This window comes from Anabrus simplex, chromosome 6, assembly GCF_040414725.1.
Source record: "Anabrus simplex isolate iqAnaSimp1 chromosome 6, ASM4041472v1, whole genome shotgun sequence".
In the NCBI taxonomy this organism is placed as follows: Eukaryota; Metazoa; Arthropoda; class Insecta; order Orthoptera; family Tettigoniidae; genus Anabrus; species Anabrus simplex.
The window spans coordinates 220,923,203-221,211,560 of record NC_090270.1 but is presented as its reverse complement, the minus strand read 5'-3'; the positions used below and the strand labels follow the sequence as shown (position 1 = coordinate 221,211,560).

Below are 288,358 nucleotides of genomic sequence, written 5' to 3'. Positions count from 1 at the left end.
CTATTAGCCTGATGACTGGGATGCCTTCTAGATCGTACTTCCTCTGGTAGTCATGGATGGTAGGCTCATAAATTTGCCATTTTTCTGCATCCACGTTTGCAGGCTGTCCACTGTAGTTTTCAAAGCGGACCATTGGGTCTATTATATAGTCTACTGAAGACTTACTTTTCATGGCAAGTACAGTACTGTATATGAGTCGTCATGCTGCTGATATTTGCTGCCAAGCCGTGCACTTCTTCATAAACTTTGAAGCCTTTTCTTCTTAGTGCTTCAGTTATTATTATGTTTAGCATTCCATACAACTTCTCCGTGCGGGCATGATCCAAGGACTTGTGGAAGGGTTTCTATCTCTTTGGGGCAACAGTCTACATAGGTTACTATCCTGGGATCTTCCCAGAATGGATCGAACGTTGACAGTCATTTTTATGGCACCGTATGAAATTCCGTAGCCAACTATTCACTGGTGTATACTCCTTTGTGAGGTAGAATACTCCATTTATTGAATTCATGATTTCTGAGTTCTGAGCAAACCATTTTAGCATATTTGTCTTCTTATCTAGCAGATGTTCATCTTCATAGCAAAGTCTAACAGACACTGCAGACTTTCTTTTGTGAGATCTCGGAAGGATAAAATGTAGGGGTTGCAGGAGAGATGAAAAGTTCTACAAATGGTAATAATTTGTTGGAGACGGGCTTCCCACGTTGAACAGAAGTCTTGACAAACTTCAAGGAGGCTCTGAAATAGAGGCCAAGTCAAGCAGTAATTTTTTGTCTTTGTTGTCTAGAAGATTAGTAGGTGTGTGTATCATACAGCATGGAACACAAAAATATTACCCATCTCCTTTTTTGTTTGCACAATTGTGATATTCAGGTTCCTTAAAATGTTATTCAACTCCCTGATGCTAGTGTTGTATTTAAGAGGAAAGTTGAAGGATTCTGTTCATATTTAAACATTGTTTAAATAATAACAGATAAGTTTTTTATATGTCATATATTTAGGTAAATATTGTTTCACAGTTGATAAATTTTATTTTATTTTGTCATTCTGGACCTCCATGCTCACCTTATATGTAAGGGGGGGATGCCATTCTCTTTTGGATAAATAAATAAAATGAATGAGTCAACAATGGAATTGCCACAATATCAGAATCATTATCAACAATCAATGTTGTTATTATCAAGAGAGTTTGTCGTTTAATGGTGTGCGTGCTGTTGCTTGCCCTTAGCTGTTACTAGTGAGGGGAAGCATGTATGAAGGGGAAGTCAGAGAACATGACTTGTTTGGAGCATGTTGCGAATGTTTCAGCGTTTCTTGTTGATTGCTGATGTTGAATCTTGTTGTCAAACTCCAATCAGTATTTCTCATTTATCAGTTTCAAATGTTGTGTTTACATTGTTCAAGATGCCATACTCAATAAAAGAAAGAGCATAAAACTCCCTTCCCCCATGGCACTACAGCCCTTAAAGGGCCTTGGCCTATCAAATGACCGCTGCTTAGCCCGAAGGCCTGCAGATTGCGAGGTGTCGTGTGGTCAGCATGACGAATTCTCTCAGCCGTTATTCTTAGCTTTCGAGACCGGGGCCGCTATCTCATCGTCAGATAACTTCTCAGTTCTAATCACGTAGGCTGAGTGGACCTCAAACCAGCCCTCAGGTCCAGGTAAAATTCTCAGGCCTGGCCAGGAATCGAACCCGGGGTCTCCGGGTAAGAGGCAGGCACACTACCCCTACACCACGGGGCTGGCAGAAAGAGCATATATTATTATTTAATTAAGGAAAGCTGAAAAGAATAAGGTTTATAGTAAAATTAAATGTTGAACATTTTAGTCCAACTTTTAAGCACTACTGTACAATATTTAAAAGTGGCTTTTCGACCTTTATTGTCTTGTCTGGTTTGTGTTTAAAAAAATTCCATTTGACATCTTTGGTTTAGTAGAAACTGACTGAACTCTAATCCAGTGTAATCATGGTATCCAAATTGAGATGATAGTTGTACATTTATTGCTATAATTTTGGACACCAGTGTTTTATTGAGCAAACTCTCAGTTATCTTTGTGAATTTTAATTTACCATACAGGACCTACTTAGCCATTAGTCTCAAAAGAGACAGCTGACATGCCTCAAATTACAGTTGGAGCACCTCCAGATTCGACTTGACAGCTCACCGGAAGTCAGAGCGGTGGCACCAAGTTGTTAACGAGAACGATCGGCTCATGTACAACACATCACTAGACCAGAACAGCACTAAGCCGTCCTCGTGTTCAGAATAAAATTAATGTTAGAAAATCCTAAATAATAGTTACCGTGAATAATAACGCACTTTGTCTAAGAATGTGAGATAAAACATAAACACACATACAGTTATTAAGAAGTGAAATACCCAGAGAATAAAATTCATGTTATAAAAACCGGAATAATACAACTATTGATTACAATTACGCAAGCAGGACAAGAATAATGTACAATATTATAAAAAAGCACTCTAACAGTTAATGAAAAGGTGAATTCTAACGTAAATAATAATAATGCATTTTGGATAACAATAAACACTGAAGTAAATGAAATATCGGTGAAGTTTTATATGTTACAATTTACAAACTTCATATACTGCTTTTTATCAAGTGTACGGAGTAATTTTCCAATATAGGGTGTTCTCTTCTGTGGGAATGAGAATAAATATGCCTACAGATAGTAACTTATTGAAAAGAATCTAATTCTGTAATTGTCTTAGGCCTATTTTTATTCTTCCTGAGAGTTTGAAGTCTGAATGATCCCGCTAATAGTTCATCAGCAAAGTAATTTTGTTTCCTTATGTTTATTACAGTACTCCTGTTAATCTTTATGGCTTCAGCTGTTCTCTGAACTAGTTGAGCTACTGGTAAAATGGGCATACTTTATCTTTTTCCCTCTCAAAATATTCACTCACATTGCACAACATTTCACAAGAATGGCTGCCGTCCTGTGACTGAAAACCTTCTATTTCTTGGGAACTGCTCTCTTTGCATCGGGTATCGACATGATAACATAATTGCACACAAAGATAATCTAAAGACAGTGAAATAAATACTAATCTGAAGTTACGTATTTAAATTGAGCACTACTATACATTACGCTACACTAAAATGTCCTACACACTCTATATTATCACTAAACAATCATTTAAAAAACACTGCGAAATGAAATCGCAAAGACTGCCAAAAGAATGGAGGACAACGATTGGCCAAACGTTAATTTGCATTTTCTTCACCAGTCAGCAGCACTCAAACATCAACTTGAAACATAAAATGCATAAACTGACTCTGTATCCAGTTGGAACAAATATAGATTCTCTCTTTGTTGATGCAGGAATTTGGATATTTTCAAACGTAAAGCATCAAAAGGAGTACTGTAACTTTTAACTTGCATTTTTATCATGGTTTTCACTACGAGAAAAATGGTTATTTAACATAGAGTCAGTGCATGTGAATTATCTGAAAATGTCTAGTAAATGTTCAATATTTCCTCTACATTTGCATCACAGAAAAAATCTCAAAGAACGGCTGTAAGTATCACAAAGGCTAAATTTAGATCCTGTATTCAAAAGTAACCTGTATTTAGACTCAAAGAATGGTAAACCATTCCAGTTGTATTTCATCCTTGATGGTCATTTACATACATTCACTGTACATACATCCTACTAGTCCATTATGCCTTTCAGAATTCAGTCTACAAGCCTCTGTGAATTAACTGTGTGCCTCCACTATCCTCTCTTTGCGACTAGCTTTGTGGCCTCATTTAATTCTCCATCTCTTATGTTTAAAGCTAAGTCTATTTAAGTTTAACCATGATTGCCTTCATCTTTGTCTCCCTGTGCTTCTTCTACTGTCCATGGCCAGGTCCAGTATTCTTCTAGCCATATCAGCATTATTTAAATTCTGTGTGTAGTAGAGAAAGAGATTTGAGAGGAATAAAATTGATTTTTATCTGCCTGGAATTATAGGTGACCACAAGAATCCAGAATACCTAATTACCATGTTACTTCTGATGTAGAATATGTATATGTTTAGAAAAAACAGTGAGAGCAGTAACTTACCATGTAAGCAAAATAAAATTGGTCATGAAGATTCAGAAGTGTGTCACATATAACTATAACATTGAAGAATCTGTGAAAGTTACTCTCAACTTAAAGTTACTGTAATCAAAGGTTTGCAATGTAAAAGTGAAGACAAACAATTAAACATTAGCTATGAAGGACTCTACCAAAAAAAATGAAAGAAGAAGAAGATAATACATACAGACATACCATATCAGCATTATTTATCGCCCAACAAAACAACAAATGACAGCCTCTACAATCATACAGCTTTACTTTCTCAGTTTTAGTGAATAGAGCACACATTAGTACCTTTAATACCGGGGAACACGTCCCCTTGTGATGCATGCCTGAATTAATCTTGGCATACTGTCTACTAGTTCATCAAGGTAATATTGGTCCAAATTGTCCCATTCCTCGATGGAGATTTAGCGTAGATCTCGTAGAGTGGTTGGTAGGTCTTCATCATCATCTTAATTTTCAGCTTCCCGGGTCGGGTTGTGAATCTAGGACCTCCATCGCTGCCTGTCTCCATTTCTTCGGGACATCTTGGTTCCACAAAATACCCCTTATACTCTGGTAGAAGCTTTTTGCTTGTTTTCTTTTCCCAATTTCCCCGGTTATCCTTCCATCTTCTGTGATCACACTTCCCAAGTACTTGAAACTTTTAACCACTTCCAGAATTTTACCATTCAGTTTTATCTTTCCTCTTCCTTCCTTCCTTCCTTCCTTCCTTCCTTCCTTCCTTCCTTCCTTCCTTCCTTCCTTCCTTCCTTCCCCTTGTCGTCACTATTGTTTTATTTTTCTCTGCGCTTACTTTCATCCCAAATTTTTCTATCTCTTGATTCCATTCATCTACTTGTTTTTGCACTTCTGTTTCATCCTCACCCCATATCACTATATCATCTGCAAACAACATGGCTTTTGTTGCCTGTCTTCCCAATCTCTGTTTAATGTTCTTATGAATTTTATCCATGACTATGATGAAGGTAGATAGTACACTACCGTGTCTGAGATCAGTTTCAACTTTAAACCATTTTGTTTATCCTGTACTAGTCTTCACATTACTAACACAATTTTTGTACATAGCTTTTATCATTTGCACTTCCACTCTGTTAACTTGTTGTTTCCTTAATGTGTCCCATACCAACTGTCTGGGCACACTGTCAGAAGCTTTCTCAATGTCAATAAATGTCATCACAACATTTGAGCTATCTTTACATTAAGACATATTTTGGAGAAAAGATGGGAGTTTGGAAAAGACACAGTGGTTGGTAGGCAATGAAGTCAATAAATAGCTTTCTTTAATTTATCCCAAGCATTTTCATTAAGGTTCATATGTCTGGAAAACATGGTGGCCCCTCTAGTCGAGCGATATCGTAATCACGAAGGAAATCATTAACAAAAACTGCATCATTGTCCATTAAGAGGCCAAAAATCTAAAATCATGAAAAATCAAAATCACGAACATTGACCCATCAATTGCGCGTAATAAGAAATGTCTAGAACTGTAGGTCATTCCCAAATACATACCCATAAAAACTAAATCCACATCAACTCGCCTAAAATATCAACATCTTAAGCACACTTGTTATGGATTAAAAAAACAAAAATAAATTTGCATATATAAAGAAACAGGAAATCAACAAACAAATTTTATGCATCCACTTAAACCTAAGCAACCTCTGGCGCCCAACTCAATGGAGATCCTACACTAATTATTTACACAATAACATTAAAAATGAAGCAGTCAAAAAGTAAAAGTCACAGATAACAAAATCAGTAACCTAAGAAGCAGACAAACTAAACCAGAAAACAGTAACCATGACAAAGTCACTCATTTCACTCTAGGTTAATATTAATAGATCAAACACTACCTTTTCAAGTAAAATAAAACATTCTACTAGAAAAGGGTTTCAAGTGCAACTGCCATGAATGGCCTACCAAAAATAACATAAAACAACTAATCACTGACATAGTAATTGCTTGCAAAAACATACCTGTAACACAAAGGGAAATAATTAAAATGTACCACCAACGAAGCCCTAAAATTAATTAGACATGAAAATTCTGTTAAACTACTGAAGTATGCAACTCGATACTTGGCATTAAAAACAATTAAGAACAAAACAAAAAACGAGGAACTAATTGTCACAAAAGCAGATAAATCTTCTGCTATTTGCTTTACATCACACCGACACAGATAGGTCTTATGGCGGCGATGGGACAGGAAAGGCGTAGGAATGGGAAGGAAGCAGCTATGGCTTTAATTTTGCCGGGTGTGAAAATGGGAAACTACAGAAAACCATCTTCAGGGCTGCCGACAGTGGGGTTCGAACCCACTATCTCCCGGATGCAAGCTCACAGCTGCCCGCCCCTAACCTCACGGCCAACTCGCCCGGTCAAAAGCAGATAAAGGGAACACAACATTCATAATGGAAAAAGATGAGTATGCAGAAAAAACAATAGAATTCATCAGCAACAACAGAATTCAAGAGTTACAGTGTGACCCTATATATAAATTTCAAAACAAGATAAAACAAGCGATTAAGAAAACAGACCTTATTTGCACAAAACAAGAAAAAGAAAGATCATTAAAAAATCCCCAAACTCCTCGCACTAAGAGCCCTACCCAAAATCCACAAAAACTCATGTCCTTTTAGACTAATTGGTCTGGAAAATATGGCCTCCTTCTTAACAAACTGGTCTAAACAATGCACATCAGAAAAGGATGTGGAAAACAGACTTTGCAGCTCATTTAATATTTGGTCTGCTGTTAAACCAGGTATTTAAGAATAAAGATTTAACAGTTCATACGAAACTCATGGTGTAAAAGGCAGGCAGGGTTGTGAAACCTGGACCCTGTACTGCTGTGACATCAGGAAACTTCAGTGCTTTATCAACAGAAACTACTTTCCATCTTAAATATCAAACAGGAGAACCATGTTTCTAATTTTACTGTTCTTGGGAAAGCATGCATGGACAGTGTAGAAACCTCTATCATTGGCCATTGACATTGGTGGACTGGTTGTGTCTGCCGTATGAGTGAACCAGGCTTCCTCACCAATTCCTGTGTGGTGAACTTTCCTTGGTTACAAGACCCTGTGGAGCCCCTTTGAAACCTTGTAAAGACCAGCTTAAACAAACCATGAGGGTCACAAACAATCCTCAAACCTGGGACACACTTGCCAATGATCACTCACTTTGGTGCAGAACCACCTCTACTGCTGTTCAACTATTTGAGCAAGAGCATCACAGACATGAAGAAGCTAAATGACTGATGCACACACATCGTCAGGTTCTGCCTCATCCACCCCTACCCATTGAGTTCAAACTATGAGGACACATGTTTCACGCTAGAATTGACTTGTTTGGTCATCAGACGTACAAGCACAAACAGCATTTAATGCTAGTGGATTGTAAGCAGGAGAAATTATATACTGGGAAACGAGTAACAGCCATTATTATTATAATTAATTTTTTTAGGGCCATTGGAGACCTCGTTGAGTAACTTACACACATTTGGAAGCCTTTTTTGCAGCCTAGAATGATTGCATTCTTTTCTGGCAGCCTGTCTTTTTCCTCTGTCCATCGTATGTTCTGCTTCACTTCTTCATGTTCATAATCAGTAATCTGTATTGTACTTGATCTGAGATTCCTCACACCTTGAATGAAACCTGCTGTCCGGCTCCATGGCTAAATGGTTAGCGTGCTGACCATTGGTCACAGGGGTCCCGGGTTCGATTCCCGGCAGTGTTAGGAATTTTAACCATCATTGGTTAATTTTGCTGGCACGGGGACTGGGTGTATGTGTTGTCTTCATCATCATTTCATCCTCATCGTGATGCACAGGTCGCCTACGGGCATCACATCAAAAGACCTGCACCTGGCGAGCCGAACATGTCCTGAGACACTCCCGGCACTAAAAGCCATACGTCATTTCATTTCAAATGAACCCTGCTGAAGTCCTTTTTAATATCCTGAAACCACGTACCTGAAACTTTGGGTCTGTTGTCTGGCATTTTGAAGATATGCTTGATCAGCTGCTTTTTGTGCATTATATAGGCTATAGAAGTCCTTTAGAACTTCAGTTCTCGTTTTGTTATTGACTCCATCAGTTGTTCATTTTCCTGGTATAATTCTTCACTTCCTTGTAACCTATACTGTCCAGCTACCATCTTCGTACTCTGATCTAAGGAAATGTGTTTGTCATTAGCTGATCAGATTCATGTAGAAAGTCATTGCAAATACAGGGTAGTAAAATATATTCTTGTTGTGACCAAACCAGATGAAGGGTTATTCAGTCTTTTTTTTTTTAACTTTTCACTGTTCTTCTGAATTAATTTCAGTTGTTCACACTTACTTGTAATTACTGTAATATGATAATTGAGAGTATGTTGTAAAAGTGTTATATAAGACATCAGTTGCAGAATGGAAAAGACAAGACACAAGTTTTTTGTTTTTTTTTTACTTTGAATTGATTTCTGTACTTCTAGCCAGGTGTTACTTTGTAGATATATGTAAATATTGTAGATATGTATGTACTGTATAGTTAACTCTAGTCAATAATTCTTCCATTAGTATGCTTAAGCTCAGCATTCATTTTGGGTGAATGTGGTGCTTTGGTATGCTGATATTTTTTTCATTATAAGCAACTTTTGCTGCCGTTGATCATTCTTATGTATATTTTTATTAATGTCTTGTTTTAATCACTGATGTTTGAAGAGTGACATAATGTCTACTTTATTATTATTATTGTTATTATTATATTTATTATTATCATGGGGAATTTAACCATGTATGTCTGTATTGAAGTGTGAAGGTCATGAATGAAGGTGGTTTACGTTTTCATTGTTTTATCAGAATTTAAGTGCTGGTACTATTGTTCTTGTGGGAAATATTGCCTTATATCAACAGAACCATGTACCCAAAGCTCATTTCAGAATGTACTTCCTGTCAGAAAATTGAAATCTTCAGTGCCAAAAGTTACGAGATTTGTATGTAATAGTTTAGGACCCTGTCCAGCTTGGCAAATTATAGCAGTTACACGTGACATTGATTCCATGTTGAACTAAACTATCTGGATAGATTTCCACAGCTCCCTGGTGTTTGTGTTTTTTCAGATGTTTGGCATAAACTGACCCCTCCACCCTATTTCATTCTCTACATCTTGTTCACTATGAATGTAAAGAAAATGTGTCAGAATATTGAATGTCAAATTAAAAAACCAAACGGGAATAGAGAGAGTATTCATGTAATCTTGTGTGTACAAGGATTAGAATGCTCATGTACCATGAATATATGAATTGTGATCACTTCATTTCAGATTTCATTGTGCAGGGAGAATTCTTGAATTTAACATCTTGTAAGACGTGGGAGGGCCACGTACAGCTGCTTTGTTGTACTAAACAGAAGGAGACATTAAATTAGCACGTTGCTCTCTAGAGAATAAAATCAAACTATGGTACAATAAAATTCTCAGTATTTCATTGTAAATTTGTCATGCTCTTAACTGATATGAATGCAAAACAGAGACTTTTTATCTATAAAATCAATTTTGTCATTTTAAAATGCTATATATAGGAAATTTTCACTATACAGTCATACAGTAAATGGATTGTTCATATTAATTTGTGAAGAAGAAGAAGAAGAAGAAATTTATTATTCAGCATCTTCAAATTAGTACTTATAAAATAATTGTATCATATAATTGAAAATATCCATTGTAAATTAAGTCATTGCCCTGCGTTGCACGAATCATGTTTGTCGGTTTGTCTCAGTCCTTTTTGCATTAATATGGGTAGTGGCATTTAAAAAGGGTTATAGAAATGAATTATAATCCAATCGGGAATTAGCCTCTTAATTAAGAATGTTATGGTGATGTAACATCACAGTTATTGTCACACCCAGCTCATAAATTGTCAGTTTTATATTGAAGATAATAGACTAATATAAATGTATAGTGAGAGGAGATAGAAGAGGAAATTAAGTGAACAAGATGAGATATACCTGAATACAAGTTGGTGGAAGGATCTCATCTGTAGAACAATGTGGGATATGTTCTAAGACCTTTTTGAATAATTTATTCCCAATTAAGGATGGGAATTGTTCTCGCTCAAGAGTCTCAAGCCTGTAGCAAAAATCTCAATTTCATAACCCCTCTTGAGCCAAAGGATAGTTGTACACTCTCTACACGTGTGTGCAAATCACAACATGCTGTAAACATTTCTCTGGACCTGAGGTGTTTTAAAAAATAATGTGTTTGGTCTGTTGTAATATAGTACATTTGCAATGTCATTTTAGAATTTATTGCCATCAGACTACCATATATAGAATCTTCTTTGTTAATATAAATATAACAGATTATTTACAAATAGGAACTGTTAGGAAACAAATTAAATATTATTTTGCAATGAATTAAAATTTGAGTGTTATTATTCCTTTGAATTATGATTTCTCTTCTTTCTTCTTTTGTTTTTAAACTGTATATTTTTGTTTGGAATAATTAACTTTTTATTGGTGAAGTGTTAAACAAAATGGCAACACAAATTACTTTGCATATGGAGTTGTAAATTAGTCTCTACTTTGAAAATTACCAGATAAAGTTGCTGAAAAAGTTTTTTCAAGGAACATTAAAATACGTCAACTTTACTTCTTTACTGTTAATGTTTCCACCAATACACGCACAATATGCACAAATTGGTTAAAGATTCATTTAAGATATTCAGTGATTCATATCTATATTACATGCTTTATGATGTATCTTTTTTAATTATACTCAGTTCAAGTATTCCCATATTAATGCAGAATACTGAAATATTCCTAGACCAACATTATGATTGTCTCATATTTTTTTTCAGAAGTATATTTATTAAAATTGCTCCCTGTATGAACTCTTAAACATGGAAGTGAAAAACATTGAACTGACCAAAATGTACATTAAATGCTTGTTAGAATAATAAGTAATGTAATTACCAGTATATGTTTTGTGGTCTATTTCTTCTAAAGATTCGTATGCTTGTTTTCAAAGAGTTTAAGAAAACAGACTCAGTAAAAACGTTTTATTTCCCCAGGAGATGTTAAATTTTTATTCTAAAAAACGAAATTCTTGAGGAATTCAGATAGTAAGTTTCATATGAAATGGTAGTAGTGAATGAGTAATTCTTGTACAGAAACTGAAAGTAATTTGTATAATAAATTGGCATGAAATATTGTGTACTGACTGAGTTCTGTGTACTGTAATACATGTTCAACCCAAGATTCTTTTTTGTGTGTGTGTGTAGAGATTGATCTATACCAGTTTTTGTCCATACTCATTACACGGTAAATAAAGAGATGGGTAATCCACCTAGTCACTACTATGTATTAAAATTTATTTACATTTCACACTTTAGAATACATGTAGTACATGTTTCGAGAAATATATTCATTCTCTCCAGCTATACAGGGTGTACCCGTGATGTTGTTACAAACTTTCAGGGATGATGGAGGATGACAAACGGATCAATTTGTGATAAGGAACCGTAGTCCAGAAATCTTTGAGTCAAAAGTTATTAATAATCCAAGTTGTATAATGTCCGTCCATTCTTAACAGACACCAGGGTGTTGGATTTGTCCCGCAGTAGTTCTTTAACGTTCCAGAAGCCAATGACATGGGGTTCTCATCTTTAAACACCCTTAAAAGCCACCAACGTCAGTTGGATTTGAACTCGTTAACTTGGGATTAGTAGACCAACTCCGTATCAACTACACCACTGCGGCTGGCAGTCAAAAATTAAGGCAAAAATTGGTCTGATACCTCCGACTGCACTGAACACTACACGTGCTAAGAGTACAAGAGGGAAGACAATCCCGACGAGCAGAAGAGATTAGAATAACTCAACGACTCCAATGCAGATTGCAAGTTGTGAATCTCATTATAGAGCCGTATTGGAATTCAGAATAAGAAGTTGATACATTAATAAAAACCACCTTTCCAATACATAGTAATCCTTTATATTTAGGATAAAGCCATTAATAGATATTAAAATTAGAACATGTTTCGCTCATACTTTATGAGCGTCATCAGCCAGAATAACCTAATTCAAGGTAGGTGAGGGCCCTGATCCCAGTACATATAATGTAAAAACGTCTAATAATACAATGATAAAACTAATTACAACAATTTAAAAATGATCAGTAAGAATATAATACATCTAGCAACATGTCCTAATTTTAATATCTGTTAATGGCTTTATCCTAAATATAAAGGATTACTATGTATTGGAAAGATGGTTTTTATTAATGTATCAACTTCTTATTCTGAATTCCAATACAGCTTTATAATGAAATTCACAACTTGCAATGTAACTGCCAACCAGGCAAATTTGAAGAATAGATTTCTTAATCTCAAGGTGAAGGTCAACAAAACGTCTATAGAGACAACACATTTCTAAAATAATGTTTAAAGGATAGTCTAATTCCAAAATTCTTAAAAAACTCACAAAGGAGAAATATTTTTTTCTTCTAGTTTGCTGAACACTCAAAAGAAAATCAATGATACACTGACTGACAGAGCAAATGCAACACCAAGAAGGAGTGGTCAAAACTTTATGCCAATTGCAGGGTAGACTGACGTCACTGAGGTATGCTCATGATGTGAAATGCGCCGCTGTGCTGCGCACGTAGCGAACGATAAATGGGACACGTCGTTGGCGAATGGCCCACTTCGTACCGTGATTTCTCAGCCGACAGTCATTGTAGAACGTGTTGTCATGTGCCACAGGAGACGTGTATAGCTAAGAATGCCAGGCCGCCGTCAACGGAGGCATTTCCAGCAGACAGACGACTTTACGAGGGGTATGGTGATCGGGCTGAGAAGGGCAGGTTGGTCGCTTCGTCAAATCGCAGCCGATACCCATAGGGATGTGTCCACGGTGCAGCGCCTGTGGCGAAGATGGTTGGTGCAGGGACATGTGGCACGTGCGAGGGGTCCAGGCGCAGCCCGAGTGACGTAGGCACGCGAGGATCGGCGCATCCGCCGCCAAGCGGTGGCAGCCCCGCACGCCACGTCAACCGCCATTCTTCAGCATGTGCAAGACACCCTGGCTGTTCCAATATCGACCAGAACAATTTCCCGTCGATTGGTTGAAGGAGGCCTGCACTCTCGGCGTCCGCTCAGAAGACTACCATTGACTCCACAGCATAGACGTGCACGCCTGGCATGGTGCCGGGCTAGAGCGACTTGGATGAGGGAATGGCGGAACGTCGTGTTCTCCGATGAGTCACGCTTCTGTTCTGTCAGTGATAGTCACCGCAGACGAGTGTGGCGTCGGCGTGGAGAAAGGTCAAATCCGGCAGTAACCGTGGAGCGCCCTACCGCTAGACAACGCGGCATCATGGTTTGGGGCGCTATTGCGTATGATTCCACGTCACCTCTAGTGCGTATTCAAGGCACGTTAAATGCCCACCGCTACGTGCAGCATGTGCTGCGGCCGGTGGCACTCCCGTACCTTCAGGGGCTGCCCAATGCTCTGTTTCAGCAGGATAATGCCCGCCCACACACTGCTCGCATCTCCCAACAGGCTCTACGAGGTGTACAGATGCTTCCGTGGCCAGCGTACTCTCCGGATCTCTCACCAATCGAACACGTGTGGGATCTCATTGGACGCCGTTTGCAAACTCTGCCCCAGCCTCGTACGGACGACCAACTGTGGCAAATGGTTGACAGAGAATGGAGAACCATCCCTCAGGACACCATCCGCACTCTTATTGACTCTGTACCTCGACGTGTTTCTGCGTGCATCGCCGCTCGCGGTGGTCCTACATCCTAATGAGTCGATGCCGTGCGCATTGTGTAACCTGCATATCGGTTTGAAATAAACATCAATTATTCGTCCGTGCCGTCTCTGTTTTTTCCCCAACTTTCATCCCTTTCGAACCACTCCTCCTTGGTGTTGCATTTGCTCTGTCAGTCAGTGTATTTGGCTGAAAAATGTAATCAAATTACATTATAAGAAAAAACCATTTTTGAATGTACAACTTTATAATGCACATTTGGAGATTTCCTCGAGTATGCCCCCATTAGAATGGGATTCCTATTCTAAATTCATTAATGAAAAAGTGTCAGTTGCTATGAACAATAAGCAATTAGTTTTGGAGGAAAAACTAAAATCCCTCAAGGAGTCAAAAACTAAGCTTGTTAAGTCACATAGAACGACTAATTTGCATATACCCCAGATAAACAACATCCCCACCACTGTGAATTTATCTAACACCACATTCACTAATAGCAAAATGGATCTCTTGAATAAAGGTATGAAATTGAATTGGCCCAATCCTAATAAGTCTGATACCGGGCGAGTTGGCCGTGCGCGTAGAGGCGCGCGGCTGTGAGCTTGCATCCGGGAGATAGTAGGTTCGAATCGCACTATCGGCAGCCCTGAAGATGGTTTTCCGTGGTTTCCCATTTTCACACCAGGCAAATGCTGGGGCTGTACCTTAATTAAGGCCACGGCCGCTTCCTTCCAATTCCTAGGCCTTTCCTATCCCATCATCGCCATAAGACCTATCTGTGTCGGTGCGACGTAAAGCCCCTAACAAAAAAAAAAAAAGTCAGATGACCTCATCACCAGTATTGCCGAAGTTGAATCTAGTATTTTAAAACTTCCCGTTGAACATCGAAACAACGTGAAGTACGAAATAAAGAAGAACCTCCCCTCTTTAGTTAAAGATTTGAAATCAAAGTCATTTTCGAAACTTAACAAATAGATAGCCGAGATAAAAAACAAAATCAAGAATAATAATATAATAGTCATAAAAGCGGACAAAGGTCCCACAACGGTACCACTAAATAAAGACGAATATATTAGAAAAACCGAAGATTTCTTTTCCACTGAAACTTATAATATAGTGGAAAAAGATCCCATATTAAAAATCCAACGAGACCTTAAGGACTTGTTAAAAAAAGTCTTCTTTCATTTTACAAGAACATGAACAGCAAAAGTCACCATTATGAACCCTAGGTTACCCACAGCCAGAGCTCTACCGAAAATACATAAGCAGGAGATACCAATGCGCCCCATTATAAATTGTAGAAATAGTCCCACATACAATGTTTCAAAATTTTTGCACCGTTTCCTATAGAAGCATTTCAAATTCAATAATGAAGCCTATATAAAGAACTCCGTTGACTTCTGCAAAAAATTGTCTACATTTAAAGTAACAGACAGACATGTTATGGTATCGTATGATATCACTAACATGTATTCGAACATACCTGTAGATGACACAATTAACATCGTAAAAACTAACCTTATGAAACATAGTAGCCTACTCTAAGCAGATGCGATATAGACTATTTCATTAATTTATTGAAATTCGTACTTAACAATAATTATTTCACTTTCAGTAATAAAATATACCATCAAAAGGGACTAGCAATGGGCAACCCAATCTCCGGCATTCTCGCTAACATCTTCGTGGACGATTTGGAAACCAATTCAATAATCAATAAAATTAACGGCTTACAACTCTGGCTAAGATTTGTGGATGACACATTCGCGATCATAGATAGACAATTAAACAATAGTGACAACATACTCGCGTACCTCAACAACCTTAATAACAATATTAAGTTTACTAAGGAGTACGAGGTCAACAACTCCTTAAACATTTTAGACTTAACTTTGACTAGATATAACGGAAAGTTCAATTATCAAATTTACAGGAAACCCTCTGCCGCTCCTTTAACAATAAAAAATGAATCATTGCACCCCCACTTCCACGAGCAGGTAACATTTTACAGCTTGGTTTACAAGGGCCTTGAAGATTCCTCTTTCTTACGCTAAGCAAAAAAAAGAACTACGTTTCATCAAAGAATTTGCCATGCTGAACGGATTTAAACCTGATATGATTACCAAAATCATAGGTAAAATTAAGTCAAAGAATAAAACTACATTATTCCCTGAGAAAAGAAAAAAAAAATTGCCATTTTTACGTTCACTAATCCAGCCATTTACAACATCACCAAACCATTAAGAAAGCACAATATTAACATGCATACCAGACCCGTAATACCAACCATAATTTTTTTTTTTCAATTCCAACTCCATTAATACAATTTACGACAAATTCTCAAACTCGGGAATATATAGACTCAGATGCACACAGTGCAATTTTTCGTATGTCGGACAGACCTGCTGCAGCTTTAGAATAAGATATTTAAAACATTATAACGCCACAAAACACAGAAAACATTCCACCATGAGTATCCATATGAGGGAAACAGGGCATACTTTCAGTACTATTGATCAAGATATGCAAATACTAAAATACGCAAACAAAAGTAGTCTAATGACCCGGTATGAAAACGCTTACATTTCCTTGGACCATGATTTTAATAAAAATAGAAATTTAAATGATATCTTGGACATTAATAGTCCCATAGTTGAGCAAATCCCCAATCTAATCGCTAATTTTGGTATCAGTGCCAACAATTTCATGAAAATCTTCCACTATAAACATGCTTTTAATCCACCGGTAGCAACAGGAGCTGCACCTACTTTGCCTCCTCGCACTGCATCGCCTCTCTCAGCTCACAACTCGCGCAGCGCCCCGCCCTCCTTTCTCCTTCTGCCAACTTCCCCACCTCTACAATCACATTCGTACAACACACGGAGCAACAAGTTAGTGACCATCAGACCTCCATAAACAACTAAGGGACCATTTACTCCTCAACCAGCACAAGGGTAAGCACCTTTTCTCAGTATTTCCCCACTGCAGGACATATTTTAAATCCCAGCAACTGACACTTACATATTCTCTTTTCTTTTTTCATGGCTCACCTGTTTCATGTTTTTCACCTATGAGATCTTTTAGTACCCTGTTCAACGATCAATGACAGTTTATATTGAATAACACTACGATGAAATACAACACGAGGGAGTCTCTTAAAGCCATTTCACGCTAACCAGGTGATGTTTTATCCATCTATACATTTCGTTTTTCAACCAATGCATGTGATCTTAAGACGTCTGTAACAAGATAGCAGTCCACAATACTTCACTTTTATTATGTAAAAAGTGTTCACAACTATAAACAGTTTACTGCCATCGTGTGAGGATTACGTTCATCGTTCCGTACGAATATTCATTCACAGCAACGTATCACTAACATTTCTTATCATTCGCCTACACTTCAAGCTATTTTAATGGTCACTAAATGTTTTAATAGATATATTATATTCCTACTGATCAGTTTTAAATTGCTGTAATTAGTTTTATCAATGTATTATTAGACATTTTTACATTATATGTACTGGGATCAGGGCCCTGACCTACCTTGAATTAGGTTATTCTGGCTGATGATGCTCATAAAGTATGAGCGAAACATGTCCTAATTTTAATATCTGTTAATGGCTTTATCTATGTATATAAAACTAGCAAGATACCCGTGCTTCGCTACGGTATTATACTGAAATTTAGAATTGAATGCTTACTGTTTTATATATAATCTGCCGAAATTCGCGATCTGACTCATTTTCTAATAGATTACGGCAAGTTTCCTCCCATTTTTCAATCTTTCTTTCCAGCAATCAATTTCGTACTTCCCGGGCTAGGTCCAGGTATTCCACCTGGTCAGTTGGGTCCCTAAATCTTTGCTATCTTTTCCTATAAGCATTTTAAATATGGATCAAATCCTTCAGGGGATCCAGCGTGGTGACGTCTTGGGTGCCTTGGCGATACTGAACCCGCGGCCGGACTGCTTCCTTTGTCATTACCGGTCCAGGACCCATTTCCAGCGCAGTCCGCACATTTGAATGCAAGTATGAAGAATGAGTTTTCACCAAATCAATACTTTATTACAGCTGATAGATTATAGAGTCCGCACATTTGACGACGGTCCAGAACATTATTATTATTATGATTATTATTATTATGATTATGATTATTATAGATGTTCTGGACCCCACACCAAGATGCAAGACTGCTACTTGGCGGTAAATCACATCTGCTGCCATTGTCATTGTTGAGAATATGACCAGCACCATTGTCGCGCGTAGGCAAGTGTGCGGGATTTCTGGCGATATGAATGACATACTTCCGTGCATTATTGGCCTTATTATAGAGGTGAACAATTGGACGGTCAATCTCATTCCTATCGTTTATTTCAAATTTTTATTTATATGCCAGGAGAATCTACTGCAATCTAAGAACATTCTCCGAAGGAAAAGATGGCTCTTGAAAACGAACCCAGGAAAGATTAAAAATGATCGGTTTATGGTCAGAATAAGTACATCGGAAATCTACAGCCTGTTTCCAGTTATTCGATAGGGTCAGGAATGGAATGAATAAAGCCCCCATCTAGCGGCGACAATAGGAATTGTGCCGGCTGCCGAAACCTGTCGCACTCCTCTGGGGCAATGATTAATGAATGACAAATGAAATGAAATTATATTGGACACAGTTGCTGGAATGAATGATGACAGGGAAAAGCGGAGTATCTGGAGAAAGACCTGTCCTGCCTCCGTTTTGTCCAGCATGAATGTCACATGGAGAGACTGGGATTTGAACCACAGAACCCAGCTGTGAGAGGCCGGCGCGCTGCCACCTGAGGAACGCAGGCTCCTTATAAATACATTATGAACAGTAAAATCAATTGGTTTCACCTCCTTTTTCACCCCACCGCAGTTAAGTTTATTTACCCCCCACCAAAAAATTAAAAGAAGTCGGGTTTCTTTATGTTTAAAGGAGACTCCAAACACCAATGTTCATGTCTATTACCTTCAGTTCTGAGATAAAAATAATTCACCTTTTTTTTCACTTCCTTTTACAATCCCCTCCCCCCTTAAGTGAATTTTCCAGCAAAAAATAATTCTTTAATAGTAAAGGATCTTCTAAATACCAGTTATCACGACTCTAACTTCTTCAGTTTTTGATTTATGTGTCCTCATGAAATGAATTCAACTCCTTTCCACTCCCGCCCCCCAAGAAGATGATTCCTCCCCGCCAAAACGCGTTTTTCTTTGCTTTTAAAGGAGATGCAAGTACCAATTTTCACGTCTGTAGGCCCCAACAACTTTAGTTTTTATTAGATGTAAGTATTCTCATGCAATTAAGTCAATTAATTTTTCAAATCTTTCACCTCCCCACCCCATTCATTGGATTTTCCAAGAATACATGTTTCTTTACTTTTAAAGCAGACTCCAAATATAAAATTTCACGTCTGTAACATCTTCATTTTTGAGATAACAGTAGCCTAATTAAAAGAATTCAACACCATTTTCAGTTACTTTAACCTCCACCCCTCAACCCAAGTGGTGTTTCCAAAAACTAAAAATACACGTTTCTTTATTTTTAATAGAGATAAAAAAATACCATTTTTCACTTCTGTAACATGTTTTTTTGACATATACTGTAGAAATTCTCATTTAAAAATTTCACCCCCTTTGTAGTTCCCCTTAAGTGGAGTTTCCAAAAACAAAACACCTATGTTTCTCTACACTTAAAGGAGATTCCAAATACCCACTTTTTACATCTGTAACATTTTACGTTTCAAGGCACAAGAAACAAGATGGCTGTGCGGATGAAGTGCCCTGTCATTGCGCTGTAAGAAATATGTGTCTGGTTGGTTTTTAAGGCGTCATCGCTAATTTGTGCTGTTCATTCGCGGGTTTTATTAGTGCACTGACGTTATCCGGCGGAATCGTGGCTCTTTTTGTGAGTTCTTCTTCTTCTTCTTCTTCTTCTTCTTCTTGAAAGGTGTGGTTGGACTCATGTGTTATCGTCCAATTTTTGTGAGTTATTATACTTGGTTTTAATAGATTTTGGTACCAACGATAGTAGACATTTTAATCGATCGTGTTATGTCAATCATAGATTGCATGTTATCAAGCAAACCATCCGTTGAAAATAGCGCACGCATTATAGTACGTTTAACTCAAATAACTGCCAATAGAGGCTGGTGAAGGGGGCCGCGATAATATGGTCCTTAGTTAACTCTCTTTGCAAGAGTCCAGTCTGACCTCTCCGTTAATTGATAATACTTCCGCCGCGATCGCTAGGCGCTAGATTTTAGTTAAGATGTTACCTGGTCGCTATGATACTCTGCCATGAATTGTTATACCATTAAACTTTGGCACTTCGCTTAACCACCGTCCTCATTCAGAATGGAGATCGATTTAGAAACAAGAAATAAATGCCTTATCTGTGATAAAACCTTTTCTCATAAAGGCTTGCTTGTCCACATGGGAAAGAAGCATAAAGATAGGTTACGCCAGAATGAGAATCAGTACTACGCCCTGATGGAACGACCTACTACTTCTAAGGGCTCCGCGGGAATATTGTCTTCGTTAGGAAGAAATTTTAGACCACAATATAAATATTCGGACTCCGAGACAGAAAGTGAAGATGTACAAGATGAACAAAACGAGGATACTGTGAACAGACCGGAAGATAATTCCGATACACGAAGAACCCAATGCCCTCACTGTGGTGGATATTTTCAAGGAGCGAGAGGTGTAAACATTCACATTAGTCGCTCTCATCCACAAATACATCGAACTATCTTGTTAACCAACTTCAGTCAACGCGTATCTCAGTCAGAAGATGATATTATTCCCATTGAGCAGCAATATCCTGTTCAAGAGGAGACTACTTTCCAGTCAGAATTAAAGGAATGGAAGAACAAATTCATTCAGTTCTCCAGTGAAAACGATTCTGAGTTCGACACACTCGTGTGGGAGTTGTCGGAATTTCTGAGTAACTCTATCCATCTCTTACCTGGTCCAAAACACCCCGCTACGAAATATTACGAAGCCAGGAGAAAACAACGTCTCGGACATCAAGGTAAAACATATAGCAAGTCCTCGAATCCACAACGTGCGACCAAGAGAGAACGCCAAGAAAGAAAACGTAAATATGACTATCAGCTCACTCAGTTTCAGTTCTACAATCAGCGAAGGAAAGCCGTGCGGAGGGTACTTAATCCAAAATCCGAATCTTGCAACGTCGATATTTCCAAAATATCTGCCACTTACTCCGATTTATTTTCCATTGAAAATTCCAATATAAGGCATGATTACTGCTCCAAAATCAGCGACGTAGACCGTGTAGAGCTAGATGAAACGTACAGCCCCAGAATCACAAAAGAAGAAATCTCCGCCGCAACACGTCGAATTGCAGTAGATACCGCTCCTGGTCCTGACCGTGTCTTAGTACGTGTCATCAGGGACGACACGGTATGCGAAATCATAGCAATCATTGCGACTAGAATGCTTTCAACAGGCAAAATACCCCAGTGTCTAAAGAGTGCTAGAACCGTGTTGATACATAAGAAAGGCGATGTCGAATGTCTGTCAAACTGGAGACCGGTAACGATCTGTTCGGTAATTAGACATGTTATTGAAAGGGTATTAGATCAGCATTTGCGCTCCTTTGTAACTTTCAGCGAACACCAAAGAGGCTTTAACGACCAGCCAGGATGCCTTATAAATACTTCCATTCTCAGAGGACTCCTCAAGACAGCAAAGACAGATAAGCAAGATGTTACCGTGATCTTTCTAGACATATCAAAAGCCTTTGACAACATCGGACATGAGCACTTAAATCTAACACTAGCTGGCGAGCCACTTCCATCTAAACTGAAGGAACTAATCATCAATCTACAGACTGACAATACAACACAAATCGAAACCACTAAGGGTAAAACGAAGCCAATTCGCTTGTTGAGAGGACTTATGCAGGGATCACCATTATCGCCAGCATTGTATAACTTGGCCACAGATTTCATTTTTGATGAGATAACAGAAGAAAACCTACTACAAGCATATGGCAAATCAGTTTTTGCAGAATTGCCCCCTCTTAGTATTATAGGTTTCGCCGATGACACAGTTATTGTTGGCAAAAATAAGGAAGCGGCTCTTGAGTTGACACGCATCGCTATCACGTTGTTCCAGGAAATCGGTCTACAGATAAATGCCAACAAATGTGTGGGCATATGTATTGAAAAGGGGAAACTCGTGGACGGGGTGCTCGATATTCATGACAATTTTAAGGTCAGTACTGTTAAAGAAAGAGAAGAAATTCGATATCTTGGTGTCACTTTTAACGAAACACTCACCTTTGATGCAAACACTTCTTTAAAAACCTTGCACAAGAAGTTAGATGCTCTTACAGCCTCACCTTTGTTAAAGGCAGATCAAAAGTTCACTGTTTTGAACAAAGCAGTCAGTCCCACTCTCGTGTATGCTTTTCAGACCGCTGAAATTAGACAAGTACCGCTTAGCTTCCTGAAAACCGTCGACAAAATGGTAAAGAGCTCCCTAAAGGAAATTTTGCAATTACCCACGGATACACCCGATAGTTCTCTGTATTCTGATTTAAGATTCAAAGGCCTCGGACTTTTCAAAGCAACCTGGGAAGTACGCCTGCAACAAATAAGCGCATGCAACGCTCTTCGCCGAGCCAGCAATAGCTACGTTTTAAAGATGCGTGATCTGACATCCGAAACGACGCATTGTCTACAGGCCCTCAACATCACAGATATTAACCGATTCTCCAATAACGGCAGTGACCTTCCAAATCCAAGAAAAATCCGCCAAGAACTAAGAAGTCATGAAATGGCAACTTGGTGCTCTTTGCCTCAGAAGGGGATCGGTGTAGAGTTGTATAAAGAGTACACACCGGCCAATAATTGGATTAGGCATCACCAGGGACTTTCTTGTAGCGAATGGCGAGAGGCAATCAAGATGACATCGAATGTTTCTGCAGTACGAACTATCCCGGGCAGAACTCAGGACGGAAACCTCTGTCGCAGATGCGTCAGAGAGAAAGAAACACTGGCTCACGTCCTGGGTTCTTGCCCCTACGGCGAAGTACTGAGAAACTCACGTCACCACAAGATAAGATCACTGATTGCAGAAGAACTCCGTATCAAAAACTTCCGTGTATATGAAGAAGTCCACGGTTTGTCTACGACAGGGAGCACAAGACGAATTGACATAATTGCCTTTAAAGATAACGACACGAAAGGCTTCATTATCGATCCGACTATCCGATTCGAGCACCATGTCGGCCAGTCTACTGAAGTTCATCTTGAAAAACAGAACATCTACGCGCCCACCATTCCGTTCTACAAAAATAAATACCAGCTGAATGAAGTAGAGATTATCGGCCTAATGATTGGTGCTCGTGGCACAATACCTGCCTTGTTCGTAGAATTCTGGAAAAAGTTCGACCTGCCCATCAACAGCATTGAAAGAATAGTTACCACCACCATACGTGGATCAGTACAAATCCTGAAATCTCACCTGTTCGGACCTCCATAATCTAAGAAATCCTTATTATCACTATATTTCTATATGATAAAAACTTTCTCTATCCTGATATGCTTTACTTTGTCCATTGTGGCAACCCGTAATTGCGGGAAGTCGTTAATTCGTTCAATAAATATATATAATATATATATAGTCCTTCAAAAAATTCACCCCAATTTGTCACTCCTGTTCAACGCCATTAATTGGATTTTCCAAAAACAAAAAAATACGTGTGTCTTTATTTTTAAAGGAGATCCCATATACCGATTTTCAGTTCAGGCATTCAACCCATTATTCATCCTTTTACACCCCTCTTATTGGGATTTGCAGAAAACAAAAAAAAATCGTGTTCCTTTATTTTTAAAGGAGGTTCTAAACACCAATTTTTACATCTCTAAACTTTAAAGTTTTAAGATGTAGACACACTCATTTTAAAAATTCACCCCCCTTTTCACCACCATTATGTGGATTTTCCAAAAACGAAAAATACCTGTTTCTTTATTTTTAAAGTAGATCCCAAATACCAATTTTCAGGTCTGTAATATCTTCAGGTTCTGAAATATAAGTAGCCTCATTAAAGGCATTCAACACATTTTCACCCTTTTCCACCCTTCCTATTGGGATTTTCCAAAAACAAAAAATATGTTTTTCTTTATTTTAAAGGAGATTCTAAATACCAATTTCTACGTCTATAAACTTTAAAAGTTTTGAGATATAGATACACTCATTTTAAAAATTCACCCCTCCCATTAATTGGATTTTCCAAAAACAAAAAAATTAGTGTTTCTTTATTTTTAAAGGAGATCCCAAACACCAATTTTCAGGTCTGTAACATCTTCAGTTTCTGAGATATAAGTATCCTCATTAAAGGCATTCAACCGCTTTTTCACCCCTCCCATTGGGATTTTCCGAAAACAAAAAAATACGTATTCCTTTATTTTTAATGAAGATTCTAAATACCAATTTTTACATCTGTAAGCTTTCAATGATTTGAGATATAGATACGCTCATTTGAAAAATTCACCCCCTTTTCACCTTCCCATTAATTGGATTTTCCAAAAACAAAAAAAATACGTGTTTCTTTATTTTTAAAAGGGATCAAAAATACCAATTTTCAGGTCTGTAATATCTTCAGGTTCTGAAATATAAGTACTGTAGACTCATGAAAGGCATTCGACCCATTTTTCAACCTTTTCCACCCTTCCTATTAGGATTTTCCGAAAACAAAATATACGTGTTTCTTTATTTTTAAAGGAGTTTCTAAATACCAATTTTCACATCTATAACCTTTAAAAGTTTTGAGATATAGATACACTCATTTTAAAATATTACCCCCCTTTTCACCCCCCTTAATTGGATTTTCCACAAACAAAAAAATTCGTGTTTCTTTATTTTTAAAGGAGATCCCAAACACCAATTTTCAGGTCTGTAATATCTTCAGTTTCTGAGATATAAGTAGCCTCATTAAAGGCATTCAACCCCTTTTTCACCCCTTTCCACTCCTCCTATGGCGATTTTCCGAAAACAAAAAAATACGTGTTTCTTTATTTTTAATGAAGATTCTAAATACCAATTTTTACATCTGCAAACTTTAAAAGTTTGGAGATATAGATTAACTCATTTTAAAAATTCACCCCCTTTTCACCATCCCATTAATTGGATTTTCCTAAAACAAAAAAATACGTGTTTCTTTATTTTTAAAGGACATCAAAAGTACCAATTTTCAGGTCTGTAATATCTTCAGTTTCTGAGATATAAGTACCGGTATCCTGATTAAAGGCATTCAACCCACTTTTCCACATTTTCACCCTTTTTCACCCTTCCTATTGGGATTTTCTGAAAACAAAAAAATACGTGTTTCCTTATTTTTAAAGAAGATTCTAAATACCAATTTTTACATCTGTAAACTTTTTAAGTTTTGAGATATAGATACACTAATTTTAAAATTTCACCCCCATTTTCACCCCCTTAGCGACGGAATAATCAAAAATCCTCTCCTAGCGAGCACCTACATCTTAATATGAATGTATCCCCAAAATATCAGTCAGTCAGGACAAGTTATCTATATATATAAAATAACTGATTCATCATCGCCGAGCCAAAACTACTGGACATAAAGAAATGAAATTTTGGGGATACATTCATATTAAGATTTAGGTGCTCGCTAAGAGAGGATTTTTGGATATTCCATCGCTAAGGGGGTGAAAATTGGGGTGAAATTTTAAAATGAGTGTATCTATATCTCAAAACTTTAAAAGCTTACAGATGTAAAAATTGGTATTTAGGATCTTCTTTAAAAATAAGGTAACACGTATTTTTTTGTTTTCAGAAAATCCCAATAGGGGGGATGAAAAGGGTGAAAAAGTGGTTGAATGCCTTTAATCAGGATACTGGGATTTATATCTCAGAAACTGAAGATATTACAGACCTGAAAATTGGTATTTTTAGTCCCTTTTAAAAATAAAGAAACACGTATTTTTTTGTTTTTGGAAAATCCATTTAATGGGAGGGTGAAAAGGGGGTGAATTTTTCAAATGAGCGTATCTATATCTCAAATCATTGAAAGTTTACAGATGTAAAAATTGGTATTTAGAATCTTCATTAAAAATAAAGGAATACGTATTTTTTTTTGTTTTCGGAAAATCCTAATAGGAGGGGTGAAAAAGCGGTTGAATGCCTTTAATGAGGATACTTATATCTCAGAAACTGAAGATGTTACAGACCTGAAAATTGGTGTTTGAGATCTCCTTTAAAAATAAAGAAACACATATTTTTTTGTTTTTGGAAAATCCAATTAATGGGAGGGGTGAATTTTTAAAATGAGTGTATCTATATCTCAAAACTTTTAAAGTTTATAGATGTAGAAATTGGTATTTAGAATCTCCTTTAAAATAAAGAAAAACATATTTTTTGTTTTTGGAAAATCCCAATAGGAAGGGTGGAAAAGGGTGAAAATGTGTTGAATGCCTTTAATGAGGCTACTTATATTTCAGAACCTGAAGATATTACAGACCTGAAAATTGGTATTTGGGATCTATTTTAAAAATAAAGAAACAGGTATTTTTTCATTTTTGGAAAATCCAGATAATGGAGGGTGAAAAGGGGGGTGAATTTTTAAAATGAGTGTATCTACATCTTAAAACTTTAAAAGTTTACAGATGTAAAAATTGGTATTTAGAATCTCCTTTAAAAATAAAGAAACATGTATTTTTTTGTTCTCGGAAAATCCCAATAGGAGGGGTGAAAAAGGGGTTGAATGCCTTTAATGAGGCTACTTATATTTCAGAACCTGAAGATATTACAGACCTGAAAATTGGTATTTGGGATCTACTTTAAAAATAAAGAAACAGGTATTTTTCGTTTTTGGAAAATCCACATAATGGTGTTGAAAAGGGGGGTGAATTTAAAAATGAGTGTGTCTACATCTTAAAACTTTAAAAGTTTAGAGATGTAAAAATTGGTGTTTAGAACCTCCTTTAAAAATAAAGGAACACGTATTTTTTTTTGTTTTCTGCAAATCCCAATAAGAGGGGTGCAAAAGGATGAATAATGGGTTGAATGCCTGAACTGAAAATCGGTATATGGGATCTCCTTTAAAAATAAAGACACACATATTTTTTTGTTTTTGGAAAATCCAATTACTGGCGTTGAACAGGAGTGACAAATTGGGGTGAATTTTTTTGAAAGACTATATAGCTATAGAATATCTGAGAAACATAAAATGTTACAGATGTAAAAAGTGGGTATTTGGAATCTCCTTTAAATGTAAAGAAACATAGGTGTTTTGTTTTTGGAAACTCCACTTAAGGGGAACTACAAAGGGGGTGAATTTTTTAAATGAGAATTTCTACAGTATATGTCAAAAAACTTAACATGTTACAGAAGTGAAAAATGGTATTTTTTATCTCTATTAAAAATAAAGAAATGTGTATTTTTAGTTTTCGGAAACACCACTTGGGTTGAGGGGTGGAGGTTAAAGTAACTGAAAATGGTGTTGAATTCTTTTAATTAGGCTACTGTTATCTCAAAAATGAAGATGTTACAGACGTGAAATTTTATATTTGGAGTCTGCTTTAAAAGTAAAGAAACATGTATTCTCGGAAAATCCAATGAGTGGGGTGGGGAGGTGAAAGATTTGAAAAATTAATTGACTTAATTGCATGAGAATACTTACATCTAATAAAAACTAAAGTTGTTGGGGCCTACAGACGTGAAAATTGGTACTTGAATCTCCTTTAAAAGCAAAGAAAAACGCGTTTTGTGGGGGAGGGAATCATCTTGTGGGGCGGGAGTGGAAAGGAGTTGAATTAATTTCATGAGGACACATAAATCAAAAACTGAAGAAGTTAGAGTCGTGATAATTGGTATTTAGAAGATCCTTTACTTTTAAAGAAACAAGTATATTTTGTTGGAAAATTCACTTAAGGGGGGAGGGGATTGTAAAAGGAAGTGAAAAAAGGTGAATTATTTTTATCTCAGAACTGAAGGTAATAGACGTGAACATCGGTGTTTGGAATCTCCTTTAAACATAAAGAAACCCGCCTTCCTTTAATTTTTTGGTGCGGGGGTAAATAAACTTAACTGCGGTGGGGTGAAAAAGGAGGTGAAACCAATTGATTTTACTGTTCATAATGTATTTATAAGGAGCCTCCGTTCCTCAGGCGGCAGCGCGCCGGCCTATCACAGCTGGGTTCTGTGGTTCAAATCCTGGTCTCTCCATGTGACATTCATGCTGGACAAAACAGAGGCGGGACAGGTCTTTCTCCGGATACTCCGCTTTTCCCTGTCATCATTCATTCCAGCAACTGTGTCCAATATAATTTCATTTCATTTGTCATTCATTAATCATTGCCCCAGAGGAGTGCGACAGGTTTCGGCAGCCGGCACAATTCCTATTGTCGCCGCTAGATGGGGGCTTTATTCATTCCATTCCTGACCCTATCGAATAACTGGAAACAGGCTGTAGATTTCCGATGTACTTATTCTGATCATAAACCGATCATTTTTAATCTTTCCTGGGTTCGTTTTCAAGAGCCATCTTTTCCTTCGGAGAATGTTCTTAGATTGCAGTAGATTCTCCTGGCATATAAATAAAAATTTGAAATAAACGATAGGAATGAGATTGACCGTCCAATTGTTCACCTCTATAATAAGGTCAATAATGCACGGAAGTATGTCATTCATATCGCCAGAAATCCCGCACACTTGCCTATGCGCGACAATGGTGCTGGTCATATTCTCAACAATGACAATGGCAGCAGATGTGATTTACTGCCAAGTAGCAGTCTTGCATCTTGCTGTGGGGTCCAGAACATCTATAATAATCATAATCATAGTAATAATAATAATAATAATGTTCTGGACCGTCGTCAAATGTGTGAACTCTATAATCTATCAGCTGTAATAAAGTATTGATTCGGTGAAAACTCATTCTTCATACTTGCATTCAAATGTTCGGACCGCGCTGGAAATGGGTCCTGGACCGGTAATGACAAAGAATGCAGTCCGGCCGCGGGTTCAGTATCGCCAAGGCACCCAAGACGTCACCACGCTGGATCTCCTGAAGGATTTGATCCATATTTAAAATGCTTATAGGAAAAGATAGCAAAGATTTAGGGATCCAACTGACCAGGTGGAATACCTGGACCTAGCCCGGGAAGTACGAAATTGATTGCTGGAAAGAAAGATTGAAAAATGGGAGGAAACTTGCCGTAATCTATTAGAAAATGAGTCAGATCGCGAATTTCGGCAGATTATATATAAAACAGTAAGCATTCAATTCTAAATTTCAGTATAATACCATAGCAAAGCACGGGTATCTTGCTAGTCCTAAATATAAAGGATTACTATGTACTGGAGAGGTGGTTTTTATTACTGTATCAACTTCTTATCCCATGCAGATGACGTACTGTGTACTAACGTGATCGGTGTTTGATGTCTGTACTGTAGGCTTCAGTCTCTGTTTATGGGTTGAAGTGGTACATTGATTAGCCCTATCCAAATGCAGTTGTATCCGGTTACGGAACTTGCAGATATGGTGTCCCTGTATGGGCAAGCAAATGGAAGCAGCAGAGAAGCCGAACAGTTATACAGGACCAAATATCCACATAGGAGTCATCCGGCTCACACCATGTTTCCATGACTGTTTCAACAATTAAGTGAAACGGGGCAATGTAGCATAGTACAATGACTGAGGAGGACGACGAATTACACGGACTCCCGATTTAGAAGATGCAGTGCCTGCTCACCTGGATGAGGTGCCTGCAATCAGCACACATTGAATGTGAAATGAATATTTCGCATATGACAGTGTGGTGAGTATCACGTGAAATGCAGCTAAACCCCTACCATCCACAGAAAGTGAAGGCTTTGAGTCCTTCCAACTTCGCGCCTCGAGTCATGTTCAGCTAATGGGTCTTGCAGCACCTTGCTGTCGATCCTCACTTTCCTGTGTATGTGCTTTTCATAGATGAAGCCTATTTCACAAGAGATGGAATGCTAAATAGTCACAATCCCTATGCTACAGTTGTGAAGAGCCATCAGCACAAATTTTCAGTCAACGTGTGGACAGCACGGTCAATGATTATGTAATAGGCCTGTTTCTTCTTCCCCCTCACCTAAATGCAGCAGTGTACACAGTGGTGCTTGGAGAGGTACTACCAATGTTCCTGGAACACATCCCACTTCCCCTTCATCATCGGATGTGATTCCAACATGATGGAGCCCCACCTCACTTTGGACTGAGGTTTCGTGAACACCTGGATCAGACATTCCTGCAAAGTGGATATGAAGAGGAGATCCTGTTTTGCGGCCTGCTCGTTCACCTGATCTCACCCTTGTTGATTTCTTCTTGTGGGGCCATGCAGTATGAGACACCTGTCAAGACTGAAGAGGATCTCTGTGCAAGAATTCTCACTGCCTGCAATGTTGTTCGAATGACACCTGGGATATTAGAATGGGTACGACAAAACTTTGTGTCTGCATTGATGCAGGGGGACGCCATTTCGAACATTTATTGTAAATGGAACAGCTTGTGAAACTTGTACAGATAAACGGACTTCTTTTCACGCAAATATCAGATGGTAATCCGCCTTCACTTCACAACACAAAATGCATACCATTATATCTTTAGTTCGTATCCACCCCTTTTACTTATACAAGCCCAGCAACCACCATAAAAAATACCTCACTGATCTGTCTATGTTGCTAATTCTTATCGTATTAACTAAAATAATCATATTAAATATGTCTAGAGTTGGTCTTTCCAGCATTCCTCCCTCCAAGTTTGCAGTTGTATATCCTTTACCCTCCTTATAACAATCCTCCATAAGTCTGTACCTCTTGTACTTCAGTCCTCAGACCACAAGTACCCTAATCCCAGACCTTCCATAACTTCTTTTACCTTACTAGCCTAGCATTCACTATACCTACTTATAATCTGATACTGGAAAGCAGCTTGCAACAGTAAGCCACCTTCCCCTCTCCTTAATCACCACTAATATCTCAGTACCCTCTTCACAATTTCTATTTCCATACACTCCCTGGAAATTCCTATCGCCCCAGAACTGGCAGTGCAAAGCAGAACACTCATCACTGCCTTACTGAATCTACTAGATATCTGATTTAGCTTATTTCTATCCTTTTCAACCCTCCACACTTCAGAACCATAAAGAACTCTGCTTAGGAACACCATTTTATAAACCATCCTTTGCGTTTCATGCCCTATTCCCGGGAATTTGCTTTCCAAGATTTTTACGACTGTCATAGCTCCTAATCCTTTCCACTTAGATCTTGTGATCTGTTACTCCCATCCCCTTTTTTATTAATAAGGACTCCCAGATATTCCAGCTTATCCATCTCCTCAATTATCTTGCCCTGTGCTATCCACTTCCTCTTGTTCTTTCTAGTTCTATTTTTTCAACCTACTAACACCTTAGTCTTGTTACAATTTATTTTCAATGGCCAGACTTTATTTAGACTTTTTTACAAACGTCCCCCGATAACATTAGTAATAAAACAGTGTGTGAAAAAATCAGACCTGTGATCTCTAGCTTGCCTAAGACAGGGCAGGCCCCCGTTCATCCCCTCTATGACCGTGCAAAATATTAAAAATAAGATGGGGGATAATTTGCAACCCTGTTTCAGACCCATGCCACATTCATTTAGTTTTACTTAACTTTTGACTTGATCGTTTCTGGAATATGGTTCCTTATCTCAAATTGATCCATTTGCCGTCCTTCCATCATCCCTGAAAGTTTGTAATATCATCACGAATACACCCTGTATAGGTTATAATTCATATATTACATTAAGACCTCATGAAACTAAAAAAACTAAAACTGTAACATACACAATATAACATATTAATCATAAATAATGGTATGGAAGTAAATCCATCTTGTCATCTCCATATAAACACGACATTAAGGGTGTATCTTTGTAAATAAAATGTTGAGCACTGTTGCAAAATGACGTCAAATGTGTCCTCCTTAATCTTATACTGAAATCAAATTGGATCATATTAAAAATAATATAAAATGGTGTTTGAATAAATTTCCAAGCTGTTGCCTTCAGGAAATAAATGATTATGCCCTCCAGGTTGACATGAACCGTACATAGTCTGTAAGAAGGCGAGGAAAAAGTGAATGAAAGTGTGTGAACGTAATGTAAACAAAGTGAGAGCACAGCACGTAAAGATGATTAAAACTTAGCAACATTATAGAACAAGAGGATGTGCAAAGCTGACGTGCAGCTATCAGAGGGATATAGAGGCAACTGAAGTTGTTCGACGACAGATAGCTTTCTGTATTGACTTGTAACGACCCAGTACTGGCCATTTTGGTCAAGATTATTAATGACACTCAATACAGTCGAAACTCATTAAGACAACCCTCTCTCGTGCATTTCCAACGTCCCGGCCATGTCCCAATAAATGCTAAAGAAACCTGGATAGCACATTTACATCACTCTTTAGTACATTCATAACTCCCAGTGTAAGAAATTTAAATTAGCGTTCCCTGCCACGTTGCGCGCACGGCAGGCCAGTGAAGTGACACCTGGTCTGGATAAGAATTTAATAGAGAACTTAATTTCACAGCCATGGAGCTCGGTTGCGTGTCAGCCTACAGCTGCAGGGAGCATCAGTCTCAAGCAATGGTTTTGCTATGGTTGTTTAGATCATGCAACAGTAGCTCGATGTATTGGTGCTTAATATTACATTCATAAGTGAATTGTGTAACAACATACGTAAATTACACCTACTATACTGTACTTACATATACAGCCATGTTGGTGCTTAAGTTTACATTCGTAAGTGAACTATGTATCAGTAACAACGTTCATAAATTAGGCCTACTGTACTTACGTATAGTGGTTTGCAGACATTCAGTTATGAAAAAGAAGAAAGCTGGACAGTTTACAAATGATGAAAAATTAAAGTTTATTGAGAAAGTGGATACTAATCCACATATGAAACCTATGCAAATTGCCCAGATGTTGGACATTCCTATGACAACTTTAAACATAATTATAAGCAACATGTATAGTTTGCATTTCTAAGAACATTTTTCTTTGAAGTTTTACTATGTTGGTTTTCTTAAAATGTATTATTTATTTATTTCATTAATTGTAATTATAAACACTTGCTTTTTTAACAACAAAATTGTTTTTCATTTTTTAGCACGTTCCCCCTTTATGACATTTCTTCGGTCCCCACAAAAATGTCCTAACCAGTTTTGGCTATATATGATTTTTGTCTTGATACTCCAACAGAGACTGGAGTAAAAGAACTAGACGCAACGAAGATGATGTGGAAATGACTTTCATAGGAGACTATAATCTAATGGTGGGATGTGACAGAAAAGGAATGGAAGAAGTAATTAGACCTTTTGGATGTGGAAAGAGGAATGAAGAGGGAGAGAAGTTGGTGGATTTTTGTATGAGAAATGGGTTAAGTATGGGCAATACGTGGTGCAGGAAGAAGAAAAGCCGAAGGATTACAGGATATGGATGAGGAAAGAGAAGGACAAACCAGTAATTGATTACTTCTTTGCAGAAAGAAAGCCTTGCCAGAAGTAGCCTTTGATGGAGACCGTAGAGTAGTGGCAGCAAAAATTAAAGTAGGAAAAATAGTGAAAATGAAGGAAATAAGATAGAAGGAAATAAAAGGATGAACATTTTTTAAAAATGGAAGTAAAAGAAAAATTCCAAAATGAATTGAAACAACTCATACCCAGAACTGAGGTGAGAGTGTCGAAGTGGAATGGGACATGTTACAAGAAGGCATTTGTAAGCTGTGCTGAGAGTGCTTATGGCAGAATAGCTGAAAGAGTGAAAGATGAACAGACCCCATGGTGGAATGAGAGGGTAAAGGAAGCAGTGAAAAATAAGAAAGTATGGCAATTATGGAATAGGGATAAAATGGAAGAAAGTATTAGGAACTGGAAAGAAGGTGCAAGTAAGTAGTAAGTGAAGAAAATAAGCAGAGCTGCAAAAGATTTATACGAGAGTGGGAAAAGAATGTGTATAGCGGTACAAGGATGCTGTATGGACTTGAAAGGAAGAGAAAAGAAAAGTTCTACACAAAGCAGATGAAAGGAAAAGGAGAAATAATAATACTGTATATCTAGAAGAGATAAAGAAAAGATGGAAGGATTACTTTGATGAACTCTGGAATGTAAAAAGGACAATATATGAGATGATAGACGTTGAGTGTAAGGAGAAACAATCCGAGAGTGAAGTCACAATGGAAGGAAGGGAAACTGCAGTCAAATTAATAAAAGTGGAAAAGGCAACAGGATTGGATGAGTTGTGTGTGGAAATGATAAAGGCATAAGGATCTGTTGGTCTACTGTAGCTGTATAGGTTAAAAGATGTATTTGGAAAGTAAAATTAGTACCAAATGACTGGAGGAAAGGAGTAATAATACTTATATTTAATAAGGAAGACAAGAAGATATGTGATCATATCCCAGGTGGTAAAAATATTTGAAAGGTTACTGGAAACGAGAATGAAAGGAGGAAGGACAATTACAAGAAGAGCAATGTGGTTTTCAAGATGGAAGACCAACACTACACTCTTCAGTATGAGGCAGTTAATGGAAAACATTAGGAATATGGAATAGAAATGGTGTTGACATTCCTTGATTTAGAAAAGGCTTATAATAATGAATCCAGAGCAAAGATATGGAAAGTAATGCATTGGAAAGGATTTGGAAAACAAATGATAGAATATGTGCAAGCAACATACAAAAATTGTTGCAGTAATGTCCAGTAGTGTTGGGCAATGCTCTTGCTCAAAAATCTCGAGACTGACATCACGGACCTCCAGACCAATTCTCCTGTGCTGCGATTTGTGCGACGTACCAGTAACTATGAGCGTAAACTTGGTAATATATCATCAGCAGGTAAAGCGTGAAATAACATTCTCTTATGGAAATGTATTTGGCGATAAATATTGTCATAAGCCTGGAAAAATACTTACCTAGATACATCGCAATTGTTCTTGACAGGATTCCTTCTTGTAATGCAGACCGGTCTGGAGGTGTTCTCTGTGTTCTCTTCAGTGATATGTGTTCTCAAGTGCCAGATCATCCCAGAAGTATTTCTGCTGATGTATTTTACTTCTTTTGAACAAACAACACAGCGGTCTGTGCTATGCAGCATCTCTTCAAAATAATACCATGTCCATGAATTAAATTGTGTTTTGGACATCGTCTTAAAGTTGTCGCATACAATTAGACACAATTACATATTGCACCATCATATACCAAAGTACCTAATTATGATGTGAATACTCTATAACATTTCAAGGAATTTTTTCCTTCATCACCATATTGTCAGTAAACACAAGCACTGATGAAATGTATATTGAATGTAGGGTCTGATAAATTATGAGTGGATGAGACCTAATCTGTGTCAGCATGATGTAAAGCAACTTCTAAAAAAGAAAAGTTATGAATGATTATGATGTACACACCTACAACAGCCATCAGTTTCTGTACTTAGCCTACTCATTTGTGTACTTACGGCTGCATACAATGCCAGAATGCATATCCTTTATAATTATGTTATACTTCGTCAGTAATAGACCTCTGTAGAAATGAACAGCCTTGTTGCTTGTTGAAATGTGTCTACGGAATGGGGAAGGCCTGTGGTTGGCTGTTCACTTACTCAGCACAAATAACATTCAACTATGTCTACCTTTAGATCTACGACTCACTGCCCGCCGCACACAATGCAGGAACAACACTCTCGACATTCCTCACAAGAAATGGTGCTTGCACTAGTCTCGAGAAATCTCAGACTGCCCATCGCTAATGTCCAGACGTGGGAAGAACAGTGTGGTTTTGGAATGAAACTGGACTGCGACAAGGAAGTGTGCTATCACTAGAGACGAGAATTATAGGCACTAAAAACAGTTAAAATAGGCAAGCATATAGGCCCTTAAATGAGCCAAAAAAGGCATTTAAATAGGCACTAACGTTTAAAATAGGCATCAAAATAGGCACGAAAAAATACTTATAATTTAATAACACACTCAATTACTATAAAAGTAATTTACAGCAACGTTTCAATGTTTTCCGGTAACAATCTTGTTCTCCTCTCATGTATAATGTTTTAGTACTGACAAGGAGGCATTCCCTACTCGTCACCACCGATTTCGCTCAAATTTATAGAACATGCAGGGCTTGGCTAGAAATGAAAGTACCCAAAGTGGAAACTCCAGATGGCCAAGCGTATAGAAAATAAAAATAAAAAAGTTGACACGGCTCTCCCACCATATAAGCCACTTACGTTAGTGCGCCTGCCGAGCAGTTGTTGGCGTAGCAGTAAGAGCTCGGACTGGTAATTCGATGGTCGTGGGTTCAACTGACGGTGTGGAGACTGGTTTTTTCTGTCAACTTTTATATTATTCATTTTCCAATTAAGCAAAGAGGTGAATAATTCATTTTATTTATTTATTTATTTATTTATTTATTTATTTATTTATTTATACGCAAAAGGCATAGAAAAGGTAAAATATTGGGATTTAATTGTCAGATTTTTCTACCTGCGCCAAGAATCTATTGTTTGTGTACAGCCGCCAGCAGCAACCTTCACTTTTCAGGTGAAAACAAATCTTACAGCGAAACGACTATTGACGTTTTATGGCACATTCCCCAGGGAGGGGAGATAGCCAATAAAGGAGAAAAAAAGAAGAATTTCTGTTTGAACTCGTCGGGAAAGTTTGCAACTCCAAATTTTCTACATTTGTGCGCTCATTAAAAAAATGATGCCCTATATGCCTTTTGCATACAAATAAATAAAATAAATTAAAATAAATGAATAATATAAAAACTGAAAAAATAATCTCCACACAGGGAGTCGAACACACAACCATCGAATTACTAGTCCAAGCTCTTACCGCTACGCCAACTACTTCTCGGTGTGCGCACTAACATAAGTGACTTATACGGTGCGAGAGCCACGTCAGCATTATTATTTTTATTTTCTATACGTTTGGCCATCTGGAGTTCCCACTTCGGGTACTTTCATTTCTAGCCAAGCCCTGAATGTTCTATAAATTTGAGCGAAATCGGTGGTGACGAGTAGGGAATGCCCCCTTGTAAGAGAAAGATCTCTCAACATCACATGAAGTGATTGGACAAAACTCAATGAAGTCACTTCATCTGGTTTTATTTCACTGACAGCAGCTGCCTTCCCAGAGGTCCGGTCGAAACTTCCCCCGACTTCTTCCACAATCCTAAATTACTCCACCAGGGGCATGCCACTCTTCTCTAACTTGGTGATTGCTCCCAGCAGCTTGTTAAATTTTGAAGATGCTCCAGTTTATGCAGGGGCATATCAGCTCCCAGCATTGCAGTGCATAGGTTTGTAGAAAATGGTTGTTGGTCGCTGCCCAAAGTGGACTGGTAGAAAGGCTGTGTTGATATAGATTTCTGTACTCGTATCAGATGCATTTCAGTATTTCTAAGTTGATCTATGTGGTATTTTTCTCACATTTGATCTGAAAAATAATAAAACAGACGTAAATTACATTGTTCCTAAATCTTAAATTTCTACACTTGGGATAATTGGAAATAATGCTTAGTATATATCATGCATTTGTTTCATAAAAAAAAGACTATCTGAGATGATGTTTCTAGAAGTACAAAACTTAAAAATAGGAACAAGGAAATTAGTAATTTGCACAGAAATATGTCCTCAAGGATGTTCAGCTATAATTTGGCAGTATCGTATTGAGTTCACTGGGTGAAAAATATAATAAATTGACATGAAACGATACCGGAGTAGCGTAGAGGAGAGATCCATCCTTTTTGCTTGCCAAGGACCCATCAAGCTGGCCCTAGCACTATAAATCTCAGATTTGTGAACCTTTTATTTGTTTCTATTCGTCAGCTTTGGTCAGACATGTCAGCTGTCATAAAGACTATTTTCTATTGCCTGCAATAGATCCTGCATCATGTGTGCCAACAAGGCCGCCACCCCATTGAAAATGAAAAACCGCATAACTTGAAATTGTCGTGACATGCGCCCATAACCTTATTTTTGTCACAATTTAGCAAGACTCTAGAGGGGATGCTAGAGGCTTGTTAACCTGGGAGCTTACACCCCTCAGACTCTCTTTGCTTCCCCCTCTCCTCCTCCCAAGCACAACGGTTACTAACCGGACCTCACCAATCCAGACCAATGGTCTCTTCGCTCGCCTGGTCTTGTAAAGATAGTCTTGGCAACCTTGTAACAAATGATCTTTGCTCCAATACGGCTGATGATGACCCCTAGATGGGTCGAAACTAGTACCGTATAATTTTGTAATTTTGTGAATATATTGTATTGAAAAGGTGGAAACATTTAAGTTATTATTATTATTACTTATATATTGTTCAATACGGACCAAAAACATGAAATTCATAACCATCAACCTTGTAACATACGCTGTGGCATCATCTTAGCCGAGCTACATTGGATCTGCAACCTGTGTTTCGCGAAGGCTTAGCGGAAGTGTAATAGAATTCATGATTTTTCAAAGAGAGTTTTAAAAATTGCATTTCAGTTGTAAATCTCTATTTTCACAGGAAAAGAATCACAGTTCAAAATACCGATTTAATTTCCATCCATTCTCTGACAAGAGACCACCGGCGTTCTAACTCCTCATTCAGTAATTTAATGATTATTTACATTTTAGCAATATGAATTATTAAGAGTTCTCAACTAATAGAGCATTGCAACAAAACAACTTGCCCCAATACATAAATTAATAGGCTTATATATGCTACAATGAAATGCGATCATAGTTCTCAGTCACAAAGAAGATAAAAGGAACAAACGAACGTACCTCCTTACAGGAAGCTTGACAGATTTGTATTAAATTGGGATCCCCTGTGATCCACTACTTCAGCCAGTAGGACTTCGACCATTTTTCTTTGGCCATTGCCGCAAACATACTTCTTATTCTTCTTATTCTTCCACTTCACAATAAATCACAATACGTTCTGAACCTAAAGCGTACGCGTACAACAGTTCGCATCCAAAGGGAGGTACAGGGCATATGGGTTGTGCAACATAGTTCGCCGTTGACTGGTTCTCGGATGTCTTAGGAGGTTGGAGAGGTTGAAGGCTTTGAGGAAAAATTGTTCCTTGTTTATCCTGATGGAAATTTCCCTAGAACTATTTCTGGTGACTTCTGAGAATCCCGATTTTTTTCGTGGGGTAAACAGATATTGAGAAAAGAGAGGATAATTCTGTTGAACACACTAGCTACAATATAATGCACTGGAAGAAAATTGGCTGTTTTTAAAATACAGTCATTAAATAGGCATTTATACTCCAAATAGGCACAAACCCCTGAAATAGGCTTTTATAGGCACAATAAAACCAACGAAATATAGCTGAGAAGACCCTAAAATGGATTTATATCTCAAAAGCCTACATTTCTGAACGCAGGAATAAAATAGGCAAATTACCGTCTCTAGCTATCACTACGGTTATTCATAATGGTTATGGACAAAACTGTGAAGGAGACAAAGGTAAAATATGTGGACAAGGAGCTGAAGGTAAAGTTGTTTGCAGACGATATTGTTGTGTGGGGAGCAGAGAGGGAGTACACAACTTGACATTGAGCGAGATTATTAAAAACTATGGAATAAAAATGAATATGAAAAACAGTAGGACAATGGTGTTGACTAGAGGAGAAAGAGAAGGGAATTGTACAAATAAAGGTACAAAACCTTGAAATTGTGGAGAGCTTCAAGTACTTGGGAAGCGAAATGACATGGACATGGAGATCAGTAAAAGGATTCAGCAGGGGGAAATGCATTCTTTCAGTGTAAGAAACCTGGTGTGGAGGAAGGAAGTACCAATGAAGTGTAAAAATGTGATGTATAAAATGTACTACTGCCCAATACTGACATGCAGCAAAAACCTGGACACTGACAAAAAGAGAGGAGAATAAAATCCAGGCCAGCAAAATAAATTGTTTAAGATCATAGGAAAGATAAGAAAGAACAGAGTAAGAAATGAAGGGAAAGGGGGGAAAACAGGTAACTTCCTTCAGAACACAGAAAAACAATGTTTTAATTTCAAAACATTACTAGATAAACAAATAAAAAGTGACATCATCATATGCATTGAATAAGTGGAAGTTCAAGATGTAGTAAACAGAATTAAGATTGGTCCGATGCCCAGTATATTACCGCTAACTCGATTACGATGAAAAGTTTACAACTTTTTTCCCCTGGCCCTTCAAATGAGGATGTCAGGCAGAAAGGAAATCGAGGTGGAAAATGCTTTTCAACAGAATGGAGAGAGATAGTTTGGACATGTTAAGAGGATAGAAGAGTTTTTTTTACAATTTGCTTTACATCACACCAACACAGATAGGCCTTATGGTGACGATGGAATAGGAAAGGCCTACGAGTGGGAAGGAAGCGGCCGTGACCTTCGTTAAGGTATAGCCCCAGCATTTGCCTGGTGTGAAAATGGGAAACCATGGAAAACCATCTCCAGGGCTGCTGACAATGGGGTTCAAATCCACTGTCTCCTGGATGCAAGCTCAGCTGCGCACCCCTAACTCGCCCGGTGGATGGAAGAGTAAAGGATGCTGAAGCGGATGATGAAAACCCAGACAGTTGTGGTTTTGAATGGAGAAAAGGAACTAAATTTACGTCAACAATCATTGGTTATGACTTATGTCACGTTTCCTTGGACCTCACATTTAATTAAAAAGGTATTTTTGTATTAACTCTTCAATATCTCTATAATTGTAATTTAAATCAAAATATATTGTGGTATGTAGCTCTAGTTGGTAGTTAGTTGTCCATCTTTCCACAAACCAAATGTTAAGAAAAGTATTTTGCACTATTTAAAAAATCAAATGAGTGATAAAACAGTAATTTAATAGTGTTATAAGATTTGTTAAAAAATACAAGTATTCCCACTCTATCGGGATCGAGCCTACTTCGTTTACGGTCACATATGAGTCCTGCTGTGCTAAACAGTCTCTCGGAAAATATTGTTGCTGGTGGTAACCATGAATACACTGGCAGAAAATAAAATCCCTACACCAAAAAGGAGTTGTGCTAAATTAATGAAATTCAGGAGGCACATTTGCACATCTGGAAGATGACACCTGTTCAAATTTGTGTACTAATCATCAAAGAGTGGTGCTAGTAGCACCGCAAAGCAAGTTTGCTTTAAATATGCATTGTACACTTAGTGAGCGTTGGTCGTCATTCGGTGGTGACATTGTGAGGTAGGTGTGAGTAAAACATGTCTATAAGGAGTTGAAGAAGGCAGTATCAACAGCTTACTGAGTTTGAACAAAGCCATATAATAATAATAATAATAATAATAATAATAATAATAATAATTTTGTGTGGCTATTTCTAACCAGGTGCAGCCCTTGTAAGGCAGACCCCTCTGATGAGGGTGGGCGTCATCTGCCAAGTGTAGGTAACTGCGTGTTATTATGGTGGAGGATAGTGTTATGTGTGGTGTGTGAGTTGCAGGGATGTTGGGGTCAGCACAAACACCCAGCCCCCTGGCCATTAGAATTAACCAATGGAGGTTAAAATCCCCGGCCTGGCCAAGAATCGAACCCGGGACCCTCTGAACCAAAGGCCAGTATGTTGACCATTCAGCCAACGATTCGGACAAGCCGTATAATAGGGCTACAAGAAGGTGGATGTTCCATCCAAGATATTGTTGGAAAGTCTTGGCAGGGATGTATCCACAGTGCATTTGTGTTGACAGCAATGGCCAGTGGGAAGGCAGTCTCAAGAAGACAGGGGTCCAACCACACATGGGCCACGGTGGAGAGGGAAGACTGCCGCATGGCTGTGGTGGATCATACTCTGTCTGCAGTAGTCATTAGAGCTTCAGTTGGCACCAGAGTGACACAGCGAAATGTAAGGACCATTCTACACTAGCTGGAGAAATTCATAGAAAGAGACATTGGTAGACTCACCCTACATTATCATATCGCCTTTCTACAGGACAGTTTCATATCATGTTTGGAAAGCACAAAATGTATCCAGACAAATTCTTTCAGTTCTATGGAATGTCAGTTTTTTATTCAATCAACTATTTGGTTTAGTGGGTGATGAAATTGCCAAACGTGATACTATCATGAGGGAAGAGTATTACTCCAGCTGAGAGACTTGCTGGGACACTAAGATAATCAGAAAATATGTGTTAATATGAAGAATGCAATGGTTTCCCTATTAGCCTATATCTAAGCAACTCCCTTCCTTCCAAATAGAAAGAGGACTTCCTCACATCTAGCCCTGTATCAGGTTTTGTGATAATTAAGAAAAATATAAGTATCTACCTTACACACTTAAGTAGTAGAGGGGCAAGTAATGGACTTACCATCTTATTTTAGTTGTAGGTATTATTAATAATATTATTACTACATAGGAAGGTATGAAAAGAACGAGAGAGGTAGGAGTAATACATTTTACATTTAAACAATCATTTACTATGTCTAAAGCCAGGCTGAGTGGCTCAGATGGTTGAGGTGCTGGCCTTCTGAACCCAAATTGGCAGGTTCGATCCTGGCTCAATTCGGTGGTATTTGAAGGTGCTCAAATACGTCAGCCTAATGTCAGTAAGATTTACTGGCATGTAAAAGAACTCCTGTGGGACTAAATTTCGGCACCTTGGTGTCTTTGAAAACCGTCGAAGTAATTAGTGGGACGTAAAAACAAATAACATTATTATTATTATTATTATTATTATTATTATTATTATTATTATTATTATTATTATTATTATTATTATATCAAAAAGTGATTGGTGGAAAATTTGATTACACCATTAATGCTCCAGTAATCTCAATACGTAGTGTACATAAATTTAAAGTTTATGTCAGATTTAAATAATAAGAAATATTTGAATCCTCTGAAGAGTCTGTATGAGTGCTTGTCGGCATAGCTGGGGTGGTACAACTGGAGGGTATTCCATATCCACTGTAACTGCAAGGTAGGTTATTGATGATTTGTGCTATTTGCAGTGTTGCTTGCACTGCAGTATGAAAAGGCAAACTGTTCATAAGTGGGATGAAAGACATCATGAATGCCTTATGACCATATATGTCTGCTTCTTGTTTTTGTAAAGCCAGGCTCTCAAAGTCAAATCTTTCGTAACTGATAAAGCCACAGTTCTTTTAATGCCTTCTTGCTCATAGCAGTGTGCTCTGTTTCATGTTTCCTTTTCAAAGAGTCAACTGTTGTAGAAGAAGAAACTTGTGTTGAAATACCTGTCCCTGGTTCACTGGTAATTTTACTCAGATCAGCATCATTAACAGCACTCAGATCCTTTAAAGCATTTCACAGATAAATTTCTCGAAGTCACACATAGTGAGTTATACAACACAAGTGATTTATTTGGTGAGGAACTAAACACAGCATGCAGATGATAGTGTGGACGCTGTTCAACGGCCTGTTACTTCCTCTTGTATTACTTACCACTAGTTGTTGCAACGCTTCCAATGGTGTTGTCATTGCCTACAGCTTTTCAAATGCCAATGAAGCCCACCGTGAGAACATTCATGTAGACGCAATGGAAAGTTTCCATCTTATTAGCCAAGACATGTTTGAAGGCACTGTTGCAGGTGGCCAAAGAGTGGTGTTTCAACAGCTCATGTAGAATGGGCCAAACAAATTGATTAATTGAGGGACAGCTCAAAGCCTGACGTCCTGTAGCATTCATGCCACTAACTCTGAATTACTGGTGTCAAGCTAGAGTTCATTGGAGGGCAGAGAGGAGATCTGTCCTTTTCTCACATGAGAGCCATTTCTGTCTTGGTGCCAGTGATGGATGGCCATAGGTTGGTAAGAAGGAGGCCAGGTGAGTGCTTGGAACCAAGCTGTCTGTGGCATCGACACACTGGGCCTACACCAGAAGTTATGGTCTGGGGAGCAATTTCCTTTGACAACAGGAGCACTCTTGTCATTGTCCTAAGAATCTTGACAGTAAATTTGTACATCAGACTGGTTGTGTTGCCATTCATTTACAGTATTCAAGGGGATGTTTTCCAACAAGATAATTATCATTTTCATACCACAGCTGTCACCCAACATGCTCTACAGAGTGTCGACCAGTTGTCTTGGCCTGCGAGATCATTAGACCTTTCGCCCATTGAGCATATATGGGATATTATGGGATGACAAATCCAGCATCATTCAATAGATTGACCAAGTGCAACAGGCATAGAACTCCATCCTACAAAATGACATAAGGCACCTGTACGACAGGTTTGTATGCTTGTATTCAACATCGTGGCAACTACAGTGGTTGTTAATGTACTACCATGTCACATGTCTTCTCGCCTATAGTTGAACCTGTGACCTATGCCATACAAGCACCACATACCTGGCAATTTTGCTAGCTCCAAAGAATGGGTCACCTGAATTTATATTGGGGATCATTGTAAGTAACTAGTAAGTATCTAGGTGTTAATGTAAGGAAAGATCTTCATTGGGGTAATCACATAAATGGGATTGTAAATAAAGGGTACAGATCTCTGCACATGGTTATGAGGGTGTTTAGGGGTTGTAGTAGGGATGTAAAGGAGAGGGCATATAAGTCTCTGGTAAGACCCCCACTAGAGTATGGGAGCCTCACCAGGATTACCTGATTCAAGAACTGGAAAAAATCCAAAGAAAAGCAGCTCGATTTGTTCTGGGTGATTTCCGACAAAAGAGTAGCGTTACAAAAATGTTGCAAAGTTTGGGCTGGGTAGAATTGAGAGAAAGAAAGAGAGCTGCTCGACTAAGTGGTGTGTCAGATAAAAAATTAGATGTATGGCTTTTCAGGCATTTGCTCTATTAACCAGCGTTTCATCAGACCTAAGATGACCTAAGATGAAACGCTGGTTAATAGAGCAAATGCCTGAAAAGCCATACATCTAATTTTTTATCTGATTTTTGATATGCTCTATTGGTGGAAAAATATCTAATTCCCTCCATGGGAACTTAGAATTTCCATAAGTGGTATGTTCCGAGCTGTCAGCAGAGAGATGGCGTGGAATGACATTAGTAGACGAATAAGTTTGAATGACGTTTATAAAAGTAGGAAAGATCACAATATGAAGATAAAGTTGGAATTCAAGAGGACAAACTGGAGCAAATATTCATTTATAGGAAGGGGAGTTAGGGATTGGAATAACTTAGCAAGGGAGATGTTCAATAAATTTCCAATTTCTTTGAAATCATTTAGGAAAAGGCTAGGAAAACAACAGATAGGGAATCTGCCACCTGGGCGACTGCCCTAAATGCAGATCAGTATTGATTGATTGGTTGATTGATTGGTTGATTGATTGATTGATTGATTGATTGATTGATTGATTGATTGATTGATTGATTGATTGATTGATTGATTGATTGATTGATTGATTGATTGATTGATTGATTGATTGATATATACATTTTTTTTAAAAATCTATACTATTTGTAGTGAATATCTAAGTGCAACCTATAATATTGCCAAAGATTTGAACACACAACATATTACAATGGAGTTACAATCTTACCCCTTCAGTTGTATATTTAGGACTCTCCTGTTGATTAGCAAGTTGAAGCAGTTTGTCTGTAGCAGCAGCAAACCATTCAAACTGTGAAAACCTCGTCCTTTCAAGCAGGGGTCCACAAATATTGTGATGGAACATATTTCATTCTCTTCAATGTCTTTGTACTGCATATTAATTGCGTCCAGCAATGACCATCTTACTGTCACAATTTCTGATCCACAGTATGATTATTGCTTCTGAAGATGAGATACACTGTTCACAATGGGGATTGTCTCGGAAACTGCCACTGTAGAAAAACTTAGGGTGAGTGTTACTTGATCAAACAACTCTATATATAAAATAACATAAATAACATGTCCTGACAGACTGACTGACTGACTCACTCACTCACTAATCGCCGAGCCAAAACTACTGGACATAAAGAAATGAAATTATCGGTCTACATTTCTATTACAGTGTAGGTACTCACTAAGGAAGGATTTTTGGATATTCCGTCCGTAAGGGGGTGAAAAGGGTGGGGGGTATATTTTTAAAATGTGTATGTATAGTCCGCGCACCTTTTAGCAATATTTCTTTGTACGGGGTGGAGGAGTAAGGAGGGAGCTCTCCCGGTTCCGGTAATACTGCCAACTGAATGGAAATGAAATCTGAATTGAATCGATAATATGATCGATCGATATGAATTTTCTAAACCTTTATTATCTTAAGCCAACAACTGTGTCATACGCACATTAATAATATTATATAACATTTCTCAATGCGAATCTTATTCCCAGCATGAATTCTATAGTTTCACTTTGCTGTGTAAAACAACAACAGTACTAGTACGTAAAGTGTACCCCAGATGTCGCACAACTATGCATAAGCGATTCATAGTTTGTGTTTCAAAGGTTGCCAATACGAATCTCGAAGATACCCGAAGTCGACCTATTCAGCACTAGGGTGTCCCTGTATCGCTAAAAGGTGCGCGTACGGTATATGATATAGATGTTGATTCCCACAGGGAACCTGAAATATTTGTCCTGAATGAGTAAATTTATAATACCAATATAAATGGTCTGCAATTGGAAATTAAAATTTTCCAGCTAACTCATTCCTGGTTGTCAGCGTTTCACCCCAGTGTGCTAAGTTGGGCTCATCAGTTGGTAAATAGCACACCCACCAAGACGCATGACTAGTACATACCGTGGAGGCCACTGCATAGGCTACTTGAAGCTACCGGCAGTGCCAATGCACTATGAGAGACTTCGTCTCATTACCAAAAATTGATGCCTGCCTGGCCATCAGTTGATATAGATGTTGATTCCCATAGCAAAGCAAAGCAAAGTCACCTCCGTGCAGGCCATGAAGGCCCTTGGAGGAGTGGAAGGTAAAGGCTTCCACCATTGTTAACCTCGGCACGTGATGGGGTAGAGTGGTTAGCTCTACACCCGGCCGCCTTTGCTCCCAGGAATTAACCTGGTACTTATTTTTGGTGTAGGCTGAGTGAACCTCAGGGCCATATGCACATCCGGAAGTGGAAATCTCGTTTCTTAAATCTTACAACTTCCTGACGGGGCTTTGAACCGACGTCCTTCTGGGCGAACCGAGCATGCCTTTACCGCCTCGGTCAGGCAGCCCCTGTTGATTCCCATAGGGAACCTGAAATATTTGTCCCAAATGAGTAAATTTATAATACCAATATAAATGGTCCCTTATTGGACATTAAAATTTTCCAGCTAACTCATTCCTGGTTGCCAGCGTTTTGCCCCAGTGTGCTAAGCTGGGCTCATCAGCTGGTAAATAGCACACCAACCAAGATTCATTGCTAGTGCATACCGTGGAGGCCACTATGTAGGCTATTTGGAACCATGGTAGTGCCAATGCACTATGAGAGACTTAGTCTCATTACCAAAAATTGTTGCCTGCCTGGCCATCAGATGATATGGATGTTGATTCCCATAGGGAACCTGATATATTTGTCCCGAATGAGTAAATTTATAATACCAATATAAATTATCCGTTATTGGACATAAAAATTTTCCAACTAACTCATTCCTGGTGGCCAGCGTTTCACCCCATTGTGCTAAGTTGGGCTCATCAGTTGATACATAGCACACCCACCATGACGCATGGCTAGTGCATACCGTGGAGGCCACTGCGTAGGCTATTCGGAGCTGCCGGCAGTGCCAATGCACTATGAGAGACTTTTTTGTTAATGAGACAAAATTCTATAGTTTCACTTTGCTGTGTAAACAACAACAGTACTAGTACGTAAAGTGTACCCCAGATGTCGCACAACTATGCATAAGCGATTCAAATATATTCTTCGAAATATATCCAGTGGCTAGAAATAGAACGAATGGTGATGAGAAAATGATTGTGACACAAAAACAATCAGTGGATTCAATTCAAAATGTCTTAATTACTGGGATGATGCTTATTGTCAAAAGGGGTCCAAAATCCAGGTCACCGGCCCCTCACAATGGTACTAAACACTAGTAAAACAGAACCAAGGTGTTCTTCCTACAGTGGTACTAATCACAGGTAATGTAGACTCACAGTGTTTCTCGCATGGTGGTACTAATCACAGGTAATGTAAAACCACGATGTGTCACACACAGTAGCACAACTCACAGGTAGCACAATCCCATGGCATTTCGCACATAAGGGCACCACTCACAAGCAACTGAGTCCCATGGTGCTCCTCACCTAGGTGTACTAATCACGGGCACTGGTATTCCCGTGGTGTTCGTCACTTGGTGGAACTAATCACAGGTCATGTATACCCATGGGGTCACTCACATAGTGGTACTAATCATAGGCAATGCACACTCATGGTGCATCACTCACTCACTCACTCACTCACTCACTCACTCACTCACTCACTCACTCCCTCACTCAGTCACCGAGCTCGATAGCTGCAGTCGCTTAAGTGCGGCCAGTATACAGTATTCGGGATATAATGGGTTTGAACCCCACTGTCAGCAGCCCTGAAGATGGTTTTTCGTAGTTTCCCATTTTCACACCTTAATTAAGGCAACTTCCTTCCCACTCTTAGCACCTTCCTGTCCCGTCATAAGACCTATCTGTGTCAGTGCGATGTAAAGCTACTTGTAAAAAAATAAAACCCTCACTCACTCATCACCAAGCCAAAACTACTGGACATAATGAAATTAAATTTTGAGGATACATTTATACTACAGTGTAGATGCTCACTAGGAAAGGATTTTTGGATATTCCATTGGTAAGGGGGTGAAAATATTTTTAAAATGGGTATATGTATATCTCAAAAAACTTTACAGTTTTAATCTGAGAAAATTGGTACTCGGAATCTCCTTTAAAAGTAAAGAAACTTTTTTTTTTTTTTTTTGGAAAATTCAATTATGGGAGTAAGAATAAGTGAAAAGTGAATAGAATCCTTTCATTAGGATACTTATATCTCAAAAACTGAAGAAGTGACAGACTTGAAAATTGGTACATAAAATCTTCTTTATTAATAAAGAAACACATATTTTTGGCTTTGGAAAAATCATTTAAGGAGGCTTGAAAAGAAGTGGAAAACTGGTATTTTAAAAATGTGTACATCTACAGCATACAGATATAAAAAATAAAAAAAACATGTTACAGTCGTAAACATTTTTGTTTGGAATATCCTTTAAAAATAAAGAAACGTGTATTTTTTGTTTTCGAAAAAGCCACTTTACGGGGTGAAAAGACGTGAAAAAGTAGTTGAAATCTTTTCATGAGGATACTTATACCTAAAAAACTGATGATGTTACAGACGTGAAAATTGGTATTTGGAATCCCCTTTAAAAACAAAACACATTTGTTTTGTTTTCTGAAAATGCAATTAAGGGGTTGAAGAAATTGAAAAAGTGGGTCAATTTTTAAAATGAGTATGTATATAGTGTATCTAAAAACGTAACATGCCCGAGTCATGAAAATTGTTATTTGGGATCTCCTTTAAAATTAAAGAAACACCTATTCCTTTGTTTTCAGAAAATCCACTTAAGGGGCTGAAAAAGGACTGAAAAGGGGCTTGAATCCTTTAACTGGCATACTGATATCTCAAAAACTGAGTACGGCACAGATGTGAAAATTTGTTTGGGAAACTCATTTATACAAAGAAACGCATATTTTTTGTTTTCGGAAAATCCAGTTAATGATACCATTATAAATGGTCCGTTATTGGACATTCTAAATTTTCCAGCTAACTTATTCCTGGCTGCTAGTGTTTTGCCCCAGTGTGCTAAGTTTACATCAGTTGGTAAATAGCACACCTACCAAGATGCATGGCTTTCACATCTGTGCTATACTCAGTTTTTGAGACATCAATATGCCAGTTAAAAAATTCAAGCCCCTTTTCAGTCCTTTTTCACCCCCCTTAAGTGGATTTCAGGTTCACTATGGGAATCAACATCCATATCATCTGATGGCCAGGTAGGCATCAATTTTTGGTAATGAGGCAAAGTCTCTCATATTGCATTGACACTGCCGGTGGCTCCAAGTAGCCTACAGAGTGACCTCTATGGTATGCATTAGCCATGCGTCTTGGTAGGTGAGCTATTTACTAACTGATGAGCCAAACTTAGCACATTGGGATGAAATGCTGGCAACCAAGAATGAGTTAGTTGGAAAATTTATAATGTCCAATAGCAGGCCATTTATATTGCTATTAGTCTATAAATGTACTCATTTGGGACAAATATTTCAGGTTCCCTATGGGAATCAACATCCATATCATCTAATGACCAGGCAGGCATCAATTTTTGATAATGAGGCAAAGTCTCTCATAGTGCATTGGCACTGCCGGTGGCTCCAAGTAGTCTACGCAGTGGCCTCCACGGTATGCACTAGCCATGCATCTTGGTAGGTGTGCTATTTTCCAACTGATGAGCCAAACTTAGCACACTGGGGCAAAACGCTGGCAACCAGGAATGAGTTAGCTGGAAAATTTATAATGTCCAATAACGGACCATTTGTATTGGTATTATATATTTACTCATTCAGGACAAATATTTCAGATTCTCTATGGGAATCAACATCCATATCATCTAAATCCAGTTAAGCGGGGTGAAGAAGACCGAAAAAGTCGCTGAATATTTTTTATGATGATACTTATATATATATAAAAATTTAAGATGTTACAGAAGTGCAAACTGATACTTTGTATCTCCTTTAGAAATAAAGAAACTTTTTTTTTTTTTTTTTTGGAAAAATTGAGTTAATGGAGGAGAGAGGAAATAAGTGAAAAAAGGAGTTGAATTCTCTTTATGAGGATACTTAAATTTCAAAACATGAAGATGTTACAGATGTGAAAATTGGTATTTAGATTATGCGTGAAAATTGGTTTTTGAATCTCCCTTCATGATTATTGTTGTTTAAAGGGGTCTAACAGCTATGTCATTGGCCCCTAATGGTACAAAGTGAAACGAAATGCAAATTAAAACTCCAAAATTAATCCACTGGCTAGAAATAGAATGAATGGTGATGAGAAAATGATTGTGACACCATCAGTGGATCCAATTTGAAATGTCTTATTTACTGGGATGATGCTTACTATCTAAAGGGGTCCAAAATCCAGGTCACTGGCCCCTCATAATGGTACTAATCACAGGTAACGTAGACTCATAGTGTTTCTCGCATGGTGGTACTAATCACAGGTAATGTAAACCCATGGTATGTAACACACATTGGCACAACTCACAGGTAGCACGATCCCATGGCATTTCACACATAAGGGCACCACTCACAAGCAATGCAGTCCCATGGTGCTCTTCACCTAGGTGTATTAATCACGGGCGCCGGTATTCCCGTGGTGTTCCTCACTTGGTGGATCTAATCACAGGTCACGTATACTCATGGGGTCGCTCACATAGTGGTACTAATCATAGGCAGTGGAGACCCATGGTGCATTACACATTATGGTAATGCCCACAAGCAACACAATCCCATGGAGTTCCTAAAATAATTATACTACTCTCTGGCAATGCAGACTCATGGTTTTCCTCAAATAGTGGTACTAATCACGGGCATCAACCAAACTCGTAGTGTTTCTCACACAGTAGTACTAACCGCAGGCAACGTAGACCCATGGTGTTGCACATAAAGTGGTACTAATCATAGGTAATGCAGACCCATTCTGAACACAGTGGAACCGACCAGTGGAATACACATGACGGCCTCTTTTACAAGCAACACTCTGACCCATAATGTTCCGCACATAATGGTACTGCTCCTATATAACATAGACCCTCGCAAGGTGGTACTAGTTGCAAGTAACGTCGACCCATGGTGTTCTGCACGTAATGGTATAAATCCCAAGTAATAATAATCGTATGGCCTCAGCTACCGTGTGCAGACATTTCAATTTTATGCCATCTAGCTGTCTGCTCGTCAATTTTGACGAACTGTTTTACAAGTAATCTCATGGTTCTAATGTCATCATTCCTTGGTCACCCCTTTTAGTTGTCTCTTACAACAGGCAGGGGTTACCGTTGGTGTAGTCTACGTCTGCGTCCCCCACCCACAGGGGGTAGAGAGAGAAGGAAAAAAAAAAGAAGGGATCCGACACTTCAAAAGTGAAGTACCAGACAAAAAAAGATAAGGGCCATGAAGAGCGTGAAAATGTAAGACTCCCTAGGCCTCGAATGCTCTAATACCGCCAGGGTCGGGAAAGAATAAGAGTTCACCAAGGGAGGTCGGACAGGATAGATGAAAGTGAGGGGCCTGGCACAAGTGAGTGGAAGCAATGCCAGGACTCAGCTAAGGGCCCTGTGGTTGTCAACCCATGCTCCCAAGTTGAGAGCCCCTGGGGACCCTTTTAGTTGCCTCTTACGACAGGCAGGGGATAACATAGGTGTATTCTTCATCTGCGTCCCCCACCCATAGGGGGTTGAATCTCCTTCAAAAATAAAGAAACTTGTAATTTTTTTGTTTTCGGAAAATCCACTTAAGGGGGTGAAAAAATTGAAAAAGCCTGTGAATTTTTAAAGTGAGTATATCTACAGTATTTCTTAAACACATAACATGTTACAGACGTGAACAATGGTATTTGGAATCTCTTTTAAAAATAAAGGAACATACATTTTTGTTTTTGGAAAGACCACTTGAGTGGGGTTGAAAAGAAGTAAAAAAGGGTGAATTATTTTTAAGAGGATACTTACATCTCAAAAAGTGAAAATGTTACAGATGTGGAAATAGCTATCTGGAATCTCCTTTAAAAATAAAGAAACACGTATTTTTGTTTTTTGGCTTGAGAGAGGACTGTTTCTCACATTTTCAGATCTATGTCGCATGTTCCAAAGTTAGCTCTGCCAGTAGTCTGGTCATCTTAGCTCTAAAAGGCAATACCACAAACATGGTTTACAAAGAGGTTCTGGGTTTAATGAAACTCAATTTTTTGGTAAATTCTCACACGGAATTTACTGAAAAACTTCAGCATACAGAATTTGAAAACTGTCAGCCTGAAATCCCACATGCCGAAGAATTGGAACAAGATTTCCAATACAACTACGACTCATATTTTGAGCCAGTAGAACAGTTTGAGCCAGAAACTGAAGATCATAATCAGGATTTTCACTTGGCCCAGCTGTCACGATCGAAGACTTAAACAGCATTTATAATGCACCTCAATTACCATTTATTAATTTATACATACTTAAAATCTTAGTTGACATGCAATTCTATAATGAACAAAGCATAGCATACACATGCTTTTCTGATCATTTATTTAAAGAACCATTTTGTATTCAATCAGTTCATGCTAAAAAAATAATAGTTAAAGCCAGTGGAAGATTTCCCATTTTTTTAGAGTATAATATTGACTCCCCAGTGAACTTTCAAGTCATGCAGTGGTGTAAATATTTTGATGCCTTAATTGGTACCGGCAGACTACACCAAGCTAGGCGCAAAGATAGACTACAGTACCAACAAACATACTCTACCAGGTCAAGACATACCAGTTCATTTTTACTCGCTTACTAAACAGAAACTTCTTCAGCCTACAGAAGACCCACATTTCACCTCAGTTCCAGTTAATATCAGACAGTGTGATGTACGAGGGTCGAGTCATAAGTCATGGCAACAATTTTTTTCTCGCAAACAGGAGACAACACGGAAAATCTAAGATATGCATTTGGAAATATAGAGCATGTACTTAATGCATAGTGGCTGAAGACAAATTCTGACTTCAGGAGATTCTCATAGGAAAGTGACAGAACACAGGCCATTGGTAAACATTGTTTTATTATGGTATAGACAGCAAATACACAAGACTATGTACAAAGGACAGGTCTCCACTGGTTACAGACCTTCGACCTTTGAAATAATCACCCAAGGTTTTCACTGTGCATTGCCAGTGGTGGGGCAGGTGAAAATCGGCAGTTAATACTCTACCCCATTTGAACGTCTCCACCCACCTCTCCACTGTTCTATAGGGCATGGCATGCACACCTAATGCTTCCTAGAGCTCTGCATGGCATTGGCGTGCATTTCTGCCAAGGAGAACTGCTATTTTAATATACGATCGTTACTCCTGCTTGTTGACTTCCATTTTGTTATGCTCTCACTCACACACTGAACTTGGGGGCATGCTTAGACCCACACTGTTGTTTACATATACCATCTAGTGGCATCATACGCAGGTCCATACCGTACGTTTCCAAATGCATATCTCAGATTTTCCATGTTGTAAATTTTCCGTAATGTAAATGTCGAATCTTAGAGTACCATATATTTTAAGGACACTAGGATTGGGGTTCTGACATAACTTTAGGATAAGATTTATTTCGGCTGATGTTGCTTACAACAGTTAAGCAAAACATGTTCCAACTTAATGTTTATAATAGAACCCATATTGGTCGAACCATTTGAAAACAGGGACATTCAACCAATAGTAATCAATTCCATCACAAACATTTTAGAAAAAGATGCTATTCACAGTCCTTGTTCTCAATATTCTGATATATTCTATTACCCTGGTTGCGATTTATCTTGTACCAATGTAGTAAAACATTACATTCAGACTACTGATGAAGATCCAGTATATCAGAGAAAATATCGCTATCCACCCCATTTGAAGGCAATAATTAACAATGAAGTAGAAAAGCTTTTAGAGCAAGGCATAGTAACTCCTAGTTAATCGCCTCGTAATCCAGTCTGGATTGTACCCAAGAAGCTAGACGCTTCAAGGCAAAAGAAATGGCGTTTGGTCATGGACTTTCACCAGCTAAATCGAAAGACTATCGAAGACAAGTATCCACTCCTCAGAATCGAAGAGATTCTCGATAATTTAGGGTGCTGTCAATACTTCAGCATCTTAGACCTAGCACAAGGATTACATCAAATAGAAATGGATCCCAGATCAATAGAGAAAACTGCTTTTATGGTTGACAATAGACATTTAATGTTTAAACGCATGCCTTTTGGTCTTAAGAATGCCCCAGCAACGTTTCAACGCGTAATGGGTAATGTTTTGCGACCATTTTTCTACAAATTCTGTTTTGTTTATATAGATGATATAATTGTGTACAGTAAGTCACTAGAACAGCATATGCACCATTTGTCCCAAGTGTTTCAAACACTCAGAGAAGTCAATCTTAAAATACAGTTAGACAAGACTGAGTTCCTTCATAAGGAAATTACCTTTTTGGGCCATGTTGTGATGCAAACGGGAATCAAAACTAACCCAGACAAGCTGTCAAACAATATCCCATCCCAGATACCACAAAAGAAATTAAAGAATTTCTTGGTTTAGCCAGTTTTTACAGGAGATTTATTCCAAACTTTGCAAAAATTGCACAATGTTTAAAGAAGTGAGCCAAGATTGATACAGAGGATCTCGAATATAAGAATGCATTCAGAACACTCAAGACTCTTGTAATGAATGACCCTGTCTTAAGGTACCCAGCATTTATTGAATTACTCTGACAGCTGATAACTCAGAGTTTGCAATTGGAAGTGTTCTTTCACAAGAGGACATCCTATTGCTTACTACTTATTAACATTAAACCCAACCAAATGAAAATACTCAACTATTTAAAGAGAACTACTTGCCATAGTAGATAGTTGCAAGCATTTCAAACCCTACTTATATGGTAGATATTTCCAAGTAGAAAGTGATCACAGACCACTACAGTGAGTTTACAGTTTGAAGGACTCTACAGTGGCTTTTCAGTTTGAAGGACCCACGTTCAAGACTTTATCATTGGAAAACTAAGCTCGAAGAGTTTGATTTCAATATCAGTTATGCAAAAGGCAAAAGAAATTTTGTCGCAGATGCCCTGTCTCGCATTGAGATACATGCAAATGAAGAAACAGATTCTAACTTAGCCATCGCTGAGAATGATGGATATCAGAATGACTCTAACCATGAAGATCCCATTTTCACTTTGAAAGCTTCTGAAATATATTTGAGTCAAAACTGCAATCATATCATTGTAAAATTTGGAAACTCTCCTAAATTAAAAAGACACTATTCAAATAGACCACCTGACACTTCATTATAGTTCCTAAATTTAACCTTCCAAGACTTGAAAGATCTCCTACTGAAAGTAATAATAACTTCAAACAAATACTATATGCTGTTTTCTTTGATGATATAACATGAGAAATTCCCTTCATTGGAACCTGCCAGAAACTGTTCACTTCTGAAATCATAATTATCAGAGCATCAAAACTCTTAGAAGATGTCGAAGACCCTGAAAAACAAAAGCATTTAATCTAGCAATACCATGCAATTAATCATAATGGAACCACTGAGACCATAGAACACGTACAAACAAAGTACTATTAGCCTCATTTAAGAGAACAAGTGCGAAACTTGGTCAACCAATGCAATCTACACTGACTGACAGTGACAATGCAACACCAAGGAGGAGTGGTGCGAAAGGGATGAAAGTTGGGGAAAAAACAGAGACGGCACGGATGAATAATTGATGTTTATTTCAAACCGATATGCAGGTTACACAATGCACACGGCATCGACTCAGTAGGATGTAGGACCACCGCGAGCGGCGATGCACGCAGAAACACGTCGAGGTACAGAGTCAATAAGAGTGTGGATGGTGTCCTGAGGAATGGTTCTCCATTCTCTGTCAACCATTTGCCCACAGTTGGTCGTCCGTACGAGGCTGGGGCAGAGTTTGCAAACGGCGTCCAATGAGATCCCACACGTGTTCGATTGGTGAGAGATCCGGAGAGTACGCTGGCCACGGAAGCACCTGTACACCTCGTAGAGCCTGTTGGGAGATGCGAGCAGTGTGTGGGCGGGCATTATCCTGCTGAAACAAAGCATTGGGCAGCCCCTGAAGGTACGGGAGTGCCACCGGCCGCAGCACATGCTGCACGTAGCGGTGGGCATTTAACGTGCCTTGAATACGCGCTAGAGGTGACGTGGAATCATACGCAATAGCGCCCCAAACCATGATGCCGCGTTGTCTAGCGGTAGGGCGCTCCACAGTTACTGCCGGATTTGACCTTTCTCCACGCCGACGCCACATTCGTCTGCGGTGACTATCACTGACAGAACAGAAGCGTGACTCATCGGAGAACACGACGTTCCGCCATTCCGTCATCCAAGTCGCTCTAACCCGGCACCATGCCAGGCGTGCACGTCTATACTGTGGAGTCAATGGTAGTCTTCTGAGCGGACGCCGGGAGTGCAGGCCTCCTTCAACCAATCGACGGGAAATTGTTCTGGTCGATATTGGAACAGCCAGGGTGTCTTGCACATGCTGAAGAATGGCGGTTGACGTGGCGTGCGGGGCTGCCACCGCTTGGCGGCGGATGCGCCGATCCTCGCGTGCTGACGTCACTCGGGCTGCGCCTGGACCCCTCGCACGTGCCACATGTCCCTGCGCCAACCATCTTCGCCACAGGCGCTGCACCGAGGACACATCCCTATGGGTATCGTCTGCGATTTGACGAAGCGACCAACCTGCCCTTCTCAGCCCGATCACCATACCCCTCGTAAAGTCGTCTGTCTGCTGGAAATGCCTCCGTTGACGGCGGCCTGGCATTCTTAGCTATACACGTGTCCTGTGGCACATGACAACACGTTCTACAATGACTGTCGGCTGAGAAATCACGGTACGAAGTGGGCCATTCGCCAACGCCGTGTCCCATTTATCGTTCGCTATGTGCGCAGCACAGCGGCGCATTTCACATCATGAGCATACCTCAGTGACGTCAGTCTACCCTGCAATTGGCATAAAGTTCTGACCAGTCCTTCTTGGTGTTGCATTTGCTCTGTCAGTCAGTGTATGTTAGTGAAATAAATATGAAAAACACCCCAACCAGGTAGAGAACCATGGTCCAATAGCAGCTGCTCATCCCTTCGCTCAGATTCTCATAGACACATTTCATTTCGAACAAAAACAGATTTTGACAATACTGGATGTATGATATAGATGTTGATTCCCATAGGGAAACCAAAATATTTGTCCAGAATGAGTAAATTTATAATACCAATATAAATGGTCCGTTATTGGACATTATAAATTTTCCAGCTCACTCATTCCTGGTTGCCAGTGTTTTGCACCAGTATGCTAAGTTGGGCTCATCAGTTGGTAAATAGCATACCCACCAAGATGCATGGCTAGTGCATACCGTGGAGGCCACTGCGTAGGCTACTTGGAGCTACCGGCAGTGCCAATGCTCTATGAGAGACTTTGTCTCATTACCAAAAATTGATGCCTGCCTGGCCATCAGATGATATAGATGTTGATTCCCATAGGGAAACAAAATATTTGTCCAGAATGAGTAAATTTATAATACCAATATAAATGGTCCATTATTGGAGATTATAAATTTTCCAGCTAACTCATTCCTAGTTGCCAGCGTTTTGCTCCAGTGTGCAAAGTTGGGATCATCAGTTGGTAAATAGTACACTTTAAGGGCCTTACTATGATGCATTAGATCATGTTTTCTCTTCCTCTCCAAAAATCAATTAATACACTGACTGACAGAGCAAATGCAACACCAAGAAGGAGTGGTCAGAACTTTATGCCAATTGCAGGGTAGACTGACGTCACTGAGGTATGCTCATGATGTGAAATGCGCCGCTGTGCTGCGCACGTAGCGAACGATAAATGGGACACGGCGTTGGCGAATGGCCCACTTCGTACCGTGATTTCTCAGCCGACAGTCATTGTAGAACGTGTTGTCGTGTGCCACAGGACACGTGTATAGCTAAGAATGCCAGGCCACCGTCAACGGAGGCATTTCCAGCAGACAGATGACTTTACGAGGGGTATGGTGATCGGGCTGAGAAGGGCAGGTTGGTCGCTTCGTCAAATCGCAGCCGATACCCATAGGGATGTGTCCACGGTGCAGCGCCTGTGGCGAAGATGGTTGGCGCAGGGACATGTGGCACGTGCGAAGGGTCCAGGCGCAGCCCGAGTGACGTCAGCACGCGAGGATCGGCGCATCCGCCACCAAGCGGTGGCAGCCCCGCACGCCATGTCAACCACCATTCTTCAGCATGTGCAAGACACCCTGGCTGTTCCAATATCGACCAGAACAATTTCCCGTCGATTGGTTGAAGGAGGCCTGCACTCCCAGCGTCCACTCAGAAGACTACCATTGACTCCACAGCATAGACGTGCACGCCTGGCATGGTACCGGGCTAGAGCGACTTGGATGAGGGAATGGCGGAACGTCGTGTTCTCCGATGAGTCACGCTTCTGTTCTGTCAGTGATAGTCACCGCAGACGAGTGTGGCGTCGGCATGGAGAAAGGTCAAATCCAGCAGTAACTGTGGAGCGCCCTACCGCTAGACAACGCGGCATCATGGTTTGGGGCGCTATTGCGTATGATTCCACGTCACCTCTAGTGCGTATTCAAGGCACGTTAAATGCCCACCGCTACGTGCAGCATGTGCTGCGGCCGGTGGCACTCCCGTACCTTCAGGGGCTGCCCAATGCTTTGTTTCAGCAGGATAATGCCCGCCCACACACTGCTCGCATCTCCCAACAGGCTCTACGAGGTGTACAGGTGCTTCCGTGGCCAGCGTACTCTCCGGATCTCTCACCAATCGAACACGTGTGGGATCTCATTGGACGCCGTTTGCAAACTCTGCCCCAGCCTCGTACGGACGACCAACTGTGGGCAAATGGTTGACAGAGAATGGAGAACCATCCCTCAGGACACCATCCGCACTCTTATTGACTCTGTACCTCGACGTGTTTCTGCGTACATCGCCGCTCGCGGTGGTCCTACATCCTACTGAGTCGATGCCGTGCGCATTGTGTAACCTGCATATCAGTTTGAAATAAACATCAATTATTCATCCGTGCCATCTCTGTTTTTTCCCCAACTTTCATCCCTTTCGAACCACTCCTTCTTGGTGTTGCATTTGCTCTGTCAGTCAGTGTACATTCAAAGACAAAGTGACCAGTTTCGTATCTTAAATGAAAGAAATCCCAGTCCAAACAATCTCATTTTCAAACACTCCTACAAACTTGGAGAAACTGATTATGTATGCACTAGCCATGCGACTTGGTGGGTGTGCTATTTACCAACTGATGAGCCCAACGTAGCACACTGGGGCAAAACGCTGACAACCAGGAATGAGTTAGCTGGAAAATTTATTATGTCCAATAACGGACCATTTATACTGGTATTATTAATACTGGACGTATTCTCAAAATATGGACAAGCCTACAAATTTTCAGATGGTACAGCCCTCGTTGTATTAAACCAACTACAGCTTTACTTCTCACATCATGGTCTACCTAAAAAAATCACATACGATCAAGGTGGAGAACTTGAGAACAATATAATTAAAGAATATTGTAAAGCCCCAAACATCAAATAAGATGCAACCACTCCTTTGAACTCCTCATCTAACTCTCCCATAGAGATTCAATTCTACATTGCTTGAGAAGCTACATATCTCAAGGGACAATGACACATTCTCTCCCTTTTCCCAATTCCTGTAATCACTACCATCATAAACTACAACTCTTCAGTACACTCGACAACAAAAAGACCACCTTTTAACATACTTTATGGACCTTACTATGATGCATTAGGTCATGTTTTCTCTCCATCTCCAAAAATCAATGAATACATTCAAAGACAAAGTGACCAGTTTCGCATCTTAAATGAAAGAAATCCCAGTCCAGACAATCCCACTTTCAAACACTCCTACAAACGCGGAGAAACTGTTTATGTAACAAATCCTTTGATCAGAAACAAAAGGTCAAGGAATTTGTACAATGAAGATATAACAAAAATAGAAGGCAATAAAGTACACTGTATGATAAAAAATGGCAACGTGCATATTAGAAATGTTAGAGACATAAAACCTAAGAGGAATATCTCTTCTCTTTCAGATTCCTCTCAGGATATGGTCCAATTAAAATTTTAAAAAGTAAAAACCCATGGATTCTTTGCAGATTCGCTTTCACCTGCAGAAATATTCAACAACTATCACAAATTCGTGTTTCATTTCAACCTAACTAATTCATCTCAATCTTATGCTAATACTCAAAATGCAGTTTTTTCTCTTATAATGTATCCTAATAATGCTTTCCCATATCTATCTCAAGAATTAATTAATACACTAGAAGATACACAGAATGAATGAAACAAACTCCTACCTGTAAAACGCAGAATTAAACGTGAACTCATTAATGATCTAGGTAAAGTAATTAAATTTATTTCAGGTAATTTAGATCAAGACGATTTAGATAACTTGCAAAAACAAATTAAATCACTAAGAAGAAGTAACACTAAGGAAATACAACACATTAATAATCTTGTATCATTTAATAATTCTATTGCTAATAAATTTTGCAAGGAAATGAACCATGTCAACCTCTATTTGGGTATAATTAAAAGTAATTTAGAAAAAGCAGACTTCAAAATAAGCACATGAGAACAACATCAGTACGTGTTAATATGTATAAACAAATTAAGAAGAATCATCAAGACTATGGAAGACACCATCAGCCTGTCTTTCAGTGATACCAATGTACGTAGAACTGTTTTCTCAGGAAGATGTAAGAAATATTGTAAAACATCTGTATTCAATTTATCTCACAAAATCCCTAAGACATACTGACCCTTATCACCTGTATGGAAATCTAAAATTCACCAAAACCCAAACGATAATCCTGGATACAGAATTAATTGTAATCCTCTCTGTACCTGTTACTGATGCAAATAATTATCAATTGTATCATATTTACCCTGTACCTACTGTTGACAACATTATATTTGTTCTCTCTGAAAAATATTATTTACAGGGACCACTATGCCGTGTATCAAAGGAACACAATCCTATGTATGTATCTATTATACGATAAGAGTAACATCTTGTAATTTAACAAAAACAACTGGATGTGACTTTGCTAATGTAAAAAATGAATTACAATTATTTCAAGCACTAAATAATGAGTGCATCCTTTTCTTTAGTACAAGACCAGAAACATTATTCCAAACATGTGCTAATTACCAAAAGACTGAACGTATCTCAGGACCAAATATTGTATATTCAAATGACTCGTGTTCAATTTCAACCATGGAAATAACATTGGAACCAAAACCAACAAATTACTTTAATCAATTTCCTCTTTTATGTGTCCAAAAAGAACTACATACTAAACATGAAATAAACTTCCTATATTTGCATCTTGATGCAAATGAATTAAAACTGGATTTAAAACCAATCAGTTCAAAATACAATATTGTAAGAGAATTTATTCCAATTAACAGAATAATTATATGTATTATTATATGTAGAAAAAGACTGTATAAAATGTGTGAAAAAATTGTATGTATTAATAATATATAAAACAAGTAAATTAGGAGTTACTGAGGACAGTAACAATAATCTAAGAGGGGAGGAGTTACATTTCTTGCCCACAGTTTCCAAGACGGTAAGTTCTGTTCACTCAAGACCATTCAAGGAAACCAGATATCAGTTCTAAGATTGTAAATAGCTATTTAAAGTTATCATGTTGATTCAAGTTACAAGGAGGCTGGTGCCAACTAATATGTTCATAGAGTTTGCTTGAGGCAACAGCTATTTCCTTGTATTGGCCAGTGACGAAGCTATTAGTTAATGAATGGGTAGGCGAGAAATCTTACCTTAAAGTTCCTTCGTGAGTAGTTCCAAATGTCGAGTTTTCTTGGTTGCAAAATGGTTAATTACACCATCCTTCAATACTTGATCTCTCATCAATTCCTTCACAAGCTTTTTCTCGATAAAAATGGTACCAAGACTGCCAAGTTTTTCATTTTTCATTGTATTATGCAAGTATGTTTTTATCCTCTTCAGAGTGCTCATACTCCTTTCAGAGGAAACCGTAGTCACAGGAAATATTTATATTAAATGAATCAGTTTTGACACTTCCACATACACTGGTTCAAGGTCATTGAGGACAATATAATGTAAAAGATTTTGAGGGGATAAATGTTTTTCTTTATTGGAATAAATGTTAATCAATTCATTTTCCAATTTTTCTCTATTAAAAAGGGGTAAATGTTCATAAGACTGTTCAGTTTAATAGCAGGGAAGCTATCTGTAAACTATGAAGTGAGTTGGATTCAACAACTCAACAAACTGGATGCTTTCAAAATTGCCAAACTGTATTTCCATTTGCATAATTAAGGTGTCAAGAACTTCATATATTAACATTTTGAGCATTTGGAATGTCCTGTCATCTACATTTATCTCACTATTTATTTGGTGACATTTTTCAACATTTTTTAATGTGTTTTCTGATCGCATGTCCTTGAGGATACCAGTGGTTTTTTTTTAAATTTCAGTATTGCATAGAATTACATCAGATGTTGTTTTATGTTTCAGTAGAGCAAGGAGATGGTCTCTATAAAAAACATTATCTATAGAGACAGAGCAAATAAATGAATTGGGCCTTCTTGAGTATGTTAAGTAACCCAACCGCAGAATTGTACAACTCACTGTCCCAACCCTCATCATTCTCTGCAATGTCTTTTAAAAGCTGTCTTAGATCATCATAGTGTGAAAAGATTGTGTGGACTGCTCTGGAAGGAAAGCTCCAATGGGTAGTGCATGCTTGTGGAAGTCTGAATCCTTTGGATTCCAGAATATGAGCTCTTTTTGAGGATCTACTAAAAAATGAACGAAACGCTGGCAGATTATGAATGAAGAGTCTGACTGATTTTATTGTTTGGGAAAAATGGAGACGAACAAGGTTTAACTTGTGGGCATAACAGGGCAGAAATACTTTTTTTTTTTGCTAGGGGCTTTACGTTGCACCGACATAGATAGGTCTTATGGCGACGATGGGATAGGAAAGGCCTAGGAGTTGGAAGGAAGCGGCCGTGGCCTTAATTAAGGTACAGCTCCAGCACTTGCCTGGTGTGAAAATGGGAAACCACGGAAAACCATCTTCAGGGCTGCCGATAGTGAGATTCGAACCTACTATCTCCCGGATGCAAGCTCACAGCCGCGCGCCTCTACGCGCATGGCCAACTCGCCCAGTGGCAGAAATATTGCCCTTGGGCAAACTTGTATAACGAAATGCTGAAAACTCCAATTTCCTGCCATTGTGAAGCACCCATCATATGTTTGACATACGACTTTTATCAAATTACTCCCCACTTCCGCAGAATATCGACAGTTAATTCGGATAAGCCTGATGCAGTTTTATCAATCGAAACATCATAAAAGCCTATGAATCTTTCTATGAGACCCTATTTTAAGCAGAACCGGAATTGCGGTCTATTTGATACATCTAAGTCCTCATCTGCCTGAATACGAATGAAATCCCAAGAATCTAACTCTGCTTTTGATTGTCTCCTGACTTATGGCAGATACAGACTCACTTAATTCATTCTGTATCTCGTTTGATGTGCCTTTAAAGCCCGGTGTGGACTGGAGATGATCTCGAATATACTGTTCCTGTTTTGAAAGAAAATCTAACTACTCTAGGTAATTGCCCCTTCAAAATCACCTCGAAATCCAAGCTCTTGTTTCCCAAGAAAACATACGTCAACTAGTCTCTCAATAACAAGCTGATTTTGTTTCACGACTTCGTTATGTTTAACGGCTTGAATTCTTGCACCTTCAGATAAAGAACGTTCTATCCTCCTGCGCCCCAGTAAATACTATCTCTCTTCATTCTAAATAAGTGTATTTGAATTGTGATGGTTCTCTGCTTTTCTTTTTTTTGCTATTTGCTTTATGTTGCGCCGACAAAGTTAGGTCTTATGGCGACAATGGGATAGGAAAGGCCTAGGAGTGGGAAGGAATCCTGCCATGGCCTTAATTAAGGTACAGCCCCAGCATTTGCCTGGTGTGAAAATGGGAAACCACGGAAAACCATCTTCAGGGCTGCCAACAGTGGGGTTCGAACCCAGTATCTCCCAGGTGCAAGCTCACAGCTGCGTGACCCTAACTGCACGGCCAACTCGCCTGGTCTCAGCTTTTCTAAGAAAGTTTTTTTAAAAATCAATTACCCTATTTAAAGTCCATTTCTTTCCACCATCAAACAAAACACGTAATATAAAAAAGTTTCTTGCTTTCGGAACGTGCGGTTAACCACGAATAACGTGTATACCAAGAAAATTGAAACATTCTCGCAACTTTACCGTAAAAATGCGTAATACCTAAATCAGGCATACATCTTTTGTTTTTGGCTTCACACTTCTCTTCGTAGGTCCAAGAAGAGAATGGTTTACATTTTAAAGAGTTCAAAAGATTCGTTAAGTTCCTGAAGGGGCCTACTTCACTCGTTATTTGAACGTGAGTTTCAAAATGATCTCATTCTTGTTTTACACAACTAACAGAAATTCAGAATTTTAATTGGTTGTTTACATGTCCAAATTGTCGCAAATAGTGTCAATAATGCACTGATTGTTGACTAATTCAAAAGAATAGTACACAATTAACAATACGGTACTTTGCGCTGGGAGTTTCTACACACTCAAATAGCAGAGAAGGCTTGCTTCACTGGGAGAGAGGAGCGCAGGCGGTAACCTAACTTCCCTCCGCCCCCCGCTCCTAGTCGTCAAACTGACGGAACTCAAACAAAACAAAAAGTCCTGAATGAGTCAAGTTATGACCTGCCTCCCTGTCAGAACAAGTAGTCTGCTGTCGCCATCTAGCGGGTAATTAGGGAAGCACATCATCCGCTGTCATTGTGTAGCACATATCAAATACAAATTATTGTAGTTTTAGCACAATAACAACAGCAGATAAATTTGTTACGATATTTATTCGTATTCCTTAGGGTAGATATTGCCTCATATGACTCCAAGTAGTTTTGCCACTGGTATCGACAATTTATCTGTTATCTAATGTAAGTTATACTGGAGCCGGCACTATTAGGGTCCTAATTTAATATCCCGTTCGACTTAAATATGTTTTTCTCATACTTGTTCTTCATTCCTTAATGATAATTGAGTGTTATTTGTTAGTATAAATGCGAGCTCCGCATATCTGCCGGCGCTCGCAACCTAGATTCTTAGCTGTAAGACCACCAGGTCTTTTCTTCTTGAGAATAAAACATTGTCAAAACTTGAGGATTCTTTCTTTACTTAGTCAGTAATGACACAGCCATGGTCAAACCTGAGAGGACTGTACACTAGTTCAAAACTACAAAACTTAACTACAATACTTCTGAGCCTACTGTCCAATACTCACTCGAATATCTTCACAGTATGGCATGCAAGTCGAATCGGCCAATAGTTGTTACAGTTGCAGACATCTCCCTTACCTTTCTAAAATGGTATGGTTGTACTGGTTGTCCACACATGGGGAGGCTTGTTCTCAGATATGACCTGGTTGAAAAGAGTGGCAAGGAACCCCACTCTAGACCCACTAAGGATCTTCCAAATTTCAGCTGGTATATCATTCGGGCCAGTGGCCTTCCCTATTTTTCATTTTCTTGATGGCTTCTGTTACCTCCTCTGGCATAATGAATGGCGCAGATCCAGAAATAGGTTCATGCCTTGGTATTAGTGGGTGGGGGAAATTCCTCACTGTAGGTGCCAGCATAATAGTCGACCATCTTTCATGGATGGCTAGTGGCTCTCATAGAATGGTTTCATCATGTCCCTTAATGCTGTTGTTGTTTGGATCATCAGTCCATAGACTGGTTTGATGCAGCCCTCCATGCCACCCTATCCTGTGCTAACATTTTCATTTCTACGTAACTATTGCACCCAACATCTGCTTTAATCTGCTTGTCATATTCATACCTTGGTCTACCCCTACCGTTCTTACCACCTACACTTCCGTCAAAAACCAACTGAACAAGTCCTGGGTGTCTTAAGATGTGTCCTATCACTCTCTCTCTTCTTCTCGTCAAATTTAGCCAAATCGATCTCCTCTCGCCAATTCGATTCAGTATCTCTTCATTTGTGATTCAATCTATCCATCTCACCTTCAGCATTCTTCTATAACACCACATTTCTAAAGCTCCTATTCTCTTTCTTTCTGAGCTAGTTATCATCCATGTTTCACTTCCATACAATGCCACGCTCCACACACAAGTTTTCAAAAACATCTTTCTAATTCCTAAATCAATGTTTGAAGTGAAAAACTTCTTTTCTTAAGAAAGCTCTTCCTTGCTTGTGCTAATCTGCATTTTATGTCCTCCTTACTTCTGCCATCGTTAGTTATTTTAATACCCAAGTAACAATATTCATCTACTTCCTTTAAGACTTCATTTACAAATTTAATATTTCCTGCATCACCTGCCTTTGTTCGACTGCACTCCATTACTTTTATTTTGGACTTATTTTCATCTTGTACTCCTTACCCAAAACTTCGTCCATACCATTCAGCATCTTCTCGAGATCTTCTGCAGTCTCAGATAAAATAACAATATCATCGGCAAATCTCAAGGTTTTGATTTCCTCTCCTTGGATTGTGATTCCCTTTCCAAATTCCTCTTTGATTTCCTTTATTGCCTTTTCTATGTATACATTGAAAAGGAGGGGGGACAAACTGCAGCCTTGCCTCACTCCTTTCTGGATTGCTGCTTCTTTTTCAAAGCCCTCGATTCTTATCACTGCAGACTGATTTTTATACAGGTTGTAGATAATTCATCGTTCTCAGTATCTGATCCCAATCACCTTCAGAATCTTAAATAGCTTGGTCCAATCAACATTATCGAATGCCTTTTCTAGATCTACGAATGCCATGTACGTGGGCTTGTCCTTCTTGATTTGATCCTCTAAGATCAAAGTCAGGATTGCTTCACGTGTTCCTACATTTCTTCTGAAGCCAAACTGATCTTCTCCCAACTTAGCTTCAACTTGTTTTTCCATCCTTCTGTAAATAATACGTGTTAAAATTTTGCAGGCATGAGATACTAAACTAATGGTGCGGTAGTTTTCACACCTGTCAACGCCAGCTTTCTTGGGAATAGGTATAACAATATTCTGCCGAAAATCGGATGGGATTTCTCCTGTCTCATACATCTTACACACTAAATGTAATAACCTTGCCATGCTGGTTTCTCCTAAGGCAGTCAGTAATTCAGAGGGAATGTCATAAATTCCAGGTGCCTTGTTCCTATTTAGGTCACTCACAGCTCTGTCAAACTCTGACCTCAAAATTGGGTCTCCCATTTCATCTGCATCAACAGCCTGTTCATGTTCTGAACCAAATTATCTACATCTTTGCTTTGATACAACTGTTGGATATGTTCCTGCCATCTTTCTGCTTTGTCTTCTTTCCCTAGAAGTGGCATTCTATCTGAACTCTTAATATTCATACACTCAGATTTCCTTTCTCCAAAGGTTTCCTTGATTTTCCTGTATGCAGCATCTACCTTTCCTAGGACCATACAGCCTTCGACATCCTTGCACGTCTCCTTCAGCCAGTCTTCCTTAGCTACCTTGCACTTTCTATCCACTTCATTCTTTAATCGCCTGTATTCTTTTCTGCCCTCTTCATTTCTAGCATTCTTGTATTTTCGACGTTCATCAGTCAGGTCTAGTATCTCCTGAGTTATCCACTAATTCTTAGTTGATCTTTTCTTCCTAACATTTCTTCAGCAGCCCTACTGACTTCATTTTTCATGACTAACCACTCTTCCTCTATTGTGTTTCCTTCAGCCTTTTCATTTAGTCCTTGTGCAACATGTTTCTTGAAACAATCCCTCACACTCTTTTCTTTCAACCTGTCTAGATCCCATCTTTTTGCATTCATACCTTTCTTCAATTTCTTCAGCTTCAGATGACATTTCATGACCAACAAGTTGTGGTCAGAGTCCACGTCTGCTCCTGGGAAAGTTTTGTAATCCAACACCTGGTTTCTGAATCTCTGCCTAATCATAATGAAGTCTATTTGATACCTTCCAGTGTCTCCAGGTCTCGTCCACATATAAAGCCGTCGTCTGTGGTGTTTGAACCAAGTATTGGCAAGGACTAAATTATGATCAGTGCAGAATTCAACCAGCCAACTTCCTCTTTCGTTCCTTTGTCCCAATCCGAATTCTCCTACTGTATTACCTTCTCTTCCTTGGCCTACCACTGCATTCCAGTCTCCCATCACAATTAGATTCTCGTCACCTTTTACGTATTGTATTAAATCTTCTAACTCTTCATATATTCTTTCGATTTCCTCATCATCCGCTGAGCTAGTAGGCATATAGACCTGCACTATTGTGGTGGGCATTGGTTTGGTGTCTATCTTGACGACAATAATTCTTTCACTATGCTGGTCCTAGTAGCTTACCCGCTGCCTTACTTTCTTATTCATTATTAAACCAACTCCTACATTTCCCCTCTTTGATTTTGTGTTGATAATTTGGTAGTCGCCTGACCAAACATCCTGTTCTTACTGCCAACGTACTTCACTTATACCAACTACATCCAACTTTAGTACATCCATCCCCGTTTTCAGATTATCTAATCTACTGCAATGATTCAAACTTCTAACATTCCACACTCCGACTTGCAGAATGTCAGTATCCATCTTCCTGATGATCGCCTCCTCTCGCGTAGTCCCCACCCGGAGATCCGAATGGGGGACTAGTTTACCTCCGGAATATTTTACCCTGGAGGAAGCCATCATGAGTACATCATTCATACAGAGAGAGCTGCATGTCCTTGGGAGTTAGTTACGCCTATAGTTTCCCGTTATTTCAGCCATGAAGCAGTATCAACACAGCTAAACCATGTTGAGTATTATTACAAGGCTATATCAGTCAATCATCCAGACTGCCGCCCCTGCAACTTCCGAGAGACTGCTACCCCCCTTTTGAAGAATCATTCCTTAGTCTGGTCTCTCAACAGATACCCATCCGTTATGGTTGCACCTGCGGCTCGGCTATCTGCTCAATTGGGACATGCAAGCCTCCCCACCGCAGCAAGGTCACATGGTTCGCGATATGCAATATTATTAACGGGACCACTTTGATATTGATTACTATCTTCATTTTTCGACCTGGGTAACCAGTAGTCAATTTGAGTTGCGTTGTCACTACTGGTGTACATAGCTAAATGGGTTGGACAATTTTTTGTAAGAATGTGTTAGCTGCAGCCAGGTTGTGGGACTCTGTGCAGTCCAGTAAGTGACATCCATCATCATCTCGCACACCAAGCCTATGACCTCCATGACATTGTACATATCTGCCTCTCTGAGCCTCAACATGGTGTGGTCATTCAAATCTCCTTCAACGAAGACAGAGTTGTCCGAGGCAAATGTCTGCAGATGGGCATCAAGATTCTCACAGAATTCATCCTTCTCGTTGTCTATGCACCCAGATAACAGGAGACAATGTGAGCATTGATTGATTCTATTTCAATCTTGATGGACATCAGCCAGTCTGATACCTGGTGACGTGATGCTGTTAGATAGTCGGTGACTCACAACAACTGTCACACCATTTCTTGTTGTGACAGTCCCATGATAGATGACCTTGTAGCAATCCCCTATTTCATCTTTAGAACTTTTCTACTTTGTCTCTTGGACACGTGCAACATCAATCTATTCTTTTGATTTCCTCATCATCCGCTGAGCTAGTAGGCATATAGACCTGCACTATTGTGGTGGGCATTGGTTTGGTGTCTATCTTGACGACAATAATTCTTTCACTATGCTGGTCCTAGTAGCTTACCCGCTGCCCTTCAAGGTTTCGACTAACTCGATGGCAACCAGTCAATGTTCCAATGTAAAGAGTAGCAAACCTCAGTTGGACTAGCTTCTTTGGTGTACCCCGTCCTTGAACAGCTAGCCAGTGCACATTTCTCACATCACTCAGGCGAAAGCTGTGCACAGCACTTCAGGAAAATGCCCTAGCATGATAACAATTCTGATGAAACATAGCCATTAATATGAAGATAAATTACTTCAACCGATGTGCTGCTTTGCCTGTAATTGATAGCATTTTATGCCTCCTGCCAGGTTTTATTGAGGCTGTCCCTAAGGCTTCTCGTCCACTGGAAACGGAAACCTGCGAACCGCGACTTCGGACGAATCTGTGCGAAGTCTGTTCGTCCAAAATCGTGGGTACGGTATCATCCTTTGGCTGCGTATTTGGCCGAGTTATTTAGTGTGAGATGATGGCGTCCTCTGAAGATTTGTGCGATCTCTATACATTAGATACACCGCTGCTAGTGAGAAGGAGATCTCAGAAAAGGAGACGGGAGTGGGTAAATGATGTTATCAAGAAGACAAATGTTTGGTGAATTCTCACATATATGGGTTGATCTGGGAAAGGACGAAAGACAGTTAGTTATGTTTGCATGACATGTGAAACCTTTCGATACATATTACAAAAAGTACAATATTAGTTAAAAGTACAGTAACTTTCGAGATTACCGGCAGGGTCGGAGATTTTAATCGCTTCCGATTCATTCTTCTGGCTCGGGGACTGAGTGTATGTGTCCGTCCCAACACTCTTCTCTTCATATTCAGACAACATACGAAACTACCAACCACCAAAGAAACACGCAATATCGATTACAACCCTCCATATAGGGTTGGCGTCAGGAAGGGCATCCAGCCGTAATCCACATGTGCTATGCAGTTCTCACCCACGACACTACAGGTGTGGGAAAAAGCAGTAGAAAAAGAAGAAGATGGTAACTTTTGAGAAATTGTTTCACCTGAAAAACGTCTAGCTGTAACTTTGAGGTAAGCAATGTTCATTTTGAAATGGGAAGCTGGAGAATTTCTCCCCTTCTGGTTATTTTTTCAAATTTTAACATTCATTTCCTAATTCCCAACTACGCAAAGGAAATCTCCTCTTATCTCAGAGTATGTTTTGTAACAGCGAGAGGTAATAGAAATAGAGAAAATGATTCTCTTTCATCAGTGCGATAAAGCTTGGTTCAAGCGGCCACAGCACTTGGGAGTATGTGTGGAGTTTCGTTGTCAAGTCACAGAATGATAACATTTATCTGAAATGAGAAACTTCATCTTTATTTACTATAATTCGAACACTGGTGACAATGATACTAATCAGACGTAGGTACGAAGTGATCGGACAGGAAAATATAAATATTGCTAGAGTTTTTAAAATGAAAATTACACTTTGAACTTGTGTTGTAAAGGATCTTCAGATATAAGAATCAAGTAAAGTGATATAAAATGAATAAACTATACAAAATTAAATTTACCTGGCTCACCCATTTCCCTCCAAAACAACATCTACACATCCTGCATGTGATAATTAGACTCTTGCAGGTCCCACAAATACTTCCCATCTTGTACCAAAAGTATCAGCTTTTCAGCATTGACGATAAGCAGCTCTTCGGCCGAAAAATCCAAACCAATCTGGATAGTTCACAGGTGTTCGTGCGTTCACTGACGAACAACGCCAGTCCCAATGGACGCAGTCTTGCTTGAATTCAACGGTTTGGATGGTTCGGCCATTTTCATGTGTGTTTGTACGAATTCGTTTTCGCAGGTTTCTACTTTCAATGGATGAGAGCCCTAACTTGGAGAACAGATGCCTTTTTCAGCCACCCGTAACTTGGAGTACAGACGTTCTGTGCTAACTTTGCAAAATTCAAATAAATCATGTTAATTTAGAGAAATTTTATGCAAAGTTGAAGGCTATTTTAAATTTTTAACACTTCAAATTTATATAAAAAATGTTGCAATAATTAATTAGATGAGTTTTACCACTTTTGTTCACTAAAGTTATTCTATAAGATAATGTTAATTCAAATGATCAAGTAGGTAAGCCGTCTGTTCATTACAGAAGAGAACCAGAAGGTGACTGACTGTAGCTGGATTTTGGATGTTAAGTAATCCTTACTTTTTATTCTCCCCTGACTGTGTATGTGCCCGCAGTATGGCCACTTCCGAGTTATCACTCAGGGTTGGAGTATTCCCTTCACTTCTGTATCTGGGCTAGTGGAATGCCCTTCTTCCTAAAGGTGCTTTTAGCTGTTCACCACCACACTGCTTTTGGGTGTCTTGGCCACTCCTTGGTTTAGCTACTCTATGCAGGATGAACCTCATCATACTGTTTGATGTGCCTCTACCACCAGAGATGTCTTTCCTCCTGTTTCTCACCAAAAGTGGTGATACCAAAGGATACTTGCTCATGTTAGGAAACACTTGCAACCATCGCATCACTGTGGTGTGCATTTGCCGACTGTGCTTCTTACCTTGCCCATATATGAGCTATACATGAAGCTGCGTCTGACAATCATCTTGTAAACATCTGCCTGTTGCGAAGACAAGTCATTCTCATTAGAGGAGTTTAATTAAAAACTTTTTACTAGTGAAAGTAGATGAAAACATGACATCCCACAAACTCTCTTATTAAGCAGATTTCTAAAAAAACACCCTCCCTTAAAATTCTTCCTACTCCTACTCCTCCTCCTCTCTTCCCACCAGATGCCCTTCCTGATATCAACCCTAAGTGGAGGGATGTATTCACTATTGTACACTGTGTAGTATTTGGTGGTGTAATATGTTATGGGTGTATGAAGGGCAGTATATTGGGATAAACACAAACACCCAGTCCCTGAGTCGGAGGAATTAACCAGACGTGATTAAAATCCCCCCTGGGCAGGAATCAAAGCCGGGATCCTCTGAACCTAAGGCTTCAACGCACTATTCAGCCAAGGAGCTGAACTCCCTTAAAATTTCTCTCTTCCTAGAATACATTTTTCATGGGCTAAAGCTCATAACTGGTGGTATTAAGTTGGCTTTTAAAGACATTATTATGGAGTGGATGTGTGGGAAACTGGGAATGAGATCTGTAGATCCTAGTGGGTGGGTAGGAAATAGGGATCTGTGCTCACATGGCCTTCACTATAACCACAGTGGTACATGTAAGTTATGAAGAAGTTAAATATGAAATTCTAGCTGCAAGGCAGATCTCTAAAGAAAATAGGCAGCTTGGTGTTTTTGGGGTGTATAGACCTGGAAGGGATGATGCTGATGCAGAATTATTTGAAAAGATAATCAGCTGTTTGGGGAACGATACAAAGGATGTACTTGTAGCGGATGATCTCAAGTTACCAAAATGTTAAATGGGAATGTAATGCAAATGACAAAAATTATGACCAACAAATAGTAAATAAGTTAATCCAGGAAGGATATCTCAACCAGAAAATGATGGACCCAAGCAGAGGGAAGAATATTGTACATGTGCTGATAAAACCAGATAAGCTCTATACAGAAACTGCAGTGATAGATGGTATAAGTGATCACAAAGATATTTTAGTCATAGGTAAAAATATAGGCCATACAAAGAAAGATTGTAAAAATAGGATTATTAAGCAGTATCACATGTTTGATAAGAAAGGCACGAGGGAGTTTAAAAAAATAAGAATATTTGATGGAAAATGGTAAATAAAAATGTAAACAGCTTATGGGCTGAATTAAAGCAATTGTTGTGGAGTGTGAGAAAAGGTATACTGTGATAAGGAATGAAGACCCACTATATTACCATAACAGAGAAATAGAGAGATTAAGAAGGAGGTGCAGGCTGGGCTGGGCTGAGTGGCTCAGGTGGTTGAGGCGCTGGCCTTCTGACCCCAACTTGGCAGGTTTGATCTTGGCTCAGTCCGGTGGTATTTGAAGGTGCTCAAATACATCAGCCTCATGTAGGTAGATTTACTGGCACGCCAAAGAACTCTTGCGGGACAGAATTCCAGTACCTTGGCACCTCCAAAAACTGTCAAAAATAGTTAGTGGGGCGTAAAAAAGATGACATTATTATTAAAAGAAAGCAAAGATTAGAAAGAAATAGAGGTAGGAATGGTCATGGTCAGTTTGCTCCCGGATGCAAACTCACAGCTGCGCACTCCCTTTGTCCCCCCCCCTCCTGTTTCCCATCTTCCCTCTGGTGTTTCATCAGCAGTTGGTCATACCAATTCTTCTCCTAAAATCTCCCCCTGACTAATTTCTTTAGCCTTCAATTTTCTTCCCTTTAAAACATTAGCCCACCAGACTTCCATAACTTCTCCTCTCCTTCCCCTACTTCTTGTCCTACCTTTCCCTGTACACTGTTTGAGGGAGACCTACCTTCATTCCTGTCCTCCTTAATGAGTCCAATTATTTCCCTCAAACACTCTCTCTCTCTCTCTTCCTTCATTCTCCATAAGCCATTCTTTGTTCATTATCATGTTGGTCTAATTTCAATTTGTCTATGAAGTTCTAGACGGAAGTTTGATGAATAGATATAGCTTTCTGAAATGTATTATACCAACCTTTGATTGAGTTATCTTTCTGCCTATACCATTACTGACTTCGCATAAATGTTTGTTTATTTCTAGTCAAGTTTATTATTTCAGCCATTTTTCAATTGACAACTGAGCAAAATATAGAAAGAATTACAGGGTTCACAAAATGCTGTTACTGGGATCCTTATTTGAACAAAAATAGGAATGTCAAAATATAGGATACACCCTGAAACATCAACACAACTCTCTTACCAAAAATAGGCATAGCCAAAAATAGTGATATCATGAAATTTGTGTGACTAAAAAGCTGCAAGTATATCTTCTGACTGAAAACATGGGTTGACTAAAGAGAGACCAAAACAGCTTGAAAAGTTCCCAGACTAAGGCAGCTGGGCTTGATAAAAAGCAGTATAATAAGAAGGAAATTAGATTGGAACACAGCTGAGGAATAGCAATGTTGGTTGGGTAGATGAGTATGGAAAGGTACCATTAATGTCCTGACCTGGCTGGAGCTGAAAAAGGGAAATTGATTATGGTGGTGATTACTGCAGTATAATGCAATAGTAATATACGAATAATATCAGAAAACCAAGATATGCAAGGAAAAATAAGAACCACAATCAAAGCTACTAAAAAGTATATTTAATAGATGCATTGTATTAGAAAAAACGGAGTACAATATATGTATATAATTTTCTCAAATATAGGATAAATGTACACAAAAAGTTACAAAACATGCAAATGTCATTATAAGATCATTAAAAAAGAGCACTAATTCACTGCCAACACGGTTGAGCATAGAAACATTTTTTTTAGACAAATTGGATTCATTTAAATACAGTGGCACTTTATTAATAAAACTGGTTTCCAAAAAGCAGAGATTTTCTTGAAAGCCCTTGCAATTATTGTTTCACTATTAATCTGATACATTATAAAATGGGGAGAATAGCTTACAGGACAGAGAGCAAGAAGAAAAAAGAATGACCAGATAACTCAACTTTTCAATATCAAAAGTAATTTCATATTTACAATATAATTTACAATATTTTACTTTAAAATAATTTAATTTTGGAACAAATCTTTGAACGCCTTGAGAATTTTGTCTACAGATGGAAACACGAATAGAGCATCAACAAAGACCTCTATCTGGTACCAATGCTCTTTCATTAAGAACAAAAAAGATGAAGGAGAGACAGAAAACATTTTTGGAGAGTCCTTCCTTCACTGTTGAGGTGGTGGAAGCAATAAAAATAGTGTTTGACATGTCATATTTGACCTTATTTATTTGACAAGCAGCATAATAAATTTTTCTGTCACATAACAGTTACTTAAAAGACATCAATACCAATTATTATGTGTTCAAGAAATTTATTGCCATAAAAATAAAAAATATCTTCATAAATTTGCTAAATTTTGCCAGTGATGTTAATACAGGCGAAACAGAACTCAAGTACAGCGTAACTCAGATCTTGGGCAACCAGAGTTTGACAGGATGGGATAATATAAGGTAAGCAAAGATGGTTTTGACTACGTGATGAGCAGGAATTCTACAGCCTATCTAAAATTTGTTCTGGGGAAATTAATAGCTCCTAATATTAAGTACACATATCAGCAAATAAGTAAAATAATACAAGAGACATTGAAAAGCTACCATTTTAACAAATACTTGAGGTCTGCGCCTTTCTGCAAGCCCCTAAGATTGTCCTGAAACCTAATTTTGTACCACAGATCACAGGCTCTTGACTGTTATTATACAGTAAAGAAGTTACCTTCAAATAACTGCAATGTACTTCCTCTGACCACAATAAGAAAGAGAAAATTTGGCAATAAATCAGATAGGAAAGAAAGCTGTTAATAATACTACAATTACTGTAAATAGATTACAATAATATGGGCATCTGTTCAGAACAGTTCTACTTAGAACATATTTTCAAATAGACTGTTGTAGATAGATAATAGATCAAGGAAAAGGCTGCACGATGCCTGGAATGAAGTAAGGAAAAACCAAGACAGAGTTGAAACTGCAACAAACACAATAGGTGCACAGAATCAAATGAATGAGACCTGACTTGCTGAAGCATAGGACTAAAATCATACCCACACTGTGTCAAGAAATCAGTAATAGCAAAAATATTGAGAGATGAAAGATATACGGTAAGTCTGGCTCCTTAGCTGAATGCCATCGTCAAGGCCTTTGAATCAGGGGGTCCTTGGTTCAATTCTCAGCTGGGTTGGGGATTTCAATCGCGTATTATTAATTCCTCTGATTCAAGGACTGGGTGTCTGGGTTTATCTCAACACACTCCTCACGCACACTCCATACTACTAACCACCAAAGAAACACACAATAGTGAATACATCCCTCCACATATGATTGGCAACAGGAAAGGCATCCAGCCACAAACCAGGGCAAAGTCCACATGTGCAACACAGTTCATGCTGCAACCCCACTAGGGAGTGGGAAAAGTGGTAGCAGATCAAGAAAGATATAAGATTCAACAACAATTTCAAAAATAGTGAACAAAGTTTTAGATGCTGGAAGCACTATTTAACATCCAAGGATCTGCTAGTGCTATCAGCTTACTTACTTGATAAATCTCTAAGAAAAAGAAAGCTGCAGAAGAAACAGAAAATTGCTTCGCTTTGTAAAATCCTGAATAATTTTAATGTTTTAATTATTTTGCATGTTATTACAAAGTAAACTGATTTTCTTCGACAAATTTTATAGAATACGTTTAGTGCTCATTCCTTAAATGACAATATTAGGCAAACTAATTTTGTTTTTTAACTAAATAAATAAGGTGTTTGATTTCAAAGAAAAGAGTACAGATTTACAAGATATTGCATACATAGTTTTTGTTTAAATACTGCATTATTATATTCTCTCTCATTTCTTTTTCAGTTTCAATAAATATCATCTGTTATTAATAATTACACAAACAATTTTTGTTATTGATTTCCTTTTGGAGTTAGGGTAAAGTGACCAGTTGGGACAGTTCATATCATCTTTTAACCTTTGTTCTTACTTTTCTCAAATTTAAATTGGGATGCCAAACGTCCTAATTTTCATATTAAAATGTGGTTTTTTTTTTGTCCATTTTACTCAACTGACAGTTTTCTTTTTCTATATCTTTTAATACTATCTTTCTTCTCTTTTAATTTCACTGTGTGCATACAGTATAATCAGGAAAACCAGATATGTCAATTTTGGCAGAGTATTGCTTTTAAGACTTTTGTCCCATGAAGCCCTTGCGGGACTTACATTGCGTTTTAATAATTTTGAGAGAATAGCTCACATAGGAGAAGGAAAATCTTTCAACAAATTCAGGAGCCGTAAGTGAAATTAGTAGAAGTCTGAATCTGCTGCTTAATATTTCTATGACACTTTTTTATAGAATGTGTAATAAAAAGTGGAATTATCCATACAATGAACTAGTCTGCTTGTTGTGACATCTCTAAAGAAAACATATTTGTGAGAAGATTAATAGAGTTCTCTCCAGTTTATGAAAGCCAATAAAATTACCTTAAGTGATAAAGATAAGTTATTTGATAAAAATGGGTTTGTTTCACACTACTTGGCAAGCAAGAAAATGTTTTGATAAGCAAATAAAATTGCGTTCTGACAAACAATGGTAGGATGTATTTTCAGTATTATACAGCAGAGGACATACCTGTTGACAACCTTAAGAAATTGTTAATATTCTCATTTTGAATCCTGAGAATGAGCATAGCTGTGGAGCAAGAATTTTATCTTCTGAGTGAAGTTTAGACAAAAGAATGTAATCATATGGACATGCTCAAAGTCATACATACAATAAAACACCACTTTAATAACTTGAAGTGCACAGATTTTTTTTTCTTTTTACCATCTCTTGAAAAACTGTAAGATTTTATTTTGGATTCATGAGTTTGCATGAGTTTATGGTTATGAGATCAAGGTCAGGCCTCAGGAGAGGAACAGGTTTGCCGAGCATCAGCAGAATAACAAAGTCTAACAAGGGGAGGATATGACGCATGGGTGACCGATTAGATCCACCTCTGGTACACGTGTAAGGCATGATCAGAAGTATAACAGGTGCAAGTAGTAAGGTGCAATTCTCAGCCGTTTCCAAGAATTAATTAATGAAAACTTGCAGTGCACTTATGTGCAAGCTGTGTTTGCTATAAAGACAACGAGCTCGTGGCGCAGCGGTAAGAGCTCCGATTCGTAAGTATGGGATTGGTGGATCGAATCCCGCCGATGGGCTTCTATTAAAATACTTCACTTCTCTCACAAATTGATGTTTGTTGTTTAAAGGGGCCTAACAGCTATGTCATCGGCCCTCTGCCACAAATTCAGGTGTCTTCAACAATGTTCATTTTCAAATCAGTTCCAATAAATTATTATTTTAGCGGGAAAAGGGTTCTGTATAAAGTCGTACAGGAGCTGTTTGTTAATGTTATTGGCTTTATGTCCCACCAACTACTTTTACAGTTTTTGAAGACGCCGAGGTGCTGGAATTTAGTCCCGCAGGAGCTCTTTTTATGTGCTGGTAAATCTACTGACACGACTCTGACGTATTTGAGCAACTTCAAGTACCACCGGACTGAGCCAGGATCGAACCTGCCAAGATTGGGTCAAAGGCCAGCGCCTCAAACGGCTAAGCAACTCAGCCAAGCAGCTGTTTGAAAAATGAATAATTTTATTCCCAGTATTTTGTAGAAGTTATTCTACCCTATTTTTTAATTCACTATCATGCTGTTCGTGCGACAAATTACTGCACGAAATAGGATGATAATAGTCATGGACATTATTGAAGACACCGTAATTTGTGAGAGAAGTGAAATATTTAAAAAAAATCGTCCATCGGCAGGATTCGATCCAGCGATACCGTGCTTATGAAGCAGAGCATTTGCCGTTGCGCCACGAGCTTGTTGTCTAAACATAGCTTGCACATAAGCGCACTACAATTTTTTATTAAGTAATTTTTCGGAAACAGCTGAGTATTGCACCTTACTACTTGTAACTGTTGTACTCCTGGTCATGACCTACACATGTAACAATGGTGGATCGAATCAGTCACCCATGCACCATAGGCCCCCCTTCTAAGTATGCCTAATTAAGTGTCTTGCTTTTTGGTTTTAAAAATCTGGAATTCCTATGTACTGTATTACTGTTACACATTATTGCCACATTATCACAGTGGCAAGAATATTTAATGTACACCATCACCACTTCCTAACCTCTTTCTCCTTTCTGCTACAATTTTCTTGATTTTATATTTATTTCACTGTCAAAGGCATATTTCAGTACCCTACTTGATGTGTTCTTTCTGAGGGTAAATACTATACTATACTATACTATGAATCCTCCATCACATCCCATGGGAAATGGTATTAGATGGAGAATTTCTGAGCATTCTAGACAAACTTTCGAGGACTGCCTGGCCAAAGCAATAAAGGCATACTTGGTTCACCTGAAATAAGGGTTCATTTTCCCATCAGTAAGTCAAAAAATTTAGGAACAAGACTTACATTTCTGAAGAAGTATATGGCTCCGAAATTCACTCAACACAGTAGAAATGAATCCTGGGAACAAAAGTGTTGAGTTATAGGAATAACCATGCCCACTTTGTGCTGAGGTTATGGATAGCGAGAGCCTTTACTGACCACTCCTCCAAGGGTGTTCATTGCCTGTATGGAGATGGCTTGCTCCTCAACTCTTACTCTCTTCTGACCCAAACAGTATTAGGTTTGGGAGACCCAAAGTGTCTTTCATTTCCAAGCCTTTTTTCTATAGTCTCATTCTTCGAGAGGACAGACTCTTCCATTTATCCTCTGATTAGTGTTAGGAGAGGATGGTTGCTCAACTATATTTCCTCTCAAAGCAATAATCACCAATACCACCAATCATAGCTCCATAAAGCAGTGCGGGCAACATATAATTTTATACCATTACAGCACATAACAGTAAAAATTTGGTTTCAAGTAATGTCAATAAAATACAGTATCTACCAAAATGTAATTGGGCACCAGTCCACAATGTTTGTTTGGTGGTTGTCACCCTGTTAGAACCTCGTAGCTATAACAGAAGCCACTCCGTCCAGCATGCTCTCAATATTTGACAGGGAAGCACTAACATAGTGGATCTACATATTTCAGTTTCTGAATACAGTGTGTTATTCAAAGATCGTAAGTTAAAATTGACAGTGAAAATGTTCTATTTGACAAATGAACCAAAAAATATTTAGTATTTTTGTATAAAACAAAATATTTGCAACCCACTCTAGGAAGTATCTTCATGAGGAAGGACTGTGAATGGGATCTACTCCAGAGAATTTACACATTAAAAATAACCTTAAGATAGCTATAAAAGAAGTTTGCTAATCTAAGAGACTGTATCTGGGATATAGTCACAAGACCATTTCACCTCAGTTCTCAGATAATAACAGGAAGGTATAAAAAGGTTCATATTTATAATTTTCAACATCAACTAAGAAACTTACTTTCTCTAACACAGAAGATAGATACTTTTGTCCCACGAAGTAGATATACCAAGACCACAGCACCACAGCAGCAAAATGTAATATATCATTTGAATTCAGTACAACTAATCAACTTATATTTTTGAGGTTAAATCGTTTTTAAGTCGTACCTACACAAGTTCATTAACAACATTTTTCATTCAAAAAAATGTTGTAATATCTTGCAAGAATTGTCTCTAGGGTTTCTATTGGAAGACCATACAATACTACACTACATGAAGTAATTTAAATCTTAAGAGTGCCAAACAGCAATCTATTGTCGTTCCTTAATTGTAAGCAAAGTGCCGGCAATGATGGGTTTGAACAGTGTGTCTTACTATGTGTTTTAAGTGATGAATGGTAGAACTTCATGTGTCTTTTCCATAGAGGAAAGGACGTAGTTTCTAATTATGTTACCAGGGAACACAAATGTTCACTCACTTCTGTAGAAAAGAAAAAATTAAACCTCGTGTTGATTTTATGTTCAATATAGAATTACAGTATTCCATAACTGCAGAACTTCGTGCACAATGTCTTTTGTGCTTACTCCCTTGAGTTGAATTTTGATTACTTTTTTAAGTTTGGAAATGTTATATTTTAATGTCAACAAAGTGTTTTGAAGAAATAAATTAAAATATTTAGTCTATTGTATATCTACATCAGTAGTAAAGTAGTAGTATTCACAAGTAGAGAAAGTTTCAGATCAAAATGTTGGTAATTTTACATTATGTAGCATTTTAAATGGGAACCTCCAAAACACTGTAAATCGGTATTGCATATTCTGAGGATCTGGCCTGGGCACTAAGAGAGGTAAGCCATGGCAATCTACCTAAGAGGATATTTACCATATTTTATTCAGATTCCAGTCTTCATTCCTTCATAGGAATACACATATATAAACAAATTTGCAGAAACATGGTACAAAAATCACATGCACCTCAAACTCTATTAAATGCTGTGCTGTTAATACCAGTCAAAGGTAAATATGCTGTTACCATATCTGCACAGCTTCCTTGAAGTAAAGTTATTTTATCACCATACAGGCTACACAAATATATAAAATATTATTGTATCACTATACAGGCTACACAAATACCATATTTACGCGAATAATACCCGCATATTCTTTTTTTTTAATGAGGCACGAAATTGGAGTGCGGGTTTTATTTGAGTCAATGTTGGCATTCTTTTTTCAAAATCAGCCTTCCTAAAGTTAGGGTGCGGGGATTATTCGGTGGCGGGGCTTATTCACGTAAATACGGTATAAAAAATATGTTTCTTGACAATATCCCTGAAGACTTCTTAACTGAACAAAATACTGGTGAAAATTACTATTGCACAATATTTTGCCTCATAAAATTGTTTTCTAGAGAGACCCTGTGACTCCCAAATGAGTTGTATCAACTTATTATTGACAGACTCTTCTCTTTCACACTTCCAATCTATTTTTTTGCAAGTCAATTATTATTCTTCTCTGGTACACAAACACAGTATTAAGTTACTGAGCCATTAGAATTTTTGAAGTTTTTTCTTCCTGTCTTAACCTTTCCTTGTTTGACTCACCCCTTTGGAAGCTCAAGTTTCTTACTTCTTTTTCCTTCCTAAAGAAGCCTGGTGACCTAGGTGTCCATGATTTTCATCAATCAATCAATCAATCAATCAATCAATCAATCAATCAATCAATCAATCAATCATAAACTAATTTTTAAGAATAAAGGAGGAAAGATCAGAAACTTAACATGTTTCCCTCTCCATGAAAAAAAGTTCCTCATTATTCTGTAGAGGAGCTTTTCAGTAGGGATCTATGGTAAATTTAAAACATCACCATAATCTAACTACCTCTAAGGTATACTTTGTCTTTTAGGCAACCCTCATGTGGGGGAAGTGTCTGCTAAAATTCTTTAGTAAATACAGTATACATAAAGTTTTGAAAATAACATTAATTTTTTATTAAGAATTGTACACTTTGTAACTTGTGAGTTCTAGAGCAGATCCCTAAACACAGTCTCAAACAAAATATACTTGTATTCTTACTTCACACCTAAGATGTTCTTTACATCAAACACCTAGCAAATTTGTTCCAAATTGGAATTTGACACATGGAACTTCAAAAAAAGTTATGAAATAGTTATCTCTCTCAATCAACATAGAGGGCTGACGAGTTCAAATATCTATCAAAATCATTTAAAACAAATTTATCACAATTTTGCTAGACAATCTTAATTTTGGCCTTTCACATTAATATAAACTGTACAAAAAGACAATACCAAATCCACAGATTTATAACTTTCTACACCACAGTGTAGAACTAAATTATTTTGACAGCAAAAATATATTTATTACCAGCAAAGGTAGATCCAAAATACATATGCAGAGTTTTATAAAATTCTACACTTCAAATGTACAAAAAACCAGATGTCAGACAGAATCTTCAAAGGTACCATCCAGATAAGGATACATCGATGCCAAAATAATTTCAACCTGATGTTGCTGTGACAGTTATTGCTCTTAGTTTGGTCTATTATGTCTATTTCAAATTGCACATTAATGAATTTGCCCCACTACATCTGATACAAAAGAAATCAGACAAACTTTGATAATATCATATTCTAACAAGTTGACATAATATTAAAACACTCGTCTTCCTGGTGCCTGACTCAACAAATGCCTTTGGAGCAGTATAACTGTAAATTGACATAATGACTATCTTTGGTAATCCATTCTGAAATCAAACTTACCACTTGCAAACTTCACATTCGCTCCACAAGATCAATATAAAAAGTTTTACAAAACTATGATTAAATAAAACTACTTGTCCTTACTATAACCCAAAAGCTTTAAACAGTTTTGGAAAATGTACAAAAGACTATAAACAATGTGCTTTCATAAAACAGACTCCAGATCCTTTGGGACCAGTTCCAAAACAGAGGTCAGTAATGAGTTTTCTTCCATAAAGTATTTGAGTCCTTATTTACCTAACATAAATCATAGCTTAAATTCAAAACTCTAACTTAGGTTCCTTCCAAGTTTTCACTTTTGTGTGTGTTTCTTTGCAATAAAATATACTGTAACTACAAACCTTTGTTAGCTACATGGTAGAAATTGGATATAATAGTGGGCACTACAGAAGAAAAAATTTTCATATCTGTACATAACCATTATCCAAAATACTGTATGTACAATGGAAACACAACAATAAGCCACACACCACATGCCGCAATGAGAGGTAAGTCTCACATAACCTATACCATCTAACTAACATGCTCTCTCCTTCAATTCATTCATTAAATTTTATCTAATTTTATTCAGGTTAACTTCATGGACACCGCAATGAATTGCAAATTTTATACCAGACACAATGTATCTGTTTTAACCACATCTTTATATGCCGTCCTGACAGTGTCCAACAACATTTCAGCATGATTTTAACAAGCACTCTGACAACATTTCATTTTATTACACTGATTGATGTTGAAATACCATCTAGCAGTTCTGCGTCAGCTGGTGGTTGTTTACAGCGACGTTCAGTGACTTGCATATGGCTGACACCACTCAAGTAGATTTGGTGATTGACTACAGAATCAACATTTCCTAGTTCCCAGTTTACAACTGAAATTGCAATGATTAACAGGGATGGAACCAACAGTTCTGTGAAAATTAGTGCACGAAAGAGTCTCGATGATGAGCATACTCAACATGCTAAGAATTTAGAGCCTAGTTTATTCTCATTATTTTTAATGTCTATTGTATATATTTGTTCATTTGTTTTATGTCAATTGTGTGTATGTACATTTGTTTAGTTATTAGATGTTTTATGTTAAGGCAGAAGATGGCCAGCCCAAGTCGAAACTAGTCCCTAGTTAATGTAAAGCAAAATATTGCATATTATAGTATTGAAAGGTGGACCATTACAACATTAATTTAATAATTATATTGTAATGTGGACGGAACCAGCAGCGAGCAAAACAGCAGCGCTGGTGAACTGTTCAGTCTTGCAATCAAGAAGCTGGAAGCTAATCAATATTGGACCAGGCACCCAGAACGATCTTGAGTTGGAAACTACTAGAATCTTCTGTGGGCCTATATAATGAACTCAACTAATGCATGCCACTCAGTATGGAGTCAGTCAATCGCGAGTGAAAGTAAGCAGTATGAAACGGTTGCAAGCCCATCAAGAGTCATTCATCAGGAGAGAGTCCCTCAAATGGCTATGAGGAGTTCAACCAGGCTCACTACTGTGGTTCTGGATCAACAATGCACTGTCAGAAGCGACAGCAGTGATCAGAAGTTTGACTTGCTGGTGTACAGTATGATCACCCGAGTGTGTGTGTTATGATCGTGAGTAAAATTTGTGTTGAGTGGAAAACTCAAACACGAGTGAACTTGAAACTGTAAATAAAAGTTAAATAAATTTAGTAGAGAGTAAAACATGGTTAACTATCTCAGTAGTGATTTTTAGTTTTTAACAACCTCAATAACCTGTCACAATATAGTCGTGTAAGAATGGGTACCTCGTATGGAACTAAAATCTAGTTTTACAGAAGGGCAAGAAAACCAACCAATATGGTTGAAAATTGGAAAAAAAAGTGCCAATTACAAATTAAATCTGATAATCGTAATGATTAGCACAAAAAGTTAATTTTGTTCTTTTAAAATTTTCATTCTATACTAACAAAACTGTAGACATAATTACAGATATGAGGCCTCCATTCTTAACCCATCAACATACTAAATTTAATGTACTGAGCATGAGCATGTATACCATTTTTTCACGTGAAAGATACGGTTTTACACAACTAAGATTTATAAACGTAATTCGCAACATACTAAATTTTAATCATACCACTGTTTGATGTGATGAAGTGCAGCACCTAGAGGAACAATTTGAAAGCTTTTAATGGTGTGAAACACCCTAAAACACTCTGGGAAATGCAAAGCCACCAAATACTTTTCACACTCATATCTCACTGCACTTTTCTTGCCGGTCTTGTTTTCAACACAGTCACGGCCTGCTTTGGGGTTATAAACCTTGTGAAATGTGCCCAGTTAACTCATACAGGGTGAGTTGGGATTTTTTCTGTGAATAAGTAATCTGCAAAACCGTTTCTTTTAATAGCTATCTCATCCCACAGAGTTGTTAACCATGTGTTGAGAAATGTCTAGAGGGGAGGGATCTAGAGGGAGGGTTTTTATGATCGATTTTATTCCAGAATTTCATATAAAACCATATGTAGAAGGTTTATCACCTGTTTAACTCCATTGCCAGCCATCCTCATTTGTGTTTTTGTAGGCAGGATGGACTTCATTATCATCACCACCTTCAAACGCATCATCACTCAACAAGAAATTTTTTGTCATGCTGTCATAACTTTCACTGCTAGTAAATAAAATTGTATAATTTTCTAAAACTATATCACTGCCCAATATCCCATATTATAAGTTCGATTTTAGTCCTTGTAATACAATGTTTACTAGTGTCTGCCATTTCTGCTGATTATCAAGCAGGTTATCACCCTACTTGGAGAGTGATTTCCTGCTGCATGATATAATCTATGATGTTCATGCCAACTTCAAGAGAGAGCAGATTCTCAGCTTTCAAATGGTATACTGCATGTCATGCCATCTATAGACAGAAAGCTTGAATTAGTTGCAGAAAGCTTACCTCTCAGTAGACCACCTGCCAGGTGCCTGTGTATGAATGTTCAGGTGGCAAGGTATGCCAATGAGTTAAGCAACAATACACTGTATAAATCATTTCCTACCTATTTTGAAATGTCAAAAAAATACAAGAACTACTGCTGTAACACACAATACTACAAGTAGGTCACACCCTGTCATGAATTCAGCAAACTATCCCAAACAGATTCTGAGCTCTTAATGATTACCATTCGGATGAATTCACCTCGTATAATCATCAATTATGTAGTACTGCCTCATTATTTGAGGAACCAGAGTTCTTTTTCGTTAAAAAAAAAAACCAAACAAGTATAGTTCTTTAAATGTCAGTCACTCATGAGAACAAACTGGGTATCAAAACCACATTTACTATGAAATGTGAAATGACTAACCCAAAAAACTGTCATGTAATTTAATTGAAGGCTATGCTTGCTTGGAGTCAGTCTTTATGGCAACTACAAGTTTTCAGGAATTGGTTCATCTGGAACTGGAGTCAATATAACAATATAAATACACGGTTAATTTGACAGTTACATTAAATACTGTTTATCACAAGGAAATTCATCAAGAAGAAAGTAACTCTCATTTTAGGACTGGAGCTACAAGGTAAACAAGCAATAGATATTAACTGTTCAGATTCTTGAAAGTATCACTCACAGCTTCTCCACTAGAGAGTAACTTCCTTCCATAAATATTCTCTTTCTGTGTTTAACACTGTGAATATCATACTGTATAATTAATATCATTTTTTTTTGTATAAAACAGGTACAAAATAAGACAGCACAATGAAATGCAAACATCCACTCATGATTATTGAAGCACAAGACTGACATGAGACTCAAGAATTTTTACATTTGTACATTAATAAATGGAAAGACATGTTTTCTACATGAAAATTATTACAGATACCTCTGTTCAAAACTTACTTCTATAGATCCTGACAAGCAAGAGGAAAAGGTATGCTAACTTCTACAGGATATCATTCATACAGGGGGAAAATCAAGCCTGTTTATTATAAGGAGTAAACAAAATGGCCTAGAGCAATCTTGGTCCCAGTGGGAAAATTGTGGGAAGGGAGTGGTGATGATCACTATTTCAAAAGGAAGTACAACTGGACAACCGTTCTCTATCTCGATGGGAGTATAGCATTTAGCACTTTAACTGTAAGTTAATATTAGCAAATACATTTTCTTCATAAAGTACTTGGGAATGGACGGGTTGCATAATATAAAATTGGTCATAATTGCCACCAATACTCAAAAACGACAAGACTGAATCCTGAAGCAGTCAGCTAGCATTTATGAGATATAGCAGATTTATTGGCACATTCACAAACTAGACTTAATTATAGTATTTTTAGACCTACAAAAGGCATATGATATGATGCCTAGATCAGCCATGTAGAAGTGCCTCAGAGAACCAGGAATGCCTGAATATCTCATAGGCAAGGTCCAAATGCTATACCACAACTGTAGCAACTGTGTGCAAGTTGGGGGTGGCCATTCCGAATGGTTTAATACCACACACGGTGTCCAACAAGGGAGCGCACTCTCACCATTACTATTCATTACTGTCATGGGCAGTATTCTTTAAAAACCTGAAAAGAGAACAAGATGGAAAACTAAACACATTGGTGTTTGCTGACGATGTAGCCATCTGGGGAGAGACATAGGTAGAGGTACAAACTAGGCTGGATAAATGGGGAACAAAGTTCATACAGTATCAGATAAAAGTTAGCACAACAGAAATTGTTGTACTGAAAATGAGTAGGAAAGATACTGGGATGCCACTGCTTGAAGGTGAAAGCATTCAACGTGTACAGGTATTCAACTACCTTGGGAGTATGATTTCCAGCAGGGGTACTGCAGATAAAGAAATAGTAAACAAAGTGGGTTTTTTTCTATTTGCTTTACGTTACACCGACACAGAGGGTCTTATGGCAACGATGGGATAGGAACGGCCTAGGAATGGGAAGGAAGCGGCCATGGCCTTAATTAAGGTACAGCCCCAGCATCTGCCTGATGTAATAATAATAATAATAATAATAATAATAATAATAATAATAATAATAATAATAATAATAATAATCGTATGGCCTCAGCTACCGTGTGCAGACATTTCAATTTGACGCCATCTGGCTGTCTGCTCGTCAATTTCGACGTTCCGTTTTACTCTAGGCCACCACTAGATGGCAGACCGAGTAAACCGAAACTCTCTTGATCTGCCTGATGTGAAAATGGGAAACCACGGAAAACCATCTTCAGGGCTGCCAACAGTGGGATTCGAACCCACTATCTCCCGGATGCAAGCTCACAGCTGCGCGACCCCCTGAACAGAGTGTCTAGCAGATCCAACTTCTACAACCTTGTAAGACATCTGCTATGGGATAACAATGTGCTCATGCGAACGAAGATGACTCTGTATAAGTCATAATTTGTGTCCATACTCACATACCGTCTAGAAACATGTACACTGAAAGAGAGAGACGTTCGTAAATTGCAAGCATGTGAAATGAAGTCCCTACAAACTGCCCTCCAAAAAACATGCAAGGACCCTGTAAGGAACGATGACGTCAGAATGGATCTGGAAGTGGAATCGATAGAAGAGAATTCAAGGACTATAAGGCTAACATGGTATGGACATGTAAAGCGAATGCCTGGCACCAGAACACCACATGCATGCCTAGAAAGAATGGTTGAAGGATGAAGGCCAGTGGGAATACCTAGGAAGAGAAGGCTACACCAACTGAGAGATGATGTGGACAGAAGAGGAAGAAACTGGGAGTCAGTGGTGAGAGAGAAGGCATTTCCGGACAGACAACGATGGCAAAGGGTCGTTCAACACCACCCTACATGGCACGCTGGAGGGGTTCTATGTTGATTAACAAACCACCTTTCAGACTGTTAGTCTAGCATTCTGGTGTTTTATAAGATCAATAGTAACTGAAGGGATGTTAAATACACAGCATATGCACTGAAGAAATGAAGTTATTCCCAAAAGAGTATTCAAGGAAGAAAACGGTAAAGCTCCAGTATTTGCCTGGTGTGAAAATAGGAAATCACAGAAAACCATCTTCAGGGCTGCCAATAGAAGGCTTTGAACCTATCATCTCCCAAATGTTAGCTAACAGCTACACGACCCAAACAGGCACTCGGCACTTGTTTCTTAATAACAGGTTTTTGCTTTACAATGAAACTATGGTATTCTTGTTCCCAAATAACCCACTGAATTATAAAAGAGCATAGATATACAATTTTTTAACTGAACCACAGCATGCAGACATTCTACAGAAATTACATACATATCATTTCTCTTCATTGAGTTAGTTATTGTTGTTATTTATTATTATTAGTCTGCCCATACTGTCAGCCATCTTAAGACGGGCGATGTCTGGCATGACGCGTAAATAACCTCGTGGTGTACCCTGGGCAATGGACTGCTGAAGCAGGATAGCTGATAGTCTACCGAACTAGATCCTGGATCTCTCACGGTCAACCTAAGCAACACTAGAAGATCGAACATCCGAAGATGAAAACTAACAACGGCACTTATCAGAGCCAACTGACTAGAACGCTTGGACCCAGTGCTCACATTCTACAAATAAATGCAGAAGGCCTGTCAAAGGACAAATGTGATTACCTCAGCAAACTAACTACTGACCTCAAAATAGACATCATAACAGTTCAAAAATCACATCTGACTGAAGAAAATCTACAAAGAAAGCAAAGGCAAGATCACAGGATACGAAATGATTGCGAGAATTCTTTCTCCTGTCCATGGATCAATTATGTATGCCAAAACAAACCTCTGTAGCATCTCAGAAGTGAACTGTGAAAAAGTTAATGATATAGAAATCACCACCACCAAACTTAACAACATAGCTATTGCATCAGTTTATAAACCACCTCACTTCAATTGGCCAACTCCACCACTGCCTCCACTACCCACACCTTGTATATAGGTTTGCTGGTGTTATCATTGGTGCAGCTAAGCGAACCATCCCCTGAGGATTTCGGAAACAATATATACCATGCTGGCATAAATCTATCCAATCCATGCATGAAAATTATCAAAAAACTGGTGACTCTGAATCAGGCAAAAGGATACTAGAAGAACTGAATGAAGGGAGAAAAGAGAAATGGAAATATATAACTTTTCAACTGAGTTTTACTCACTCCAGTAGGAAAGCCTGGTCACTGCTCTGAAAAATGGGTGCTGCTTCTAACACCCGCAAAGTTCAACCAGGAATAACTGCAACGGAAATGGCACTACATATCAAATCAAGCGCTGATAAAATCCTAATTGATCCTACCATAAAGAAACAGACAGAGAGAGCTAAGAGACATGAACAACCACCTACAAACTGACCCCACATTATCTGAGTCATTCAGCCACAGAGAAATTGAAGAAGTCATCAAAATATTAAAAATGAGAAAGGCTGCAGATTTAGATGGTATTTTCCCACAATTCATTTGATATCTTGGAAAACATGGAAGAACATGGCTCAAGAACTTCTTCAGCGATATCCTAATAACTGGAATCATTCCCCCAGAGTTCAAATGGCCCATACCTTAGCAATCCTCAAACAAGGAAAACCAGCAGATGATCCTTCAAGTTATCGACCAACAGCACTACTCAGTGTCTGTTACAAGTTCTTGGAACGTCTTCTCCTCAACCAGATCCAGGGAATAATAAATGATGTAACACCAACATACTAGGCAGGTTTTAGAATCAAACAGAGCTGATGTGAACAAGTATTAGCATTAACATCGCACATTGAGGTAGGATTCCACAAGAAGTTGAAGACATCAGTTGCTTTTGTCGACCCAACTGCTGCATATGATACGGTTTGGCTGGATGGACTTAAACTCAATAAACACATACCATATCATACCTTAACAATAAAAAATGGACTACCTCAAGGGCCAGTACTAACTCCACTGCTTTTCAACCTATATACCAGTGACATGCCTGAAACCACCAGCAAAAAATTCTGCTATGCTGATGACTTAGCTATCGCTGTTCAAACTGCCACACTAAAAGAAGAGAGCATCCTCTCCAGTGATTTGAAAACCTTAAATGAATACTACGTGAAATAGAGACTTTGCCCAAATTCAGCAAACACCGAAGTATGTGCATTCCATCTGAGTAACAGAATAGCACACCAGCAGTTCAACGTGAACTTTTGTCAACTGAGAGTTAAACACAATTTCCGCCCCAAGTATTTTGGCATCACCTTAGACCGTTCCTCAAGACACAAAACAACATTGTGAAGAAACTAGCTGGCACTTCATGGGGAACTGATGCAACCTCATTACGCACAACCGCCCTCACCATAAAAAGATGTTCACCTGAATGAATGCATGAGAATCGTTAGTGGCACATTAAAATCCACCCCAGTATCCTGGCTACAAACCATCAACAACATACCTCCACCAGGACTAAGACGACAGGATGTAACGGTGCACGAGAGGAAAATTACACCATCCTAACCATCCCAATTCATGAGGTCATTAAATACTTACCACCAACTTGTCTTAGTTCAAGGAACCCAATAAGGCACAGTGCAACCGACTTCAACATCAAAGAAAAATGGCATCAAAGCTGGAATTCTGCACCTATAGAACATCAAATGGTCAAAGACCCTACTACTGCCCTACCAGGATTCTATCTAAAAAGACATCAGTGGGTTAAATTAAACCGCTTAAGAACAGGCCATGTCAGAGTTAACGCCATGTTACATAAGTGGGGACTTCGGGATTCTCCTGCCTGTGACTGTGCAGCTCCTTCCCAGACTGGAAGCCCATTGTGAAGGAATGTCCGCTAGGGAAGTATGATGGACCATTCCAGGATATCAATGATGATGATGATGATAATTATTATTATAATAATAATAACAATAATAATAATAACAATAATAACCCTGATGAGTTAGCATACCTCTACCCCAGTTGAACGGCTTATAATTAGTCAATCAGGCTATTTCCAAGGAGCCAATTTTTGAGTCTAATTAAAGCAGTCCACACTTGAAACTCATGCTTCAATAATCTAGTTAGAACTCTATTCTAACACTTAAATTCTAATAGACATGACTGCTGACTATCCAGAAGGCTGCTTACTAAAGTTCTAAGCAATTTTTTTAAAAATGTAAATCAGAAGGTTCTGCCTTGATTACAAATAATTACACAGGGCTACACTAACTTTTAACATATAGAACTACAGAAACTGTTAACAGAGATATAAATTTCCTGACCAACATCAACAACCAAGGATGTAATGTACATAACTACATAGAGAGCATGAGATGGTCTCTCCAAATACTGTGACCTCAGTCCAAAGATTCAAACTGCACACACAGAAATACCATCACGTATGGTAACCTGCAACATCTGAAAAATAACAAACAGTTTAAAGTCACAAATTTGCACTATCCACAACAAATTGCCAATACACCAAAATTTAAAAGTTGGAACAGTTAGAAAAACAATGCCAAAGTTGAATTTATTATGAAGAAAGGTGCTATCTGTCTAGTCATTATATTATCAAGTTTTTAAGAAATAAGAAAGTAGGCTCAAGGTGCATTCATGCTGTTGGCAGAGTCGTGTGGGCTAGACTGAACCAACTTGCGTAAGTTGTACTAGCCAAAATGTTTAGATGCATCTGTTCATACTGCTTGCCAGACCGAGCTGAGTCATACTGAGCAAGTATAGAAAGCACAAGCAAGTTTGTGTTTTCCACTTCAATACGCTTAAAATACAATCTAATATGTGAAAATGATACAGAAATACTCATTAATTTGGCAACATTTTCTCCAGCTATTTGGTTTTAGAAGAATCAACATTAACATTACAGAGACATAACTTTAAAATGTGGGAAGAAGTACTAAGGAAAGTAATTCATCAAATAAGTATGCAGCCACAATCATCTGTACTCGCATCTGGAGTGACAGTCATTGGCATAGTTTTGGCATTCCGAGGTGATGCAGCACACCCCTGTGGAGGTGAGCTGCATGTACCATTTTAACCACAGACCAACCCCCCTGCCAGTTTTAAATCCCTGGCAGTACCAAAAATTGAACCAGGGCCTTCAAGGACAGCAGCTAATAATGCTAACCATTACACTGTGGAAGCGGACAATGAAGGCAATGAAAAGTGGCATTTGCTGCTCCCTACATTTCTCTTGTAACTGGCAAGATGAAAAAATCATATTGATGGTGGATTGACCAGTTCTGAAACTGCACTGTGATTCTCGGCAGATTAAAGAGGCAAATCTTCGCAGGCAGGCTCTTGTGCGAAGGCCTTTCCTACTACGGTGAGTAATGAGATACTACGAAGGCGGATCAAATATAAACGGGAATTTGATTGTACTACTGCTGTTAGTAATAATTCTGAGGCGGGGCTTGGCCAGGATGTTGGTGAAGGTGTCTGGAGAAGGGGTTTGCATGCGCGAACGACGGTGGAGAGCTGGGCTACTTCAGTACGCCATGAGTGAGCAAGAGGTGCCCACGTCTGTTGCACAATGCATCATTATCAAATTTCTCATAACAGTGGGCACCAAACCTTCCGAATTTTTAGACTGCTATGCACACAGTTCGGGGAAGAAACATTTTCGCAGACTCGAGTGTATGACTGGGCTAAAAAATTTCTGGCAGGAAGAGAAGCTGAGGAAAATGAACCTCATGAAAGGAGACTGCAGACAAGCATCACTGCAGACAACATTGTTGCCATTCGTGACATTATTGGTAAAGATAGGCGAATACAAATTTCTCAAATTGTTTTAGCTGTAGGAATAAGTTACGGAAGAGTTCAAACCATCATCCAAAATTAACTCCATTTCAGAAAAATGGTTTGCCAGGTGGGTTCCTTGTCTCCTCAACCAGGAACAAAAAAACTTTGTTTGTTTGTCAGAGACTCTTGCGTCGCTATGACAAGGAAGGAGAGGATTTCTTGTGTCGTATTGTGACTTGTGATGAAACATGAGTGCATCATTACACCCCAGATTCAAAGAAAGCAAGCATGGAGTGTGGCGGCGAAGAGACGAAGCAGGTCCGGTCAAGGCCAAAACACGCCCATCTGCTGGAAAGGTGCTTACAACCGTTTCTGGGACTCCGCGGGCTTTTTGCTGGTGGATTTTCCTCACCAGCAAAGAACAATCAATGCAGCCTATTACTATCGCCTTATGGATGAACATCCTCCATACAGTTCAAATTTATTGCCCTGCGACTACCATTTGTTTGGACCACTCAAATAAGACCTAGGAGGACAGCGGTTCCATGATTATGCAAATATAGAAGAGTTTGTACAAAACTGGCTCCGCACATGTCCCTCTTCTTTCTATCAGGATGGCACCAAAAACTTACCAATCTGATGGAGAAAATGTGTATCGAAAGCAAGACACTATGTAGAAAAGTGATCTCTATATGTGTATTTATTTTTTTTGGTTCATGTAATAAGTTTTAAAAAATAATTCCCGTTTATATTTGATCCGCCCTTGTATGATCGTTGTTGCAGGTACTCCTATAACATTTCCTCTTGCATAATGTTACAATGGTGGAGTCACATATCTTGTGGAATGTAGCCTTCCACCCAGCAGAAACAGAAGATGCCGAAGCAGAATGATCTTTCCACTCTTTAGAACCTTGGTAGGGATACTGTCATTACCTGGAACTTTAACATTCATAAGAGAGTGTATTGCTGTGCTCAGCTCTTCTATGGTAAGTGGTTCATCTAGTACTTCCATGACTGACATATCTGTAACAGCATCAAGCACACCGAGCAAGTGGTTGCGCGGTTTGGGTCACATAGCTATCAGCTTACATTTGGGAGCTAGCAGATTCGAACCCCACTGTCAATAGCCCTGAAGATGGTTTTCCATAATTTCCATTTTCATACCAGAAAAATGCTGGGGGTGTACCTGAATTAAGACCTTGGTCACGTCTTTCCCACTCCTAGCCCTTTCTTATCCCGATATTGCCATACGACCTATCTGTGTCGGCATGACATGAAGAAAATTGTAAATTAAAAAAAAATGAAAAGCATCAAGCACAGTAGCAGTTATTTTGTTCTGGGCTGTATACAGTTCCAGGTAATGTATCTAGTGTCAAAAATTTCATTTTTAGGTTTCATATTGAATCAAGATTTACATTCAAAATTGTTAGGTATGGGAATCCACCTATTCAATACAAGAAATAGTGATAATTATAAAGTCATCACATATACATTTTATTTGCCAAAACCGGACCCAAATAAAATGAATATGTGATGACTTTATAATTATCACTATTTTTTGTATTGAATAGGTGGATCCCCATATCTAACAATTTTAAATGTTCTAGGTAATGTTCGACACAGTGCTCCAGCTGTTTGACGATTTCTATTATGACCTAACCTATCTTTGTAAAGGTGATGATGATGATGATGATGATACTTGTTTAAAGGGGCCTAACATCGATGGTCATCGGCTCTCTTTGTAAAGGAGAAGCCTTGCTGGCTGTAGGGCCTAAGGCCTTCTTAGTGCCCTCATACAGGGTTTCAGAATCTCCAGTCTCCACAGCAGCCTGCCATATGCTCTTACAAGGGTTCAACCAGAAGTTGTCAGCACAGCGGCGAGCAGTTTGCTGAACTATCCACTCTCTTGTGCTTGCACAGGAATTAGTTTTGTACATTAGATAGGCTTTTTGCTTATACTTTATGATTGGTTTCCATCTCCTCAGTATTGGTTTTGTACCATTCTGCATATCTGTTCTCTTTCTTGCTGTACGCAGCAATGCCTGAGCTGTAGATGGCATCACAAATTTTGGACCACCAGACCTCAATGTTTATGTCAACTTGTGTAATGTTCGCTGGTGCATTTTGGATAATACGAATGTACTTCTGCATTCTCTCCATATCGAATATATGGAATTGTTGATTCAGTGTCGGCTTCTCTTCTTCGTGTGGTACATGCCCTTCAATGCCAACCTCACCTAGCTGATCACAAGGAAGTGGTCTGTGTCACCATGATAGTTGCGAGTCAACAGAACATTCTTTAGATCAATGTTTTTAGTGAGATCAAGGTCAAGCTGATATCAGTCATGGCAGCAAAGATGCATCCATGAAACTCTGTGAATGTCTTTGCACTGAAAATATGCATAGGCCATGGTAGCAGCACATCCCAAGCAGTCTCATTCCATTGTCATTCATAGTGCCTACTCCTTGAGGGACCAAGTACTCAGACCATGCCTCACTGTCTGACCCAATGCAGGTGTTGAAGTCACCCAGGATGAACAAAGCCTGTTGTGTGCAATGCATTGTAGAAGAGATCTTTTTCTTCTTCACTGAAGTACAGAGTACTGAGAATGTTGATGGGACCTGTTTTTGTGAACAAGCACTAAGGAAGTATCCATTAAGTTCCATAGTTGGAGAATCAACAGCAACCAGGAGATTGTTTTTCTCAGTGAAACCTACTCCATGTTGCCTTGCCTGGTCCTACAGTTTGCCTTGCCAAATTAATGTATCAGTCCAAAGTCTGCAAGTCTGGTTTCCTGGAGGCAGGCTATGTCTACTTTGTATCTATCTATCCATCCAGTACAGTGGTCTTGTATGCATCATTCATCTCTGGTAGGCATTGGTATATCTTAAGGTATGAAGTATTGATATGCAGGTTGCCATACGAAGAGTGTTAGTTATTCCGTTATGCTTTTTAGTGTTGTCTGTTGTATCAGATCGAACTGCTTGTCAAGAATCATTTCTGAGCTCCATAAACCCTATGAAGAAGGTAGGTAGTGGTGGGACAGCACCTTATTGGCTGGGTGCTGCCCAGCTTGAGGCAGGCAGTAGCTGACCAGTGGGATACAATGGACTCTCCCACCTTTGGAAGGGATCCCTGGCGTTCAAGACTTAATGCCAATCAGACAGAGCTTATAACTGATAACTGTCACTTCCATGTTATACTGATGTCTTGTGACATCACTGGAATATCCTCTCCAGGATGTAAAACCTGGTGGAAGTATATTGTGATCCTACACTGCTCACACGATGAAATCCCCCTGTTGGCTATGCTGGTAGTGTCCAAAGGAAAGGCAGGGCCAATAAGTATTGTACCAATATAGCTGTAGTAGTCGTCAGGAAAAGATGAGTACCACCTTATGGGCTCCATACCTGATTTTCCATAGGCATTTACTCCCTTAGCTTTTTCTCCTCCCAGAGTCGACTCAATTCACAAGGTCATGAGAAGAAAGTTGAAGACAGTTCTTCCACTTTGCCTGTCACTGGGGATGTGGAACCTTGTCCATCTTTAGAACTTATGACCATCTTCTCTTGTAACCCTGGAGAGGGGCTCCTATGAGTTGCTATCAGCAGAGCCAGCTGGTTCCCCCTTTGTCCTGGATTGTGAGAGGCAGATCCTGGCCTCTCAAATAATGGGCTTAGGTTGGTCAACTTTAATAAAAGTTAATTTTGCATAGCTTGCATTTGAAATTGGCAGCATATACACACACATCATAACTAATTAAATCACAGTATTAGATTGACAGGGATATTACCAGCATTAGCAGTGATATACGTTAAGAAAACTTCTCTAGCTCTTTTAATACTAGAACTTGAACTATTGTTAAATCTTGTACGTGTTGTATGAAGTTCACATTCATCTGGTATTTGAATAGATCTTGCATCGTACTCATCCAAATCAACCACAACATTGTGTAATATATAAACACATTTCATAATCACAATGCACATTCCACCACCCGCCTAGCTCACTTCAAAACTAACTGCATGGCAGATTTTTCATTTGCAGGGTGAACACTTTCCTATTTGACTAGCTTCCATTCCTCTCAGCTCTGCCTGGCTCATTCCATCACTGCCAGCAGTGTGAATAGACCCTTAGGAGAACCTCCCAATCCAAAATGTAGTTCTGATTCAAATCTCAGAAGTGAAAGAACCATCAGCAATGTCAATAACTTGGGATGAACATAACTTTTTTATAAGATGAACTTACATGAAGCTGACAAGTGATCCATCAGTCATTATTATTTTTTAAACAATATTATGCCTATATGTTTCATACTCTTTACGGGCTTCCTCAGTGTGAATCTGTAGATCAATATCATAACATAGACATTAATGTATCACAATCATTTCATATGACTCTGCATGATAAAATTTCAAACTTAAAAATATAAAGAAATGAATTCAAAATGATATAAGCAAGTAGAGAAAGACCTCATTGAATTAGGATCACCAAATCTGCAGGATAGAAATATAATCAGAAAAAATTGTTTACACAAGGGGATTTGAGGAAGACGAGAAGAAACCAACATGACATACTTGGTCAAAGGAAAAGAAATTCCAACAATCTATGAAAATGAAGAACTAATGGGCAAAGAGGCAAGCTCAACAAATGTTGATTCTGTCTCGTCCTAAGTGATCCATTTGCACAGAAAAAGAAGAAGAAAGAAAGAAAGAAAGAAAGAAAGAAAGACAGAAAGAAAGAAAGAAAAAATGAATAAAATAATGAGAGTATTTAAAATAAAATTTAATAAAAAAATTGCAGGCTGGCTATTCATCCTCCAGAACAAAACCATAAAGCAAACAAATAATGAGGAGAATCTATCCTGCCAGCCCTGTGGTGTAGGGGTAGCATGTCTACCTCTTATCCAGAGGGCCTGGGTTTGATTCCTAGCCAGTCCAGGGATTTTAATTCTGGACTGAGAGTTGGAATGGAGTTCAATCAGTCTTGTGAAACCAACTGAGTAGGTGTCTGATATAAGAGGCAGCAGAACCCGTCAAGAATACAGCTGAGGATATCATCAGTAACTGCAGATCATCTATTGGGCAGTAGTTGTCCTGGCAGGCCAAGGCCTTAATGAGCTGTTCTGCTATGGGTTTGTTTATTTCTTAAGATTCATCCTGGAGATTTTAGTGTCACAATATCCACCAATAAAGTGCAAGAATTATTATTGGAACTAGCAATTCCAATAGGACAGAATGTGCAATAACCTTTCAGAGTTTCAATAGTTTCAATAAGGGCGAACATCAAATTGATTAACATCAAATGTTTTGTCCAATAGGCTATCAAATAACCACATTTACATTGTGCCAAAATATCTTATATTGTTAGTTAATAAGACTTCTTTGTTCTCTGATATTTTAAACTAGTATAGTGCATTCAAAAATCATAATGTAGTAAAAGTTCACCATTACATTTATGCAACTGGGTTTGCTTTTGCTTCTTTATGTTTCCAAATTACCCTACTTTAGAAAGCTATAACAAAACTAAAAGAAAATCCAATTCAGAAATAATACTAACAGAGAACTGAGCATACCTGTTTTACACTTGTGTAGTATCTCCTTGTCCTTGGGCCAGAACCCATCCAGCAGCTCTTCCAACATCCCAACCACATGACTCCAGAGCTTCATTGCATGTATCCCAATCATTAGGAGCATCCATTGTAGATTCTAATAGACTATGGAGGCGAGCCAATTTTATGGCACGATGGACATCCCAGTCTGAAGCATTTAACGCTGCCACACAGCACTCTGCTGAGACCTGAAAATGAAAATATATAACCTTAAAACCTATCTCTCAAAGCTAAAACAAAGAAAATTACATGAAGTTTGGGAATTTACGCCAACGGCCGTAGCCGTGTTGAAACACCGGATCCCATGAGATCTCAGAAGTTAAGCAACATTGGGCGTGGTCAGAAGTTGGATGGGTTGCCACGCGCTGTTGGTGGGGGGTAAGGGAATGGAGGAGCGGAAAGGAACTGGCCACCCTACCGCACGTAAACTCCGGCTCAGGAACACCTCTGCGGAGGTTCGGACCTGCCTTCGGGCAGAATAACCCTTACCTTACCTGGGAATTTATATACAGGGAAGTGGGTGGCTCCACACACACAGTATACACACTCATTTGAAAGGGAAAAAAAGTGCATCATCAACAAATTGTGACAGTACAATAACGGTGGTCACACAGTATCATCACAGGCTAACCCGAGTGTAGCTGAAGCCGCCCAAACACAGAAACCCCTGTTGTAGGCAACCTATTATATTCCAACCTTGCTATTAGTTCTGTCCTTGGGGGCTTGAATTTGGTTCCTGGTAGAGCCAGAAATTTAAGATTGCAAAGAAGACTGGTGCACAGTTAAAAAGGTACATGCTGCTTACTACCATGCAGGGTGTGCCTGAGGAGAACTGCACCACTTCAGGATGAGCACATGAATTTACAAATGTCCAGCTCTATGGCTGAGTGGTCAGCGCCTTGACCTTCAGTTCTTGGCTCCTTAGGTTTGATTCTCAGCCAGGTGGAGGGGTTTTAATCTTAAATGGTTCATACCCTTAGTAATACCAATATAGTTGGTCCGTTATTGGACATTACAAATTTTCCAGCCAACTCATTCCTGGTTGCCAGCGTTTCACCCCAGTGTGCTAAGTTGGGCTCATCAGTTGGTAAATAGCACACCTACCAAGACGCATGACTAGTGCATACCGTGGAGGCCACTGTGTAGGCTACTTGGTGCCACCGGCAGTGCCAACGCACTACGAGAGACTTTGTCTCATTTTCAAAAATTGATGCCTGCTTGGCCATCATTTAGCTCATGGACTGGGTGTTTAAGCTGTCCCCAACGCTACTGCAACTCGTACACCACACACAACATTATTCTCCATCACACAAACATGTAGTTTCCCGAACACAGAAGATGCCCTCCACCTTCACAGAGGATCTGCCTTATAAGGACTTCACCAGGCTAGCAATAGCCACCTAAAATTATTATTATTATTATTATTATTATTATTGTCATCATCAAATAATATTACAGCTTGCGTCTGGCTCCTTGGCTGAATGGTCAGCATAGTGGCCTTCAGTTCAGAGGGCTCCGGGTTTGATTCCTGGCTAGGCCAGGAATTTTAACAATGCAGGGTTAATTCATATTGCTTAGGGCCTGGGTGTTTGTGTTGTTCTACGAATCATCTATACATAACACACCACAGAAACAGACAAAAGAGAACACATCCCTCCACACAGGGTTAACTTCAGGAAAGGAGTCCAGCCATAATAAAAGTGGGCTAATTCCATATAAAGTGCTGACCTGCTGACCTCAGGTAAATAGGAAAAGTCCAGGAAAAAGAAAATTACAGCTTAGCACAAATTACCCAGAGTGAAGATTCTAATGAAACAAAATATTACTGGAACTCAAAATCACCAAAAGTGAGATGCAGTTTGAAATATTATGAATAATGACAACTAATCATCTTGAACCAAGAGCAATGACCTAAATTTTTTTTTTTTTTAATGCCTAGCACATAAGAAAACAAGTATTAAGTTTTCAATCCTTACCTCCAATCCTAAAACTTTCCCCATGATACGCACTTCATCAGACTCAACACCATGTGCCTTTCCCTGGGTACGTTTTGTGTTGGGGGTGTCACATGCAAACTCCAACAGATCCTCACATGATACATGGTCATCATGTCGAATCATTGCTCGGTCATCCGGAATGTCATCTAGAGCAGCCAGTTCACATGCAATCCGCTGTTCGAAGCTGTCATCCATACTCGGACTACTGATAATAAACAACAAAATTCAATTTAATCTGAGACACAAATATTCATTAATGGACAATTAAATATCCTTTTCTATCAGTACTAAATTAAATTCATAAACTATGAAGTTCAAATCAAAATGCTCCTTGAATTTAATCATTACACAAGTAATTTATCAGTTGTTAGGATTACATAGTTATAATCTAAAGATGGAAAAATCAGGGAGAATGAGAAGTGTAAATAATCTGAGAATTTTCTTATAGAACAAAACATGTTATTCCATTATTAACAAACTGTTTATTTTCCAGCTATGTGCAAGTATTTTATACATTTGTATCTTGTGTACAACAGGCTAAAAAACTTAAAAGGTAAAACTGTTCTTTGATTCCACAAGGTAGTGCAGCTCTTTTCAGAAAATATTTCTTTTAACTAAGTTGAAAATCAAAAGCATGGCTTTCATCTTAACAAAAAAGTACATATAAAAATGTAAGACCAGAAAGCAACCCACAGGTTCTGGTTCAAGCTGGTTGAACATACTAATATTCCAAGTGATTTTCCTCTTGCCATATGTTCTGTTAAGTTAGGCACTTCAGAATGGCCTTCTTTAAATAAAATAATTGTCATGCTTTCTTCATCCCTTGGACTTTTAAGAAATAATGCATTTTAAAGTACGGAATCACCTTTTATACCACACAACACCGAGCAACTACTCAATTCGATATTACCATAACTGGTTAGCTGATCTACCCTTCTAACATTCCATTTCCACTGCTACCTTTGGTACATCTGCAACAACTTGTACTATAGGATGCATATGTGTACAGTCACATTCTTGCTGTACTGTAATGCCTACTGAGAGGCCCTTGCAAGATATGGATATAATTTCAGGATTTTAAGCAAATTCTTCTAGCTTTTCCTCACTTTGATGATGATGATGATGATGATGCTTGTTATTTAAAGGGGCCTAACATCGACGTCATCGACCCCTAATGGTACGAAATGAAATGAAATGAATGACAAATTAAAAGGACAAAATCCTCCACTGACCAGAATTCAAAACGTAAGGACGATTGAATGGATGGATTTGAATTTAAAACGATCAGTGGAACTGACCCACAGTGCCCCACATACCCAGAAGCTGGCGTAAAACAATAGTATCACTGACAATACTGAATCGATGATGCTTGTAGTTGGAAGGAGTCCAAAATCCAAGTCAGCGGCCCCTCATAATGGTACTTATCGCTAGAAAAGTAGAACCATGGTATTTGTCATGTTGCGGTACTAATCAAAAGTAGCATAGACTTACGGTATTCCACACATTATGGTACTACTCACAGGTAATGAAATTTGCACATGTATCACAGACCTATGTTTTCGCACAATGCGGCGCCATTTACAGGCAACGCAAACCTACGGTGTTCATCACATAAGTGTACTAACCATAGGGACTCTTACTATTCCATGGTGTTCCTCATATAGTGGGTACTAATCATAGGCAAACCAGAACCATGGGTTCCATCATCCCATGGTGTTGCTCATATAGTGCTACTAATCACAGGTACTGTAAAAGCCGTCGCGCTCTCGTTTGCTACTAATCACATACCTATTTGGTACCTAACATAGTGGTACTACGCGCAAGTAAAAGTGACCCATGGTGTTCCCAGCGTGGTGGTACTAATCACAAGTAGTTTCATGGTTCTAATATAATCATCCCTTGGTCGCCCCTTTTAGACGCCTCTTACGACAGCCAGGGTATACCGTGGGTGCATTCTTCGTCTGCGACCCCCACCCACAGGGGGATGTGTGTTTGGTCTGCGAGAGGTATTTTATTTCCCTCAAGTCCGCCGGCAAGCCGGTTAGGACCCCCCTATCCGCCACCTGGGATGCGCCACGTGGGAGTATCACCTCTTCCCTTGTTATGCTAGTGTAGCAGGTTCGTGGTTTCCTCACTTTAATGAGGTCACTGCAGCCCTACTCATTTTTGTACAGATTACAGCTTTGAGACTAAATAGCCTTCCTGTTCTATTTGATGTTTCTTTTGAAAATTTCACTCAAACTGACTGAGATTCAAACCCACAATACTTAAGTTGGGGTGAAAGGAACTAATTCACCATGCCACTGTGTTTCCTTAGGGAATAATCATCTAGCTAGCAGGAAGAGAAGGGCATCCAGCCATGAAACAGAGCTAAGGCCACATGTGTGACAGTTTTCAACTGCAACCCCACTAGCATGTGGGAAAAAGAGACAAAAGAAGAAAAAGCTATTGTCTTGCAAACAATCTGTAAAATTCCCTTCAAATTTGGTACGTTTCATAATCTTATTATTAACCCGTCAGGTGCATGGATTTGTGGAATGCCAATAGCACACCGGGTCTGGTGCCTCCGTGCTGTTGATTCTGAAGATATTATTAATTATTTTTGTTCCACAGGAATATATACTATAGTTAATTTACGTGCATACATAAGATGTTTTAAAATGAATATTTAAATCAATACAAATTCATGATCTTAATACAATCATATGTGTTGGTACCATATTATTTCCACTGTCAACATCCCTTTTGTCTCAATTAATCCACAGCCTACAGAGATTTACCAACTTCTGACTTACCATACTTAAGATTATATTAAAACACACTGTTGGTGTAAAATTTAAAAAATCAAAAAATCTCTGCAACATTCGGCACTGCCATATGGATGAATGAAGGAGTTCTGTATCTTGCAAGAGACCTCTATGCTTGGTCTTTTTTTCTCAATTGGTTGAAGTGATATCTACCAACCAATGAGTACATAAGTGTACCAATGAGAGTCCATCTAAGTGTATTGATATTTACAGACTTCCAAGATGGCATCACGTAACAACACAAATAGGTCCAGTAGTATGAAGCATGTATATATTCTTTATACGATGTATTCATATAGTGACTGTTACATGCAAGATAGGATAAATAATTAGAATATTACACTTGGAAGCAAACATAAACAAGGAAACAAAACTGAAAGCTTATTTCAAATTATATCAAAAGGATGAAAATGCCACAGTATTTGTACTCAGAAATCCCAGATATATACATCCATATCAAGGACAAGTGGAAATGATAAATATTTGCAAATTCCATTGGGAGAATTTACTCATAAATCTTGAACACATGAAAGAAAGATACAGTATTTCTTATATGTTGTTCTACTGCATGTGAAAGGTGCAACAAGGCTACGCTCACCTCAGAACGGTTGATGGAACACTATGTATGTTGTTCCTGGAAGCTGTAGAAAAATTGTATTTGGTGGACATTAATCTAGGATGGGTAGATTGCTTGCAAGAGGCAGCAAACTTTGAAACGATTCAGTAGCTATGTGAACCTGCCATTGTGTGCTTAACTCCTGGCACTCACGCGGCGGGCCATGCCCGACAACAAGAATATCCTGCATAGATCTCTTCATCTTTCAATGATAATTTGAAGCCATGTATAGCTGTAATCTCTTTGAAATCAGGCTTTGTGGGCATTCTTTGAAAACCATGCGAGTTTGTAAACAGACGTTGTTTAGGGCGTCATTTGAGCAGCATGAGAAGGAAACAGCCAGATTTTTAGATAAAAGTGACATTGATTTCAGCGATAGTGAGAGTGATTTTCAATTAAGTGCTGAGGAAGATATGCAGAACTAGATTGTGCTGGTGAGTTGAGTGATGAAGATCCCAATAATGAGAAATGGTAGTGTTGGTACCTCTACTGATGGCTGGAAGGAATATCGTGACACGGACTTGGACTTCAAAAGAACGCTATTCACAGGTACGTCAAGTTATAAGCCACCGCATGGGACTACACCTAAGAGTGAACTTGACTTTTTCCAATTATTCATGACTGGCAAGTTATTGTCGGAAATTGTGTGCGAGACTAACCGGTATGCCAGCGTAAACATTCAAAAGGTTACGCCCCTCAGACATGAGTCTATTTGGAGATCGTGGATAGATGTTACTCTCCCTGAATTCAAAGCAATTGTACGCATAATCCTAAATGTGCAATGAACAGTAAGCCTGACTACAAGACTATTTTTCAGAAGATTGGTTAGATAAGTGTCCATTTTATAAAGATGTGTTCCCCCAGAAGAGGTTTATGCAAATATTCTGGATGTTATAAAATTGTCCTCCACCTGTAGGGCAACCACAGGGAGTTAGGAGAGGAGCAAACATTCGAAACTTGGTGAAATATTCGGATTGTAAATTTAGGGAGTTCTATGTACCAGGTCATAACATCGGTATAGACGGAAGTACAGTGGGTTTCACAGGAAGAAATTATATTCATGTGCTACAATCCACAAAAGCCAACAAAATGGGGCCTTAGAATATTTGTTTTAGCTGATTCTGAAACAGGGTAAGTTGTAACATTTGAGCCATACTATGGGGCCACTACAACAAGTTCTCTTCATCGACCCCATCTGTCATTTACATCTCGGATTGTCTTACATCTGTGTAATAAACTTTTAATCAGCACAATTGGTGCAACAGTTTTCTATGTATTTACAGACAGGTATTACACAGGATACGACTTAGCGGTGGAGCTGTTAAAACTTGCGTACCATTTTGCTAGAACTGTAATGTTGAACAGGAAGGGGTTACCAACTTCTGCTAAGGAGATAACAGTGAAAACAGTGACAAAACATAAAGATCATTCATATCGGAAAGATGACAGGGTTCTTCTCTTACTATGGAAAGACAAACGTGTTGTGTCAATGCTGAGCATCTACTACAAGAATTCAAGCCAGGAGATAGTAAGAAAGATGAAGAGGTAAAAAAAAAAGTGATCCAGAAACCAAAAGTTGTATGCGAATACAAGAAGCAGATGGGTGGAGTAGATCTGGCAGATCACTTTTTATCTGCTTATTACTTTACTAGAAGGTCAGTTAAATGGTGGCGTAAAATGTTCTTTTGGCTGTTAGAGGTAGCAGTAATTAACAGTTTCCTTCTGTACAATAGCCAAAAGAGTCAAGTGAAACACAGACAATACAGAATTGAACTGATAAAGCAGTTGGTTGGAAATGTACGGAACAAGGACTCATGCAAGCACAGTCGGCCATCCACTTCTGATCAAGAAGAACGTCCAAATGGTCGTCCCTACTTCATTTATTCTCATCCAAGGAGGAGAACTAAAGATTGTGCAGTTTGCGTGACCTAAAATGAAAGGGGGGAGGGGGGGATGATGACAATGTGAGACAGTGTTTTTCTGTAATACTTGTAGAAAAAAGCCTGGATAACATAATGGAAAATGCTTTGAGAAGTTCCATACAATGCACAATTACAGATAAAAAGTGACTGCCTGAGATAATTTCAGGCTTAAAATTGCTGAACATTGCATCTGACTATTGTATTATATTTATTTTTTGTTTGATTTATTTGATTTTTATAAATATGCTGTCCATATATTTGTGCTGTCTCTTATCCCTCTGCAAGCAGATTCTTAAATGGAGCTGGAGAGGCAGGAGTGTTCAGAAAAAAGGAGGGCTAAGGGTTAAATAACTGTATCCTCTAGAATTCTTAAATCATTCAAAACCATCAGTTTTGCCAACACACATACATTTTGAAGAACAACACTGTTATGTTGATCAGAAATGTAAATGCTAAACAGGGCAAGAATGGTCGTCATGCACCTGCATGAATACACTGTCACTGCTCAGTTAACTGACTCTGGAAAATCAGTTTAAAGTTGTTTTACTACTTCTAGATATATTTACTTACAATTTGCTTCATGACACATCGGCAAAGATAGATCTTATGGCGATAATAATAATAATAATAATAATAATAATAATAATAATAATAATAATAATAATAATAATAATAATAATAATAATAATAATAATAAAAATAATGTCGTGTGACTATTTCTAGCCGAGTGCAGCCCTTGTGAGGCAGATCCTCTGATGAGGGTGGGCGGCATCTGCCATATGTAGGTACCTGCGTGTTATTATGGAGGAGGATAGTGTTACGTGTGGTGTATGAGTTGCAGGGATGTTGGGGACAGCACAAACACCCAGCCCCAGAGCCAGTGCAATTAACCAATGAAGGTTAAAATCCCTGACCCGGCCGGGAATCAAACCTGGGACCCTCTGAACTGAAGGCCAGTACGGTGACCATTCAGCTAACGAGTCGGACCTTATGGCGATGATGGGTGGGAAACAACGGAAAACCACCTTCAAGAGCTGCTGACAGTGGAGTTCAAACCCACTATCTCCCATATGCAAGCTCGTAGGTGCGTGCCCCAAACCGCATGACCAACTCTCCCGGTCTAGATTATTTCCCCCAATTTTTATTCCTCCTCTTTCGAGCCTCTTTCCCCCAGTCATCACCATGGTTTTACACTTATATTGTTCAATCTTTCTACTTAGGATGTCCACCAGCTCCTGTGCCTCAGATTCATCCTTCCCCTACAACAGAATATCATCAGCAAAAAGCAATACATATATTTTCATTGCTTCAGAGGGTTCTTTTGCTTCCTTCACAATCTTGTTCATTACTAATATAAACAGTAATGGTGACAGAATACTTCCTTGTCTAAGTCCTGTTTCTCCTTTAAACCACCCTGTGTTCATGTCTTTCATTTCCACACAACTGCAACATTTGTAATACATCATTTCTATTATATCTTTACTCACATTTTTCTGTATCAAGGTTTCCCAAGCCTTTTCTCTGTGTACATTGTCCCAGGCCTTTTCTACATCGATAAAACCCATCACCAGATTCACCCCATACTACCAGATCGATCAATCAATCGATCGATCAATCAATCAATCAATCAATCAATCAATCAATCAATCAATCAATCAATCAATCAATCAATCAATCAATCAATCAATCAATCAATCAATCAATCAATCAATCAATCAATCAATCAATCAATCAAAATTTATAATGTCCAATAACGGACCAACTATACTGGTATTACATACCACTTAGTCGAGCAGCTCGCCTCCTTTCTTCAAGTCTTCCCAGCCCAAACTTTGCAACATTTTTGTAACGCTACTCTTTTGTTGGAAATCACCCAGAATAAATCGAGCTGTTTTTCTTTGGACTTTTTCCAGTTCTCGAATTAAGTAATCAAGGTGGGTTCCCATAATCTGTCTCATGATAAAGAATGATTCATTGTTGATCTTTCAGTTTTCTATTGTTGTATAATATGGGTATTTTTCAATTAAAATGTATGCAGAGGTGGCATATTCAGTGCACTGGGGGAAAAATAACTGCAGCACTTGTCAGTTAAACCTGCAGCAGTTCCAGGGTTAAATCTCCCTTACTCTTTTTAGTCCAACCCTTCGTAAGGGTGTAGTGGCATCATGCGACAATCCTTTTGGTGATCTTCCTCCAGGAGTCTCTGCTTTGGGCATGGTGACTTGCTTGCTGTAAGCTCATCCTGGTCAAGTTCTTGATCTGGTCCATCCATCGTAACGGTGCACATCCTCTAGGTCTTCGGCCTTCGACTTTTCCCTCTATGATAAGTATTTCCATTGCCTCCTGTCTTCTGGCAGTATGACCAAAATATCTGAGTTGTTTTTGGTTGATAAGGGTCGACAGTCTTGTTCTGATGCCGAGCTGTTGCAGGATCGATTCATTAGTACGATGTGCTGTCCATGGTATTCGCAGTAATCTCCTATAGCACCACACTTCTAGAGCATCATTCCTGCGGCGATCCGCCGTCTTCACCGTCCAAGTTTCTGCTGCACAGGTCGCGATGGGGGAGATCAGAGTTCGAATGAGGGTGAGCTTTGTCTTGGAAGTGATGGAGGTGTCCTTCCAGATACGAATAAGTTTTGCTGTTGAATTTCTCGCAATCGCAATGCGCTTGCGGATCTCAGGTTCACAGTCTCCAGTATTTGTGACAATAGATCCTAGATACTCGAAGCGATTGTTGTTATGGCAGGTCTGTTGTTATTAAAACGGTCAATCATCACTTTGGTCTTTTTATTGTTGACTTCAACACCATATTCTCTGTTTCGCTCGTCTAACCTCTGCATGATGGCTTCTAGTTCATGACCATCTGTTGCAATTACCACAGTGTCATCCGCATATCTGAGACTGTTAATTTTCCTGCCACCAACTGTGATGCCGTCACTCCAGTCCTTGAGAATCTCCCTCATAATGTACTCACTGTATACATTAAATATGAGGGGGTAAAGAATGCAACCTTGTCACACTCCAGCACTAGTAGGAAAGATATCTGAGAAGTCTCTTACTACAGCTGTTTACATGTTTGTGGATGATCTGAACAGTCGTGTGGAGTCTTACACATGGCTTGTTTTAATATTGCATTTGATGACAAAATATATAATCGTTTAAGAATGGAGACCTAGTATGCTATTTGCTTTACATCGCACCAACACAGATATGTCTTATGGTGATGATGGGATAGGAAAGACCTAGGAATGGGAAGGAAGCGGCCATGGCCTTAATTAAGGTACAGTTTGCCTGGTGTGAAAATGGGAAACCACGGAAAACCATCTTCAGGGCTGCCGACAGAGGGGTTCGAACCCACTATCTCCCAATTACTGGATACTGGCCGCACTTAAGCGACTGCAGCTATCAAGCTCGGTAGACCTCATTTTTTAGAACAAGAAAAATTGTCCAATATGGATAAAAACGGAAAGAAGAATCACTGTGCCAATCATACAATTATGAATTCAGTTTCACAATAATTATACTGATTAATGCAACAAAATCTTTTTTTTTTTTTTTTTTTTTTTTTTTTATTTTAGATTTTCAATTTGCACGATGTATATGTAGACAAAACTGCAGATTCAAAAGTCTCCATTCTTAAACAACAATAAAACAATCAATTCTAGCTACCAACATTCTTATTACACACACAAATGAACAATATATCCAGTGAAATATAAACTGTTGAGATGAAAAAGCTATGGTATTTTTAATTTTTAAGTTCCTATCTAATATTAAGAACATCACATACAAAATACATAAATGTTGGAAAAGAAAAAGCTTTGTATTATTACAATAATATATACACGTTTTAAGTACATAGTCAAATAATTAGCATAAGATTGAGAACATATTGAGGATAAATGGCTCAATCAATGCTGGATCCCTTTTTTTGCATGTACAATCTAACTTTACCCATTATTCTAACTACAAACTTCTGCATGCCATGCAAGTATAATAGCCTTAACAATAACATGCCAAACTCCAAGAAATAGCTTGAGAGGGATTGTTTTCCTATATAACACAATAAGAAAAGCAAACACTCAATGTTCTATACTTCAGTTTCAATAAAATTTACCAAAATTTACCAAACAATGATAACCTAGGAAGTTTTACCCTGAATTAATCATAAAACAAATTTAACATCAACTGCCATACAATCATCATGCAGATCTAAAATCTTAAAAAATCTATGAAATTAAAGACTTTCCTTCAAATACACAGCTAAATAAATATAAGCGTTGTTCAACTGAAACAGACTGGTGAGTAAACACTTTGACTGTAGATATCGGACAACATACACTATATCCAACTAAAGCATACTGATGAAAGTTTGAGTCAGTCTACAGATAATCATCCTCACCATTTAGGCTCCAGTCCCAATACTGAACAAATCTCTCCTTCTGAAAACTGTAAAAGTAGTGGGATGTTAAACTAACACGAACAAATCCCTCTATGCCCTCTGCAGAGATGGATGTTGGTCGGTCCACTCTTGCACAGTATCACGAACCGCATCAATGGTGTGGTGAAACACTTACCCTTCAGAGTTTTACTCAATGGACTAAGAACATGAAAGACTCAAGGGAATGATCTAATCTGTAAGGTAGATGATCCAAAAGACTCAGCAACAACTGAGTAGAATGTCCATTGATGCGCTGGAAGCACATGAGCATAAGTTTTCATGGAACATAGGTACACATTTTGTGTGGTATCGGTTGAGATGTTCCAGGCATACCTGTACAGATTTCTGTTCGTAAGTGAGGTGCCAAAGTATCCATTTGGATCACACACCACACTTTCTAATACCCCAGTTCCCTATGCTCGATGCTATGTATGGATCCATACTGAGGTTCACAGTCTGCGTACGGTTATACAATGATTGTCATTCGCCATCATGTCCACAGAGGCAATCTCTTCCCGTGTCATTAGAGGGACCTGTCCGGGTTGTGGGGAATTGGCTGTGTATATCTGCACACCTCAAATCTATACACATCACTTGAACACAGTGCTTCATTTTAAGTGTCTTGATACATGGCTTGCATTCCACCAAAGATTTCACTTGTCGAAGTATCTTTTCTGCACAAGAAATGAATCATGCCACATTATACTCATTACCTGCTATGGGATGGAGTAGACCATACCACCAGTGACTCAACACCGAGTTGGACGGCGACAAATAACCCAACTCTTTAAAGAGGCCAACAACCTTGGGCAGATGGGCTCCTTTACGTGGATACTGGTCCCCCAGTGGAGAAAATGCCATTGAAATTCAACACGCAGCATCTGTTCTCCAGGTTAGGGATGGCCTCATTGAAACCGGGCAATTAGGTATAAAATGCCTTTCCATATGGTGAACCCTCCACAATAGCCTAAGTGAAGTACCAAAGTGGATCAGGACAGATTGAGAAATGGTAGTCAATGATCTACTGCCTGATCCAGGAACTCTTCAGAAAGGGTGACGATCTTTACTCAGAGGACCGTGACAATGTTCTGTGCTGTTATTACAAACACCAAGCCATGCAGTGCAGTTACCTCTTAGCTGTTCTGTCAAAACTATTTGTAGTGTTGCCAGCTCTGTCTATGTTTAACTCTCATACACGTATATAGATTTGCACAGTTACTACAGAGATGTCTGGCAAAGCCTAAGTTACACTTTATTAATGGAGATGATCAAGAGAGTCACTTGCCTTTTTCAGTACCATTCAAATGGAAGAAAATTGAAGAAAATGAATTACTGTAATCTTACAAGTAGAAATTAGCATTATGATATTGTTCTAGCAAGTCCTTTAGTTTCTACTGTTAAATATCAAAGAAAACAAATTTGGTTTTAATGGAAGCTTTCCAAAAGAGCCTCATTCAAGAAATTACGAGTAGTTAAGCTATGGTGGTGATTCAGTAACAGTTGAAATTTCAGAAAAGTTGGTACATACCTGCTTAATTTGGGCTGCACACTCCCAGCATCTGGTAAGCCGTCAGAAGGCTCTGCTTCAAGGCCAAGGTAAGTCGGGGCCTCAGTGCATTCAGTCCCCGCCACCTTAGCAAGAGTTCTAGTCAGCCCACCTCCAGGTATAATAAGTGGATGCTTTCGTTGGTGGCGAGGTTTGCTGGGTGGTTGCGGCCGAGAACGATCTCGAGGAGGCAGAGGAATTGGATTTCCATTTTCCTCATCGGCTCCGGGAGCTTCAAACACTTCATTACTGTCCTCTGAACACTCTGATGTTGTAGACATCTCCCGACCCAATGTAGAATGTCCTTGTTCAGTCTCTAGAGAAGCAGGGCCAGTTGATACAGAATCTCGTATGTCACTACCAGTTGACGTCCTCTGCTGTGGAACAGGTGGTGGTGCTGTCGTAGGTGGTGGAGGAACTCGGAGGCGAGGTAGGCTGCGAGAACCAGCAGACTGGATGGGCTCACTGCCATGATGTACACCATTTGTGCTGTTGTGCTTGTTCCCGCGCACTCGAGGCCGTACAACAGGGAAAGCACCATTCCGCAGCATTCGCAATGGATTTGTATCTACTGAAGGTGGGGGTGAACCGAGAGGTAAGGCAGGCGGTGAGGTAGCAGTAGGTGAAGATACTGGCTGCTCTACCAAGCTGTTGTAAACTTCTTTGGCTTCTTCAGTCAAGGAGGACTGTGGAAGTGAATGAAAGGAAAAAAAAAGAACAACAAAAAGAAAAAGAAGAATGCAGGAAGACTAATCAGAAACTATTGCACAACTCTTCAAACTACAACTAAAAGAATACAGATTTTAAGAAAGGCCAGGCCACACTACAGGGATGAAAGGAAGATTAACCTACAGAGGACACATTTATAAAGCCCCCTACACTCATTTCATCATTCAACTGTTCAGACCATTGGCCGACAGAATGGACATCAACAAAACAATTCTTTATGTATTTCTACAGTACTGATGCTAATCGTTCATCACAGTTTTGCTCAGTACATGTAACTGTACGGGATTCATTACAAAGTTTTAAACACAGAACAGAATATACAACTATACCTCAAAGGTGACAACAGGGAGCATTCTTAAAATACTAGTTGATACTATACCAAGGTTAATTTTAAATGGTCATTAAACAGTTGAAAACAACAAAGGCATTTGCTTCCTGATTAGGGGCATCTTTCATTCGATTTCTCCACTTCAAAGTATTTACAGACCAATTCAACTTTCTATCAATTAAGTCATGTCACTCATATTTAACACCACAGATAAAAAGACTATAAAAATTCATATTCTTGGCAGCACACATACTGATCCTTTCATCCTCTTTAATGTTTACGTGACAGCATAAAATAATCTGCATACCATAATCTAAATCACATATGGACTTACATATTTTTGAGGCAAAAGTCCTTTTTATTCACAAGCTATTTACTTTTGTGAGATTCTTGTAAAAATTTAAAATAAGACACTGGCAAGGCAGGAAAAAGGACCAAATTTGATCCATTGCAAATAATGCAATTAACTAGCATGTTGGACTAGGAGCAAGACCAATAAACTCATCTGCAAATTCAGGATACTCCTCTAAATCAGAGCCAGATGCATCAGATGATGACAAAGCTAAACATGCTGCACCTGGTGAAAGTGATGCCAGAAAGGAGCCTGCCGGGGGAGGTGAGATTTGTGCGTTATCTGAGTGCAGACCACACAATGCTAATCCTAGTGATGCTACCAGAGACCTTCCATCTTGACCACAAAGTTTTTCTGAAAGTTGTGATTTTACTTCACTGGTTTTAATACAAGAGGAAGGTTTAGGTGCATCATTCTCTAATTGAGCGCTAGATCTATCTACTCTCTTTTTAACAGGCACTTCATACCATATTTGTGCAGGCAGAGTCAATGAACCAATACATTCAACATTCGTATGATCACTTCCAGGATCAAAACTTATTTTTGCATCATCTGAATTCTGACCGTTACATCTGGGCTCTTGATCTGCAACCATGGTACCCCTATTCTGCTCTGTACTAATCTCATTCTCATCACAAGGTTCAGGAGAATGTTCATTTGAATTCTCCTCACAAACAGGTTCAACTAAGTAAGCAGGGTATTTACAGAGGAGATCTCGAGATCGAGCAAAACAGAACTCAGCTGATGCTTTGTCCCATAGCGGAAGTCGGAGAGGAGGTGCTAATCCACCCAGAGACTCCAAACTAGTTCCCAAGGATAGAGGAGGTGAGGATGGTGTGGCAGATAGAGACAACAAGCTACTACACAAAGACTATACCAGAGTTAACCAAATACAGAGGCAATGAGACAAGAAGACAGAAGATAAACAAAAATAAAAAATAAAGAAAAAATAAAAGGGAGAGAGAATACACAAGAAAAAAATTAGATTAGTAAAATATATGCAACTCATTAAAAGCAATGAGCACACAAAAAGTTGGCTCAAATTCACAAAAATCTTAAAGATATATAAAAATATTATAAAAGCTATATTATCCAGCACTAATGCTTGTATGATCCTCTTCTTTTCCACTAATCTCAAAACATTCACACACTGATAGAGAACTGTAGATTATATGCCCCTCATCTATATCTGATTATTTATGAAACTCTTCAGAGCACATAAGTACTATATTCAACCAATCTTACTAAAATGCATACCAATGGTCATCCAAGTCTTGGGGAGATGTAAGTGAGCATCAACTTCAATAAGTACAGGTGCATACACGACAGGGAAAAAAAAAAAAAAGGAACCTTGGAATTATATAAAGAAAAAATCATGAACTGGAGGTTCAAATGCCAATTCATACATGGAGACAAGATTAAGCAATGCTTAGACATGGATGTTTATAGTCTATAATTTGAAAGAATTCTTCCTATCTTGTTTCTCTAGCTGCCAATGTTACATTTCCGTTACTTACATTGGGGTTGCTTTTCTTCTGTGTTTGTCCTACGTTCCTTATCTACTACCCACCTATATTAACTTCTTTTGTCTCTCCCTTGTATTTACCCAATTTTCTCCTCATCTTAAACCTCTTACCTAAGCAGTATTCTCAAGCAATAGCCCCTCACGGAGTGTATATGACAGTCCTAATGGGAAGCAGAAATGAAGTTGTTAGGGGCTAAAAAGAAATAGATATAGAAAAACTGGGATTAATGAGGAGAGAGCCAATCTATCTGAAAACAGCGGTGTATGAATATGAGGTTATTGTTCTTGTCTTTTTGTGTTTTCATGTTTGTCCTTTTCTCCTCTCTCTCTGTTGCCTCCTCTTCCCACACTGATCTGTCATTGTGTTTATACTATTATGTTCCTCCCCATGTGCCTTTCTTTCTACTGTATACATGAAATTAAATTACTAACAATAATGCCTACACATCTACAGGCAGTAACATAGACCAAATAATATTCTCCCAAACTGAACTCCTCAAACTACTTTCATTCATCCTCCTCAGTTACTAGCTATTTGTTTTTGTCATGTTAACAAGAGGAGAATTTGCATGCAGAACTAGTCTCCCTTGCAATATGAATCACTTTTTTCAACAGAGCACAGTTGTCCTGTTAAAAGGTATCTCTAGTTATACTACAACACAGCTGACTTGACAGGATGAATTCTAATAAAAGTATTTTATAATATTGTAGGGAGGGCTGACCTCCCTTGCCTCCTTGCAAAATGTGCCACAGTCTAGATAATTTCCAACTGTACAGACATTATTCCCTTCATTGGATAGGCTCCATTTCTCACTCAAGTCGGTTAAGTAACACCTCATCAAAGGAAACCGTACGAGCCAGCAGAGTTAAGACTACATTTTTCTCATCAAAAATTAAGTTTCCCATAAAGAACTATATTATTTTTACTTACTGAGAAGATAATATCAACAAGACTTAAAAGTGTTCAAACTCTTTAGGCTTTTTCACTTGTGAAATTACCAATATCAATGTACCCTTTTATATAAAAGCCAAAGTTAGGCATAGTTAGCACACTCCCATTCCGGGGATCTTATCAAAGAAAAAGTAAGATTTTTCTATACAGAGATAATGAAAAAAGACTATTTTTGCGCAAGCATTGAATAACTTAATACATTCAAAAAGTGTTTGTTACTTGCTGATAATGTCTGTTGATTAAAGGGGCCTAACATCTAGGTCATTGGCCCTTTAAAAAGCAATTTGGAACTTGCCTGCTAACTACAACAGGAGAAAAGCTGTCTTATGACTTTGAAGGTGAATCTTTAAAAAAATGTTAAAAACTGTAGAACAGTTAAATCTAGGTCCCGATCAGATTTATAATACAGATCAAAGCAGACTGTTCTGGAGACATTTGCTGAACAAAACATTCGTCCATAAAGCAGAAGCTAGTGCTTCTGGCAGAAAAATGTCTTAGCTCGAGCTGCTATTAAAAGACAAATCTAAAAATCCTAGCATGTTCAAAACTGTAAAATATCTACCATTTAAATATAAATACCAGAGCAAAACTTGGATGACATGAAATTTGTTATTGGCTTTACGTCCCACGAACTCCTTTTGGGGACGCCGAGGTGAAGTTTATCCCACAGGCATTTTTTACTTGTCAGTAAATCTACCGACACGAGGCTGGTGTATTTTAGCATCTTAAATACCACCAGACTGAGTCAGGATGAAACTGGCCAAGTTGGTGTCAGAAGACCAGCGCCTCAATCATCTGAGCCACTCAGCCCAGCCCATGGAATTTGTTCAATGAGTGGTTTCACTAGTAGTTCGTGCCATCAGCTAAAAAGTTCCTCAAGATGCAAAATTTGCCTTAGAAAGCTTTGGTGGTTTTAGGTAACTGCCCCAGACATTCAGATCAGGAAGAACTTAAATTCAAAAAATTTAATAAAAGTAATGTTTCTCCCCCCTCCAATGTAGACCCTTTATTCCATCTTATGTATCGGAATGTCATACAAATGTTACAATTCATTACAAAAAAGCCTAGTGTATAGTGTAATAAGTAAAGAGCAAAGCATCATTCAGTCATTGAAAGGCACTAAACATAAAAGAAGATGTTTACAACCTTGCTTAGGGATAGGAAAGTGTGTTAAACACAGTGATGGTAACTGCATGGGGCAAGCTGTGGCCAGCTCTTCCTTATTAGTTCAGTACAAAAATAAATCTAAAGAAGGTGAAGTGATTGAAGGAAATCTTGATCCTGCAAACGATGAGGAAATTGTGAAGCTCTGAGAGAGGATTGACGAGATTTGCACCAACGATTTTGAAACACTATCTGTTGGTAATGTAAATTACTAGCTGTAAATGACTAGGATACGAAGACTAAAACTGTCAGCTGACAACTGATTTTGAGATTGTCCAAGATATGTCCACTGTCTGATGATGAAGAACAAGAACAAACCTCATTACAAATTCATTCTACACGACATAACAATGCTGTGAGTGCATTCAACAGATGTGTCATGTTGGTTGAGGAAAGTAACATAGAAGCAGCCAATGTTTTAGTTTTAAAAAGATTGCAAAAGAAAAAATTCTAAAATCCTCTATAAAAAAGATTAACAGTTCTATTTTCCAGGAAAGGCCAATTGATGTAAAAGATTGACTTTGTTCATTGAACAAAGAGTCTTTCTTCATTTAATGTCTTTATATTTTATTTTTAGCTTTTTTTATTTGTAAGATTGCCATCAGAGACAAACCTTACAACATTTTATAGAAAAGATACAACATTAATTGAAATTTTTAAATGTTAAAAATGAAACCTACAAAATCTATAAAGCTGCAAAGATAATAAATAAATAAATCTTGCCATGGAAGATGGAACAATATACGCTTACGTCTGAATGACAATGAACAAATAAAGAACAACCTCAACTACAAAGGAAATAAGAAAATGATTAACCAGCTAAAGAGAGGACAAATTGGGAGAGTAATACAAAACAATTAAAAACATAAAAGAACATTAAAAAATAATCATATAAATGATGATACAGGATAGAGACCAATCTCTTCAGGCTAATTCATTCACTATGTACTCTTTATCAGTACAAGAAATATATTTCAATTTTAGACCATATTGACAATAATATTGATTTTAAGTAGTAGAAAAGAAGGAATCCACCCTTTCAATACAAGTTAATTTGGTAAGAGGAGATTGATTTGACTAAATTTGATGAGAACAAGAGATAGAATGATAGGACGCATTTTAAGACACCCAGGACTTGTTCAGTTGGTTTTTGAGGGAAGTGTAGATGATAAGAACGGTAGCTGTAGACTCAAAGTATGAATATGACAAACAGATTAGAGCAGATGTAGTAGTTACATAGAAATGAAAATGTTAAGCACAGGACAGGGTGGTATGGAGAGCTGTGTCAAACCAGTCTATGGACTGATGACTCAACAACAAAAACAACAAAAATAACCAGAAAAGAATAGTTACCAAATCGTCTACAGAACATGTTTCGTTCCTGTGAGCAACATCTTCAGATGTGTGAAGATTAGTTACAAGAAATGTAAATAAAATCTTCCTCTTTCACCTAACATCAATACTCTTATCAGTACACAGTACTTTTTAAGTTTTTTAAAAATAAATTAAGTACACTTTCATTTATATAACTGTTTTTCCATTGAACAGTAATCTTACAGATCTCTATAATCTGACAAGGCCTGTTCCCACTTTGGATCAGATTACCGACTTTCTGACAGTGACAGCTAGGGCAGTAGACTACGGTATATAAACAATCTAAATGTTTGTATTAATTTGTATATTTAATGTTGGTTCTTGTATATATGTAATGTTGGAGACTCCAGTGATTCCATGACTGATGTTACCTGTATTATAATAATAATAATAATAATAATAATAATAATAATAATAATAATAATAATAATAATAATAATAATAATAAAAAATCAAAAGTATACAATACATCTTGCAATAAGAAGATACCATACTCAAGTGCAAAATAACATAGCTATTATAATTCATATTTTATACATCTTGCAAAATAGAAAGGATTGTTAATAATTATTAAAAACAAATTCCACACACATAGATACAATACAACCAATAATTTAAAACATAACAACACAGGTTAGAAAAGATACAATCACTTGAAATGCAATATCACTTTGCATATTGTAATGAAGACAAATCAGCTCCAGAGGTAAGTGAATAACATAAACAGGAGGATCAAAGTCATTTTTGTACAGGCTATGAAAGCCTAAATAGTATTGAAAAGTACAATTCCTATTTACCTGAAAACAGGCACTACACATGAAAGAATTGAAGTTCCGCATACAAATAACATACCTTTGAAAATGCTAGGGCACTTCTTATAAGCAATGGACATATCTTTGGATACACCATTAAATGGGGAACAGTTATCACCCTGATAGTGATAAATAAGACCAAAGAACTGGTCAAATTCATGAAAGGGATGGACACTGCTAATGAAACTGAGTGGAAGGAAAGAGACCAAGGCATACAAAGAACAGATACAGGCTATTATACAGCCACACAGGAAAGAAATTCAAGATACATGGCGAGGTGTTTTATACTTCAAAATTTCATACTACAGGATCTTTATAATGACAATTCAGTTGGAGGATGAAACAAAATTTGTTTCGTGTATGCCTCACAAACTGCAAATTAATAAAAAATGCCTAAAGCAGTTATTGAAAGTAGTAGAGAAATAACCTATTTCCTTGAGTATTAGATCCCTTAGACCCCTTTTTGTCCACTTTTAACAATATTGTTATGATTGGATTGCTTTTATCACATTTTAAACCTAATTCTCCAAGAGTTACCTGTATTGGCCAGAGTTAAGAGATAGAAAACGATCACAGTCTTAATGATCTCGCCTACTTTATTAATAGCAACATCCATGAATATTTCTTAATGAAAGTAAACTTGTGTCCTCATCCCAAGGTGTTGCAGCTCTTTTCAGGCACACCTTATGGACATGAGCTCTATGCAATATTTTACCGCATACACACCTTCCTCATCCTCCTCCTCCTCCTCCTCCTCCTCCTCCTCCTCATCATCATAATTTCCTAACTCCAATTTCCCGGGTGTGGTGTACAAGCGCTCACCATCTCCTTCTGTCTTCATACATCTTCTGTTCCAGCACATCCTCCCATTTGTATCCTCTCTCCTCCACATCTGATCTTACAGTCTCTATCCACGTTTTCTTGGTCTTCCCTGTGGTCTTCTTCCTACGAGATTAAGGTCAAAATATTTTCTGGCAGATCTTTCCCTGTTCATTCTCATTATGTGCCCATACCATTGAAGTCTGCGTTTCTTTATGACACTGGTAATAGGAATCTCAATACCAGCTACTTTCCTATTCACTTCCTTTCTGATCTTGTCCTTTCTGGTAGTTTGGTTCATGGTTCTAATGAATCTCATTTCAGTTGCTTGGATTCTACTGAAGTCTTTGTTTAGTAGGGTACAGGATTGGTACGAAGAAAGTGTGGTACATGATTGTTTTCACTTTTTGTGGTATTTTGCAGTCCTACAGAAGATTTCTGACTTGACTGTAGAAGTTCGATGCTTTTTGTGTCCTGCTGAGTATTTCCTGCCTAACACTGTTGTCTTTCGAGATTGTGCTTTCGAGGTACTTGAAGTGGGAAGCTGATTCAATTTTTGCTCCTTCCAGAAATATATTTGAGATTGTTCCTTCGCTGCTGATGGTCATTTCCACTGTCTTTGTTTTGCTCATCTTCAGTCCAAAATTTTCGAATGTGTTGTTCCATTCATTAAGTTTCTTCTGAACTTCAGCTTCTGTCTCTACCCACCTTCCTGCCATTCTTAAATTTCCCGGGAATTGAATTTGGGCCCTGAGCAGCTAATTACGTTAAACTTTATGCTGCGGAGGTGGACATTCTTAACTAAAAAACCCAGACGTACCGAATGACTTTGATGTGTGCTTGCATTGCGCAGGTCAGACAGACAAACTATACACCTATTTGTGTGATATCATAGAAGCTGCAGTACAGTCTGTACCTGCTATGAAGCAAAATCGTTGTTCTTCTCTGACAAATTATGTTGGGTGAACTCATATGCGAGCTTTATTCTTTTCTCTATCTCAAAAAGTCAGGAGGGGTCTAATACACGAAGGGAAACAATACACAAGGACATATGGTATTTACAAGATAAGGATGTAATGGTAATGTAAAATATCAATGCTCAAGTGTGAAGAGAGAGAATAGAAAGGGAAGAGATCTATGGATAAAGCCTGAAGAACCACAAGGGGTGATAACTTAACAGATGACAGAGAAATCAGCTGATAATGGGGAACATTTGATTCAAAAAGGAAATCTGGGTATGAATAGGAAATAGAATTAGCTTCTGAAATTGTTGCATCAAAACCTATAATTTTTTCTATGGCTAATACTGTTAAGCAAGTATGATTTAGCTTCACTCTTGAAGCACACGTTTTCCCATACATATCATCTTTTACATGATATGACTGGAAATAATTAAAGTTCTGTGAAACCTTGTTAAACCAGCTTAATTAAAAAAATGTAGTGTTGCATTGCAGGGAAAGGCTGACTTTTGAAAAGAAATTACTCTATCTTTTAGGGACAAGATTTAAAGATGAGCATAGGAGCAAATACAGGACTTCTGAATGCAATACAATTTGAGCTCAAAAGGTAGAGCAACTGATGCAAAATCAGAAGTTTGTGGGTTCAGATCCCACTGGTGTCCAGTTGGCAATTTTTGTTCTGTACTTAACATCTCTTCAGCATGTACTAAGTAAACAAAATGTAATAAGTCTAAAGTGTATTTCAAGTACAATGTGGTTGCGAAAATTAAATATTCCCCCAAACATCTGGAATTTCAGGGTGACTACAGATATTTGTATGAAGTGTGCTCATGTGTGCACAAGAGGCATAGCTACTCATGCACCGCCTTCATTGTTCATCTTCATCCAAATGGAATGTCTTTCCTCCCAGTGCCTCCTTGAGTGGCCCCAACATGGTAATCACTAGGGGCAAGGTCTGGTGAATATGGTTGATGTGGAAGGCACTCAAATTGCAAGTCTTGGATGGTCGAAACTGTTGCACGAGTAGTATCGGACTGAACACTGGCATGTATTTCAATAGCTTTCATACCTTCACTACTCGTAAACCAAATAACAGATTGCTGTCCTTCTTTTGGGTAAATATGCAATGGGACAGCCGTTGTTAAACGGGTACTTTGACAGTGTTTACTTGCCTGCATGGTGCTGCTACCTTAGGATATATGTTAAAGCCTTTGTACCAGTACTGTCAATGGACAGAACCGAGACATGACATTTAGAATTTCTATTACTTTTAAGCTTATAATTTTGATTTGTCCTCATATACTAGCACAGTTTCGAATTCTCTTTACATTACATGAACTTGTGATACAAATTCTTATAATTTTGTTAATTACCACCTATTCAATACAATAAAAATGAAATAAAAACTTACATATTTATTAAGTTGTTGATATGGTACATGTTTCGCTCCAACTTAATAAATATGTAAGTTTTTATTACGTTTTTATTGTACTGAATAGGTGGTAATTAACAAAATTATAAGAATTTGTATCACAAGTAGATCTTCAATACGGACAAAAAATGAAATTTATAACCTGCAAATTACATGAACTTTCCTGAACTCTATTATACACTAGTGTCCATAAGTTACAAGTAAGCAGGGCAAAAGGAAATAGACCGCAAATCGCACGACATATGCACCTACCAACCTTACGCGTTCGCTCTGTACAGGAAAGGAGTGCTCCCTGCCTTGACTAGCAGCGTAACTGCAAGGTAAACACAGCCAGTGCCTACGCCCCATATTCCCTCAGTCATGTTTGCCCTGTTATAGCGTGAATGTGACACCATAATGATACAACGATGCCATCTGGACCCCGTTTTGCAGGGTAGAATACTCAGTCGTCTGGAAGCAGGCCAGACACAGACCGAAGTCGCCGTATCCTTGAATGTGCCACAAAGTGTCATTTCCAGGCTTTGGAGATGATTTTGAGACACAGGAGATATTAGTCATAGGCCAGTACCAGGTCGACCAAGGGTAACCACCCCACAGCAGAACCGATAACTGGCCTTAACCATCCGACGAAATCGGAGTACACCTGCAAGACAATTGTCGGCGGAGTTTGCAGCCGTCTCAGGGGTTGCCGTTTTCCGGCAAACTGTGTACCGGAGGCTCAGAACAGCATGGCTGTTTGCCGGACGTCCAGCGGTGTGCGTCCTGCTCCCTCCAGCACAGAGATAGTGAAGCTGTTTACAGTGAAGCTGTCAACATCGAAACTGGACCATGAATGAATGGAGGCATGTGCTCTTCACAGATGAATCCCGCTTCAGTTTGCAGAACGATTCCCGTCGCACATTAATCTGGAGAGAACCGGGTAGCCGATACAACCACAGGAACATCGTGGAACGGGACCAGTATGGTGATGGTGCATCATGGTGTGGAGTGGCATCGTGCTGAATGGCCGTACGAACCTGCACATCTTCATAGGTGGTTCAAGGAACACTGTTAACGCTCGGAGATAAGGGATGAGGTACTGAGACCACATGTTTGACTCTTCAGAGGTGCGGTTGGTCCAGACTTCCTCTTAATGGACGATAATGCCCGATTGCACTGTGCTGCTCTGGTGGATGAATTTCAGGCTGGAGAAGACATTCATCGCATAAACTGGCCAGCAAGGTCTGCAGATCTGAATACTACAGAACATGCCTGGGATGCATCAGGGAGGCGAATTGCATCCTGTCAGCCTCCACCAATGACCCTTCAAGACCTTTGCACTGCCCTTTCAGAGGAATGGGATTGACTGCCACAAGAGCTCTTGGACCATCTGATAGAGAGCATGCCACGTTGCTGCGAAGCATGTGTGGCCGTTAGGGGTAACCATACACCCTCTCAACAGCATATTTTGTTGTGGAAGACATTGCCAAGTTTTGTTAGTTGTTGTCAAAGGTGTACCTTAGCTATCAGAACGTTTCTGACACTGTTTTTTTGGACAAGTTGTGCGACATATGGTGTGTGAGTTAGCTTCCATTTGTTCAGCAATCCGCCTGACATTTCTATCAGGCGGTATGGCCTCGTTTAGTGATTATGCTTAACTTTTGGACACTAATGTATTTGGATCCCTGAAATGTTCACAAACGAGTATAAATGTGAATAAGGAAGCTTCATCAAAACAAACAACAAACAAGAAGAAATCAATTCTACTACTGAACATATTCAAATGGCAAGTGACTGAAAAGAAATATCTTTGATAGATACCTTCCACTTTCAAGAAGTAAGATGCTTTTAACCTGTTGAGTGTTAAACCAGTCTATAGATAAGCTGAAGCAGCTGGTCCGCAGGTGCTAAGCCCGTCTATAGACTGTGCGTGAGAACTAAATTTTTTTATTTTTCCTGTTCATTCTCGAGGGCCAAGTCAATTTTCAGCATGTTCTGTCATCTCTTAGGAATTATACTGTGTTACTTGGGCTTTGACTTCAGCTTCCAGAAGTTAAAAATAGAGATTTTTGTGGATGTCTGTCACATGTAAATAAAGATGGAGGAATAACAACCAAGTTCTTCAGGCTACATTGTGATTTGCGATCAATCAGTCATAAAATTTGTTGAATGTGAAATTCACTATTTCTAAATGAGTAGCAACATGTTTTAGTTCACAGATTTTTGGAAATAATTTTACGTTGGGCCCTTTATTGCTTGTACAAACATAACCTAGGCAGGGAAACAAAAGATTACATTTTAACTACATACATAAATCATACATCATCAGAGACTGTTATGCCTTTCAGCGTTCAGTCTGCAAGCCTCTGTGAATTTACTAAAAATCACCACAATCCTCTATTTGCAACTAGTGTTGTGGCCTCATTTAGTTCTATACCTCTTATCTTTAAATCGTTAGAAACAGAGTCTAAACATAGTCATCTTGGTCTCCCTCTACTTCTCTTACCCTCCATAAGAGAGTCCATTATTCTCCTAGGTAACCTATCTGCCTCCATTTGCCTCACATGACACAACCACTGAAGCCAGTTTATGCGTACAGCTTCATCCATCGAGTTCATTCGTAACTTAGCCTTAATCTCCTCATTCCGAGTGCCCTCCTGCCATTGATCCTACCCGTTTGTACCAGCAATCATTCTCGCTACTTTCATGTCTGTTACTTCTAACTTATGAATAAGATATCCTGAGTCCACCCAGCTTTCGCTTCTGTAAAGCAAAGTTGGTCTGAAAACAGACCGATGTAAAGATAGTTTCGTCTGGAAGCTGACTTCCTTCTTACAGAATACTGTTGATCCCAACTGCAAGCTCACTGCATTAGCTTTACTGCACCTTGATTCAATCTCACTTATTATATTACCATCCTGGGAGAACACACATCCTAAGTACTTGAAATTATCCACCTGTTCCAGCTTTATATCACCAATCTGGCATTCAATTCTCTTAGATTTCTTACTAATTAACATCAGTTAAGTCTTTGAAAGGCTAATTTTCATACCATACTCACTGTATCTATTTTCAAGTTCTAAGATATTAGACTGCAAGCTTTCGGCACAATCTGGCATTAAGACCAAGTCGTCAGCATAGACCAGACTGCTTACTACATTTCCACTTAACTGAATCCCTCCCTGCCACTTTATAACTTTCAACAGATGATCCATGTAAACTATGAACAATACAGGTGAAAGAGTACCCCTCTAAGCACTCTGAAGGAGAGCTGCTCGACTAAGTGGTATGTTCCGAGCTGTCAGCAGAGAGATGGCGTGGAATGACATTAGTAGACGAATAAGTTTGAGTGGCGTTTATAAAAGTAGGAAAGATCACAATATGAAGATAAAGTTGGAATTCAAGAGGACAAACTGGGGCAAAATATTCATTTATAGGAAGGGGAGTTAGGGATTGGAATAACTTACCAAGGAAGATGTTAAAAAAATTTCCAATTTCTTTGAAATCATTTAGGAAAAGGCTAGGAAAACAACAGATAGGGAATCTGCCACCTGGGCGACTGCCCTAAATGCAGATCAGTATTGATCGATTGATTGAGTATTGATTGATTGAGTTGTATTTCCAAGAACTCATTCTACCATAAATTCTCACTGCAGCCCAACTGTCAACATAAATGTTTCTGACTGATTTTATCAACCTACCCTTAATCCCATAGTCCCCCTGTACGGCAAACATATTTTCCCTCGGTACCCTGTCATATGCTTCGTCTAGATCTACAAAATAAACTCAAAAATAAATTCAAAAAACAGTGTAGGCCATTGCCTTTGCATTTAGATTAATGAAGACCCAATGTTTCTTGGTATTTTTAAGCCTATCACCCTTCTCATAAGTAAAAAATTATGGTTTCAAAAATTATTTTTACAAACAAATGAAAAATCTCAGCAAACTATACATTGGTAACTCAGCACTTCAAACGTTAAAGGAGCAGTTCAGGTTAAGAATGAACTTTTAACTGAATATTGGAAGTGAGAAGGATTTCAATACGAAAGCGAACTATTTTTGTACCAACCCAGTCGATGCAGTAACTGCGTAATTATTCAGGTATATCTCCGAAGCAGCTGATGTCACTAGCAGCAAGGCTCAGTCAGACGTCAATGCTTCGACCTTCACGCGTATGCACATGTACTTTCTACTTGTTGTGTTAGTAGAGGAGAAGTTTTATGATGAAAGGGGCCAACAGCTAGGTCATCGGCCGCTAATGGTAGGAGGTGTAACTAAATGCAAATTAAATTTTCAAAACGTATCCACTGACTAGAATCTAAAATGAATGGTGATGAGAAAATGATCATGAAATAAAAAACAATCAGTGGATCAAATTCACAATGTCTTGATTACTGGGATAATTCATATCTAAGGGGATCCAAAATCCAGGTCACCGGCCCCTCACAATGGTACTAATCACTAGTAAAGCAGAACCATGGTGCTCCTCCTACAGTGGTACTAATCACAGGTAATGTAGACTCATGGTGTTTCTCGCATGGTGGTAGTAATCACAGCTAATGTAGACCCATGGTATGTCACACACAATGGTACCACTTACAGCTAGCACAAAACCATGGTGTTTCGCACATAAGGACATCACTCACAAGCAACACAAAGCCATGGTCCTCCTAACATAGTAGGACTAATCATGGGCACCAGTATTCCTGTGGTATTCCTCACCTAGGGGAACTACTAACAGGCCATGTATACTGATGGTGTTGTTCAAATAGTGGTACTAATCATAGGCAATGCAGACCCACGGTGTATCACACATTATGGTAACGCCCACAGGCAACACAAACCCATGGTGTTCATCACATAACAACACTACTCCCAGCCAAACCCGTGATGTTTCTTACATAGTAGTACTAACCACAGGCAACGTAGACCCGTGGTGTTTCTCATAAAGTGGTACTACTCATAGGTAACACAGACCCATTCTGAACACAGTGGAACCGACCAGTGGAACATATGATGATCTCTATCACAAGCAACACTCCGACCATAGTGTTCCTCACATAATGATACTGCTCCTATATAAAGTAGACCCAGGGTTTTTCTCGCAAGGTGGTACTATTCGCAAGTAACATCAGCCCATGGTCTTCAGCAGGTAATGGTACTAATCACAAGTAATCTCATGATTCTAATGTCATCATCCCTTGGTCGCCCCTTTTAGTCACCTCTAACGACAGGCAGGGGATACCATGGGTATACTCTTCGCCTGCATTCCCCACCTACAGGGGGGAGAGAGAGACGGAGAGCGAGATAGAGGGTGGGGGGAAGTAAAAAAAAAAAGAAGGGATCTGACACTTCAAAATATGAAGTACCAGACAAAGAAAGATAAGGGCAACAAAGATCATGAAAATGAAAGACTCCCTAGAACTCAAATGCTCTAATACGATTGGGGTCAGAAAAGAACAAGAGTTGACCAAGGGAAGCTGGACAGGATAGATGAAAGTGAGGAGCATGACACAAGTGGAAGCAATGCCAGGACTCAGCTAAGGGCCCCGTGGTCGCCAACCCACATTCCCAAGTTGAGAGCCCCTAGGGCCCTTTTGAGTCGCCTCTTACAACAGGCAGGGGATACCGTGGGTTTATTTCATCTGCGCCCCCCCATCTACAGGGGGTGGAGAAAAGTTTACTACTGACACAGTTTTTTTATCATTTATCATGGCTTCTAGATATAAACCATATTAACTTGAGCCCAGTGCAAGTGGAAGAAAACGACGGCCATGCACTCAGCAAAATATGACAAACATCACCTGAAAGGAACAGCAATTACACTGGCTTTAAGGAAAACGCGTAACGAGAGTTTAGTTACTTCTATTATTATTATTATTATTATTATTATTATTATTATTATTATTATTATTATTATTATTATTATTATATTAATTATAATTAATTATAATAATATTATATTATTATATTATTAATATTAATATTATTATTAATATAATAATAATAATAATAATAATAATAATAATAATAATAATAATAATAATAATAATAATAATAATAATAATAATAATAATCCTATGGCCTCAACTAGTGCAGGCTTAAAACCCTATCTCCCTTTCACAATCAGGAAACCAGTGAAAAGACAGCATTGTACCTTTCTCAAGTATTGAATTATAAACACAGCACTGATGAGGCAGTTTGTTTGGATATTAAAATACACCACTTAACCCCTTCACTTTAACATAATAAAATGATATACAACCTGTGCATGTGAGAAAAGTGTGTTTTTACTTCTGTTACTTCGTGGCGCTGCAGAGTGCTGGCTAGTTACAGGCGCAGGCAGAAGTTATCACTAATGATGTCATGCAGAACTATCCTCCTACTTCAAACACGGGGCACTCATCATAGAAACAATGGACAAAAGAACAAAAAATATGTGTGCCATAAAATTAATTCCTCTGTCGTTTAAGGGTAGTTCTTATTTTTTCATCCAAACTGCTCCTTTAAACATGTTCTGTTTTAAATACGGGAAGACTTATATTTAAATATCTATGTCAATTGTAGCAACTTACCTGGATATCTGGAATGGAGGCAGCTTCCTCTGAAAAGGTCCTTCGCTCAGCTTTAGGACTGTTATGTCTGTTGCTGGTGGTGCTTGGGAAGCGAAACGAGAACTTGCGTTTGTTAGGGGTGTGAGGGGATTCAGGTGGTGTACCACTATCCAATTCATTCATAGAACGAGCTGCTATTTCATTTGCCATAGCAATAGCACAGTCCAAGGTACGCTCATCAGCAGCAGAAATAGGTTTCACCTACAGCAACAACAAAATCACCTTGATGAAACATGCAATGAGCACAGACATTTGACTTAAAGCAATTTACACCAAAATGTACCATACACATTGCTTAAATTGAATAGTTTTATATCACACCTAATAAATACATATTAATAGGAAACACATCAAAACACTGTGCACAAGAGAACAAATAAGAATGGAGAAAGGCTTGCGAACTTGTACAAAAGATGCAAGATGAGAATCATGACTACATACTATGAAGCCAAGGCGAGTAAAAAGACAAGTCCGAGCAATAGAATTGGTGAAAGGCAGATAGACCACGTAGCAATCCGAGACAAAAATCATGCGGAGATCATGAAAAAACAGCAGAATGGAGTCTGACCACTATCTCACTGAAATCAAATGTAGATGGATACCAAACAGAACTAGGAGAAACACGAACACAAACTCACACCAGATCGACAGAGAACTGCTGAAAAAAAAAAAAAAACAGAGATCAATACATGAAGAACCTGACAGTGGAGAGTAAATGGGAAAACTTAAAGGACAAGGTTAGAGAAGAATCCAAACAATTGGCCACTAATAACAAGAGAAGGAAGCATGAGTGGTGGACAGAAGAATGTGAAGAGGTGGTAGAGTACAGGAGGAAGATGTGGATAAGGTGGCAGACTACCAAGAAGGAAGAGGACCTGTCAACATTTGAGACAGCGAGAAGGATGGCTGCCAAGATGACCAGGAATGTCAGAAGGAAAAAGTGGAATGAGAGGCTGGAAGAAGCTGATCATGCGTTTAAGAAAAACAAATCATGATCCTTCTTTAAGGAGATGAAGAGTAGGATAAAGGGTTATGAGGTGAAAGAACCTTTTGTGAAAGGACAAGATGGCAAGTTGAAAATAGGTGAAAAAGATGTATGCGAGGAAATGGCAAGATATTTCAAAGATCTACTGAACACAGAAGCACCCACAGGGAGTCTGACTCTACAATACAGCAGAGACATCAACCAAGGACGAGTACCCACCAGAACAGAAGTTGTGAAGGCAATCAAGGATCTCAAGAACAACAAAGTGGCAGGTAATAATGGTATATGCGCCGAGGAGATCAAATGGAGTGGTCCTGCTATGGAAGAAAGCATGTACAGAATAATAATAGACATCTGGATAAATAAGAAGATACCTAGCGACTGGAAAGAAGCCATAATTATACCAGTACATAAGAAAGGAGACAAAAGAATACTGGATAACTACAGAGGTATCTCACTGCTAAACATTGGGTACAAGATACTCTCAAGATTATTGCTGAATAGAGTGGAAGCACAGCTTGAATCAACCATAGGAGAATACCAGAGTGGTTTCCGGAAAGGGAGAATCTGCAGAGAACAGATCTTTGGACTCAAGAGACTCATAAAACACAGACACAGGAAAGGAAAGGACACAATAGTGACATTTGTAGACTTCACAAAAGCCTATGACTCGACAGACAGGAACACACTAGTGAACACCCTACGCGACAGAGGATTGGATTCTACAACACATGCATTGGTGGGGGAAACAATGAAGGCTACAACCGCTAGAGTAAAATACCGGAGTATGTTGTCAGACAGCTTCGAAATTAAGACAGGAGTCCGACAAGGGGATGGTCTGTCGCCAATATTATTTAACCTAGTTTTGGATGAAGTGGTGAAGCAGTGGAGACAGTTGAATAGAACCATGGGAATTGAAGGTGTAGAGATTTGATATAAGATCAAAACACTGTCATAGTAGATTGCCTTGCCTTCGCAGATGATATGGTGTTGTTACATGAGAAGGAAGAAGACGCGAAGTTGGCACTAGCAAATCTAGCTGAGACTGGAGCAAAGATTGGTCTAAAAATAGCCTACAACAAGATGAAGGTACCGATTGGAATGTAAAAGGCCAAGTGGTAGAGAGAATCGACAGCTTCCAGTACCTAGGTGAGAACATCACGGGTAAAGTACAAAGCAACAAAAGTACCACAGACAGAGCTCAACTGGTGCTGAAACTACGACATGCAGCCATGACTACATATGGAAAGAAGAACCTCTTAAGGAACGCCAAACTGTGATAACCATCAGGAATGCTGCAATATATGTAACTGAAACGCTGACAGAGGGCAAAAGAACATGCATACAATTGGAGAAGGAGAAATGGCGTATGGCTTTTAGTGCCGGGAGTGTCAGAGGACAGAAATATTGCATGACTGATGCGTGCTTGCAAAGCGTGGGTTGGACAGATTAAACTACCGTATCTGTGCGACAACATCGGAGCTGCAGTACGCTACGGAGGCGGAGAGTTCTTAACTATGAAACACAGACATACTGCATGACTTTGATGCATGTTTTCATTGTTCATTCCATGTCCAGTCTTGTATTCTGCATTAATTCCCTAGGTGTATGAAACTGTCAACAATTTCAAGGCTTTGTCCATCAATTTTCACAATGCCTTTCTGTTGTCTTTCCCTCTTGATATCACCAAGATCTTGCTTTTCTCTGTGCTGATCTTTCAAACCATACTTCTCAATTTTCTCGTTCAGTGCATCAAGTTGTTCTTGTACTTTTTTGCTGTTCATTCCCCAGACCACAATATCATATGGAAATATTAATAACTTAATCTCCCTATTCCCATATGTTTCCTTTGCCTCCTTTTGAATTTAATCCATAATCATTAGAAACAAAAGAGGTGACAATACACTCCCATGTCTCTTACTCCAGTTTCATTTCTGAATCATTCCATCTTTCCATCCAGAGTCTGTATGCTGGTGACACAGTTGTACAATGCTTGCACCGTTTCTTCAGTATGTGTACCTAGTCTCTATTTTGACCACGATTTCCCAAACCTTCTCCCTGGGAACACTATTGTATGACTTTATTAGATCTCTGAATGTCATGACCAGATCCTTTCCATACTCCCAATTCTTTTCCATTGATTGCCTCATGCTGAATACTGGGTCCATTGTAGATATTCTACTTCTAAACCCATACTGTTCCTCTTGCAACTCTTCTTCTACCTTTCTTCTCATTCTCCTCTCCAATATCTTCTCCAGTACTTTTGCCACGTACGAGTGTGATTCCTTTATATAGAGCGTTTCAACCTTAAAATGCAGTACAGCAGTAATGGGATAATTCCAACTCTTTCCTTCTCCCGTGCTTTGCGGGTAGCGCTGTCCTACTCTAATGCAGCGGGTTTGCCAAATATCCGTAAATCAGAATGTTATCGGTTAAAGTGGATGAATATCATGTTATGTACAGAATTTCAAGGCGCATTTCATGCCGTTAACAAAAAAATGTAAAAAATAATTTCGTGTGAAAATGGTAATATAATGGAAAGTTACGCCAAATGCAAAATCTTCATTGCATACAACTTATGTCATAACTCATATTTTATATTCATTATTTTCCTAATTTTTTCACTGCTTGTAAAGAAACATTTCAGCTTGATGTAGATAAGTTTATTTTTAAATTTAAATGGTGACAAAATGCAGTATATGCATTTATTTTCAGTCATGTTCGGGGATTTTTATGTGCAGGCACAAAAAAGTCAGTCACTGGCCAGCGTCTTTCATACTGAATTTGCATGGTGGGGGGGGGGGGTCAAAGCGAGACAAATGGACTTCATTTATGGAAGTTATAAAACAATCCTGAAGTTCTTATCTTGCTTAGTTCTTAATTTGTGATAGAAAGAATGTCTCCGTGAATTTTGTTTCGCGCATGACTCGGCTGTCTGTCTGGCTGAAGTATCGGTAGTGATCTCCCAACCATGCGCTTTTAACATTTCCAGACAGTCGTATGCAGAGCAGTGCAGTGCTCATTTTGTCAGTAGTATGTATAATAGTGATTAAATACATATCAGTGACATATGTACAATTCTTGAGGGCAAGTGTATTTAGTTTGTGTGGTTCGGGAGTTCGTGCTCGGGCGTGGAGATCTTAGTTCGAAGAAAAAGTGCAGAAGGATCAAATCAAATCAAAATCAAATCAAAATCTCTTTATTTGCAAATGAGGTGTCTACCTCGGTGGCAAATGGTACACTAAAATACATTATTGTCAAGCACTAAATATTAAATTAACAAGAGAAGAAAATTTTTCCTATAATACAATATTATACAATTTACGCTAACAATGTTTTCTATTAAACACACAGCTCATCCTTAATAAATTTATATTGTTTACAAAATTCTAATTATAATATCTCCTGTACTACTTACAAATATAGTCAACTGATATACAGTATGTGGAATTGCTTCAAATGATACTATAAAACTGGTATAACATTAATATTTACATTGCATTTATTTATTTACTATTTTTTTTTTACCCGTTCTGGATCCTAAGTAGCATAACGACCTGCTGCGTCTTAACCAGAGCCCCTTTTGCCACCACTTTTCAGAGTTCCTGAAGGGCCTTCACAGCTACCGTAGCGGTCCCAGGGCCCTCGAAGTCCCCACTGTACTTCACCCCTACAGGCAGTCCCCTACTTTGGCTGTCCAAACTCCTTAGACCAGGGGATGGAATTAATTTATTCACACACATTTTTTTAAATTTACAATAACCTGCACCGGTCGAATGCCCTCTAACACTTCATTTATTTTCTCTGTTGCTGTTTATTCTCTTCTTGAATATCTGTACAGATTTTGGAAAAGGATCAAACACTACCCCTGGTAAACTGTTCCATTCCTTCACACCCTTCCCAATGAATGAAAATTTACCCCAATCGCTTCTGCTAAAATTCCTTCTAATTTTATATTTGTGGTCAGTCCTGCCGATATAATTATTTTCCAACTGAAGCCTCTCACGGATATCTCCCCGTGCTTCTTCTCCTGTATAGGCTCTATATAATCCTGTAAGTCTAGTTTTCTCCCTTCTCTTACTTAAAGTTTCCCACCCAAGTTCCTTTAACATTTCTGATACACTACTCTTTCTCCTGAAATCCCCCGTTACAAATCTTGCTGCTTTCCTCTGCACACTATCTATTTCTTTTATTAGGTATTCTTGGTGAGGATCCCAAACACTGTTTGCATATTCCAATAATGGACGAACCATACTCAAGTAACTTTTTTCTTTTAATTCTTTGTTGCATCCTTTAAGTAGCCTCATTATGACATGTAATGATCTGTATGCTTTCCCAACAATGTCATCAATATGACCCTTCCAGTGCAAATTACTTTCAAATCTCACACCTAAGTATTTGCACTTGCCATCTTTTGGGATAACTACCTCATCCAAAGTATATTCAAATTCAGTTTTAAAGCTCCTGTTTGTAAAAGTTGTAACAGTTGATTTGCCTCCATTAACCTTCATATTATTTTCTTCAACCCATTGTTGGATACTTTCAAGGTCCCTTTGTAATTCTGAACAATCCTCAATGTTGTTTATTTCTCTATAAACAATTATGTCATCTGCATACAATCTTATTTTTGATGTTATATTGTTCCCTAAATCATTTGCGTATATTAAGAAAAGTAATGGACCGATTATACTACCCTGTGCAATTCCCTTCCAAACTTTCTCTTCCTGAGATACATTATTTCCTACTTTGACTTTCTGAACCCTTGAATTTAGAAATGCTTTTATCCAACGTGTAACCCTTATGTCCAATCCTATTCCCTCCAATTTCTTTAATAATATTCCATGTTCCACTCTATCAAAGGCTTTGGAAAGATCTATGGCTATGCAATCTAACTGACCTCCTGAATCCAACTGATCTGATATGTCCTGCTGGCGAGGTTGAAGTGAAACAAACGGTCTTCGGATATGGAAGTTATTTTTAAATCATACTTCAAGTCCTTAACTCGTTATCTCTTAATTTATGACAGGGAGAACGTCTCGTTTGTTTACGTTTCACGAGTGACTCAGCTGGCTGGCCAGTGATGATCTGCCAAACAGTGAGCTTTTAAATATACTGACAGCCGTGTGCAGTGGTGTTCATTTAATCAGTATTATAAGATTGATTAAATAAAGGTCAGTGATAAATGTATAGTTCTTGAGGACAAGTGGATTGTGTTTGTTGCGTTTGTGTAGTCTGTGTAGTTGTGAGTTCGTGCTCGTGCGGAGGGTTCTTAGTTCGAAGAAAAAGTGCAGAAGGATGTGCAATGGATTGTCAAATTAAAAAGAAACGTTCTGTAGGTAAACTCAGGGGAAAAGAATGCAATATTATAATGAGTGTCCTGGATTATTTTTTAAAGACTATGAATGTGACTAGCGCAGTCAGTGAAACAACTAAAGCTACAGGTTGTTCCGAAAGAACAATCTATGCTATAAGGAAGGAACACTCACATGGTCCTTTGCGAACTCCCGCAAAAAAGCAAAAAAGAGAAGGACAGCAGAAAATAGCAAGGAAAATTAAATATGATGAAATTGTGCAAAGTGGAGTTTGTCAGGTGGTTCACTCTCTTTTATTTGCCAACATACCACCAACATTGAACGTGATTTTGAGTCCGGTAAATGGAGAAGATTCTTTGCCAGGATTTTCCAAAACCACGTTGTATCGCTTCTTACATGATATATGCTTCCGTTATTTAAGACGGGGTATTAAAGCAGCTTTCATTGAAACCGATGAAATATTATTAACTGGAGGCACAGATATCTCAGGGAGATAAAATGTTTGAGGGCACAAAATAAAGCTATAATTTACACAGATGAATCATGGGTAAATATTGGGCAGGCAGTGACAAAAGAATGGAAGGATACGGCAGTGAAAAGTGCACGGCAGGCCGCCATTGAAGGGGTGAGTTCGGGACTTAGACCACCGCCGAGGACCATGATTCGCCTTAATACACGCGGGTAATGAACATGGTTTTGTTCCCAATGCTGAACTAACATTTTTATGCCATAAAAACACGGCGGACGCCCGCGAGGAAATTACTGGTGAAATTTATGAGAAGTTGTTTTTCGGAACAACCGTTGCCGAACACTCCCAAAGGTTGATGGTTATGAATTTCATGTTTTTGGTCCGTATTGAACAATATATAAGTAATAATAATAATAACTTAAATGTTTCCACTTTTTCAATACAATATATTCACAAAATTACAAAATTATACGGTACTAGTTTCGACCCATCTAGGGGTCATCATCAGCCGTATTGGAGCAAAGATCATTTGTGGCGAAATCCTAAGACAAAAAAAAATAATATTGTCTTAGGATTTCGCCACAAATGATCTTTGCTCCAATACGGCTGATGATGACCCCTAGATGGGTCGAAACTAGTACCGTATAATTTTGTAATTTTGTGAATATATTGTATTGAAAAAGTGGAAACATTTAAGTTATTATTATTATTACTCCCAAAGGTGCTGGATAATGCCGCTTATCATTCCCGTAAGTTGGAACCTTTGCCAGTGGTTTCTTCAATGAATATGAAGTACTGAAACTTCCACTTAATCAATACATATATTTATATATTATTATTCTACAGGACCGGTTTCGACCTTGTGACGGTCATCTTCAGCTGACAATCATAACATACAATTAAAACATCACAATAAGAATGTCACATGATATGGGTAAAAACATTGTCATTACAAATGTTCTAGTTTAAATAATCGTCTACATTAACTGATATAATAATTAAAACTTAACATTACTGTATGTACATGAATGATGTATGTTAAAAATACATTTTTCTTAAATTATAAAGGTGTCACATAATATGGATAAAAACGTTATCAATTTGCAAATGTTTTCCGTCTTATCTTCGTCTATGTTAATCGGTATGAGAGTTAAAACTTTGCAATAATATTACGTGCGCAAGTGATATATGTTGAATGTACAATATTCTTGGATTGTGAAGTGTCCACTGTTCCACATTAACACTTATGACTAGATGAATAAAACATTTTGAAGTACAGGTTAATTCTTGCGGCGTGTTGTATATGTGACTATGCTATGATATATGATCAGCCCTGTTCGTCTACTGGTGGAATAATAGTATGAGTCTCTTGAGGTAATATGAACACTTATGTTGAAATCAGGTAGTTGTCCAGTGTTTAGTGCGGGACTTCGTCGATATATACACAAAGCTTACAGTTTATGTTAAGACTGAATTGACCATAAAATTTGATAGAATACGGTATATAAATGTAGATAGGTTGTTGTTGTTTTAGCGACGTGCTTCCCTTAGTTATTTGATTATGTCAAATGTCAATATGTATTACTTGATTTCAACATATCTTGTGTTTTTTGGTTAGCGTGAAAGCTTCTTTCTTCACTCTGTGTTGTAGCACGTATTTTGTATCTGTAAGTAGAAACAAAGTGTAAGAAATGTTGCGTCTGCCAAGTTTGTTTTGAAGTTCGAATGGTTGTGTGTGTACTTACTGTAGATGTAGCAACTTCAGACAAACACGGAACAGTATTCAACGTGCTGTCGAATAGCACACACGAGTGACTCAGCTGGCTGGCCAGTAATGGTCTCCCAAACAGTAAGCTTTTAAATATACTGACAGCCGTGTGCAGTGGTGTTCATTTAATCAGTATTATAAGATTGATTAAATAAAGGTCAGTGATAAATGTATAGTTCTTGAGGACAAGTGGATTGTGTTTCAATTTTAACTACATAGTGATCTGGACCTGTGTCTATTCCTCGGAGGATTTTGACGTTATAGATCTCTTTGTGGTGGTAATTGTCCATGCAGATGTGATCCAGTTGCCGTTCTCCTTTAGTGTAGTCAGGGTGTTTCCATGTTTTCAGTTTTTGAGGTTTTCTCTTAAAACATGTAGATTTTGAGATTAAGTTATGGTTTCTACACAGGTCAACTAGTCTCTCTCCATTCTTATATTTTTTCTTGTGTGCTGGCCATTTTCCAATGATGTCACAGTATTTTCTTTCTCTGCCTAGTTGAGCATTGAAGTCGCCTATTAATAATTTTACATGGTGTTTGGGGATGTTATCTGTAGACTGGTCCAATAGGTCCCAAAATTCTTCTGTTTCCTCATGGTCTTTTGAGGAGTTGTTTTTATCATTAGTGGGAGCATGGACGTTTATTATAGTATAGATTTTATTAGATGCCTTTAAGGTGAGTGTTGAGAGTCGTGGAAACTGTGATTTGTATTCTTGAACTGAGTTTATTATTTTAAGGCTGACCAGAAATCCTGTTCCAAATTGTAGGACAATCTTCATCACTCTCTTCCCGGGTATACCTTTATAAAGTCTGTACCCTTGAGATTCCACTCCCGGAGGTGCATATGGCCCTGAGGTTCACTCAGCCTACACCAAAAATGAGTACCAGGTTAATTCCTGGGGGTAAAGGCAGCTGGGCGTAGAACTAACCACTCTACCCCATCACGTGCTGTGGTTAACAATGGTGGAAGCCTTCACCTTCCACTCCTCCAAGGGCCTTCAAGGCCTGTACGGAGGTGTCTTTGTCTTTGTACCCTTGAGATTCCAAGGCATCTTGGTCAGTGTTTATAATTTCCTGTAATCCCATGATAAGAATTTTGTGTTGGTTCATTATGTCAGTGATCACTTTTAATTTACCGGTTTGCATGAGTGAGTTTATTTTGTGTGTAGAGAAGTATGTTATCTGCTTTGGCTTGATTCTTGATTTTTTCTTGTTCGTGTCTGTGGTACTGAGGTATTTCCGTGCCTCCAACTTCACGGTATCTTTTAAGTGGCAGCCCACTGTATCCGAATGCTCCCTTCTCTGAACTCATGGTTCAGCCAGTGGAGTATTCCTTAAAAGACCTTCCATGGTTGACTGTCAAGGTGTCGCCTGTGTGGGACTAGGTCCCGAATTACAACTCTGGATGTGATCCAGTCACGTGATAATGAGGCCGCTTCTCTGGAGTGCAGACGCCTTGTGCAGCAATCCCTAACCTGGAGAAAAGACGCTGCATAATGGATTCCAGTGACATTTACTCCACTGTGGGGACCATCACCCCACCTAAAGGGGCTCATTCGCCCGAAGCCGTTGGCCCCCTTAGGGAGTCAGGTTATTTCCCGCCACCCAACACTCAACGTTGGCAGTTTTATAGCTGGGTGCCAGACCAGCAAACCCTCCTCCTTTCTCATTCCGGACTTGGGACCGGAGAATGGTGACAATGGGACAATGTGTTCATTCTATACAATAATAAGTTTACTAACCAAGTTCAACATGGTACAAAAATTAAATAAGATTTACACTAGATTCCACAAAGTTAAGACAATGAAATGAAAATGTACAAAAGAAAACTGAATAATAAACTTACTGTGGCCTGCTTCTTCTTTCCCGTGCCGGTCACCTTGGCAGCCATTTCACGCAGTTCATTGCGTACGTTGATGGTCTCCTCAAGAGGTGATGCTGGAGGAGGTGGAAGACCTGGAGAAGGAGGTGGAGGAGGTGTTCCCCCAAGAGAACGGAACATTGCATCCATTTCATCAAGAAGACTGGCTCCAAAGTCAAATGAATTCTGAAAGAAAGAAAGAAATCAGACTGTATTTCGTATGTTCCATTTTCAAACCAGTGCAATTTAAAAAACAAATTACATTTCTCAAACCTAATACAATGATCCAACCTTGCCATTAATACTTCCTTCCACAAGGAGGAAGTGCATAGTGCTAGTTAAAAATTTGTCTCATCATGTAAAGAACTTCATTAACATCATTCCTACAATCATTGTTTTACTGCAACATCTGCCTGATTTGTTTAGTCTCTGAATAAGCTCTGCAGAGATATGTCATTCTTGGCCCTTGCTTGTTCATAATCATGTAACACAGGAACTTACCACTCTGTTGCTGTGGAATGCCATATGAGTTCGAAACGTCATGCAAAATCGAGTCCTCGAATGCGATTCCACGCTAATCCAAACACAGCTGGCGCACGACACTACGTGGCGGACAAGCTAAGCATTCAAACTCTGATGTAATTGATGCAATTATGCTGACAATAACGATTTATCATCTAAATAAACAGTTTTATAGTATTTACATTTTAATTTGTAACACCCAATAACTCAATGTATTTATATTATGCAACTAGCACATATCTAGGTTATGTTACCCGGGTGGCCTGTAAAAACGGAGAACAATGTGTGACCAGTTTTGTGTGGAATTTGTATCATAGGGATGTGACTTTTCATTTCAAAAATCCCACTTTAAATTGGCCAAGATTTGAATTGTGGCTACCTTGGTAAGAGCCAGTGACCATGCCACTGAGCAATCATGTCCCACATCAATAAAATAGCAGTGACAATAGCCTTAAACAGTATCAAAATATTGGCTTGCAGAGTAAGAGAGGTCGTGCTATGCAATTCCTAATCACTAAACTGCATGCTAAAAGCTGGGTTCTATATCAAATCTCTCCGCACTGCCCATATGGATCTATTAAAGAAACTATTTAAAATAGTTTATGTTGGGTCCACTTTGTCAATACACTTTTAATGACTGAAAATTATTTATCATACATGTTTCACGAAAAATATCCATTCTCTTCATTACTGATGTCATTTCAAGGAATAAAACAATATAACAATATCTTTTGTTTTTCTATTGTATCCTAATTCACCATATCAATGAATAAAGAAACTAATGAAATATGAAAATATTCATAAACTATTTTAAATAGTTTCTTTAATAGATTCAGACAAGTCAATACAGGATCAAATACAGTAAATACCTATTATGGTTAAGTTTATCAACTGCCCATATGGAGCGGGGATATAAGACTAATGGAGATTTATCTGTCCGATGAGGATGTAAAGCCTTGAACAGTACCCATGGTGTTATTCAATGGAGAAGGCTATGTACCCACACTGGGTTTCACCCTCTCCCTATCTCAGAATGATCATCATCATACACTAAACAACACATAACATGCAGTCATCACATTAAACAGTCCGGCTTCTTGGCTAAATGGACAGTGTAGTTGGCTCCAGTTCAGGGGGTCCCGGTTTGATTCCTAGCTGGATCGGAGATTTTAACCTTAAAAGGTTAACTCCCCTGGCTTGGGGATTGGGTGTTTGTACTGTCCCCAACATCCCTGCAACTCACATACACCACTACATTCCATCACAATAACACGGCAGATGCCGCCCACTCTCTCAGAGGCTCTGCCTTACAAAGGCTGCACCAGGCTAGTAATAGCCACACGAAATGTTTCTAATCACACTGGATACAGATCTCTGCCTCTGAGGTAAAGAGTACCTAACTCTCTGATCACAGAGGGTGTGCACAAAAAATAAATTAAGACTGCAAATCACCCATCATCAAGGCCAATGGACTCTAATTCAAATGTCTGGGCAGAAAACACACAACCTTACACTCCTGCTATTCTAACTGGCTACATAATAAACCTTACAAGAAGCATGGCACATGAGGGTATGAAGAGAGAGAGACCAACAATAAAGTCCATGATTGAAGGGAAATGGCTGACTGAGTAAACAAAATTATGGATTACAAGTATGATTTTTTAAATGTTATTTATTTATTTATTTATTTACAAAACTGCCTCCCACTATTGATGTAAATATTGTATATTTGTGCTAATTTTGTTTCCGTATAGGCTCTCTTTTGTTTGTTTTTTCATTTGCGCTTTCATTATGTTTTTTAGCATTTTTTCAACTCATATTATGTAAATTATTCCAACCCCCCTAAATTTTTTCGCTGAAGATGGCTCAAACGAGCCGAAACATGTCTGATCTTGTTTACTCCGTCTAATGACGGAATATATGATGTATTGATTTGGAGGATACTTTCATTTTTCGCCATTGTAAAGTGACATTACAACAGTACAGTGACTATACTTGTACGATTTCCCGCCATGGCACTTCTGAGACCCATTAATGCATGCAATCACCTTGATTCTCAGTTTAAAATTTTCAAAAGCCACGGAAAACACTATTTCAGAAATGTATCCAACAAGGTGCATTTATATTATTCAAATAATGCACTTGGATAAAACAATGGCATATATAACCTCACGCAAGGAAAGGAAGAAAAACACAATTCAAAGACGAGGAAAAATTATGCTGGCTCCCCTGTGCAAATGCTTTATCTTTTGGATTACTGTACTGTTTGCATTTTTAGATGCCTTGTACTTGCATGGAAAGTGCCCGACGCCCTTAAAACATCGTGGCTTTTCGAACTTTCCTATGACACGGGAAGGAAGTCTCTCACTTCCGTGTGCACTCCATAGCAACACAGTACATTTCCCGGCTCCGGCTGGCAATTCTCTCCTTTAAAACTGTTCCATTTAGCATTTAAAAAAATAAAACAAAAAAACAATGCAGTTTCATCGGCATTGACATTATTGTTTGGTACGTACAAATTGATCATAGGCTATAAGTCACGCTTTTTCGCCAACTGTCAGCATCGCCAGTGTTCGCGGATTCTACCTCTCCACACACTGCCTGCTACGTGATGTAGCGTTCCTTAAAACGCTGAACACAAAATAACTAAGATTCCGCTCAAACTTAGTAGATATGAAGCACTCTGTAGACACGCCGAAGTGGGTGAAAGTGCGCAAAATTACCCCTGCACGTTCCGGAAGACGCGTTCTTTCATGACGCGAAGAAATTTTGAATTTAAATTACTCTGTAAAATACTATTTTTTTCAAAATGTAAAGGCAGTTTTGAATTAAAAGTCTGAATTTCGGTAACGGGACTGACATTGTTCTTCGAATTATGAATTATCCGTAATTCGAATTAAACGATTTAAATAACATGCAAAAACTGCACCTCATGTTGCTAGGAACGAGAGCTGCTTCGAATTAGGTGCGATTTTGAATTAACCTATTTCGAATTATCGAGGTTCTACTGTATCTGCCTATGAAATAATTAACAGTAGGTTCATATATATAATTTTTTTTCCCTTATCCAACCTCCTCAGCTTGTTGAAGACCAACCTCAAATCCGACAGAAGAGTCAATAATTATGCCATGCCTAGAGGTGTTAGAATATGCAATAATATCAAATCTTCTAGTAGATCCATGTAAGGAAACGCATGGGATTTCTTTGGGCACTTGCCACCCTTTCTGTCGCAGAGCATTAGCGATCTTAGACCTCGCCATATGATAGTGTGAATTACATAGTAATGTTCCTTTATCACAGAATCCTAAGACATGTTCAAGTGATTCGTTCTTGGTGCAGTGTCTGCATTGGGTACCGTCGTAAGGATCTGCCTAGAATGGTCCGGACAGCTGTCACAATTGAGTTCATTTAAAGGCAAGTGATCCATTCAGATGTGGATAATCCAGCTTTGTTAGAAATCTACTTGTTGGAGTCGGATACATCTGCAAAGACTTCAACACCCTTACCTCGTCCAGGTAATGTCTTCCAAGTTTCAAATTTGCGAGTTCTTAGATAGTTACAAAGCTCCCTAACATGTCCTTGACAAAACTTCAGGCCGAGGAAGACTAAGATGTATACATGAAGCTTGAAGTTCTTTCTGAAGCGAGCAGAGGACACTGATATAGGGATTATTTCTTGAATGAAGGAGAAACATATGTTAGTGTTGTAAAAAGGCTTCCCATGTAGCTCGAATGAATCCAAGGTCTCTTATGTGTATGGCTTACCATATAAGTAAGAAGGCAAATTTTCATAAGAGAAAATTACAGAATAAACACTGAAGCTTCAGAGAAATTTTGTCTCAAATAATAAAGAATGATCTTGTCAAGGTTAGTCTGACTCCTTGGCTGAGTGGTCATCATTGTAGCCCTTGGTTCACAAGGTCCTGGGTTTGGTTCCCAGCTGAGTCAGGTTTCAATAATTCCTCCGACCTGAGAACTGAGTGTTTGTGTTTCCCTCATGACACACCTCTTCATATACTCACAACACTACACTAAAAAACCACCAGAGAAATGTGCAATAATGAATACCGTCAGGAAGGATATCCGGCTGTAAAACAAGCCCAATCCAAACGTGCATCCGTTACTCCACCAATGTGAGTGAGAAAAGTGGTGGAAGAAGAAGAGGATCTTGTCATTCTCAGGCAATTATCAGCCCAGTTTTAGTAAGCATAACATTCCATTCAAAGAGAGTTGGGAACCATTCTGAGTTTATCTTTGTCATTTTGCATTTCAATAATCCAAACCTCCAGGCTGTCCTCACTGAGCGAGTTGGCTGTGCGGTTAGGGGCGCGCAGCTGTGAGCTTACATTTGGGAGGTGTATGTTCGAGCCCCACTGACGGCAGCCCTGAAGATGGTTTCGTGTGTTTTCCCATTTTCACACCACGCAAATGCTGTACCTTAATTAACACGTTGGAGACGTACATATTTAAATGTGCTACCCTCCAGAAATTGCAGGATTTTTGTTTTTGAAATTTTTTCAATGCTAGGGGAAGCAATGATAGTAATAACTTTTGGAATATTTAGATAGATTACACTTTCTTTTACACAAAAATGAGTTTTAAAGATCGTAATAGTGCAGCAATTTTTAAATATAAATTGATGTAAATGATGTCTTACAAACAAACAAAAATCTGACGCAGCTATGGTTGCCAGTTGGGTTAACATTTCAAAATTTGTCTAATATTGTGGACACACCCACTAATACACAGTAATACAGATTCACATTAATTGGTTAATTGGCAACGTATCTTTGTTTACAACCAGTAATTTGCTTTCCCACTGTTCGTTGTTTGACAACGGATTGCATTCAGTTGCTGCAGGTTGTCATCTGTACACACAGGGAACACCCACATTTTTGGGCGGTATAAAACGGTATTACAGAACCCACTTCAGGAAGCGGTATAAAACTACGTTACACTTCACACCAATTTGAAATTAGCTCATTATCTACATTTATTTGCCTGAAGCGCCAGAATCATTATGTTTACTTAGTGTGTAATTGTTATCCTCATCCTCATTTTCAGAACCCAAGTCTTTCATAAGAAAATCTATAATGGATTTGTTGTCGAAATTTTGTACAACTGAATTAGACAAGTTAAATATTCATAATAATTACACAAACAAACCTGCCTCTCGAACACACACTCTTCCTGTCTGCTTGTACCGCACATACTTTCCCACTAATTTCACAGCTGAGAGCCAACGATGACGTAGCCTCAGATTATGTAGGAACGTGGCTGTATTATCAGTGCCTTGAAAGAAGAGCTCTCGACTTATGCTCATAACTAGTACATTTTATGATTATAGAAGCATTCAACAGTATCCTACCAAAGTCACAGCTCGCTGAAACAGCAGCTACTATTTTTTAGCTACAGTGAAAACGTGCTCTTAGATTCTCCGAGCTCCGTCAGCAGCAATGAAATAGCGCGCCCGTAGTTTCTAAGAGCGGCGTCTCCAATGAGTTAAGGCCTCGCCGCTTCCTTCCCACTCCTAGCCCTTTCCTATCATGTCGTCATCCTAAGACCTATCTATGTCAGTGTGATGCAAAACAACTTGTTTAAAAAAAAAAAAAGTTGATCTCATACAGATTTGTCATTGATTCCACATTCTAACCCTTCACTGGTTACTGATACATATACGTACCACTATCTTTTACGGGCTCAAATCTTGCCTGAAAAATGCGTGATTACAGTCTTGACAGGAGACTTAGTGCTCTGAAGTTGCTTTCTTCACTAATTATAGCAATTCTCGCAAGAACGCATCTGCGACACTCATCGGGTAAAAATGTGGTAAATACGTGTACCAGAGAGAATTAGTTTGCGGGAAGGTTGTGCACTGCCGACACTGGAGGTAAAAGCACATTTTACTCTGTTTACGTTCACCTCATTCCAAAGTAAGTAACTTTCTGGTTACTGTAAACATTGTGTATGTATGTTCAGTCGTCAGCCCGAAGGCTGGTTGGATCCTCAACAGCTCCGCCATCAGCTGTCATAGATGGCCTAGGCATCACTGAAGAGTCGTACAAGGGAAATGAGGAGTGAGGTAGTTTCCCGTTGCTTTCCTCACCGAGCCAGAAGTTGCTATTACATATCAGTCTGCCAAGCTCACTGAAATGCATGCATCAACCGACCCTATGAGCAACATTTTCACACCATTCATAGCAGGGACTGGCTGCATAAGGAATGGCATTACTAGCATCGCTCATACCTCAGTCACTTTCATATTGTCAGAGCCAAGGATAAGACTATGACAGGTCAATGAAAGCAATAAAATTGCTCTAGCCTATACCAGAAGACATAGTGCACTGTAAACACTAGGCCCTGCCAGTAAAGGCATACTGTAAACATTTGCAAGTATATTAATTTCATAACTACCATATTTCCTCACACATCAGAACCCTGCTTTTTTTTCCGCCGAACAAGGTTGAAATTTTTTTTTTGCTACAGTATTTGTTTTACGTCGCACTGATAAAGATAGGTCTTATGGCAATGATGGGATAGAAAAGGCTTAGAAATGGGAAGGAAGCGGCTGTGGGCCTTAATTAAGGTACAGCTCCAGCATATGCCTGATTTGAAAATGGGAAACCACAGAAAACCATCTTCAGGGCTGCCGACAGTGGGGTTTGAACCCACTATCACCCAGATGCAAGCTCACAGCTGTGCGCCCCTAACTGCATAGCCAACTCACCCAGTAGGTTGAAATTTCATGTGATGGTTGCTCCTATATGTAATAAATTTTAACCCAGCAGCGCCGTGCGGTACCGTATAGTACCAGTGTGCCTTACTTCAGATTTTCTCGTACTGATCATTACTCGCGACGCAAATCTGGCAACTTCGCTTTAGAATGTTAAGGTGAGACTGCCTACAATGCCTGAAATCAACAGAGGGTTTTGTTTGAGTGTTTGTTTGCGGCAACTACTACTTGGAATTTGAGATCGTGTTGAGAGGAATAAAAATTACTGCCCGTCTGCGGTAAGTTGCTTTATTTTTTTATAAATTTTGACAATACAATTTTGTATCGCGTGGTTTATTATCTAGAAATATCAGTCCATGATTAGAAATAACAAGCAATTGGGCAGCATTTCTGTGTTAGCTATTATGATACTAAATATTCTGTTGGTACCGTACGGTACTGTACGGCGCTTACCGTACCTCTCCGTTTCTTTTCTCCTCCTTGCTTCTAAGGATGATTATAAAGAAACAATTCACACTGCAGTTGCAAATAATGATGTATATGTGTCATTCAATTGTATAATTGTAGTTTTATTAAAAAATTCACGTCATAACACACGTGGAAATCGCAATGTATCACGTCCAATCATACGTGAACTTCATTCGAGTGGCTTGACGCTTGAGGAGCTGCTACATGTTATTGAAGAAGAAGATACTGATGCTGAAGCCATATACATTGAACCACCGGAATGTTATGTATTATCTGATGAAGATTCGGCTGAAGAAAATAAAGGGGGTCTCGCAGATAACCTTACGGGAGGTGATCTCCGAGTACCAGCTGAAGTAATGCTGAAACAGCAAATTCCGCACAGGAGTAGAGAATCCAAGTCCGGTAATGATACATGGGCCGCGAAGAGAGAGAAATCATTACCTCGTCCACCAGCTATCTGGACGGCGGATAACCTATAGTTTCCATTGAGCACTATGGAACCCAGGGCTCAAGAAAAGGTTCATGTACTATAGTTCCCACTACAATCCACTTCCCTAGTGCGAAATTTTCCACTTTTTGAAATATGATGTTGCCCGAAATATTTTTGAGTTTTATTTTGACGATGGAATTGTGAATTCCTTGTGCTCTGGAGCCATCAAGTATGCGCTTTTTAAAAATGAAGAAGATCCTAAGGTAACCCCGAAGGAATGAAAATATTCGTCATCATTTTACTTCTAAGTGGCTATGTGCAAATGCCACCATCAGAATTAGGAAGGTGCAAAATATTTAATACTGTATACATATCTGGGTGGTATTTTGAAGAGAAATAAACGCTGTTGTTCACACTTCTTTTCTTTTCCGAGTATCTGAGACTTTGAGATCGAGTGCCCTACATCACTATATCGCTCCAACAAACTAACGCCGGTGCCGCGCAGCCGCAGGATGCGAATACCGTGGCCGCACAGAATACATCAAGTGTAGTGTGGGAGTCTGTGTAAACTAATTTTTGCCACTCCAAACTAGTGAAAAAAGGGAATAGGTAACTAAAACTGAAGTCTATAGTAGTATCATTCCAATTTCCTAAGGATATGTCACGTCTGAGCTAATGTTACTTTTTGAAATTCCCAAAGGGATGTCACAAATAAACCTATAAATACCGTTTGTTCCTTTGTTTATTGCTAAGTAATTTGTAAGCGATATTCTATAACAATATTAAGTACTAAATGTCATGGTATTCTAATGAGGTAACAATTTCTATGTTTCACCCAAAAGGTATGTCAAGCGCCGTGCGGTACCGTACGGTACCAGGCCCTCATTGAGAAACCAATCATCCTAGATTTAGAAAAATGACTTTCAAATGTTCTCTAGTATGTGAATACTGGGAATAATAAATAAAAATTAAAAAATCGAAACTTGAAAACTCCGGCGTTCCCGGGTTAAGCAAGACATGGTCTTAAAATAACACATCCCGAAGGAGTCTTGACTAGGTGGTGGGGGTCGAGGGAGGGGCTGATGATAAAAATATTCATTTCTCTGGAACCGCTTGACATACGAGGTCGAAATTTTATATGATGGTTACTTTCTCAATGTCTTAGATTCTAAATAAGTAGTGGTCTTAAAACAATACAGCCCTAAGGGGTTTTGACACGGGGGAGGAGGTGAAGACTGATAAATATATTTGTTTTTCTGAAACCACTTGACATACAAGATTGAAATTTCATATGGTGGTTACTCCTCAATGATAGTCCCGTGATGTAGGGTAGCGTGCCTCTTACCTGGAGGCCCTGGGTTCGATTCCCGGCCAGGTCACGGATTTTTACCTGTATCTGAGGGCTGGTTGAAGCTCCACTCGGCCTACGTGATTACAATTTTGAGAAGCTGTCCTACAGTGAAATAGTGCTTCCAGTCTAGAAACTCAAGAATAATGGCTGGGAGGATTTGCTGTGCCCACCACGTGACACCTCATAACCTGCAGGTCTTCGGGCTAAGCAGGGGTCGCTTGGTAGATCAAGGTCCTACGAGGCTGTTGCGCCATGGGGTTTGGTTTGGTTTGTTTGGTCTTGCTTACTCCTAAATGTCTTAAGATTTTAAATAAGACGTGGTCTTCATACACCCTTAGATGGTTTTTGGCTAAGGGTGGAGTCTGATGACAGAAATATTAATTTCCCTGAAACCGTTTGACATATAAGGTTACAATTTCACATCATGGTCGCTCCTCTATGTTTTAGATTTTAGATAAGAAGAGCTCTTAAAACAATACACTCTTAAGGGGTTTGGACTGAGGGCTCAAGACTTATAACAAAATTATTCAACCCTCCAAACCATTTGATGAACAGTAATTCAAATGTATATAAGGATTGTGATCATGCAGAAGGTGTTGAAGTTCTAAAACTAAGCCTTAACAGTTAAGATATTGGACTGAATTTCCAACTCCTTTCCATCATTGCCAACAAAATCTATTTGTAAAACTCAGGGGTTTAACTGAAATAATCTTAAACTTAGTACATGACTGCAGGAAACATTGTAGACTGTATACCATTAATGGTACCTACGTATTCTTGTCCACATAGAATGTCTAATTTTGAAAGGTTTAAACCTCCCAAATTACTAATCAAATTTCCACAAGCTTAATACATACAGTATAATTAGAGTTCGTGGTTTATAGCATTTAAAAATCAGTGATTTAGCGTTCTGATTTTCAAATTTAGCGTTTTGTAGCATCTAAACTTCTCAAATTTAGCATTTTGTAGCAAATTGGTTAAAAATAGGCAATTTTTGCTAAATTGCACGCACAACAGTTGGGAGTAAAATCATGCTGTTTAATCACACATTGCTCGTCATGCAGTTTTGAATTCACTATGGAAAATAAGACAAACATCAACATAAAACTGCAAGAAGTATTAACGAACACACAGGAATATGCTTATTTTCAAATTTACAAACACAATTTCAAAGTGAAAAATACTATTCTGAATGTATTTATTTATCACAGTACAACACACCTACAAGGAAGAGGAATTTCAATGATGATTTAAGTACAATATGCCAATTATTTAAAAGGTGTCCTCCTTCATTTGAGACCGCCTATCAGTTACAATTATGTTGTACTTGCTAAAAAAAAACTCTACATCGACACTGTTCGTAGAGGCCCAAATGCACAGAAGTGCTGCCAAGGCAAAGGAAAGCCTGCAAAACATTTTTTCTTCTTCAAGGTTTTGGTTGCAGAGTCGGCACATCAATATAGACCATCTGTATCCTTACATAAATATGTCCCGATTTGTGACTTTCGGCATGCTGTTTGATCGTCACTTCTCTTCGACCCATGACTAACAGACAATAAAATAAATCGCTACTGTACATTTAAACGGAACTACTACTCAACACCAATGTCAAGAATAACCGACTAAGATCAAGGGTCAACACACAAAGAGAATGAACGTGGTGCTTGAAAGTGTATTTGCTGTTTGATTGACTGGTCTTTGCAGTGCTCTTTAGCCAGTGAAAGGAATTCCACACATTGAATGATTTAACCCTTTGGCCTGCCATTACTTGTGAAAGGAAATATTCCCTTACATACTATTTATTTTTTCGTCACTTTAACATAAATTTGATTAATCACATAGGCTACATAAGAATACACAAAGCAAAGTGAGCTTTTAGCTTGTCTATAGTAACAGGAAACCAATGTTTTTGTTCGTAAGTATTACTGGTTTCAAGGGAAGCAGATAAATTAGCAAGAAATGTAGAGGCATAGGTATTGGTTTCCTTAGTAACGTGATCCCAGAACTGTGGGTTTAGATATTCATTCCCTAAGTCCATTTCTTTCGGATTATTACCCAACCCCCTCCTCACTATAGAGTGAATTTCAAAAACCGGTTTAGATGTTACATTATTGTCAACAAGATCATAATTCCAAGTATCATTTTACTAGACTTCTCAACGGGTGAGTTGGCCGTGCGGTTAGGAGCGCGCAGTTATGAGCTCATCCAGGAGATAGTGGGTTCGAACCCCACTGTCGACAGCCCTGAAGATGATTTTCCGTGGTTTCCCATTTTCACACTAGGCAAGTGCTGTGACTGTACCGTAATTAAGGCCACGGCCGCTTCCTTCCCATTCCTAGGCCTTTCCTGTCCCATCGTCGCCGTAAGACCTATCTGTATCGGTGCGACGTGCAACAAAAAAAAGGTAGACTTCTGACTGACTCGCTCTTGTTGCATTCTGGTTTTGTCACGTAGTTCCAATTGGCAGTATCATCTCGGAATCACTTTCATCACTGTCATTTGAAGATGAAGAATTTTCACTCTCCAGAGAATCTTTTCCACTTTCAACATCACTATTTTCAAGCCAGTTACGAATAAACTCATCCATGCCGCGCATGGATGCCGCCATGATTTACAATGAGCGGCAAAATGAGGTGCTTTTTATTTTCCGTATTTCAGCTCAGAGTTACTTTTTACACAGAGAAAATAGCTTCAGGTATCATCTGACATCAATCGGTTAGGCTGCGAAACAAAGAGAATAAATCTCTCCGACCAGCTAACTGCGATAATGAACTTATAGATGTTCCGTGCACCAAGACGGAAGTGTCCGTCAAAGCATGTTACCGCTTTACGATCGCAGTGGGCGCCGTAATAATTATTTCTCCTGAAATAAATAACAACATTTATATCTTATTTTTAAGAAAAAATGCATACTTTTATAAAAATATATGTTTATATCGTATAAAACTGAGAGTTTCGCATCTATTTCGCATAAATTGTATAATTTCGCATTTTGAACCAATTTCGCATTTTATCGCGAATTCGAAATTGCTAAAAACCACCCGTACGGGTCATATAAGATGAAGGCACATACACTGACAAAGTTTCGGCATATTTCGCATTTATCGCAAATGCTAAAAATCACAAACTCTAAGTATAATAAATATTAAAAGTGGTTTCAATTTTTATCAGAGTAATTGGTGCTACCCTCGATACACTTTAATTTTATGTCTTAATTTTAAATAAGAAGTGGTCTTAAAACAATTCACCCCCAAAGGATTTTGACTGGGGAGAGGCCTGATGACAAAAATATTTATTTTTCTGAAACTGTTTGACTTACAAAGTTAAAATTTCAAACTATATCCTAGGTGTTAACCCATTCACCGTTGGCCATTTAAATCTCCTGTTGGTGCTAGCACATTACCCAATAGGCACTGTGATTTCACTCTGCACATTTAATTGGGAAACAATTCACTACTTTGGCCATTTTTATTATATTTTTATGACCTTAAAACTATAGTGATTGTTAATCTTTCCTCTATGTACTTAGAAAGTTGCAGATTTATTAATGTTAAAGAGGAGGCCGTACTTTCCAGTGTCAATTTAGTTAATGTAACTGTAACGCAATCCTGTTATAGTAATTTTGAACTAGTGAGTTTGATAGACTGAAAAGCTTTTAAGTTACATTAAATTTATTACATAAATATTTGGGGTATTATAGATTTTTATCCGAGTTTTTGCTTTTCTTTCTTTTTTTAAGATTAGTTGCAAGAAAACGCCAATAGTGCTAAAATCATTTCCTCATTCTCAATTAGAAGTGCTGGCTAGCATCTTGATACGAATTATGAAAACAGGCAGATGCTGTCTCATCCATCTGCTTATCTTGTAATAAAGAAACAGACCTATAAATAGCACAAGAGATTACAAAAATAAAGAAAAAGATCTAAGCCCATGAGATTATATGCATGATATGCCTTGAATAATTAGATTGGATCACTGCCACTCGTAACTATGCCTTCAACAAGTCGAGGCGAGACGAGCAGTTCGTGATGATTAGCAAGTGTTAGTGACATGGAAATTATGATGGACTTTGTTCAAGATGTACTAGAAGTTAGCTCAAGTGACGAATCCCGAATCCTTACTCAAGTTTGTACGAAAAACTGGTACTTTTGCTAGTTATTCTCATAAACACTGATCATAAAACTAGGAGATATATTATGGTAAAAATTATCAAATAATATTCCATGCGACAATTTCCTGAGAAGTATTTTAAAAGGGTGCAATTTACCTCAAATCGGGGACTCTCCACAGCATTTTCTTCATCACTGATTTCATGATACTCATGATCCAATGAGAACTTCGTACTCTGTTTGGTTGGCTCAGACCATGATGACTCTAAGGAAAAAAATAATATATGTCAAACATTCTGTTATAGGATGATAAGATTGAAGACAGCATGTGGAAACTACTAAGGATATTTTCTGGGACAAGACTGAACTTTAAGATGAGAATTTTACAATAAAGTAACATTTCATGACAGAAAAACAAATGCCTAGGTTTAATTCTTGGCCCATCCCATTATACTGCATATATAAAAATGAGTATAAAGTTGAATACAACACAATAACTCATAAATCATCATCATCATCATCATCATCATCATCATCATCATCATCATCATTATTTACTGTACTTGGCAGGCTGTTAAGAATGATGACAGAAAGCAAAATGTACATTACATTTACCCATTCAAAATTACCATTACAACAGATCAATTTATAAAAAGAAAACAAAAAGTGTGTAAAAAAACAAACAGAAACAATTTCATAAGTATTTACTATAGATGCTAGTCCATTTATTTCCTATCTCTTGCATCTTCAAAAGTGGCTGTTGGTTCTACCTTCTCCAAAACAGCTCTCATACAATCCTTCTACCCTGTTTTAGGTGTCTCCCAGCTGATTGAGAGCTGAACATCTCTGCTTGGAAGAGTATCCTCTGCTCTCACAACATGACCGAACCATAGTAGTTTTCTTCTATCCATCAAGTTTCCGATGTCAGACTTTCCAAATCATCTGTATAAATGTTCTATTCCTTTCTCCCATCTTTCCATGCTTGCTTTGAAAATAGGACTAAAGATCTTCATCAAAACTTTTCTTTCAAAAGCACAATTTTTTTTTTTCACTGTCAGTGGGATAGCTCATGTTTCACAGCCATATAACAAACCTGGTCTTACTAAGTCATCTACAGACGAATAGATCTTACTTTGTTAGCATAGCAAATGGGATGTAAACCAAAATAGTTTGAACTAAAAATCACTCATGTTGCACTTAGTATTATTTGCCTTACTTCTTCCTCTACCTTGATTTTGCCTGACAGTACGAATTCCAGATAATAAAGATCTCTACATACACAAGATGTGGTCCCCTATATCAAAGGTAACAGGTCTGTTCTGCTGGCACGATACAATCATAGTCTTCTAGTCACTAGCTACCCACCCCTCTTCCCTTAATTCTTGTAAAACCAAATAACTTGGCTGTGCAGTTAGGATTGCACAGCTGTAAGCTTGCATTCGGGAGATAGAGGGTTTAAATCCCACCACTGCCAGGTTCGAAGATGGTTTTCCGTGCTTTTCCATTTTTACACCAGGCAAATGTTGAGGCTGTACCTTAAATAAGGCCACATCTGCTACCTTCCCAATCCTAGCCCTTTCTCATCCTTTCATCTCCATAAAACCTACAATGTGTTAATGTGATGCTAAACAAGTAACAATAAAAAACAAAAAGAACTTGTAAAAACAGGCAACTATCCATCACCGTCTGAGCTATAATAATCATTACATCATTTGCAAATGCCAGAATCATCTCATCTCCAACCATCTCCATCCTCCTAGATCAACTAGTTTCATGCCTTACCTATTCAACGACTATATTAAGACTGGTGATAAGAGACTGCCTAGACGCAATCCATTCCGAACAGGGAAGAAGGCTGATAGGTGGTCTGCAAAACATACTTGGCAACTTGAGTCATGTAGCACACCTCAACCCATCTAATATAAAGATGCTCAGCTCATCTTCCACAGAACTGACTGATTAATGCTGTCATGTGCCTGTCTAAAATCAATAAATAGCAGATGCAGTTCTTTATCAAATTCACATAATTTCTCCATTGTTGGAGTCTGAATAACTCCAATCTACAAGGACGTCCAATTCCCTTCTACATCATCTAATATCTACAATGGCAAAAGTATACCTGTTATACTATCTTGGTACGACTTCCTTACAGGTTCGTTTACAAGTTTGTCCTTGTCATGTCAAACTATTTCTTCACTTTTCTTACTCCACTTAGGAGCTTCCGAAATACCCAAAGATTATTTGAATTCATGTCAACACGTCCACGATGTCCTCCATCTACTAGTAAATGCTCAATCTGGTCCCTTATCTCACCGTGATATCCATTTAATTTTGGTATTTCATTATGTGGAAGATAGGTGCAGCTCAGGATCATACTATTAGCAGCAAAATCTATCAGTCGTACATTTTCATGTAAACTATCTGGACCCAAGGTGGGGCGATCCTCTTCTTCTTGCCCAATCTGCACATTGAAATTGCACAGAACTACGGAGATGAAGTATTTTGCTAATCTATTGAAGACATTTTCTACAATAAGTATAAAAGTCATTCTTCACCTTGTCATCTGAGTCTTCTGAGGGAGCATGGCAATTCGATGCGCATCTGATATGGTGACTCTTTAAAGAGTTTACATACGAAGGCAATCATTAATTGGTATCTATTTACTAACAGCTGACAGGACCTAACTGTGAACACCAAATCCTACTCCTGAAGTCCTCTCTAGACGTATCTAGTTGCTGAAGAGCATGAATTTATTTCCGATCTTCACGACTCCTTTTGGTATTCTTGTTTCATGGGCTTCTGCCACAGTACATGGTTAAAGACATAAAAGTATAACATAATTTATTGTTTTATGACTCTCTTGTGAACTGAACGTGTTTGGACTATACTTTTATAAGTGTTTTTAGCTGTTTCATTCCTCCCATCACGATTGATCCAATTATCCATGTCTCACAAATTCTGACAAATTATCCATTCTTTGATAAAAAATGTACACAATTTTAATTCATGTTAATTCCAAAATTCCTGTACTGTCTTTTAGATATTTATTAATGGTGTATTGAGGTGAGCAACAAGCTACAGTATGTCCACAATACACTGCAAGGAATTCAGATGAGAAGTGCTCATGCATTCTCCTATAGCCCTGACATGTCCGAGTGTGATTTTCACATCTTCAGGGAACTGAAATGTGCCCTCAGGTAGAAAAATAGTTCAATGCAATCCCTCACATTGTAGAATCCAGTGTTCTTGACTGAGATGAATAAAATGGTCGATAAAGAGTTCCAAGCAATACCTCACATTGAGTCCAGACCTGGGGCAAGAAGTGAGCAATCTACACGGAAGGATGCTAGAAGCCACATCAAGGACTACTGGTGGCAACAGCGGTACCAGCATTGCAAAAGTCAAACCCCTGTGCTTCAACAGGAGCACATCATGGACGATGTTCTAGGCTCATTTCAAGACTGTAGCAACCATAATGGGTAGATGCTAGAGGAGAGGGTCGTACAACTCATCACTGAACTGCATGGGCGAGCGACATGAGGCCAGGCATCATGCACGAAGAGATAATGGGGGCGCTCAAGGAACATAACGCTGGCCACCAGCTGGCAGCCGCCTAGCGAATTCAAATGAAGAAGAGCTGGCCCACAAGGCATTAGGTGGCTTATCACTAGAACATATTCAGCAGGAGGCTGCCTACACCTTCATCAACAGGTTCACGATGCTGAGCTTTGCCAGTACCTGATGCTTGGTGGAAAACATTGCCTCAAGAAGGCCCTCACCATTGTCTTTAAGAAAGAAGCGGCAACGACGACAGCATCTTCAATGTGACCAGTGATGGTATGAACAGTCAGGGCCGATGAGAACACAGAAGCCCGCTTGTCATCAGCAGAATCAATAGATTTGACTATTTCTGGTATTCAAATTGGTCCGTATTGACTAAGCTCATTAAAAATACCACAGGTAATTGTTGGGTCAGCCCTGGCAACATTTATTATAAAATTTGTTAGTTTACACAATTTAGTCATGTTTCAAGAGCTGGGCCACTCTCTTCATCAGTAAACTTGACATCATAAAACAAAATTCCTCATATTCTCGGATCTACTGACCTAACTTACACTAAAAACACAAATAGTTAAAATCGTAAAAAAAGAAAAGTAAAAATTATTTTAACACACACACACAATAAAACATTTTCTTAATAACGCTTATCTAAATAGTATTAATAGCTATTATGATTGTTCTGGAAGCACTTTAAAAGTTTGTATTAAAAACTATCGATCTCTTGGATTAATTCAAAATAAAACATTTCACACCTTGGTCTTGCTTGCTGTTGAAAATCCATCTAAAACCTTATCCTCCACTAAGTTATGGGCTTGCTACCTCATAAAACCTATTTAGAACAAATTGCCCCTTGAACTGTCGGCAGCCCTGAAAATTGTTTTCCGTGGTTTCCCATTTTCGCACCAGGCAAATGCTGGAGCTGTACCTTAATTAAGGCCACGGCCGCTTCCTTCCCAGCCCTAGCCCTTTCCTGACCCATCGTCGCCATAAGACCTATCTGTGTCGGTGCGACGTAAAGCCAATAGAAAAAAAAACAAAAAACTGTAGTTTAGTTGAACAAACTCGTTCTGTGATGGTGCTTGTCCAAACAGAGCGGATCAAGCAATCACGCCGTGCCCTTGAAATTAGTGCCTGGTAGATGTTGTTCTTATTGTAATGTACCGGAGCAGTGAAAACCTTCTCGCTCTCCAGCCAGGCACAGATGGCCTTGTCAATGCCCACTGAATATAAATTCTCTCCAGCTACTTAAAGGACGAGGGAAAACATGGGATTTTCAAAAAATACAGGAACACTAAATCAACTCTCAAAATCGGGGGATAAGTCTCTGTGACGAGGAGAGAGGGAGGAAGGAAGGACCAAAAATAGTGAGTCTCCCGCTTAAATCTGGGGAGCTGGCATGTTTGATTCACCAAGTGACCTGAGGTCTACACCATCCCCAATCAGGAAGCACCAACAGGGATTGTGCCCTGGAGACGAGTCACTCTGGTGTCCCAATGGGACTGCACAGCGACCAGGATAAGAATTTTCAAGTCAACTTGATGAAGGAAGTTCTGTACAGCTCTTTGCCAGCAGTCAGACAGCATGGTAGAGTGGTTTATAAAGAAGACCATCTGAGGACGGTAGTTTCAGCATACCACAGGAACTGGGATGAGAGAGTGCCCTTCATCTTGATGGTCTACCATCAGGCATGACATCCACCAAAATGATCTTCAGAAGAAAAATACATATGCCACATAACTTAAATGTTTGGGAAATCCCTGGAACAACAACAACCAGGACACCTAAAGGTAGCTAGTGACAAGATGAAGGTCCCATATGATCTGCAGGCAAACTCTGTAGGAGTCCAGGAAGGAACCCAAATGAGGCTACATCAACTTGTATGGATGAAAGGGAAGTTGCCAAAGCTCCAGTCATTGTGAGAAGGTTCCAACACCATTATCACTAGGAATAATGAAGTAGTCTACAAGATCCAGTGAACTGGAAAATGTATAATGTCCAATTATGGACCAACTATATTGGTATTATAAATTTACTCATTCGGAACAAATATTTCAGGTTCCCTATGGTAGCAGGTAGAGACCCTCCTTGGAGGCAGCTCTACCCAGGGAGTGGCGCCCCTGCCTATATGAGTCCCAGAGCACACTGATCCGGTGTGTAGTATTTGGTAAGGGTCCCAGCTCAGGGTTACGAGTGAAGACCTCAACGACATCAACGGTGGAGAAGGTGACCTTCGGTACGGCGGAGATGTTGGAAGAGGCAGCCCTGTACTTGGGGATTAATACGAGTACAACACACAAAGGGCACGACGGTTCCACACGTTAGTGGCGGTACCCCGACAGCGTCTGTTCCCCATGTTAGGGGCGGCTGAATCACAACTCACCAACACGTCTGGCAAGCATGGTGTTTTATTGCTGAACACCTTCCATAAACTCCTATGACTTCGAATTTTCAAACGAAACTACCCCAGGTGAGTAGAGTGAGAGACTCAGAATCTCACACTGACAATATGTCAGTCTGCCTCAAGGATTCTGGGGGAGGCAAAAAATTTGGAAAAAAACGACAAAAAAAGTAAGAAAGCCACATACAACATAAGAACTATGAGACTAGCTGAAGACCTGGAAAGACTAGAACAAGAACTGCGTGACATAAAATGGGATTTTCTGGGTATTTGTGAGACTCGCCTTCAAGGAGAAAAAGCTGAGACCCTTCCATCAGGTCATGTCATCTTACGTAATAACGGGGATGCTTCTACACATGGGGTTACTATTCTTGTCAATAAAAATATCAAAGAATTCATACACAAGATGATTTGTGTCTCTCTCAGAGTGATATATATCATCCTCAAATTGAATAGTAAATTCTCCATACAAGTCATACACGTCTATGCTCCAACCAGTACTTCTGACAAAGAGGAAGTGGAACAGCTGTATGAAGATATCACCAAAGCGAAAAATTCAGAAAAGACAACTCTGTATCATCATTGGAGACTTCAATGCAAAAGTGGGTCAAAAGGAAATCGGAGACCCAGAGAACATTGGTACATATGGACTAGGCGATCGAAACGAAAGAGGAGAAAGATTGCTAGAATATCTCACACCCGAAAATCTCCATTGCATGAATACTTTCTTTAAAAAGCCCATCCAACAAAAACGGACATGGAAGAGCCCTGATGGACAAACCAAGAATGAGATAGATTTTATCCTGACCAACAAGAAGAAATATTGTACAGATGTTAGTGTTCTCAACAGATTTGATACAGGAAGTGACCATAGGCTAGTTCGAGGAACCTTCACATTTGATCTCGAACTTGAACGGTCCAAAATGACAAGGGGGTACACTTTTCCACGAGTGGAGGACTTAGAAAAACATCAATCATCACTTCAACAAGCTCTTACCAAAAAACTTAACCCAACAGAAGATTTGAAATACTTGGACATGAATGAACTTAATGAGAAAATTACAGTCAGTATTCAAAATGCAGCAAGGGAGATCCCATTGAAGAAAACTAATAAGAGGAGCCGACTTTCACTTAATACCATACAGCTCATTAAGGACAGGAAGACAATGGACAGGGATACAGCAGAATAAAAAAATCTTAACAAGACCATTTGCAAGGAAATAAGAAAAGATCTAATTAATAATAATATTAATTATAATTAATTAATATAATTTAATAATAACATGATCATGCAGACAATTGAAGAAAATAAAAACATGAAGATTTTAAAGAACAACATGTCTACAGGAAGACCAAAAATTACAAAACTTAAGAACCAAAATGGAGAAATAGTCACAGATAGGCAAAACATTACTGAAGTTGTTAGAGATTTCAACTACAAGCTGTATACATTAATCTTTAATAAACCACCCAGTGATGAACAACTAGCCCAGAATTATACACATGAAGTAACACCGGAAATAACCACTGCTGGGACTGAAAATGCACTTAAAAACTAAGGAATAAAAGATCGCCTGGGGAGGATAAAATAACAAATGAAATGCTGAAATTAGGTGGAAGAGATCTGCTAGAAGCTGTGAGAATACTCATCAACAAGTGTATTAACTCTGGCAGAATACCAGAAAATTGGAAAAATGCTGAAGTGATACTTCTCTTCAAGAAAGGTGATAAGGAAAATTTAGAGAACTATCGTCCTGCGAGTTTGTTATCACACCTTTACAAGCTCCTGACTAAAATTGTAACCAACCGCCTCACAAGAGAACTGGATTTTTATCAACCTGCCGAGCAAGCAGGATTTCGTAAAGGATTCTCAACTGTTGAACACATCCAGACTATTCGTCGTCTTCTTGAGAAAACCACTGAGTACAACATCAAGATTCATCTGGCCTTCGTTGATTATAAAAAAGCTTTTGACTCAGTGGAGATTTGGGCAATCATGAAGGCACTTCAAAATGCCATGATAAACTCAAGATATACAAAGCTCCTGGAAAACATTTATGATCAAGCAACAATGGTAGTCAGAGTGGACGAAGACCTCATCATCAATAAAATCCCAGTTGGCAAAGGAGTTTGACAAGGTGACACAATCTCTCCAAAGCTGTTTACCCTTCCCTTGGAAGATGTATTCAAAACCCTTCATTGGGATAGTAAAGGAATAAAAATCAACGGGTTATATTTGAACCACCTGCTTTTTGCCGATGACAGTGGGCTCATAAGTGAAAATCTAGATGAGCTAGAAAGCAAAATCCAAGATTTTTTTTTTGCTAGGGGCTTTACGTCGCACCGACACAGATAGGTCTTATGGCGACGATGGGATAGGAAAGGCCTAGGAGCTGGAAGGAAGCGGCCGTGGCCTTAATTAAGGTACAGCCCCAGCATTTGCCTGGTGTGAAAATGGGAAACCACGGAAAACCATCTTCAGGGCTGCCGATAGTGGGATTCGAACCTACTATCTCCCGGATGCAAGCTCACAGCCGTGCGCCTCTACGCACACGGCCAACTCGCCCGGTAATCCAAGATTTAAAAACTGCCTCTGCTAAGATTGGTTTGGAAATGAATATTAATAAAACAAAAATACTAAGCCCAGACAGTCAACCACTTAAAATGGGAAACTAATACAGTAAAACCTCGTTAATTCAAAGTCGTTGGGACTCAAAAATCAGACTTCGAATTTCGTGATTTCGAATTAACCGCCAATTTGCAATTCAGAAGTACCAACCCTCCCTGCGTTACAAAATATTCTAAGGCCCGTTACTGCATGCAGTTAACCTTGATTCACAGTTTATACCTTTCCAAATGCCATAAAAAAAAGAACTATTTCCAAAATGTATCCAAGAAGGTGCATTTACAGTATTCAAATAATGCACTTGGATATCTCACTGACAAACATAACCTCACGCAACGAAAGACAGAAAGAAAGAAAGAAAGAAAGAAAGAAAGAAAGAAAGAAAAAAAAGCACGATTCAAAGACGAGAAATCTATGCTGGCTCCCATGTGCAAGTACTTTATTCATTGAAATACTATACTGTAAGCATTTTAGATGCCTTGTATTTACACAGAAAGTGCCGGATGTCCTTAAAATCGAACTTTCCTATGACTATCCTTTGTACGATTTCCCGCCATGGCACTTCTCTTGCATTTCAGAAATGTAAACACTTGCCGCGTCACAAAGTATTCTAAGACTCATTAATACATGCAATCACCTCGATTCACGGTTTAAACCTTTCAAATGCCATGGGAAAAACTATTTCCAACATGTATCCAACAAGGTGCATTTACAATGTTCAAATAATGCATTTGGGTAAACCACTTATAAACATAACCTCACGCAACGAAAGAAAAATATCACACAATTCAAAGACGAGGATAAATTATGCTGGTTCCCCTGTGCAAATGCATTTTTTTTTTATTTCTGTACTGTTTGTATTTTTAGATGCTTTGTTCTGGCATGGAAAGTGCCTGATGCCCATAATATTGTGGCTTATCGATCTTTCCTATGACGAGGGGATAAAGTCTCTCGCTTCCATGTGCATTGCAACGCACTACAGACTACTACAATGATCCCCATCCCTCACACTTGTACGATTCCCTGGCTAGCAATTTCTCCTTTAAAATCATACGATCGTTTGGGCTCGCATTAAAATAAAGCAATGCAGTTTCATCGGCAATGACAATATTGTTTGGTGTCTACGAATTTATTATATGAGCCACTTTTTTTTTTCCGTCAACTGTCGGCGTCGCCAGTGTTCGCGGATTCTGTTTTCCCGCACACTGCCCGTTGCGTGATATTACAGCATTCCTAAAAAGTTTGAATACAAAAGAATTCCAATTTCATTCAACTTAGTAATCATGAAGTGCACTGTAGATCCACCGAAGTGAGTGTAAATGCGGAAAGCTACGGTACCTCTGCACGTTCCGAAACATGCGTTATATTATGACGCGGATAAATTTCGAGTGAAATTACTCTGTAACATACTACTGTTTTAAAATGTAAAGGCAGTTTCGAATTAAAAGTCTAAATTTCGGTAATGGGGCCGACATTGTACTTTGAATTACGAATTACCCGTATTTCGAATTAAACAATTTAAATAACATGCAAAACTGTATCTCATGTTTCCGGGAACGAGACCTTCTTCGAATTAGGCGGGATTTTGAATTAACCGATTTCGAATTATCGAGGTTCTACTGTATATAGAAGCTGTCGATGAGTACATCTATCTTGGACACAAGATAAAACTTGAAAAAGACAACCAACGTGCAGAAATTCCTCACAGAATAGGTATGAGTTGGACAGCATTCCGAAAACTAAGATTCATTCTCACCAACAAGGATGTTCCAATTAACCTGAAGACGTGCGTGCTGCCAGTTGCTACTTACGGTCTGGAAACGATGACTCTGGCGAAGGAAAGTGCTAGCAAGCTTCAGCGAACACAACGAGCCATGGAGCGACAAATGCTAGGGATCAGCCTTAGGGATAAGATCCGTTCAGAGGTCATCAGGAGAAGAACTAATTTAACAGACATCCTAGAGAGAGTAGCGAGACTAAAATGGCAATGGGTAGGGCACGTAGCTCGACAAGACTACAACAGGTGGACCTCTAGGATTGTTCACTGGAGACCATGGGAACATAAGAGAGGCATTCCAAGACTCCAGAAGAGATGGCTCGACGACATAAAGCTGTTGGCTGGAACACGCTGGTTCCAAATGGCTCAAGACCGAAGAGGCCTGTATCCAGCAGTGGATTGAAATAGGCTAGAAAAGAAGAAGAAGAAGAAGAAGAAGAAGAAGAAGAAGAAGAAGAATAAGAAGAAGAAGAAGAAGAAGATGGGAATCAACATCTTCATCATCTGATGGCCAGGCAGGCATCAATTTTTGAAAATGAGACAAAGTCTCTCATAGTGCATTGCCACTGCCGGTGGTTCCAAGTAGCCTACGTAGTGTCCTCCTTGGTATGCACTAGCCAGGCGTCTTGGTAGGTGTGCTATTTACCAACCGATGAGCCCAACTTAGCACACTGGGGCAAAACGCTGGCAACGAGGAATGAGTTAGCTGGAAAATTTATAATGTTCAATAACGGACCAACTATATTGGTATTATAAATTTACTCATTCGGAACAAATATTTCAGGTTCCCTATGGGAATCAACATCTTCATCAAATGCTGTTCATGCCGTCATGTTCACGTCATTCGTTTCATCTCATTAATTCCTCCGATCAGCTTAACATTAGGAAGGGCATGCAGTCGTAAAAACTCGCTACAAAAATTTGTCTCACTTCATACTCGACCCCATAGAGAAAAAGAAAAATGGTATTTGTTATGTTTGTTATATTTTATTATGAAAGTTTATGTTTGTTAAATAGTATGTTGACAGTGCAAGTGAAATTTGCTCAGTGTAGCTGTATCTTGTGCTTCGTGAATAAATAAATAAATAAATAAATATGATCATATTATGCATTATTGATACAAAAGAACTTAATGGCCAGTCATTTGTCTCGTCAGTTGAGCATAGGCCTACCACAACGTAAATCTGAATAAACCTAATCACTGTTTTCATATGAATTATCGTCTTATGCCACCAGCTTCCCTGCTACCAGCATGTCGTCATTCCAAATGACGATTCCAAATGACGTCATCTTCGCTGCCATCTCGTCAGCCATGCATCAAGAGAATTCGAGGTCCAGCCTTTTTGAAACTTTTAAAAATAGTGTCGTTCCCGACTACAGAGTCCAGACAGTGAGAATCTATGCAGAAGCCCCTCCTTCCGAATAAAGCCATGCTGCAGAAAGCGTGTCAAACAACGAGCTGATACTTAGCGTATGTTACGAGTTGTATTTCCGAATGTAACACATAGTGACTGGAAGCGTTCTTTCGATAACTGCGGCTGTTGAAAGCCAAACACTTATTTTTAAGTATATTTCATGCTTGTTCTCCACATTTATCACATCAGGATTTACCTAAACAGCTCTAAATGAGATAAGAGAGACCACACTGTTTAGGTTAGGTATGCTATCAAGTGCCCACATAGTGCCAGAAGTTCCACAACGGGAAGATTAAAAATAAATAACAGGAAAGTTAGCCGCGTTTATAGATATCTACAGGTGTGGCAGTAATGTGTTTTATTATCATAATATTTAATTTCATACAACCGGTTTCTCCATTTATTTTTATTAAAACGCAGTGTATTTTGTTTGGCATCTACGAAAATTGTTAAGTGGGGACGTAAAATAATAATAATTATTATTCGTGAGGTACATTGGCGAGTAAAACAACCGTTATGATTGGATTGCTTTTATCACGTTTTGAACCTACTTCTCTTGAAAAAACCTATAATGGCCCCAGTTACGAGATATTAAACAATCACTTTGTTAATGATCGTGCCTGCTATATTAATAACAACAGCGGTTAATATTTCTTAAATAAAGTAGACTTATTTTCTTATCCCGAGGGGGTGCAGCTCTTTTCAGACAGGACCCAGTGCAAGGGAGTTGCATGAACCATTTTTACCGCATATCAACCTTCCTGTCATTCGTAAATCTGGTAATATGATATCGGGAATCAAACTCAGGCTCCTGAAAACGGCAGATAATTGTACTAATCATTACGCTGGCAGAAATTCTTAACTACAAAAAACTCAGACATATATACATGATTGATGCGTGCTTGCAATGCGCGGGTTGGACACAAAACTATTCACCTATTTGTGAGACGTCATCAGAGCTGCAGTAGGCCAACGCTACGGAGGCGGACATTTCTTAACTACGAAACACAGATGTACCGCATGATTTCGAGGTGTGTTTTTATTGCGTGGGTTGTACGGACAAAACTATTCACAAATTTGTGTGATGTCATCAAAGCTGCAGTAAGGCATGCACCTGCTTCAAAGCGGAATCATTGTTCTTCTCTGAGGAATTACACTGGGGGAGGTCTTGTATGCAAGATTTTTTTTCTTCTCGAAAAGCCAAGGGGAGTCTAATATGTGAGAGGGGGGGTCTAAGACGTAAGTAAATATGGTAAGTGGGCAAGCAGCAAGCGAATCAATAGCATCAATGAATTGTTGAGGCTCGTGATGATTAAGCTCCAAGAAGAATCTGGAAGTTGATTAAAAATGGAGCAGGCATCCAGAATGATCATAAAGTGGAAACTAGTAAAATATTCCACTGGCCTATATAAGGAATGCAGCTGGCAAACAGTCAGTGTGAAGTTAGCCAAGAGTGAGCACGATATTCCACTGGCGTATATAAGGAGTGCAGCTGGCAAACATCAGTCAGTCTGGAGTTAGCCAAGAGTGAGCACGAGTCAGTGTTGAGTTAGCAGCCAGTGAACGCAGGTAATTGTGCAAAGCTCGTGAGTCCATGGCAAGCCTTTAGGCAAGGCGAGAGCCCATAAGATGGATATGTGGAGTTCTGTGTGGTTTATTTGTTATGAAGTGAGCTGCTTTGGAATGACAACACAATGCGCTGGAGAGTAGGAGTTCGATATTCCACAGAACTCTATGTTCCAATGTGTGAGAGTAAAAATTTTGTAGAGTGGAAAACACAAATGTGAGTGAACTTTTAAATATCTGTAAATAGTAGCTGAATAAATTTAATTGATAGGAAAACATGCTACCTCTTGAAATAGTGATTTTAGTTTTAAAGATCCTGATAACCCACCACAATACTTGCCTTAGTAATGTAATCTAGTTTTATAAGAGCCAATAAATAAAACCTTACAATGTATTTCTTAGGTAAGATGTAAAATGTTCTGTACAGCCTATCTATTACAAAAAAAGCCTAAATCATATCCATTGTTAAAAACAGTTCTAAAATAATAAATGAAAGATTTTTCTTTTTGGCAGTAAAAGTTGTACTCTAGCTCAGAAGAAGAGATACCAACATAAATAAAACTTTTTTTTATTTTTAACATAAAAAGCACTAATCTACAAATGAATCAGATTTATTTTTCTTGAATTTCCAGGAAGTTCAAGCAAACTGCAAATGAAAAATTTACACTAAGTACTGTTACAATAAACTAAGCACTCCAATAATGTGTACACAAATATTCAAATGTGATGGAAGCATACACTCATATACTGTGACTTCAATGAACATTTAAGGGGAAGGAGAAGGAAGAGGAAATTTCTTAAAATATTTTCTTTTTGTAAGGATTCTGAATTAAAAGATATTTTTAGATTCAGGGATCTTGCTGGTAATAAGAAGAAAATGTAATATACCTGAAGATGTTGCTGGTTTACTTGGCTCTCCTGTAATTAATGGGGCACGATCTGAGACATCAGAACATGTGCGAGTAAGTATGCCGTGATCAGGATCCGTCATACCCGAGTCCTCCTGAGGCTTGTAAGGGGCCACAACCTGATGAGGCAAGTGATGATACTAAAATATAAGAAAGAGAATCCATCAAGAAGCCTAGAAGATCTACGGAATATTACAACACATTATCAATACACGAAAGTTTCACAGCTACAATAAATACAGAGAGAGAGTTTCCGATCAATCAAGGAAGCAAAAATATGACAGCAGAGGTCTGTTTATAACAAGAATACTGACAAATTATAGAATAAAACTTTGAATGAAATTTTTTAAAGCAATATACATTTCATTCATGTATTGGAAAAAAAAGTTAACTTACCACATATCAAAGCAGAGAGAGAATTCACTTAATAGAATGTAACATACATTCTTTAAGACAAAGATACAAGAAATGGAATAGATTTTTCAATGCAAGTGGATGCTCTCCGGATTGATGAAGATGGGAAACTGAAACGAGCTTGTTATGGATTGAGAGGAATATAAATTGAAAGAACACAGATTGATGAGGAGACTGAAATCGTGCCACTGGCATAAAACACGATTTTGATGATTCATGTACTGTATTTGAGACTGGAGGAAGATGGAAATGTTTTCAAAAAGTAACGGAAACTGTACAGCTTTACGAGGGTAAAGTGCATAGTTTCCTGTAACTGAAGCACGGCTTTATATGCTGCAATAGAAGAATTTCATACTTGGGTTGTTCCATATTGACTGTATGGTATAAGAAAAACACACAATTCACCTTTGCCTGGGAGACTGATTACCTCGGATCGAGTACGGCTATTTCAGTCGCCTTGACAAAGAATACTGTAATGTATTCAAAATGTCGGCGAACTGTACGTAATGTACAGAAAATAACAACACGGTTCAACTCAGAAAATAAATTAAATAATACACATATGTGTCTTAAAACACACAAATGAGAAATAAAATTAGTTTGACATATAAATCAGTCACAGTTCATCATCAGAACTGCCGCCAGTGGAATTTTTCATCATTGTCACCTTCCCATTCATAGTTGTCCTCAATATCGCTCATAGAATTTAAAATTTCACATTTCTTGAAACTTTTCCTCAATACATCATTAGAGATCTGAGCCCTTGCAGTTTTTATCCAGTTGCACAGATAAGTTCCGCTTTGGATCGTTCCACTAATCCTGCTGGTGTCAGCGCATGATCACCGGCAGATACAATCCACTCAGTGTAGAGCTGTTTCAGTGCAGCTTTGAAAGACCAGCTCACACAAACATCCAACGGCTAAAGCATGGATGGTCAGCCCTCCTAGTGTGATGTAATCGGAGTTGCAGTAAGGCTTGTACCCGCTTCAAAGCGGTATCGTTGTGCTTCTCTAATACCCGCTTCAAAGCAGTATCGTTGTGCTTCTCTAATGAATTACGTTGGGGGTTCATGTATGCAAGATTTATTTTTTTCATTTTCCTTGTCTCAAAAAGCCAGGCAGGTCTAATACGCGAGGGGGTCTAATACACAAGGATATGAAAAATGTCATATTTGCTAGTTATTCAAAACCAAAAGAACCAGCTTAGTGTACTCTGGACTTGAGAAGGAACTTGGTATGCAATCTTGGACCCCTCAGATTATGATAAAATGCAGACGATATAATCTATTGATGACTTATAACTGTGAAACACGTGTCAAGGGAAGCAGTGTGGACAAGTGCAAGAGATGATTGAATGGAGAGGCAGATACTGCACTTTGTCTTATTTTGCTTCTTACGTGAAGTTTGAACAGATACGATATCCTCAGAGCTATTTTAAAAGAAAATTAATAACCAGAATAGAATAGTAAATAGATTGATTACCTTGCCTCCTAAGAAAGATATATCTCCAAAATATGCTCCATCCAAGCCTACATGTCCAGTGTGTTTCAAATCACCTTGTGGAGATGATATCATATCTGGACGCAAACGTCTCCGAGATGAATATGCATTCTTACCATCTGAAATAAACATAATTAAATATATAAATGCAACTGCAGCACAATAACTTATTTACACATAAGAAATTTACCTGGTAGTGATGGACTCTGTCTGACACTGATCGTCAAAGCCTACACCAGTACAGTAAACTGTTGCTGTAATGAATGCCAGTATAACAAAATGTTCAGAATTGCGAAGTTATTCTTAGACACCTTCCATTTTCCCTACCGTGTTCACTGTAATGTGTGTTAAAATATTACATTTTAACTCATTTCAAACTTTTAGTACAACAAATTTAAATTTTGCTTTTTTGCCAATATTTATCTTCATTTCTTCAAAATATAATTAAAACTCATCCCATTTTAATTGCTGGGCATTTCACACATGTTCCTATACAGCTTATACCAGACAGAACACTCATTACAACAACACACAGCCCAGAGTTGCTCAGATGCGTGACCATTGAGGCTAGCCTGGTGCGGCCGGGCTCGCTTGTCTGAAATGCAGGTAGCTTACCTATCAAGCATATTTAAACACTCAAAGAAAACCGACGCAACATAAGTTTCGTGGTACCACGTACAAACATGGGGTTGAAGAGTGCAAGCAACAATTTACAATTTCTTGGATGGAAACGAAAGAATTTCTACTATTACAGACTATGAATCTCATTGTTGAATCTGTATTGATAGTTGAACTTCTTACAAAATTGTACAAAAACTATTTTAATCCTCCTAGTCAATACTATATATTTTTGACGTCCAATTAAGACGAACGTTCACACATTAATAGACATATTTCGACCCAGCATTGGGTCATTCTCAGTAAGACATATACGTAGGTGGTTTGAAAAGTTTTCGGAATGTACTAGAATTAAGTATCTTACCTCGGTGGAACTGCTTTTATTTTTCAACATAGTCTCCCTGTTCCAATGCCTTGATCCCATCTCGAAAATGAGATTCCTCCAGGCCTGCAAAATACCTCTCCAATTCGGCTGTCAGTTCTTCCCTTGTAGAAAATCTCCATCCACCGAGGAAAATTTTCAGCTTGGGGAATAGATGAAAGTCTGATGGTGCCAAATCAGGTGAATGAGTTGGATGTGGCAACAATTCGTACCCCAGTTCATGAAGTTTTGCCATGGCAATAACACTTGTGTGCGGTGGAGCGTTGTCCTGATGAAAGATGACCTTTTTCCTTGCCAAACCAGGCCTTGTTTTGCATATCTTTTCCTGTAGTTGGTCTATGAGGTTTGCATAGTATTGAGTATTGCCCCGTAATTGTTTGGCCAGTAGGAAGATAATCTATCAGCAGAATGCCTTTTGCATCCCAGAAAACTGACACCATGACTTTTCCGGCCGAACGCACTGCCTTTGCTTTCTTTGGTGGTGGTGAATCAGCATGTTTCCACTGCTTTGACTGCTGTTTTGTCTCTGGGGTATAGTAGTGGACCCAAGTTTCATCTGTAGTCACAAACCGGCGCAAAAAATCTTGTTGGTTGCACTGAAAACGGGCCAGACTTTGTTCGGACATTTCCAATCTGGTGCGTTTATTGTCCAATGTCAAGAGCCACCTTGCGGATAATTTTTTCATACCCAATTCTTCAGTTAAAATACAATATACCCATTCAGAAGACATCCCTACAGCTTCAGCAATCTCTCGCACTTTCAGTCGACGATCCTCCATGGCCATTTTATGCACTTCTGCGATAAATTCTGGGGTCGTAACACTTTTTGGCCGTCCACTACACGGATCATCATTCAAGCTCTCCCGACCAAATTTAAACTCGCTGGTCCACTTGGCAACATATGAAAATGAAGGAGCAGAGTCCCCCAGTGTGTTCTGACAGTCTGCATGAATTTCCTTTGCTTTCCTACCTTTCTTTACAAAGTATTTAATCACTGCTCGAATCTCAGTTTTTTCTATTGTCACAAATCACTACGTGGGAACAACAACGTGTTCACTCACAAAGGACGTGTGATTATTGGGCGGGAACCTCGTTGCTCTAGCACTGACATCTAGCGGTGATTCCGAGAACTTTTCAAACCCTCCTCGTATGATGTATTAAAAACATAGGATACACACAAAATGAAAAGTACTTTAAAAGTTTTTTAAAAAGCATGATGAAAGTTTAAAAACTATGAAATGTTGAACGTTAAAACAGTTGTGAGCTGGAGAAGTCTTTCTGTTTCAATGCTTTTCGTTAGCAGCACAAGAGAATTAAAATGAAAGCAGTGATCAGGTTTACTGTGTGGTAGGCCTACTACTCAACTGACAGAGACAAACGACTGGCCATTAACTTATTTTGTATCAATATTGCATAACATGATAATACGATACCTTTATCCCTTTTCTCTACGGGGTCGAGTATGAAGTGAGACTAATTTTCGTAGCAAGATTTTACGACCGTATGCCCCTCCTGACGTTGACCTCATCAGATTTATTTATTTTAATTGTATGGTGATTATAACTACAAATTTATAAGTTCAGGTCCAAGTGTTTCAGCAACTCTACAGCACTTTCTGAAAGATGAAACAGGTCGCTGGGGCTTCCGGAGTAGGCATGAAGAGGGCAGCGCAGGATGACATGGTCCATGGTCTGCTCCTCTTCACTGCATTCACGTCTGCAGGATTGTACCTATTGATTGCCCTGCACGTGTCCACCGGGTGGTGCTAAGCGAGCAATAGCGACATAAGGTGATACAATTGAACCCCATCAGATGAATTAATGGGACGAAACAAATGGCGGAATATTATGAGTAACTAAAATGGATTATATTTACTTTATATGTAGGGACTGCAAAATACCACAAAAAGCGAAAACAATCATGTACCACACTTAGTTTGCTCCAATCCTCACGTACGGTTTAGAAACATGTGCCCTACAAAACAAAGACTTCAGTAGAATCCAAGCAACTGAAATCAGATTCATTAGAACCATGAACCAAACAACCAGAAAGGACAAGATCAGAAATGAAGTGAATAGGAAAGTAGCTGGTATCCTATTACCAGTGTCATAAAGAAACACAGACGTCAGTGGTATGGGCACATAATGAGAATGAACAGGGAAAGACCTGCCAGAAAATATTTTGACCTTAATCTCATAGGAAGAAGACCACAGGGAAGACCAAGAAAATGCTGGATAGAGACTGTATGATCAGATGTGGAGGAGAGAGAACACAAACGGGAGGATGAATTGGAACAGAAGATGTATGAAGACTGAAGGAGATGGTGATCGCTTGTACACCACACCCGGGAAACTGGAGTTGGGAAATGATGATGATGACGATGATGATGTTGGCCTAAAAGTCTTGTTCATTTATGACTTTCTGCATTTAGAAATACTGCCTTCCAAAGAAAATAGCCAGTATACCTCAAATATATTCAGAAGTTTGTTGAAGAACAGTGTAGAATGTACAATTTATAGCTCTTTATAGCCTAGAAGTCATATGTTCACTGCACAAAATTTGAGGTTATCATATATTGGACCCCCTTTTACATTTTTTGGCTGCAAAAGTGGGAAAAAAGGGTCTAATACATGAGTAAATATGGCATTTCATCTCATTATCTCCTCTGATGAGGGTATCGTTCTCAATGTGCGATTTTTCTTTTTTTCTTACAAAAGAAAAATATCACACGAGAACACGTTTACTTCTTTGTATAACAACTTTGTCACTCCGATACATATACTGTTCTCTTCAATCATCCATTTTTCTATTCTTGCACTTGCAATCTTTTTTATTCCCTACAAATCTATTGCTCTCTTTTTTTAAAAACAATCTATAATGAATATATACATGTTTCACACCAATGACCTATTGGTGATGTTTCTTGGCACCATATTGGAAGTCTTTGCATGGTAATACATCCATTGCTATGTCACAAGTCCTTAGAAATCCTGTCCACTGGTACCTTATTCATCGTAAACTGAGCATGTTAATATATAAGCGGGATAAGTATATGGACGTTATACGTCCAGGGACACAAAATATTAATATATTAACACCATTCATAGATCATCGTAACTCCTATTATTTTATCTATTATATTAAATATGATTATTGAAGGTTTTACCACACTTAGGATATCGGACCTACAACAATTATCCCCCCTAAAACCTTCAATATCTATCCTGGACCTTCCTTTCTCTGGGTCTTAAATTATATTTAGGTGTCCTGATATCTATGTCTTCATCTCTCTTATCCTCCAAGGTAGGTATCGGTGTATGTTGATCCTCCCTGAAGTCTGCATTCTTCTGGGGTCACTCTACGGTCTCTCCGTCTTCTTGTAGGGGTTGAGGTAACGCCTTCAATTCCGAAATATGCACCTTTGTCGGCGGTGCAGTCTTCAGGAGATACATACCAGTTGCCAACTTTTTATCCACCACAAAAGGTCCGAGCCACTTTGGAGCCATCCCAGTGTGAAACTTTTGAAGCTTGTTGCTGAGGGGATGGTTTCGATGAAGAAGTCGTGTTCCAGGTCTGAACTCCCTTTCCTCCGGTGCATCGTTGTTCTCGGCTTCTCTCCTTGAACACTCTTCGGCTTGGCGCTGCACCTGTTGAATCTGCTGCTGGTTCTGCACATGCCATGTATCAGGATCCTCCAGTTTCCCTCCTTGTCCATTGATGAAGTTCCAGTCGCCAGTTCTCTTGATTGGACGTCCAAGAAAAAGTTCTGCAGGTGAGAAACCCGTGATGCAATTAACCCGCTGTCTGATGGCCAGAAGGGACTCATGTAGGTGTTGGTCCCACTTGGTATGTTCTCTGTTGACCAAATGAATCTGAAATATCTTCTTTAACTCCTGCTTTCTCCGTTCGGTGAGTAGACACCAAGGATACCCATATCGACTGAAGACTTCCGTCCTTAAGAGTTGTATGATACGTCCAGATGTAGCTTCAGGGTTGGCGAATGCTTCCACCCATCTGGTAAATAGATCAGTCACCACAAGGATCCCTATTTTTCCCTGAGATGTCCTAGGGTAGGGTCCCATAAGGTCAAGGGCGAGGACCTCCCAAGGTTGATGTGGTTGGCGTCCTCTCATGCTGGTATTCGCCTTCTGGTCGTTCGCGTTAGTGCGAGCATAGATTGCACAGGCTTGAACGTATTTCTTGATTTCCTGACGCATGTGTACCCAGAAGAAATGTCGCCGAATCGGAGAATAGATTTCCTCTTGATCAGGATGACTGGCTTCTGGATTATGGTATTTGTTCAAAATCCTCGCGGTTTGCGACTTTGGAATGATGATGACCGGAGAAGATCCAGGCAGGTGGGAAGTATACTTAAGTATGCCGTCTTCGAGTCGGAAGTTCTTGTAGCACATCTTAAACTGAACTGGGACAGATGACAATTAGTGCTGCGTTTGCTGATCCAGGATGCCATTCTGTTACAGGGCATGTCCTCAGTCTGCCACTTCCTTATTAAATCTAAATCCATCTCATTATTTCTTCACCGGATAGCAAGGCGCACAAGGTCGGTTTGCGACCTCTTAGTTGGCCCAGGAATCTCTCTCTCTAATAAATTTGTGTCCGATTTCTGTCCGTCCTCAGGATTTCTTGATAGACTGTCCGCAGTTTCATTGGCTACATCAGGAACATGACAAATTTCGAAGTCAAAATCAGCAAGGATCAAGGCCCATCGCATCAGTTTGGACTTAGTTCCAGAAACTTGGTTCAACCACTGAAGTGAAGAGTTGTCTGTGAAGAGTCTGAACTTCCTTCCCTCTAAACTAGGGATGGCGAACCTATGCCACCTCGTGACATGCGAACATGATTTTGGTGGCCCGCCACATGGACATACTGTTTTTATATACGTCTTGCATTACAGATAATACATATCTTATAGTGTTTCACGTGTAAGAAATAAATATCGAAATTATGTTTCTGATCGGATTCTTCACATGCTAAAATTGGATTCTTCCCAGAACATCAACATCATTCAGTGCTATGCACCACAAACTGGTTGTGAAGATGAAGAGAAAGAACATTATGAAGAAGACATAGAGGAAAGAATAAGAGGAGATGGAACGATTGTCATAGGGGATATGAATGCTCAAGTAGGGACTGTGAGAGATGGATATGAAAGTATTCTAGGAGCACATGGATGGGGTCCATGAAACCCAAAAGGAACTAGATTACTTGATCTCTGTCTGAGGTCCCCCTGTGGGTGGGGGCGGTAGAATAACGCCCACGGTATCCCCTGCCTGTCGTAAGAGGCGACTAAAAGGGGCCCCAGGGGCTCTGAACTTTGGAGCGTGGGTTGGCGACCACGGGGCCCTCAGCTGTGTCCTGGCATTGCTTCCACTTACTTGTGCCAGGCTCCTCACTTTCATCTATCCTATCCAACCTCCCTTGGTCAACTCTTTGTTCTTTTCCGACCCCGACGCTATTAGGTTTGCAAGGGCTAGGGAGTCTTTCATTTTCACGCCCTTCGTGGTCCTTGTCTTACTTGGGCCGATACCTTCATTTTTTGAAGTGTCGGACCCCTTCCATTTCTTTTTTCTCTGATTAGTGTTATATAGAGGATGGTTGCCCAGTTGTACTTCCTCTTAAAACAATAATCATCACCACCACCACCACCTCTCTGTCTGGGGAACAACCTTGTAATAGGGAACTCATGGTATCAAAAACAAAAAAGCCATAAGGTCACAAGATATGGATGGGATGGAAAAAGTAGATCTCTTATAGACTACTTTTTGATCAAGAAACAACTACAAAATAAGACTGTTAGACGTAAAAGTGATTCCTAGTGTCTCCCTGGAAAGTGATCATAGACTCCTCATTGGATACTTGAAGTTTAATAGGTTAAAAGAAGTAAGAACCACACAGGTAAAGAAACTCAAGACTTGGAAGCTGAAGGACAATTATAGAATAATAGAGTTCCAAGAAAACATCAAAACAGTACTACCAAAGACAGATGAAAGAACAATTGAGGAGGAATGGAAGGATCTTAAAGAAAATCTAGTAATGATAACTGAGAAGGTATGTGAACGAACCAGTGGCACAAGAAGATGGAAGGAAACTCAATGGTGGAATAACAGAACAAGAACTGCTGTCTTGAACAAGAACAACATGTTTAGAAAATATTTCAAGGACTGGACTGACCATAATAAGGAACTATACAGGGTTGCTTAAAAACAAGCAAAACAAGTTGTTACAGAAGAATGAGAGAAGTGGCTGAACAAGTGGAGTGATGAATTGAAAGAGGATGTTAATGGTAATAAGAAAGTGTTATATGGGATGATGAAAAATAGAATAATAATGTTATTTGCTTTATGTCCCACTAACATGAAAAATAGAAAAAGAGATAAAGAACACTCCAAATGCCTAAGAGATGATAATGAAATTCTGATCACTGAAGATAAGATCAAAGAGACCTGGAGGACTTACTTTGATGAATTGCATGTAGCCTACACTAAAAAAAAAACAGTACTATCCCATACAAGTCTGCCTCTGACAACGGGTTAGACTTAACATGGAGTGATGTAGAATATGCCTAGAAATACCGTACATCAAAACCGGAAAATCAGCTGGTGCTGATTAAATTAATGGAGAAATGATCAAGGCTATGGGCATTTCTGGAAAACATTGGATCTACAGACTCTTTCATAAGATCTGGAAAGAAAGGGACATACCAGTTGATTGGAAAACAGGCATCATATTTCCAGTTTTCAAGAAAGGAGATAGAAAGAAATATAGAAAGAACTATAGAGGCATCACTTTAACATCTCAAGTTGGTGAACTTTACGAAAGAATTATACAGCATAAAATCAGACCCCTTATTGAAGAGAACCTCTTCGAAGAACAGTATGGATTCAGGAAGGGGAGATCAACAACTGATTTGACCTTTACCGCACGTCAGTTAATGCATAAATACTACAAACACAACCAAGATTTGTGGTTAGCCTTTCTGGATATCAAGATAGCATTTGATGCTGTGAACAGAGAGAAGGTGTGGGAAACACTGAAGAAAATTGGAATACAGGATGACATGATACACAGGATCAAGAATTTGTATGAAGATACCCGAAGTAAAGTCAAAATACCTGAAGGAATAACTGAAACCTTTGATACAAAATCTGGGTTAAGACAGGGTGGTGTTTTGTCTCCTCTTCTTTTCATCACTGTGATGAACGAGATACAGAGAAAAGTTCACCAAACAATTGGAGGTAAGAAAATGAAAGTTATCTTGTTCGCTGACGATAGATGCTTGTGGGGAGACTCTAAAGAAGACCTTCAAGAACAAACTCCTGGACAGAAGCTACTAAAGAATATGAACTCATCCTCAGCCAAGAGAAAGGTTGTTGTTGTTGTTGTTGTTTGAGTCATCAGTCCATAGACTGGTTTGATGCAGCTCTCCATGCCACCCTATCCTGCGCTAACCTTTTCATTTCGACGTAACTATTGCATCCTACATCTGCTCTAATCTGCTTGTCATATTCATACCTTGGTCTACCCCTACCGTTTTTACCACGTACACTTCCTTCAAAAACCAACTGTACAAGTCCTGGGTGTCTCAAGATGTGTCCTATCATTCTATCTCTTCTTCTTGTCAAATTTAGCCAAATCGATCTCCTCTCACCAATTCGATTCAGTATCTCTTCATTCGTGATTCGATCTATCCATCTCAGCTTCAGCATTCTTCTGTAACACCACATTTCAAAAGCTTCTATTCTCTTTCTTTCTGAACTAGTTATCATCCATGTTTCACTTCCATACAATGCCACGCTCCACACGAAAGTCTTCAAAAACATCTTTCTAATTCCTATATCAATGTTTGAAGTGAGCAAATTTCTTTTCTTAAGAAAGCTCTTCCTTGCTTGTGCTAGTCTGCATTTTATGTCCTCCTTACTTCTGCCATCGTTAGTTATTTTACTACCCAAGTAACAATATTCATCTACTTCCTTTAGACTTCATTTCCTAATCTAATATTTCCTACATCACCTGCCTTCGTTCGACTGCAGTCCATTACTTTTGTTTTGGACTTATTTATTTTCATCTTGTACTCCTTACCCAAGACTTCATCCATACCATTCAGCAACTTTTCAAGATCTTCTGCAGTCTCAGATAAAATAACAATATCATCGGCAAATCTCAAGGTTTTGATTTCCTCTCCTTGGACTGTGATTCACTTTCCAAATTTATCTTTGATTTCCTTTACTGCCTGTTCTATATAAACACTGAAAAGGAGAGGGGACAAACTGCAGCCTTGCCTCACTCTTTTCTGGATTGCTGCTTCTTTTTCAAAGCCCTTGATTCTTATCACTGCAGACTGATTTTTATACAGATTGTAGATAATTCTTCGTTCTCGGTATCTGATCCCTATCATCTTCAGAATCATAAATAGCTTGGTCCAATCAACATTATCGAATGCCTTTTCTAGATCTACGAATGCCATGTACGTGGGCTTGTCCTTCTTGATTCGATCCTCTAAGATCAGACGTAAAGTCAGGATTGCTTCACGTGTTCCTACATTTCTTCTGAAGCCAAATTGATCTTCTCCCAACTCAGCTTCAACTTGTTTTTCCATTCTTCTGTAAATAATACTGTTACCGTATTTTTGTGGTAGTTAGAGGTGAAAGAAGGTGCGGGGGTGAACAGGTCTCAGGCAACGAAATTAAAGTTAATTCAAAATTTAACAAGGTTATATTTTCTTTGTAAAATTCAGAAATAACACGAATGGCAGGTACAGAGTAGCAAGGCAACAAAAGTACAATTACAGTATTTACAGGATTTGGGCTTCGAGCCCCGAACGCGCAATTCTTGGGCAACTAGCCCAACTTTACCTCAAAACAAGATTAAACAGAGGGGCAGAAAACCCCATTCATGCCCAGGAGCACTTGCTCTAAATTACACAGAAAAGCCTCCTCGAGGCATACAACACTCAATTTTCGAGAAAGAGCCACTCACTCTCAACTTTAAGCCTACCAAAGGCCACACCAAACTCCACCTTCAAGTTGTCCTCTAAGGACATAGACACAGGGGTAAAATACCCAACCTACTGAGGCCTATTAAGTGAGAAAAAGGTTAATTACATGACCTCTAAAATAACAATTTGAGAGGAGGCGATCTGCACTCCTAATACATTTTGTTTAAAACCTAATCTGGCTCTAGGCCGCTAATGCAAGGGCTAATCCCATACTACGGAGGTGACTTTAGAAAAGAACAATTTACATTATATTAAGGAAGAATCGGTTGTGAGAAATAAGTTCACCTCAAAACAATATGAGTGGGAGCTCGAGAGGGTTAAGCACTCTCTATCCCAATACGTAGCTTAAAAGAGAATAGATACTGCACCCTGGTGGGGGTGTGATCAGCGTCATGCAATTGTAATTATGATGAATTATTGAGGAATATATATTTCATTGTCAGAATATAGTATCTTACTGTACATACAGTAAGAACAGGCCAGGCCGAGATGGCAGGTTTCACCATACCACAGACTCTTGTCTCCAGTGAGATTAACAAACACAATGAGGGACAGAATTAGGTTTCTCAGAATTTGTGCCAACAGGGAAAGAGAGAGCATAACTTGTTGCCAAAGTTTTCCTAGCCCGGGGCAGTCTTGGTAGTAGCAACAGCGCAGGGAGCCGGGTGCAAAATTCTGAGAAATGATGGCGAGGTATCTCCATGTAACTTGCGGGAGTGGAACACGGGGTTGGCAGTAGAAGAAAAAAATATGAGCCTTCCCGGTCACGTGGTTAAGGTGGACCAATGGAAAAATTCACTTGACCAAAGCAAGGCGACAACTTAGTATTTTAAGAAGCACTAGCGAGGCTAACTCCGTGGATTAAACTGATAGAAAGAAGTCAAGTATCGATTCAGAATAAAGTGGAATTTAGGAGCCTTACTATACCATAAAACTTATATAAAGTTAATAATTACGGGAGATTGCATGGTGAAATTCTGAGAATTCATGGACGCTATTCGTTGATTGGCTGAAGGCAAAGGACGCCACAATAGAGCGCGAAACCCCGAGCCGGGATACGGCAGCTAAATTCGCGAATATATCCATTACCAGCGAACGATAATAGTTGAGAATTGGTATAGAGTATTTGAGAACATAATTACATCATTGGATCATATATTTAAGCCACGGGCCAAACCGCAAACTGACGTATGAAGATATCGGGACTGTGCGTTCCAAGATGACCTCCGTTGAACTCGGAAGAGAGGGGATACAAGTATAAATATGAGGTCGTATACTAGGACTCGCAAGTACTTCCGATATTGTGTTCGAGCCGTGACCACGCCAGTGGTGCGCAAAAAGTACTTCTGATATAGCGTTCGAGCCGTGACTACGCCAGGGGTGCGAGTGTGTACTTACGCAAAGTAGAGTTCGAAGTATTATATTGTTACATAGTACAGTGATTCATGACGTGATGTAGCTCATATTACGGTCTTGAGCAGTCTACTAGTATGAAGTGTTTCAAATAGACAGGACTCAGTAAAGCCTAACTTACGGAGTGTGAGATTCTACCAACAGATTAGGAAGTGCGTTACATGAGAACGGTCACGAGTGTTTATGTCACCTAGTAAACCGTCGATTCTAAACTGATACCTGGTCAGCTACATGAACGTGAGACGGGAAATTCAAGTGCGCGTACGGGCCGTTGTAAAGGGAAACCCGAGGTATCCCATGTTCCTAGTGTCCGGGAAAGGAATGAAGAATGTATATTTACATTAAGTGGGCTAGATACAAGGCCGAGAGTGTAAAATTTGTGAATAGAATTTAGGGTGGAAATTATTCCAAAGTGCAACAGTTAATTTATTTGTTTTTATTCAAAATGTGTAAAGTTGGAAAGGGTCAAGGATTAATTCTTCAAGCTGGCATGAATACCAGTGAAATGCATTGCTAAAACCCGGAGGGGCTATGGCTTCTCGTCCGGTTTTAGCAGACTACAATGGCAAAGTTGAGTACCTTTTAATATATTTATAGATTGCTATCGTTAGGGGGAGGAAATCATATTTTATCATGGTAACTTGATTGTGAAATGAGCCGTTACGGCTCGTATAAATTCAAAGATAGATAGACAAAGGGACAAATTAATATGTAGATTAGACCAAACACTCATCATAAGTTGATTATTAAATAGAGTATAGTAGGGTTGAGTTGTTCATTCAAGTGCTTGAGTTGTTTGATATAATATGGAGCACGTTTCACGTAAAGATAATGTAAATATTCATTTCGGAGTGCTTCCAAAGTGTTTTTCCGTTATCGGAACCTTTATAGATATTAAGGCATGTTGTTAAGATAATCCAGAGGTAGGATTGCCAAGTGATTTAAATTGTTGTGGGACGGAATGAAGTCCATTGATTTGTTTGTAAATATCGCGAAGTTCGCCAGTGGACAAAATAATAATAATCTGTACAAGTGTCGAAGTAGTACAATAGAATTTGGTAATGTGTAAAGGTGTGTTTAATAATAATCTTTGAGAATAAAGGCACGGGCTTAGTTGGATAGAATGATTGCAAATTAAAGTAATTTAAATGTGGAGATCACATGTGCCGTGAATAAGTATAATTTGTGCAGTGAATCCGGTTTTAACGCTAATTTTTGATTTAACGTTTTTGGACTCCATAATAATCATAAATAAATTTGGTAGAAACGAGATAGGCACTTTTATAATATGGTCACGCTATGTTTGAGATCCAGAGGGATTTGAGCCAAAAGTTGAGATTTGGAGTTTTGTGGGACAGAAATCCGGCCCGAAATGAAAGTGAATTGTACTAATGTTGATGAAGAAATAGATGGATCTTAAGGCCCACATAGAGGTTGTATTTATATACCGGTGTATTGAGTGGCAGAATAGAGTCCACACACCGAGGGTTAATTTGTGAAAATGTTTTGAAGAGTTCCAATGGATAAATGGACTTCAAAATGGAAAAGGAAGGAATAATTTAACACTTGCAGAGATTGGACGTATTTGCCCAACTGCGAGGTGTTATGGGATTTGAGAATTGTCTTAGGAGCATATGGTCTCCATGAATTAACGGCAGTACGAAAATAAGGTTGCGGGTTCGAAAACTATTATGTCCCGACCGATGTGAATTCGGATCTTGGTGATTTCTGTTTGGGAGAGAACGTATGTGACTAAATTATAAAGATGGGGAATAAAAATAAAGATTCTCGAAATAATAATAGTATTATTAATAATAATAATATTCCAAGTAAATCATATCTGGATTGATTAGTGCCAAAATAAATCGGAATTGTAAAAGGGGTTATGCGTTAAACATATTAAGGGTGGAATACCGTGTAACAGGCGAAATTATTTTTTTAAAAAAATAATAATAATAATAAAAAAATAACTACTTTTTTTTGAAGAAGAAGAATTTACTTTTTTTATATTTTGGACATAATAATGATGTTGGGAGTTGAAATGAAAAATTTGAGATTTTAACTAATAATAATAAAAATGAGAATATTTGAAGACGGAGAAGAAGAATAATCAACGAAGGTACTTTTATTTATTTCAGATGAAAATAAAATAAAATCGCGAAAAATTGAAATATTAGTCCGAGGATGATTATGGGTTATGATAATCATGATCTCCACAAAACAACATGATAATAATAATAATAATAATAATAATAATAATAATAATAATAATAATACTAATATTTAATAAAATATTTTATTTTTTTTATTTTTCTTATTATTTCGGATGCTGATGATGGATGATACTAGGGAAGTCAGCTGGCGAATTAACGTAATAATGTCAATTGGTTGTAAATAATAAGTTAAGTTAATATGTGTAAAATGAAGGCAAATCTCTACATCTGGACAATTAGGTTAGAGTCCCTTTGTCGTATTCCTTCAACTAACGATTAGCATATCTTGGTTAGGAACCCGGGGAGAGTTTGTAGTTTCCCGGGTTGGTCTCATCTCAATCAAAGTGGAGGCGATAACATGGTCCATGTGATCGCGCCTACTTAGCCAACAGGTATTTGGTCCATGATCAAATATGGTCATGGTGTTAACGAAGGTAAATCTGATACCTTCAGATATCAACGGTTCTACCACCAAAATGGAAGGGTGGTCAAAAGTGACAAATATTATGTAATCAATTTCAGGAATAATTTGCCAAATTACCGGCAAATCAAGGGTCAACAGATTTTGATTGTGTGTAAAATTTCATTTGTTTACTTAAATAAATGCTCCTTTAGCATTTGCAAGGAAACAGTTCCAGGTTCTTGTAGAATAGTAAACCCTTGGTGACCGTTTAAATATCCGTCCCCATTCCTAGGACGGAGCCTTCATGATTTCCCTTTGATCTGAATATATATAATTTGTGTGTTTTATGATGAGCCTTAAAGTTAAAGATTAGAGTGTCCCGTTCAACCCTGTAGTACTGATTAGATGGCGCCCTTACATTTGGTTTGAGATCTTATATCTCAAAATATTTTTTTTATTGAGTATTAGTTGCGATGGATTCGGACCGTAACACTCCCTGAGATAAATGCTGGTTGGGACTCAGGCTTTGAGCGGGGACAATACTAAGAGTCTTTACATTTTAGGGAAAGGTTACATGGTGAAAAAGCTTCGGACCCGCCCCGAGAGTTAGCCCGCTGTCACACAGGGCATCGAACGATCAAGAGCGACCAACTGGCATCGAGTACTAACGACTAAATTCATTTACCTTGTCACACTGCTCATCGATCGAGAGGGATCGACTGCACGGAAACAGCTGATATTCCCGCCCAGTACCGTACAGGCTACAGACGTATTCATATTCACGGAAGAAAAAGAATGTGTTGTGAAAGCGATAATTCGGGTGGAAATATGATTCTAACCTATGAATATATTAGGAGAAAGGAAAGAACCAGACGATCGCAGTGGACAAGGTAAAGAGCCATGGAGAATTCCACCAAAGTGTGCCTTCGTTGTGGAATGACGAAGAAAAATTCAGGAACTAGTACCGAATGTTCATCAATAATTACGGTATAAGGAATTAGAGGAAAAAATGTAGTCACTAATAAATATCAGGCAAACAAATTACAGGAAAAGTATAAGTTCTGAGGAAAGGCTGACACTATCGTTAAATTCAATATTCACAACGATTTTTTTAGGTTTAAAGTCAGAAGTGATGTTCACCTCCGAAACAACTACTGTATGTCCGTGGCAAAATATATCAAATAAAGGATTAGTGGCAGGTACATTTCTTTGCATTCTGTAGGATTCTAATAAAGTATTGATAAAAAAGGACTGAAAACGGTTATGTAGCTACATCAATTTGAATTCATAATTTGAAGGTGTTACAATGACCAGTGGAAATATATTTATTTAGGCCTACAGGTTTCTGGACATTGGTGACTCATACAGATTTAGGATTGCTCACAATACATCAGTGGATTTGTTCCTATTATATGTGATGCCATTCATAGAGCACTACAGCCAGAATTCTTGACAGGGTGAAAGTTCCAACAAAAGCCTCACAACAGTGGCTCATTGTACTTCAAATATAAGACTAATACCATTTATGCTTATTTGTTTTAATGATGCTGGATCTTGGAGCATAATTACTGTCTTTTCAAATGATATTTTGAGGTGTTTATTAGATGGAGGTTAACAGCTTTTTTTTTTTTCCATACCACTTGGTGAGATCCCACCTACCAAAACAATAGACATATCAAGAAATGCTTCCAGTCAAAATTTACATTACCTAATGTAGAAATAATGTGTCAAGTTTCATTACAATCCTGTAAATAATTTTGAAAGAAAAAAAATGCACATATGCTCTGAATATTGTGGAAATGATAAAAGTATTGGAGTTCCTTACACTGTTTCTCTCCCTCATGATCCTCTGCAAATCTCTTGTTGCCTCTCCTCTTCTTTGTTATTGTGCCATGTTCAGAATAGTATCATATTGCTTTCATGACAAAGATGTTGCTGAATTTCTGTAGACCTACTGTGTTTTGTGCAAAGAATCCAGGTCCACATCCAAACTTTGCAAGAATGACAATCCTGTCTTAATTTATATCATTGAAGACTACAGCAGCTTCAAAAGCAGCTAATTTTACCAAATGGCTGTGAAGAAAGGTTGTCTATGGACATCTCTTCCGAAGTAAATTCTCTTTGGGGTTCTGTGTAATCACATATGTGTACATTTCTTGAGGAGTTCAGGTGAGGCTAGTGCTCTACACTAGCTTAATAACTATAGGAAAAGCTTCTGGAATATTGTTCTAATAAGTTGGCAGTGTAATAGACGGATACTTGTCACAACTACATGTAAATTACACACAAGGTCTTGTTTATTACCCTCATCACTAAGCATAAAGTACTGTCCCCCCAAACTTCGCACTGGCAAGCTGCTCTAATTGCTCACTTGACAATAATAAACCAATTAATATAAATCCTGCACTTCCATCCAAGTTACTGGTAAACTCCTTGGTACAGAGTAACAACTTTTTCCGCAAAGGTCTGGTAGGACTCTCTTTCTTACCTCAATGTTGATTTTGCCTTTCTGTGTATTGTTCATATGTAACTTCTTTACTGATATGAACACTACCAAGCCTATCTATCCATCCTGAAATACTTTCCTTATGAATCAGTTCAAGGAAAATGAAAACTTTGCCTTCAATTTAACCCAAAATGAGAACCAAACACTGCAAAAAATAATAGGTGCTAATAACAAGCACCTTGCCTTCTATTTTTAGAAGTGAAAAGTGTGCCTTTCTAACAACTAAATACTATTGCCATCTACAGTAAAATGTTATTTAGGCCTGTTGCTCAGGTGGTAAATGATTTAATTTTGCTATATCTTACATTGCCTGTCAAAACTGTTTGTAAATACCAATTATATAAATTAATGTTTGACAGAGTAGGGTGTATGGGTCTTTTAAGATCTTGGATTGACTTACAGGGTAATTAATCTACTCAACCTTTTGTTACAAGCATGTAACTGTCATATGGATATACTTTTTATAAATATGTACATGTTCTGTCATCATATCCCCTTAATATCACATCCCACAAAATACAGTTTTTTTATGTTGTAGATTAAAATCTACAAAACTTTGGTAGAAACACCTGTCAAAATAGTTACAAATCTTTGTTTTTCATTGTTTATATGGATCTACAGCACAAGAAATAAAATAATCGGTCTACCTTGATGCCCCCTGTAGGCCTATATGTTATTAATAAATTATAAGTACGGTAACAGACATGAAAGTAGTGATTGCTGGTGCAGACAGGTACCAATGGCAGGAGAGTACTTGGAATGAGGAGATAAAGGCTACCTAAGTTACAAAGGTATAAGGTGGCAGGGAGGGATTCTGTCAGGTATAACTCTAGTAAGAATTTTGTCCTATGCAAACGACTTGGTCTATTGAAACTGTGCAATCTAATATCTTGCAACTTCAAAAAGGATGCAATGAATATGACATGAAAATTAGTCGTTTCAATTCTAAAGTGATGGCAGTAGGAAAGAGTAGTAGAACTGAATGTCAGGTTGAGAATACAAAATTGGAACAGGTAGATAATTTCAAATAGGTATTTAGGATGTGTATTCTTCCAGGATGGCAGTATAGTAGGCAACATTGAATATAGATGCAGTAAACCCAATGCAATGAGCTTGCAGTTGTGTTCAACAGTATTCTGTAAGAAGACAGTTAGCTCCTGGACAAAACTACTCATGTCTTTACACTGGTCTGATTTCAGACCACCTGTGCTGTACACACCTAATGCAATGAGTTTGCAGTTGTGATCAACAGTATAGGTACCAAAAGAAGGAAGTCAGCTCTTGGACAGAACTATCAATACGCCGGTCTGGTTTCAGACCACCTGTGCTGTACAACTGCTTACTACATACACACAGAAGGGACCTACTACATGTATTTCAAAATACTCCTTTCCTTGTAAACCATACATGTTCTACCACATAAAATATACAAATTAAGATGTTGTAATAATGCTAATAATTTTAAAAAATTGGAGTTAAGGTTCTTTCCCATCAGGTGTTAATACACATAACTCACTGAGGATTCAAATAAATATTGATAGATAAGTATAACAAAAACTGATTTAATTAAAAAAGTAGAACATTTCTCAAGAACATAAATTTTATTTGATTCTTTCTTGATCTAACACTGTATACAAAAGTTCCTGAATTTTAACTTTGAAAACCCTTCGACCTAGTACACTCATTCTTTCCATGTCATCACAAAGACACTAAAAATAACACTGATTACATTTTCTTTTCAGTTTTCAGTATCTTTTCTAAATATTCACTTAACACATCACTGTCACTGTCACTTTCACATTTCTGTTTCTTTTATTTTTAACTGCTGGCAGAGCTGTTTGTGGAAGCAGAAGCCACTGGACTGGAAGTTGAAGTCCCTTCAGTAATTTCTGATCTGTAGGAGTAAGACCCCTCCAACACAAATTATTTCTGCTTCCTCCTCCTCTATTTCAGCTTGGTGAAAAGGCTCTCACACATCAGGTGCCACTTCCATAGATGTGTTTGTTACAGAACTGAAAAAAATGAACAACATATTAATGCAATTCTTCTAAATTGGAGCTATATTTTAGTCTGGACACAAGCCTTCTGCTTAAGAAATTGTTACTTTCAATAATTATTTTAGTAAGATGATTGTTAGGTTGGATTATATTATATTACTTTCAGTTATATCTGATAAATTAATGAACAGATGGGTGGAACTTATGGCCTACAGACTGAATCTTCCCCTCACTCTTTCACAACTATAACACTGGTCTGTAGTGTAGGCCTACTTTTAAAAATAAATATTACAGAATTGTACCTTTTTCCAGCAATGAAGAGTTCCAGAAAGTTGAGAGCATTGAAGTAGACCCATTTTATGTTTTCTGTACAGCAGAACCTGGGAGGAGAGGGAGGATGTTATCTCTCCAAGTTCGATATCCAGCCTTCAGAATTTGCCTTGTTTTGGCACAACTTTTACCTGAAACAATGAATCAGAATATTGTGACAAAGAAAATATACATGTTAGACCTACTTATGGCATAGGCCTACACTTATTTGTCATTAAAGCGAACAATGGTAGGCCTATTCATTTCATTAGGTACCGGTACGAGATGGAGGTTAGGAAAGCACTGCTTATGTTTTCCAAACATTTCTTCAATTAAGTTACAAGAATGATAATTACTAGTTCTCCTAGTATAACGTTTTTTACCAATCTATTCCGTATAATATATTTTATCAATAAATAATCTAAGATAACACTATTCATAAGATAATCGTAAAAATATAATAATTACTTACCAGTTTTTGTCCCAGTTCTCGACGCTATAGAATGCCATACAAAATTCACGGTCTCCCTATTACTATATCCAGGGAGTCTAGGATTATACACCACTTTGTTTTCATACACTAAGCAAATTAATGTTTCGATTTCATCAACAGATGACTATGTTGCGTCCGCCATCATCGAACGACTGCGACTGAAAAACGGACACGTTTGTTTTCACAAACCAGTCGATCTTCATCGCTCGTAGTTGATCTCTGACGATCGATGCTGTGTGACTGGTGCCACTGCCCTCTGTAGGTTTGTTTTCTTAGTCGGTTGATCGCAGTCGTTCGATCGAGCCTGTGTGACAGCCCCCTTAAACTGCTGAGCTAGCAAGAAAAGAAGTTATTATACGGCCATTACCTGGTTGTTGAACTGCTGCCCGAAGAAAGAGGCGCTTCCCGCCCCCTGCTATGTACTTTACACACTGAAAGATGGTAGAGAAGTGGCGCAGAGACCCTAAAATCAGCAGTTTATATACTCTCGCGGAAAGTTCGAGGCGTTTCAGGAAAGAAAACACCCGCCCACAATCATTTATTGGTTAGGGTTAAGCAGCATATCCAATTTGAAGAAGAAACACCTTATTGGTCGTAAATTAATTAAAGAAATTCGGGATTGGGTAAATTCAAAACAAGGGGAAAGAAAGGGGAATACAGCCAACTTAAACAATACCAGAAAGAAATTTAACAAGAAACAAACTTTTGAAATAAAAATTTCTCCAAAAAACAGTTCTTTCACCTTGCACTAGGGTGCACTATTGTAGTTCTTCAGTAGTGTCCTCTAGAAGAGAAAGTTCACACTTCTTACTACCAGCAAAACAAAAATACGTCGAAAACGACCCAGTTCAGAAACTTCAAAATTTCCAAGTAGTGACATCTTCTGGGTAACTTGAAAATTAATACATTAGATAAAGTTCGGACTTCCTCCAGCAGAGGATCTTCAACTGGCGCAAAGTTTGAATTAGCGGCGTGGAGGTGTACCGCCCGGTACAAATATGTGTTAAAATTTTGCAGGCATGAGATACTAAACTAATGGTGCGGTAGTTTTCACACCTGTCAGCACCGGCTTTCTTGGGAATAGGTATTACAACAATCTGCCAAAAATCGGATGGGACTTCACCTGACTCATACATCTTGCACACTAAATGAAATAACCTTGCCATGCTGGTTTCTCCTAAGGCAGTCAGTAATTCAGAGGGAATGTCATCAATTCCAGGTGCCTTGTTCCTATTTAGGTCACTCACAGCTCTGTCAAACTCTGACCTCAAAATTGGGTCTCCCATTTCATCAGCATCAACAGCCTCTTCATGTTCCAGAACCAAATTATCTACATCTTTACCTTGATACAACTGTTGGATATGTTCCTGCCATCTTTCTGCTTTGTCTTCTTTCCCTAGAAGTGGCTTTCCATCTGAGCTCTTAATGTTCATACACCTAGATTTCTTTTCTCCAAAGGTTTCCTTGATTTTCCTGTATGCAGCATCTACCTTTCCCAGGACCATACAGCCTTCGACATCCTTGCACTTCTCCTTCAGCCATTGTTCCTTAGCTACCTTGCACTTTCTATCCACTTGAATCTTTAATCGCCTGTATTCTTTTCTGCCCTCTTCATTTCTAGCATTCTTGTATTTTCGTCGTTCATCAATCAGGTCTAGTATTTCCTGAGTTATCCACTGATTCTTAGTTGATCTTTTCTTCTTTCCTAACATTTCTTCAGCAGCCCTACTGACTTCATTTTTCATGACTCTCCACTCTTCTTCTATAGTGTTTCCTTCAGCCTTTTCATTTAGCCCTTGTGCAACATGTTCCTTGAAACAATCCCTCACACTCTTTTCTTTCAACTTGTCTAGATCCCATCTTTTTGCATTCTTTCCTTTCTTCAATTTCTTCAACTTCAGATGGCATTTCATGACCAACAAGTTGTGTCAGAGTCCACGTCTGCTCCTGGGAAAGTTTTGCAATCCAACACCTGGTTTCTGAACCTCTACAATAGAGTAAATTAATATATTATTTTGGGTCCACCTTTTCAATACAAAATGTAAATAGTTTAAATTACATAGGGACTAGTTTCGACCTAGTAATAGGTCATCATCAGCCTGAAGTAAATAAAGCGTAAATATCGAAGAAAAACTAAACAATGTAAACACAAGTACAGTCTTTTTAAAAGTACATACCATGTGGGATATTGAGCAGCAATATATTAAAAATAATAACTCTTCCAATTGACGAAGTACTGAGCGGAAGTTATGTTGGTTATTTATGAATAAAGTTCAGTGCGCCGTATAGTATTAAAAGTCCAGTGTGCACTAAAAGATGTTATAAAGAAGAATTATCAGTTGAATGCTGGCTTCCTGAGTTTGCTGTTGTATATTCGAAGAAGTTACCTACCACCATTTCTCTCTTCAGCTTATCACAACACGCGTAAATTCCCTTATGACATGTTTTATTTAAACATTTTCTTCCACCTGACCAAATTTATTTATTTCCTACTGTCATTTATTCAGAGTCAATTGTATGGTCCTCATTGAACTGCGAATTTATATCCACCTTTATTTAACTCCATATATGTTATTCCACCTCATGAAACATCCATCGTCCTTCAAGATTCCAGAAGCAGAAGAGCTTTCTTCTAGCATCTTACTTCGCATCGACAATTATTTCTAGTTTATAAACATCTTGAGAAGACAATGTCACGATACTTTAATTTCAATGATCTCTGAATGAACAACATCATCGCTTGAAAACCAACCTTTTTCGATTTCCACTTTCACAACTTGTCATTTTTATACGACGCACGGGACCTTTTTTATGGATCTCTATTTTTTTAACATAATATAGCACTTCTCTGGACTCCTAAGCCTCCACGCTCAACAGTTACCTAGTTGCATAAAACTGAAGAGCCTTTCCAACATCCATGTGTTTTGACGTCTATGAATACCTTAAAAAATGACGTAACTTCTTTGAATATACAACAGCAAGCCAGCATTCAACGATAATTCTTCTTTATAACATCTTTTAGTACACACTGGACTTTTAATACTATGGACTTTTAATACTATACGGCACACTGAACTTTATTCATAAATAAACAACATAACTTCCGCTCAGTACTTCGTCAATTGGAAGAGTTATTATTTTTAATATATTGCTGCTCAATATCCCACATGGTATGTACTTTTAAAAAGACTGTACTTGTGTTTACATTGTTTATTTTTTCTTTGATATTTACGCTTTAATTTACTTCAGGCTGATAGGTCGAAACTAGTCCCTATGTAATTTAAACTATTTACATTTTGTATTGAAAAGGTGGACCCAAAATAATATATTAATTTACTCTATTGTAATCACAGTTCAATACGGATCTATCATTATGAAACTTATTTCTTTTAATTATTTCTTAATTCTGAATCTCTGCCTAATCATAATGAAGTCTATTTGATACCTTCCAGTGTCTCCAGGTCTCGTCCACGTATACAGCCATCGTTTGTGGTGTTTGAACTAAGTATTGGCAAGGGCTAAATTATGATCAGTGCAGAATTTAACCAGCCGACTTCCTCTTTCGTTCCTTTGTCCCAATCCAAATTCTCCTACTGTACTACCTTCTCTTCCTTGGCCTACTACTGCATTCCAGTCTCCCATCACAATTAGATTCTCGTCACCTTTTACATATTGTATTAAATCTTCTATCTCCTCATATATTCTTTCGATTTCTTCATCATCCGCTGAACTAGTAGGCATATAGACCTGCACTATTGTGGTGGTTTGGTGTCTATCTTGACGACAATAATTCTTTCACTATGATGGTTGTAGTAGCTTACCCGCTGCCCTATTTTCTTATTCATTATTAAACCAACTCCTGCATTTCCCTGTTTGATTTTGTGTTGATAATTCGGTAGTTGCCCGACCAAAATCTTGTTCTTCCTGCCAACGTACTTCACTTATACCAACTACATCTAACTTTAGCCTATCCATCTCCCTTTTCAGATTCTCTAACCTACCACAACGATTCAAACTTCTAACATTCCACGCTCCGACTCACAGAATGTCAGCATCCATCTTCCTGGTGATCGCCCCCTCTCATGTAGTCCCCACCCGGAGATCCGAATGAGGGACTAGTTTACCTCTGGAATATTTTACCCGGGAGGAAGCCATCATCAGCACATCATTCATACAGAGAGAGCTGCATGTCCTCGGGAGGTAGTTACGGCTGTAGTTTCCCGTTGCTTTCAGCCGTGTAGCAGTATCAACACAGCTAAGCCATGTTGAGTATTATTACAAGGCCGTATCAGTCAATCATCTAGACTGCCGCCCTTGCAACTACCGAAAGGCTGCTACCTCCCTTTCAATGAACCATTCGTTAGTCTGGTCTCTCAACAGATACCCATCCGATATGGTTGCACCCGCGGCTCGGCTCTCTGCATCATTGGGACACGCAAGCCTCCGCACCGTGGCAAGGTCACATGGTTCGCAGAGGAGGAGAGAAAGGTTATGGTCATGAAAAGATACGGACAACGAGTGGGACACATTGAAATTTTCCACGACCAAGTCCCTACTGATGATTTTAGCTTCTGGCTGACCATTTGCAAGTATATTTCCGTAGGTATATTGACCTATCCAGTAGAGACTCCGATATCTTTCGAAATGCTTTAGGACACTCCTCGAGTCTTCCATGAAATTCAGGTAGGCTGTTTTTGATCACTCTGGAATCGACCGGTATCCTAATGGGGAGGTCCATACATCTGCTAGGTTGACCACTGCCTACAGAAATGTTTTTCTCCAGGATTAAAATTTTCCTATTAACCTCGGATTCAAACTACGTAAATTTCTGGCCTACTTCAGTTTTAAAACTGTTGGATTCCCCGCTTGATTTCTCCAATCTTCTCCTTGACTTTGTTTTCCACGGTGTGCATATCACTTACTACTTTATCTACATCAAATTCTATGCTGCTGATTTTGTCATTAATTTTTGAAATATCTTCTTTCAGATCTTTGACCCAGGAATTGATTCGGCCCTTGATTTCTTCAGATTGGGCCTCGATTTTCCCTTTGAGGTTTTCAGATTGGGTCTCGATGATTTTTGACTGAGCCTCGATCAAAGTAGTTAGCTGTGCAAGGATGATGCTTACCCAGTCGTTAGTTTCCTTCTCCAAGGTGACTTCGAAGTCGAAACTGCCTGGGTTCTCCTCATTTTCCATCAAATCCTGGCGCAGCCTCTCTTGTAACTCTACCTTGCTTCCAGCCATCGGTAAACCTCGGGATGCCAGCGCCTTCCGTAAAATTACCACAGTCATTTGATCAATCTTCATCGCTAAGTTTCGAAAGTCCTGTCGCGGTTGCCAATTTATTGTTCTCAATATAGGAAAGAAAAATATCACATGAGAACATGTTTACTTCTTTGTATAACAACTTTATCGTCACTCCTATGCATATACTGTTCTTTTCAACAGTCCTTTTTTTATTCTTTCACTTGCGATCTTTTTTATTCCCTAAAAAATTGGCTCTTTTTTTAAAGGAATTTACAAAGAATTTATACATGTTTCACACCAATTACCTATTGGTGATGTTTCTTGGTGCCATATTGCAAGTCTTTGTGTGTCAATACGTCCATTGCTATGTCACAAGTCTTTAAAAATCCTGTCCACTGGTACCTTATTCATCGTAAACTGAGCATGTTAACATATAAGCACGGCCACTTCCTTCCCACCCCAAGCTCTTTACTATCCTACCGTTGCCACAAGACCTATCTGTGCCGGTGCAACAGAAAACAGATTGTGTAAAAAACAAAAGAATCGTCGTCTGTGCCACCAACTTCCCTGCTAATTGAGTTTTATAGTCAATCCAAATTACATCGTCTTTACTGCCATCGAGATCCGGGTCTTTTTGAACCTTTTTACAACCTTTTTACAACAGGTTCATTCCCAATTAGATTCCAAACAGTGAGAATCTACTCACAGATGTTTCCTAGAGAAGGTCTTTAGATTCTCCCAATTGGTAAGCGTAACAGAAGCCACCCTTTAGAATAAAGCCATGCTGTAGAAAGCATGTCAACCCATCAGCTGATCGCTGGAGTCGGTCTGAACAAATGTTAAGAGTTGTACTTCCGAATCTAATACACAGTGACTGAAAACATTCCTTGGATAATTGCGGCTGTTGAAAGCCAGACTTTTATTTTTAAAATATACTTTATGCTTGTTCTCTGTATTTATCACATTTATCACAATGTCCATACTGATCGCCAACGTCCAGGAGACTAGGCAAGGCATACAGAAGAAGAAATAGAACCGAGATAGAGACACCGCATTGTTTACGTTAGGTATGCTATCTCTAATTGACCGGATAATGCCAGACTTTCCAAAATATAAAATGTAACATAAAAACTTTCCAGTCTTCTTCTTATTATTATTATTTTATGACCGCATAGGATCACTTTAGTCAGTCCATCGTTCAGGTCGCTTTGAAGGGATTGTTCGGGCTTTATGGTCCTCCCAGTACTTCCGATCTTCGTGCCCTTTCCTCAGTTGAAAATATGCGTGTAGTTGGATTGTTTTGTATAAGGGTAAAGCGGAGGTTTGTATTCTTGAGTTTTGTATTCAATTTTATCTTATTTGTGATGTCTTCTGTTGTAAGGCCTATTTCCTTCAGACCCTCTCTTACTTCTCTGATCCAGTCTGTCAAACACACAAAAATTTTCAATATAAATGATAACACTATAAACATTCCTGTATAATTGTGTGTATTTATTTTTACGGGTATGTTTATAGTGTTAAAGTGTTATAATTTATATTGAAAATTTTTGTGTATTTGACAGAGTGGAAAGTTTTTATGTTACATTTTACTAAGTCAACACTGGAAAGTATGGCTTTCTTCTTAACAAACAACATAAAATAAAAAACAATAAAATGAAAAAATTAAAAAACAGGAAAGCTTACATGATTATCATAACAGTTAATTTTGTACGCTCATAGTCTCCAGTTTTTAATAACGCATAGTATGATCCTTCCATGGGTCAGACAGAAAAAACCATTCACCTATTCACAAGATGTCATCAGAGGTGCAATACAGCCGTACCCATTACAAAGCGTAATCGATGTTCTTCTCTAATGAATTACACTGGGGAAATCTTATATGTGAGATTTAATTTTTTTTCGTTTTCTTTATCTCGAAAAGCCAAGAAGGTTTAATACACAAAGAAATATGGTATTTTATATGGCTTGAAGTATAGTAATTTAGTAGCCTTTTGCAAAGATCCATATAAAATTCCAACTTGATATTGAGATGAAGTGATTTTTTAGGAGATTTTTAAAACGACGACCAATGTCATCTCATTTTCTTTGATAAAAACCACTATGCTGCCTTTTTTTAATTCTCAGGCTGGATACTTCCAGTTTCCTGAAATTTATTATAAAGACTATGGACTATTTTACGACTTGGAACGTCCATCTACATCCGGAATCTTTCTTGAAACTGTCTTTGAATTTCACGAGGTGACTGAGTTAGAACATACGAATCATACATAAAGACACGCTGTGCCATTGAAAATGCACGAGCCATAATACCTTTTATGATTAATTACAGAGTTAAGAAAAGAATAGAACACATACACACTTGAGAACATCTGAAATATGACTGCAACATCGGACAAGGTCAGCTAGAAGGGATGCACGCACACAAAACGAAGGCCAGAGTCAGGAAACAAAGGATATGATGGCATATTGTGCCGTCCCCTTCCTGCACACAGCAAACGAGCGGGTAGTTCATCCACAGATTTTCATATTTGTTGTTCAAGTGTGTTCCTCATTAACACGTTTTCCCACTTACCGAGTCGTAAATTCGAAGTCCCGATTCTCATCATATTAAATCTAAATAAAAATACCTAACTTATCACATCAAGAATTGTTGTTATTACCGCTTAGCATGATCATATCTTTCCTAGCCCTGAAAATGTTATTTGTCATCCCTTGCGAAAGGAACGTGATTTCTAACTCAGGTAAGAAAGAGCCCTCGCTACAGTTGCATCATAACAGGAAAAGGCCTTGAATTCCCGAACTTTAAAGGATAAGTTACACGTTCAGTAAGCAAGCTGTTAGCCTCAGGAATGTTCAGTTTTGCTAGACATTAGCAGCGAGATTGCTGAATAACACAGTGACTCTGTTTGTGCTTGTATTTTTCATTCCAGTCAGAAATTGATTTTGTGTTGAATGGTATGGTATGTTTGTTGCCAGATAACCTACATCTGGATTAGGAGCATAATTTTCTGAAGTTGACTAGCATGGTGCATATTTGTCTTATGACAGCCTAGTTATGAATTTGAAAAAAGTCGTGAAATTCCTTACGAATGAAGACAAAATTAAAATCTATCCAAAAGTGGACTGGCACACGCATGTTTAAGCGTGCAGAGGTAGCGCGAAACTCGCACCTTCAAGTTTCGAATCGATCAATTGAGTTGGTCAAATCAAAGTTGTGTCAGTTTCAAAATGGCAGCCAAGGTCGCAGTTGCAGTCACAGGTCGCACCTGGTCGAGTGTAACCTCAAATTCATTGTCTAATAAGGTTCCCAACCAGAAAATCAAACTAATTTCCCTGACCAAAATATTATATTTCCCTAATAAAAATTTTGCATTTGCACAATTTTTAACAGCCTCCTCCAACATACACCTGTACACAATATTTATTACTCAAATAGGAAATACAATATTTTTAACAGGAAGGTACATACAATTTAATATGATCTGCCAGATAATAATAAATGCTAATACATTTTCATTTACACATGAATAATGAAAGTATTACTATTAAAAATACTAATGCATGCACAATGGTGGTAATAATGTAAACATCGTTGCCGTAAGACCTATATGTGTCGGTGCGACGTAAAGCCCCTAGCAAAAAAAAAAAAAAAAAAAATGTAAACAAAAACAAAATGCAGCATAACAACAAAATTACACACAATTTTTCCTGGTTCAAGTAGGCGTATTTTATCTTTAATTCTGGCTTATTCTTGTGACTGCATTCTTTTAACTTTTTTGTCTTCCAACTTTCTTATTTCATCACTTATTCTTCGTTTCTCAACTTTTTTTTTCTGTCCTCTTCTTTGACCTTCAGGGGTGTCTTCTCCAAGTAATCTTTGTATTTCTTATGAGCATATCTCACTGATAACAACATTCTATGATTAATTGGTACACATCTGACACCTCCATAGTACAAAATGGAATCATACACTTGTCTTTGTGCAATAATTGACTCCTCATGCATGTTTTCTACCAACAACGATTTATTTATAGAAAAGCCACTCTCCGCTGCAGCATTTCCATGAGACAGTATAATACAAAGCTTTATTACTTGCCAAAGTTCACTGTACTGTTTGTTTTCTGCTAAAATGTCAGCAAAGAAAATGTCTATACCCATACTATCATCAGATATTGAGATATATTCTTTGAATTTAGTTTCCAAAGCTTCCTTTGATTCACAACACAGATAAATGTATTGTGCTTTAGCTCTATTGGCCTCATTTTCAGTTATTCTGTTAGCTTCATGCAACACTTCCAAAACAATACCATTCGGGTCTGGCCAAGACTTGGTTGCTGATATATTATATGTGGGTTCAAACTCGAAAGACATTTCACTAATCTATACTTAAAGGACTCTTATCCGACAGTTTGTCACAACTGCCACTAATATTTTCTGACATTTGTGTTTAAAACCAAGAATTTCTCTCTCTGATAATTTTAGTTCTTTAAGTACCTTTTTCGTACTAAATCCAACATCAACTTTACCTACCTCAATTAAGTTTGTTGGGTCTTGTAGATCAAGCAAAATCACACTCCTAATATCAATGGCATTTGCCACTTTACTACGCTTGACAAAGTGATTCATCAAACTTCATAATAGTTCATTCAGATGGGAGAACAAAAATGGAGCAAGCGGTTTGTTACTTTGAAATCGCCTGAGAAAAGGCTCACATTCCAAAGAAATGGTTTTAAAAAATACTACTTTGCATTTAATTCAGTGGGAACAATGCACTACCAGTCACTGCAGTGAACTGGGCCCGGCGAGCTGGTGAGTCATTGAATAAATAATACATGTTATGCAGGAATGAGTTAAGCTCCCAATTTACAGTCATTAAACCTGTTTTTAACAGCTCCAATGATGACATGAAAACCACACACTCCCAGGTTCAATAACTTTTACCCATCAGGATTTTCTGTCTCCATTACCACTTCAAGCTTCCTGAGAAAGCTCAAGTTCACATTAGGCCCATCCATTGAGACCTGCAACAAGTTTTTTCTTTGAAGAGGTTGCAGTCCATGATTACATTTCTGCAGCAGATCTTAGGCAGTAGCAAGACCCAGGAAAACACTGTTCCAATATCGAGAAACAACTTTATGAATGTTGATAACAAAAAATCTGACAGTGAGATCCATTTGTCCTTGTGTTACCTTACTGAGTGACTCATCAAAAGAAACTACATAGCCCTCACAAGTTTTCAAAATGTTTCTTAATAACTCACTGAAATGTGGTGCAATACCATGATCAATCACGTAGGAACACTTACTTTCAACCAAAAGTTGAATTTTGATGTGATTGCTCTATCTGGGAACATAAGTTTAAATGTATCACTTATTTCTCCACATGAACTCCTCTTATATTTACTAGCAACAACTTTTAACACCCATAAAACTTCTGCTTTGGCTACTTCATCTTTATTAAAATAAGAAGTAGCACAGTGTATCGACTTTCCACTTTCTATCCCTGCCTCAGTCTTTACTGTTTCTGTTGAACTAACACACAGTCTGACAACAGCATTATCAAGAGATCCATGTCCACCGTCTACACTTCTTGTTTCTGTTGAACAAGTAGCTACACTTCTTAATTCTGTTGAACTAGCACTAGGTTTGACAAAAAATGATGACAATGATGGCCATCTTGATTTAATATTCTGAAGCTGAGTGTGTTTTGGTCCAGTTCTATGTGAATGAATTGTCTGGCACCCCATATTGCTGAGTTTAAACTTCTTTCTGCACACATTACAGTAGGCTTCAAATTGATTGTCCAGTACATAACTGAGCCAATCTAAAAACCCTGGATTAAGGGTTGAATTCAGCCAATGATAGTTGGAAGTTGTTTTTCTTGCCATCTTATGTAAAGCATAGGCCTAATATGAAACAAAAGAAAAGCATGTTCATTGTACACAAAAACTATATCAAAGAACAAATACATTTATCTCAGCAATGTAAAGATACCTTGTTGGGATAAAAATACACTTGTACAGCTTGGTAGGGCCAGAGCCGCCACACACTGTTCAGCATTTCAACAAACTCATTTTGTTTTAATCCTGCAGTAGCCCGAAACATGTACAATTTTAATTTTTTTAAATATAATTAACTTACCTCATCAATTGAACACTTTTCCTCGCTTCAAAGGATTCACAGGTTGCAGTTTGTCATCAGTATGAATTACCTGACACATAACAAATTTGAGTCAACTTCCCTGACACGCCAATTTTTAAAAGACTTCTCTAACAATTCTGTAATTCCCTGATAATCCCTGACTTTCCAGGTCGCTGGGAACCCTGTCTAAGAGTGTGACCAGAAAATAATGTTTAATAACCCACTAATAACTACTTCACTCCTCATTTCCCTAGTACGCCTCTTCAGTGATGCCTAGGCCATCTATGACAGCTGATGGTGGAGCTGTTGAGGATCCAACCAGCCTTCGGGCTGAGGACTAAACATACATACATACATACATACATACATACATACATACATACATACAGCCCACTAATTCGAAATAAAAATCTTCTACAAACATTTGTTTTAGAAAGAGTGTGTTCCGCAATAATACTTGATATTTTTATGCCTCCCCGTGCAAATGTTTTCATATTTTTGTTGTCTGGTGTTTTTCATGCCTTTCAGTGCACTGTTATTTTATAATCCCCGGCAGAAAAGGTTTCTTCATATTTGTTCTCTCGTATTTTTCACACCTCTCCTCTCATCTTTAAAAATGGTTGATGTAATTTTCACTGTACCCACAGATACACGATGTAAAATGCCATCATGTCAGAAAAAATCATATCTAGTGTTTCCACATAAATGTTGGATAATTTTTATTCAGTTGTACATTTTCTCCCTTAACAATGTCTTTTTCTTCATCCCCTGTAGAAACGTCTTAACGAGGTTTTACTGTAGTTGATAACAATACAGAATCATACATCCAACAAAGTTTCAATGTTTCTGGCACAAAGTTCAATATTGTACAAAGACTATAATATCTTACCTCCACGCACAAATTCTCCAGGCTTGGTGGACGGTAGATTAGAACCCAAGTAGGCCACTGAGTGTGCTGGGTTGAAGAGACCAGTCTTGCCACTGTTTAGTACTCCTTTCCAGCAATTACTAACGTTTGGCAATGGGCTGGGAGAAAATCCAACCAAATTAGTTCAAAGTATACAAAATGAGTACTCCATTTATAAAATAAGTAAACTTAAACCAACTGAAAACAAAAGTGTCATGATGGTGGTGATGGTAAACTGTAGAGACTAAATTAAGTAAGGATCTTAAGAGAGGAGGGAAAAGTGAAATAATAAAGTAAACTCTTTGTAGAATCTAGAAAATTACTGTACAGATGGAAGGAATATATTGAAAATCGACTTGAAATAATGAAAACTATCTGATGAAGGTTTGAACAAAATTCATGTGGAGGAGATCTATGTCGTGCGCATATCACCAGATTATTAGTATTCCCCACGTAACTGAAAAATGCTAATAGGGAAATACAGTATTTCTCCAAATCTAATAGGGAAATACAGTATTTCTCCAAATCTTATTTATATATTTATTTTGCTTTACGTCACACTGACACAGACAGGTCTTATGGCGACGGTGGAATTTGAAATGACTAGGAGTGGGAAGGAATCGGCCGTGGACTTAAGGTACAGTCTCAGCATTTACCTGGTCTGAAAATAGGAGACCACGGAAAACCATCTTCATGGGTGCTGACAGGGTGGGGGTTCCGAACCCACCATCTCCCGGATGCAAGCTCACAACTGCGCGCCCCTAACCGCACAACCAACTCATCCAGTTTTCTCCAAATGCAAGACGACCCCCAATTTTTCCTTCCAAAAAATTAAATCAGGCTTAAAATTTACTTTGTGAATTCACATGAATGCCTTTCTTGTACAGTATGCACTTTTAGACTACCTTTTTTTTTTGCTAGGGGCTTTACGTCGCACCGACACAGATAGGTCTTATGGCGACGATGGGATAGGAAAGGCCTAGGAGTTGGAAGGAAGCGGCCGTGGCCTTAATTAAGGTACAGCCCCAGCATTTGCCTGGTGTGAAAATGGGAAACCACGGAAAACCATCTTCAGGGCTGCCGATAGTGGGATTCGAACCTACTAGACTACCTTTGTCTGTACGCCAACACCAAACATCAGGTTTAGTTATGCTGTATTTTCTTGTGGCTGCCCAATTATTCTTTATTTCCACAAATTTAATAACCATTAACTTAAAATTGTCATAATAACATCGAAGAAAACCCGCTGAAAATTTGCTGGCAGTACCAGTTCCAAACGTGTGTCTACGATACAATGAACCATCAGGAAAATATTCGTGCCCTCTATAAAACTGTTACTTTTACTAAGCATCAGGTACAACCAGCCGCGGTCGCATGTGTATCCGTGTCTGACACCTCACTTTAGCCCTAAGTGCCTGCGCTCTAAATTCCTCTTCTGCTTTGCATCATCCTTAGCAAGCTTATGACATCCGTTTTAAAGGTTCTTAATGTCCCATAAGCAAAACAAATAGAAATAAATATTTGAGAATTTTAACATTTCCTTAATGCTAAATTCGGATTTTGCCCTATTGTGAATTACGTTAAATCAAATATAAAATTACATTGCTCTTTTGGAATAATTTTCGGGACTTGAAATTTCTTCCATTAAATGCGGGTTACGCTAAATCGAGGTCACACTGTATCTTGGAACTTGTGTATAACAGATACAGACAGAGTTCCAGGAAGTGATGAATGTGAAAATGAAAACGCTACATCTGAACACGGCAAACTTTCAAAACAATTTGGTATTTGTTGCAGCTGACTTAAGAGTCCACTGATGGCGCTGAAGTGGAAGCAACAGAAGCTTACATATAACAACACTATTAAAAGGGTAAGAGAAGTGAAAAATTACTACACCCACAGAAGAGATGTAGAGGGACTTAAAATTATTTCAAAAGTAGAAATGATTGATGATTGATGTTTGTTGTTTAAAGGGGCCTAACATCAAGGTCATCGGCCCCTAATGGTATGAAATGAGACGGAATGAAATGACAACTTAAAAAGTCCAAAATTCTCCACTGACCAGAATTCAAAACGTGAGGACGAAGAATGAATGGATGGACGGATATGAATTTAAAATGATCAGTGGATCTGACCCACAGTGCCTCACATGCACAGAAGCTGGCACAAAACAATAGTATTACTGACCAAGGGACTGCTTCTATAGCACGATGCTGAATCCATTATGCTTATAGTTGAAACAGGTCCAAAATCCATGTCATCGGCCCCTCATAATGGTATTTATTGCTAGGAAAGTATAACCATGCTATATGTAATGTTGCGGTACTAATCAAAAGCAGCGTACACTTGCGGTACTCCACACATTATGGTACTATTCACAGGTAGTGTAATGCGCATATGTAACACAGACCAAGGGTGTTTCGCACATTGTGGCAATATTTACAGGCAACGCAAACCTATGGCGTTCTTCACATAAGTGGACTAACCACAAGGACTCGTACTATCCCATGGAATTCCTCACATAGTGGGAACCGAGCATAGGTAAGGCAGAACCACGGTGTCGCTAATCCCATGGTGTCGTTCATATAGGGATACGAATCACAGGTAGGACCCACCTCCTGATTCACACACTGTCGCTACTAATCACAAACCTATTGGGTACCTAACATAGTGGTACTAAACGCAAGTTAATGTGACCCATGGTGTTCCCTGCGTGATGGTACTAATTACAAGGAGTCTCATGGTTCTAATTGGATCATCCCTTGGTTGCCCCTTTTAGTCGCCTCTTACGACAGGCAGGGGATACCGTGGCATCCCCCACCCACAGGTAGGTTTTGTGTTTGGTCCGCGAGAGGTATGTTATTTCAGTCAAATCCGCCGGCAAGCCGGTTAGGACCCCCCTATCCGCCACCTGGAACGGGCCACGTGGGAGTATCACTTCTCCCTCTGCTACACCAGTGTAGTAGGTTCGTGGAAGTAGAAATGCAGCTACAAAATTTACTTCAAAGTGCTTCCACAAAACAAACGCTCATAGCACATTTCCTTAAAAGTAAAGCGGAAAATTAATGTCATATCCCTTCATTTTGATCTAGAAGAAGTTTCACTGTACTCTATTACCACAGCCCATACAACATGTTTTGTATTGCTGTATTAGACAAAGACTTTAATATTACTCATCTAGACTCACAGAGCGCACTGATGCAAAGCGGAATATTGAACACTTTCGCACATCACCATGTTGCGGGCACTTCAGCTTCGAATGCATGGCTAGCACGTGGTAATGTTTACAGACCCTTGCATGTTTTCGATTTGAATCTTGACTGTTAGTGGATCTGGTTTTGGTATTATATGTGATGGAGTGATAATATATTGTCAAATATTTTCAAGGAATGTGGGAGCTGATACATTACGTTAGTTAAATTGATCGGCAATATTAGGCCTAAAGTTAGGCATTACCTGTGGAATGGAAAGATATTCACGGGGGTGAATTTCTGTGCAGCCTTCATTTGTACAGACTGCTATTAGAAGGAAATAGGTATTTCTTTTCACATGTAAGTAGAAATTTGATATACCTGGGCCTAGAATCTGTAAGATATGATTGATTCAACTTGATAAAACCTTCTAATATTAGGGTAAGGTATCGCTTCAAATTATCAATTATCTGAAAAATGATTTATTAGTATCGTATGTCTTAATTTCTCATATTTTTCCCACTTGCTTTATAGTAAAAGAATACAATTGTTAATACGCTATTCCAGAAAAATCTGACTATATAAAGTCTAAACAAAGCTCATTACAATCTTGTCAATCCTAGTCTGCATTAGAAAATGCTAATCAAATTAACTTTTAACTTTTCACTATGATATTAAGCTTTTTTGTTTGCAAGTGCTTTACTTTCAATTTCATTTTCTTTTCTTTCTGGTGTAAATCATGGTGCTCATATTATAGAAAAATTAGAATGCACTTTCAATTTTTATGTGCTCAGATAATGTTATGAGGAGGGTTTTACATCTTAAATGATAACATTCTTACCTAAGCCTAACCGAGTGAGTTGACCGTGCGGTTAGGACCGCACAGCTGTGAGCTTGCATCCGGGAAATAGTGGGTTCGAACCCCACTGTGGGCAGCCCTGAAGATGGTTTTCTGGGGTTTCCCATTTTCACACCAGGCAAATGCTGGGGCTGTACTTGCAATTAAGGCCATGGGCTCTTCCTTCCCATTCCTAGGCCTTTCCTATCCCATCATCGCCATAAGACCTATCTGTGCCGGTGCGAAGTAAAGCAAATTGTAAAAAATAAAACTTAAGCCTAAACCACGCAGAGAAACTCAAACTAACACTAGACATTAATTTCATTTTAAGAAATACACAATAGAAGACTAGAACCAGTGTAAGAAATGTCAGGCAGCATTTACCTAAATTCAAATCACACAAATATGATAATTTAACTTCTACTCATCCAATTACGTTATTTCATATCCAAACCAAACCAAACCCCATGCCACAACAGGCCCGGAAGGTCATGGCCTACCAAGCGACCGCTGCTCAGCTTGAAGGCCTGCAGATTACGAGGTGTCATGTGGTCAGCACGGCGAATCCTCTTGGCTGTTATGTCACCGTCAGATAGCTCCGCAATTGTAATCACGTATGCTGAATGGACCTCGAACCAGCACTCAGATCCAGGTACAAATCTCTGACCTGGCCGGGGATTGAACCCGGAGCCTCCGGGTAAGAAGTAGACACGCTACCCCTCCACCGCAGAGCCGGCACTTCATATTCAGAAAATGATAAAGCATGTATCTGATTGTTTTAGAAAGATTTCTGCAGTCATGTACTTTTTAAACAATCTATTCAGTTAAGTGAGTAAAACTTGCTGTAATGACTTATCTGAGAGGAATCATAAGCTATGTACCTTTCACAGAAAGATTTTATTCACAGGTTTCCTTTTTTGTTGATATTGAAGATTATTGTTATCATTACAGGAGTTTGTAAATATTTAATTTATGTGTTCTCCAGTCTGCTGAGAGACAGGTAATTTTTATCTCATGATATGTAATCATAGGCTACTTAACTTGTAGACCGCTTTTTGAACATGTCTTCATATTTTCAATAAAGCTAAATAATTGTTGATCCTAGGTTTCTCAAGAGACAGATTGCCACGTGATTCTCGTCCTTTGAGTCTGGCCTTCTTGCCATACGTACAATGTTCAAACACATCAATTACAAACATGACCCTTATATTAAAGTGAGCGATATGATCATTTTCGAGGCACCGCTAGTGTATTTTTGTAGTAGTGTATATTTCAGTCTTCTTATTCAGTCTGCTAAATGTTTCTTTTCTAGGTGCGCCACCTATAGGCTATCCAAAGGATTTGTGTAGATTGTTCAGTTTTTATAAGTTACAGAAGTATATTTTAATATTACCATAGTCTTGATATTATGTATATTGCGTGTGTATACGGCAGTCAGTGTAGGCTGTCATTAATTTTATAAGGCGAATGTTTTCATGTGTGTGAAATGTAAGTTAAAGCATGAATTCCATACGATCTCCGCGTCAAGCTGAGGAGCGCCCGCAACATGGCGGTACGCGGATGGACATGTCTTCCCCAGTCACACCCTTCTGCGCAGCCAGCGGTGTGGGGCCTTGGTATTAGACCTACTGTTAAACAAAGTTTTATTTATGGAACATAGTTTATTCCTGGACTACAACTGTGAGTGTTTGTATAGAAATTGTGTCCCCAAATCTCTTTTACTTTTTATGAACAGCAGACACTTCTTAATAACAGATGATTTGTAAATCCCCAAAGGTGCCTGTTACTGAGAAGTTTCATTGTACTTGGACAGTAATTAAAATCAAATCAAGGAGTTTGCAAGGAGTTTCTGTGAGGAGGAACCGAGCTCAGAAACAAAATTATTCTTAAAATACCCTGCTTTCTGATTGAATTTACAGGAGTGAGAGTGGGGCAGACTCAGGATATCTTATCCACAAAATGGAGGAGAGAGATACTAAGGTAGTGAGAATAATTGCATGTAGAAACAGGTGGAATCACTGGCATTCGCAATAAAGAGATGAAGGCTAAATTAGGAATGAACTTGAAAAAGTTGTTCATAAACCAGCTATTGCCGAGGGGTCGTATTAAAGGCACACCAGAGAGCTGACACAGTTCATACAAGGGGGAAAGCAACTATACATGCATACTGTAACCCTGCCAAGACAAACTACATACCATGTATTTTTTTTAATTTATATTTTTGAGTGTAACGGAAGATATCTCATTTACTGCCTGTGATAAGAAAAAACAAGCACAATTAGTACGGCCACGAAAGCACATTATAATATTCTCACCTTCACGTAACAACTAGAGACACAACTTATTACAAAACATACTTCAAATAAATTAATAAAAAAGAGAAAGAAAGGTAGAAAGAAATCAGTTGATCATTCAACCAATCAGTCACTCCTACACTTTCATCTTCAACAAGGTAAACATTTACATACAGCCACATTATATATTTCAGTCCCACAGACTGCTAACAGTGTATTTCAGCTGCATAATACAAGAATCATCGTCGCAACCAGAGCTTTTTGTTTCATATCACCCATGCCAAACTAACAATAAACAACAAGGGTGATTATCTGATTTCATACATGAGGACAATGTATTACTCGCCCACTTTTTAGTGATAGATGGACACCCAAGTGCTGAATCGGTCGACTTCAGCAATCTTCGAGATTCGTATTGGCAACCGCTGAAACATACACTATGAATCGCTTACACATCGCTGTGCGACATCTGGCGTACACTTTACGTACTAGTACTGTTGTTGTTTACACAGCAAAGCCAAATCATAGAATTCATGCTAGGAACAAGATTCATATCAAGAAATGTTATATAATGTTACATAATATGAGTGTGACACAGTTGTTGGCTTAAGATAATAAAGGTTTAGAAAAATTCACATCGATCAATCATATTATCGAACCAATTCAGATTTCATTTCCATTCAGTTGGCAGTATTGCCAGAACCGGGAGAGCTCCCTCCTTACTCCTCACCCCCGTACACAAATCAATCACTAAAAAGTGTGCGAGTAATGCATACAGTACCTTACTGATATATTCAGCTAGACTCTTTCATCTGCCAACAGGCCTGTTTTTTATGAATTACAATTAAAATTCAATTTTTTTACCCTTTATCCAGAACAGTGATGATATCTCCAACCCTATATAAGAGTTGATCTCGTTTTGGTTTAATTCCATCCTCCCCATAATCTTGTACAGCCTGAACTTGTTCTGGTTTACACTGGAAGGGATCAAAACAAATTCTCTTAGCACATATTTAGCAGTATAAACAGTATTACACATGAAATAAATTATAAAACAGGGTGTTTCAAGAAGAAGTACATATATTTTACAGATTAGAATCAGTGTTTAACAAAATAATAAAAGAGACTTTTATCTCAGTCTGGCAGAAAAGCTATTAAAGCTTAAAATGTAAATGGTGCAATGTGCCCAATTTGAAACAATATGAATGGTACTATTTTTATTTACAGTGGTGGAGGCAATTACTAGTTGAAGAGAAAGTACAAATGGGCAATCATCCTCTAATAACACAAAACAGAAAGAAAAAATGGAAGGGATCCGACACTTAGAAAAATGAAGATATCAGCCAAAGAAAGAAAAGGGTCTTGAAGGATGTGAAAATGACAGACTCTCTAGGTCTCAGAAACCTAATAACATCGGGGTTGGCCAAGGGAGGCCAAATAAGATAAATGAAAGTGAGGAACCTGGCATAAGTAAGTAGAGGCAATGCCAGGATTCAGATAACGACCCCATGGTCGCCAACCCAAGCTACCGCGTTAAGAGCTCCTGGGGGACCTTCTAGTCGCTTCTAAAAACAGGCAGGAGTTACCGTGGATATTATCCTACTGCCCCCACTCAAAGGGTGTAGGCCTACTTTTATTTACAAAATCAGTGCAGTGTTCTCGCTAGGATCTTTTTACTGGGCACACCGCCCTGCAGTTTTTACAGACCGCTCAGCTAACATCACCTAGATATAGTATGTGCTAGTTACGAATTTAATTCAATTTTTTCAATCACTACTGATCTGCATTTAAGGCAGTCGCCCAGGTGGCAGATTCCCTATCTGTTGTTTTCCTAGCCTTTTCCACATATTATTAATACATATTTGAGTTATTTGATGTTCCAAATCAAAATTTAAATGTAAAACTGTTAATTTAAATGATACATCTTCAATATTGTCAGCATAATTGCAAAAATTGTATAGGAGTTTGAATATTTTGCTTGACCATCATGTAATTTGTGTGAGCGGTGCCTGGATTAGTGTGGAATCTCATGCGAGCACATGATCCCACATGTCACAAACCTATATGGTAACAAAGTGGTAAGCTCCAGTGTTACATGATTATGAACAAGCAATAGAACACTAGAACTCCTAAACATTCTGGTATGTCTTGTCATAATAACACTAAAATAGATCAATTCTGCAGTTAAGTTTACCTGCCTGATATTACTGTTAATGCCCTGAGGGGAAAACAATGAAACTTGATCATTTTCATTTTTATGTACCTAGTATTAACCACCCAGGCTACGCATTTTTGCCACCCAGCTGACAAAAATTTCTGGGGAGAACACTGCAGTGAGTGACCCAACATAGACAAGATACAAGCTAGAGTACAGTGGAACCTCAATTCTCCGTTTCTGGCAGGACCAAAAAAAAAAAAAATGGGAAAATGTGGGAACGAATGAACCATCAACAATTTTGCTAAATGTCACAAAAATGAAATATTGTTACTGCAACATGCCCTACGGTGCCTTTCTCTACAATTATGCCTCACGAATGGGTGATAAATCTAATGCAACCTTTGGTGGCCTCGTAGTCCTAATTCTTACCAAGTTCCAGGTTGGACTGATAAAAAAAATATAGGCATCACCATCGCGCTGTACTTCCTCATACTTCACCTCAAGTTGTAGTACTAATTTAATATGATGTTGCCCGTGCAATATTTCCACTTAAATGTTGCTAATTAACTATCCGAAATCGGGAATGGATATACCAATCAAACGCGTTGGTTGCATGTCAATATTAAGTCAATATCTCAGGGTAAAAACATCTATACATATTCAACAATACTATTTACTTTCGCAAGTTCCGTTGAAGAGGGTGTATAGTTCAATGTGTTACTCATTTACTCCGAAATCCTACCGTAGAATTAATATAAGCCTTTAAATATCATGACTCCGAAATATCAGCCTAAATGTATCCTTACAACTAATCTTCCTATCTCTACCTTTGTAAATAAACGCTAGAATAATCTTAAAACTAATTTATTAGCATGCCAATATTATAATTAACAAAATGATCATCTTTGGTAATAGAGGAAAGTAAACTCAAAAAAATCACATATTATTTTTCTTGACAACTAAAATTGACGAATTGACATAATTAAAATTGGGCAGGTATCTTTAATTCATCTGGGCAATTATTATTTTGTTGCGTGACCACATTTCATCATTTTATTTCATCATGGGGACAATTAGGATTTATTCTTTATTAAAGGAGGGAGTGGTCTTTCTTTCCTTTAAGTCTCTTTGCAGTACTCTTTGGAATTGGTTTGGGAATTTGCGTATTGACTTGTTTATGGCATGAGATAAGTAACTCTTTCCAATGATGGCTTCAAAATGCCATTTTAAGTATCTAAAAGAAATTAATCCTAACCATAAATATAAATTCCAACATCCTTATATATATTAAAAATGTGTGCCAAAAATAAAATTAAATATCTTCATTTACGAGTGCCATCGCCATGTTCTTCAACCGTCATGACCTGTCAGAATCGTACCGACCAATTAATTATTATGTGTATTTTCAATTAAGATTACTCCTTCTACTGCCTACTAATTTTACCATTTTCAGGTTAACGCGTGCTCCAATGCTGTATATTCATTATGTGAGACAAATATATTACTAGGCGACTATATCTCTATTCTATATGCACTTCACAATACATGTAAATTACGATCAATTTATCTCCATATTCCAAATAAGTTCGACCAATAGACCATTTAATCTCACTGCTACACTTAATATATTCACGTATCTAGGCCTTAATTTCACTGCTTGCCTCATTTTCAATCGCAACATAACTGTAGCTAAGCATAAATTCGCACCTATTTCCTTCAATCATTTACTTACACAATACCTATTCAACATCTCAAATCTCCAACAACATATTATCGTTTCTGCATTTAATTACTGCGATTCCTCCGCATACAACAACATTTCTACTCAGCTTCTTCGTAATGTCTACCACGTCGCAGTAAAACATTTCTTTTACCTTAATATCTACTCAAAAACACCGCAAGCTGCTACTGTTTATTTCAACTCATCGTAAATGTAGACGATATCGGCCTCGTTATTCAATCTGGTCATTGGGTAGCCTAGGTTTATTATTATTATACTGCACTTCACTTTCATATCTCAGCCTCGCCTAGCTTGAATACTACGTTTCCCTAAGCATATAGGTTCAAAACATCAATTCTCTTCCCGTTACTGCTCACATTAACCTCAGATCAAACTTTTGAGCATGGCAGTATATTACTACACATAAATAATACATATCTGTGGTTATTTTCTCCGGCATATGCCTTAGAATTCACACAATGGCACAACAGGTCATATATTTGGCACTACAGCATTCCTACAATTATACTACACCAAATGAAATACTTTATAGTTAAATTTCTTAGAATGTTACTTATCTCATGGCCATGTTATGTCCGACGTTGCTTTCTCCTTCCTGCTCACGGCATCTCGGAACGTCTAGCCTTGTGCCGGATCACGTCATGCTGGATCTCTAGGTCTTCAGGCTTGAGCTTACGATGATCTGGTCAGCCTCCCTCCATCGCTTTAGGCTAGCTCCATTTCGTGTCCAATTTCCATGCAACGAAAAAATATTATTAAATTGATAGAATACATCTTAATTTTCAGTATATAGAGCTTTTCCAAGGACTTTCTCTAACTGTATTTATATTTCTTTTCCTCTAAAGATACTGCTCAGATTCAATTTTATTTTCATAAACTGGCTCTTCCTTGGTTTTTATGTTGTCTGAATAATGTTCTTTAAATCTTATAAATGGGCTATACGTATAATTTGATGAAAATTTGGCCGTTTATTAAGTCAGTGTAGGCCTTATTTACGAATGCCGTATTCCAACACCTCTTCTTCCGTACAGTATTTGAAATCTATTATGCGTGTTTCCCTGCCGTTTTTACGTATTTTCCAGTAGTTTGTTTCTGGATTCTTCCTTCGTATGGCTCCTATTATGGTTATATTGATTATGTCAGCTAATCTTCTGGTCAAGTAATTGCAATTCACAGTCCGTTTACGACGAAAAATCTTCTTGCCAAAGTAGATAATAATAGACCGTTTTTCAATTATTTTTTTTACGTATAATGGTTCATTTCTCATAGAGTTTCCTTTCCATCTCGCCAGGCACTGCCTCCTAATTGCGGTCAACTTGTCACAAAAAGTTATTCCGTGCATTCTTAACGCTTGAAGCTGATCTGCGCCATTTTTCTTCCGATCTATATCCATGTAAACTGACGTCAATCGTAACGTAATGGTACATTACAAATAAAACTCCATCTGTTTCATTACTCTAATTTATTTCAGTATGACGTCATATATAAACGCGCGTGCGCGCGCACACGCACGCACGCACACAGAGTCCCAGCCAGCTGAAATATTACCTAATAATAATGTTATTTGCTTTACATCTCGCTAACTACTCTTACGGTTTTCGGAGACGCCGAGGTGCCGGAATTTAGTCCCGCAGGAGTTCTTTTATGTGCCAGTAAATCTACCGACACGAGGCTGACGTATTTGAGCACCTTCAAATACCACCGGACTGAGCCAGGATCGAACCTGCCAAGTTGGGGTCAGAAGGCGAGCGCCTCAACCGTCTGAGCCACTCTGATATTACCTGGGGATGGCTATAATCCTTACTTTCACTTCCCCATGTCAAGTCACCTCATGCAGCAGCTGTGTGTAGACCGCTGGAACTGAACACAGGGCCACAGGCCAGTCGACACACGACGAATGTTTCTTTGTTTGACTCCCCATATAGTCCAGTAATTCACACAGTCGCATGCAGTGAACAAATAAACAACTCAACAGTATTCAACAGCAGGACAATTCTCACAACTGCGAACATTAACACAGGTCCATTTGCCTTCACACTAGTGTTAGCGGCTTTCCTCGCTGGCTCACGGCAATCCTCAGTCCACAGAAACACACAAGCACACCGTTCTCTCAGGTAGTACATGTCTTCCATTCTGTGGTCTCCACCTTACACACTGGTTTCTCCGACCCCACAACAACGGCTCACTCGCAGGGGCCTTGTATTTATACCTCGATGTTGGGCCACTAGAACATTCAGGGTTCGTCTGGAGATCGAACCTTCCCGTCATATCTTCCAGAATTCGCATGGACAAACTAGATGAAGGGAACAATAGAGGACGGGTCGTGGCATGTCCTCGGGCGGGCAGGGAAGTTCCACAAACTGGCTTAGTCATCCCCTTTCAAGTAATACCAAAGGGGCTGCAACAAGGCTGACGTATCGCACGAAACATCGCCCCCCTTCGAGAGTTGATCGTCCCAATCAGTTACCTTCATCAGCTTCTCCTCAGTAAGGCGCCAATCGGACCAGGTGCACCACCTTCATCTTGCTTCTCGGGCTCCGTTTTATGCGATAGATGGCGCCATTTATCCTCTTAACAACACAGTAAGGGCCTTCCCACACCGACTGGAGTTTGAAGGACAAATCTCTCTTCCTTATGGGTTATACAGCCATACCAGGTCTTCTTCATGGTATCTGGTAGCGTCCACTCTTTGGTCGTATCATGCCTTCATTTGATCACTCTCTATTCTCAATCTCTTCTGAACAGCAGTGTGTACACCCTCCAGTTTCCTTGCTAGATCGAGGCAGTACTGATCGGTAGAGACAGGATGATCGTCAGGTAGATCGAACGCTAAATCCATCAGCAGGCACAGTTCTCTGCCAAACAACGTTCTTGCTGGTGTGCATCCAGTGGCCTCGTGCACTGCAGACTGGTACGCTAAGAGGAACTGGGGAAGATGACAATCCCAGTCTCTTTGATGTTCGCTGACGACTATTCGCAGGTAATTCTCAATGGTCCTAATGAATCATTCCACATTCCATCTGATTGAGGATGTATAGGTGTGGTCCTGGTCTTCCAGATACCCAACAACTGGTACAGATTTTGGAAGACCGCGGACTCGAAGTTCCATCCCTGATCAGAATGCAGCTCCAATAGTACGCCGTATCTACTGGCGAACTCGTTCACGAGGGTTTCCACCACCATAGTCGCCTCCTGGTGCAGAAGTGCATACGCGTCCGGCCACTTCGTGAAATAATCAGTGACGATGAGTATATAACGATTTTCTGTGTCAAAGGTAGGGAATTGTAAGGCCACATCAATTGCCACTCTCTCAAGGGGTGCGCCCACATTGTAAAGCTTCATTTGGACTTTACGTCTCCGACTTGGTCCCTTGCTAGCAGCACACCAGTTGCATCTAGTGCAGAAGTCTTCAACATCCGATCGGCAACATACTCAGTAGAACCCCTCTCGGACCTTTTTCAAGGCCTTCTTGATTCCGAGGTGCCCTCCCGAAGCTCCACCATGAACTTCCTTCAGGACTTCTGCTACCACACTGCGTGGGACAACCACCTGGTCCCGGAGAGTCTTCCAATCGCTGCTCTCCCAGACACGATTCAGCAATCCATCCCTGGTCACCAGCGAGTCCCATTGCGAGTAGTACGACTTAGTTTTGGGGCTGAGGTCACTGACGTTTATCCATCCAGGCCACTCCGCCAGCAGTCCGATGTACTAGTCGTCCCTCTGCACATTGATCCAGGCTTCACGACTCCAGCTTCCCTCGAACTCTACTGTGGTCCTTTGGCAGGGAATATCGTGTTCACCTTCCCTCTTGGAGCAGAACTTGCAGTCTTCGGGATAAGGAGTTCGAGACAGAGCGTTGGCGTTGGAATGTTGATGACCCTTGCAGTGTTTGATCATAAAATTGTACTGCTGCAGTCTCTCTGGGCATCGTGTGAGCTGTCCTTCCAGGTTCTTGACATTTAGAAGCCACCTGAGTGATGCATGGTCAGTTCTGATGAGGAATTCTTGGCTATACAGATCCTTATCAGTGTTGCCAATGCAAAAATATTTTATCTGCTAAATTTTAGTTAAAAATCCGCTAAATTCCACTAAATTTCGAAAGAAATCAAAATAGCATATACCGGCTTTTTTATAGAGGAAATTAACCTGTTACTCACAAGTTTTTGAACAGGGTGTCATCATCTTCTCCTCTCCTGTAGTTTTATAAGAAGCCATGTTATCATGCCTTTTCGAAATATCTGATGCCAATTCACAATCACTGCAACTCTAGTACACTTGTTTCAATCCTGTTCATATGGTAAGCAATTGCGGTAGACATTCAAGAATTTTTACCTAATACAATTGGCTGAGAGCTCTTTCAACAACAGCATTAGACCAAAATCCTCATTCAGAACAGGCAAAGAAACTTTCCGTCAACTTTGCAGCTCACCAGCAAGGCACATAAGGAGATTTTCAGATATATTTCGAAAGTTTTTTCAGTTTCATCACAGATTTCATTGTTGTTATAGCCACGATATGTTTAAGAAAATTTATACAGTGAAACCTCGATTCTCCGTTTTTCGAGGGACCGTGAAAATAAAACGTACAACACGGGAAAACGGAAAATCCGGGAATGAATGAAAACTATCAATTTGGCTAAACATCACAAAAATGAAATATGTATAATTATAATCTTACAAAAACACCTAAACCAAACCAAACTACAGCCCCAGTGAGACTTTGCCTGCCAAGCGACCGCTGCTCAGCCCGAAGGCCTGCAGATTACGAGGGGCGCATCGTCAGTGCGACGAATCCTCTCGGCCGATATTCCTGGCTCTGTAGACCGGGGTCGCCATCTCACCATTAGATACGGCAGCTCCACAATTAAAGGTAATCACGTAGGCTAAGTGGACCTGGAACCAGACTTATATCCAGGTAAAATTGCCTGACCTGGTCGCAATCGAACCCGGCCCCTCTGGATGAGAGCCGGGCATCTTAGACCGCGAACCGCATTAATTACCGGTACGCGAGTTCAAAATCTCGATACTTTATATTCAATTTTACAGGGGAATCTTCGTCAGTTTCCCGTGAAAACTTCTTTCAGTTCAGCAACTTTGATTACGCTAGCCAAACTCTTCGAAAAATCTAACAACGCCAAGCCAAACGACAATCGACCACAAGTAGCTTTTAATTCTCTCATCTAATAAAATAAAGCATATTAGATACAAAAGCACCCAAAATGATGGCGAAATCCGTTCATTTCTTAATCTTTCATTGTAATTTGGTCTCCGGTATACTGTTCGTAGTCAGTTTCTGGAAATCTCGTACCGCGCAAATTAGGCCTACATCGACTTTTAAAGGTTATGTTGAACTCGAAAACATGGTTTCGAATGTAAAATCGATTCTTAAAAGTTCTCGAATACATTATATTCAATTCTGCACGTCACAAATCCAATCAAATTGGAAAGATAAAAGAAATATCAAAACTTCAGAAATTACGGTTATTCGTGACCTTGAGGTCATCTGGAAAGTGCGCTCGCTGCACATGTCAGTACGAGTTTGAAATTATACCAATCATTTAAAATGTAACGTGCGCAAGTAAAACGACTGCGGTTTTTGGTATTTTAACACGAAAACGTAAAATTCCCAGTCTTACATTAGTAACAGTAATAGGCAATCCCAAGACCTCCCATGGCTTTCTTTTTTTTTAATGTAAGGTGCAACATCTGTTTTCGTCTCGCTAACATAATCATGTACGATAATATAAAAAATACTGAATTTGTGTTAAGGAGCAGTTTCGATTCCTGCCTGAAAGCCCACTTAGGTCTGCAGTGCCCTGAGCAAAGTGCCGAAAACCCCTTCGGCAGTACGATCGAAAAAATGTAAATAAGAAAACATCTAACCCTGGACATATGGACGTTTTATAAGTGCGAACATTTGACGAAACTCGTTCCGTCTTCACGCAGAGCTGTAGAAATGCGCCGTGTCTTCTAGTAATTGCTGTGGCAATAACATAATCATGTACGATAATATAAAAAATACTGAATTTGTGTTAAGGAGCAGTTTCGATTCCTGCCTGAAAGCCCACTTAGGTCTGCAGTGCCCTGAGCAAAGTGCCGAATGCCTATGATTTTCCGAGATTCTCTAAACAATACCACCCGAATGCGATGCTAAGATGGTCCCTTATGCAAGTTCACCGCCGATCGCCGAACACCGAACGCCAAGATCCATAAATATGCCATAGCCGTCCTTTCGTGAGATACAGTTTATTAAAAAACGATTGATCGAGGATTTAGCGTTGATGGGACTGGAATTTCTGGACGGTTGATCCAGGAAATCGTTTCTTCGAGGAACGGATAATGCGGGACTTTTACAACGTGATTTAATTACGATGCTCTCGGGACCACGTAATTTGAACGCATATTCCGGGAAAACGTACTTTCCGGGAACGGATAATCGAGGTTCCACAGTATTTACTAATATCTACTGTCAAAATATAAACCGTAATATCTTGGAACAATTCTTCTGGTGACGTGGTCTCCAGAGTTCGACTGGAATGATTTATTGATTCTCCAACATTTTGACAAAGAGAGTTATTACTGTTTCTCCTTATGATAAAATAAGATATTTTTACTGCTGAAAATTCTTTACAGAAGTTTTAAAATCCATCAAAAATTCCGCTGTCCACTAAAAGGAAATGTTATCTGCTGTTCCATATAAAATTCCACCAAATTTAGCGGAAAATCCACTGAGTTGGCAACACTGGTCCTTATGGAAATGCTCGATGGCTTTCACAATGACCTGCAACTTTCCGGCTGACACAGTAATTTTATTCCAATTTGGAGAGGGCCTTACTGAAGTATGCAACTACCCGTTCTTCGTTGTACATGACCTGAGACAGGACACCCCCAATATCAAATTTGCTGGCATCCACGTCGAGCACAAATTTCACTCCAGCTCTGGGATATACCAATACCGGTGCTGTACATAGTGTGTGCTTCAGGTGGTCAACAGCTTTTTGGCATTCCTCTGTCCAGATCAACCATTGGTTATTCTCCGTAAGACAATGCAACGGCTTGGCAATGTTCACAAATCCCCTGATGAATCGATGGTAATAGGTGCAGAGGCCCATGAAGCTTCGAAGCTGAGACTTGTCCTTAGGTACTGGCCACTCCCTCACCGTCATGGTCTTCTCAGGATCTTCAGGTGCTCATCGAAGGTGCTTCCGAGAATGATGACGTCATCCAGGTAAATCAGGCACGTATTCCAGTGCAGCCCTCTTCGCACAGTCTCCATCAGCCTCTCAAATGTTGTCGGGGCATTTCACAGCCCAAATGGCATTACCTTGAACTGCCAGAGATTATGTCCAACTGAAAATGCAGTCTTCTCTCGGTCTTCAGGATGAATCTCTACTTGCCAGTAGCCACTCTTCAGATCCAGCGTAGAGAACCACTTCACCGGGCGAGCTGGCTATGCGGTTAGGGGCGCGCAGCTGTGAGCTCTCATCCGGGAGATAGCGGGTTTCCCATTTTCACACCAGGAAAATGCTGGGGGCTGTACCTTAATTAAGGCCACGGCCGCTTCCTTCCCATTTCTAGGCCTTTCCTATTCAATCATCGCCATAAGACCTATCAGTGTCAGTGCGACGTAAAGCAAATAGCAAAAAGAGAACCACTTCAACCCTGATATCGTATTCAGTGTCATCAATTCGGGGTAGCAAGTAGCTGTCTTTCTTCGTGACGTCATTTACTCTTCTGTAGTTGACACAGAACCGAGTAGAGCCGTCCTTCTTCACCAATACTACTGGGGAGCTCCAAGGGCTTTCTGAGGGTTCTATTACTTCAAACGGAGCTTTGATGGGCGCGCTGCCACCCATATCAATCCGCTGTTGTACGAGCTTCGTTCGGCCAAAATTGTTGCTGTCCAGGGAGAAGACGTCTTGTTAATCCAGCAGTAGGTCATCCAGCTTCTCTAGTTGCCTGCGTTCTAAGATGTTGGTGGATTTTACATACACTTTCCGCAGGGCCTCCGGCAAGTTCCGGCTTGCTCTCACTCCTGTGTCTGGCCAATCAGACGTGATGGCATCGCAGCGAGCAATCCATACAACAGGCTCACAAACTAGAAGCCTTGTGCCTTGGTGGATGGCGAAGTCGAAGTCATTCAAGTTGGTCAGTCGAACATAAGGCTGATGAGAGGTGCTGATCAAAGTTTTGGCGATCAGTAATCCCTCTGATGACCGTTCTGAAATTCTGGATCCACAATGGCCGTCAAACCTCCAACAGCTCTATCCACGTCCATCTCGGCCCTTGCTGGGATGGTTAGGTCCTCTCGCAGCTTCACCTGGCGTAAAGCAGTGCCTTCCCATGCTGGTCACATGGTAATTTCTTCACCCCCGTCCTGAAGCTTGTTGGCACCCATATCCACGATGATTTTATGTTAGCTCAGAAAGTCGAGTCCAATTATTATCTCGTCCACGATGTCCACAATGAGAATCCGGTGCTTCACTGTCCGCCGTCCTGTGGAGCATTCAATCACTGTCTCGCCGTGGACAAGCGTCACCTTTCCTGTGGCAGTAGCTAGGCTGAGGTTCACCAGAAGTGGTCAAATTCTCCACCGCTCTGCAACTGTTGGTTTCACGATGGTCCTCGTTGCACCAGTGTCAATGAGCATGCTCCACGCTATCCCATCGACCACTCCGTCTACCATTAGGCTTCTACTATCTGATCGCAGTCTCGTTACGCGGGCGTGCGCTGCTGGGGCTTGACGACTTTCCTGAGCCAACCTTCGCCCCCCAAGGCTGGCTAATAGTCTTTTCCCTGACTGGTGTATTTCTCAGCCACCGGGACGTCAGATGGACGCTCCCGTCTTCGGCGGTCTTCGCAGTTCCAGCTTATATGGCCTCTGGTTCCACAATTCCAACAGGTAACAGGTCTTCAAGGCACGCAACGGCTCAAGCACCGTTCCGCTGCCTCATTCACTGGGTTGCGCTTGGCTTCATAGAACCTCCTCACGGCTTCGAGGAAATCAGCCAGGGACTTATCGTCCTGCAACCGCTGAGTTTCGTCCACTACCAGGCGGCGCACCCTAGTTTGTAGTATCGATGAATGCTTCGCGGTCTCAAACTCAAACGCGTGGCCAAGACCGTCTCCTACGGTCTTGTGGTAGGCGAGCTGAAGGGCCTGTTGAGTATCTGGGTTGCGTAATCCATCTATGAAGGTCTATCTACCCAGCTCTTCGAGGAACTCTTCTGGTTCTGAAGGATACGCCAGGCGAACAAGATGGGCCACATCTGTCTCAAATTCCTGGAGTGTCTCTGTACTCTTCTGAGTTCTGGTTCAAAGCTGGGTCTACCGAGCTCGATAGCTGCAGTCGCTTATGTGCGGCCAGTATCCAGTATTCGGGAGATAGTAGGTTCGAACCCCACTGTCGACAGCCCTGAAAATGGTTTTCTGTGGTTTCCCATTTTCACACCAGGCAAATGCTGGGGCTGTACCTTAATTAAGGTCAAGGCCGCTTCCTTCCCACTCCTAGCCCTTTCCTCTCCCATCATCGCCGTAAGACCTATCTGTGTCGGTGCGACATAAAATAACTAGCAAAAAAAAAAAAAATGCTGGGTCTGGTACGTCCATTGTAGGTGGCAATCTCCATAACGGGCATCGATATGGGCTTCTGGAGCGGTGTAGTTGTTCTGAGCGCCTTCTGGTAATGCCTGTAGTACACTGAGGGTTTCCCCACTCAGAGCCACGACAAGGGCTGTAGCTTTGTCCAATTCACTCCAGTGGTTAGCAGAACAGGCCGCCTCGAACTGCCGCAGCTAAGTACTCCATGGTACCTTCCCGTCGAATATTGGTGGCGTCACCTTGGTCGAACTCGGTACTGCGGACGATGGCTCATCCACATAGGTCCCGTCTTGTAGGTTATCGCGTAGCTGGGCGACTTCTCGCTTCAGGTCCTGGCAAATAGCGCTGAATTTTTGATCGATCGTAGCTATTTTCTCATCAACCCTCCCTATCTTTTCTTCAAGTTCGTCTTTCACTTTAATTATTTCTGTCTGCAGAATATACTTTATCTTATGGTGACCCTGCTCGATCTGTCTCTGTACGTTTTCTACCTTCTTGTGGTCTTCTTCTGTGTTCCTCTTCATCTTCATTTGATTTTTTTCCATCTTCTCCTCCACCACCTTTTGATTTTCTTCCATCTTCTTTTAATTTTCTCCCATCTTCTTTTGATTTTCCTCCATCTTCTTTTGATTTTCTTCCATCTTCTTCTCCATCTTCTTCATCATCATGTCGAAGAGCACATTTTACTGTGCCTCCATTTTCGTCTGGCCCCAGGTCTGAACTGGCATACAGTAATTAACAAAAGATGAAAATTTTTTTTATATGAGTGTGCATTCACTATACACCGAGTAAATATGGTAGTTTCTAATTTCTAACAGCTATGTAATTTTACTTACAGATACCTTACTTGCTTTATTGTGGTCCGCATTGAAAAAAATAAACTTGGACTGGACTCACGTACTTCGATGTATCACAAAAAGATGTTCCCTAGCCGACCACTAAGTATTTGGCACCTTCAAGAACACAAATAGCTTCAGGTTATATGATAAGCTATCATGTAACACAACTCTAGACGATTTTCTTTCATATGATAAACAACATTTTATCATCAAGTTTTAATCATAACAAACTATATAATCCAGGAATATCCATTTTTGATAATTTTTTTAAACATTACCAGATTTTATTGTTCTTCACTGTATATCATTAGATATTTGTCCATTGTATATCATTGTGTCATTGTCATATCAATTTTTAGGATATACGGCTGAAGACGACTTTTACGAAAAGTCAAAACTAGTAACATGGTGTTTTAACGTATAGTTACTATAATAAATGTGTATTGAATAGGTGGAACTCTTTCTTCATTTGAATTGTAATTATCTTCAATACGGACCACTATGAAAATGATAACTTATGACTTAGTAGAAATCGCTGCACAGGATGTTAAGGGTCGATCAATGTTGATGAAAGACGTTAATTTTAATTAAATACCTGATTTTATATACCATCAAAATGAAAAAGCTTATTTTGGAAATAAAAAGTGAGAAAAATGGGGGTCCTATAGGCAAATAAATATGATATTTTTCTTACCTCAGGTAAAGTATCAAGAAGATCAGCAAACCGCGGCCGTTTGTTAGGATCATGCTGCCAACACTTGAGCATGATGCTGTAATACTCTTTAGGACAGCACTCGGGCTGTTCCAACCTCTGAAACAAATATATATCTCTTGAAGTATATCTGTTAAGCCCTATTACGAATGGACCTTCAATGTATAATGAAACTGGACTCCATTTGAATACAAAAATAGGTGAAGAAAAACATTCCTATAAACTAAATACAGGAGAACAGTAAAAGAGTACAGTATCATTGACAAAAACTGTCAATTATGTTTTTAAAATAAGAAATTTCACTTCATCACTGAATATAAGGGTCCTACTGTATAGTTACATACTGCACATTAAGTGCCAGGATGAAAAAAGAAACAAATATTCATCATAAACAGGGGGCTAGGAAAGAAACACATACAAAGACCAATAAAATAACATGGTAGGGTGCTAATGAACATGAGGTGACAGTGTAGGAAGGCCATAGATTTTTATTTTTTTGCTAGGGGCTTTACGTCACACCGACACAGATAGGTCTTATGGCGACGATGGAATAGGAAAGGCCTAGGAGTTGGAAGGAAGCGGCTGTGGCCTTAATTAAGGTACAGCCCCAGCATTTGCCTGGTGGCCATAGATTTATCTTACAAGGTATCTGCATTAGAGGTGCTGAACTGTGCGTCATTAATGGTTCATTGGCAGGATTTGTGACACTTTAATGCATTTTTTGAGTGTGAGAGTGTTATCTGAAGTGTCTGAGACCTTATACAAATTTTTAATGAAAATATTCAGTAACACTGATGCCCAAAGTGTCAACCGTCTTGTTTATATCCTGTATTGTTTAACATTTATTATATGGCTTCTTGTTGGTGCTTTTAAAGATACATTCTGAAACTTAATGCTATCTACATTATGCTCGTACCAACTACTTAACGACATCAGTTCTTTACTTGTATCTACTGCACCTGTTATATCTTTATCCTTCTGGCACATGTAGTCAACGCTTTATACTGGGTTATGTCTGTAATATTTATCGTATCTAGCTATAACTATGTTTTGCCTAAGCCTGAAGAAGATGCAACAATGCCAACCGGTACGCTCCTTTCCCTTCAGGAAAATGAAGGACCCTGCCACAGTTATGCAACTTCAATGCAAACTAATGAACACCGACTAGAAAACAAGTAAAGTAAAACCTCTCTATAACGGACACCTTGGGAAAAAAAAAAAAAATGTCCGTTATGAAGGGGCGTCCGCCCGAGAGAGGTTATGTAACCGGTTATGTAACAAGGAATCCTTCCCCTCCGAGTTCACTGCCGCCTCTGCAGCACAGTTACAACACCAGACTCAGAGCCAACACAACAGTAGATAACAAATAACAACTTTCGACTAACATAAAACATTATTTCAGTATCTACTGGCATTTTCTGGCAAGGTTTCAGCCAATAGTATTACCTACGGTGCTAAGGGCCACTTACAATTTTCCAACTGATGCTTCTGTCTCACTTCATGCTGACGAATTTCATCAGCGGCCTTGGACATATTATATTTATGACAATCATGTTTATGCTTACGTTCACGCCTTCATGTCGTTGGCTTTATATTTTTACAACTTTGGTTTTCCACTAACATTTTAAATGAACTGTTTTAATTGGAATTTCAATGGAAGAAGTTTTAGTCTCCAACAAGATTTTAGTTTAATCATTGACAGTGTTTACATTAGCATCTTTATATATTGTATCATTTTTCACATTTTTATGTCCCGAATTTTAATAACTGGCTAAACTTTTAGCTTCCACTTTTAATATTAGTTGTACTCTTGATTGTTTTTAGGCTGAAGATGCCCTTAATTGAGGGCGAAACATGTCCCATTTAACTGTGAGTCTATTTATGTAAGCACTATAAGTGGAAATAAAAGTATTGAATAGGTGGATTAAATTAAAACACCTTTATTGTTGTTGAAATATCCTGATAGTCCGTTAAGAAATGCTGTATATAGGAGGATGGGAGCATGTCACCATGGTTTATAAAGTACTTTTTTTTTTTGCTAGGGGCTTTACGTCGCACCGACACAGATAGGTCTTATGGCGACGATGGGATAGGAATGGCCTAGGAGTTGGAAGGAAGCGGCCGTGGCCTTAATTAAGGTACAGCCCCAGCATTTGCCTGGTGTGAAAATGGGAAACCACGGAAAACCATTTTCAGGGCTGCCGATAGTGGGATCCGAACCTACTATCTCCCGGATGCAAGCTCACAGCCGCGCGCCTCTACGCGCACGGCCAACTCGCCCGGTGGTTTATAAAGTACCATCCCTTGCTAGGAGCTTTATGAATGACCGTGGCTGTTATTTGAAAAATAGCAATCCAATATGCCGTGATCGAGACGTACTTTCAATATATAGGATCAACTTTGATAGGTCTGCCCAGTTTGAAGAAGGTAGCTCTGTATTAGATGTGTAAAATATTCAAGAAACTGTGAAACGTATGGAATATCAAGAGTGGAATGACATGAGTTATCACTCACTCCTAACAAAGAGCAACTGGGGGTTCCCAACGAGCAAAGGCAAGTCTATGTAATCTATCTATAGATCTATATACATCAATGTCACTGTATATGGATATTTATGTATTACATCTCTTAAACCACTGGAGCGATTTCAACCAAACTTGGTACACTTGTGACTTAGTACCAGAAGACAAACTTCGTGGGGCAAAGACACCACAAGCACCCTTAAATGCGAGGGGGGGGAGATGGGCTGATTTATAAAAATAATCGATAATAGTATCTAATCCATATTCGGGGTCGCTGCGATGAATAGTGACACTCTGGATTTTTAAAGTTTTAATTTCAGCCCCGTTTGGGGCGTGGGCGAATAAGATATAAAAATAATCTAAAATAGTGTCGAATCCATAGTTTTCGGGGTTGCAGAGATGAATAGTGACACTGCGGATTTATTAAAGTCCTATTTCAGCCTCCTTGGGCTGGGGACGAGGGGAAGTGAGATATAAAAATAATCGAAAATAGATTCGAATCCATCGTTCTCAGGGTCGCTGAGATGAATAGTGTCACTCCAGACTTTTTATCACTTACGGGTGGTGGTCGAAGGGGGTGATATGAAAATAATCGAAAATAATGTTGAATCCATACCTTTCGCGGCCGCTGAGGTGAACAGTGTAATTCCGGATTTTTTAAATCCAAGTTCATCCCCCTTTGAAGTGGGGGCGAGGGTAAGAGTGAGATAAATATAATCGAAAATAGTGTCAAATCCATAGTTCTCTGGGTCGTTCAGATGAATAGCGACACTTCGGATTTGTTAAAGTCCGATTTCAGCCCCGTGTAGGGTGGGGGCGAGGGGGAGTGAGATATACAAAAAATTGTAAACAGTTTTGAATCCATAGTTTTCAGGGTCGCTGAGATGAATAGTGACACTATGGATTTTTTAAAGTCCTATTTCAGCCCCCTTTGGGGTGGGGGCGAGTGATATAAAAAAATCGAAAATAGTGTCGAATCCATAGTTCTCGGGGGCATTGAGATGAATAGTGACACTCCGGACTTTTTATCCCTTACAGGTAGGGGTTGAGGAAGGGGAGAGGTATAAAAGAGTCGAAAATAGTGTCGAATCCATAGTTTCCGTGGTCGCTAAGATGAATAGTGACACAACAGATGTCGTATAAGTCCAAGTTAAGCTCCAATCGGTAGGGGCGAGAGAAGGGGCGAAGAAATAAAAATTTCCAAATGACCATATATTATGGATGTTTATATGTTGTTCCAGCATACGTGTCAACTAAACTTGGTAAAAATATTACCGACTATCTGGAAAAAATACCACGGGGACAAGGTCCCCCTAGAAGCCCTAAAGAAGGGGGCAAAATATAATTATAACTAAAAACGAGCTATATTAGCGTTGAATCCATACCTCTCTGGACTATGAGAGAGATTTCAACCAAACATGGCACACTTCTGACTTACTTCCAGGAGACAAACTGCGAGGAGGTATGGTAACCCTAGCATCCCTAGGGGTGGGGTGGGAGGGGCTGAGATGTAAAAATAATCGAAAATAGTGTCAAATCCATCGTTTTCGTGGTCGCTAAGAAGAATAGTGACATTCCGGACGTCGCTAAAGTCCATCTTCAGCCCCCATCGACATGGAGATGAGAAGGGATGGAAAGGAAAATGCTCAAAACAACGGACATTACGGATATATAAGTGTTTCTTCCAACATAGCCCTCATACAAAATTGGTTCACGTATTTCTTACTATCTAAAAAAAATACTGTTGTGTAAAATATCCCTAGCACTCCTAGCGTAGGTGGTGAAATATGAAAATAAACAAAAACGACTGATATTAATGTTGAATACCATCGTTTACAAGGTCGCTGAGTTGAACTGTGATACTATGGATGGTTAAGTCTTACATATGGGTGTATGAGGGTATGTTCCAGAAGAGTTCTCAACAAATTTTGAAGGATAGCTTGTTGGTCTCGTAGTAATTTGTTGTCAGCTCCTTTGATATGCATGACGTATCCAATGTCTTGGATTGAATGGTTACGGGACTTCACTAGGCGATAAACGTTATTTTCTCCTGCTGGTGTGTCAAGCTGGTCGTACAGACCCTGGTAACAACGATCTTTTGCAGCAGCCACTGCTCTTTTCGCTGCTGATTTCAGCACTTTATACCTCTGAAGGTCAGTATCCAGGCGTGTCTTCCACCAAGTCTTAAAGGCTATCTTTTTCTCCTTGATAGCTTGTTGGACTTCATTATCCCAACACCAAGTCTGTTTATCAATGTATTTTCGCCTGAGTTTTGTTTTTCCCAGAGTTACTGTTGCTGCCTGATATATCTGTTTTACACCATCTTCCCACATGTCCTCAACTGACTGGTCAGGCTTCACTAAGAAGTTGGTTAATGCTGTCTTCATTTCGTTCTTGTGGACATTCATTTTCCACCACTTGATACGCTCAGGTCCAGTTTTAGGTGTCTTAGAACGTTTGACAGTTTTTCGAATATCCAGAACAAGCAAGCGGTGTTGGGGGGCAATGCTGTTATATGGGATCACTTTGGTATCCATTACCATCTTCAGATCTTGTTGTCGAACCATCCAGTAACCGATCTGAGTTGCATGACCTCCACTGGTATATGTAGCTAGATGTGTTATCCTTTTCTTGAAAAATGTGTTGGTCACAACTAGGTCATGAGCCTCTGCACAATCAAGTATATGACATCCCTCATCGTTTCGCGTGCCAAGACCATATCCTCCATGACATTGCCCATATCCATCCCTTTGAGATCCGACATGTCCATTTAAGTCCCCTCCAAGGTAAATGAACTCATCTGGAGGAACTGTTCCAAGATAGGCATTAAGACTATTCCAGAACTCATCCTTCTCATCTTCTGTGCATCCAGTTTGAGGTGCATAGCATGATATGATATGGGCAGTTATTGATGCTAAATCAATCTTGACAGACATGAGCCTATCCGACACTCTGACGACACTTGTGATGTTGTTGCGGTAGCATAAGCCAACCACTATTGCCACACCATTCGATGTTGTGCTGGTGCCATGATAGATGAGTTTGCAGTCATCTCCAATTTCTTTCGCCTTGGAACCTCTCCACTTGGTCTCCTGTATGCAGGCAATATCAACATGTCTGTTCTTCAACATTTCTGCTAGCTCACGATGTCGACCAGTCAACGTTCCAATATTTAGTGTAGCAAATCTTACTCTTGATTGACCTTGTTGGACTAACTTCTTTAACCTACCCCGTCCATGGGAAGGTAACCCTTGCACATTTCTCACGTCACTCGAGCGCAAGTGGCGCATGCCGCTTTGGGGGAACTCCGAATTTCAAGAAGACGTGGCCATAGATGCAACGAAGACTACCTAAACCGGCTGGTCGCTTAGCCTGTCGTTGAGGGCACTTTATACCTACTGCCAGGTGATATTTAGGCCGCCCCTACTATGGAGAACAGACGCCATTTGCAGTCGTTCCACTGGAGTACAGACGCTACTGATTTGCCCGTTTTAAAGATGGTTTACTTAGACAGGGCATAGATGTAATTAAACAATACAGATTTTGTGGTCTAGGCAACACCGGATATGTAGTGTAGAGTTCCTATATGAATCATGGTTTCTATGGCAATTATGTTAAATCGGACAAGATGGCTGACACTTAGGGCAAGAATTTATAGACAGATAAAATAAATTGCCTTTCTATCTAGTGTTATCTATGGAACCACTGTAGGAAACCCAAAATGGCTGCCACTTAGGGCGTAAAACTTTCCCAAATAAAACACCAATAACAGCAAATAAAGATTGTAAAACTACTAGACAACACAAACACTAGGTCAGCACATCAAAATAAGCCGCAAACACACGCTAGAAACCACAACAGAGACACTATTCTTGCATATAGATCAATATATTATGCAGCACAACTTAACTACAATGTCATTATTGTAATGTAAGATGTCATTTAAGCTATTTAAAAAAATCTCTTACTCTTTTTTTTGCACTCTCCTACAACGTATTTTTTTTCTTTATATCCACTCCATGCTTTCTAATTACAAGAATGTCAGAAAAATCCATATTGTCCTCTTGCTCCAAGAATTCCAATAACGTTTCAGCCGACTCCAGTGCGGTCTGAAGCAGTACGCGTTTGTTTGTGACGTACTCTTCTTCCCCATCCCCTTCACTTACACTCATCACTTCGCAGCTGACTGTCGAGTTCCCGTTTGCGCTTTTATTTACTATTTTGTCATCAGTTAAAATGTGATGCCCAGGCAATACATCGTCAGTATTGAAACAGGACCGCCCGTACTTCAGCTTTGTGGAGAGCATGGATAACGCCAAGGCGTGTACGGTTCATGCTTTAGAGAGTACGAGAGAAGGGTAGTGAAATGAGTTCATATTTAAAGTGGAACTTGCAGTTTATTAAAAAAAAAAAAGGGCATGGAAATTATATCACCTTTTATAGATGAATGGTTTGAATGTTCTTGAAGATGTGGAGAAGGCGTCGTTCTGCGGCGTTGGCGTCGTCCTTGTTGAAACGTAGCCCTCTCTTCATAGGGACGATTTCTATATCTTCTGTACCGGAACGGAATGTCTCGACGAGTTTCCCTTTCTTCTCGCAGTTCTGGGTTTACTTGAACCGGAGTCTTCACTTCTGTAGAGTTAGCCGTAGTTTCTTTGGTTCTATCTGCTTTTGTTACGTTTTGAGTGTGCGCAGTATCGAGTTTCCTCAGGACATCATCGAGCTGCTCTAAGTCCTGGATGTTTGCCGCTACCAATATCTCCTGAACGTTTGGAGGGAATTGCAGTGTTATGACCTGAATAAGTTCTTGCTCCGGCAAAAGAGGGTCGAAAAACTGCATCTTTTTAAGCTGAGATATAAGATAATCTGAGTATCGTGAGGAAGTGACGGAAGTGTTATACTTTCTAGAGTATAATTGGAGTTTTATCAAGTGCTGAGTTTCAGAACACCAAAATCATCCAAGTAGAGCTTCCTTAAGTTCTTGATAAGTGCTGATACAAAATTTGAAAGCAGTGTACCGCATTAACGCCCTGCCTTCTAACAATCGAGATGCTATACGTAATCGGCGGTCTGTCTTAATGTGATTTTCCTGAAAATATTCTTCAAGGTTAAGGAGAAACTCTTTAGCAGTATACTCCTCCTTCCCCGAAAATTTGGCTGGTTTTTCCTCAGTCATTTTAAAAGCTGTGGAAACAATCATGATTTCTCCACTAGTACTGTGAAGGCTGGATGTCTTGGAGTTCGAATTTTAGGGTTTTAATTTTCCCCTGTATGGAATTCTCAATTTCCTTGACCTCCTTCTCTAAGTCGGTCTTAACTTCTGCTACATCGCGACAGATATGAGTAATCTGCGTGTGAGCACTATCTAGTTGTGTCTTGACACGTTTATCGGCCTCTTCTTGCTGAGTTTTCAGAAGAGTAATTTTGTTTCCCCAACTTCACAAAATTGTTTTTAACAGATTCATGGAGTTTGTCTTGAATAGAAGCCATTTTGGTTTGCGCAAGTGATAATTGAGCATGGGACTCTTGAAATTCTCCCTTTAAGTTTTCTACTACTTTAAGGACTTTCTGTGAAGAAGGGAAAGCAATTTTTAAGTCCTCCGCTACTTGTGATTTGATGTCTTGTTTAATGGTTTCTAAGTCACGTGTTAATTTTTCATTTATTTCCGTAAACTTAGAATCCAATCTTTTGTTAGACTCTTTAAATCGTTTCTCAATTTCGGCACCTGCACTATTGAGTCTACGTTCCAAATTGTTATTAACTTCTGCAAACTTTTTATCGACAGACTCGGTTAATTTTACAATGTTAGCCTCGTTAGCCTCCCTAAGCTGAGTGATGTTGCGATTAGTTACTTCATAAGCCTTCCTAAGCTGACCTATACTAGTATTAGTGGCCTCATTAGCTTCTCTAAGTTCAGTCATATTGGCATTAATACGACTTTCCAAGGCAGTGTTAGATTCTCTAAGTTGAGTCATGTTAGCACCTAAGGTAGCGTTAGATTCTCTAAGTTGAGCTCCTAAAGTATTATTAGTGGCATCAATATGCTTTCCTAATGCAGCATCAGATTCAGCAATCTTACGCCCTAAATTAGTGTTACTTTCTGTGATCCTGTCATTTAGACTGACTTTTAAAGCCTCAATAGCAGCTGGTATATTCTCCATATTAATGTCAATATTTTCACAAAATGCAGAAAATACAATCATTCAATTCATATGTAAAATCACCATTATTGTCCAATGGTAAAGTTCAATAGTTCACTAACACAAATATTAAACACTTATATGAGACTGTGCATGAATCACATATTGTGCCTGAAATGTTTAAGTACAATGAAAAAATAATCATCACTTGTGCCATAAAAATTAGTCTGAGTTCTGTGCCATGAGTTCAAGATTTTATCAAAGTCATTGAATTGAACTTGCTAAAATTTAAAGTATTCACTGAACTGAAGTTAAAGTTTAAAGTATTCACTCCTATCTGAACTTGAAAGTAAAGATATCATTGTTTTCATCAAAGTTAATTATTGTCACTTTGTACTCTCTTTAATCAGGCCCCAACGTCATGGGTGCCACTTTACTATTCACTACCTTCTCTCTGAAACAAGAACGCCCGTACTTCAGCTTTGTGGAGAGCATGGATAACGCCAAGGCGTGTACGGTTCATGCTTTAGAGAGTACGAGAGAAGGGTAGTGAAATGAGTTCATATTTAAAGTGGAACTTGCAGTTTATAAAAAAAAAAAAGGGCATGGAAATTATATCACCTTTTACAGACAAATGGTTTGAATGTCCTCGATGATGTGGAGAAGGCGTCGTTCTGCAGCGTCGGCATATGTCGTAGGTGTCAGCGTCGTCCCACGTCGTCGAAATTGTCCCACGGCGGTTGTTAGCCCTTGATGTTGAAGGAGACTTGAACCTGGAGCGATCGTCTGATGATAGTGCAGCGTGGAATAGTTGTTTAACTTTGTATTCCACTAAGTCCCATGAAAGGAGCAGAGAAATGTAAAACTTTCGCACAGAATGTCAACAGAATCTGATACGACACTTAGCTACCGCACTGCACTGCAAATTATGGCAAAACACTGTTTACTGGCCGAATAAGTTCCACTATAAATGGTGTTGGATGCACACTTGAAAAAAAAAAAAAGATGAATTCAAAATCACAGTTCTGTGAGAATGATTAATATTGTTCGTGCAATAGTCACTATCGAACTTGAAGTGATAGGCAATGAAAATAATCTGGAACTTTCTGAGATACAATGGTTAAGTCCTTTGGACACAGTCTCTGCACTGTTTGTAATGAGTACCTGCAATGTTCTAGCACACACACACGTAGAAATAAATTAAAGTTTCTGCAAAGACAGAAAAGAAATAGTTTACGACACAGTCTCGTGAAAAAGAGCCAAGTTCTGTTACGACTCAAGTCTTAACAAAAAAATCATGTAGTTTCTCGGAGATAAATTTTCCACTGAGGCACATTTTTACATGTAACTGAATATAACTTTACAGCGATAAATGTAGACACAGTCCTTTATGAGGGGAATTAACATAGTCCCTTGAAAAGAAATAAAGGTACCGTATTTCACGAATCAGCACAGTCCTTGAAAGGAAATATCGGCACAGTTTTATGAAAGTAAATGTGAAATGGATTGACACAGTCTTTTGAAAATGAAGGTTGGCACAGTCTTATGAAAGAAAATGTCGACAATGATTTTTCACGGGGTGAATTGACACAGCCTTTAAAAGGAAGGTTGGCACTGTCCTTGATGAAACAAATTGACACTGTCCATAAAAAGAATTGTACTATCACTAGGGCACAATTTTACAAAATAGCCTAACACAGTCTCTGTAGAGGAAACAACTAAAGCACAGTCGTTATGCCCTAAGTCCTCTAAGCACAGTTTCAAAATATCAAGTGATTACTCCACAGTCTCTTCAATTACACAATTTTCAAAGCGAAATAATGTCACTCGGCTCGACAAACCAATATTATCAGTGAATAAGCTTTTGCTTACACGCGAAGTTAAGAGTTCACAGAGAAGGCTTTCAACACTCGTATTATGCACTTTCAAACCCCGGCCCTTAGCCAGACAGAGTAACGAACTGTATCACATCTGCGAGACGACTGGTTCATGACGAAGTACTGTGACACACTGACACACTCTGATCTCCTCGAGGCTGGCGACCCCCTTATATTGCTCGAGGTCGGACGGCGAGAAAGGAAATATGAGTTTCTTAAAAAATTTATACCTCGGCCATCCTTCCGCCAATTTTAATGACATTTCGGGTAGCAGCATTTGTTGTCCAGGCCTACAAGGTGACGTTCTCCAAAAAATGATCTGACCTTCCGTTCATGATGAAATGCCATAGAATTGAATAGAACTTTCGGTGTGACGTCACTTGGCCTTGGCTGGCACTCTGTAGCAGCGCTTGCTTGCATGCTGTCCCCCATGATGCCTGCGTGCTCGGCGCTCGTTTTGAATCTATACAGTCGGGTGTTAGTGCGTTCTTCTCAAGAACAAGAACGTGAACGCGAATGCTCGCAGGGCGTTCCCGTTTCAGTATGAAGCCACTCCTCAATGTTACTTTCATCCAGTTCTCCAAATGAATATTATTTTCAATAGTCTTCAGGATATCTTTAATCATCAATCCCTCATTTTCATCTTCATCAGTGAACCCATGAAAATTGTTGGCAAGCTCTTTGACATCAACATAGAATTTTCTCCACGATCGAGTGATGTTCTGAGCGGTTATTAGATCCCATAATTTCTGGGCAATATAAGGCCTAGCAATTCCCGCTTATAATGCGCCTTAAAGGTTGCGTGACGCCTTGGTCCATCGGCTGAATTAATGAAGTTACATTAGGTGGCAAATAGGAAACAAAAATGTTTCCATCCTCTGATTTCAACTCTGTATCAACAGGGTGAGAGGGTGCATTATCAAGGAAAAGGACAACCTTTAATGGCAAGCCTTTGGACGCCAAGAAATCTCGAACCCGCGGAACAAACTTATTATGGAACCAAGTTCTGAAAATATTGCGTGTCATCCATGCAGATTTGTTATGACAATAATCTACTGGGAAATATTTCATCACTGTTCCTTTGAAAGGACGCAGATATTTTGCTTTACCAACAACAGCTAATTTTAATTTATGGTCGCCACTAGCGTTCGCACAGGACAAGATGGTAACGCGATCTTTACTAGATTTGTGACCAGGAGCTGATTTCTCTTCAGCAGCTGCTAGTGTTTTACTAGGTAAGTACTTCCAATAAAGTCCAGTTTCATTGGCATTGTACACTTGACTTGGAACGAAATTGTATCTCTCAATCATGCGCTTAAACTTGCATCTAAAGTTTTCTGCTGCACTACTTAGTTTTTCTCCTTCGATGTTTAATTCTCGAATGTCATGTCTGTCCTTAAATCTCTGTAGCCAACCATTGGATGCTGGTGAGGACCCTGAGAGCCCCATCTTTTCGTGAAAAATTTGTGCCTGCCTTGTTATTATAGGACCACTAATAGGTACACCTTTGCTTCTATTTTGCTGAAACCACGTGAATAACGCAGCATCCAGTTCTTTTAAAGATGATGCTTGTTTTTCTTTTAGCGAATCCATGAAAACTGTCAGAACTCGCCGCAAACTGCAACACTGTCTTTATTCTTCATTAGGTCCCGCACTGTTGTCACACCCACACCAAACTCAGATGCTAAATTTGAGACTAGTTAACCTTTCTTTAACCGTTCGATTATATTAATTTTATTTTGTATGGTTAAAACAATAAACAATAAATAAATAAATAAATCGAAAACTGTTACTATGTCTGTCAACAGGCAGAAGAAGAAAGGAAAAATAATGCTGGAAGGTACACAACTGGAAACAGTAGACCAATATAAATATCTTGGGTGCATCATTTCAAGTGATAACAGAATACAGCATGAGATTAACAACCGCATTCAAAAATCAGCTCAGTTTTACCATCAAGTTCGGAACCTCCTCTGGAACGAACAAGTTCCCTTAAGATCAAAGCAGATTCTATTCCAATCATACTTCACCCCCATAATAACATATGGCCTAGAAACCTGCACAGCAACCCAACAAGTGGACAGCAAACTACAAGCCGCAGAAAGGAAGTTCCTACGAACTATGGTACAGAAGACAAAAAGGGACAGGGTAAGGAATGAAAGAATAAGGGAGCAAGCTGGTGTGTACCCATCCCTGAATGAAAAAGTGACAAGGGCCCATTTGAAATGGTTTGGCCATGTCAAACGAATGGACGATAGAAGGACAGCAAAACAATGGCTACACACAGTCGTGGCCGGAAAACGACCGGTAGGAAGACCTAGGAAGAGGTGGCTGGACCAAGTGAAAGAGGACATAGGAACAAGAGGAATCAGCTGGGATGTCGTCTTGAGAGAAGAGTGGTACATGGACAGACAGAAGTGGAGAGTGCTCGTAAACCACACCCGGGCAACTGGAGTGGAAAACTGATGATGATGATGATGATGGTTAAAACTATTACAAGATATTAATTTTACCTTTGTAAAGTGGTTAAAACTATACGCTTTCTTTCTACTGCAGATTTCAATCTCAACATTTCTCGGCTGTTAGAATGGAAAATAAATGTTCAACTTTATCAGTCACTCTCACATTTCCTTACTTTGCACTACAGTACAGAATACAGCCTACCTGTCTACTAATAGCGGAGGTTGACTATGACGGACCGCTAGGCTGGTTTACGATTCCTGTGCATTGTGAAATATTTACGATGCAGTAGCCTGTGGTGAAAATATTTAACCTGGACAGAGAACGATATGAAAGATCTACGTATGGTACTCGGAGATGTTACATGCTACCAAATAAGTTGTAGTAGAAATGACCAGCATACCGTACTCTATGCTCCGTGGGCTGGGAGAGGGGATATTACAGTACATTATTTGTCAACAATGGAACGGATAATAAAGTTTGTGACTGTTGAGTTTGAATAGCATCCTTCTTCTTTCGTAACAGTTACAAGTTAAATCATTTTACACAACATAAAATTACATAGCAAAAAAAAATGTATGAAGTCATGTCTCCAATGCCAATTGCCAGTCTATGCGCGTGTACATACAGTAGTTACTGTACGTTATGATCGTGGACTCAGGAGTTGGAGAGTCAATGTACAGTCACTCCAAAACGGAATACTGTACCAAGATACTGACTCAGATGGTTGAGGCAATGGCCTTGTGACCCCAACTTGGCAGGTAAGATTCTAGCTCTGTCTGGTGGTATTTGAAGGTGCTCAAATATTTTCTGCTAGTTGCTTTACGTCGCACCAACACAGATAGGCTTTATGGCAACGATTGGACAAGGAAGGGCTAAGGAGTGGGAAGGAAGCAGCCGTGGCCTTAATTAAGGTACAGCCCCAGCATTTGCCTGGTGTGAAAATGGGAAACCACGGAAAACCATTTTCAGGGCTGCCGACAGTGGGGTTCGAACCTACTATCTTCCGAATACTGGATACTGGCCGCACTTAAGCAACTGCAGCTATCGAGCTCGGTGGTGCTCAAATAAGTCAGCCTCGTGTCGGTTGATTTACTGGCACGTAAAAGAACTCCTGCGAGACAGTTTCGGCACCTCGGCGTCTCCGAAAACCATCAAAGTGGTTAGTGGGACGTAAAACCAATAACATCATTATTATTGTTATTATTGACATCAAGAATACACTCATTCAGTTTTGGAGCGACTGTACACTGCTTTTTAAAAAATCAACTTTATTTGGCGACGGATAATCCAAAGAACGGTTAATCAAGGGACGGATAATCGAGGTTTTACTGTATCCTAATATAAAGAATTTCTGATGATCAAAAGTGGTTGAGAACTCAGTTTACAGTACCCAGAAAATAAAATGAAAGTAAATGCACAATAATAGTAAACCATTCTCCTAGAGATGAAATTAAATCATTTTAAAATGAACAAACCTGAAAGTTGGGCTCATCAATTGCTTCCAGAATCTGATGACCAGTGAGAGCAGCCCAAGGCTGAAAACCATAGCTGAACATCTCCCATAAGGTGACACCATATGCCCAAACATCTGAAGCTGATGTGAAACGCAAGTAACTGATACATTCTGGTGCACACCTGAGGAACATATTCAATTTTCTTCAGAAATGTACATCAATGGATAAGACAAGAATATAATACATACTTTAGAGAAGACTGAGATATTGCTTTGATTCTACAAGATGAACTCATAATCTACTGAACATTTAAATGAATTGGAGGAGTAAATATAATAAATAGAAAATTTTAATGAAGATTTGTAACTGTTTTTATATTGTTGGCTTTTCTACTGTTTCCTACTATCATGCTGTTTCCAAAATTATCAAAAATCAATACTTCGAAACATAACATGTATTTTACATTAAATTTTATTATTCAGTGTGAAGTTTATCAAGCACCATGAATGTAGTCATAAATTAATTTTCTGCTTACACTGCACTCACCAACTCTAGCAATTACCGATAAACCTGAGAGCTGGAATTCTATTTCCAAGAAGTATGTCATGCAATAATTACAGTTGAAACTGACTTATACATATATCAAGGGGAAGAGAAGAAACTACTTGTAACTCAGAATTACTTAGAAATCAGACTTACACAATACATCACATATTTACTGAAAAACCAATGGAATAGACCTACATGTGTAAATCCTTGATTAATAAAAAATACATTAAGACAGAACATATTATTCTGAACTTGGTACAGCCTTAAAGAAATCAGATAGGTTGGCTTGTTTCACTTTTCTTGCATTAAGAGTATAAACCTCCTTTTGCAATTTAGTAATGAATTCAAAGCATTTTCACTACAACTTTTCGCACTGATGTAACGCCTACACACATCGATTGCACTTAAAACTTCACTCAGTTTAAGTGTTTCAAAATTCAAGTCGTTATCTCCATCACTGTCACTATCGCTTGTAGCTGGTCCAACACCACTGCGTTGTTGGCATACATCAGCAATAATCTCTTCATCCGGTAGTTCTCCACGTACAGCCAGATTATCATCGAAATGCACTAAAGTATCTAATTCTACACCCTCCGGTAGCGTTAGCTCATTGCCAGATGAAACTTCGTCCCCATAATCATCATTAGAGGCAGCCTCTTCTAGAAAGACACCAGCTTTGCAGAAACAGTTGCTGATTGTGGAGGATGACACCTGCTTCCTTCCAGGCAGCCGAAATAAAGTCCATGGCTTGTAGCAAATTAATGGAGAGAGGTTCATTTCCTGCATCACTCATCATCATCATCATCATCATCATCATCATCATCATCATTTCCCAACTCCAGTTTCCTGGGTGTGGTGTACAAGTGCTCGCCATCTCCTTCTGTCTTCATACATCTTCTGATCCAGTACATCCTCCCATTTGTATCCTCTCCCCTCCACATCTGATCTTACAGTCTCTATCCAACGTTTTCTTGGTCTTCCCTGTGGTCTTCTTCCTATGAGATTAAGGTCGAAATATTTTCTGGCAGGTCTTTCCCTGTTCATTTTCATTATGTGCCCATGCCACTGAAGACTGCGTTTCTTTATGACACTGATAATAGGAACCTCAATACCAGCTACTTTCCTATTCACTTCATTTCTGATCTTGTCCTTTCTGGTTGTTTGGTTCATGGTTCTAATGAATCTGATTTCAGTTGCTTGGATTCTACTGAAGTCCTTGTTTAGTAGGGTACATGTTTCTAAACCGTACGTGAGGATTGGTACGAAGTAAGTGTGGTGCATGATTGTTTTCGCTTTCTGTGGTATTTTGCAGTCCCAGAGGAGATTTCTGACTTGACTGTAGAAGTTTGATGCTTTCTGTGTCCTGCTGAGTATTTCCTGCCTAACAGTGTTGTCTTTCGATATTGTGCTTCCGAGGTACTTGAAGTGGGAGGCTGATTCGATTTTTTCTCCTTCCAGAAATATATTTGAGCTTGTTCCTTCCCTGTTGATGGTCATTTCCATTGTCTTTGTTTTGCACATCTTCAGTCCAAAATTTTTGAATGTGTTGTTCCATTCATTAAGTTTCTTCTGAACTTCAGCTTCTGTCTCTCCCCATAAAAGCACATCATCAGCAAATACCAGGGCGTTTGGTTCACTGTCCATTTTCTTGATAGATTTGATGACCTTGTCCATTACTATTACGAACAGGAGTGGTGACAGAGCACTTCCTTGTTGGACACCTCTCTTTGTTTCAAACAATTTTGATCGTCCGTTGCCTATCTGGACACAGCTGTAGCACTTCTGGTATAGCATCTTGACTTTGTCAATTAAGTACTTTGGCACCTTTAGGTCTTCCAGACATTCCCACACCTTGTTTCGGGGAACACTATCATATGCTTTTTCAATGTCCACAAATGCAATCACAAGATTTCTTCCGTATTCCCAGTACTTTTCTGTCAGCATCTTTACTGCAAAGATAAGATCCACAGTATTTCGACCTTTCCTGAACCCGTGTTGTTCTTCCTCAAGCAAAGATTCCACTATCTTCCTAAGTCTTGTTTCTATGATCTTTTACAGCAGCTTCAGTGAGTGTGACAACAGCGTGATGCCTCTGTAATTTCCACATTTCCGTCGGTTGCCCTTTTTGAACAGTGGGATGATGACTCCTTTACTCCAATCTTCTGGAATTTTGTTACTTTCCCAAATCACTGATAACACTCTATATAGCCAATTCAAGCATCACTCAGTGTTATTAAATATTGAACGAGCATTTTTCTATAATGCACTTTGAAATTTGCAATGATGCCTAAATCAAGCGATTGTAGAACACTGGTACAGTTAGGTTGAAAAAATTCCACTTGGGCATTCTCCAGAACGATTTGAGATTGAGATCCATAAGAAGAAGGATCTTCTTCTGTTTCTTTTTCATTTTAATGTCCACTTATTTCAACCACTGTTCCATTAGAAGCATAATCATCCAAGAATTTCTGTTGGATTCATATTCCATAGGTTTTGTTTTCGCACCCTTAAAACACCTTGGATTCTTCGATTTTCCTATCACAAGTGGAGGAAGTTTGTCAGATCCATCCACATTGGTGGTGAGAAGTAGGTACTGTTACACGAATTTTACTTTTCTTCCCTCCATGGCATGAGTCACCTTTTTCTGCTAATGTTTTATTAGGAAGGAGATTGTAGAACAGATCAGCCTCATCACAATTGTAGATGTTTGGAGGCTGATCATCGCTTACGATATCCGACAGAACCTCTTCTTTCCAGTGTTGCACTGTGACATCGTACACAGCTTTTGAGTCACCGCAACTTGTTCTCCCTGTGATTCCATGACGATTTTTAAATCCTTGCAACCATCCTGATGAAGCCTTGAAATCAGCAGCGACACTCATAATTTTAGCTAAATCTATTGCTTTTCCCTTCAGCATGTCACCACTAATTGGTAGAGGTTCAGCCCGCTTTTACTGGAACCATGTGAAAAGTGCTTTCTCCAAATCTACATACCTTCCTTCTTGGTGACGGCTGCGATTTGCTGATTTTGAACCCAGTTTTAAGAACTCAACCAAAATAGTTTCTTTTACTGATGACTGTACATATCGTGGTATAAGCAATCCCTAAGCCTGAAGCAATTTCAGTTTTGGTTTTGTGAGGATTAGCGTCCACTTCTCGTATAAATTTTACTTTGTCATCTAGGGTATAACGTTTCTTTTTTCTGTTCTCCATGGCTAATCAAAAGCAAGTGAATGACAAAACTACTGCTCAGCAGTAAACACCACATACCGGCAACATGGACAGTTTACTTCTCCGTTGTTCCCACGAAAGAAATTCTGATATTCAAACAAATTTACTGTATTTTCTTTTGTTTAGGCACCAAAACTGTCCACTTTTGCTTGTAATGTATCTTAATCTTAGGCGGCATTGTAAAAGTAAAAAACGACGAAGGTAGAGCAGGAGCGCGATAGAGAGCGAAAGGGACTCGCTCGGTTGGCCTTTGTTAAGCCGGCAGTAAGTAAGGGTCAACAATGTCACTCGGCGAAACTCTTTGTCTTCTGTTTCAACACCGAAACCTGACCTCTCTACTTCCGCCTACGCCGACAAAGAGGAATCTTCGCAAATACAGTAGTTTCTTTTAAAACAGAACGTGCTCATTATAATTACGCAAAACTCAGTTATATTTCACTGACACTTAATACGTATAACAACGAATTACGCATGAACAGATTATGTATAAATAAGGTTTAATTAACATGCTTTTAAATTACATTTTGCCGGGACCTAAAGGAAATTACGTACAAATACGAATTACGCAGAACAGAGTTACGTATAAAACAGGTTGAACTGTATTTTCTTTTTTAACATCCCACCAGTTATTACACTCGATCTTAAGAGACACTACAGTGTCAAAATTATGTCTTACTGGAAAGGATATCATACCCACTATCTTGTGAACAAAAGGACAATGACCAATGAACATTCTTACTGAGGTGCTATTGAGGCCAGTGTGCGCACTTTAGGTTTGAAACTTACATTAATGCCTACCTTACATACAAAGGTTATTGGAGCAAATGTCCCACTGAATCAATATGGATGATCATGCCCTCAAAAGTAGCTTTCTGTATATCAGTCCATAATGAAAAATATCAGCTTCAAACTGTGGATGTTGGCAGAAAAATAATAATTTTTTGACTTTTGAAAAATAATTTGTTTTTTATGAACCACTACTGCAAGAAATTATGGAACTGTAGTAACCATTTTGTGATCATCATCATCATCATCATCATCATCATCATCATCATCCCCCTTGTCCAATTTGATCTTGGATTGGGTTTTGGATCACTGATCTTTATCTCTGCCTGTCTTTCCACCAATCTTCATCAAAGATGTCTTGAAAGTTTACCACTTTCTGCCTTAAGTCTTGTTCAATTTGTTCTTTCCATCATTTCCTGGATCTACCTCTAGGTCTTATCCGTCTAATCTCCAGTTCAAGCACAGACTTCGGGATCCTCATTCTTCTTCTCACATTTCATTTTTCTTTCACATGCCCATACGACAACGATGGGATAGAAAAGGCCTAGGAATAGGAAGGAAGTGGCCGTGGCCTTAGTGTGAAAATGGGAATATTAGACCAACAATTTGACTGAACATCAGAAAAATGAAATATGTATACTTATAATCTTACAAACACCCCTAAACCAAACCAATGGGCCTTCTGCCTACCAAGCGACTGCTGCTCGGTCCAAAGGCCTGTAGATTACGAGGCGACGCATGGTCAGTGTGATAAATCCTCTCTGCTGTAATCTCTTGCTTTCAAGACCGAGGTCATCATCTTACCATTAAATAGCACCTCAATTAAAGGTAATTGTAGAATGAGTGAACCTGGAACCAGCCCTCTTATCCAGGTAAAAATGCCTGACCTGGCCGGGAATCAAACCAGGGCCCTCCGGGTGAGAGGCAGGCAAGTTAGACCACGCGACCGGCTTCAAAGATTAATTACTGGTGCGCGACTTAAAAATCTCGAAACTTTACATTCAGTTTTACCGCGGAAACTTTGTCAGTTTCCTCTGAAAACTTCTTTCAGTTCAGCAACTTTGATCAGCCAAACTCTTCAAAAATCGAATACCCGTAACCCCAAACCAAACAACAATCAACCACATGTAGTTATTATTTCACTAATCTAATAAAATAAAGCACATTAGATAAAAAAAGCGCTCAACTTGATGGCAAAATCAGTTTTCCTTTTATACTTCTATTGTAATTTAGTCACCGGTATACTGTTCATAGTCAATTTATGGAAATCTCGTATCGCGTAAATTAGACCTACTTCAACTTTTAAAGATTAAGTTGAACTCGAGAATATGGTTTTGAATGTAAGTATCGATTCTCAAGTTCTCGAACGCATTACATTCAATTCTGCCCATCACTGATCACAATCAAATTGGAAAGAGAAAAGATATCATTAACACTTCCAAAATTATGGTTATTCGCAAATAAAACAATTGCAGTTTTTATAATATTTAAACACAAATATGTGAAATTCCCAGTCTTATATTAGGACCAAAACAGCAATAGGCAATCCCAAAACCTCCCATGACTTTATGTATGTAAGGCGCAATATCTGTTCTGGTCTCGATAACATAATTGTATACGATAATATTGAAATACTAAATTTGTGTTGCTTAAGATGGAGCAGTTTCGATTCCTGCCTGAGAGCCAAGTGACTATACAGTGCCCTGAGGGAAGTGCCGAAAACCTGTTCGGCGATACACTCGAAAAAAGTAAAAAGATACAACATCTCACCCTGGACATAATGTAGACGTTTTGCAAGAACGAATATTTGAAGAAACTCGTTCCGTCTTCAAGTAGAGCTCCTGAAATGCGCTCTGTCTCCTTCCAATTGTTGTGGACACTCTTTGTTTTATGATTTCGAAGGATTCTCTAAACAATACCATCCGAATGCAATGCTAAGATCATCCCTTATGCAAGTTCACTGCCGATCGCTTTTGCAGCACAGTAGGCTATTTCCTCAAATTACTGCAATGGCGGGACGTTAACACCATGATCCGTAAGTATGCCGTAGCCGTCCTTTTATTAGATACAGTTTCTTGAAAAACACGAGATCGAGGATTTAGCGTTGATGGGACTGAAATTTCTGGACAGTTGATCCGGGAAATTGTTTCTTCGAGGAACGGATAATGCGGGATTTTTACAATTTAATTAAGGATGTTCGCGGGACCACATAATTTGAATTAATAATACGGGAAAAAGTAGTTTCCAGGTACGTATAATCGAGGTTCTACTGCCCCTGCTTCAAAGCAGAATCGTTCTTCTCCGACAAATCATGTTCAGGAGTCTTGTATGCAAGATTTATTTTTTCATTTTCTTGGTATAGAAAAGCCAAGTGGGGTCTAATATGTGAGGGGGTCTAATACATGAGTAAATACGCTATGTGGTGAAATACAGTAGAAGTCGTACTGGCAATGGAATGAACATACGACAGACATTATGTGCCTAGTTTCACTGTGAATGATAGCGTAACAAATTACTCAACAAAACTAGTCACTGTTATCAGAAATTCAAGATAGAAGAAAAAGCAGTCCACTCACCATGCAATAGGCAGCTTTAGATTTACGTTGAAGTTGGTCTGATAGTAATCCTTTCCAACACCAAGAGCACGAGATAACCCGAAGTCAGAAATCTTCACCTTGTTCTTGGAGAAAACAAGGATGTTTCTTGCAGCTAAATCTCTGGAAAATACATATTAATTGTAAATAACACAGCACTGCCTCTGGGTTAATTTTAACCTTTTATTTTGCTTGCCCACATGCCAGAGAAACATGAACTCTATTGTGTGATCTACTGCTGTTTTAATTAATTCTGTCGGGTAAATATCAAATGCATCTCTTCAGATACTTTACAAGCTGAAACAGAATTGAATGGACTTTTTCCTGCCCTTCAAAAATCCAATGGCTTCTGCTAGGTTTGAACATGTAAACTTGGGATCCAGATACCAACACTCTAATACACTTTGTACAGTAATTACATAAAATGTTACCAATTTCTAATAAAATTGCAGAAAGCTTAAAATAACAAACATGATTTGACATAGTTCTTATCAAAATAAATCATATATTCACCTCCATAATCTTATTAAGATAAAAATTCCCTTTACAAGATATAATTTGCATGAATGCGGAGGAAAAGCAGCGAGCTAATAGGCAGTTGGCTGGAAAGCCCTTGGAATTACATTGCACTGACCTACATACATAGCAGTAAAACCACTCATTTCATCTACAAAGAAATCCCATAAGGCCTATGACCATACATTAAAAATGATACTGAATTATTATGTCAACACAAAATCACTCTCTAGATACGGATAAAAATAATTACAAACATATTAATTTTTTCATGTTGTTGTTTGAGTCATCAGTCCATAGACTGGTTGGATGCAGCCCTCCATGCCACCCTATTCTGTGCTAACCTTTTCATTTCTACGTAACTATTGCATCCTACATCTGCTCTAATCTGCTTGTCATATTCATACCTTGGTCTACCCCTACCGTTCTTACCACCTACACTTCCTTCAAAACCAACTGAACAAGTCCTGGGTGTCTTAAGATGTGTCCTATCATTCTATCTCTTCTTCTCGTCAAATTTAGCCAAAACGATCTCCTCTCGCCAATTCGATTCAGTATCCCTTCATTCGTGATTCGATCTATCCATCTCACCTTCAGCATTCTTCTGTAACACCACATTTCAAAAGCTTCTATTCTCTTTCTTTCTGAGCTAGTTATCGTCCATGTTTCACTTCCATACAATGCCACGCTCCACACAGAAGTCTTCAAAAACATCTTTCTAATTCCGATATCAATGTTTGAAGTGAGCAAATTTCTTTTCTTAAGAAAACTCTTCCTTGCTTCTGCTAGTCTGCATTTTATGTCCTCCTTACTTCTGCCATCGTTAGTTATTTTACTACCCAAGTAACAATATTCATCTACTTCCTTTAAGACTTCATTTCCTAATCTAATATTTCCTGCATCACCTGCCTTCGCTCGATTGCACTCCATTACTTTTGTTTTGGACTCATTTATTTTCATCTTGTACTCCTTACCCAAGACTTCATCCATACCATTCAGCAACTTCTCGAGATCTTCTGCAGTCTCAGATAAAATAACAATATCATCGGCAAATCTCAAGGTTTTGATTTCCTCTCCTTGGACTATGATTCCCTTTCCAAATTTCTCTTTGATTTCCTTTACTGCCTGTTCTATGAAAACATTGAAAAGGAGAGGGGACAAACTGCAGCCTTGCCTCACTCCTTTCTGGATTGCTGCTCCTTTTTCAAAGCCCTCGATTCTTATCACTGCAGACTGATTTTTATACAGATTGTAGATAATTCTTCGTTCTCGGTATCTGACCCCTACCGTCTTCAGAATCATAAATAGCTTGGTCCAATCAACATTATCGAATGCCTTTTCCAGATCTACGAATGCCATGTACGTGGGCTTGTCCTTCTTGATTCGATCCTCTAAAGTCAGGATTGCTTCACGTGTTCCTACATTTCTTCTGAAGCCAAATTGATCTTCTCCCAACTCAGTTTCAACTTGTTTTTCCATTCTTCTGTAAATAATACGTGTTAAAATTTTGCAGGCATGAGATACTAAACTAATGGTGCGGTAGTTTTCACACCTGTCAGCACCGGCTTTCTTGGGAATAGGTATAACAACATTCTTCCGAAAATCGGATGGGACTTCTCCTGTCACATACATCTTACACACTAAATGAAATAACCTTGCCATGCTGGTTTCTCCTAAGGCAGTCAGTAATTCAGAGGGAATGTCATCAATTCCAGATGCCTTGTTCCTATTGAGGTCACTCACAGCTCTGTCAAACTCTGACCTCAAAATTGGGTCTCCCATTTCATCAGCATTAACAGCCTCTTCATGTTCCAGAACCAAATTATCTACATCTTTACCTTGATACAACTGATGGATATGCTTCTGCCATCTTTCTGCTTTGTCTTCTTTCCCTAGAAGTGGCTTTCCATCTGAGCTCTTAATATTCATACACCTAGATTTCCTTTCTCCAAAGGTTTCCTTGATTTTCCTGTATGCAGCATCTACCTTTCCCAGGACCATACAGCCTTCAACATCCTTGCACTTCTCCTTCAGCCATTCTTCCTTAGCTACCTTGCACTTTCTATCCACTTCATTCTTTAATCGCCTGTATTCTTTTCTGCCCTCTTCATTTCTAGCATTCTTGTATTTTCGTCGTTCATCAATCAGGTCTAGTATCTCCTGAGTTATCCACTGATTCTTAGTTGATCTTTTCTTCCTTCCTAACATTTCTTCAGCAGCCCTACTGACTTCATTTTCCATGACTCTCCACTCTTCCTCTACTGTGTTTCCTTCGGCCTTTTCATTTAGTCCTTGTCCAACATGTTCCTTGAAACAATCCATCACACTCTTTTCTTTCAACTTGTCTAGATCCCATCTTTTTGCATTCTTTCCTGTCTTCAATTTCTTCAACTTCAGATGGCATTTCATGACCAACAAGTTGTGGTCAGAGTCCACGTCTGCTCCTGGGAAAGTTTTGCAATCCAACACCTGGTTTCTGAATCTCTGCCTAATCATAATGAAGTCTATTTGATACCTTCCAGTGTCTCCAGGTCTCGTCCACGTATACAGCCGTCGTTTGTGGTGTTTGAACCAAGTATTGGCAAGCACTAAATTACGATCAGTGCAGAATTCAACCAGCCGACTTCCTCTTTCGTTCCTTTGTCGCAATCCAAATTCTCCTACTGTACTACCTTCTCTTCCTTGGCCTACCACTGCATTCCAGTCTCCCATCACAATTAGATTCTCGTCACCTTTTACATATTGTATTAAATCTTCTATCTCCTCATATATTCTTTCGATTTCTTCATCATCCGCTGAACTAGTAGACATATAGACCTGCACTATTGTGGTAGGCATTGGTTTGGTGTCTATCTTGACGACAATAATTCTTTCACTATGCTGGTCGTAGTAGCTTACCCGCTGCCCTATTTTCTTATTCATTATTAAACCAACTCCTGCATTTCCCCTGTTTGGTTTTGTGTTGATAATTCGGTAGTCGCCTGACCAAAAATCTTGTTCTTCCTGCCAACGTACTTCACTTATACCAACTACATCTAACTTTAGCCTATCCATCTCCCTTTTCAGATTCTCTAACCTACCACAACGATTCAAACTTCTAACATTCCACGCTCCGACTCGCAGAATGTCAGTATCCATCTTCCTGATGATCGCCTCCTCTCGTGTAGTTCCCACCCGGAGATCCGAATGGGGGACTAGTTTACCTCCGGAATATTTTACCTGGGAGGAAGCCATCATGAGTACATCATTCACACAGAGAGAGCTGCATGTCCTCGGGAGTTAGTTACGGCTGTAGTTTCCCGTTGCTTTCAGCCGTGTAGCAGTATCAACACAGCTAAGCCATGTTGAGTATTATTACAAGGCCGTATCAGTCAATCATCTAGACTGCCGCCCTTGCAACTACCGAAAGGCTGCTACCCCCCTTTCGATGAACCATTCGTTAGTCTGGTCTCTCAACAGATACCCATCCGATATGGTTGCACCTGCGGCTCGGCTATCTGCATCATTGGGACACGCAAGCCTCCCCACCGCGGCAAGGTCACATGGTTCGCAGAGGTTCATGTCGTCATTAAAAATCTTTCAGTATTTTCAAAACATTATGACAAATCCTGTAATTCAGGGAAAATGTACTTTATATAGTCATTTGACAAAATGAAACAGATTTTTCATTTTATCATTACAGTGGTACTTAATAAATTTCCCCCCTTCAAGTGGTACATCTGAAATGTACAGTATATCCATCCATCAATTTCCTTTTCAAATTTTTTCGGCAGAATATTTCACAATTATTTTTTCCAAGAAAGACAGTCCAAACACTCTTCTGTAATATTAACGTTTTAAAAGCATTTGAGTCCTCTTCTAAGTACAGTATATTTTTTGCTAGGGGTTTTATGTCGCACCGACACAGATTAGGTCTTATGGCGACGATGGGATAGGAAAGGCCTAGGAGTTGGAAGGAAGCGGCCGTGGCCTTAATTAAGGTACAGCCCCAGCATTTGCCTGGTGTGAAAGTACAGTATATTATGAATCTTCATAATTCCTAACAATGTCAACACAATCCACTCTCTTTATACAGATACAGCAAGCAAAATTCCTCAACTCTGAATATCTCACCTGTGAATAAGCCTCTTTGTTTCAAGATACTGCATACCATCACATATTTGGATGGCAAAATCACACAGTGCCAGGACTGGAAAACTAGCACGTAAGGATGGTTCCTTTAGACACTCGAGTAGAGAACGTAAGGGGGCTAATTCTGTGACCTGTAATGATACAATACTGTATTAAATTTTTAAACATTCGATGCACTGCAAACGAGAGAAAAAGATTATGACTAGGATTGGAGAGACAAATATATTACAGTATTTAAATGTTACTATTGAGGTCTACTTTTATTAATAATATTAAAAATAAGTAGAGCAAGAGCCATCATATCAAGATATTAAAAAAGTATTATACAAAAAAAAACAATAAAGCTTCAGGTAGTGACAACATTCCTGCTGAGCTTATTAAATATGGTGGAGAAAGATTACATAAATACATATATAAGATCATTCTAAGGATATGACACAATGAAGTTATTCCAAAAGAATGGCAGGAATCACTTACTGTACCAATTCATAAAGGAGGGGATAAGGAAGAACTTCAAAATTATCGTGGTATATCTCTTGTAAACGCGGCCTACAAAATTCTTTATTCTTTTACAGCGTTTAAAACCATTTACTGAAAACGTTATTGGGGACTATCAGAACGGTTTTCCTGGTAAAAGATCCAATACAGACAACATATTTGCAATTAAGACTATTAATGATAAAGTGTGGGAACACAAGGAGTCGGTTCATTATCTCTTTATAGATTTTTATAGATTTCTTCAAGGCATATGATTCAATCCATAGAGAAGGGCTGTGGAACATCATGATGGAGTTTGGCTTTCCCATAAAATTAATTAACATGTGCAAACTGTGTATGGATGGTAATGTTAGCTGTATTTTTCTCAAGGGCAGAAAATCAAGTTCCCTCCAGAATAAAACTGGACTGAGACAAGGGGATGCACTATCTCCTCTTCCACTCAACATTGCACTGGAGAAGATTATCAGGAAATTAGCTCTTGTACCTGCTGGCATCACATTGGGGAGAGAACATAAAGTCCTTGCATAGGTGGATAATATTGTTCTTATTGGTCGCAATGAATTAGAAATTAGGCAGTCATTTGTGGAACTAGAAGAAATGGCAGCAAAAATTGGCTTACGAGTAAATGATAAAAAGACACATTACATGGCTGTACAGTGACCGAATCATGAGGAGGTTGACAGATTGCCTTTGAATATTGGGAAATACATATTTAAAAGAGTAGAGGAGTTTAAATTCCTTGGTGTATTAATCGATGAGCAAAACCGAAAGCAACAGGAACACCAAGCTAGAATTAAGAATGCAGATAAGGCATTTTACTCTATATTAGGTTCTAAGTTTTTAACAAGGAATGCATACAATACAATCATTTAATCAGTACTTCTGTATGGTTCCGAGACATGGAGTATAACAAAGAAAGAGCAGCAGCAGTTGCAAGTCTTTGAGAATAAAGTTTACAGAAAAATATTTGGCCCATGGTTCGATCCTATCTCTCAAAGCTAGCAGAAAAGATCTAATTATGAGATTTACACCCTCTTACAACACACTATAATGGGTGTGATAGAATCCAACAGACTGTGCTGGGCTGGACATGTACTGAGGATGCAGGATAACGGAGCACCAGTAGATCTATACAAAGGATCTCTTAATGGGAAAAGACCTTCAGGAAGACCCCGAAGCACCTGGAAGATGGAGATCAACAAGGTATGCCGGACCCTCCAAATTGATAAGTGGGAAGGGTGAGCTCAAAATCGAAAAGGATGGAAGAGGATTGTGAGATCGGCACGGGAACTTCAAATGCAAATAAGGCATTTTACTCTATGAGCCCTATATAGGCTCTAAGTTTTAACAAGGAATACAAAAATGATTATCTACAATGCAATCATTCGACCAGTACTTCTGTATGGTTCCAAGATATGGAGTATAACCAAGAAAGAGCAGTGGCAGTTGCAAGTCTTTGAGAATAAAGTTTACAGAAAAATATTTGGCCCATGGTTCGATCCCATCTCTTAAAGCTGGCAGAAAAGATCTAATTATGAGATTTACGCCCTCTCTCAACAACACACTATAATGGGTGTGATAAAATCCAACAGACTGCACTGGGCTGGACATGTACTGAGGATGCAGGATAACAGTGCACTAGTAGATCTATACAAGGGATCTCTTAATGGGAAAAGACCTTCAGGAAGACCCTGAAGCATCTGGAAGAAGGAGATCAACAGGGTATCCCGGACCCTCCAAATTGATAACTGGGAAGAGCGGGCTCAAGATCAAAAAGGATGGAAGAGGATTGTGAGATCAGCACGGAAACTTCACGTCCCTCAGAAGCCTACTGAGTGAGTGAGTGAGTGAGTAATAAGTAGCTCAACTGGTGGTCATGATTATTAAGGCGCCAAGTCTTGATGGTATGACTCCATGGTTGCTGGTTTGAGTCCCGTTGGTGGAAAAAAAAAAAAAAAACCCACCATCAGAATGTTGGCTGAAAGGGTAGGAGAGGTAGTGATACCCTATTTTTAATAACTAGATTGCACACCAAAAGTCGGGGTTTAATTTTAAACATCTCTGAAGTGTTCATATGGAATGAGGGCATATGATGCTGCTGATGGTGATTTGTCCAATCAGATGGAGACTTTAAGCCTTAGGCAGACTCCTTGGTGTTATTAGACAGGAGTGGGCTGTGTGCCACCAATGAGTGTCAACCTCTCCCTACCTCATTATCACCACCACCACCACCACCACCACCACACAAACAGATGAGCAATTTGCACATGGGCATCAACTGGAAGGACATCCACCAGGCCTCTCCGACGGCCACACTATATTACAGTAATAACATTTGAATATACAAGCAACAATCTATTATATATAAAATAAGAGTTTTGTCTGTACATTGCTCAGAACTTAAAAAGGATGGTATTTCTGTATTGGTCGTGTCCATAGTAGCAAGGAAATGCACTTTTTAATTTTCCATAATTTCTATCTGTCTGTCTGTATGTATGTACACGCATCAAGAGAAAACGGATGAAGAGAATTTAATGATAATCGATGTGTAAAGTCGGGAAATAAGATGCTACAATCTAAGCTATAAACAATCTTATTCATGCTGAGAGAAATGGTAGTTTAGGGGAGGTCTTAAAATTTAATTCTCAAATATTTATGTTATTAGTGGTCCTATCTTAATGATAATCGGTATGCAAAGTCGGGAAATAAGTCGCTACAATCTAGGCCATAAATGATCTTATTCACACTGAAAGAAATGGGAGTTTAGGGGAAAGCCTAAACTTAAATTCTCAAATTTTTACGTTATTAGTGGTCCTATCTTAATGAAAAATCGGGATGCAAAATTGGGAAATAAGTCGCTACAATCCAGGCCATAAATAATTTTATACACGCTAAGTGAATTGGTAGTTTAGGGGAGAGCTTAAAATTTAATTCTCCAATATTTGTGTTATTAGTGGTCCTATTGATAAATACTACATTACTAAAGTTATACTGTACTAAATTTTCGATCATTTATGTCTTATACATTTTTACCGTACCAGCTATAACAGATATATTCATGAATTTGGATTTTTTTGCTAAGTCCATACCAGCGCCAACTCACAAGAAAATGGCTAGACAGAATTTAATGAAAATCATTATGTAAAGTTGGGGAATACGGAACTACAGTCTACGCTATAAATAATTTTATAAGACGTCCTACTATCACAGAGTCTAAAGAAAACTAAATGTCAAGGCCTACAATGCAGAAAGCTCGTAACATTGAACAATAACATTTCATTGACCATTGTTTGTTGTGATGTGCTCTGTGTCTTCTGTTGCCAGTCATGTCTGATAGAAGGGATTACTTCTGTATACAGAGTATTTTTTATTTGTTTTTTCGTTGCACCGACACATGTAAGTATTATGGCGATGATGGGATAGGAAAAGGCTAGGAGCAGAAAGGAAGCGGCCCTGGCGTTAATTACTGTAATTACTGTGAAAATGGGAGACCACAGAAAACCGTCTTCAGGGCTGTCGACAGTGGTTTTTGAGCATATACATCACCAAGGAAACAGAGAAATATTGTCTTCACATTCTAAAAGAAGTTGTCTGAAATTCATTCTCACAGCGTCCAGATGATAGTAGCACTCATTGAATAATAAATAGAAGTCATAATGTACTCCACTGAGTAGTTATGCAACACAAAACCGTGTGTCGAACTCTGGTCAGCACACGAGTGTTAGCGCTGAACGGCGGCTGTCAACCTGTTGTTGACACGCGAGCGGAAAGAGTTAAGTTCAACTGGGCTATGTATAAAACAGTTTCTACTCTGGCTATAAAAGCTAGACTCATAACGGAGCGTTTGGCACAAGTAAATAATGATGATACTATTAATAACATTCTTAAACGAAAGAGCAATAACTTATTAAAAAATATTGGACACATGAATTATTTAACATACATACATAAACATTATAGACTGTTATGCCTTTCAGCATTCAGTCTGCAAGCCTCTGTGAATGTACTAAACGTCGCCACAATCTTCGATTTGCAACTAGTGTTGTGGTCTTATTTAGTTCTATACTTCTTATATTTAAATCGTTAGAAACTGAGTCTAACCATCGTCGCCTTGGTCTACCTCTACTTCTCTTACCCTTCATAGCAGAGTCCATTACTCTCCTAGGTAACCTATCCTCCTCCATTCGCCTCACATGACCCCACCGCCAAAGCCAGTTTATGCATACAGCTTCATCCATCGAGTTCATACCTAAATTAGCCTTTATCTCCTCATTCCGAGTACCCTCCTGCTATTGTTCCCACCTGTTTGTACCAACAATCATTCTTGCTACTTTCATGTCTGTTACTTCTAACTTATGAATAAGATTTCCTGAGTCTACCCAGCTTTCGCTCCCGTAAAGCAAAGTTGGTCTGAAAACAGACCAATGTAAAGAGAGTTTCGTCTGGGAGCTGACTTCCTTCTTACAGAATACTGCTGATCGCAACTGCGAGCTCACTGCATTAGCTTTACGACACCTTGATTCAATCTCACTTACTATTTTACCATCCTGGGAGAACACACAACCTAAATACTTGAAATTATCGACCTGTTCTAGCTTTGTATCCCCAATCTGACATTCAATTCTGTTGAATTTCTTACCTACTGACATCAATTTAGTCTTCAAGAGGCTAATTTTCATACCATACTCATTGCGCCTATTTTCAAGTTCCAAGATATTAGACTGCAGGCTTTCGGCACAATCTGCCATTACGACCAAGTCGTCAGCATAGGCCAGACTGCTTACTACATTTCCACCTAACTGAATCCCTCCCTGCCATTTTATACCTTTCAGCAGATGATCCATGTAAACTATGAACAGCAAAGGTGAAAGATTACAGCCTTGTCTAACCCCTGTACGTACCCTGAACCAAGAACTCATTCCACCATCAATTCTCACCGAAGCTCAATTGTCAACATAATTCTTTAAATCTCATATTATTTTCCATGTATGGTTGCCTAAAATATTGTATGTTTCACTGAAATGCCCTTAATTATAACCCAAACAAAATGTCCTGCAATAACAAATCTGCATAACATTGTTGGCAGCCCTAAAGATGGTGTTCCATGGTTTTCCATTTTCACACCAGGCAAATGCTGGGGCTATACCCTAATTAAGACTACAGTTGCTTTCTTCCCACTCCTAGTCCCCATCCCATTGTCGCCATAAGACCTATCTGTGTCGGTGCGACGTAAAGCCCCTAGCAAAAAAAAAAAAAAAAAAAAAAAAAAAAAAAAATGTATAAATTTAATGTAAAAGCTCATACAAGTAAAAGCGTTATTCAGTATATGCATAATAATTTCATATATATAAATGTATAATATAAAATTATGTAATATTAATCCTTCATTACCATAACCAATAATGTCTGAAATACATGATTTTAACATTATCTCTAATGGTCAGGAAAAATTCATGTTTGTCATAAAAAAGATAACGAAGTAACTTACCAGCATCAGGGCATTTGTGTCTAGCACTACACCATATAACCGCACTATATGTTCATGATCTATTGCATGCATAATGGCAGCCTCTTTCAAAAATTCAATAGGATTATTTTGCATGCGTTCTCTGCTCAGACATTTGATGGCCACTTGAATCTGCAAATAAAAGTTTATAATCAACATGAAATTCAAATCAACTGAATGAATTAGAAAATAAATTTAATTCAGAAATTTAAAAATATCATTTTTAGACATAAATAATATTTATCATAAAAAGGTAACGGATTGGTGACTCTACCCTGCATTTAACAGTTTATATCTTTACAATGAACTGCTGAAGTGTATTTTGAACTATACTTAATAATTATACTAGATAGTTAAAGATTATGCCAGAAAAGGACAATAAATAATATAGAAAATATATTCAGCCTTGCATCTTTCCCAATCTGAGAAGGCAGCATTAGATAAGAGTCATTTGGATAACTAGGATACTACTGAAAAATCAAGGGTCTAATATGATCATTATTAATTTTGTAAAAAGGTACTCTGCAGATTCACAGAACAAATCAAACTGAAAATGTATTACCAAATATTCAAACTTTTCCTTTCAACAGAAAAAATCTTCCCCCTGTTTGTCCAGTAGCAGATACTTACTCTTTCACCATCATTTGTCCATACTCCTTGCTGCACAACACCAAATTCTCCAGTTCCCAGTTCTTTATTCACTAAAATAGCCTCAGCAGGAATGATGTGCTTGTTAGGAACTTTGACATGTGATTTCTCTGGTCCTTCATCCGGTAACATGGCCAGCATGGAAGCAACCTGCTCTTCTCGTCGTGGTAGAATCATCTAAACCAAACAAAATTTTAATTATAAAAAGAAATGCTGCATAAGAATTTATTATACTGTTGGTAATTTTTAATTACTGACTAAAATCTCACACGATGCTCCAAAGAATTTGTAAAATATAAAATATTTGTAATAATCTTGACAGTTTTATATATGTAGTCAAACTGTGAGGTTACCAGCTTTTGGTATAAAAATACAAGCTCTTTTAAAAGTTCTTGCTGCATCATGTGAGGAGCTTGGGACATCATAGTAAACTGCCCAGTGTGATTGGTTTGAGTGAAGTCGTTCTGATAACCTGCATGACTATAATGTCTAAATTGGTTGGTGCATTTGTAACTAATTGGGATTAGGATAGGAACGAAAAGAGCAGTAGCCTATGGGTTTAGTACTCTTCCTCCTCCCTCACCCCAGTATCTGCATGGAATTGAAGGGATAAATTTCAGAACACGATTTCTATGATGACTGAAGGTGGAAGTATTACATATTTTGCTTCTCAGTAATATTACCTTATATTGAATACACCTAGTCCCAGTTCCTCCAAACAGCCTTAAATTCAGGTTCAAAGCCTGGATTATAACCTTTGCATCAGGTTTTTTCCCTTACATCAATATAATGCTACTGATTAAGTTAGTGTTTAGAAGCTGGTATAAACACTGCAATATTCTGATGTCTCACTATGATGAAGGGTAAAATAAAGCCTCATATTACGTCCTACAACAGTCAGACACTTCAGAGATATATCTATTCTGGAATGCTATACAGAGTTTCGAGACAGCTGTTTTACTGTCATGAGAATGTACCAAGTGCAATAATAATGTTATTGGTTTTATATCCCTCTATTTACTTGTACGGTTTTCAGAGATGCTGAGGTGCTGGAATTTTGTCCTACAGGAAGTATACCAAGTGTGAAGCAGATCAGATGTGGATATTTCATTCAACAATTTTGAATAGTTTATAACTTAGGTTCTTTAGTCTGCTGAAACAAATTTTGAATAAATAAATTTATAACCTACCTGAAAAAAGAAAACATATGGTAAGAGAATTATATCAGAAAACAACTTAATATTAAGTTCTTTCTCTTTCAGGTATAATTCTATTACCATATGACCAGAAAACAACTTAATATTAAGTTCTTTCTCTTTCAGGTATAATTCTATTACCATTTGTTTACTTTTTCAAGCAGTTTATAAAGCAGACTGAAGAACCTAACAGTTATAAATTAAATGAGTGGAAATTGAAAAATGGCTTCAGATATCATGAAAAAAAAAAAAATTAAAAATAATAATAATTTAAACAGGACAGTGATGAGAAAGATTCATTCCTGAGAAGGACAATGAAATTAATTTTAGTCTTAACATTGGTATGTTACTGAACAAATTACTTTCCTTCTAAAGCCTTGTCAAATTAGAATGATGTACTGTATGTCTAACTTAATTAAAATTACAAGGTATAATATTCATTTGACGTTAGGATTCTTTTTGATGAAACTCGAAGTGTAACCATGAACAGTGATAAAAAACCAAAATGTTTTAAATTTCGAAAATATTTAAACTCATTTCAATCAAAATGAGAGCCTTTCTTTCATACCCAGACAAAAACCTTACATAAATGCTCTGGTACCACCGCAGAATGAATTAATTTCTTTCATGATCAGATTGTTCCACCCCTAATTCAACAAACTTTGGTGATTGCCACTGATCCTATCTCCATAACGGCTACTGGAAAGGGTAGTGTCCCTGACTTAGCCAAAGTTCATGAGTTTACTCCTGGCCACAATAATATTTCAAGATCTTGGCTCTCCATGCTATATATGTTAGCATATTAACACGTTGAGTGCCATGCGACCCCATTTGGGTATGTGAGAGTAATACCAACATAAATGGTCCTTTATTGGACAATATAAATTTTCCAGCTAGCTCATTCCTGGCCACCAGCGCCTCGCCCCCGTGTGCCATGTTGGGCTCATCAGTTGGCACATAGCACACCCACCAAGATGCTGGCTGGTGCATACCATGGAGGCCACTGCGCAGGCTACTTGGAGCCACCGGCAGTGCCAATGCACTATGAGAGACTTTGTCTCACTATCAAACAATTGATGCCTTCCTGGCCATCAGATGAAATAGATGTTGATTCCCATAGGAAACCTGAAATATTTGTCCGAATGAGTAAATTTATAATACCAACATAAATGGTCCTTTATTGGACATTATAAATTTTCCAGCTAACTCATTCCTGCCCGCCAGCGCCTCGCCCCCGTGTGCCATGTTGGGCTCATCAGTTGGCACATAGCACACCCACCAAGACGCTGGTTAGTGCATACCGTGGAGGCCACTGCGCAGGCTACTTGGAGTCAGGTTCAGGTTCCCTATGGGAATCAACATCTATATTATCTGATGGCCAGGCATCAATTTTTTGGTAGTGGGACGAAGTCTCTCATAGTGCACTGGCACTGCCGGTGGTTCCAAGTAGCCTGCGCACTGGCCTCCACAATATGCACACAGTCTAACACATACAGTCGCGAAGCTCTGATGATATTTTTCATCCGATGCGACTACAGCTCTCCAAGTGGCGAGGTAGAGGCAACTTGCTAGCAGACAACAGGGAACGAATTACCACTACAGTCTAAAATGGTCATAACTTCTGAACCATTCATGCAAATAATGTCCTGACAAGGTTATTGTAATCCTTATGAAATTGTGGAGGAGGTCAAACAATTTATTTCGATGAAGAGTTCGAGGATAATATTGAAATATTTATTTAATCTATAGGAATTATTTTTCTTTATCACGGACTATAAGATAAAATTGCTTCTAGAGGGCAACCGGTTCAAAATAGGTATATACCATTGCAGACATTTTTGTAGAGGTTTCTATGCTCTACAATTCTTACGCTTACACTTGGGGTGTATCGTTGATAGTTCAGGCAGCGTAAGCCAAGAAAACAAGCGACCGACATCGAACCTGCCAAGTTGGGCTAAGAAGGCTAGCGCAGCGCTCTACCATGGTCGTCACTTGCTTTCTTGGCTTACGCTGCCTGAACTGTCAACGATAGACCCCAAGTGTAAGCGTAAAAATTGTAGAGCATAGACACCTCTACAAAAAAGTCCGCGATGGTATATACCCATCTCGAACCAGTTGCCTCAAGAAGCGATTTTATGTTATAGTCCGCGGTAAAAAAAAACATAACTCCTTAAGATTAAATAAATATTTCGATATTATCCTCGAACTCCTCATCGAAATAAATGGTTTGACCTCCTCCACTATTTCATAAGGATTACAATAAACTTGTTAGGACATTATTTGCATGAATGGTTCAGAAGTTATGACCATTTTAGACTGTAGTGGTAATTCGTTCCCTGTTGTCTGCTAGCAAGTTGCCTCTACCTCGCCGCTAGAGGTGCTAGTGTCGCTCCAGCTATCAAGTGGATGAACCTTCCTCTTATTAGAGCTTCGCGACTGTATGTATTAGACTGTGGTATGCACTAGCCAGCATCTTGGTGGGTGTGCTATGTGTCAACTGATGAGCCCAACATGGCACACGGGGGCGAGGCACTGGCGGCCAGGAATGAGTTAGTTACATGCAACAGGAATGAGTTAGCCGCAAAAATTGATAATGTCCAATAAAGGACCATTTATGTTGGTATTATAAATTTACTCATTCGGACAAATATTTCAGGTTCACTATGGGAATCAACAACTATATCATACGTGGGAATAGTCAAGATTTTTAACTTCACGTCCCCATATGGGGTCGTACGTTTCTTCGAAATCGAGAACTGTGCGAACCCATTTGGGTATGTAGTAAGTATGTATTTTGAAGCTGTATAAATCCTCTTCCTGTCACCTGTTGGCCATAAGTACATGCAAAGTCCATCTTTCATTCGACAATTACTGTTTAGGAGCGACCCCATATGTGTACGTCAAGAGTGCTTTGTAGGGTGACAAACTCAATGTCTATCTCGCACACGAATTATTTATATAAGTGTTCAATGCTGTGAAGTTCCTTTCCCTTTAAGTCATTATGAATAAATTGAGCTGTAAAAGACTTAGTGCAGATAGTCTGGACGATTTATTGAACAAGTCGCACAATGATGTAGACGAAGTATATAGTTGCAGGGATTTTGAACCCAGTACAGAGCAAATAGCGATCTCGCACATTCATCCACATTGATACAATCTTCAGCATACACTTCCTGACTATACTTTGAGTTTGCAAGCAACCTGTTGCAACACTGTCAACCGTCTTCAACAATATAGTCAGTTTCCCATGTTGCACAATCATCACTGCTAGACCATATGTACAGATTCTTACCCAAATTAAAAGTTATACAAACATAATGATATACATATTCAGTATTCCCTAAATACAAATTCTTCTTATAATATTATGCTCTTACAACATAACTTACCGAATTCACATTATTTTCACTACTTTACATAACATCATTTTATAGGAAAAATTTTCTAACCTAAAATCAGTAGATCATCATTTACAAAAATTTCCTAACCTAAAATCGGGGATGGTACTTTTGTCCGGCTCCAGTATGAACAAGCTAACACGTCTCTTATAATCAATTACATAATATAACGCGTCCCTACAAAGGAAAAGGTAAGTATGGCCGAGCGCTGGGACATTAACTACTGTATAAGTGCGACCCCATTTGGGAGCGTGTACGTGTACACTTCGTAATGACCAATATGACGCCCAAAATTTGACCTAATATACATAATAAGTTAACCAAATATGTCATAAATATATCCTCATTTCAGCAAACACTTGTTTGGTTAAGCCTATGAACGTTTTGGCACCAGGAAGTAACTCGATGTTATTAGCTCACGGCACTAGACAGCAATCCCATGAATTTCAGTCTGGCACTCAACATATTAAAGAAATCTAACAGAACAATCCGTATCAGTCCAGCTACATTAACTCAACCTTAGAAATTATCCAACAGATGTCTATTTTACTGCTAGATGGCAATGCAAGCAAAATATTAAATCTAATATGCATGCTACCTAAAATCTACAGAAAATTCTTTCGGCATCAGCAGGCTGGCAACTCAGTACCTGAGGCCAAATTAACATTGTTAATATAACAGTTAGAAGGATAATGGTAATGACACATTGACAACAGAGTACTCCTGGACAAAATATGACAACCTGATAAAAATGTCACTGAGGATTACAGAATTAACCAAAACATTTTGAGTAAAATATCATAAAGTTGAACACAAGAGTATATACCCTATAATTAATCAGATAATACACGTCCAACAATGTCAGTTGATATAACATAGAATTATTTCTATCCTTCATCCACAAACTGATTATTAAGAAAAAAGTTCTTTCTACAAAACATTATGGCTGGAAGTCATATTGGGTCAAAATTGCTTTTTAAGAAAAAGATATGCTAATTTGCATTATCTTCATAAACTGCAGCCTTTACAATCTGACAGGACTGAAATGAAAACGAATAAGACACCAGAGACCAGTAAGAAAAGGATATTATCAGGCAGTACCATATGGCTGATAAAACAGGAACGAGAGAGTTTTAAAAAAGTAACTATGATCGGTGGAAAACAGTAAATAAAAATGTAAACAGACTCTGGGATGGGTTTAAAGCAATTGTTAAGGAATGTGAAAACAGGTTTATACCTTTAAAGGTAATAAGGAACGGTAAAGACCCACTATATTATAACAGAGAGGTAAAGAGACTAAGAGGGAGGTGCAGGTTGGAAAGAAATAGAGTTAGAAATGGCTGTGGAAGTACGGCGAAATTGAAGGAACTTAATAGGAAATTGAATCTAGCAAATAAGTCAGCTAAGGATAACACGATGGCAAGCATAATCAGCAGTCATACAAATTTCAGTGAAAAATGGATGGGTATGTATAGGCACTTCAAGACAGAAACAGGTTCCAAGAAGGACAGGAATCATTGATGAACAAGGGGAATGTGTAGGCGAGGATTCTTCACACACAGTGCTCTCTAACATATATGTCTTATATATATATATATATTTTTTTTTTTTTTGTTAAAAATGAAGCCATGTTTTCCAGTGTTGACTTAGTTAAATGTAGCAAAGGCTTTTCAGTCTGTCAAACACATAGCAAATACAATGTAAATTAAAACACTAAAAGCATATCTGTTAGTGTGTGTTTTACAGATATGCTTTTAGTGTTTTAATTTATATTGTATTTGCTATGTGTCTGACAGACTGAAAAGCCTTTGCTACACATATATGTCTTAATAACGTATTTGATCTATGACTTCTTCATAAACACGCATTACTGATACTTAAAATTATACAGTGCCTCATAAACTACAACTAAAAATATGTATTTGACTTTAGACTTCTACATAACTTTGAAATCTCAATGCACAGTTCTCCCTTATGCGTTATAGTGCTCCATAAACTGCATCTGACAGCATCATCTAAACTTCATTTTTACCTGTGCATCTTATTTGTGTTTTTTTGGCTATATTTCAACGCACGGTGCTCCTTAAAGATTTTAGTGCTTCACTAGCAGAAACCAAACAGAATTATTTAAACTTCGCATTTTATTTTTCTATGCATGATTTTACACTTATTTGTAATTGGTTGATGATGACCATGAATACTGGTCAAAACCAGTACAAATTTTAATTAAATAGGAATGTAAACTTACATTTCATATTTTAATAGTATTGAAAGGTGGAACCATTAAATATCTTCTTTTAACTTAATATTAAAAGAGTAGCATTACAAAAATGTTGCAAAGTTGGGCTGTGAAGACTTGGAAGAAAGGAGACGAGCTGCTTGAATAAGTGGTATGTTGCAAGAAATCAGCTTCATTTTCCGTATCAAATCTTATTTACATTGAATTATCGATTTAATGCAAGTGGTATGTTCCGAGCTGTCAGTGGAGAGATGGCGTGGAATGACATTAGTTGACGAATAAGTTTGAATGGTGTCTCTAAAAGTAGGAAAGATAATGTTGGAATTCAAGAAGACAAATCGGGGAAAATAATCATTTGTAGGAAGGGGAGTTAGGGATTGGAATAACTTACCAAGGGAGATGTACAATAAATTTCCAATATCTCTGCAATCATTTATGAAAAGGCTAGGAAAACAACAGATAGGAAATTTGCCACCTGGGCGACTGCCCTAAATGCAAATCAATAGTGATTAATACTAAGGATACTAACTTACCTTCTTGAATTTGGACAAATAATTCTGTGGGAAGTGTTTTTGAAAGTACTTCTTCATCCGCCGCATTTCTGGTTTGGACATGCCAATTTGGTGAAGGTCTTCTTCTGTAACATACTTAAGTTGAGGCACATTCTGGACCTGAAAATAAAAACAACAGTGTTTTAACTTTTTATTAATAAAGAGAAGAGTTGATGTTAAAGGAATCTATTATGATCATTAGCAGTTAGAATGAACATTATACAAATAACTTTATTAGAAATGGAAAGGAACAAACCGATATATCACTTTGACATTTCTTTCTTTCTATTACTTTTGTAACTTACCAAATGCTAACTGGGAAGAGAATGCAAATGACGGAAAGCATGACCAGCAAATGGTGAATAAGTTAACATGGGTAGGACAGTTGAATCAGAAAGTAATGGAAACAACTAGAGGGAAAAAATATTCTAGATGTGTCACTGATAAAACCACATGAGCTCTATAAAGAAACTGAAGTGATAGATGATATAAGTGATCATGAAATTGCCTCTGTCATAGTTAAAAATAAATGTGATAAAAAGGAATGTCTTAAAAGTAGAACTATTAGGCAGTATCATATGACTGATAAAAGAGACATGGGGAAGTTTAAAAAAAAAAAAGCAATTATGATCAATGGAAAATGGTAAACAAAAATGTGAACAGCATATGGGATTGGTTTAAAGTAATGGAGAACGTGCAAGTGACTAGTAGTGCTAACGCTGGCAAACCAGTAAGGTAGTCTGCAGCCCATGGTGGTTTAACCAATGCACAACTGTGGTATTAATTGACAGAAAGATTTATCTCATAAGTTATGAGTTTCATTAAAGTCCGAATTGACAACTGATCCACCTAGGTGGACCCTTCTCTACCCTTTATTTTGAATGTATAACAATATATTGTAACATAATTTGTATCATGAATAACTGACGGTTAGAGAATGACAGACATTAATAACATCTCATTTGTCCCTGTTTATTACAACGCTAAATTCATATAACCTGATCATTAATTTTATACTGATTCCAGATTTCACCCTATCCGTAAATGAATCCAAATTCATTCCTGCAAAAAATATTAAAGGGATTTATGGAAATTTTGAAACCTCTTCAGTTTTAGACATGATAATATAATAAGCTTTTGAGCTTTTACCGGGGATCATTAATGAAGAATTAGAGTAGGTGAAGTGGTATCTGGTCTCGTAATATATAATTCAGAGGAGGATCCCGCAGGGTAGTATTGTTATACTGTCTACAGTAGTAAATGAGTTGCAAGATTGTGAGCGACTGCAGGGGGACCTAGACAATGTTGTGAGATGAACAGCAGACAATGATATAATGGTAAAAGGGATGAAAAATCAGGTTGTAAGCTTCACCAAAAGGAAAAGTTCTCTCAGTTTTAATTACTGTGTTGATGAGGTGATAGTAACTCAAGAGGAATACATTAAGTACCTAAGTGTTAATATAAGGAATGATCTTCATTGGAGTAATCACAATGGCGACGTTATTAAGAAAGGTTACAGATCTTTTCACATTTAAACAAGTATTTAGGGATTATAGTAAGGATATAGAGGAGAGGGCATATAGGTCTTTGGTAAGACCCCAATTAGAGTTATGGTTCCAATCTATGGATTCCACACCAGGACTACTTGACATGAGAACTGGAAAGCACAATTTGTTCTGGGCGATTTCCGACAAAGGAGTAGTGTTGATATAGATGTTGATTCCCATAGGAAACCTAAAATATTCGTCCCGAATGAGTAAATTTATAATACCAATATAAATGGTCCATTATTGGACATTGTAAATTTTCCATCTAACTCACTCCCGGTTGCCAGCGTTTTGCCCCCGTGTGCCAAGTTGGGCTCACCAGTTGGTACTTAACACACCCACCAAGATGCATGGCTAGTGCATACCGTGGAGGCGACTGTGCAGGCTAGTTGGAGTTACCGGCAGTGCCAATGCACTATGAGACACTTTGTCTCATTACCAAAAATTGATGCCTGCTTGGCCATCAGATGATATAGATGTTAAGAAAACAAGATGAAATTCTTTACATTTCACAGAAAACTTGGCTTTGCATCTTCAGAACAAGATCTTGACTGACCGAGCTTGACAGCTGCAGTCGTTTAAGTGCGGCCAGTATCCAGTATTCAGCAGATAGTGGGTTCGAACCCCATTGTCGGCAGCTCTGAAGATGGTTTTCTGTGGCTTCCTACTTTCACACCAGGCCTTAATTAAGGCCACGGCCGCTTCCTTCCCACTACTGGCCCTTTCCTGTCCCATCGTCACCATAATACCTATCAGTGTCGGAGCAACGTAAAGCAAGTTGTAAAATCTTGACTGTTCACGAGGAATATTTCTCCCATGGATTCTATTTTTACTAAATGTAGGTTTCACATTTAGATACAAATAAACACGTACTATATTTTATGACATTAGAGATATGTAGACGTATTGGTTCAAATGTTTTTTTTTTCAGTTATCTCTGATACAGTACTAGCAAGATATCTATGCTTTTTTATGGTTTTAAAATGAAAGTTATCTTTCAAAGTTTTACATTTTGGAGAGTCCACTGTCAGCTATCCTATGTCAGATCATACGTCAAATTATTATTGATTTAAGCCCACTAAGGAGCGCCGGTGACTAGTTCTTCCTCAATGCTCTTCTTTGTTCCCAATATCTCTTGAGCCCTGCTGATAATTTCTCCTTTCTCTCCTGTGAAAGGGGCTTCCGACTTCTAGGAACTCTAGGTGGTGGGGTCCAAGACTGTACCATAGCACAAAATTTGGAACGATCTTCTATATCAATATCTGAAATCCCAGCCGAATCCAAGTCCTTCTGTATTTCATTAAGCCACAAGCTTCCAGTCTTGCAGCTTTTAACCAAAGAAAAGATCTTCTTGGTAAGCCTGTTGCTGTCCATTCGTTGTAGGTGTCCATAGAACTTAAGCCTCCTACGTCGCATGCTGGTATTGGCTGATTCTAACTGTCGATACAGCTCAGAGTTCGATTTAAGTCTGTAGGTTCCATCTGGGAGCAATCTCGGTCCATGAATTTTCCTGAGGATACGTCTTTCGGCTTTCTCTAGATCATCCATGGTGCCTTTTTTGTTCATCAGGAGGGTCTCTGAGGCGTACAAAAACTGTGGTCTGACAACAGTTTTGTAATGACAGATCTTAGCATTTTTCGAAATGCACCTCTTATTATAATGGTTGTGGGATAGTTGGTACACTGCATTGAGTTTGTTACACCTTTCTAGGATGGATGTACCGTCTCTACCATTGGGGTGGACCCATTCACCAAGATAGCGGAAGCGATTGACTTTCCCAATCGTTCCATGTATGGTCGTCAAAGGGGGGTTACCGGGATGCCGAGTCTCAAAGTACTTAGTTTTGTCATACGATATGTGTAATCCACCCTTCACCGCTATCTCGTGCAGGGCTTCAATAGCAATGTCAGCATCCTTAGAGTTGTTGGTTAGGATTGCAATGTCATCTGCGAATGCTAGGCACCTGATCTCAATCTTTCGAGTCCCGGCTCCAATGGCAACTGGTTTGATTTCTAGATTCCTCAGTGTACATTCCCAGTTCTTGATGACTTTATCAAGCACTAGATTAAACAGAATGGGTGAGAGGCCATCACCCTGCCGTACTCCAGTTTTTATCTTGAAAGTCCGAGATAGTACTCCCCTGAACTTCACCTTAGATGTTGTATCCGTAAGAGTCTGTTGGATGAGGGTGCGTGTGTTGTAATCAACACCTCGTTCTTGCAGTACGGAGAAGAGTGTCTGGCGGTCGATGGAATCATAAGCTTTTTTAAAGTCGACGAAAACCACAGCGATGTTCATACTCCTTACTTGTTTTAGTTGGAAAATGGTTTTTAGGTTGAAGATCTGCTCGGTACAAGACTGTCCCCGCCGAAATCCTCCTTGATATTCACCAATCGTTCGATCACATTGGCTTTCTACATTGTCCAGTAAAATCCTTGACAGTACTTTGTATGCTACTGACAGCAGAGATATCCCTCGGTAGTTGTTGACATCACTGTGGTCACCTTTTTTGTGTAAAGGGTGTATGATAGCTGATTTCCAGTCATCAGGGATCCTGCCAGTCTCCCAGCAATCGATCAAGATCTGGTGTATGGCCTCTGTGATCTTATTTCCACCTGCTTTTAGAGCTTCCGCAATGATGCCCTCTTCCCCGGGTGCTTTGCAGTTCTTAAGATGTCCGATGGCATTAGCAACTTGCTGCATTGTTGGTGGGTTAGATGGGAGGTGTATCTCTGGAGGATCTTCAACAGGTAATCTTTCCGTGGGCTCTTCGCAATTGAGCAGCTGCTCAAAGTAGTTTGCCAAAAGTTCCACGTTCTGGCTGTTGCAGGTGACCAACTCCCCGTCTGTATTCTTAAAGTGAAGACATTGTGGTATATAACCTGAAAGTTCCTCTTTGAAGGCCCGATAAAATTTTCTGGTGTTGTACATTTTGAATTCTTCATCGAACTTCTCCAGTCTTGACCGATCGTAAGATCTTTTCACACGTCTGATGGTCTTACTCGACAGATTCCGCATCATTCTGAAATTCTCCCAATCTTCCTTTCGTTTAGTCGAGTACCACTTCGTCCACGCTGCGGCACGCTCATCAACTGCAAGATCGCATTCAGTATTCCACCATCTATGTCGTCTCTTCCTTCGAGTTTGTCCGAGGTTATTGGTCGTTTCGCATATGGTGGACTTCAGTTGGTTCCAGTCTTTCATATCTTTTTGCAAGATGTCGGTTGCAAAACGTTCTTTATTCTCCGACAGGAATTGGGGATCAATCCTTGGTGGAACTGTGGTAGAAGGTATATTTCGTTTTGGCAGTAATCTGGTCTTTATTTGTGTGAAGAAATGGTCAGAATCAACATTCCATCCTTTATGAACTCTGACATTCATGATCTCTTTCCTGCATTTTACACTGATTGCAACATGATCGATTTGCAATGATCCTATAGCTGCGTTCGGTGATTGCTAGATGGTCTGATATTTTGGCTTTCTGGGGAAAACTGTGGACATGATCTTCAACTGATGTAATCTACACAGTTCAATTAAGCGCTTGCCGTTGGTGTTTGTTCGTCTATGTGCTGTGTAAGGCCCCAGTATATCTTGGTACTGTCGTTCTTTTCCCAGTTGAGCGTTGAAGTCACCTACGAGTATTTTGACATGGTGACCGGGGATCTTACCGATCTCGTCTTCTAGCATCTGCCAGAAACTTTCGACCTTTTCAGGGTTCTTCATATTGTCATCATTAACTGGAGCATGTGCATTTACAATAGAGTATCCCTTGTTGCCACATCTTAGAGATAACACAGAGATGCGTTCGCTAGGTGATGTAAATCCGATGACAGAATCCATTATATCACGTCGTACTAAAAAAGCTGTACCAAAAACGCTGGAGCCATGTGTGTTCTTAGATGCTGGTTTCCCCTTGATTACTCTATAACCTTCTGACTCAAAAGCCACATCATCAGTAAATCGGGTTTCTTGGACTGCTGTTATTGCAATTTTGCGTTTATGCAGGATGTCCGTCAATTGCTTGAGTTTTCCGGTCTTACAGAGGGTTTGAATATTGATGGTTCCAAAGTGTGTGACAGTTTTGGGTCTCAATAGGTTGGTGATATTGGGGAACTCCGACTTTCCCCGCACGATGAGGTCAGGCTCCCCAGAATCTGAAGGCCTGAATGCGCCACCATTGGTGACGGGAGATTGGATACTCCCTGGGATAGCGACATCTGCGTCGTTGTTTATCATCGTATGCGAACTAGTAAAGAAATTTACTAGGGGTGAAGACTAAACACCTTCAGGGCTGGCCACTCCGAATCTTATTCAGGAGCGTTGATTACAATGGGGTCGCCACTCCCAAAGGCATTTTAGAGCTACTGCCAGCAATTATTTAGGCCGCCCCTTACATGGGGAACAGACACCCTTGCAGCCGCCCCTGACATGGGAAACAGACACCCTTGCAGCCGCCCCTGACATGGGAAACAGACGCTGCTGATGCCAAGTGTACTTATATTATTCCTTAAGCACTGGGCTGCCTCTTCCGCAATCTCCACCATTCAGAAGTCCATCTTCTGTGCTGTAGATTCCGTTGAGGGCTTCACTCGTAACCCTGAGCTGGGACCCTTACCAGATGCTACACACCGGGTCAGTGTGCTCTGGGACTCACATAGGCAGGGGCGCCAATCCCTGGGCAGGGCTACCTCCGAAGAGGGTCCCTACCATCATACGTCAAATGGTTTTGGAAGAAAGATTATTTATTTTCGGATCTAACATTCATTTGAAATCCACACAACAGGAATGTTTTAAAACCCTATGTTACTTAACATCTAGGGCATAGGTGCAAACAACCTGTGAAATTTTGACTTCATGTGTCAAACAATAATGGAGGAATAAATGTTATGTTTTGTTTTGGAGTAGAATGTTTAAAAAAGATATTTCTTACGGTCATGAAAGACCAACCTTCACATAAATTTTCAAGTATGTGCGTGAAATATTTTCGGAAAATGAAGTGTGATTTTCAGAGGCAACCCCCATCTAAGCTCCTTAGAGGAGAAATATTTTGAGGCCAGGCTGAGTGGCTCAGATAATTAAGGCACTAACTTCCTGAGCTCACATTGACACGTTCGATCCTGGCTCAGTCCGGTGGTATTGAAGGTGCTCAAATACGTCAGCCCCATGTCGGAAGACTTGCTGGCACATAAAAAACTTCCACAGGACAAACTTCCAGCATCTCAGCGTCTTCAAAAACCATAAAGGTAGTTAGTGGGATGTAAGATCAATATTATTATTATTATTACCATCATTAAAAACATTTTGAAATACATCATATTTGACACACAGGACATAAAAGAATAACCTTCTTGTAAAATGACAACTCCGTATGTCAAACGCTTTTGGAGGGAAGAATAATTTTGTTTCCAGAGCTAATCTCATTTAACCCCTTAGGGGTGGAATGTTTAAAATATTTCCTATTTCACATCTAGGATTTAAAAATATATACCACCGTTTGGAATTTTGTCTTCATACGTTAAACAGTTTTGGAGGAATAAGTGTTTTTGGTTTTGGATCTTAACCTTTAAGGATTAATCCTTTTTTCACACCAGGCAAATGCTGGGGCTGTACCTTAATTAAGACCACGGTCACTTCCTTCCCGATCCTAGCTCTTTCCTGTTCCATCGTCGCCATAAGATCTGTGTCGGTGCGACGTAAAGCAAATTGAAAAAAGAATCAAAACCTGTTATATAACACACAATAATTTGAAATAGCATGCTCTTTGATGACATAATTTCATTCACTTATGGGTATAAAATTCATGGCATTAAATCCATCATGATAATATCCCTTGATGGTTGCTCCATGCTTACTATTTACATTCACAACTCACAGCACTAGGCTATAACGGTAACTCACAGAAGTCCGCCAGAGCACTCTGAACCTCATGACTTGCAAGTTCTTCATTGCTGAGGAGTGTGCAAACAGGTATGTAGGCCTAACTTTCAAAGCGGTAAGGAATGGTAAGGACCCATTATATTATAACAGGGAAATAAAGAGGTTAAGAAGGAGGTGCAGATTAGAAATAAATAGAGTTAGGAATGGTTGCAGGAGTAAAGAGAGACTGAAGTAGCTTATTAGGAAATTGAGTTTAGTGAAAAAGGCAGCTAAGGATAACATGATTGCAAACAAAATTGGCAGCCATATCAATTTTAGGGAGCAATGGATGAATATGTGTAGATACTTTAAGGCAGAAACAGTTTCCAGGACGGACATTTCAGGGATCATTAATGAAGAATTAGAGTAGGTGAAGTGGTACCTGGTCTCGTAATACGTAATTAAGAGGAGGGTCCTGCAGAGTAGTATTGTTATACTGTCTACAGTAGTAAATGAGTTGCAAGATTGTGAGCGACTGCAGGGTGACCTAGATAATGTTGTGAGATGAACAGCAGACAATGATATAATGGTAAAAGGGATGAAAAATCAGGTTGTAAGTTTTACCAAAAGGAAAAGTTCTCTCAGTTTTAATTACTGTGTTGATAGGGTGATAGTACCTCAAGGGGAATACAGTAAGTACCTAAGTGTTAATATAAGGAATGATCTTCATTGGAGTAATCACATTGGCGAGGTTGTTACGAAAGGTTACAGATCTTTTCTCATGGTTAAAAAGGTATTTAGGGATTACAGTAAGGATATAGAGGAGAGGGCATATAGGCCTCTGGTAAGACCCCAATTAGACTTATGGCTCCAGTGTATGGATTCCACACCAGGACTACTTGATATAAGAACTGGAAAGCATGGTTTGTTCTGGGCGATTTCCGACAAAGGAGTAGTGTTGATATAGATGTTGATTCCCGTAGGGAACCTAAAATATTCGTCCCAAATGAGTAAATTTATAATACCAATATAAATGGTCCGTTATTGGACATTATAAATTATCCAGCTAACTCACTCCCGGTTGCCAGCGTTTTGCCCCCGTGTGCCAAGTTGGGCTCATCAGTTGGTACTTAGCATGGCCATCAGATGATATAGATGTTGATTCCCATAGTGCATTGGCACTGCCAGTGGCTCCAACTAGCCTGCGCAGTGGCCTCCACAATATGCACTAGCCATGCGTCTTGGTGGGTGTGCTAAGTACCAACTGATGGGCCCAACTTGGCACACGGGGGCGAAACGCTGGCAACCGGGAGTGAGTTAGCTGGAAAATTTATAATGTCCAATAACGGACCATTTATATTGGTATTTTAATGTTCCAAACTTTGGGCTGGGAAGACTATGTGGTATGTTTCGAGCTGTCAGTGGAGAGATGGCATGGAATGACATTAGTAGATGAAAAAGCTTGAGCGGAGCTTTTAAAAGTAGGAAAGATCATAATATAAAGTTGGAATTAATGAGGACAAATTGCAACAAATATTCATTTATGGGACAAGGAATAAGGGACTGGAAAAAATTATCAATGGAAATGTCCAATAAATTTCCAACTTCTTTGAAAATATTTAAGAAAAGGCTAGGTAAACAATTGGTAGGGAATCTGCCACATGGGCAATAGCCCCAAATGCAGATCACTGATTGATTGATCTATTCAAGTAGGTATGATTTGTGTGGACAAATGTTTCATGTTAAAATCAGTCTGTTTTGTAGTCAGAAACATATCCACAAGTGAAAATAAGAACAGGGTGAAGAATAACTTACTACTGGAAGAAAGTACTCAGAAACAAAAATGCTGAAGATTTATAACTTCAGATATAGGCCTATCTGCTTCTAGAATCCTAATTGATTCTGTTCACAATAATAATAATAATAATAATATGGTCTCAGCTTTAAATTATAATTCTGTTTATTTGACGCCACCTGGGGAAGGAAACTTGATACCCAGGCTACCAGCATTCCCCTATTCAGTTTGCACCACTGTACTTAATACTACAGTCAGCACTCCTAACAGTTAGATTATAGACAAATTAAACTGCACAGCCGGAATTTTTTTTTCAATTGAACACTGATATGTGCAGACTTGGACAACTGCCCTAAATGCAGATCGGTGGTGATTGGTTGCATACAGTAGTAAAAATGAAATTAAATGGCGTATGGCTTTTGGTGCCGGGAGTGTCCGAGGACAAGTTCGGCTCGCCAGATGCAGGTCTTTTGATTTGACTCCCGTAGGCGACCTGCGCGTCGTGATGAGGATGAAATGACGATGAAGACGACACATACACCCAGACCCCGTGCCAGCGGAATTAACCAATTATGGTTAAGATTCCCGACCCTGCCGGGAATCGAACCTGGGACCCTGTGGCCAAAGGCCAGCAGGCTAACCATTTACCCAAGGAGCCGGACCATACAGTAGTAAAGCAATGACATTAAATGAAAACAGGTTTCTTCTATATGCTGACATGAATGAAATGACAAGCTATACATCTTACCCACCTTTAGAAGTCAATCAAACCTGAATGACAGCCTGCTGAACTACAGCAGTTATAAAACATCCCATAATATATATGAAAAGGAATTAATACCAACTCTCCAAACACTGATAGATGGTGGTTAAAGACAAAATAATGAAATAATGAATGACAGTAATAGATTAGTTATCAAAGTAGCCAATGCAGGTGTGAAGTAGCCAATGCAGGTCTGTTACTAACGATGTTAAAAGTACGGGTAGGCCTACAATGAAGGTAATGGTGAACAATTTAAAAAAAATATTGTTGTTTCACTTTGATTCATTTGATTCAAACTACCAAAAGTGTTGGTGAACTTTGTGGTAAACAAACTTTATGGCCCTTACAGTACTAACATGAAACAAAAACTATGGGAAGACATTTTCTTTATCCTTACATAGGGTTCAATAATCTACTGTCAAAAATTAAATTTTCAGAATAATTCCATTAGGTACTGTTCTATTCTGTTACAAATGAATCAGTCTTCAAGTGATGGTAAGCCACATAAGCTGCGTAACCATAACCTACACAAGCCCCAGCATCGTAATTTTACGAGCCTTGAGACATCCTTATCAACAGCTCTACTTACTTCGAGCATGTTACATCTGTGAAATAGTACCAGTCATTCAATCTCTTCCTATGTTTGGTATTGAGTATTACAAAAGGATGCCCCATCCTTTACTTTCACAGAGAGAGATTCTAACAAATTCTGTAAAATAGATCAATATTTATTTTACAACACTATTAGTGTTTATGTCTTAAATTTTGATGAAAAAATTCAACTTCATACTAATATCAACTAGGCCCTACAAAAACAGGACTAGACAATTGGCCTAATAAAGTAAACAGATGCAGAATACCATTTCATTAAACAAATCAGTGGTTGTGTGTAATAAGGGGGTTTTGATTTTGCATAGAAACTTCTCTTATATCTCACAACTAGTAGATTATCAAAAGCTTGTAATGCCACAAAACCATGGGTTTACTTTAGTAGTGTATGAACTTTCTCACCTTCAAGTCATTTTTAATCCCAGCATAATACTGCTGTAATTCTGCTTCGATTAAAAATTCGTACAGTCCCGGACCCCGTGTTGTAGTCATCGTGTGCTAAAACAGACACAATATTTATTAATAGAGCAGACCATAACACATTCTGATGTCAATAACCTAATAAATGCCAAAATAATTTGCGAGTGATACCATAGTTAAACAAGAACAGAGTTTTAATCATAAACATGACTACGTTTTACTTACGAGGAGTCTACGAAGTGTGCATATGAGAACCGTCATGTGTTAATTTAGAGTTTGTTAACATATGCAAATGATACATACCTTGAGCTTGACTGCACTTTCGGTATGCTCCTCAAGTCAAGTTTTACAACAATAATATCTAAATTGGATCCCATGCACGCAAAGCGCATGTACTTCTAAACTATAAATCCTAAAATCATAACGCAAAACACCGAAAAATCCAATTAACGAAAAATACCATCCTTCATAAAAACACTCGAAAGTACACAGTACGTACAAAACACAACATTATTCTGTCGCCATATATGCTCGCCAACCTTAAAGCAAGAAAATCCCTAGAATTGCCAAAATAACACGATGCCAATATATCAGCGAGTATCTTTGGAGCAGTAACTTTCATTGACAAATGATACAGACGTCGATTGCTGATCGAAGATCACAATTCGTCTTCCCGGCATATTGACTCTCATTCGATATTTCTAACCAGTTATTCTACAGAGGAATCTCTCTCCAATAGAAATCAAGGTCAATGCCTGGCGCCGCACAGACGTACGTAATTTAAATGTCTTAGGCACTGACCATAAACCACCACAATAATATGGCTGGAACAGGAGGTACCCTGCGATCAGAGATGCTTACCTAATAAACTGTTTTCATTCTACCGGTAAACAAATTCCCGGAGTGCACTTGTCCTGTGACAACTTTCTAATGTTTCTTTTTGATAACGGAGTGGGTGTTGGCCTCCCACTTTCTTATCTCTTACGACGGTTTAGCCAACATCATTGAAAGTAAGCTTCGAGAATAAAAAGAAGTACGGAAGTCCTCGTGCGGTCTTCCGACAGATAAGTGCTTCATCGAAAAAGTCTGGATGTGATTGACAATAAACCTCTACTGTGTAACCTAATCGGAATCAATCAGAGGAAAGAAGCGCTCTCTCTGCAGAATGTTGATTATCGGCACTCAACAAATCCCATCTTCAAAAAAACAATGCTAGTTGAAGGAACGCAAAATATATGACTGTAGTATTTATATAATCCCAAATCCACAAAAAGTCCACCGTAATCATTACATCAGTATAATAACTTCCGCCGGGATTCGATTCCCAGCTTTGTCGCGGATTTAAGGCTTGTCTGAAGCACTTAGTCGGGATGAGTCAGTCTCAGTCAACACAACTGAGGTTAAATCCGACTTTTGGTCATCCTCCAATTGTTTTTCCGCGTGGTTCCCCACTCCTGGTGAATGCTGGGGTAGTAGCTAACCAGTGGCGTATGCTGGGATTAAGACATGGGCTACCACTAGACTTAGGTTACCTCTTTTCGATGGTTGGTTTAGTGAACGTCAAGCCTTCAGCGTTTTGAGCTGCAGCCAGTAGCGAACGGAGATGCCTGCTGTGTTGTCAAGGCTGCTTTACAGGCTACTGTCCCGGCCTCTGCTACTGCCAATGCTCAACCCCTGATCAGTAGAGATGGTAGCCTAAGATTTAGCAAATGAAAGTCAGGCTTTGTGGCTAAATGGATAGAACGTTTGCCTTCGGTCCGATGGTCCCGGTTCAGTTTCCAGAATCACCCCCCCCCCCCCCCGTCATACTGTTAATTCCCCTGGCGTGGCCTTAATTAATTATTATTACAGTCCCAGCATTTGCCTGGTGTGGCTTCCCATTTTCACACCAGGCAAATGCTGGGGCTGTACCTTAATTAAGGCCACGGCCGCTTCCTTCCCATTCCTAGACCTTTCTTGTCCCATCGTCGCCATAAGACCTATCTATGTCGGTGGGACGTAAAGCAACTAGCAAAAAAAAATTCCCCTGGCTTGTGGACTGGGTGTTTATCAGTGGCGTATACTGAGGACTTCCAAGGCTATCAGTGAAGCCCGAATCTCAATTGAATGATGGAAGTCTAAATCACATTATAATGTAAGCATCTGAAACATTGTTCCATTTACAAAACTTGTAAGCAATGAGAAAAAAACGTCGCACATATTTCTGAGAGCAAGAAGGCATCGGAGACTGATATTGCAGGCCAGGCTCTCGTCCCTCTCCCCTCGACTCGCCAAACGCAGCTTGCTGCTGGATATCGGATAGGAGCGGGACCGGCGGAGGATAGGTGTTATAGGCTTCGGTCCGTCAGATCGCCACTGCTATCAACCATGCGTTACTCATTAATCTCATCATATAGGCCTACTTCCTCACCTCACATTTCTGACTTAATGATATAGATAAGAGAGTGTGGAAATTCCTCACTCCCGTTTACTTCTACATACTTGTAGGAAGAGACTGCAGGGCTGCTGTTAAGAGGAGCAATATAGTTTTATTTTTATTGGTAGATCTGCTAAAATGAAATGCCATCTTTCAGGTTTAGTATTTTCTTTTGTTAGTTGGAATCAAACTCATGATCATAGCTCGGACACCACCACTGATCTCCCGAGGACGCTAATTAACCAGTGAACGATGGGTACGACCGATGTAAAATATTAATATTAATAATAATAATAATAATAATAATAATAATAATAATAATAATAATAATAATAATAATAATAATAATAATAATAGTAATAATAATAATAATAATAATAATAATAATAATAATAATAATAATAATAATAGGGCATGGCATCTATATAGGCTTGGTGTTGACCTAATGGGGATAAAATGAATGGCGAAGTCGTCATAAACTCTTGTTCTTTTCCGACCCAGATGGTATTAGGTTAGGTTCATGGTCCTTGTCTTTCTTTGGATGATACCTTCATTTTTCAAAGTGTCGGACCCCTTCCATTTTTCCGCTCTGATTAATGTTAATAGAGGATGGTTGCCTAGCCTAGTTGTACTTCCTCTTAAAACGTTAATCACCACCAACCACCACCTGTCGGTCGTCTTTCATAACCTAAATCATCATAGATCAAATAGGCCTAGGTAAGAATGCTGAAAGAAGCAGAGGACATTCATTGGATACAGCTCAAGATTTTTAGCTGAGTTAAGGAATTCGTTTGTTAAGGTCCTGAATTATAGTCGACAGACTGAAAAACCACACGGTTATAGATCGGGGAATTTCGTCAAAATTTAGAATGAAAGTATTGATGCGAGCTGAAGAGAAGACTAGCGGGGCGTGAGGTGGGACACGGGGGAGCAGCTTTCTCTCTCTGTCGTCTCGGCTATGGCTCTTCCTAAAACTATCGTCAGCCAGCCTGCAGCCAGTCTGCCTTTGATGATGCAAGTGGCCAGTCGAACAGCTCGGTAGCGTTCATCTTGTCTATGTGTCGTAAGTGTTGAACAGCGATTTATATACTGAGGCTTACATAACTGTGTTATACAACATTTATGTTATTATAGTGCTACTTTGTATTACTATTATGGAACCCTGCCGGAAGAAAGGAAAGACTATCCACAGCGAAGCTAGGGAGGTTATCAGGCATGTTATCCAAGAATGTGATGAAGAGGCACGAGAAGGGCAACTGAAACACTTACTGAGGCAAACTAATTTGCGTGTATCTAATTACACGGGCATTTCAGTCAGCACAGTGAGTAGAATTCGCAAGGAAAGTACAGCAGCTGGCGATACGTCACTATCAACACCAGGGAAGCATCGCCCACAGCCCGAAGAAAGAAAAGTGCAATGTGATGGGTTTAATAGAGATGTAATAAGAGAAGTAATTCAAGACTTTTATGTAGTCCAGAAGAAAGTGCCTACATGCCCCAATCTTTTGAGTGCCATCAAGGAGAAAATCGAATTTCCGTGGGACGTTCATTCCTTGAGGCGAATTTTAAGAGACATGGGATTTAAGTGGAAGAAGTGTCAGAATTTCAGAAAAATTTTGGTGGAGCGCCCAAACATTGTCAGCTGGCGCTGTAGGTTTTTAAGAGCTATGCGGCGTTATAGAAGTGATAATCGTTCTATTGTTTATATAGATGAAACATGGGTAGATAATAATTTAACATTTAATAAGTGTTGGCAAAGTGACAATCAACCTGGTGTTATGACCAACAGAAGCTCATCGAATCGCTTAATTATTGTACACGCGGGATGTGAAGATGGGTTCCTGGAAGGAGCGTTGGTTATTTTTAAGGCCGGGAAATCGTCAGGAGATTATCATGGCCAGATGAACGCAGAGAATTTTGAGAAGTGGATTCGTGAGAAGCTGTTGCCTAACCTCCCTAAGAACAGTGTTATAGTGTTAGATAATGCTTCGTATCATTGTGTGCAACAGAACAAACCCCCCACGAAGTATGCTGTTAAGAAGGAAATGAAAAGCTGGCTAGAAAGGAACTATGTGCCATACGGTGAGGATATGAGAAAATCGGAGCTCTTTCATTTGATTGAAATTAATAAAGGTCCCGAGAAAATCTTCCGGATTGATGAGATGTTAAGGTCGCATGGGCATGACGTAATTCGTTTGCCGCCTTACATGTGCGAGTTTAATGCCATTGAACTGGCTTGGTCAAAGGCAAAGAGGATTGTACGGGAAAGCAATGTTACCGGGGACATTTTCATGACAAAGCTTGAAGCCGTAACGAGAACTGCAATTTCTTCTATTACCAAAGCAGACTGGGAAGGATATTGTTCCCACGTTCGTAACAGTGAGGAAGAGTACTGGAGGAACGATGGACTGATAGAAGACGCGCTCGAAGAATTCATCATATCTCTGGATAGTGACTCTAATTAATCAAGCGATGACCAGTTTTCCTCGTCCGAATCCGAACTTGCTCATCCCCTAACAGACAGTGAGTAACCCATCGAAGATGCTCTTCAAATACTTCTTCGTAGGGTTTCTGTTAATTCGTTCGTGTAACTTTAAGTAAGTGTTCACCTTAGGAAATATTGTTTTTAATGATATTTTACTTCGTTATTTTGTGTATCATCAAGAAAAGTGACATAGGGACACAAGGCTTGCTGAAGCTAATTTAGGCCTACAGTATATTGTTTTAAATGTTATTTTATTTGATGGTTGTGTGTGTCAAAAAAGTGACATAGGGACACAAGGCTTGCTGAAGCTAATTTAGCCCTACAGTCTATTGTTTTAAATGTTAATTTATTTGATAGTATTGTGTATAAAAATGTGACATAGGGACACAAGGCTTATTGAACCTAATTTAGGCCTACAGTCTATTGTTTTAAATGTTAATTTATTTGATAGTATTGTGTATAAAAATGTGACATAGGGACACAAGGCTTGCTGAAGCTAATTTAGGCCCACAGTCTATTGTTTTAAATATGTGATTAATAATATTCTATAAAATTATGTTTTTCAGTAAACTAACTGGTCGAATAATGAATAAGTTACTTCCTCTCTCACCCATTTTAGACGGTACAGCACTGGGTTTCTGAGCTTACAATAAGTCTGTGGGTTCAATCTCGGCTAAGTGCAATGGTATTTGAAGGTGCTGAACTACGTCAGCGTCGTGTCGATAGCTTTAACGACACATAAAGTAACCCTTGCGGCACAGAATTCGTGACGCACAAGCGGGAACATTGTTATACAGAATAGTAGAATAGAATACCCCTTCCCCGAGTTCCGGATCGCCTGGAAAGAGTAATCATTTATTGCTATTTTTGATATGAATGCTCTTCTTGTATCTATTACTACATTAAACATTATAATTACTCCTAATCATTATTTACACCCAATCTTAAATTGCAGTTTTTAATTTTGTTTCCTTATAATTCTTTTTGTCCTAAGACATTAACAGTGTTATATTGTCTAGAACAACACGTATCTTACCCGTACTCCTATTATTAATTAGTGTAAAATTGTTTATAAGTCCGAACAGATTTCTCCTTAGCTTACAATAGACATTATATATTAACTGAATGAGGGAATGACTGCATGTCTGATGAGTTGCATGATTGGATCGTAATCATAAAAATTGTTATACGCGCACATATTCAGTCTGGTTCATTATTAGACTATTATTATTATTATTATTATTATTATTATTATTATTATTATTATTATTATTATTATTATTATTATTTTCTTCACGTAACGAACACGCCGGTATATGTGTGTGTGAGAGAGAATGCATTCGTAACTCGGCACACTGACGAACGAAATTGACCTGCCTGTAGCTCACTTCTTGAAACTTACTACATTTGAAATATAGGAAATAAATATCGTCCTCTTTTAGTGATGTAATCGTCATCGGACATTTTGTAAAAATGTGTAAAAAGTATTATAATAATTAATGCAGTATATATATTAAAATAAAAAATAATAACAGAAACTCTTTCGATTTGCACCTTGAGGATGGACTCCGCTCCTGATAAAATCGAATGTTGGCATAAATTCCCAGTGTCAGTGGAAATTAACATAGATTACTATTAGTTGGAAACTGCCTTGTCTTAATATTTCGCTGGTCGGATATAGTTTATTAACAGATGAATAATGTTACCCACCTGCGATATATAAAAATACATCGAGTGCCTTGCAGGAAGAGACCAGCTAAGGACACTGCGACTGCGAGGACGAACGTTTTCAGAAACGCAAGTACATACACCAGCTTGGTGACGTGAACCCAGGGACGAGGGGAGAAGCGAGGCCTAACGCATTCCCGGCCACATTCCTAGCGGAACTCTTCTCTTTAGCTCCCATCAATAGTTTGTATCTCTATCCAGCCCTCTCCTTGCCCTAAACAGCTACCAATCAAAGTAGACCTTTCAACTTTCGTGTTCATCTTTGGAATTCTCGGCCAGAGGGAAGAGAGAAAAGAACTGCGAGAATAGACAAAGGAGGAGGTATTCCACATTTACAGTATGCCACATAGTCATGAATTAACCAACAGGAAAAAAGCTTAGTGCGCGAATGAAACTGTCCTTCACTCTTAATCATTCCAACCCTACATAATAGTTTGGTAGAAGCATTTCAGATATCCCTGTCAGTCATACTTTCCTTTAATATGGTACAAAATAATCTTCCTTTAATGGTGTTCAGTGATCTAACTGTAGAATAGCTAATGTTGTTTGCTTTGAGGTGTCATCGAGTATTAAATGGGCTAGTGTAAAGACCTCGTGGATGGGATGTATAACCGCAGAAGACGCGTTCGGTTCACCCGAAAGAACGTTGGTTCGCTTCCCCATCAGAAAGAAACGATATTTTCAGTTCTGGAGAGGCACATGATCTTGATGTTCACTCGAAAATAAGCAAACAAATCCCATGGCGCTACAACCTTAATGGGCCTTGGCCTACCAAGAGACCACTGCTCAGTTTGGTGGCCTGCAAATTATGACGTGACGGTTGTTATATTCCTGGCTTTCTAGACAGGAGCCGCTATTTCACCATCAGATACCGGTAGTTCCTCAATTCTCCCCTGTGGGTAGGAGCGGTAGAACACACGTGCGATATCCCCTGCCTGTCGTAAGAGGCGACTAATAGGGGCCGTAGGGGCTGTCAACTTGGGAGCGTCCTGGGGTGGAAGGCATGTCACGCCTAGCTGAGCCTAGCATTTCTTTCACTTACTTGTGCTAGTCTCCTCGCTTTCATCTTTCTTATCAGACCTCCCTTGGTCAACTCTTGCTCTTGTTTTTTTCTTTCGAACCCGACGGTATTAGGCTTGCTAGGCTTAGGGATCTTTCAGTTCCACGCCTTCCGTGACCTTCTTTTCATCAATACCTTCGTTCTTCGAAGTGACGAAAATTTTCCATTTCGCTTCTGATTAGATTTTTTTTTTTTCAATTTGCTTCACCTCGCACCGACATAGGTAGGACTTACAGCGGCCATGGGGTAGGAAAGGGCTAGGAGTGGGAAGGAAGCGACCGTGGCCTAAATTAATGTACAGCACCAGCATTTCCCTGGTAGGAAAATGGAAAACCACGGAAAATGATCTTCAGGGCTGCCGACAGTGGGGTTCGAACCCACTATCTCACGAATGCAAGCTGACAGCTATGTGACCCAAACCACGCAGCCACTCACTCGGTGTTAATATATTTGTACTTCCTATTTAAACAATTATCACCACCACCAGCTCCTCAATTTATTGTTCTCACATAAACTGAATGGGCATCGAACTGGCCCTGAGATCCAGATAAAAGTATCTGATCTGGCCGGGGATCGAACGCAGAATCTTCTGGTGAGAGGCAGACTCGCTACCCCTCGACAACGGCGAGGCGAGCTTCACCCGGCTTATACCAAAAATTGCTAAATGAATTTCCGGGGACAAAGGCAGTCGGGCACAGGAGTAACCGCTCTGTCCCACCTAGTTCCGCGGTTACGGATAGCGGAAGTCTTTCATCTTCCACTTCTCCGATGGTCTTCGTGGTCTGTACGGAGATGATTCTACTTTTGCTTTTCCACTATACTTAAAAATAGACCGTCAATTTTTATTCACGCAGAAACAGCATTTTTATAATTGGAAATTGCTATCACATAATTTCAGTGGGATTAATGTCCGGTTCCATGGCTAAATGGTTAGCGTACTGACCTTTGGTCACAGGGCCCCCGGGTTCGATTCCCGGCAGGGTCAGGAATTTTAACCTTCATTGGTTAATTTCGCTGGCACGGGGGCTGGGTGTACGTGTCGTCTTCATCCTCATCACGACGCGCAGGTCGCCTACGGGAGTAAAATCAAAAGACCTGCACCTGGCTAGCCGAACATGTCCTCGGACACTCTCGGCACTAAAAGCCATACGTCATTTCATTTAGTGGGATGGTTAGCATACTGGCCTTTGATCGAAGGAGTCCCGGTTCGATTTCTGGTCGTGCTGCTGCCTGACACCATGAGATTTTCAGCACCCCAGCAACATCAGGAGGGACTGCCTGGCCGAGGTGGTAAAGGTGTGCTCGGTTCGCCCGGAAGGAGGTGGCTTCGAATCCCCGTCAGGAAGTCGTAAAATTTAAGAAATGAGATTTCCACTTCCGGAGGTGCACATGGCCCTGAGGTTCACTCAGCCTACACCAAAAATGAGTACCAGGTTAATTCCTGGGGGCAAATGTGGCCGGGCGTAGAGCTAACCGCTCTAGGCTACCCCATCAAGTGCCGAGGTTACAGATAGTGGAAGCCTTTACCTTCCACCCCTCCAAGGGGCTTCATGGCCTGTACGGAGATGACTTTGCTTCCTTTTTTGCTTTGCAGCAACATCAGGAATCGAACCAAGGTCGCCGGGAGGACAGGCAAGCAGCTAAGCCCTACATCACCCTGTTCCGTAGTGTCCGGTGTCCGATTCCATGGCTAAATGCGTGCTGGCCTTTGGTCACACGGGTACCGGGTTCGATTCCCGACAGGGTCGGGAATTTTAACCATAATTGGTTAATTTCGCTGGCACGGGGACTGGGTGTATGTGTCGTCTTCATCATCATTTCATCCTCATCACGACGCGCAGGTCGCCTACGGATGTCAAATCAGAAGACCTGCACCTGGCAAGCCAAACATGTTCTCGGACACTCACGACACTAAAATCCATACACCATTTCATTTCAACAATAATGGTATTGTATATAATCGTCGTTGGGCAAAGAAAACCTTGCAAGTCATTCGGAGTAAAGTTTACAGAAGTCCAAAACTAAGCGGTCAGTCGGAGGAACCGTTCCTTGCATTTTCATTGCTTAACAATAGCGCAATTATTCGACCACTGGACTGAGGCGCAAACCTTCACAAGACAGTTGGAGAAACGTGGTTTTCTCTTGAGTGGAATTGCGAAGTTTCCGTCACCTAGCAACGATATACATACCAGTATAATTAATGCAACACTTACTCTTGTACTATGCACTGCTACTGAAAATATATATATACTGAAGTGAAATGAATGAGTGGATTTCGAATCAAAAATTAGAACAAGAGTAATGCAGCATAAACAAGCATTTTTACATACCAAGTCAATGGGAGGTACAAACTGACACATGCCGTATTTACGTGAATAATCCCCGCCACCGAATAATCTCCGTAGCCTAACTTTAGGAAGGCTCATTTCGAAAAAAATTAAATGCCAACTTTGACGAAAATAAAACCCGCACCCTAATTTCGTGCCTCAAATTAAAAAAAAAACTATGCGGGTATTATTCACGTAAATACGGTATTTAAGAATGAATAAACTCTGTGTAGTGGTAGAAAGAAACGCTATCGAAACAAGATTTTATTGAAAACGAACAGGCGCGTCTCTTTTTCTGAACTGTTCACCGAAAACAGAAGTACGATAAATTTACGTATCCCTTGATACGACCGCCCCCCCCCCTCCTTTACCGAGCTCGATAGCTCCAGTCACTTAAGTGCGGCCATTATCCAGTATTCGGAAGATAGTGGGTTCCAACCCCACTGTCGGCAGCCCTCAAGATGGTTTTCCGTGGTTTCCCATTTTCACACGAGGCAAGTGCTGGTGCTGTGTCTTAATTAAGGCCACGGCCGCTTCCTTTCCACTCCTAGCTCTTTCCTGTCCCATCGTCGCCATAAGACCTATCTGTGTCGGTGCGACGTAAAACAACTTTTCTTAAAAAGAAACAAGATTTCTGTGTGTGAGACGACCCCGCGTACCCCTACTGGTACGCGCATCACACTTTGAACATCACTGTTCTAATGCACCACCCAGCTTTCCATCAGTTAAATATTGCGTTTCCAGAAATTCTCCCCTGCTATTTTCCCAGAATATCTAAACAAACAGACTGACAAAAATTGAACCGAACCTTTATTCGGCTTTTATCTATCTAATCTGATGTAAAAACGCAGTAAGTGTACAGACAAAATTATAATTGTATTTATATACAGTAGGCGTGTTCGGTTCATCTCAAAGGATGTAGGTTCAATTCTTTGTCAGGAAGGAAAAAAAAATCTAAAAGTGAAACTTCCACTTCTGAAGAGACACTATCCCTGGAATGCCAGGTTGACTCCTGGTAGGGGCAGAAGGTTGACGAAGGCGGCCGAGCACATACCTAACCAGTGGAGCCCATTTAGTGGCGACCTTTACCTTCCACTCTTACATAGCCCTTCATGGTTGGTGCGGAGATGACTTCAGAAGTGGAAATCTCGTTTCTAAATGTTTTGATTTCCTGAGGGAGAATCGAAATCACTTTCTTCCGGCTGAGCCAAATATGCCTTTACTGTCTCAGCTAGGCTGCCTCAATGTTGATCAACAGGGTATTTTATATTCCTATTGAAACCAACCATTTACACGCTGTATACTGCCCTAGCGAAGTACTCTGAAGTAACTGCACGTCTGATTCATGACCTTATTAAAAGAACCCCTGCATGTTAACGTTATAGTTGTTATCTTCAAAAAAGAACTCCGACAGACTGACAGGCATAATTCATGAAGCCAGATGAAATGCCAAGTGCCGTGAGTCAAAGGCCAACGCAACATACCAGAACATTAAATGTAATAGCGTGAACTCGAGCCCAGACAGCGGACGTGGGACGGCTGTTTTCATACAGCGTGTATGACGTAATCAAACTCTTTCACCCACTTCTCGCCGAAGTAAGGATCAGCTCCTCTGATGGTTAGTGGACCACTAATGTTAGTAATGTGATAATAAAGAAGTGTCTGCCTGTATATTTGTTCTCTAGTTGTGATTATGAGAGAGTTGATAGCTTACACGATGCAGAGACGATGATCATTACTTTTGAAAGTTTTGTTTGTGCATCTATCATTTTATTTCAGTTCAGTATTTCTGTTAGTATGATTAGTTGGCACCTCCCGGAGTCCCGGGTTCGATTCCCGGCTCTACCACGAAATTTGAAAAGTTATACGCGGTCTGGAACGGAGTCCACTCAGCCTCAGAAGGTCAAGTGAGTAGAGGGGATTCGATTCCCACCTCAGCTATCCACTTCTCCTCCAGACAAATGCCGGGATGGTACCTACAGTAACTTAAGGCCACGGCCGCTTCCTTCCCTCTTCCTTGCCTATCCGTTTCGATCATCTACCCCTCCCCTCTCCCTCACCACAAGACCTCTGTTCAGCATAGCAGGTGAGGATACCTGGGTGAGGTACTGGTCCTCCACCCCAGCTGTATCCCCGACCCAAAGACTTAGGCTCCAGGACACTGCCCTTGAGGCGGTAGAGGTGGTATCCCTCTCTGTGAGCTTGCATCCTGGAGATAGTGGGTTCGAACCCCACTGTCGGCAGTCATGAAGATGAATTTCCATGGTTTCGTATTTTCACACCGGGCAAATGGCTGGGGTTGTACCTTTATTAAGGCCACGGCCAATTTCTTCCCATTCCTAGACCTTTCCTATCCCATCGTCGCCATAAGACCTATTTGTGTCGACGTGACGTAAAGCAAATCGCAAATCATACACATATTATCTGATCAGAAGTATCTGGACACCTACTCGAAACTCCAGGTGTTCCTCGAATTGGAGCTTATTGTAGCCTTTATTACAGCTCGAACTTTTGGAGACCGTCTACCAGGTGTCTGAACGTCTCCGAATGAATGGCAGACCATTCATCCTGCAGCGCTGTAGCAAGTGTAGTTAGTGATGTGGGTCGTAGGGGGTCTGATGCGACGTCGCTATTCTTGTTCATCCTAGAAGTGTTCGATAGAACTGAGGTTGGCGTTCTGGGCTGGCCAGCCCATTTCCGGAATCCTATTATCCACAAACCACTCATGAACATACCCAGCCTTGACAGAGACCATTATCATGCTGAAATATACATCAATGGTTTCCGAACTGGTCTGCTGTCATAGACAACACTCAGCTGGTCAAAATTACCTTATAGTCTTCCACCTTTAACGTGTTCTGTAGTATTTCGAGAGGACAAAGTCCTTTCAATAAAACTCTCCCACCACACCGTCACCGTACCTCCGCCAAATTTCACATTCACCTCAGCCGAAACCTCCCGTATCTCTGTCACATAGGCTACTACATCCTCATTCACC

General features: G+C 39.0%; 1 protein-coding gene across 1 annotated transcript; it reads right to left on the bottom strand.

Annotated features, from left to right (window-relative positions):
- Positions 1–93,336: 93,336 nt before the first annotated feature.
- Ack-like (activated Cdc42 kinase-like) lies at positions 93,337–275,748 on the bottom strand. The gene is made up of 21 exons (XM_068228267.1): positions 275,648–275,748; positions 275,327–275,422; positions 264,337–264,474; positions 256,953–257,147; positions 256,305–256,454; positions 250,301–250,449; positions 245,654–245,794; positions 238,533–238,692; positions 224,037–224,153; positions 209,870–209,982; positions 202,665–202,801; positions 171,019–171,155; positions 169,104–169,263; positions 157,186–157,398; positions 155,031–155,137; positions 141,245–141,445; positions 130,826–131,065; positions 113,808–114,511; positions 102,470–102,695; positions 100,458–100,681; positions 93,337–93,543 (listed from the first exon to the last, which is right to left on the bottom strand). The coding sequence occupies exons 2-20, from the start codon at positions 275,414–275,416 to the stop codon at positions 100,463–100,465; spliced, it is 3,597 nt and encodes a 1,198-aa protein (XP_068084368.1). The 5' UTR covers positions 275,417–275,422; positions 275,648–275,748; the 3' UTR covers positions 93,337–93,543; positions 100,458–100,462.
- Between the last annotated feature and the right edge of the window lie 12,610 nt (positions 275,749–288,358).

Coding starts and splice junctions, on each gene's coding strand:
- Ack-like (XM_068228267.1), bottom strand. CDS start 275,416: ATGACTACAACACGGGGTCCGGGACTGTACGAATTTTTAATCGAAGCA. Junction 209,983..224,036: donor TTCTTGATACTTTACCTGAG/GTAAGAAAAATA, acceptor GATCCCTTCCAG/TGTAAACCAGAACAAGTTCA. Junction 171,156..202,664: donor TGGAGAATTTGTGCGTGGAG/GTAAGATATTAT, acceptor TGTTTATTTCAG/ATGGTAAGAATGCATATTCA.